The 288,358-nt window shown below is 42.0% G+C and overlaps 3 protein-coding genes and 1 long non-coding RNA gene across 7 annotated transcripts; 2 read left to right on the top strand and 2 right to left on the bottom strand.

Moving 5' to 3' along the window:
• Window positions 1-135,368: 135,368 nt before the first annotated feature.
• LOC115197128 (uncharacterized) lies at window positions 135,369-139,626 on the bottom strand. Its single transcript, XR_003878968.1, has 2 exons — window positions 139,439-139,626; window positions 135,369-135,854 (listed from the first exon to the last, which is right to left on the bottom strand). It is a non-coding gene; the product is annotated as an uncharacterized LOC115197128 (long non-coding RNA).
• Window positions 139,627-153,056: 13,430 nt separating this feature from the next.
• ciao2a (cytosolic iron-sulfur assembly component 2A) lies at window positions 153,057-156,745 on the bottom strand. Its single transcript, XM_029758367.1, has 5 exons — window positions 156,297-156,745; window positions 155,708-155,872; window positions 154,523-154,572; window positions 154,020-154,065; window positions 153,057-153,706 (listed from the first exon to the last, which is right to left on the bottom strand). The coding sequence occupies exons 1-5, from the start codon at window positions 156,322-156,324 to the stop codon at window positions 153,606-153,608; spliced, it is 390 nt and encodes a 129-aa protein (XP_029614227.1). The 5' UTR covers window positions 156,325-156,745; the 3' UTR covers window positions 153,057-153,605.
• A 537-nt stretch (window positions 156,746-157,282) lies between these two features.
• spg11 (SPG11 vesicle trafficking associated, spatacsin) lies at window positions 157,283-249,000 on the top strand. Of its 3 annotated transcripts, none has more exons than XM_029758365.1 (40): window positions 157,283-157,749; window positions 157,885-158,072; window positions 158,306-158,533; window positions 158,720-158,918; window positions 159,250-159,387; window positions 159,569-159,951; window positions 165,790-165,935; window positions 166,032-166,164; window positions 170,687-170,842; window positions 172,224-172,402; window positions 172,799-172,975; window positions 175,732-175,803; window positions 176,055-176,182; window positions 176,535-176,710; window positions 183,492-183,702; window positions 195,755-195,958; window positions 199,620-199,726; window positions 200,776-200,921; window positions 213,718-213,888; window positions 214,693-214,759; window positions 214,953-215,118; window positions 217,487-217,695; window positions 223,307-223,415; window positions 223,694-223,853; window positions 226,067-226,348; window positions 226,602-226,802; window positions 228,420-228,527; window positions 230,104-230,269; window positions 230,799-231,013; window positions 234,273-235,005; window positions 237,536-237,681; window positions 238,112-238,316; window positions 238,650-238,787; window positions 241,590-241,723; window positions 243,411-243,518; window positions 244,011-244,179; window positions 244,636-244,712; window positions 248,032-248,187; window positions 248,415-248,566; window positions 248,646-249,000. In XM_029758365.1, exons 1-40 carry the CDS (start codon window positions 157,520-157,522, stop codon window positions 248,827-248,829), a joined length of 7,257 nt encoding a protein of 2,418 aa, XP_029614225.1. In that variant the 5' UTR covers window positions 157,283-157,519; the 3' UTR covers window positions 248,830-249,000. The 3 variants fall into 3 exon arrangements, with proteins under 3 accessions (XP_029614225.1, XP_029614226.1, XP_029614224.1); XM_029758366.1 differs by having other exon boundaries at window positions 183,489-183,702; window positions 238,653-238,787; XM_029758364.1 differs by having other exon boundaries at window positions 183,489-183,702.
• A 5,857-nt stretch (window positions 249,001-254,857) lies between these two features.
• On the top strand, window positions 254,858-281,094 carry LOC115197124 (neuronal acetylcholine receptor subunit alpha-7). 2 transcript variants are annotated; one of them, XM_029758363.1, is made up of 10 exons: window positions 254,858-255,131; window positions 259,489-259,628; window positions 261,640-261,684; window positions 264,748-264,857; window positions 266,408-266,487; window positions 267,838-268,005; window positions 269,751-269,945; window positions 276,460-276,546; window positions 278,027-278,136; window positions 280,469-281,035. In XM_029758363.1, exons 1-10 carry the CDS (start codon window positions 255,077-255,079, stop codon window positions 281,033-281,035), a joined length of 1,557 nt encoding a protein of 518 aa, XP_029614223.1. In that variant the 5' UTR covers window positions 254,858-255,076. The 2 variants fall into 2 exon arrangements, with proteins under 2 accessions (XP_029614223.1, XP_029614222.1); XM_029758362.1 differs by lacking the exon at window positions 259,489-259,628 and having other exon boundaries at window positions 280,469-281,094.
• The last annotated feature ends 7,264 nt before the right edge of the window (window positions 281,095-288,358 follow it).

Genomic DNA, 288,358 nt, shown 5'->3' with positions numbered 1-288,358 from the left:
TGGAAATAAAGGGAGAAATAGAGGTGGAAGAGGAGAGGAAGACTCCCTCTGTGCCCTCTCAGGTAAAAGAAAATAACAAAAGAAGGGCAGCAAAGACTGAACAAGATGCAGGAAGGAAACCAGAAAAGTGTAACTGTTATGAAAGATTATGTGGAAATAGGAAGACAAGTATGAATCATTTGGTAATGTGGGTTATTAATAATAGTGATATTTGAGGCGCAATACTGGAATAAGACATAAGAAGGGGGGATACCCCGAAGAAGTTCTCAATTTCCGCCTGAAGACATACCCTAATCTAACTGCCTGTAGCTCAGGCCCAGAAGCAAGGATATGCATATTCATGGTATCATTTGAAAGGAAACACTCTGAATTTTATGGAAATGTGAATTGAATGTAGGAGAATATAACACACTAGATCTGGTAGAAGATAATACAAGGAAAAAACATATGTTTTTTTTATTGTTGTTGCATCATCTTTCAAATGACCAAGAAGAGCCAAACATTCAGATAGGATGCTGGGGATAATTTGAATGAGGAACATAAGAGGGCAACAATAGTTTAGCAAAGTTTCAGACAGATAACTTCAAGAATGAGCGAGCTACATGATATTGAGCATGAAGTCAGCCAGGTGTCCCACACAAATGTAACCAAGTGGCCGAATTGGTACAGTGATACATTTTGAAGCAAATAACTATATACAAAATACATAAATGCTATTCTAACACACACCCCCCAAAATATATATAAAAAAATATATAAAAAAAGTAAAAAATAATTAAATAAAAAATAACAAGGGTAACTTTACACATTTTCTATTTACAGTATTGTGAAGACCCTCAGTCCTCTACACAATATTGTGCTGCTGGTGCCATGGTCCATAGCAGTCTCTTTCTGCTGTAAAGCATAGGGTTACTGAACAAGTGGTGCAGGGGATGGGGCATTTCCTGTGACAAAGGGCACAACGACGCCTCCTTACTGTGCCCTTTTTGCCTTGAGGCACATTCATGCCTGCAGAGATGAATTTGGGCAGGTGAACACCACTGGTTGAAGGAGCAGAAGGGACAGAGGTACAGCGGACAGAAGGTGATGCAGTGGACTTGCTGTAGCTAGCAAGCTCCTGGATGAGCAGCTCTCTGAAGGCTAGCTGTGAGATGGGGGGCTGTCCACAGCTCTTAGCCATTTCCTTCTGGAGGATGAAGGCATTCACCACAGCAATGTCGATGAATTGATAGAAAAATGTCTTGTACCATTTTATGGTCTTGTGGAGAACATTGTAGTAGCCTATCAGTGCGTCTGACAGATCCACACCTCCCATGCCCTTGTTGTAGTCCTTTACAGCAGCTGGAATGGGGACATTTTTGTGGTCCATGCCCCGGTACCGTCCTTCACACACCTGACGACGTGATCGCCACTGAAGGACTTGTGGATACTGGAGCACATGACCACCTCTCTGGTATCCATCCACTTTACAAAGAGCAGGCCATCTTCACGAATCCATCGCACGGTACCCCGCTCAGCCCGCTTAGGCATGTCGTTCACCTTTGTTTTTGGAAAGCCCACTCTATTGGTCCGAATGGTGCCACAAGCCCACACATCCTGTTTCCTCAGGTCTGTTAACAGGGTAGGGTTTGTGTAGAAGTTGTCCACAAACAGCTTGCAGCCCTTCCCCAGCAGTTGAAAATCCAATAACTCCATAACGGAAACATAACTAAGTCCATTACCGGTAGCAAAACTTTTTTTCCCCTCATAAACAAAAAAAATTGCAAGTGTAGGCACACACAGAATCAGCCAAAACAAACAGTTTGTAACCCCCCTTTGGTTGGTTTGTTACGCATGTATTGTTTGAGGCTGACTCTGGCCTTTGAGGCTACCATCCTCTCATCGATGGACAAGTTCTGGGCAGGCTGAAAATAGGTCTTGAGGCCTCAACGATGTTGGGGTAGAGAGGATTGATTTTGCAGAGCCTATCAAACCTTGCTGTGCCTCTTCTTGTCATTCTCCCCATCAACTTCTGGGTCACTGATGTGAAGTGCCCGTGAGATAGTCAGAAACCTTTTAGAAGACATGACAGTGATGGGGAAAGGCAGTTGATAGAGAGCTGACGTTTTCCAGAAGTCCCTTAGAGTTTTCAACTTCACCAGCCCCATGTAAATGACCATGGAAAGGTAGCAGAAAAGGTCTGCCATGGAAATGGGCTTCCATGCCTCTTTCTTTCCTGCCTGCTTCTTAGCCCCGTACTTATTGGTGTTCGACACCAGGGAATCAACAACTGACGAGGTGAAAAACAGTTGAAAAAGTTGAAGGGGGCTGTACTTTGCAGTCATGTCTATTTGAGGTCCTGGCTGCCTTTTGGGTCTAAACACTGGTGGAATTGGTTCCACATCATCTTCTAACACAGAGTGCCAATGACCCTCTGTCTGCAGGTTTCTCTCTTCCCCACCTCCGCTTCTTTGTCACTGACTTCACACCTGTAGATGGCCGGGTAGGTCTGGAGCCGGAGACAGCAGGGGTCCGGCTGGATGAACCAGCTTCAGAGGGAGATGGACACCTAGACATTGGCGGCTCATAATCAGAATCACTGCCACTGTGAAAGATTTAAAAAATCAGTAACAATACTTTCACGTATGAGCCCTGTATCAACATGTAAAATAAACAGATATGTATTATATAGAGTACAGGGAACATAATCACTATGGTGAAGTGCTGTTCCATTCCATGTTTATGTAAAATATATTTAAAAAATATAACACACACACACACACACACACACACACACACACACACACACACACACACTGTATAGCCAATGTGTACTTTACACATTTCATTACACATTTCATTACAGATTATATTTTTATATATTGCAAATAAAATAAGAAAATCAACAACAAAACATCTCAAATGAATAATATTTGATATTATTCATTTCAAACAACGACATTAGCATTAGAACTTATCAGTCCAGCATGGCATCCTCTCCGTGCAGAAGCATGTCTTCCACCTGGGAGTCAAAACTAGCTTCGCTGAAAGATTCATCTTCCTGAAGCAACTTGGTCTTGCTTTCTCTATCAATTTCCTCTATAATTTGGGTTAAATCAGATTACCTATACTTTGTTTTAGTTTTTCCTGATTTATTCACCATAATTTAAATATACAAACTTGCTGAAAATGTTATTGACTATGTACTACTATGCGTAACACTCGTGGCTCCATCAAGTAGGATTTGCAATGGCGAAGAAACCTCTTTTACGCCAGAGTTTACGACAAAGGCTGGTCTTCGAACGTATAACCATTACATATTGCCGTTTACCTCAGCTCCTTGGCTATCTTCCAAGCTAGATTTCAAGATGATCAGTGGTCATTCGGCCAAAATACAGTCAATCAACGATAGACCGGTCCTACCATTGGTGTGCAATGAGGTCATTAATTGGTGTCTTCAAATCGGTTTGTTTCGGTCAATACGTCCCGGGAAAAGAACCATCAAGTATGGTTGTGTTAGTAACAACCAGAGGATTGCAATGAAACCAACCATGACTGGATAAACATTTGTTTTGTGTGTGTAATTACCACAAATGTTTCGTCCAAAGTTGAATGAGCCGGAAATCGCAATGCAAGCGGTTTACAAATGTTTCGTGTTAGACTATAAAAATGAATTTTATCAAACAAAACGAACATTCACTGTATAGTTAGGACACTTGACATTGCCACCAGAGGAAGATCTTCAAAGGTAAGCGATTTATTTTGTTATTTCTGACTTTCATGACGCTAAAGCTTGGTTGGAAAATGCTAGTAATACTTGTGTGTGAGGGGCGCTGTCCTCAGAAAATCACATGGTATGCTTTCGCCGTAAAGCCTTTTTGAAATCTGACACAGCGGCTGGATTAACAAGAAGTTAATATTTTAAATGATGTAAGATACATGTATTTACATAAATGTTTAATATTACGAATGGTGTATTTAGAATTGTAGAACTCTGCCATTTCACAGGATGTTGGCCTGGTGGGATGGTAGTGTCCCTACTACCCCAGAGAGGTTAAGTCATCTGTATTCTCCAGTAATACATTTGCTGACACTAAAGTATAGGTTCTAATAGAAGGTATTAAGTGCCGTGACAAATGAATTATTATCCGAGGAAGTGGGTAGCGGTACCTTGGAAAATAGTTAATATAAGGTGTATATTGAAGTTAGTGTTCTATCAGATAATCCTTGTGAGAATCAAGGACAGTGGATATTAGGTAACATATTAAAATTGGCAGAATATATGGGCGAGAGCACGAATGATGTTTAAAAACAGTCTAACTTTGTATCACGCCGCATTCAAACAATCGCTAAAAGTTGTAGATTTGGGGGTTCTGTGCTGATACAATATGTAAGGCAGTGTATTTGTTATTGGCATAAAAAGACGAAGAAACTCATATGCCAAACATCGTCATATTAGTAAACTATGTGGTAGAGCAGGGACACAACGAATTATAGCTATGGTAGAGTACTACTGGCGAAACAAGAGAACATATTTGGGGGTTTCGAGAACCATGCGACTCAAGAAGAAAACCCTAGTAGTTTAAATCTTGTGAGTCTTTATTTCGTTTTATTCTAAAATAGATTTATTGAATTGACGAAAGGGAGGAAGAGATAAGAGTATTTAAAGTGGCCTCTCTGTGAACAGAAGTTATGTTGGTTTGACTATGATTAAAGAAACATTGTTCACTTAGTAAAATAATGTAAGTGGTAAGCAGTGGTTAGTAATAAGGTTGAGATTGTAGAGAGCTTTCTGAGTTTAAGGGAAGAGATGTAGACTAAAAGGTAACAAAGGAAGAGAGAGACCAATCAAATAATACCATATGGGAGTGAATTGTGTCTAAGGGTAGTATATGCTAAATAAAGAATGAGGTGGATTAAAACAAATATTTAATGATTGGAGTAAGGACAGTGGTTTATTATTGTCATGTGTGGTTTATAAATAATACTTTGGGATTGCTGATTAAGATGTAGCATAGTGAATGCTAACAAAATGTACACTCTCTTTTCCAGAAGAGGAGGGGGTTTCATTATCTCTCTTTGAAATGTTTCCTGGGGCTATGGTCTTGGGAGAGCAATTAGTGAAATTCAGCAGTTTTACAGGTGTAAAGGTCTCTGGATTCGGTGATGAAGAGAAGTTGGCAAATTAAATAAGGCCTGGCCATTTTTGTTTGTTTTTGCCATGTGGTTTACCACACACACACCAGCACACGCACACAATTTACTAGTTATGAACATGTGTTAGTGGTGTTGATACTGTGGGATTTATTTTGGATGGGTTTTTTTCAATTCAGTTTTAAATTGGGTATGCAGAAGGGTGGAAATGCTTTGAAATGTGTTTAAATGGTTTCGGAAGGTCAGAGAAAGAAAAGGGAGAGGAAATATTTTAATCAAAAAATCAAAATTATTTATAAAGCCCTTCTTACATCAGCTGATGTCACAAAGTACTGTACAAAAACCCAGCCTAAAACCCCAAACAGCAAGCAATGCAGGTGTAGAAGCACGGTGGCTAAGAAAAACTCCTAAGAAAGGCCAGAACCTAGGAAGAAACCTAGAGAGGAACCAGGATATGAGGGGTGGCCAGTCCTCTTCTGGATGTGCCTGTTGGAGATTATAACAGAACATGGCCAAGATGTTCAAATGTTCATAGATGACCAGCAGGGTCAAATAATAATAATCACAGTGGTTGTTGAGGACGCAACAGGTCAGCACCTCGGAGTAAATGTCAGTTGGCTTTTCATAGCCGATCATTCAGAGTATCTCTATCGCACCTGCTGTCTCTAGAGAGTTGAAAACAGTAGGTCTGGGACAGGTAGGACGTCCGGTGAACAGGTCAGGGTTCAATAGCCGCAGGCCGAACAGTTGAAACTGGAGCAGCAACACGGCCAGGTGGACTGGGGACAGCAAGGAGTCATCAAGCCAGGTAGTCCTGACATGGTCCTAGGGCTCAGGTCCTCCGAGAGAGAGAAAGAAAGAGGGAAAGAGAAAAAGAAAGAGAGAAAAAGAGAGAGAGAATTAGGGAGAGCATACTTAAATTCACACAGGACACCGGATAAGACAGGAGAAATACTCCAGATATAACAGACTGACCCTAGCTGTCACGTCCTGACCAGCAGAGGGAGAAGTTGTTTAGCATTTTGGTCAGGACGTGGCAGAGGGATGTTTGTTTTGTATGGTGGGGGTTTTGTGTGTGTTAGAGAGGGGTGTTTGATTTATGTGTTCCTGGGTTTTGGGTGTATGTTCTAGGTTAGTTGTTCTAGGTTGTATTTCTGCATGTTGTCTAGTTTAGGTTTTCTATGTTTAGGTTTGGGTGCTGGACTCTCAATTGGAGGCAGGTGTTTCTCGTTGCCTCTGATTGAGAGTCCTATATATGGGTAATTGTTTGGTTTAGTGTTTGTGGGAGATTGTTTCTTGTTTTGCCTGTGTGAGCATGACAAGACTGTTTTGTTGTTCGTGCGTCCTTCATTTTGTTATTTTTGGTGTTCGCTTTATTTAAAATAAATATCAAGATGAGCATCCACATTCCTGCTGCGTTTAGGTCCTCTATTCCCGACGACAACCGTGACACTAGCCCCAGACACATAAACTACTGCAGCATAAATACTGGCGGCTGAGACAGGAGGGGTCGGGAGACAATATGGCCCCGTCCGACGATACCTCCGGACAGGGCCAAACAGGCAGGATATAACCCCACCCACTTGCCAAAGCACAACCCCCACACCACTAGAGGGATTTCTTCATCCACCAAATAACCATCCTGAGACAAGGCCGAGTATAGCCCACAACGATCTCTGCCATGGCCCAATCCGGACAGAAAGATCACGTCAGTGACTCAACCCACTCAAGTGACGCACCCCTCCTAGGGACGGCATGGAAGAGCACCAGTAAGCCAGTGACTCAGCCCCTGTAATAGGGTTAGAGGCAGAGAATCCCAGTGGAGAGAGGGGAACCGGCCAGGCAGACAGCAAGGGCGATTCGTTGCTCCAGTGCCTTTCTGTTCACCTTCACACTCCTGGGCCAGACTTCACTCAATCATAGAACCTACTGAAGAGATGAGTCTTCAATGAAGACTGGTGTTAACCTCTCTAGGGTAGGTGGCACCAAATCGTCCCACCTATGTAACAGCCAGTGGAATCCTGTGGCGCGTTATTCAAATACCTTAGAAATGCTATTACTTCAATTTCTCAAACATATGACTATTTTACAGCATTTTAAAGACAAGACTCTCGTTAATCTTACCACACTGTCCGATTTCAAAAAGGCTTTACAGCGAAAGCAAAACATTAGATTATGTCAGCAGAGTACCCAGCCAGAAATAATCAGACACCCATTTTTCAAGCTAGCATATAATGTTACAAAAACCCAGAAGACAGCTAAATGCAGCACTAACCTTTGATGATCTTCATCAGTTGACACACCTAGGACATTATGTTATACAATACATGCATGTTTTGTTCAATCAAGTTCATATTTATATCAAAAACCAGCTTTTTACATTAGCATGTGACGTTCAGAACTAGCATACCCCCCGCAAACTTCCGGCGAATTTACTAACAATTTACTAAATTACTCACGATAAACATTCACAAAAAGCATAACAATTATTTTAAGAATTATAGATACAGAACTCCTCTATGCACTCGATATGTCCGATTTTAAAATAGCTTTTTGGTGAAAGCACATTTTGCAATATTCTTAGTAGATAGCCCGGCATCACAGGGCTAGCTATTTAGACACCCAGCAAGTTTAGCCTTCACCAAACTCCGATTTACTATTAGAAAAGTTTGATTTACCTTTGGTGTTCTTCGTCAGAATGCACTCCCAGGACTTCTACTTCAATAACAAATGTTGGTTTGTTCCCAAATAATCCATAGTTATGTTCAAACAGCGGCGTTTTGTTCGTGCATTCAAGACACTATCCGAATGGTAAATAAGGGTTACGAGCATGGCGCATTTCGTGACAAAAAAATTCTAAATATTCCATTACCGTACTTCGAAGCATGTCAACCGCTGTTTAAAATCAATTTTTATGCCATTTTTCTCGTAAAAAAGCGATAATATTTCGACCGGGAATCTGCGTTTAGGTAAAAAGAAGAAAGAAAATAAAGCTCGGGGTCGACTCGGGCACGCGCCTAAGCCCATTGTCCTCTGATTGGCCACTTGCCAAACGCGATAATGTGTTTCAGCCTGGGGCTGCCTCGATATCGTTCAGCTTTTTCCCGGGCTCTGAAAGCCTATGGGAGCCGTAGGAAGTGTCACGTTACAGCAAAGATCCTCAGTCTTCAATAAACAGAGACAAGAAGAACAAGATCTTGTCAGACAGGCCACTTCCTGTTCAGAATCTTCTCAGGTTTTTGCCCGCCATATGAGTTCTGTTATACTCACAGACACCATTCAAACAGTTTTAGAAACTTTAGGGTGTTTTCTATCCAAAGCCAATAATTATATGCATATTCTAGTTACTGGGTAGGAGTAGTAACCAGATTAAATCGGGTACGTTTTTTATCCGGCCGTGTAAATACTGCCCCCTAGCCCTAACAGATTAACCTCTCTGGGCTAGGTGGGACATTTGCGTCCCACCCTAGTCAACAGCCAGTGGAATCCCGTGGCGCGATATTCAAATACCTTAGAAATGCTATTACTTCAATTTCACAAAAAATATGACTATTTTACACCATTTTAAAGACAAGACTCTCGTTAATCTAACCACACTGTCCGATTTCAAAAAGGCTTTACAACGAAAGCAAAACATTAGATTATGTCAGCAGAGTACCCAGCCAGAAATAATGAGACACCCATTTTTCAAGCTAGCATATAATGTCACAAAAACTAAAACCACAGCTAAATGCAGCACTAACCTTTGATGATCTTCATCAGATGACACTCCTAGGACATTATGTTATACAATACATGCATGTTTTGTTCAATCAAGTTCATATTTATATCAAAAACCAGCTTTTTACATTAGCATGTGACTAGCATATGACTAGCATTCCCACCGAACACTTCCGGTGAATTTACTAAATTACTCACGATAAACGTTCATAAAAAACATAACAATTATTTTAAGAATTATAGATTCAGAACTCCTTTATGCAATCGCTATGTCCGATTTTAAAATAGCTTTTCGGTGAAAGCACATTTTGCAATATTCTGAGTACATTGCTCGGCCATCACAGGCTAGCTATTCAGACAGCCGCCAACTTCAGGGCTCACTAAACTCAGAATTACTATTAGAAAAATTGGATTACCTTTGCTGTTCTTCGTCAGAATGCACTCCCAGGACTTCTACTTCAACAACAAATGTTGTTTTGGTTCCAAATAATCCATAGTTATATCCAAATACCTCCATTTTGTTCGAGCGTACAGGTCACTATCCAAAAGGTAAAGCGCGAGCGCATTTCGTGACAAAATATTTCAAAATGTTCCTTTACCGTACTTAGAAGCATGTCAAACGCTGTTTAAAATCATTTTTCTCGTAAAATAGCGATAATATTCCAACCGGACAACGTTGTATTCATTCAAAGAGGGAAAGAAAAACATGGCGAGGTCTCGTGAACGCCCATCTCCAGTCTCTCTGTCCCCAGGCAGTCCACTGACAAACTCTGCTGCTGTTATCTGCCCAGAGACAGGAGACGCGTGTCAATCGGGATTCTGAAGGCTTTAGATAGCCAATGAAAGCCTTAGAAAGTGTCACGTAACAGCACAGATGCTGTAATTTCGATAGAGATGCAACAGAAGGACTACAAATTGTCAGACAGGCCACTTCCAGCATGGAATCTTCTCAGGTTTTTGCCTGAGAAGAGGGGGCAGTATTTTCACGGACGGATAAAAACTTACCCGATTTAATCTGGTTACTACTCCTGCCCAGTAACTAGAATATGCATATAATTAGTAGATTTGGATAGAAAACACTCTAAAGTTTTTAAATTTTTTGAATGGTGTCTATGAGTATAACAGAACTCATATGGCAGGCAAAAACCTGAGAAGATTCCATGCAGGAAGTGGAAATCTGATTTGTGGAATCACCTTCAACACTTTGCCTATGAGACACACCGTGAGTTAGGATTCATTTAGCACTTCCTAAGGCTTCCACTAGATGTCAACAGTCTTTACAAAGTGGTTTGAGTCTTCTATGGTAGAAACTGACCGAAAGAGAGGCTTGGGAAGTTGGTCACTGCGGGAAGGCCATTACTACTATGACGAGGCGCCCATGGGAAACCTTTTGTTCCGAAACGTTTAGTAAGACAATGCAATCGTCCGCCTTGAATATTATTGAAGCTCTGGTTGAAAAAGGCCCTAAAGATTTATGTTCTACAACGTTTGACATGTTTGAACGAACGTAAATATATATTTTTTGCTCTTTCGTGGCGACAAGTCCCGCGCGCTACAGCACATTATGAGTAGCCTTCGGAACGCGCTAACAAGAAGGAGCTATTGGGACATAAATTATTAACTTTTTCGAACAAAACTACATTTGTTGTGGACCTGGGATCCCTGGAAGTGCCTTCTGATGAAGATAAAGGTAAGGGAATATTTACAGTATATTTGATTTTAGATGGTTCCAAGATGGCGCTAACATGTATCGCCTAGCCTATTTTTCTGAGCATACCACCTCGTTTATTGCAAAATGTGATTTCCCAGTAAAGTTATTTTAAAATGACAATATTACATTTTAACAATGTTTTCGAATAGTAAATTTGTAAATTGTAGCGCTGCTTCACCGTAAGTATTTGAGGGAAAATATTTTCTGAACGTCACGCGCCGATGTAAAATGCTGTTTTTATATATAAATATGAACTTTATCAAACAAAAAATGCATGTATTGTGTAACATGATGTCCTAGGAGTGTCATCTGATGAAGATTGTCAAAGGTTAGTGCTGCATTTAGCTGTGTTTTGGGCATTTGTGATGCATGCTAGTTGCTTTGAAAATGGCAGTGTGATTTTTTTGGGCAGGGTACTGTCCTAACATAATCTAATGTTTTGTTTTTGCTGTAAAGCCTTTTTGAAATCAGACAACGTGGTTTGATTCAGGAGAGGTGTATCTATAAAATGGTGTAAAATAGTCATATGTTTGAGAAATTGAAGTTATAGCATTTATGAGGTATTTGTATTTCAGGAGACGCAATTCCACTGGCTGTTGACTAGGGTGGGCCGCAAGCGTCCCACGTTCCCAGAGAGGTTAAAGGACAATTGCCTTGAGGAGAGATCAGGTATATGTGAAAGGGGATGTTTGATCCTGACTCCCCAGTATGAATGAGAAAGTGAAGCAAAGGTTGATAAGGTTTAAGGGATGCAGATTGTCTCCTTAGCAACATAGAAGGTGCTTTCCTTCTCACTTGTACTGGATCAAACTTTAAGGTTTGGTACTTATTAAGCCCCAGACGATGGACAAATTAAAACATTTCCAGAACACGTGGCCATTGTAAATTCCAGAGTAGTCAGCAGGATCAGTGCACTCTGCATGTGTGTCTAGGTCATTAGGCACCATTAGACATGCACCTGTCTTGGGAATGGACATGTCTGTGTATTTTTGTACCATTGCTACGGCTCTAGTGTTTCTATGCCCTAATGTGAAACCAAACTAAAATTGGTGCAAGGCAAAAAGATAACTATGGCTAAATGCCAGAGGGGATGACTCATTAACATAAAGAGGATTTACTATGTGTGTGACGTAAGGACGAAACCTGTATAAAAAGTGTGTGCCAAGGCTGGAAAGGCAGTTACTTCATGAACCAGCTCAGCTTATATTACTTTGTAATAAAGTCTAATTCAACTCACAGGCTCCGGTATTTGAGAAATATTATTGACTGAATATTTGCACGACATTAAGAGGTGAAACGTCGCCCCAGTCTGAGGTCCTTAGCACTCTGGAGCAGGTTTTCACTAAGGATCGCTCTGTACTTTGCTCCGTTCATCTTTGCCTCGATCCTGACTAGTCTCGCAGTTCCTGTCTCTGATAAACATCCCCACAGCATGATGCTGCCACCACAATGCTTCACCGTAGTGATGGTGCCAAGTTTCCTCCAGGTGTGACGCTTGGCATTCAGACCAAATAGTTCAATCTTGGTTTCATTAGACAAGAGAATCTTGTTTCTCATGGTCTGAGAGTCTTTAGGTGCCTTTTGGAAAACTCTGCCATTTGCCCTTTACTGAGGAGTGGCTTCCGTCTGACATTTCCACCATGAAGTCCTGATTTTGCGAAGTCCTGAAGAGATTGTTGTCCTTCTGGAAAGTTCTCCCATCTCCACTGAGGAACTCTAGAGCTCTGTCAGAGTGACCATCGGGTTCTTTGTCACCTTCCTTATCCCCCGATTGCTCAGTTTGGCCGGACGGCCAGCTCTAGGAAGAGTCTTGGTTGTTCCAAACTTCTTCCATTTAAGAATGATGGAGGCCACTGTGTTCTTTAGGACCTTCAATGCTGCAAAAAAAATGTTGTACCCTTCCCCAGATCTGTGCCTCCACACAATCCTGTCTCGGAGCTCTACGGACACTTCATTCGACCTCATGGCTTGGTTTTTGCTCTGACATGCACTTTCAACTGTTCGACCTTATATAGACAGGTGTGAGCCTGTCACGTCCTGACCCTAGTAAGATGTCATTTTCTATAGTAGAGTAGGGCAGGGCGTGACAGGGGGTGTTTTGGGTTGGTTTATGTTTTCTATTTCTAGGTTGTAATTGTTTGGGTTGATCTCTAATTGGAGGCTGCTGATCCTCGTTGCCTCTGATTAGAGATCATATTTAAGTAGGGGTTTTTCTCTTTTTGTTTTGTGGGCTATTCATTTTGAGTAGTGTGTGTTCCTCTCTGCGTCACGGTTTGTTGTTTTTGTGTATTCAAGTATTTTTCGTGTATTGCATTTAGTTTCACAATAAATATAATAGGTGGAACTACGAACACGTTGCATTTTGGTCCGATCCTTCAAACAGCCGTGACAGGTTAACCCACCACCAAAGGACCAAGCAGCGTGGAATGGAGCAGCAGGAGAAATGGACTTGGGAGGAGATATTGGACGGGAAAGGACCCTGGAGGCAGGCTGGGGAGTATCGCCGTCCGAAGGAGGAAATCGAGGCAGCAAGAGCGGAGTGGCGATACTACCAGGCGCTATATCCACCAAGAGGCAAGGACGAGAGGCAGCACAACATTTTTTTTGGGGGGGGGCACACGGGCAGATTGGCTAAGGCGGTTTTAAGACATGAGCCACCTCCCCGTGCTTACCGTGGGGAGCGAGTGACCGAGCAAGCACCATGTTATACGGTGAGGCGCACTGTGTTGCCAGTGCGCACTCACAGCCCGGTGCGCTCGGTGCAAGCTCCTCACCGTTGCCGTGCTAGAGTTGGCTGTCAGCCAGGAAGAAGTGCGTATCTGGTCTCCAGTATCTGGTCTCCAGTGCATCTCTTCGGTCCAGGTTATCCTGCGCCTGCTCTACGCACGGTACCCCCCATTCACCAGCACTGCCCAGTTCGTCCTGTGCCGGCGCTCCGCCCTTGCTGGGCTCAAATAACCATCCAGCCAGGACGGGGTGTGCCAGCCCTAAGCTCCAGACCTCCGGTGTGCCTCCGAAGCCCAGTACGTCCTGTGCCTCCTCCTCGCACTCGCCCTCCGGTGCGTGTTACTAGTCTGGCACCTCCAATGCCAGCTCCACGCATCAGGCCTCCAGTGCGCCTGCCCAGTCCGGGGTGTCCTGTTCCTGCTCCCCGCACTCGACCTGAGGTGCGTGTTACCAGTCTGGCGCCACCTATGCCAATCCCACGCATCGGACCTCCAGTGCGCATCCCTAGTCCGGAGCCTCCAGCGACGCTCCTCAGCCCGGAGCCTCCAGCGACGCTCCTCAGCCCGGAGCCTCCAGCGACGCTCCTCAGCCCGGAGCCTCCAGCGACGCTCCTCAGCCCGGAGCCTCCAGCGACGCTCCTCAGCCCGGAGCCTCCAGCGACGCTCCCCAGCCCGGAGCCTCCAGCGACGCTCCCCAGTCCGGAGCCTCCAGCGACGCTCCTCAGCCCGGAGCCTCCAGCGACACTCCTCAGCCCGGAGCCACCAGCGACGCTCCCCAGCCCGGAGCCTCCAGCGACGCTCCTCAGCCTGGAGCTTCCAGCGGCGCTCCTCAGCCCGGAGCCTCCAGCGACAGTCTGCAGCCCAGAGCCTCCAGCGGCGGTCTGCAGCCCAGAGCCTTCAGCAGCGGTCTGCAGCCCAGAGCATTCAGCGGCGGTCTGCAGCCCGGAGCCTCCAGCGGCGGTCTGCAGCCCGGAGCCTCCAGCGGCGGTCTGCAGCCCGGAGACTCCAGCAGCGGTCTGCAGCCCAGAGCATTCAGCGGCGGTGTGCAGCCCAGAGCCTTCAACGGCGGTCTGCAGCCCAGAGCCTTCAGCGGCGGCCTTTAGCCCAGAGTCCTCAGCGGCGGTTGGCGGTCCAAAGCCTCCGGCGATTATCCATAGTCTGGTTCCTCCAGACACACAGAAGCGGGGGGATCAGCGGGTGGTGGGGGTACTACACCCGGAACCAGAGCCGCCACCATAGACATTAGTCACCCACCCTACCCTCCCTTTGTGTCTTGTGGTTGTTTTGTTTTTTTGTTTTTTTTAATTGCATTCGGAGTCTGCACCTTTGGGGGGGGGGTACTGTCATGTCCTGACCCTAGTAAGATGTCATTTTCTATAGTAGAGTAGGGCAGGGCATGACAGGGGGTGTTTTTGGTTGGTCTATGTTTTCTATGTTTAAGTTCTAGTTTTTCTATTTCTATGTAGGGATTGTTTGGGTTGATCTCTAATTGGAGGCAGCTGATCCTCGTTGCCTCTGATTAGAGATCATATTTAAGTAGGGTTTTTTCTTTTCCTGTTTTGTGGGTTATTAATTTTGAGTAGTGTGTTTTCCTCTCTGCATCACGGTTTGTTGTTTTTGTGTATTCAAGTATTTTTTGTGTATTTCATTTAGTTTCACAATAAATATAATAGGTGGAACTACGAACACGCTGCGTTTTGGTCCGATCCTTCAAACAGCCGTGACAGAGCCTTTCAAAATCATGTCCAATTAATTTAATTTATCACAGGTGGACTCCAATACAGTTGTAGAAACATCTCAAGGATGATCAATGGAAACAAGATGCAGCTGAGCTTAATTTATTTTTAATTTTTTTTATAAATTTGCAAACATTTAAAAAAAACTGTTTTTCGCTTTGTCATTCTGGGGTATTGTGTGTAGATTGATGAGGGTTTTTATTTGATATTAATACATTTTAGAATAAGGCTGTAACATAACAAAATATGGAATAAGTCAATGAGTCTGAATGCTTTCTGAAGGCACTGTATATAGGCCTACTGCACAGGAGGCTGCTGAGTGGAGAACGGCTCATAACAATGTTCGGAACAGAGCAAATGGAGTGGCATCAATCACCTGGAAACCATGTGTTTGATGTATTTGTTACAATCTCGCATACTCCGCTCCAGTCATTACCACGAGCCTGTTCTCCCCAATTACGTTGCCACCAACCTCCTGTGGCCTACTGTCAATAACTGACAGCCTACTTGTTGGATGGATTGGATGTGCATTGGTGTCTAGCTGTAGGCTAGTCGTCTAGTGATATTGTCGACCATCTTCAGCTGTTCCAGGAAAGCAAACATATAATGATAGATAATAATAAAGCTAAATAAATGGTCTACTTCTTGTGGCCATGGACGACATGGAGAACACCAATACCCGCGCTCCCCTGAAAAATTAAGCAATGAGCGTTCAAAACAGCTGACTGACAAAAGCAAACAATGATAAATCAACGGATAAATTGACTGCATTGGAAAAAAGGCAAAGGTTATTTTTATCAAGGACGTATGGCAAACAAATGGCAAAAACGAGGAAGTACAAAGGAAAATATCTGCGTTTAAGAGAGCTCAGCTGAGGCTGAAATTCAGCACTATTGAGTGGACAGTTCAGCTCAATAGATTGTATACCATTCATGGACAGGGAGACGGTTTGTGCAGCCACAGAAATAAATGAGAGAGGTCGGGGTGTTCGTTTCCTTTGGAAGCTTTTGTTTTCATATTTGCCACTCTAAAACATATTACCATTCCATTTTTAAGAATTATTACAATGGTTAAATTAAAATTATTTAGAGACCACCCACCCCAAAGTTTGACTTTTGTTGCATTTAGGGGAGCTAATGTCTCATTCAGGGGAACTGAGGCCCCACTGGCTCCCTTGAAATTCGCACCCTGCTCCAGGGAAGGTTTAATTATCTCTACAGGGATTCTCCCCATCCCAGACTGTCCCTTCGAGTCAGTTAACATCTGCTCCAAATAGTGTTATTAGTTGATTTAGGCTGTTGAAGTAAGATCAGAGACTTGGAAATCCTAGAACTGAGTTTCAGCCATATAGAATGCTGAGTGGGAAAATCTAACAGCAGGTCCTGCTGTGAAGGTAGCTCAGATACTGCAGTTTCTCCGACCCTGAGGCTCATGTTTTGCTGCATATTTTTCAAAGTCCTCCTCCTTTACCCACAGCTCTTTCCAACTGTCGGAAAGTTGCATTGCAGCCATGCTTTAAGGCATTATCTGTTAATTTACCCTCTACTACTTATTATCTCTCTTTTCTCATAAGCAATTTTGTAAGTGCTTTTACAAAGTCATAAGTAGGACCATAAGTTTAATGCTATAGGTAAATGTTACAGGTTTAATGATGATGGGGGTTGTGGTGGGAGTCTGGATTTAAATATTTGTAGGCTATGGACTGGAGTGTGAGTCATGGAAACTGGAGAGTTGTGGGGTTTTCAACTTAAGGGATTTGTAAGTTGAAATAGGATTTTGAACGTGACCGTAAAATTACATCGGTAGCTAGTGAAAGGTGATAAACTGTGGGTGTGATGTGCTCGCAAAAGAATCAAGAATGGAAGAATCAAGAATGGAAGAATCAAGAATGGAAGAATCAAGGTTTCCGCAACTGTTTTGTATAGGGAGGTTCTGAGTCTGGCAATGCTGTTGGAAAGAATTCTGATTTGGTTTAATTCAATTCTAGATGCGTGCATAAAAAATGGCCCCCAGATTCCTTAAAACCAAATGTTATCTCTAAATCCTCCACCTTCCTCGTGAGAGATCTAGGGGCCACCAAAATAGCATTTGCACTGTTAAGTTTCAAGAAGTGGAACACATCCATATTTTGATGTCATGAAGGCATTTTACGAGTGATGAGGAGAATGGGAATGTGATGAAAGAAATAAAGCTGAATTAAATCATTCTCTCTATTATTATTCTGATATTTCACATTCTTAAAATAAAATGGTGATCCTAACTGACCTAAAACACGGAATTGTTACTAGGATTAAATGTCAAGAATTGTGAAAAACTGAGTTTAAATATATTTGGCTAAGATGTATGTAAACTTCAGACTTCAACTGGACACTACCATTCAAAAGTTTGGGGTCACTTAGAAATGTCCTTACTCAGCACACAATGTGCATGAAATGATAGGTTCTTGATATAGCTGTTGAATACATAGCTTATTTGAAAATATACACTATTATTCATTAAGTTTGGGGTCACTTAGAAATGTAATTGTTTTTAAAAGAAAAGCAAATTTTTTGTCCATTATAATAACATCAAATTGATCAGAAATACAATGTAGACATTGTTAATGTAAATGGCTATTGTAGCTAGAAACGGCTGAGTTTTAATGGAATATCTACATAGGCATACGGATGCCCATTATCAGAAACCATCACTCCTGTGTTCCAATGGCGCGTTGTGTTAGCTAATCCAAGTTTATCATTTTAAAAGGCTAATTGATCATTAGAAAACCCTTTTGTAATTTGTTAGCACAGCTGAAAACTTTTGTGCTGATTTAAAGAAGCAATAAAACTGGCCTTCTTTAGATTAGTTGAGTATCTGGAGCATCAGCATTTGTGGGTTCGATTACAGGCTCAAAATGGCCAGAAACAAAGAACTTACTTCTGAAACTCGTCAGTCTATTCTTGTTCTGAGAAAGTAAGGCTATTCCATGCGAGAAATTGCCAAGAAACTGAAGATCACGTACAATGCTGTGTACTACTCCCTTCACAGAAAAGCACAGACTGGCTCTAATCAGAATATAAAGAGGAGTGGGAGGCCCCGGTGCACAACTGAGCAAGAGGACAAGTACATTAGAGTGTCTAGTTTGAAAAACAGATGCCTCACAAGTCCTCAACTGGCAACTTCATTAAATAGTACCCGCAAAACACCAGTCTCAACGTCAACAGTGAAGAGGCGACGCCGGGATGCTGGCCTTCGAGGCAGAGTTCCTCTGTCCAGTGTCTGTGTTCTTTTGCCCATCTTATTATCTTATCTTTTATTTTCATTGGCCAGTCTGAGATATGGCTTTTTCTTTGCAACTCTGCAAATGTGCTTTTCTTTCAAAAACAAGGACATTTCTAAGTGACCCCAAACTTTTGAACGGTAGTGTATATCTCTCCCATGCACAGTAAGTCTGAAAGAAGTGCTTTGTAAAATGTACAGTATACATCCTCAGAATCCCTCATTCTCACAACTTGTCCTCCAAGATACCAGATGCACGTACCAGGGCTGGTGTTCAGCCTTGAGGAAGATTGCTCTCATGATTAATCTCTCTTCTAGAGAGCATCATACACCCTCACAAATCAAATAATGTTCATGCTGTGAATTGTAATTTGTATACTGACTACACTCGTATACTGACTACACTCGTATACTGACTACACTCGTCTTCCCTGTGGCTCACTTGGTAGAGCATGGTGTTTGCAACGCCAGCATGGTGTGTGCAATGCCAGGGTTGTGGGTTCGATTCCCACGGGCGGCCAGTACAAAACAAAAAAAATGCATGAAATGTATGCATTCGCTACTGTAAGTTGCTCTGGATAAGAGCGTCTGCTAAATGGCTAAAATGTAAATGTATACCTGCTACTGGCACACAACAGGAAAATAATTTGCATTACAGTTAAGCTTTCACATGTTTTCACTAAAAGAGATATCTGCAACAGCGTTATGCGTTTCCAGCACGTCTCTGTAATTACACACTTTTGGGGAAACAGGGCTCTATATAGATAATGACGTAGCTGCTATCCTACACTCTTAGAATTAGTGGTGACTCAAGGAACCCTGGAGATCCTCAAGGAACCCCTGGAGTTTGTCAAGGAACCATTGCTAATCAATGGTTTATATTTGCAGCTTCGGTTATTTGATGGGTACTTGGAGGAACCTTTAATGTTTCAATATGCAGGTAACTGCTAAAATAATGGAAACACCTGACTAAATGCATATCCAAAGTAAATTGAAACCAGGTGCTTCCACACAGGTGTGGTGCTTGAGTTAATTAAGCAATTACCATCCCATCATGCTAACAGTCATGTATATAAATGCTGGACAGACCATTATTTTGGCTACCATGTCTATGCCCACATAGGATGACAATGCCCCCATCCACAGGGCATGAGTGGTCACAGAATGGTTAAATGAGCATGAAAACGATGTAAGCCGTATGCCATGTCCTTCTCAGACAGCAGATCTCAACCCAATTGAACACTAATGGGAGATTCTGGAGCGGCACATGAGACAGCGTTTTCCACTACCATCAACAAAACACCAAATTTTGGAATTTCTCATGGAAGAATGGTGTTGCATCCCTCCAATAGAGTTCCAGAAACTTGTAGAATCTATGGCAAGGTGCATTGAAGTTGTTCTGATTTGTGGTGGCCAAACTGCCTATTAAGGAAAAGTCCACCCAAAAACGCTATTTTGGTATTTGTTTCATTAGTCCATTGTTGCTATAGACCCAAAATGGTTTGCATGTCAGCAATCAAGTTTTCAAGATATTTCACTTTCAAAATACAGAAATCTGGCCCATATGATGCATTTTGAACTGGAAAGGATCCACTGGTGTGGCAATTTTTAGAACCCCAAAAGGTCATTCCAGGCAGCTTTACTTCTAAGAGTGTAGTCAGTGCATTTTATGCAAGTTATGGTATGAATGTTAATTTGTTCAGCCACAAATCAGGAAAACATTTTAAATTAAATGAATTGCACTCCTTTGGTTGATTTTAAAAATGCTTTTTGCAAGCAGTGCAGAAACTAACTGTGGCAAAACGGTGAAAAAAGTCAACAAGGAAAACATACTCTTCTCTACTCTTCTCTTCTCCTCTCTTCTTATTAAGACTGTTTGTAATTCAATGGAAATGCCATGATGCTGGAGAGAAGATAGGGCAGTATGTAAATCTCATTCCCTACAGGATTTTTATTCACCAGAAATTCACTCATTTTTTCTTCTGATCTCAGTAATTCAATTTTTCATCACATGTAAGTGCAGACATCCCTGAGCATTCTCTGTAAAAGCCAGCATGTCGTCAAGTCGGAAGCATTCTTCACTTCTAACATTTTCCATAGATAATATGCTAACCAGGCAGCTATTTTGTATGCTCACTATTGAGACCATTTATCCTTTAGATACCAGATAATGGAGAAAATAGATTACAAAGCACGGCCCAGATTCCAGAGATAGTGGTGATTTATAGCAGGAAGGTAAAGTCACTATGAGACAGAGTGCCTGAAAGAGGATAGAAATGTATTAGTTCAGATTATGGCCCCCTCTAACCTTCATCTATATAAATCCCATTAATCACAGACACCCTCAATACGACATGGGTGCAGAGGCGTCATGCCCATAGGGGGCACAAGGGCACGTGCCCCCTCAGATTTGTCCTGTTTTAAAAATGTTCCCATGTTATATTAATTAAATGAATTATTTATAAAAAGACCTGTCAGCTGTATTTTGCAGAGGGGGCACACTAACTGGACCAGGCAAACAGTAACCTCCTATTTTCCCTAGTTAGTGGTTCCTTCTAAGGTGCACCACAGAGCAAAGATATGCGTGCAGACAGTATCGTGAGTGGAGGAGGAGGAAGAGTGCTGAGTGACACACAGCATTTGATTTGATTTTAGCTGCCGGTGATGGGCAGGACTCGCAGGAGGTATGTTTGTAAATTAATTTGATCAAGCTATGTAGTTTATAGATTGGTGATGGGAAGTTTGGATCTTTTTACTGACTCTGATCTTTTCGACTCCTTCAGTCAAAATAACTAATCTTTTGTTCATTTGAATTGGTAATGCCCAGAGCACGCTGGACCCCCTACCGGCGAACGATGAACTGAAAACTCTAAAGAGCATGATTTTACAAGCCTCTTGTTCACATGTTGTTCACCATTGTCACGTCCTGACCATGGTAAGCTGTTATTTTCTATGGTAGAGTAGGTCAGGGTGTGACAGGGGGGTTTATTCTGTGTTCTATTTCTATGTTCTTAGGTTCTAGTTTTTGTATTTCTATGTTGGTTTGTTTGGGATGATCTCCAATTAGAGGCAGCTGGTCCTCGTTGTCTCTAATTGGAGATCATACTTAAGTAGGGGTTTTTCTTCCTGGGTTTTGTGGGTGATTATTTTTGAGTAGTGTTTGTTTCTTCTCTGCGTCACAGTTTGTTGTTTTGTCTATTCAGTTATTTGATGTATTGCATAGTTTCACAGAGTAAATAAAAATGTGGAACTACACACGCTGCACCTTGGTCCTCTCCTTTCGACAGACGTGACAACCATAAGCAAAGAGAAAGAGCTGGAAGCCTAAGGTTTCACTCTAGCCAAACTCTGTCTAAAATAAGTCCAATGCTTAATTTGGACCTTAGCTTTGTGAAGGTGGAGACATGAGCATCTTGTCATTATATACAAATCTCTGCCATAAGGGGATTATTTGAGCTGTCACTTGTGGCTGAGACTTGTAAAAGTGTGCTTTAAACAATGTAAATGTGTTGATTGCTAGACATACAAATAAGAATTTATTAATACATTTGAAACGAGGTCTAGTTGTGGCCACAACCGGACAAGATTGTAAACGACTGTTGGCGGAATGCATTGCTTGACTCAATATTGTTTGCTAACTGCAACTTCCCAAACAATTCATTCTCGAGTTCGTTGAGCAAAGGCTGCGTGAATGTTTTAGTTCTACAAAGTTGTGTCCATTATAACCTTCAATAATCAATTCATTGCATTCATTATTGCACCATGCAGTTCTAAACATGTATTTTTCTTCTCTATGCTGCCTACAGCATGATCTATTTTCCTGTGCGCATAAGGAAGACAGCTGTTGGTCAGAACACATCTCAGGAGCCGCTGAGCCGTGTTAATACTAGAATTTGTGGGCTTCTCAGCTTCCAAGTATCCGCTAGACTAGACAATGCGCTGTCGGTGTCCCCTTTAGCCTATGTACATCAGATTAATCTACTGTGTTGTTATTATTGGTATGACAACCCGGCTGTACTTGTATAAAAACGGAAGTGTTTTATTATAACTAGGTATTTTGCCAACATCTACTTATCTCCTTGCAGGGTTATAGACCAAAAAAGCTTAAGTTTAAGAGCAGTGTGCAGAGGTGTGTGACTGTCTCCTGTCCTCAAAACTTGCAGCAGGCAGACAAGTTTGCTGTCAGAATGCGCACAAGCAATTCTTCTTTCCCTACTCTCACTTCGATTGTTCGATATTATGTACATTGATAGCTTGCTAGCAAACGTCCTGGCCCTATTGATTTATCATAGTAGCAATCTAAGTGATCAGACTGAAACATGCAATGAAAAGTGATCGGGTGAAATGTGAAGCGAGTGAATGGAATACAGCTTCGGGTGAAATATGAAGCAAGTGAACAGAGACAGCTTCAGCTCATTCCAATCAGAGCAGCAGGGTCAACGTTCAGCCCATCCTTCTCTTTACAGATAGGCAAACTCGCCCATTCATCTATTTACGGCATTCATCCAGTGAGGAGAGAGACACATTAGCGCCTGTGTACCAACGCCCAGCAGCCCCTTAAGTTAGATGTGTCTCTAAATACTTTTCTGTTTATGATTAAAAAAAATCTGACAACTGGGTAAGTTAAAATAGAACTCTTTTAGGAAAAGCCAGGGAAGGAGGAGGACTTTGCTTCGAAAAGGATAGATTTATTTTAATTACAAAATCAAAAAATCAGGTGGACATTTGCCTATGGTTGTTCTAGTGTTAAGGTTAGAGTTAGGATTTAAGGTTGGGGTAAAGGTTAGGGGTTAAGGTTAGAGTTAAAGTTAGGGGAAGGGTTAGCTAACATGCTAAGTAGTTGAAAAGTAGCTAAAAAGTAGTAAGTAGTTGCAAAGTTGCTAATTAGCTAAAATGCCAAAGTTAACCTTTGGGTTGCTAGACGTTCGTGTTATACGCCCACCCATCCTCCGTGACATACCTCCTTCCTTCCGTTTTTGGCTTAACTGACCTTCTGTCTTAGGTAACCATATCAAACGTGACATATCATACTAACTTGAGTGTCACAGATTTACATTTACTATGCTACGTCTACTCTTTGAGGCCAGGCTAGGCCTCTCCTTTGACCTCCAGCTAGCCATCTCTTTCTCCCTTGTTGTCATGCCCAAGCTCATTGTAAGAGTTAAGCCTGACACAACCTTGCTCACAGCTCGCTGAGTTTCAAAGGACAACAGGTTATCCCACTCTCATGGTCTTGATGATGTCGCAGCCAGAGCTGGCTCAAGTTGATTCCTGTGGGCTGGCACACATCATCGGCTCCAGAGGTTTCAGGCAGGCACAGAGATTCCTGAGCTTAAAGTTAGGAAATTAGAGTGAAATGAGGTGTGAGTCTAGTGCTAGCCATTGCTTATTCAGGACCTGAAAGCATGCAGGGCAGTTGCTCTCATTCCCCACCATCCTGGTACTATTGCTCATATGAAAGAAAGAGCTCTGATAGTTATAAAGGCAACTGCTTACTGCTTCTAATGCCATGCCAAAGCAATCACAGGCTACAGGGATAACGCACAATTCATAGCATGTTCATCTTGATCATCTTGTGTCCATTGCATCCTAAGAACTACCTTTTCTCTACTCTTTTTATGTTACATCCTTCATGTTTCCCTCAACTCTCTGGTTTGTTTCAAGCAAAGGATAATATGCTGTTTTCTGGTTTATAAGAAGCAATCTTTCCACTGACTCATATCTCAAAGGCTTAGGTCCTATTTGAGGCTGCACACAGGACAATTTTAGATGTACGTTCCTTGTCCATGTCTCATTGATAACACTAACTTAAGTATTGTAGTATAAGTGGTTTGGGACAGAACACAATAACAATACTAGGGTCTACAATCACCTGCTTTGGTCTAGCAAGAAACTTCAGCACAAGACCTATATATAGGCAACATGAATGAGTCACACAAGGATGTTAGGAGTGTTTTATCAGTAGGAGTTGGCTGGGAAGTAATTACTTGTGGATCTGTGCTGCAATCAGTGGTGTAAAAAGTACCCAATTGTCATACTAGAGTTAAAGTAAAGATAACTTAATAGAAAATGACTAAATTAAAGTGAAAGTCACCCAGTAAAATACTACTTGAGTAAAAGTCTAAAAGTATTTGGTTTTAAATAAACTTAAGTGTCAAAAGTAAATGTAATTTCTAAAACATATCAAAAGTATCAAAAGTGAAAGTATGAATAATTTTAAATTCCTTATATTAAGCAAACCAGATGGCACAATTTTCTTGTTTTTTTATTTACTAATAGCCAGGGCCACACGCCAACACTCAGACATAATTTCCAAATGAACCATTTGTGTTTACTGAGTCCGCCAGATCAGAGGCAGTAGGGATGACCATGGTTGTTCTTTTGATTAGTGTGTGAATTAGACAATTTTTTTGTCCTGCTAAGCATTCAAAATGTAACAAAACTTTTGGGTGTCAGGGAAAATGTATGAAGTAAAAAGTACATTTTTTTTCTTCAGGAATGTAAATAATAAAGTAAAGTACAGATACCCCAAAAAACGACTTAATAAGGACCGGACCCTTTTTTTCAGTTTTTGCCAAAAATAACATACCAAATCTAACTGCCTGTAGCTCAGGACCTGAAGCAAGGATATGTATATTCTTCATACCATTTGAAAATAACTACTTTGAAGTTTGGGGAAATGTGAGATTAATGTACAAAGGCCAAACATTAAGATAGGATCCTAGATGTAATTTAGATTCTGTCCATAAGATGGCAGCAATATGTGTGCAAAGTACTGATCGAGTGAAGAATTCCCTCACTACACAATATTTTGTGTCAAGTCTGCCAGGAGTTTGCCCAAATGTGTCGAATTGGGCAATTTATACATTTTCAAGTACATAACTATAGAAAACATAGAAAAATGCTATGGTAATAAACATTTTTAGTTTACACACTCCCAGGAATGTCATAGCAGATAGATCATTTGCTTCCCTAAAGGGGGGGTCAAACTGTAGAACCCAGTTCCTACATTTGAATTTAAAAATGGATTTTCTAAAAAGAAAATAATGCTACGTTTTATCTCTGTGACCCTCAGGATGACAAATCAGAGCAAGAATGTAAGTACATTATTTTACTTCAGAGGTGAATGTATCAAACCAGTTGCTGTGATAAAAGTGTTTTGTTGTTGTGCACTATCCTCAAACAATAGCATAGTATTTTTTTCTGTAATAGCTACTGTAAAGTGGACACTGCAGTTAGATTAAGTAGTAATTGAAATTATTTTTAATTAAGTACTTTTCACCACTGGCTGCAATAGAGTGTAAAAGCAGGAAGTGACTAAGTAGAGAATTATAATTTACTATATACTTGTGTTCTTAACTCTACGCAACTTGGCAGAATGTTCTTACTAGTATGCAGGCACGCTGCAGCATAGCATTACTGTAATAATATACTATCTCAGATTATATGCCATAAACTTCACGAACTGACAGTAAGAAATGATTCATAATAATAGAATTGCAATCAGGCGGGATTCATAAAAAATTGAAATTTGCTAGACAAATATGAGAACTTCTTTCTCTGTTGATCATTCAGTATTTTATGACAGTCGACGCAGAAAAAGCCTTCAACCTCCTTGAGCGGCACTTCCTATTTACAACTTTAGAAGCCTTTAACTTTCCATTTCCATCAGACATTATTATCTATAAAGATAGTTTATCAAAACCGAAAGGTACAAATATTCTCAGTTAGAGAATAGTCTAACAAAAGGTCCTAGACAAAAGTGTTTGTCTCCTTCCCTCATTTCACTAGTAATCGAACCCCCAAAATAAGACAATCAAAAGAAACTACATGCATAACAGTAGGAAGCTACCAACATAAATTAAGTTTATTCGCAGACGACAATATGCTTTATCCTAGATTTAATTTAGATATACCCAATACATATGCAGGACTGAGAGTGATCAGCATGAAGTAAACACGGCCAGCCTGCTCATTAGGCAGGATTAGGCGGCTGCGTATAGTGGCAGATTGACGAGGACAGCATTTGTGACCCGTTTCAGGAAACTAGGTATATGTCATGGGTCACTACTTCACAGGAGAGCCGTTTGAACATAAACTTTATTTGGTCAGAAATGCCTTCTCGAACATGTGAACTTTCATGTACCTTAATAACAAACTTGTATGCCATCTGTAAATACGAATACAATTGTTAAATTATGAGCCTAGTTGGTTAAGCCACAGAAAAAGTCAGCAACCTTCCCGCTACCCATGATTGGCTGACATAATGAATGGGTTGGAAATGCCGAGAGATGAGATTGGATTGGTCTGCTATATAGCGCGCTTCTGTCTATTTGAGCTGGTCAGTTTGTGTAGGTAATCCTGTCTAATACGGCTTTTTTTATGTATTGTGTAGTAAAACTTTACAAAAGACTCCACTCTGCATGAATCAATTTCAATAGAATGTCACTCCAACAACTGTTTCTGAGCACTCTCTTATGAGTGTGCCAGAGTGCCGAATAACTGATACATTTACAAACGCTCAACACTGGTTGAATATGGCCGTTGTCAGTAAACGTCGGGAAAAAAAGCATTAAATTGTTGCCAGGAGCACAGTTACAGTCACCAACACTCTGGATAACATAAAAACAGCCTAACCAGCTCTGTTAGGGTGAGTAAAATCTTAAGATGATTCTTATAGCATTGCACACAGTCAGTATGAACCTGAGTGACTTGACACAACAACAGGCCAAGCAAGCTGTACAAACGAAATGGAAACGACACAGGACGTCTTATTTAATGAAAGGGGTTGCAGTCTGTCCTGAAGCATTCATCCATGCATACGGGTAAGAGTCTAGCTACAGTTTCAGATATTATACGTTTCTGATTTTGTCAAAGTTGTTTTTATTGCAAGTTAAACCTTACTGTTAGCTAGCTAGCTGACGTGAGATGGCTGGCTTGCTAGCTAACGTTACATTTATGATCTGTGTGTAGTAATGTTATCTCAGAATGCCATTTTGCATTGCTAGTTATAGCCTAATGTTAGCTAGCTAACATTGAACATATTTGGTTAACTTTAGCTAGCTATGACAATCGGTTTGTATTGCAAGTTCTCTATGGATTAGGTTCAAGGTTCATGTTTTGGTGTCTGCTGTGAAGGAATACCACAACAAGTCAGCTACTTGATTGATGAAGGTATGTCATCCAGCAAAGGCAGCAGCGCAGTCATCAACTACATTAGCTATTTCTTAACCAACTACGGAGTTCGGTGAAACACGTGGACCTGAATTGTGATAACTGCAGTGGCCAAAACAAGAACAAGTTTGTGCTCTGGTATTGTGCCTGGTGGACCATGCACAAGCTCCACCAACCAATCAATCAAATTTTATTTATAAAGCCCTTCTTACATCAGCTGATGTCACAAAGTGCTGTACAGAAACCCAGCCTAAAACCCCAAACAGCAAGCAATGCAGGTGTAGAAGCACGGTGGCTAGGAAAAACTCCTAAGAAAGGCCAGAACCTAGGAAGAAACCTAGAGAGGAACCAGGATATGAGGTGTGGCCAGTCCTCTTCTGGCTGTGTCGGGTGGAGATTATAACAGAACATGGCCAAGATGTTCAAATGTTCATAGATGACCAGCAGGGTCAAATAATAATAATCACAGTAGTTGTCAAGGGGGCAACAGGTCAGCACCTCAGGAGTAAATGTCAGTTGGCTTTTCATAGCCGATCACTCAGAGTATCTCTACCGCTCCTGCTGTCTCTAGAGAGTTGAAAACAGCAGGTCTGGGACAGGTAGCACATCCGGTGAACAGGTCAGTGTTCCATAGCCGCGGGCAGAACAGTTGAAACTGGAGCAGCAGCACAGCCAGGTGGACTGGGGACAACAAGGAATCATCAGGCCAGGTAGTCCTGAGGCATGGTCCTAGGGCTCAGGTCCTCCGAGAGAGAGAAAGAAAGAAAGAGAGAAAAAGCGACAGAGAGCATACTTGAATTCACGCAGGACACCGGATAAGACAGGAGAAATACTCCAGATATACATACTGACCCTAGCCCCCAGACACAAAAACTACATAAAATACTGGAGGCTGAGACAGGAGGGGTCGGGAGACACTGTGGCCCTGTCCGACGATATCCCCGGACAGGGCCAAACAGGCAGGATATAACCCCACCCACTTTGACAAAGCACAGCTCCCACACCACTAGAGGGATATCTTCAACCACCAGCTTGCCATCCTGCGACAAGGCCGAGTATAGCCCACAAAGATCTCTGCCACGACACAACCCAAGGGGAGGCGCCAACCCGGACAGGAAGATCACATCAGTGACTCAACCCACTCAAGTGAAGCACCCCTCCTAGGGACGGCATGGAAGAGCACCAGTAAGCCAGTGACTCAGCCCCTGTAATAGGGTTAGAGGCAGAGAATCCCAGTGGAGAGAGGGGAACCGGCCAGGCAGAGACAGCAAGAGTGGTTCGTTGCTCCAGTGGCTTTCCGTTCACCTTCACACTGCTGGGCCAGACCACACTCAATCATAGGACCTACTGAAGAGATGACTCTTCAATAAAGACTTAAAGGTTGAGACTGAGTCTGCGTCTCTCACATGGACAGGCAGACCATTCCATAAAAATTGAGCTCTATAGGGGAAAGCCCTGCCTACAGCTGTTTGCTTACAAATTCTAGGGACAGTAAGGAGACCTGCATCTTGTGACCGTAGCGTACGTGTAGGTATGTACGGAAGGAGCAAATCGGAAAGATAGGTAGGAGCAAGCCCATGTAATGCTTTGTAGGTTAGCAGTAAAACCTTGAAATCAGCCCTTGCCTTAACAGGAAGCCAGTGTAGAGAGGCTAGCACTGGAGTAATATAAAACATTTTTGGTTCTAGTCAAGATCCTAGCAGCCGTGTTTAGCACTAACTGAAGTTTATTTAGTGCTTTATCCAGGTAGCCGGAAAGTAGAGCATTGCAGTAGTCTAACCTAGAATTGACAAAAGCATGGATTCATTTTTCTGTATCATTTTTGGACAGAAAGTTTCAGATTTTTGCAATGTTACGTAGATGCAAAAAATCTGTCCTTGAAACAGTCTTGATATGTTGGTCAAAAGAGAGATCAGGGTCCAGAGTAACGCCGAGGTCCTTCACAGTTTTATTTGAGACGACTGTAGAACCATCAAGATTAATTGTCAGATTCAACAGAAGATCTCTTTCTTTCTTGGGACCAAGAACTAACATCTCTGTTTTGTCCGAGTTTAAAAGTAGTACATTTGCCACCATCCACTTCCTTATGTCTGAAACATAGGCTTCCAGGGAGGGAATTTTGGGGCTTTACCATGTTTCATCGAAATGTACAGCTGTGTGTCATCCGCATAGCAGTGAAAGTTCATATTATGTTTCCGAATGACATCACCAAGAGGTAAAATATATAGGGAAAACAATAGTGGTCCTAAAACGGAGCCTGAGGAACACCAACATTTACAGTTAATTTGTCAGAGGACAAACCATCCACAGAGACAAACTGATATCTTTCTGACAGATAAGATCTAAGCCAGGCCAGAACTTGACCGGGTAGACCAATTTGGGTTTTCAATCTCTCTAAAAGAATGTGGTGATCGATGGTTTCAAAAGCAGCACTAAGGTCTAGGAGCACGAGGTCAGATGCAGAGCCTCGGTCTGACACCATTAAAAGGTAATTTACCACTTTCACAAGTGTAGTCTCAGTGCTATGATGGGGTCTATAGCCAGACTGAAGTGTTTCGTATACATTGTTTGTCTTCAGGAAGGCAATGAGTTGCTGCGCAACAGCTTTTTCAATTTATTTTGAGAGGAATGGGAGATTCGATATAGGCCGATAGTTTTTTATATTTTCTGGGTCAAGGTTTGGCTTTTTCAAGAGATGCTTTATTACTGCCACTTTTAGTGAGTTTGGTATACATCCGGTGGATAGAGAGACATTTATTATGTTCAAATAGGAGGGCCTATCACAGGAAGCAGCTCTTTCAGTAGTTTAGTTGGAATAGGGTCCAGTATGCAGCTTTAACCTGTTGGGGATAGGGGGCAGTATTTGCACGGCCGGATAAAAAAACGTACCCGATTTAATCTGGTTACTACTCCTGCCCAGTAACTAGAATATGCATATAATTGTTTGATTTGGATAGAAAACATCCTAAAGTTTCTAAAACTGTTTGAATGGTGTCTGTGAGTATAACAGAACTCATATGGCAGGCCAAAACCTGAGAAGATTCCATTCAGGAAGTGCCCTGTCTGACAATTTGTTGTCCTTCTGTTGCATCTTTATCGAAAATACAGCATCTCTGCTGTAATGTGACAATTTCTAAGGCTTCCATTGGCTCTCAGAAGGCGCCAGAAAGTGGAATGGGGTGTCTGCTGACTCTGGGCGAAGAACAGCAGGAGAATTTGTCAGTGGTCAGCCTGGGGACAGTGAGAGGCGCATTCACGAGAATTCTACATTTTTTTCTTTCAGCCTTTGAATGAATACAACGTCGCCCGGTTGGAATATTATCGCTATTTTACGAGAAAAATACCATAAATTATTTTAAACAGCGTTTGACATGCTTCGAAGTACGGTAATGGAATATTTTGAATTTTGTCACGAAATGCGCTCGTGCATCACCCTTCGGATAGTGACCTGAACGCACGAACAAAATGGAGCTATTTGAATATAACTATGGATTATTTGGAACCAAAACAAAATTTGTTGTTGAAGTAGAAGTCCTGGGAGTGCATTCTGACGAAGAACAGCAAAGGTAATCCAATTTTTCTAATAGTAATTCTGAGTTTAGTGAGCCACAAACTTGGTGGGTGTCAAAATAGCTAGCCGTGATGGCCGAGCTATGTACTCAGAATATTGCAAAATGTGCTTTCGCCGAAAAGCTATTTTAAAATCTGACACCGCGATTGCATAAAGGAGTTCTGTATCTATAATTCTTAAAATAATTTATGCTTTTTGTGAACGATTATCATGAGTAATTTAGTAAATTCACCGGAAGTTTTCGGTGGGTATGCTAGTTCTGAACATCACATGCTAATGTAAAAAGCTGGTTTTTGATATAAATATGAACTTGATTGAACAAAACATGCATGTATTGTATAACATAATGTCCTAGGAGTGTCATCTGATGAAGATCATCAAAGATTAGAGCTGCATTTAGCTGTGGTTTTGGTTTTTGTGACATATATGCTTGCTTTGAAAATGGCTGTGTGATTATTTTTGGCAGGGTACTCTCCTGACATAATCTAATGTTTTGCTTTCGCTGTAAAGTCTTTTTGAAATGGGACAATGTGGTTAGATTAACGAGAGTCTTGTCTTTAAAATGGTGTGAAATAGTCATATGTTCAAGAAATTGAACTTGTAGCATTTTTCAGGTATTTGTATTTCGTGCCACGCGATTCCACTGGCTGTTGACAAGTGGGCAAGCGTCCCACCTCGCCCAGACAGGTTAACATTCGAAGCCTCCTCCCTAAGCTTGTTTTATTCACTGCTTTAGCACACTCCAGCAACCCGGATGTCCTAGCCATGTCTGAATACTGGCTTAGGAAGGCCACCAAAAATCCTGAAATTTCCATCCCTAACTATAACATCTTCCGACAAGATTGAACTGCCAAAGGGGGCGAGCTTCTACTTTCAAAATCCACCTTTCCAGAAGAAAGTCTCACCGTTGACGCTTGTTATAGACCCCTTTCAGCCCCAACTATATGTGAATTGAATGACCCCCATCTATCTTCAGAGTTCATACTGTTAGGTGACCTAAACTGGGACATGCTTAACACCCTGGCTGTCCTACAATCTAAGCTAGATGCCCTCAATCTCACACAAATGATCAAGGCACCTACCAGGTACAACCCTAAATCCGTAACCATGGGCACCCTCTTAAATATCATCCTGACCAACTTGCCCTCCAAATACACCTCTGCTGTCTTCAACCAGGATCTCAGCGATCACTGCCTCATATCACGCATCCGTAATGAGTCCGCGGTCAAACGACCACCCCTCATCACTGTCAAACGCTCCCTAAAACACTTCAGCGAGCAGTCCTTTCAAATCGACCTGGAAGGATATTGACCTCATCCCGTCAGAAGAGGATGCCTGGTTGTTCTTCAATAGTACTTTCCTCTCCATCTTAAATAAGCATGCCCCATTCAAAAAATGTAGAACTAAGAACAGATATAGCCCTTGGTTCACCCCAGACTTGACCTCACTTGACCAGCACAAAAACATCCTGTGGCGTTCTGCATTAGCGTCGAATAGCTCCCGCAATATGCAACTTTTCAGGGAAGTCAGGAACCAATATGCTCAGTCAGTTAGGAAAACTAAGACTAGCTTTTTCAAACAGAAATTTGTTTCCTGTAGCACTAATTCCAAAAAGTTTCTGGACACTAAAGTCCATGGAGAATAAGAGCACCTCCTCCCAGCTGCCGACTGCACTGAGGATAGGAAACACTCTCTCCACCGATAAATCTACAATAATCGATCATTTCAAAAAGCATTGTTCCATGACTGGCCATGCTTTCCGCCTGGCTACCCCTACCCCGGTCAACATCTCAGCACCCCCTGCAGCAACTTGCCCGTTTCAGCTTGGCTGCACACTCTTTCTAAAATTTTCCGCCGAAATTGTTGCAACCCCTATTACTAGCCTATTCAACCTCTCTTTCGTATCGTCTGAGATCCCCAAAGATTGGAAAGCTGCCGCGGTCATCCCCCTCCCTGCCCTGCCTTTCTAAAATCTTTGAAAGCCAAGTTAATAAACAGATCCCCGACCACTTTGAATCTTACCTTCTCCACTATGCAATCTGGTTTCTGAGCTGGTCATGGGTGCACCTCAGTCACACTCAAAGTCCTAAACGATATCATACACCTCATCGATAAAAGACAGTACTGTGCAGCCGTCTTCATCGACCTGGCCAAGGCTTTCGACTCTGTCAATCACCGCATTCTTATCGGCAGACTCAATAGCCTTGGCTTCTCAAATGACTGCCTTGCCTGGTTCACCAACTACTTCTCTGATAGAGTTCAGTGTGTCAAATCGGAGGGCCTGTTGTCCAGACCTCTGGCAGTCTCTATGAAGGTGCCTCTTCTCTGTTTCTATCAATGATATTGCTCTTGCTGCTGGTGATTCTCTGATCCACCTCTATGCAGACGACACCATTCTGTATACATCTGGCCCTTCATTGGACACTGTGCTAACAAATCTCCAAACGAGCTTCAACGCCATACAACACTCCTTCCGTGGCCTCCAACTGCTTTTAAATGCTAGTAAAACTAAGTGCATGCTCTTCAACCGATCGCTGCCCGCACCCTCCCGCCCGACTAGCATTACTACTCTGGACGGTTCTGACCTAGAATATGTGGACAACTACAAATACCTAGGTGTCTGGTTAGACTGTAAACTCTCCTTCCAGACTCACATTAAGCATCTCCAATCCAAAATTAAATCTAGAATCGGCTTCCTATTTCGCAACAAAGCATCCTTCACTCATGCCGCCAAACATACCCTTGTAAAACTGACTATCCTACCGATCCTTGACTTTGGTGATGTCATTTACAAAATAGCCCCCAACACTCTACTCAGCAAACTTGATGTAGTCTATCACAGTGCCATCCCTTTTGTCACGATTGCCCTATATACTACCCACCACTGCGACCTGTATGCTCTCGTTTGCTGGCCCTAACTACATATCCGTCGTCAAACCCACTGGCTCCAGGTCATCTATAAGTCTTTGCTAGGTAAAGCCCCGCCTTATCTCAGCTCACTGGTCACCATAGCAACACCCACCCTTTGCACGTGCTCCAGCAGGTATATTGCACTGGTCAACCCCAAAGCCAACAATTCCTTTGGCCGCCTTTCATTCCAATTCTCTGCTGCCAATGACTGGAACGAATTGCAAAAATCTCTGAAGCTGTAGTCTTATATCTCCCTCTCGAACTTTAAGGATCAGCTGTCAGAGCAGCTTACCGATCACTGTACCTGTACACAGTCAATGTGTAAATAGCACACCCAACTACCTCATCCCCATATTATTACTTACCCTCTTGCTCTTTTGCACCCCAGTATCTCTACTTGCACATCATCATCTGCACATCTATCACTCCAGTAATTTATTTTACCATTATTTAACTAGGCAAGTCAGTTAAGAGCAAATTCTTATTTTCAATGACGGCCTAGGAACAGTGTTCAGGGGCAGAACGACAGATTTGTACCTTGTCAGCTCGCGGATTCAAACTTGCAACCTTTCAGTTACTAGTCCAACGCTCTAACCACTAGGCTACGCTGCCAAATTGTAATTATTTCACCTCTATGGCCTATTTATTGCCTACCTCCCTACTCTTCTACATTTGTACACACCGTACAATGATTTTTCAATTTTTCTTTTCTAGTGTGTAATTGACTGTGCATTTGTGTAAATCTGTTGTTTTTGTCGCACTGCTTTGCTTTATCTTGGCCAGGTCGCAGTTGTAAATGAGAACTTGTTGTCAACTGGCCTACCTGGTTAAATAAAGGTGAAATAAAAACTAAATAAATAAAAAATGAAATGTATGAGAAGACTCAGAGAGAAAAAGGTATAGATTCACGCGCAGAGAGCGGCAGGTGTTTATTTTGCAGGAATCGTGGTCACAGGCAGGCAATGGTCAAATACAGGTAGTTAAACAGGCAGGTGAAATAAAAACTAGGATTGAAGGCTATAACTGGTTCTCACAAATGCGCTAGGACAAGGCTTAGTAGAGTCAAAACGAACAATACCTCACGAAGGCACAAACAGAATGAACTGAACTAAATAAGGAGCTGATGAGACCAGGTGAGTAACTAACACAGGTGAAATCAATGAACAAAAATGAAAGACAGGGCTACATTCAAGAACACAAAGAAACAGGGCTACGTTCAAGAACATAACGAAACAGAACACAAGATTGACTAAGAAAATAAATACAGAATTTACAGTAATGAGACGGACACTTTTTAAATCATGCCGGTTTCTCCGATCAAATAGACTAACCTAAATGGCGCCCAATCAAATAAAACAAACAAAATATCCTTAAAACAGGACAGGTCCAAGTAAAATGGACAATATGGAATGGACAATCACAACTGTTGTCCAGGAGTTTCATCTCATTGTCATAATCAGTGGTTTCAAGTTTGTATCTGTAAATTTCTGTAAAGCTGATCATAGCGAAAAAATAAAATACTCCTGCATTCCCTGCTGTGTAAACACATTGCAAATAGACTCACGATAACTCCTGATAAAGTTGGGTAGCTGATATTCAGAGCTTAAATAGCCAAATTGATTAGTCACAGGAATCAGGACTAACAAAGCCAATACAATCGCCTGCTTTACAAATGATGGGCCTACCACATGGATGGGGATTAAAAAATCGAATTGTGGGCCAACATGGTATGCTACACCCAAGTAAGCATGAGCCAAAGTCTTTTTTTGGTCCTGTCTAGACCAGACAACTTTTTTTGGTGTTTTACAAATGGTACGCTTACCACATGCTGTAGACGGGCATTCATAAAATGTCATTTCAGGAAACACTGTAGACTACACCTCAGTAAGCACGGGCCGACGCCTTTTTGACAGTCTGGACCGGCCTTGATTTCCACATCCACGGACTTCCACATCCACAGACTTTTTTGGTCCGGTCTGTACCTTTTCTGAACTAATCAAAGACCTCTATGTTTGGTTAAAGATTTTGTCCGGTCTGGACCAGCCTTGATTAGCCCCAAGCATAGACATCTATAAATGACATCTTTTCAACTTTCATTCAAACCAAAAATTAGCCTGATTTCAACATCCGGAAAATACATAATTTTTAACGTCTGGAAAATACACATTTTCAACTTTAGTTCAGAACTAAAAATGAACCTGATTTCAACGCCTGGAAGATACATATTTTTCTACGTCCGGAAAAGATGCCTTTTCAATGTCATGGAAAATATGTATTTTAAACGTACGGAAAATTCATATTTTCACCTTTCATTCAGAACCTAAACTTCAACGTCTGGATAATACGTAGTTTAAACATCTTTTCAACATCATTTTGCTTACTGGGACTATTGTAGTTTTGCGGGGCGGCATTTTTAGGTCTCGCTAAGGGTGGTAGAATGGCAAAAACCATCCCTGGAAGTAAAACATGGCGATTTCAGATTTTTTAAAAATCTCTCACCAGTGACAATGAGAGATTGTATGTATGTATTCCATGTACAGCTGTATCTTGTGTGGTGTATTGCCTAAGATGATCTCAAAGTTTGCCTTTGAAATTCAATGTGTTGTTTTTGACGTATTCATTCCACGTAGTTACAGGGTTAAAACAGAAACAACTCAATGGTTAACTGTTAACATTCATTCCGAGTGGTTAGGGCTATGATTTGGGAAGGCTACCCAAACCAACCGACCTCATACCATCAAGTTTTTTCAAGTATTCTCACGGCTTTCCAGAGCATTGTGAACTGCCATAGTGCAGTGTTCTGAGCAGCGCGCTTCAGCTCCGAGCATCATGAGTTTGTGCCCAGTGCCAGGCACAAGTTTTTATATTTTTTTGATAGCGCCGAGGAAGGCATATATTGACGTTCTCAGGACTTTTTTAAACGTCCGGAATCGAAGTCTATTTCTAGTAATCAGGCTGGTATTGCCAGTGCTTTTCAATAGTGCAAGACAAACCCCCCTGGGGGCAACAAAGTATTCTATTCCATTTACTGAGATACATTTTAGGGCGTTCACTCACTGCTGTACAATGTAAAGAAAGCGGGGCAATTCAAGAGGCTGCTATGAAATTAATGTTAAAACGTAGTTTCTTTACCCTATGTCATTATAGATTACATCAAATGTATTATTAGATTGTTCTCTACAATATTAAAACCTTAATATACTTGTACTTGCCAGTGTTAATGAAATAACAACGTTAATTTTCTGTGACCGTTGCTAGTTCAGACTGCGCCGCTCTTGATTGTATCTCTCCCATATTTGGTGTTGTGAGGCGGTAACATTTGGAGGTGTTTCCGCTGGTTGGACCAATCAAAATCAACTTGATACCTTTGTCATTTTCACAATGAAAACAGGAACAGATAGTCTTTGGATATTGAAATTCAGTTCGTTAGCTTAGTAAATATATATTTAGTCCCTATTTAATATGTATTCAGCGGATTTCAGTTAGGAAAAGCCCACGTTTTCACTCAGTTGACGTTCGAAGTTTAGCGCCGTTCTGCTGCAGAGCGGCGCCACAGAGTTCTATTGAGCAGTGACCACTTTTTAAATCATGCCTGTGAAATCACACTCTATTCACTCTAAACATGATAAATTCTTAGAGTAAATCCTCTATAACTTTTGAACCATACACTGACTGTACAAAACATTAGGACACCTGCTCTTTCCATGACAGACTGACCAGGTGAATCCAGGCGAAAGCTATAATCCCTTATTGATATCACCTGTTAAATCAGATTCAATCAGTGTAGATGTAGGGGAGGAGACAGATTAAAGAAGGATTTTAAGCCTTGAGACAATTGAGACATGGATTGTGTATGTGTGTCATTCAAAGGATAAATGGGAAAGACAAAAGATTTATGTGCCTTTGAACGGAGTATGTTAGTAGGTGCCATGTGCACCAGTTTGAGTGTGTCAAGAACTGCAATGCTGCTGGGTTTTTCATGCTCAACAGTTTCCCGTGTGTATCAAGAATGATCCACCACCCAAAGGACATTCAGCCAACTTGACACAACTGTGGGGTGTATTGGAGTCAACTTGTCACGTCTACTCCCTCTCCTCCCCACCATTCGACGTCGCCGGTATACTAACCACCGGTCCATCATTACGCACACTTGACATCAATCATTACCCTCACCTGCACATCATCATCAGACACACCTGAACTCCATTACCTCACTTATTACCTCCCCTATATCTGGCACTCCCTTAGGTTCTTTCCCCAGTCAGAATTGTTTGTGTTTCATGTCTATACGCTACTGGTGTTTGTTAAATTGTTCAATGTTCCGTTTATTATTAAACTCACCACCTGCACTTGCTTTCCGACTCCTAGTGTATCCGTTACACCACTGAAAAGCAGGCTAGTGATTGAGGACACCATAGCACCCACAAAGCTCATCACTAAGCTAAGGACACTGGGACTAAACACCTCCCTCTGCAACTGGATCCTGGAGTTCGTGACTGGCCGCCCCCAGGTTTTAAGAGTAGGTAACAACACATGACACGTTGATCCTTAACACGGGGGCCCCTCAGGGGTGCTTGCTCAGTCCCCTCCTGTACTCCCTGTTCACCCATGACTGCATGGCCAAGCAAGACTCCAACACCATCATTAAGTTTGCGGACGACACAACAGCGGTAGGCCTGATCACCTGCAATGATGAGACAGCTTATAGGGAGGAGGTCAGAGACCTGGCAGTGTGGTGCCAAGGATAACAACCTGTCCCGCAACGTGGTCAAGACAAAGGAGATGATTGTGGACTACAGGAAAAGGAGGACCGAGCTTGCCCCCATTCTCATCGAAAGGGGCTGTAGTGGAGCAGGTTGAGAGCTTCAAATTCCTTGATGTCCAAGTCACCAACAAACTATCATGTTCCAAACACACCAAGACAGTTGTGAAGAGGGCACAACAATGCCTATTCCCCCTCAGGAAACTGAAAATATTTGGCATGAGTCCTCAGATCCTCAAAAAGTTCTACAGCTGCACCATCGAGAGCATCCTGACTTGTTGCATCACCGCCTGGTATGGCAACTGCTCGGTCTCCGACGGCCCAGTACATCACTGGGGCCAAGATTCCTGCCATCCAGGATCTCTATACCAGGCGGAGGAAGGCCCTAACAATTGCCAAAGACTCCAGCCACCCTAGTCATAGACTGTTCTCTCTGCTACCGCACAGCAAGCGGTACCGGAGCACCAAGTCTAGGTCCAAATGCTTCTTAACAGCTTCTACCCCCAAGACACAAGACTCCTGAACAGCTAATCAAATGGCAACCTGGACTATTTGCATTGTCCCCCCCATTTTTACTCTGTTGCTACACACTGTTAATTATCCATGCATAGTCACTTTACCAACATGTACATATTACCTCAATTACCTCTACTAACCAGTGCCCCCGCATATTGACTCTGTACCGGTACCCACTGTATATAGCCTCGCTACTGTTTTTTTGTTGCTTCATAATTATTTAATATTATATTTTAGTAAATACTTTAACACTTTTTCTTAACTGGATTGTTGCTTAAGGGCTTGTAAGAAAGCATTTCACTGTAAGGTGAAATAGAAACAGATGCCTCACAAGTCCTCAACTGCCAGCTTCATTAAATACCACCAGCAAAACACCAGTCTCAACGTCAACAGGCCTTCTAGGCAGAGTTCCTCTGTCCAGTGTCTGTTCTTTTGCCCATCTTAATCTTTTCCTTTTATTGGCCAGTCTGAGATATGGCTTATTCTTTGCAACTCTGCCTAGAAGGCCAGCATCCCGGAGTCGCCTCTTCACTGTTGACATTGAGACTGGTGTTTTGCGGGTACTATTTAATGAAGCTACCAGTTGAGGACATGTGAGGCGTCTGTTTCTCAAACTAGACACTCTAATGTACTTGTCCTCTTGCTCAGTTGTGCACCAGGGTCTCCCACTCCTCTTCACATAACAGTTTGTGTTCTGTGAAGGGAGTAGTACACAGCATTGTACGAGATCTTCAGTTTCGTGGCAATTTCTCTCATGGAATAGCCTTAATTTCTCAGAACAAGAATAGACTGACGAGTTTCAGAAGAAAGTTCTTTGTTTCTGGCCATTTTGAGCCTGTATTCGAACCCACAGATATTCAACTAGTCTGAAGGCCAGTTTTATTGCTTCTTTAATCAGAACAACAGTTTTCAGCTGTGCTAACATAATTGCAAAAGGGTTTTCTAATGATCAATTAGCCTTTTAAAATGATAAACTTGGATTAGCTAACACAACAAGATGAGCGAAATGGCGCCGACAGAAATGGTTGCCTCGCTTCGCGTTCTTAGGAAACTATGCAGTATTGTTTTTTTATGTATTATTTCTTCCATTGTTACCCCAGGAAATCTTAAGTCTTATTACATACAGCGGGGAAGAACTATTGGATATAAGAGCAACGTCAACTTACCAACATTACGACCAGGAATACTACTTTCCCGAAGCAGATCCTCTCTTCGGACCACCACCCAGGACAATGGATCTAATCCCAGCAGCTGACCGAAAACAACGGTGACGCAGACGGGGCAGACGGAGTGGTCTTCTGGTCAGGCTTCGGAAATGGGCACATCGCTCTCTGCTCCCGAGTATGCTACTCGCCGATGTCCAGTCTCTTGACAACAAGGTATACGAAATTCGAGCAAGGGTTTCCTTCCAGAGAGACACCAGATATGTTGTCGGAATCGATTCAGCCACCGGGCTTTTCCATGCATCGCACCGACAGTGGTCAACATTTCTCTAGGAAGAGGAAGGGCGGGGGTGTATGCTTTATGATTAACAACTCTTGGTGTAATCATAACAACATACACTAACTCAAGTCCTTCTGCTCACCCGACCTAGAATTCCTTCCAATCAAATGTCGGCCATTCTACCTACCAAGAGAATTCTTGTCAGTTATAGTCACAGCTGTGTACATCTCCCCCTCAAGCGAACACCAAGACGGCCCTCAAGGAACTTCACTCGACTCTATGTAAACTGGAAACTATATCCAGAGGCTGCATTTATTGTAGCTGGGGATTTTAACAAAGCAAATTGATTTCATGACACATAGGGCTAATACTCTCGACCACTGCTACTCTAACTTCCGCGATGCATACAAAGCCCTCCCCCGCCCACCCTTCGGCAAATCTGAGCATGACGCCATCTTGCTCGTCCTGGCTTATAGGCAGAAATTCAAACAGGATGTACCAGTGACGAGAACCATTCAACGTTGGTCTGACCAATCGGAAGCCACACTCCAAGATTGTTTTGATCACGCGGACTGGATTATGTTCCAATCAGCCTCAGAGAAAAATATTGACCTATACGCTGACTCAATGAGTGCGTTTATAAATAAGACCATTGGAGACGTCATACCCACTGTGACCATTAAAACCTACCCTGACCAGAAACCATGGATGAATGGCGGCATTTGCATAACACTGAAAGCACGATCCACCACATTTAACCATGGAAAGAGGTCTGGAGATATGGCTCCGCAAGGCAATCAAGCAAGGGAAATGCCGGTACAGGGACAAGGTGGAGTCGCAATTCAATGGCTCAGACACGAGACATATGTGGCAGGGTCTACAGGAAATCACGGATTACAAAAAAGAAAGCCAGCCACTACACGGATACCGACGTCACGCTTCCAGACAAACTAAACACCTTCTTTGCCCGCTTTAAGGATAATACAGTGCCACCGTCCCAGATAGCTAACAAAGACTGTGCCCCTCTCCCTTCTCAGTGGCTGACGTGAGTAAAACATTTAAACTTGTTAACCCTCGCAAGCCTGCTGGCCCAGACGGCATCCCAAAGATAACATCACCCCCACCTTACCGGCCACCCTAGACCCACTTCAGCTTGCATACCGTCCCAACAGGTCCACAGATGATGCAATTGGCGCCACACTGCACATTGCCCTATCCCATCTGGACAAAAAGAATACCTATGTAAGAATGCTGTTCATTGACTACAGCTCAGCATTCAACACCATAATACCCTCCAAACTCATCATCAAGCTGGAGGCCCTGGGTCTCAACCCCGCCCTGTGCAACTGGGTCCTGGACTTTCTGATGGCCGCCCCCAGGTCGTAAAGGTAAGAAACAACATCTCCACTTCGCTGACCCTCAACACTGGGGCCCTACAAGGGTGTGTGCTCAGCCCTCTCCTGTACTCCCTATTCACCCACGACTGCATGGCCATGCATGCCTCCAACTCAATCATCAAGTTTGCAAACGGCACAACAGTAGTGGGCTTGATCACCAACAACGATGAGACAGCCTACAGGGAGGAGGTGAGGGCACTCGGAGTGTGGTGTCAGGAAAACAACCTCTCACTCAACGTCAGCAAAACAAAGGAGATGAGCGAGGACTTCAGGAAACAGCAGAGGGAGCACACCCCTATCCACATCGAAGGGACAGCAGTGAAGAAGGTGGAAAGTTTTAAGTTCCCCGGCATACACATACACTGACAAACGTTTACAGATGCACAATTGAGAGCATCCTGTCAGGCTGTATCACAGCCTGGTATGGCAACTGCACCGCCCTTAACCGCAAGGTTCTCTAGAGGGTGGTGCGTTCTGCACAACGCATCACCGGGGCAAACTACCTGCCCTCCATGACACCTACAGCACCCCATGTCACAGGAAGGCCAAAAAGATAATCAAGGACAACAACCACCCGAGCCACTGCCTGTTCACACCGCTATCATCCAGAAGCCGAGGTCAGTACAGGTGCATCAAAGCTGGGACCGAGAGATTGAAAAAAAGCTTGTATCTCAAGGCCATCAGACTGTTGAATAGCCATCACTAACTCAGTGAGGCTGCTGCCTACACTGAGACCCAATCACTGGACACTTTAATAAATGGATCACTAGTCACTTTAAACAATGCCACTTTAAATAATGCCACTTTAATAACGTTTACATATCTTACATAACTCATATCACATGTGTATATACTGTATTTTTACCATCTACTGCACCTTGCCTATGCTGCTTGGCCATCGCTCATCCATACTCTTATATGCACATTTTCTCATTCACCCCTTTATATTTGTGTGTATTAGGTAGATGTTGGGGAATTGTTAGATATTACTGTACTGTTGGAACAAGCACAAGCATTTCAGTACACTCTCACTAACATCTGCTAACATTGTGTATGTGACCAATTATATTTGATTTATTTGAATGTGCCATTAGAACACAGGAGTAATGGTTGCTGATAATGGGCCGCTGTAGCCTATGTAGATATTCCATAAAAAATCTGCCGTTTCCAGCTACAGTAGTCATTTACAACATTAGCCTGTCTGGGCTAGGGGGCAGTATTTTCACGGCCGGATGAAAAACTTACCCAATTTCAACAGGTTACTACTCTGGCCCAGAAACTGGAATCTGCATATTATTAGTAGATTTTGATAGAAAACACTCCGAAGTTTCTAAAACTGTTTGAATGGTGTCTGTAAGTATAACAGAATTCATATGGCAGGCAAAAACCTGAGACAAATACAAGCAGGAGTTCATATTTATATCCATAAACCCCATTTTTACATTGGCGCATGATGTTCAGAAAATGTATTCCCACCAAAACCACCGGTGAATGAGCACATCAATTTACAAAAATACTCATCATAAACGTTGATAAAATTTACAACAGTTATTGAAAGAATTATAGAAACACTTCTCCTTAATGCAACCGCTGTGTCAGATTTTAAAATAGCTTTACGGCGAAAGCACATTTTTCAATTTTCTGAGTACAGAGCTCAGCCATCAAAGCAAGCTATACAGTTACCTGCCAAGTTCTGGAGTCAACTAAACTCAGAATTAGTATTACAATCTTCCCTTACCTTTGCTGATCTTTGTCGGAATGCACTCCCGAGACTCCCACTTCCACAAGAAATGTTATTTTTGTTCGAAAGACTCCATATTTATGTCCAAATACCTCCTTTTGTTCGCGCGTTCAGATCACTAATCCAAAGGCATAACGCGTGAGCGTAAAACCAGAGACGAAAAGTCAAATAATTCCATTACCGTTCGTAGAAACATGTCCAACGATGTTTACAATCAACCTTTAGGGTCTTTTTAACATAAAACTTCGATAATATTCCAACCGGACAATAGCGTATTCATTACAGAGGAAAAAGGAGTGGCGCGCCAACGTGCCCGCGAAGTAAACAACTCACTGGTCCCAGGCAGTCCACTGATTGACTGAGCTCCTATTCTCTGCCCAGTAACAGTAGACGGATGAAACAAGTTTCTAAAGACTGTTGACAGCCAATGGAAGCCTTAGGAAGTGCAAAATGACCCACAGACACTGTAGTTTCGATAGGGATAAGATGGAAAACTACAAGTCACTTCCTGGTTGGATTTTCAGGTTTTGCCTGCCATATGAGTTCTGTTATACTCACAGACATCATTCAAACAGTTTTAGAAACTTCAGAGCTTTTTCTATCCAAATCCTGATAATATGCATATCCTACCTTCTGGGCCCGAGAGGCAGGCATTTTAATTTGGGCACGTTATTTATCTGAATTTCTGAATACTGCCCCCTACCCTAGAGAAGTTAAATGGAAGAAATTTGGAAACACCAAGACTCTTCCTAGAGATGGCCGCCCAGCCAAATTGAGCAATCGGGGGAAAAGGGCCTTGGTCAGGGAGGTGACTAAGAAACCAATGGTCACTCTGACAGAGCTCCAGAGTTCCTCTGTGGAGATGGGAGAACCTTCCAGAAGGACAACCATCTCTGCAGCACTCCACCAATCAGGCCTTTACGATAGAGTAGCCAGACGGTAGTCACTCCTCAGTAAAAGGCACATTACAGCCCGCTTGGTGTTTGTCAAAAGGCACCTAAAGGACTCTCAGACCATGAGAAACAACATTCTCTGGTCTGATGAAACCAATATTGAACTCTTTTGCCTGAATGCCAAGCATCATGTCTGGAGGAAACCTGGCACCATCCCTATGGTGAAGCATGGTGGTGGCTGCATACTGCCCAGTGGAATGTTTATCAGCAGCAGAGACTGGAAGACTAGTCAGGATCGAGGGAAAGATGAACAGAGCAAAGTACAGAGAGCTCATTGATGAAAACCTGCTCCAGAGTGCTCAGGACCTCAGACTGGGGTGAAGTTTGACCTTCCAACAGGACAACAACCCTAAGCACACAGCTAAGCCAATGCAGGAGTGGATTCGGGACAAGTCTCAATGTCCTTGGTGGCCCAGCCAGAGCCCGGACTTGAACCCATCGAACATCTCTGGAGAGACCTGAAAATAGCTGTGTAGCGATGATCCCCATCCAATCTGACATAGCTTGAGAGGATCTTTAGAGAAGAATGGGAAAAACTCTCCAAATACAGGAGCCAAGCTTGTAGCTTCATACCCAAGAAGCCTTAAGGCTGTAGTCACTGCCATTTTCAACATTAACAATGTCTACACTGTATTTCTGATCAAATTTATGTTATTTTAATGGACAATTTTTTTTGCTTTTCTTTAAAAAACAATGACATTTCTAAATGACCCCAAACTTTTGAAAGGTAGTGTATATTTTTTTAAATCTTTTTAAAACCTGTTTTTGCTTTGTCATTATGGGTGTCGTGTCTTTGGCTATGCCGGATTAAGTGATATGACATGCTATTCTATAAAATCATTTCTCTGTAATTAATATTACCTGATTTAAGCTAATCAGGTAAATAATTAACTAGAAAGTCGGGGCACCACAACATGTTTGTAGAGCTGTTATCTTCCGACTTAACACTTAAAGACCTAGTAATCTTTTACATCAGTAGCAGTCAATATTTAATCCTCGCCTTATTCGGCCTCATCTGAAAGTTGTAAAAACTTGGTTATCTTCACGAACCCTGGCTAACAAGTTGAATCAGCAATACAAAATTTGGTTTAATTATTTATTTACTAAATACCTAAATAATCACACAGAATTACATATACACAGAATGGATCATACATTGATTACAAATTATGTCGTAAAGAAAACGTCCCTGGTGGACAGAGCCGACATGACGGCTGGTTACACAAAGGAAAGGGGGTTGGGTTTGAATGAAAGAGCGGGAAGACTGAGGAACAAAGGGACAAGCTATGTCTCTATTGGGCCATAGGCAGCTACTCTATCGTAAATACAGAATCTTACACATTCTAAATAACCGGCCATTTGGAAAAGGAAAATGCCATAAATATTTACTCTGAGCTGCACTTAGATCGGTTAGTCGCAGATGGGAGGCATGGATCTCTGGTCCTCTGAAGACTGTCTAGTGGTGAACTGGAGCGTGGTAGAATAGATACATCGTCCATCCTTTCCTAGCCCACGTTTACAGCGACTGCTGCTAACTCAACGGCTAGGAGGTATCACTGGAGTGAATACGAGTTCAAAGTTCATACCAAGTTGCCATACTTTTAAGCTCATGCTATATTCTGGCTGGTATAGTCGAAATTCATCCTTTCGGCGTGTTGACCGTCATCGTCACATTGAAATTCAATGCTGATTTCGTTAGGTTATCTGAGCCCTTTTAACGTAGGACCGTCGCCCTAACGTCCTCGGAACAGAAAGTTACATTTTCATCAAAGGCTTTATATAGGAGGGGAGAGAAGGGCGTGTTTCATAGTTTCTAACCAATGTCTGTTCACATGGGCAGGGCCACTGAGTTGAGCATAGTTCTTTTCACAAATAGTTTCATGTTTAAATTGCACAACAATTCCATGTGAATCTGATAACTAGAATGTGTAGACTTTCCAAGATACAGTTTGTCGTCCTATCATCAGTAATATGTCTCAGAGGCCAACTGATCTGGCATCATATTCATTTAGTACCAACGCATATTTTCAGCTGATTGGATTACCGAAATATGGTTCCGTTCCCATCTTTTGATGTCACCAGACTCTCAATGTTAACCTGTTAGGGATAGGGGGCAGTATTTGCACGGCCGGATAAAAAACGTTCCCGATTTAATCTGGTTACTACTCCTGCCCAGTAACTAGAATATGCATATAATTGTTTGATTTGGATAGAAAACACCCTAACGTTTCTAAAGCTGTTTGAATGGTGTCTGTGAATATAACAGAACTCATTTGGCAGGCCAAAACCTGAGAAGATTCCAAACAGGAAGCGCTCTCTCTGACTATTTCTTGGCCTTCTTGATCATCTCTAACCAAAACAGGGGATCTCTGGCATAACGTGACATTTTCTAACGCTCCCATAGGCTCTCAGAAGGCACCAGAACGATGAATGGTGACTTTGCAGGCCCTGCCTGAAAAACAGTAGCGCATTTGGATAGTGGTCGATCTGAGAACAATGAGACTGAGGCGCGTGCACGAGCCGACACCATGTTTTTATTTTTTGGTCTTTGAATGAAAACAGGGTTTCCCGGTCGGAATATTATCGCTTTTTACGAGAAAAATCGCATAAAAATTGATTTTAAACAGCGTTTGACATGCTTCGAAGTACGGTAATGGAATATTTGGACATTTTTTGTCACGAAACGCGTCGGGCGCGTCACCCTTCTTTACCCTTCGGATAGTGCCTTGAACGCACGAACAAAACGCCGCTATTTGGATATAACTATGGATTATTTGGAACCAAACCAACATGTGTTATTGAAGTAGAAGTCCTGGGAGTGCATTCAGACGAAGAACAGCAAAGGTAATAAAAATTTTCTAATAGTAAATCGGAGTTTGGTGAGTACCACACTTGGTGGGTGTCAAAATAGCTAGCCTGTGATGGCCGGGCTATCTACTCAGAATATTGCAAAATGTGCTTTCACCGAAAAGCTATTTTAAAATCGGACATAGCAATTGCATAAAGGAGTTCTGTATCTATAATTCTTAAAATAATTGTTATATTTTTTGTGAACGTTTATCATGAGTAATTTAGTAAATTCACCGGAAGTGTTCGGTGGGAATGCTAGTCACATGCTAGTCACATGCTAATGTAAAAAGCTGGGTTTTGATATAAATATGAACTTGAATGAACAAAACATGCATGTATTGTATAACATAATGTCCTAGGAGTGTCATCTGATGAAGATCATCAAAGGTTAGTGCTGCATTTAGCTGTGGTTTTGGTTTTTGTGACATTATATGCTAGCTTGAAAAATGGGTGTCTGATTATTTCTAATGTTTTGCTTTTGTTGTAAAGCCTTTTTGAAATCGGACAGTGTGGTTAGATTAACGAGAGTCTTGTCTTTAAAATGGTGTAAAATAGTCATATGTTTGAGAAATTGAAGTAATAGCATTTCTAAGGTATTTGAATATCGCGCCACGGGATTGCACTGGCTGTTGAGTAGGTGGGACGCAAGTGTACCTAGCCCATAGAGGTTAACAAAGGGATTTTCAATAGTCACATCGGTAGAGTAGAGAGAGGAAAAAGGGGAAAGGTATTTATGGGGGTCAAAAACCTCCCCCACTCAGGCCAACGTCATGACATGGGGCATTGTGTGTAGATTGATGAGGGGAAAAAGTATCTAATCCATTTTAGAACAAGGTTGTAACGTAACACAATGTGGAAAAATTCAAGGTGTGTGTCAGGTCCTGACCATAGAGAGCTCTTATTTTCTATGTTGTTTGGTTCTAGTTTCTGTTTTTCTATGTTGGGGTTTTTGGATGATCCCCAATTAGAGGCAGCTTGTCATTGTTGTCTCTAATTGGGGATCATATTTAAGTAGTTGTTTTTCCCACCTTTGTTTTGTAGGAGATTATTTTGAGTTAGTGTTGCACCTCTGTCGTCACAGTTTGTTTGTTTATAGTTTGTTTGTATTGCGAAGTTTCACATTTAAATAAATGATGTGGAACGATATTCACGCTGCGGTTTGGTCCGTTCCTACACACACTCGTGACAGTGTGAGGATCGACGCTGGAGAAGAGAAGCAGGTACAGGGAGTAAACATTTAATGAAACGCGGACATGAAACGGAACAGGAACAGCGTCTGGACAGGGGAAAAATAACAACATCAAATGCTGACACAGGGAACAAAGTGAGGAGCAGACACATATAGAGTGTGTAATCAACAAATTAATGGAGCCCAGGTGAATCCAAAATTGCACAGCTGCGCGTAATGAAGGGAAGCCTAGCACCCTCGAGGGAGGGAGAGCAGGAGCAGGCATGACAGTTCCACTCCCCTCTAGGGGTGCCACCTTGGCGAGTCTGACAGGCCTGCCGATGCATGGGCGTTGGACAAGCTGGCTGAGGCGTAGAAGTCCAACGAGCCGGCAGAGGCGTGGGAGCCTGGCTACCCGGCTGAGGCGTGGGAGCCTGGCTACCCGGCTGAGGCGTGGGAGCCTGGCTGACGATCCGGCTGAGGCGTGGGAGCCTGGCTGACGATCCGGCTGAGGTGTGAAAGCCTGATGCTGAGGCGTGAATGCCTGACGAACCTGCTGAGGCGTGGGAGCCTGATGGGCCGGTGAAGCATGACGTGGGGTGGGCGCCTGCAAAGGCAGCTAAGGAGTGGAAGCCCGAAAAGATAGCTGAGGCAACCCAGGTTCCATCGGCGACGGCACCCGGACCCGAGGTCACCAACTAAAACAAAAACCAAACACTCCCTGATGTTTACTTTAGTGGTGTCAGCATTCTGTGAGGATCGACGCTGGAGACGAGAAGCAGGTACAGGGAGTGAACATTTACTCTGAGTCTCACAAAAATCTCATATTTGGACTCATCAGACCAAAGTACAAATTTCCACTGGTCTAATGTCCATTGCTCATGTTTCTTGGCAAAAGCAAGTGTCTTCTTCTTATTGGTGTCCTTTAGTAGTGGTTTCTTTGCAGCAATTCGACCATGAAGGCCTGATTCACGCATTCTCCTCTGAACAGTTGTTGAGATGTGTCTGTTACTTGAACTCTGTGAAGCATTTATTTGTGCTGCAATATGAGGTGCAGTTAACTCTAATGAACTTAACCTCTGCAGTAGAGGTAACTTTCCTTTCCTGTTGCGGTCCTCATGAGAGCCAGTTCCATCATAGCGCTTGATGGTTTTTGCGAATGCACCTGAAGAAACTTTCAAAGTTCTTGAAATTTTGCGGATTGATTGACCTTCATGTCTTAAAGTAGAGATGGACTGTCATTTCTCTTCACTTATTTGAGCTGTTCTTGCCATAATATGGATTTGGTCTTTTACCATCTATCTTCTGTATACCTCCCCTACCTTGTCACAACACAACTGATTGGCTCAAACGCACCAAGAAGGAAAAACATTCCACAAATTGACTTCTAACAAGGCACACCTGTTAATTGAAATGCATTCCAGGTGACTACCTCACAAAGGGTGGCTACTTCGAAGAATTTTGTTTAACACTTTTTTGCTTACTACATGATTCCATATGAGTTATTTCATCGTTTTGATGTCTTCACTGTTATTCTACAATGTAGAAAATAGTAAAAATAAAGACAAACCCTTGAATGAGTAGGTGTGTCCAAACTTTTGATTGGTACTGTGTGTATGTATGTATGTATGTATGTATGTATATGTGTGTGTGTGTATATATATATATATACTGTAAATATATATATATATATATATATATATATATATATACTGTAAATATATATATATATATTTGGGTTTTTTTGCTAAACAGCTGGGGCTCAAAGCAGGTGGGGTAGGTTGAAATATGGAAATTGTAATCCAAATGAAGGCCGTAGGCAGCTCTATGACCTACATGAGACGAGGTGTCAAAAATGCTAAGAACATGACATATTATTCTGTTGACTGTAATTATAATATTGTAGTATTATAATAACATCTTCATTATAATCATCATCACCAGCACTATCATCATAATTACCATTATTACCTTTTTAAAATATACAGTCGGTCTTTCTCAGAGGCTAGACAGATAATTAAATAAGTATTCTAATCCTCAACTCAATATAGAAAGGCAAAAACCTTGGAAATGTCTGCCCCAGATATTTTTTGCTACCCAGTGTTCCCCAATGCTGTGTTTATTCTTTGATCTTTTCTCTTGGATATTCAGAGCCTTTTTGTATCTAGTAACTTGCTGGAGCATTTTCCCTTCATGTCTCCTAATTTATATAGGACTTTGTTTGGAGGAGCCACAGTTCGAGTTGAAAAAAAGACCTGTTGAACCCAGAGGGAGTGGTATTTCTAAATAATAAATTACTATATTTTCATCTTTAATCAGACGCAAACCTCCCTAAATCCCAACACAGGGTCCATGAATAATAAGTGTTTAGATGTATATCCTCAAAAAGCTTGCAGATGCTAATGTGATGATTTGGAGGATAAAGACTCATTAAGGAATTATATGTAGCTGCATAATACTCATACTTATTTAATTCAATATTCTTAGACATTTTCATTGGTGGGGTATCAATTTACTTTGACTATATATCCATAACGGATTTATTAATCATCTATAAGCGAGAACGTGTTATAACAGGACCCAACTGCATTATTAAAGGTTAATATCTCTAGCATATCTATAGCGCATTCATGTCATGCTATGCAAGAGCTCATATTTAGGCATCTTAAAACCGGTTGGGGCTAGGGGGCAGTATTTTCCCGGCCGGATAAAAAAAAACGTACCCGATTTAAACTGGTTACTGCTCTTGCCCAGAAACGAGAATATGCATAGTATTATTAGATTTGGATAGAACACAGTCTAAAGCTTCTAAAACTGTTTGAATGGTGTCTGTGAGTATAACAGAACTCATATGGAAGTCAAAACCCTGAGACAAATCCTAACAGGAAGTGGAAATCTGATGTGTGGAATCACTTTCAAGCCTTTGCCTATGAAACACACAGTGAGTTAGGATTCGTTTAGCACTTCCTAAGGCTTCCACTAGATGTCAACAGTCTTTACAAAGTGGTTTGAGTCTTCTCCTGTAAAAACTGACCGAACGAGAAGCCTGGAAAGTTTGTCATAAGGGGAAGGCGATTACTACTATGATGCGCGTGCATGTGGGTACTCTTTCGTTCTGAAACGTTTTGTAAGACAATGCAATCGTCCGCATTGAATATCATTGAAGTTCTGATTGAAAAAGGCCCTAAAGATTTATGCTATACAACGTTTGACAAGTTTGAATGACCGTAAATGTAAAAAAATGTTACTTTCGTGGCGACATGTTCCGCGCGCTTCGTACATTTTGAGTAGCCTTCGGAACGCGCTAACAAGAAGGAGCTATTTGGACATAAATTATGACCTTCTTCGAACAAAACAACGTTTGTTGTGGACCTGGGATACCTGGAAGTGCCTTCTGATGAAGATAATCAAAGGTAAGGCAATATTTACAATAGTATATTTGATTTTAGATGACTCCAAGATGGCGCTAGTCTGTATCGCCGAGCCTATTTTTCTGAGCATAGTACCTCGTTTATTGCAAAGTGTGGTTTCCCAGTAAAGTTATTTTTAAATCTGGCAATGCGGTTGCATTCACGAGATGTTAATCTATAATTCTTTGAATGGCAATATTATATTTTACCAATGTTTTCGAATAGTAATTTTGTAAATTGTAGCGCTGATTCACCGGCAGTTCTGGAGGCTAAATATTCTCTGAACATCACCGCCATTGTAAAATGCTGTTTTTGGATATAAATATGAACTTGATAGAACAAAAAATGCATGTAATGTCAAACATAATGTCATAGGAGTGTCATCAGATGAAGATTGTCAAAGGTTACTGCATCATTTTAGCTGGTTTTCTGCTTTTGGTGACGTCTGTCTTTGCATTGAAAATAGCTGTCTGTAATGTTTTGTCAATGTACTGTCCTAACAAAATCTAACTTTATGCTTTCACCATAGCGCCTTTTTGAAATTGGACAATGTGGTTAGATTAAAACCTGTTGGGGCTAGGGGGCAGTATTGAGAATTTTGAAAAAAATATGTGCCCATTTTTAACTGCCTCCTACACCAACTCAGAAGCTAGGATATGCATGTTATTAACAGATTTGGATAGAAAACACTCTGAATTTTCTAAAACTGTTTGAATGGTGTCTGTAAGTATAACAGAACTCATATGGCAGTCAAAACCCTGAGACAATTTCTAACAGGAAATGGATACCTGATGTGTTGAATTACTTTTAAGCCTATGCCATTGAAACACACAGGGACTTATTAATCATTGAGCACTTCCTACGCCATCCACTAGATGTCACCAGTCTTTACAAAGTGGTTTGAGTCTTCTACTGTGAAAACTGACCGAACAAGAGACTTGGAACGTTGGTCATAAGCGTATGGCCGATACTACTCTGGCGCGCGAGTGCATGTTTGGGTACTCTCGTTCCAATGCGTTTTAAAAGAGAATGCAATCGTCCGCCTTGAATATTATTGAAGTTCTGATTGAAAAAGGCCCTAATGATTTATGCTATACAACGTTTGACATGTTTGAACGAACGTAAATATTTTTTTTCCCCTCTTTGGTGAAGACAAGTCCCGCGGGCGTCGTTCATGTTTTTGAGTAGCCTACAGGACGCGCTAACAACACAGAGCTTTTGGACATAAATTATGAGCTTTTTTGAACAAAACTACATTTGTTATGGACCTGGGATTCCTGGAAGTGCCTTCTGATGACGATAATCAAAGGTAAGGGAATATTTACATAGTATTTTTGATTTTAGATCTCTCCAACATGGCGCCTAGTCTGTATCGCAAAGCCTATTTTTCTGGGCGCAGTACTCAGATTATTGCAAAGTGTGATTTCCCAGTAAAGTTATTTTTAAATCTGGCAATGCGGTTGCGTTCACGAGTGGTTAATCTATAATTCCTTGAATGACAATATAATATTTTACCAATGTTTTCGAATAGTAATTATTTAATTTGTTGTGCTGATTGACTGCCGGTATTGGAGGGAAAATATTTCCTCAACATCAACGCCATAGTAAAATGCTGTTTTTGGATATAAATATGAACTTGATAGAACAAAAAATGCATGTATTGTCTAACATAATGTCCTAGGAGTGTCATCTGATGAAGATTGTCAAAGGTTAGTGCATAATTTTAGCTGGTTTTCTGCTTTTGGTGACGCCTGTCTTTGCATTGACAAAACATTACACACAGCTATTTTCAATGTACTGTCCTAACATAATCTAACTTTATGCTTTCGCCGTAAAGCCTTTTTGAAATCGGACAACGTGCTTAGATTAAGGAGATGTTTATTTTTCAAAGGGTGTAAGATGTATGTTTGAGAAATTTGTATGTTTGAGAAATTTGAATTATGACATTTAATTGTTTTCAAATTTGGCGCCCTTGATATTTCACCTGCTGTTGATAGGGTGTACCAGGGGTGGGACCTCGGGCTGAAGCACTTCGCTGTAGACCTCGGGCAGACGGACGATTCTGGGAGCTCCGGACTGTAGGGCGACTGGCTGCGCCGATTCCGGACTGTAGGCCATCTCACTCGGTTCCGGACTGTAGGCCGTCTCTCTTGGTTCCGGACTTTGGGCCATCTCTAGACGGGGCACTGTCGTCGGACACTCTGGACGGGGAACTGTTTCCGGAAGCTCTGGACGGGGTACTGTCGTCGGAATCTCTGGACGGGGTACTGTCGTCGGAAGCTCTGGACGGGGTACTGTCGTCGGAGGCTCTGGACGGGGTACTGTCGTCGGAGGCTCTGGACGGGGACTGCGCACTGAAAGCTTGATGCGTGGGGCTGGTAGTGGAGGTACCAGACTGGAGACACGCACCCCAAGGCGACTTCGTCCCCACAGTGACTGTAGTACATCTCCCAAACAGAAGCCATGGGTTGCAGGCAACATCCGTACTGAGCTAAAGGCTAGAGCTGCCACTTTCAAGGAGCGGGAGACTAATCCGGATGCTTATAAGAAATCCCGCTATGCCCTCAGACGAACCATTAAATGAGCAAAGCATCAATAGAGGATTAAGATTGAATCCTACTACACCGGCTCTGACGCTTGTCGGATGTGGCAGGGCTTGAAAACTATTATTGACTACAAAGGGAAACCCAGACGCGACCTGCCCAGTGACGTGAGCCTACTGGATGAGCTAAATGCCTTATATGCTCACTTCGAGGCAAGCTACACTGAAGCATGCACGAGACCACCAGCTGTTCTGGATGACTGTGTGATAACGCTATCGGTAGCCGATGTGAACAAAACCTTTAAACAGGTCAACATTCACAAACCCGCTGGGCCAGACAGATTAACAGGATGTGTACTCAAAGCAACTGGCAAGTGTCTTCACTGACATTTTCAACCTCTCCCTGACCGAGTCTGTAATACCTACATGTTTCAAGCAGACCACCATAGTCCCTGTACCCAAGGAAGCAAAGGTAACCTGCCTAAATGATTACCGCCCCATGGCTCTCACGTCGGTAGCCATGAAGTGCTTTGAAAGACTGGTCATGGCTCACATCAACAGCATCCTCCCGGACACCTTAGACCCACTGCAATTTGCATACTGCCCCAACAGATCCACAGATGGTGCAATCTCAATCGCACTCCACACTGCCCTTTCTCACCTGGACAAAAGGAACACCTATGTGAGAATGCTGTTCACTGGCTACAGCTCAGCATTCAACACCATAGTGCCCACGAAGCTCATCACTAAGCTATGAACTCTGGGAATAAACACCTCCCTCTGCAACTGGATCCTGGACTTCCTGACTGACCGTAAGAGTAGGCAACAACACATCTGCCACGCTGAGGTCAGAGAACTGGCAGTGTGGTGCCAGGACAACAACCTCTCCCTCAATGTGAGCAAGACTAAGGAGCTGCTCGTGGACTACAGGAAATTGGCGGGCTGAACATGTCCCCATTAGCATTGACGGGGCTGTAGTGCAGCGGGTTGATAGTTTCAAGTTCCTTGTTGTCCACATCACCAACAAACTATCATGGTCCAAACATACCAAGACATTCATGAAGAGGGCATGACAAAACCTTTTCCCCCTCAGGAGACTGAACAGGTTTGGCATGGGCCCCCAGATCCTCAAAAGGTTCTACAGCTGCACCATCGAGAGCATCCTGACCGGTTGCATCACCGCCTGGTATGGCAACTGCTCGGCGTCTGACCGTAAGGTGCTATAGAGGGTAGTGCGAACGAGCCAGAACATCACTGGGGCCAAGCTTCCTGCCATCCAGGACCTATATAATAGGCGATGTCAGAGGAAAGCCCATAAAATTGTCAGACTCCAGTCACCCAAGTTAGACTGTTTTCTCTGCTACCGCACGGCAAACGGTACCGCAGCGCCAAGTCTAGGACCAAGAGGCTCCTCAACAGCTTCTACCTCCAAGCCATAAGACTGCTGAACAATTAGTAAAATCGCCACCGGACAATTTACATCAAATTTTTTAGGATCAAAAGAAATGGAATAGAATTCAAGAACATGGCAAAATTATTGAAGAAAGCCTGGTTCATTCTGCTTCCAACATACTGTGCACTGGAAGACAAATTCACCTTTCAGCAGGACAATAACCTAAAACACAAGGCCAAATATACACTGGAGTTGCTTACCAAGACAACATTGAATGTTCCTGAGTGGCTAAATTACACTTGTTACTAAAATCGGCTTGAAAATCTATGGCAAGACTTAAAAATGCCTGTCTAGCAATGATCACTAAAAAACTTGACAGAGCTTGAAGAATTTTAAAAAGAATAATGTGCGCGAATATTGTACAATGCAGGTGTGCAACGATCTTAGAGATTTTCCCAGAAAGACTCACTGCTTTAATCGATGCCAAAGGTGATTCTAACATGCATTGACTCAGTGGTGTGAATACTGCTGTGTCTTTGTGAGAAGCAGAGTAGGTGAATGGATGATCTCTGCATGTGTGGTTCCCACCGTGAAGCACGGAGGAGGAGGTGTGATGGTGTGGGGATTCTTTGCTGGTGACATTGTGATTGATTTAGAATTCAAGGCACACTTAACTAGTATGGCTACCACAGCATTCTGCAGCAATACACCATCCCATCTGGTTTGCGCTTAGTGGGACTATCATGTGTTTTTCAACAGGACAATGACCCAACACACCAGGCTGTGTAAGGGCTATTTGACTACGAAGGGGAGCTAAATCAGATGACCTGGCCTCCACAATCATTCGACCTCGATACAATTGAGATGGTTTGGGATGAGTTGGACCGCAGAGTGAAGGAAAAGCAACCAACAACTGCTCAGAATATGTGGGAACTACTTCAAGACTGTTGGAAAAGCATTCCTCATGAAGCTGGTTGAGAGAATGCCAAGAGTGTGCAAAGCTGTCATCAAGGCAAAGTGTGGCTACTTTGAAGAATCTCAAATATATATTTTGATTTGTTTAGCACTTTTTTGGTTACTACCTGATGCCATGTGTTATTTCATAGTTTTGATGTCTACATGTAAAAAATAGTAAAAAATAAAAGGAAAACCCTTGAAGGAGTAGGTGTCTTGACTGGTACTGTCTGTAAATGAGATATTTCTGTATTTCATTTTCTATTACGTTTATTAACCGCATTGTAAAATGTGTTGATATTGTGCCAGGGGCTTAGCTAACTTAGCTAGCTCGTTAGCAAACGCTACATTAGTGAGTCAGGGGGAAAGGATAGCTAGCTTTACCACCCTGTGTTAGTGCGTTTTATTCACTAAAATAGTTATTGCTAGCTATATGAAGCTGAAATCGGGAATTGAATCTTTGTTAAATCTATTTAAGAAAAGTCAAATTGAAAAATGTCAATAGGATTCTTCGGCGATGCCTCAGCAATTGCTTTCTGTGCTTGCTAGCTAGCTAATGTTACATCTGGAAATTGTTAATAAAAATGTTATATTTCCTTTAACATTCTGTGTTGGGTCCATATTCTTTTTGATAAGTGAGGCATGTTTGTGAATGCTTTATAAATGCTTTATGAATGGGAAAATAGAAATGACATTCCATTGACTGCATAAAATGTTTACGTAGACCTTTAATGTTGTTGTTATAGATCAGAGTGGCAAACTCCACAGTTAATTACCATGAAGTGCTTAGCTATAAATGCTTTATGAATGGGAAAATAGATTTTACTTAAAGTTGACGGCATAGAATTCATACAAAGACCCTTCGTGTGTGCTTTATAGACCAGTATGAACATCTTAATTGTGATGTGGAGGAGGGCTGTTAATGAGTTACAAAAGCATTAGGAAAAGACCCTCAACTACCCGATTTAATATGTAAAATGTACCCTCAGGATTCAACCCTGTTGGGGAAGAAGCAGAAGAAGAAGTCACGGGTCTATAACGGCCAGTGGAGGGAAATGGGGCTGGTACAGGCTATAAAGCAGCAGCATTTTCATAATGTGGTTTGACCTTTTGGCATATTCACTGACAATGGTATGACACAAGCACACTTTTGAGAATTGCCATAAAGATGACACTACACTGTCATTGTAATTATGCATCTATTAATATACCAAAATCTGAGCTCTTGCATAGCATGAATGCGCTATAGATATGCTATGGATACTTATTTTAATTAAAAAAATATGTTTAACCTTTGTTTAACTAGGCATGTCAGTTAAGAACAAAGTTTTATTCACAATGACGGCCTAGGAACAGTGGGTTAACTGCCTTGTTCAGTGGCAGAACGTCAGATTTTTATCTTGTCAGCTCAGGGATTCGATCTAGCAACCTTTCAGTTACTGGCCCAACGCACTAACCACTAGGCTACCTGCCGCCCCAATATATTTCATTAACCGTTAATAATGTGGTTGGGACCTGTTATAACACATTCATGAAATGCTTATAGATATGTAAGAAATGCGTTATGGATATGTAGTCAAATTAAATCGCTACCGAATAGGTAAAAGTTTCTTAATTTGATTTAGTGATTCACCTATTTGGAGTGAAGAAAGGACAAAGAAAAGATTTCCCCCTCATTCATGACTGTCAGGTTCCCTTCCTGTTGTCATTCTGCGCCCAAGCTGTGCCCAATCTGTCTAAAAACATCAAACTGTGAAGTGAAAGAAAACATTTCCAAACTTTCTTTGGATCCGCGACACGAGTGGTGGGAAGCTGGTGTCGCAGTGCAGGTGGCAGCTCATCTGACAGATGGTTTAAAATTATTGGGGTTTTTTCACGTCCTTTCCAGCACAATTAAGGTGGATGTGTAACCAGTCCAGCTCACTAAAGCCAGGCTTGTCGCATTTTGGCCCTATAGTGGTGTGACCTGGGCTAATTTACCATGACAATGCCTGCTGTAATTGCTTTGTTGTTTCATTCAAGGAGGGAATTTGTGGGGTATATATTGGGGGGGACGAATGTTAGACAGGGGGTATTTTGAGGTGTATATGGAGGGGTATTTTGAAAGGTTGAAGGATAAGTCGTCACCATCATTAATGAATTTCAAGTAAAAAAATAAGAAGGCACAAAAGATGAAGAATGAGTTGTATTATTATGATGCACAAATGCATAAACAGTTGAAGTTGGAAGTTTACATACACTTAGGTTGGAGTCATTAAAACTTCAGTCATTCAACCGCTCCACAAATTTCTTGTTAACAACTATAGTTTTGGCAAGTAGGTTAGGACATGTACTTTGTGCATGACATAAGTAATTTTACAACAATTGTTTACAGACAGATCATTTCACTTATAATTCACTGTATGACAATTCCAGTGGGTCAGAAGTTTAAATACACTAAGTTGACTGTGCATTTAAACAGCTTGGAAAATTCCAGAAAATTATATCATGGCTTAAGAAGCTTCTGATAGGCTAATTGACATAATTTGACTGAATTGGAGGTGTACCTGTGGATGTATTTCAAGGCCTACCTTCAAACTCACTGCCTCTTTGCTTGACATCATGGGAAAATCGAAATAAATCAGCCAAGACCTCAGAAAAAAAATTGTAGACCTCCACAAATCTGGTTCATCCTTCATCCAAAAATAGAACTGTTTGGCCATAACAACCATCGTTATGTTTGGAGGAAAAAGGCGGACGTTTGCAAGCCGAAGAACACCATCCCAACCGTGAAGCACGGGGGTGGCAGCATCATGCTGTGGGGGTGCTTTGCTGCAGGAGGGACTGGAAGCTTGTGGAAGGCTACCCGAAACGTTTGACCCAAGTTAAACAATTTAAAGGAAATGCTACCAAATACTAATTGAGTTATGTAAACTTCTGACCCACTGGGAATGTGATTAAATAAATAAAAGCTGAAATAAATCATTCTCTCTACTATTATTCTGACATTTCACATTCTTAAAATAAAGTGGTGATCCTAACTGACCTAAGACAGGGAGTTTTTACTAGGATTAAATGTCAGGAATTGTGAAAAACTGAGTTTAAATGTATTTGGCTAAGGTGTATGTAAACTTCCGACTTCAACTGTATACAGTGCATTCGAAAGTATTCAGACTCCTTGATTTTTTCCGCATTTTGTTACATTACAGCCTTATTCTAAAATGGATTCATTCGTTTTTTTTGTCATCAATCTGCACACACTCAAAAAAATAAAATGTTTTTTAGAAATGTTGGCAAATATACAGAACCAGTCAAAAGTTTAGATCCAAGATGGCGTAGCAGTCAGATGTCTTTTGTCCTCGTCTTGTCGTGTCCTGTGTATATATCTTTTTATATATTTTTTTCGAAGCATATATTTTTCTTAACCTCAACATACTCTCCTGCAATCCGCCTCACCCAATGCTATTTTCTTTACTTTGAATCGGAACTCCCAACAGAAACTAGCCAGCTAACTAGCTAGTAGTCAGCTAGCCACTGCTAGCGGTCATTAGCTACCTTTAGCCCGAACAACTCTCGCCAGTCTGCACAGCGCTACTCAAACCACAGCAAATCGGACTTATTTTTCTCCATATCTACGGATTCCTACCGCAAGCTCTGAACCTTTTTACCTGGATCATCGCAGCTAGCTAGTTGCTATCCGAGTGGCCACTCCTGGCTAAAGTCTCTGTCCCAAAGCAAGAACCAACTAGCCTGGAGATAGCCTTTGCTAAGCCCATCTCCCAGCTAGCCGAAGAGGTCCATTTTGCCAATTGGCCTATTTTGCCAATTGGCCGACCCATCACGACTGGACTACCAACGTAATTCGACCGAGGGTTTTTTTCAACTGGCTCCTCCGTCGCGACGTCCCCTGAATGCCCATCTGCTAGCTTGCTAACCGCAGCCCGCTAGCTGCCTAGAGCATATCGGACTGTTAGCTTAAGAGGCCCATCGGACAAATTCTTTGGCCACTATACATATTTTGCCAATTGGCCTGGACCCTTTCACCACACGGAGCCCTGCTGATCCACGATGACTGGTCTGCCGACGTTACAGCACGAGGAGGCTACAACTGACTTCTTCCGTCGCAACGTCCCTCTAAGGCCCTTCTGCTAGCTTGCTAGCCCCGGCCCGCTATCTGCCTTAATCGCCGTGTCTCCGGCCCGCCTGAGCCACTCACTGGACCCCTATGATCACTCGGCTACGCATGCCTCTCCCAAATGTAAATATGCCTTGTCCATTGCTGTTTTGGCTAGTAATTATTGCCTTATTTCACTGTAGCCCTGCTCAATACGCCTCAGTTAACCCTTTAGTTCCACCTCCCACACATGCGGTGACCTCAACTGGTATAAAGTATGTTTCTAGAGACAATATCTCTCTCACCGTCACTCAATGCTTAGGTTTACCTCAACTGTATTCACATCCTACCATACCTCTGTCTATACATTATGCCTTGACTCTACTCTACCATGCCCAGAAACCTGTTCTTTTTACTCTCTGTTCCGAACATACTAGACGACAAGATCTTACAGCCTCTTACAGCCTTATCCTAGTCCTCCTCTGTTCTTCTGGTGATGTAGAGGTTAATCCAGGCCCTGCAGTGCCTAGCTTCACTCCCACTCCCCAGGCACTCTCATTTGTTGACTTCTATAACTGTAAAAGCCTTGGTTTCATGCATGTTAACATTAGAAGCCTCCTCCCTAAGTTTGTTTTATCTGGAGTATTTCTCCGGTCTTATCCGGCGTCCTGTGTGAATTTAAGTATGCTCTCTAATTCTCTCTATTTTTCTCTTCTTTCTTTCTTTCTTTCTTTCTTTCTCCCTCTCGGAGGACCTGAGCCCTAGGACCATGCCTCAGGACTACTTGGCCTGATGACCACTTGCTGTCCCCAGTCCACCTGGCCGTGTTGCTGCTCCAGTTTCAACTGTTCTGCCTGCGGCTATAGAACCCTGACCTGTTCACCGGACGTGCTACCTGTCCCAGACCTGCTGTTTTCAACTCTCTAGAAACAGCAGGAGCGGTAGAGATACTCTGGATGATTGGCTGTGGGGGGCCAGCTGGCATTTGCTCCTGGGGTGCTGACCTGTTGCACCCTCGACAACCACCATAATTATTATTATTTGACCATGCTGGTCATCTATGAACATTTGAACATCTTGGCCATGTTCTGTTATAATCTCCACCCGGCACAGCCAGAAGAGGACTGGCCACCCCTCATAGCCTGGTTCCTCTCTAGGTTTCTTCCTAGGTTCTGGCCTTTCTAGGGAGTTTTTCCTAGCCACCACGCTTCTACACTTGCATTGCTTGCTGTTTGGGGTTTTAGGCTGGGTTTCTGAACAGCACTTTGTGACATCAGCTGATGTAAGAAGGGATTTATAAATACATTTGATTGATTGATTGTTTTATTCACTGCCTTAGCACACTCTGCCAGCCCGGATGTCCTAGCCGTGTCTGAATCCTGGCTTAGGAAGACCACCAAAAACCCTGAAATTTCCATCCCTAACTACAACATTTTCCGACAAGACAGAACTGCCAAAGGGCGCGGAGTTGCAATCTACTGCAGAGTTAGCCTGCAGAGTTCTGTCTTACTATCCAGGTCTGTGCCCAAACAATTTGAGCTTCTACTTCTAAAATCCACCTTTCCAGAAACAAGTCTCTCACTGTTGCCACTTGCTATAGACCACCTTCTGCCCCCAGCTATGCCCTGGACAACATATGTGAATTGATTGCCCCCCATCTATCTTCAGAGCTTGTGCTGTTAGGTGACCGAAACTGGGACATGCTTAACACCCCGGCCATCCTACAATCTAAGCTTGATGCCCTCAATCTCACACAAATGTTCAATGAACCTACCAGGTACAACCGCAAATCCGTAAACACGGGCGCCCTCATAGATATCAGGATCTCAGCGATCACTGCCTCATTGCCTGCGTCCGTAATGGGTCTGCGGTCAAACGACCACCCCTCATCACTGTCAAACGCTCCCTAAAAAACTTCAGCGAGCAGGCCTTTCAAATCGACCAACCGCGGGTATCCTGGAAGGATATTGACCTCATTCCATCAGTAGAGGATGTCTGGTTATTCTTTAAAAGTGCTTTCCTCATCATCTTAAATAAGCATGCCCCATTCAATTTTTTTTTTAACCAGGAACAGATATAGCCCTTGGTTCACTCCAGACCTGACTGCCCTTGACCAGCAGAAAAACATCCTGTGGCCTTTTGCATTAGCATTGAATAGCCCCCGCGAATTGCAACTTTTCAGGGAAGTTAGGAACCAATATACACAGGCAGTTAGGAAAGCAAAGGCTAGCTTTTTCAAACAGAAATTTGCATCCTGTAGCACAAACTCCAAAAAGTTATGGGACACTGTAAAGTCCATGGAGAATAAGAGCACCTCCTCCCAGCTGCCCACTGCACCGAGACTAGGAAACACTGTCACCACCGATAAATCTAAGAAAATTGACAATTTCAATAAGCATTTTTCTACGGCCGGCCATGCTTTCCACCAGGCTATCTCTATCCCGGTCAACAGCCCTGCGCCTCCCACAGCAACTTGCCCAAGCCTCCCCCATTTCTCCTTCACCCAAATCCAGATAGCTGATGTTCTGAAAGATCTGCAAAATCTGGACCCCTACAAATCAGCCGGGCTAGACAATCTGGACCCTCTCTTTCTAAAATTATCCGCCAAAATTGTTGCAACCCCTATTACTAGCCTGTTCAACCTCTCTTTCGTATCATCGAAGATCCCCAAAGATTGGAAAGCTGCCGCGGTCATCCCCCTCTTCAAAGGGGGAGACACTCTAGACACAAACTGCTACAGACCTATATCTATCCTACCCTGCCTTTCTAAGGTTTTCGAAAGCCAAGTTAAGAAACAAATCACCGACCATTTCGAATCCCACCGTACCTTCTCCGCTATGCAATCTGGTTTCCGAGCTAGTCATGGGTGCACCTCAGCCACACTCAAGGTCCTAAATGATATCATAACCTCCATCGATAAGAGACAATAGTGTGCAGCTGTATTCATCGACCTGGCCAAGGCTTTCGACTCTGTCAATCACCACATTCTTATCGGCAGACTCAACAGCCTTGGTTTCTCAAATGACTGCCTCGCCTAGTTCACCAACTACTTCTCTGATAGAGTTCAGTGTGTCAAATCGGAGGGCTTGTTGTCCGGACCTCTGGCAGTCTCTATGGGGGTGCCACAGGTTTCAATCCTCGGGCCGACTCTTTTCTCTGTTAACATCAATGATGTCGCTCTTGCTGCTGGTGAATCTCTAATCCACCTCTACGCAGACAACACCATTCTGTATACTTCTGGCCCTTCTTTGGACACTGTAACTAACCTCCAGACGAGCTTCAATGCACTACAACTCTCCTTCCGTGGCCTCCAACTGCTCTTAAATGCAAGTAAACTAAATGCATGCTCTTCAACCGATCGCTGCCCACACCTGCCCGCCCGTCTAGCATCACTACTCTGGACAGTTCTGACCTAATATGTGGACATCTACAAATACCTAGGTGTCTGGTTAGACTGTAAACTCTCCTTCCAGACTCACCTTAAGCATCTCCAATCCAAAATTAAATATAGAATCAGCTTCCTATTTTGCAACAAAGCATACTTCACTCATGCTGCCAAACATACCCTTGTTAAACTGACTATCCTACCAATCCTTGACTTTGGTGATGTCATTTACAAAATAGCCTCCAACACTCTACTCAGCAAATTGGATGCAGTCTATCACAGTGCCATCCGTTTTGTCACCAGTGCCCCATATACTACCCACCACTGAGACCTGTATGCTCTCGTTGGCTGGCCCTCGCTTCATATTCGTCGCCAAACCCACTGGCTCCAGTATATCTATAAGTCTTTGCTAGGTAAAGCCCCGCCTTTTCTCAGCTCACTTGTCACCATAGCAGCACCCACCCGTAGCACGCGCTCCAGCAGGTATATTTCACTGGTCACTCCCAAAGCCAATTCCTCCTCCGGCTGCCTTTTCTTCCAGTTCTCTGCTGCCAATGATTGGAACGAACAGCAAAAATCACTGAAGCTGGAGACTCATATCTCCCTCACTAGCTTTAAGCACCAGCTGTCAGAGCAGCTCACAGTTCACTGCACCTGTACATAGCTCATCTGTAAATAACCCATCCAACTACCTCATCCCCATACTGTTATTTATTTGATTTATTTTGCACCTTTGCACCCCAGTATCTCTACTTCCACACTCATCTTCTGCACATCTATCAGTCCAGTGTTTAATTGCTATATTGTAATTATTTTGCCACTATTGCCTATTTATTGCCTTACCTACAATGTCCTACCTCATTTGCACACATTGTATATAGACTTTTTCTTTTGTATTATTGACTGTATGTTTGTTTATTCCATGTGTAACTCTGCGTTGTGGTTTGTGTCGCACTGCTTTGCTTTATCTTGGCCAGGTCGCAGTTGTAAATGAGAACTTGTTCTCAACTAGCCTACCTGGTTAAATAAAGGTGAAATAAAAAATAAAACAAGAAATTAAAAGCTACTCATTCAAGGGTATTTCTTTATTATACTATTTTCTACATTGTATTTTATATTTCAGATTCTTCAAAGTAGCCACCCTTTGCCTTTATGATGTTTAATATCCATAATTGTTTGATTATTTATTTGAATTGCGCGCCCTCCAGTTTCATCGGAAGTTGTACCGCTAGCGGGACGCCTATCAATGTTACATTGAACTGGGTGAATGGAATATGAATGAGAGTCATCCAATATGCTGTAATAGAAATCTGAGGTGCAGTTAACTCTAATGAACTCATCCTCTGCAGCAGAGGTAACTCTGGGTCTTCCTTTCCTGTGGCGGTCCTCATGAAACCCAGTTTCATCATAGCGCTTGACGGTTTTCGCAACTGCACTTGAAGAAAATGTTATAAAGTTCTTGAAATGTGCTGGATTGACTGTCCTTCATGTCTTAAAGTAATGATGGACTGTTGTTTCTCTTTGCTTATTTAAGCTGTTCCACAAATTAACTTTCAACAAGGCACACCTGTTAATTGAAATGCATTCCAAGTTGGTTGAGAGAATGCTGGTACTGTATGTCAAACCATTTTGTTCTTTTTCAGTCTTCTGTGATGTGTATCTAAAGTGTCACAGTATCTAACGAAGGTGGCGCCCCTCCTCGGTCGGGCGGCGCCCAGCGGTCATCGTCGCCGGCCTATTAGCTGCCACCGATCGTTGTTTCTGTGTCTTTTGGTTTTGTCTGTCTATCCCGCACCTGTTTTGTGTCTGTAATTAGTTGGGAGTTATTTAGTGTGTATTTTCAGTTGGGATTCTTGTGCGGGATTGTTTATCTGTCGCTAGAGGACAGGTGTTAGTTAGCGCAGTCTTTATATTAAGCGTGTTACTGTTCTGCACTGTGTTTGCCGGGCTGCGCACCGTGCGTTAAATGTTTCCGAACGATTCTCCTGTTTTGGGTGTTATGCGCACCCTGTGCCTTTTTTCGGACGCCTTATTGTCTACGGTGGAAATAAACTTTTGACCTTCCCGGACCTCAGTCTCCTGCATTTTGACTCTACTCCTTTCCTGCTCCTAAGAGAAAACGTGACAAAAGTTTAATATTGGGATGCAAGATTGAACACAAACATGTCAACTCTATATCTGACATGGTACATTTGTCTTCTTTTTTTTAACCCATAACCATGTGTGTGAGGTGTATACTTTTGTTTTAAACAAACTTTTGACCCTGATTTATCCCACTACAGTAAAAGGTTAAGACATTGAATACATGTTGTTTAGTATATTTAATACATTTAGTATGTTTAGTATTCTCTGTGAATATTAAATACATTTAAAGTTATACATGATTTGGTTTATGTAGATAAGACATTGCAATGTTGTTAATACACACAATGTAACCCAAAACCTGGTCTAATTTGCATATATATAATGAGTCTGCAGCAAATTTGCAGCAAACATTAGAATGTTCATCACAAGTTTCCCAGAATTGTATGCCAAAAGGAACAACAGTTTGCCACAAAACTAATTTGCATGTGAAAATATAAGCTTGTCACAAATTTGCAACAAATTGGCCAAAGATTTGCCACAACTGTTGCCAGAAGCCATTTTTTTCAGTAAGGGAAGCCCGCTAAAGCTGTATTAGATGGGCCAATCAAAATAAATGTTCTATCACAGCGACCATATTATTTTAGTATGGCCACCAGACGATTTACATTGACACCCCAACCCTCTATTTGTTTTGTCCACTGCTGCTACTCGCTGTTTATTATCTATGCATAGTCACTTCACCCCTACCTACATGTACCAATTACCTCGACTAACCAGTGCCCCCACACATTGACTCGGTACCGGTACCCCCTGTACATAGCCTCGTTATTGTTATTTTATTGTGTTACTTTTTATTATGTTTTACTTTAGTTTATTTGCGAAATATTTTCTTAACTCTTCTTGAATTGCACTGTTGGTTAAGAGCTTGTAAGTAAGCATTTCACGGTAAGGTCTACACTTGTTGTATTTGGCGCATGTGACAAATAAAGTTTGATTTGATTTTTGAGTCCAATTGATACTGAGTTCGGGTATATAAAGTTTATATGTGAAAACTATTTCTTAGATGCACACTTTCCGATTTCCCCAAACTCCCTTCCTTGTTTAGCCCATTACTTGCGATGCTCGGGCATTAAAATCCACAAAAAGGGGGAGGTGCTAGATGGTAATGGACTGAGAGATTAGCCAATTAAAACTGGCAGCTGTTTTTGCCGGCTCCTGCCATAGACTGCCGTTCAAGTCGCGTTCTGAGGTGCTCTGAAACCAAACGCCTCGACACACTGAAAAAGTGAAATCTAAGCAAGCTTAAATATCTTAAATTGATTTTTGTTTTAAAATATCTTGAAATAAGATAGTTTAATAGATTTATCTTGTTTCGTTGGGCCAGCTCTACGCAATACACGGTCACTAACAGACCAACTTTAGTTAAAAAAAAAAAATGTTTACAACGTTGAGTTGAAGTTCAATAATTGCAATGCTTTTTTTCGATGATGCACATTGCACAGTGCACCATTATATGAAGAGCGTGCATATGCACAGCGTTGAGAGATTCTAATAAATATCCCAGTTGTCTCGGGTGAATAATCAACTTTAACTAGCTGAAGAAAAAAATTGGTGATACAAAATACAAGTAAGAAATCACACCTTAACCTAATCGTACCTTCTGATTCTGAACTTTGTGTCTGCCACACAGATCTATTTTTAAGTTAATTACTGATGTTTTCTCACTGACATTGTACTAAAAATGCTGTATGCTTGTTGCTCGCAGGAGTCAAGTTGTAGAAGGCGAGTTTGCAAAAGCCTTTCTTTCAATGAGTGGAGAGGAAGGCACATTCCATTACAGAAATGCATGTGTATATGACATGGAATGAGGCCGGCCTGACTGATCAGCTGAGGCTGCTGTTCAGCACACCGAAATTAGTGGGTGAGGGGCGCGAATAGACAGTGAGGCCACTCGTAAACTTCTTGGTCCAGTGGTTATCAGTAGTCCTAATGTTGACTTTGGACTGTGATATGTTAGTTTAAGCTTGGCATCTAATCCTTATAGACGGGTTCCTCCACACTACATTACACCTGAAAAGCTAGTCAAAGACAAGCTAATTTGTTGTTGGTCTCTGACTGGCTGAGTTGACCATTAAAGATGAGATTATTCCTCTTATCTCCCTTAGCCTCCATGTCCTTTGTGTATCTCAACCTCCCTCCTGGCAAATGCAGCACTCATAGCACCATTTCCAGATAGCAGGTGTCAATTTGTCTGGCATTTGCTTATCTTTGTATCTTAATAGGGCCAGTACGTGTCGGGCGACTGCAGCCAGGTAGATAAAAAAGGACAAGTTCCAAATGCTGGACAGTGGTCTGACTCCAGCACCTAGGAATTATTTTTTTATATACTTGATGGCTTCTTTAAAGAGAAATGTAAGTCTCTTTTCTTATCTCAGTCTCTTGACACAGAATGTCCTTGTTTTTTTCTTGATTCTGGCAGCCCATAGTTCAGAGTCGGCCTGTACATCACTAATTCATTAGCAATGGGTTGAGCTCTGTAGTGATTATCTGGTATTTATTCTCCTACTCTTTATTTAATTTGCCTTTGTTTTATTTTCTGCACCGCAAAATGAATTACCAAGGCCACTTTGTAGGGCGACCCAGCCCCCAAAGTGACTCTTTACACTGTATGTAAGAATTCTCTGTGTTATCTTGCCATCCCCTATTGCCTCACCTCTTGTGAATCAGAGGTTATGTTGTGTTTACAGCCTGTAGGTGTGATATCTGATTGGAGGTTAACTTTACAGTAATGCTATTGGTCAACAACTTTTGAATCTAAACATGGTGAAATGGTTATTAAAGGATCTCAGCTTCAGTGTCTCTTTATCTTTTTTGTTCCTGACCTGCATTGGTGAGATACGCTCTTTCTTTCTCTCTCCACCCCAGGGACTATTGGGGCATGGCCTTTCTCTCTCCCTCTCCGATCATACTTAGAATAATTCATTGTAATGCTTGTTAATGCTTTGGTTTATGCCTTGTATGTGAATCCATTTATTTTACAACGTTTCTTAAATACACTCCATTCTCAGACCTTTCTTGATTGCCTATTACTGTAACTCAACTATAGTCTCTTGCATATTGCTAAATCATCTTATGGACTCAGTTAATTCATTTAACCGACTTTGTTAACATAAGAATTGCATAGTCTTATCACGGGTCGAATGTGAGGTATATTCAGTATAATATGCATACATACCAAATATTACCCCACTTCAGAGCTGTCTGGGGAAAAAGCCCGGCTGTCTAGGAAAAATTGCTATTTGAGCTGCCCTTTGATATATTCACAGAAGCACTTCAAAAAGCAGACAAACGGGCAAAATAGCTATGATTATGCATTTCAAGCCATGGAGCAGGTGTTTGATGTACCCAGCTGCTCTTCTCTATCCATTTTTTCTTACGTTATTTTATTTTTATGTAATTTAACCTTTATTTAACTAGGAAAGTCAGTTAAGAGAAAATTCTTATTTACAATGACGGCCTACCAAAAGGCAAAAGGCCTCCTGCGAGGACAGGAGCTGGGATAAAAACCAAATATAAGACAAAACACACATCACGACAAGAGAGACAACACAACACTACATAAAGAGAGACCTAAGACAACATAGCAAGGCAGCAACACATGACAACACAGCATGGTAGCAACACGACATAACAACAACATGGTAGCAACACAACATGGTAGCAGCACAAAACATGGTACAAACATTATTGGGCATAGACAAAAGCACAACGGGCAAGAAGGTAGAGACAACAATACATCACGCAAAGCAGCCACAACTGTCAGTAAGAGTGTCCATGACTGAGTCTTTGAATGAAGAGATTGAGATGAAACTGTGCAGTTTGAGTGTTTGTTGCAGCTCGTTCCAGTCGCTAGCTGCAGCGAACTGAAAAGAGGAGCGACCCAGGGATGTGTGCACTTTGGGGACCTCTAACAGAATGTGACTGGCAGAACGGGTGTTGTATGTGGAGGATGAGGGCTGCAGTAGATATCTCAGATAGGGGGGAGTGAGGCCTAAGAGGGTTTTATAAATAAGCATCAGCCAGTGGGTCTTGTAACGGTATACAGAGATGACCAGTTTACAGAGGAGTATAGAGTGCAGTGATGTGTCCTATAAGGAGCATTGGTGTCAAAACTGATGGCCGAATGGTAAAGAACATCTAGCCGCTCGAGAGCACCCTAACCTGCAAATCTATGAATTACGTATACTTAATCTAGCATGGGTAGGATGAGCATCTGAATCAGGGTTAGTTTGGCAGCTGGGGTGAAAGAGGAGCGATTACGATAGAGGAAACCAAGTCTAGATTTAACTTTAGCCTGCAGCTTTGATATGTGCTGAGAGAAGGACAGTGTACCGTCTAACCATACTCCCAAGTTCTTGTATGAGGTGACTACCTCAAGCTCTAAACCCTCAGAGGTAGTAATCACACCTATGGGGAGAGGGGCATTCTTCTTACCAAACCACATGACCTTTGTTTTGGAGGTGTTCAGATCAAGGTTAAGAATAGAGAAACACACTAAGAAAGCTTTGTTGTAGAGAATTTAACACAAAATCCAGGGAAGGGCCAGCTGAGTATAAGACTGTAACATCTGCATATAAATAGATGAGAGAGCTTCCTACTGCCTGAGCTATGTTGTTGATGTAAATTGAGAAGAGTGTGGGGCCTAGGATTGAGCCATGGGGTACTCCCTTGGTGACAGACAGCGGCTGAGACAGCAGATTTGCTGACTTTATACACTGCACTCTATGAGAAAGGTGGTTAGCAAACCAGGCCAAAGACCCCTCAGAGACACCAATACTCCTTAACCGGCCCACAAGAATGGAATGGTCTACTGTATCAAAAGCTTTGGCCAAGTCAATAAAAATAGCAGCACAATATTGCTTAGAATCAATATTGATTCTAAGCAACATTGGATCAGCTATGCATCCACATTTTTTATTCTCATTTTCTTTATGGGGGCGTGTTTGTTAACAATACGACTGAAAATATCAAAACAGAAGGTCCAAGCGTCTTCGACAGAGGGGATCAATGGATTCTATACCATTTTACAGTGGCCAGTTCATGAAGGAAGGTTTGCTCATTAAAGTTTTTTAGCAAGCGTCTTTGACAAATCAGGACAGGTCATTTCACTGAGCAGCCATTACGAACACAGACTGTAAAACAGTGATCACTAAGATCATAACACAAAACACCAGACTGATACCTATCAGTATTATTTATATAGGATAACATCGAGGAGAGTAGCCTTTTCTGGGTGTTTGGAGTCATACCTTGTGGGATTGGTAATAATCTGAGAAAGATTTAGGGAGTCCCATTGCTTTAGGACTTAGGTCACCTAGCAGGACATATTCAGACTTAGTGTAAGGGAGAGAGATCTTAGGGCAGGCAGGTTACAGGCCGGTGCTGATGGAGGACGATAGCACACAACAAAGAGCTATTTGAAAGTTGAATGCTTAAAACCAGAAAATCAAATTGTTTGGGGACAGACTTGGTGGAGACAACCGAGCACTGAAGGTGATCCTTGGTAAAGATTGCCACACCCCACCTTTGGAAGATCTGTCTTTATGAAAAATGTTATAACCAGAAAGGTTAACATCAGTATTCAAACACTCTTCCTTAACCACATCTCAGTAATGACCAACACATCTGGATTGGAAATGTGAACCCACACTTTCAATTGATCCATTTTAGGTAAAAAGCTTCTAGTGTTAACGTGCAGAAAACCCAGGCTTTTACGAGAGCAGAAATCAGTGAAGCAGATATCAGAGCACAAGTCAGAATTGAGGCTAGCAACAGTAGGTGGGCCAGAGTGTACATGCACATTTCCAGATATCATAAACAGTAATACAATCAAGGCACGGCATAGGACAGGGAGAGCGCTGCAGTGCTGATTTATGACATCTGAATGGGCATCAGATAGCAACAAGATCATATTGTACAGCAATTTCATCAGGTAACATGAATACTAAGCCGGCGAGAGGTGGTTAGAATAGGATGGGAGGCCAAAAGTCTGTGTAACCAATAGAGAGTCAGAGTCCCGAGTGTGGGAACAAACATAGTCTGTCCCACGGTTGGGTTAAGAAAGTTTGTAGTCAACAAAGCATGCAGGAGCCATGAGGCAAATAGCAAAATGCACAATATTTTTTAAAATGTATAAGACTTGGGGCTAGCCATTGTAAGTTCAGAGTCACTTGCCCCAACAGTGCGTGTGTGCTGGAGGCGAGCGAAAGCTCTGGAGAGAGGGGAGAGTGTGGCTGGGGTACCTGTACCAGACAGGGGGAGACAGGCCAGGGCAGACGGTGAACAGATCGCCATGTGGAATCCAAGAAGCAGTGCAGCAGGCAACGGGGGTAGGTGTCACACCCACTTGGGAGAAGCTTTTATTTCTGGCGGCAGATTTCTCGCAGAAAATGTCAGTGAATGGTCTTTGAACAGCATGAGGGGGCTTTAAAGGGCGCTTCAAAGACTCCTGCCACTTGTTGGGCCCAAAGGCCTCAACACCCTTTACTTCACACCTCCGTGCTAATTGAAGTTGTATCTGGTCTGTCCTTGCAAGCCTGGCAGCTCAGTTCCAGGTTGGATGGTGTCCACAGGTCTCTGCTGTTTGTTTTCTAAAGCACCCTCCGTATAGCTTGGAAAAAGGAAACCTTAGTAGCAGTAATCTCTCCGGTTAATTTTGGTAAAAATTTGGTTGTAGGTTTGGATTGTAGGTTTGAAGTTTTTGATCTGCAACACTAGTGTGTGATTGAGATAGGTGTCAATGTTTCACATCCAGCTTTGATTCCTGATGCAGGGTCCAGCATGACGTCCTCGGTCAACCATAAAGTTAGATGTTTATCATTGGCATAGGGTGTACATACAGAGGCATGTTGCCTGTATAATGTGACATTAATATTGTTATCATAATGTATTTTTGTTCTAGCCTGATTATATTAGTCATCTTTCTCTTGTCTCACGGGTGTGTGTAATGAAATCCCATCCCTGGCTTTGTTTCACTTCTGCAATCTCAATATTGGCTTCTAAGGAGCTTGAAAGAGGGAAGTGTATAGATGGAGGTGTACAGCAATGACATATTGCCCGGTGTCGAATATCATTGCTCTATTGAGCACAAAAACATGCACGCATGGGTGAATGTGGCAGTATATTCTTAAAAGGGTGTGGTTGCACTTATCAAGCTTTGATATGCTTTAAAGCATGTGCAACTTGGCTGACATTAGGTCACAAAATGCAGTCTACAACATGAACATTATATAAAATTGCACAGTGGATGAGCTTATAGTACATTTTGTTCATCAAAGTAATTTTCTCCCTAACAGACCCCCATTAGTGCTGCTTACTGTGATATTAATACATCAATGGCCGTCCACAGGCTGCAAATTACAGGGGAGCCGGAGCTCAGCTCCACTGATTGAGACATTAGCTCACCTAAATGCAACAAAAGTCATACTTTGGGGGGGGTCTCTAAATGCTAATTTACCTTTCTGCTATATGTTTTACAGTGGTAAATATGAAAATAAAAGCTTCCGAATGAAACGAACACCCCCACCTCTCTGTCATGGTTTAAACTGTTCATTTCTACATGGCTGCACAAACCATCTCCCTGTCCACAGCGCAGTACACTCAGTAGTGTTGCGTTTCGGCCTCAGCTGAGCTCCTTCAAAAGCATAGATTTTCCTTTGTACTGTCTCATTTTTGCCATTTGTATGCCGTGTGTCCTTGATAAAAACAGCCTTTATTCCAATGCATTAGAGTTTTCCGTTGATTTATAATTGTTTGCTTTTGTCAGTCAGCTGTTTAGAGCACTCATTGCTTTTTTTCCCAGGTGCGCGCGGGTACTGGTGTTCTCTGTGCCATCTGTGGCTGTCACGACTTCCGCCGAAGTCGGTCCCTCTCCTTGATAGGGCGGCGTTCGGCGGTCGACGTCACTGGCTTTCTAGCCATCGCCGATCCACTTTTCATTTTCCATTTGTTTTGTCTTTGTTTTACACACCTGGTTTCAATTCCCCAATTACATGTTCATTATTTAGCCCTCTGTTTTCCCCCATGGTTTTTGTTTAATGTATGTTCGGTCCGTTATTGTGGGCTCAGTATTACGACATGTTATTGGAATATTTGAGTAAAGTTACTTGTGTTACTCTTCTCTGCTGTCCTGCGCCTGATTCCTCTGCACCAGCTACACCCAGACCGCTACAGTGGCCAGAAGTAGTAGACCATTTATTTAGCTTTATTATTTTCTATCAATATTTGTTTTCCTTCCTGGATCAACTATGCATCCAATCAGTCCAACCATAGTTGGCTCTTGCAGTTAGAAGAATTCGATTTTGCATTGGCATCGGCCTGCATTATTTTAGATTGTGTGCCCTTCAGAACTGTTTTCACGGTGGAACATAATGGAATGTTACGTAGGCATAGTTACACTTAGTGCATTTTTTTAAATCTCAGAGATCTCCAAGATCCAGGAATTGTACAGGGTTTAAGTTCAATGTTCAAATTCAATTGTTAAATGCTTAATAATTTCAAATAACACTGTCATAAATGTAATTCATGTAAGGAAAGAAAGGTAGTGATTTACGCCATTCAACTCATGAATTATACACAACTCATGAACTAGGGTGGTAACATGGCTTGATTCAACTTGTATTGTATTGAATGTAGGCTACCTGCTCTGCGTGTGTTCATGTGTGTAAAAATGCCTCAGCTGACAGGGTAGGTTACCAGCAGTGGGGTAGGTCTAGTGGAGGGTAAATGCAACTAAATGCAGTTTATCCACCTTTTCAGAAAAATACATTGAAAGAATATGGTGCTTTACTTGGTTCACCGTGACTGGTAATCAGAGTTTAAGCATTGATTTTACTCCCACTACATCACTGGCTACTAGTAGGTCTACACATTGTATCCTAGCCTAGTAAATTGACTGTGCATGTTAGGGTGACCATCCCGTTTTCCCCGGGACAGTTTCAGACCCATTTCAGGTGTCCTGACTTTTCAGACTACAAAAAAAGGTCAATTTGTCAGCAAGTCGCATCGATTAATGTAGTCTTGCGCAAGCGCACCCAATAGAGTCTGTGGTGGAATATTCTATTCAAGTGAGAGAGACTTTGTCATTTCTTCAAACAATCATCTTTATTCAATATCAATTAATTATGGCAATAATGAAACTAGTCAACTCAACAGTCTTGACTGTTGGGCTGAGAAGCCTAACTGAAAATGAAAAAACTGATCTTATATAGGACCTAAAAATGCTTTATCAGACTGGTTCCAACCCCTCCCATAAGCCACCTTGGTCCATCTCCTGATAGTTTGCACGGGATGTTGTTTTACTTCCAATCCGGCTTAGTATCCCAGATGCCAGGATGAGGCATTGATCTAAACACTTCCAGGCTATCTCTATCTTGGGTCACACACACCACATCTTGTCTATGGAATGCCAGCTTTAGGTTTTTATCACCAAGTCATTGTCAGCTCAAGCTATCTCTAGTAAAACCCATTTTTCTTGGCCATACGCCCAGTCTAACTGCAGGAAGCTAGAGTGGAAACCATCTCTTTACAGAAATATAAAGAAACAGAACAGAAAAGTCCTACTATTTGTTAAGTATATAATCGTTAACTATTAATATCATACAAATCAGGTAAATATGTATTTGTATTTATTATGGATCCCCATTAGCTGCTGCTTTGGCAAAAACATTACAATACATTCACAGATTTCACAACACACTGTGTGCCCTCAGGCCCCTTCTCCACCACTACCACATATCTACAGTAGTACATCCATGTGTATGTATAGTGCGTATGTTATCGTGTGTGTGTGTGTGTGTGTGTGTGTGTGTGTGTGTGTGTGTGTGTGTGTGTGTGTGTATGTATGTGTCTGTGCCAATGTTTGTGTTGCTTCACAGTCCCTGCTGTTCCATAAGGTGTTTTTTTAATCTGTTTTTTAAATAAAATTGTACTGCTTGCGTCAGTTACTTGATGTGGAATAGAGTTCCATGTAGTCATGGCTCTATGTAGTACTGTGTGCCTCCCATAATGTGTTCTGGACTTGGGGACTGTGAAGAGACCTCTTGTGGCATGTCTTGTGAGGTATGCATGGTTGTCCGAGCTGTGTGCCAGTAGTTTAGACAGAGAGCTCGGTGCATTCAACATGTCAATACCTCTCATAAATAAAAGTAGTCCACTCTCAGCCAGGAGAGATTGACATGCATATTATTAATATTAGCTCTCTGTGTACATCCAATGGCTAGCCGTGCTGCTCTGTTCTGAGCCAATTGCAATTTTCCTTTCACAAGACGTCCCCCAAAAAATGTCTGGTCGTCCACATGCCTATTACAGTACGTCCACATGCCTATTACAGTACGTCCACATGCATGTCTAGACAGTTTGAGTGATACAAGTTGCAACCTGTCACGTCCTGGCCAGTATAAGGGTTAATTGTCATTTTAGTTTGGTCAGGACGTGGCAGAGGGTATTTGTTTTATGTGGTTCAGGGTGGTGTGTTAGTTAGGAGGGCGTTTGATTTATTATTTCCGGGTTTTGAGTTATGGTCTATGTTGATGTATTTCTATGTGTAGTCTGGTTGATCTATTTCTATGTTGAGTTAATTGGGGTGGACTTCCAATTGAAGGCAGCTGTGTGGTGTTGCCTTTGATTGGAAGTCCTATATTAGTTGGGTGTGTTTGTCTGTTTAATTGTGGGAGATTGTTCCGTGTTTAGCGTGTGTAAACCTAACAGGACTGTCAGTGTATCGTGAGTTCGTTTTTGTTATTTTGTATGTTCGTTTTGGAATTTATTAAAAGTTCAAAATGAACTATCTCAACTCTGCTGCATATTGGTCCTCATTTTCCGATGATGATTTCGCCATATCGTCAAGCGATGAAGAAATCCCTGACACAACCATTCTAATGCCTTAAATATATATTTTGCAGAGTTAGTTACACTCACAAAGTGAAACTCTGGTATGACATTTTTGCTAATGAATTAACTGCTGCTACTAACACGTTTTGGATATTGCAAACAAAGTGTGAACAAATTGCATCTGAAAATAGAGACTTGCTCAAATGAGCTGGCCTCACATTTAATTTAACTGGCAGAGCAGTAAATTGAGAGATTTAATATTAACACTGTAGTGAAGGATTCTAGACTGCCTGTCTTATTACTGTCAAGTCGAATGGGGAAAGGTAATTTGGGTTTCTCTATAATTGAGTTGAGTGAAGCAGAGTCATGCCAACTATTGATTTGATAAAGAGTTGTTGAGCTGAAATGAAAAGACCATGATAGTTCAAAGAGGCTTGGGTTTATCATTAAGCCTAAGACAATTTAATACAATGTATTTTTGCATACTGTTTAGGCTATAATGAAAATAAATCTATTGTACAAGAACAATGGAAAAGTTAACAATTTGGAAAGACCCATACCAAACACAAACCTCTATCCATATACTGTACAGAAGAAAACCACAATCTATTTGAAGCACTGGACTGCAGCCACAAAACACATACTTTTTATCGATGATAAATGTGATATAAGGCAATAGTGTCCAACAATGCCATATTACGTTTCTCAACTTAGTGCTTGCTGAACAGACATAATTGCCGTTATCTCTTTGGCCTTTGCAATTCAGGCATGTTGTTAGTCCAGACCTCTAGAGGGTGAAATACAGTGCATTCCACATTCTACACTTTTTCCACATTTTGTTACATTACAGCCTTATTCTAAAATTAATTACACACAAAACCCCATAATGACAAAGTAAAAACTGGTTTATAATTTTTTGCAAATGTATAAAAAAAATAGATTCTTTATACATTTACATCAGTATTCTTTGTTGAAACACCTTTGGCAGTGATTACAGCCTTGAATCTTCTGGATATGACTCAATAAGCTTGGCACACCTGTATTTGGGGAGTTTCTCCCATTCTTCTCTGAAGATCCTCTCAAGCTCTGTCAGTTTGGATGGGGAGTGTCGCTGCACAGCTATTTTCAGGTCTCTCCAGAGATGTTAGATCGGGTTCAAGTCGGGATTTGGCTAGGCCACTCAAGGACATTCAGAGACTTGTAGCAAAACCATTCCTGCGCTGTCTTGGCTGTGTGCTTAGAGCATGACTTAAACAAAGTAAGCCTATGCTACATTAAATACAGTACTGTAGCAATGAGGTTTGTGCAGTAGGCTTTAGGCCCAATACATTATCACTGCATATTGGCTTAGCTTGAATTACCCTGCTAATGTTGTTCTTCTCTGACCATTTAGAAATTATATTTCAAAATGTTAGGTGATCACACTTGTTATTGATAATTTGTTGTATTACTTGTGAGGCACAGCTGAGTGAGCATAATCATGAGTTTTTTATTTTTTACTGGACTCATGGCCTGCATCTGATGGTCAGATTGAGGGGAAAGGAGGGAGCAGCGGTAAGGCTGCCTCTCACCCAACTCACCTTTCCTCCACTTAGAAAAGAGGGCACAGTCATCCAGCTGATGGCGAAACTTAAGTCGCAGTGCATTATTTCTGCCTCATGCACCAATTCATGTTGTTACTCCTATGACCAGAGAAAGTGAACTATTCCTCTATATTTAAAAAGACACAGCCGCTAATAATAACAATGTAAGCTTATCGAAACACTTTGCTAAAATTATTAATTGCAGCTGCAGTACTGGTTGTTGCGTGTGTGGAAGTAGGGAGAACTCACATTTTATGGCTTCTGAAAATGTTAAACAGGGCTGAATAACAACTGAAACATGAACTTACTCATAAAAACAGCAGCTCTTTGGTGTATTCGTTGAGTCTCTCTCTAGTCATGGCTCTCTAGTCATGGTTTTGAAATGTTTTGAAATGTCATATTATGAACTTTGCTGTGCGTTCAAGGCTTCTTTTTACAGTCTATGGCACGAGGAAACTGTGCAGACACAGTGATCTGAGCTATCTGATTAGCCAGCGGTAGGCCTAGAAGTGCACTTTATTTGTTCTCTGGGCCTGCCGGGGAGGCGGAGTTCTACTTTCAGACACATTAAATGGTTCAAAATGGGAACACTGCCTTCCTGGTGATAGGGCTGTTGAATCAAGTGCACCTACCACCAACAGCCCAAAAACAAATAAAAAACTTGGAACGCAAGGCTTTATCATTGGGTTATTAACAGAAATATTTGGTGATCGACTAGGAAATGCCTTAGAGATTGCGATTGACCGGTTGGTGACCACTGCCCTAAAACATCTTTGTTAAAAAAAGTCACACCAACAAAACATGCTTATTGGATGGATGCTCATCATGTCTGACAATAGCTGAACTTTGTACTGTGAGTGGGCATCATTGTAGTTACAGTAGCAAGCTAACATCGACTTGATATGCCATTTTCGAACAAGTTGAATAGGACACACGTGAGCAAAGATTGAATAATAGCACTTTGACTTACCACAATTTACGTGATGTAGTTGAACAGAAGTGTGGAGAGTAAATACACTGTGGTCAAATAACTAGGCTAAACAAAAGCTCCTCATTGCTTTAGCCAGCTGGCATCAGGGACAGCTTCTAAGTGTGAAATGAAATGTTTTATGTATTCTCTCAAGTGATGTTTGCTTGCTAGATAGCAATTAAGTTTGCATGCCAGATGAAAATAAAAGGACACTGTCTCTATGTGCCCTACCGCTGCGCCCTGTAAAATCAGAAGAAATACCGGCAGATGCATTTGTTTTGGGTCATGCACGACATTTTTATGTTTGTAATGCATTTTAATGCAAGATAGCAATTGTTAGTAACTTCTTTAAAACTGCACGCAGAGACTCAAAAATGGTATCCAGGAGTTCATCTGACTGCCAAAATCCTGAAGTACCACTTTAAGCAAAATATATTTTCACATGACCATCCCCAAACACTTGAAAAAAAACAAGCAACCCTCCCTCTACCTAAAAGAAATGATAAAACATGAAGTAGATAGCAGAGAACATGCCTACAATTTACCCTCAATCCTAGGACAGATCGGAGCCTGTCCTTCATCTCATTAACATTACATGGCAAAATTCTAATTTTGATAGCGCGCAGGCTACAGGACAGGTTGTGGTTCGCAGACATGGACAAGCTCACTCTCCTTGTCTGTTATAGCCTACAACGGACTCTCAGGGCGTTTTCTGTCATAGTTTGTTTGCTATAGTTCAAATCAGAGTTTGATTATTTGTTACATTGTATAATTTGTTGTTGTTGATCCGTTTGCTTTCACATTGCCAAATGTTAAACAAAGTAATTTGTTTATCAAAAATGCTCACGTTAAATCCATCCATGATCATCATAGAGGATCACTTCTGTGTTCATATTACCACATCTATAGGCTCTTTGATATTACCTTTGCTCTGGTCTTCCAACAACATATGGAAGGAAACCATAATAGCTGTGACATGCAGTGAATAGGGGAGACTGGGGCTGGTTGCCTCATCATGGATTGGTTGTCACAGTGATTAGTCTATTTCTCCCAATGTAAATGGTGCTGTGTAGCCTAGTAATTTTAAGATTAAAATGTGTGATTCATTTGCAAGATGTAATCCACCTGGTCAATTCATAACAGCATCTCAAAACATTAAGGAGAGGGTAATCTGCATGAAAGTAAAAAATCCTTGTAAACTCAGCGAAAAAAGAAACGTCCTCTCACTGTCAACTGCGTTTATTTTCAGCAAATTTAACATGTGTAAATATTTGTTTGAACATAAGATTCAACAACTGAGACATAAACTGAACAGTTTCCACAGACATGTGACTAACAGAAAGGGAATAATGAGTCCCTGAACAAGCGGGGGGGGGGGGGGGGGGGGGTCAAAATCAAACGTATCAGTCAGTATCTGGTGTGGCCACCAGCTGCATTAACTTCTTGCGCATATCATCCCGTTAGCGGGATCATTTTCCAGCGAAAACTCCTAGCGACATTAGCATAACGAAATTCAATATTTATTTTTGTTCAAATATAGGACTGTCTCATATCGTTTTATAGATACACCTCTCTTGAATCGACCCTCGTTGTCCGATTTCAAAAAGGTTTTACAGGAAAAGCACAATATTAGATTATGTTAGAGGAGTACATGGTAAAAGTAGCATCATATGAATTTTCCGACCAAGCACACGCATCACATATAACCAAAAAACAGCTAAATGCAGCACTAACCTTTTACAAACTTCATCAGATGACACACCTAGGACATCATGTTACACACAGCATGCAATCTTCTTTTGTTCAATAAAGGTCATATTTCTATATAAAAACAGCATTTTACATCGGCACCTGACGTTGACTAACTATTTTCCCATAAAATGCGTCCCGGGAAACAGTGCTACAATTTTATAAATTACTATTCGAAAACAATTTTTTTTTTTTTATATTGTCAATCTAAGATTTATAGATGAATATCTCTTGAAAACACCCGTCATAACAGATTTTAAATTAACTTTACAGGGTAATCACACTTTGAGATAAAAGGGGATGCGATACCCAGAAAATGAGCTAGAAAGCCTAGCTCGTCGCCATCTTTGAAAAATCGCACATCACATCTGATCTTGTATAATATTGCCAATAATCCCTCACCTTTAGTTGTCTTCATCAGAAAGCACTTCCCGGGATCCCAGGTCCACGACAAATGTATTTTCGGTCAAAAAAGTCCATCCTTTATGTTCCATTAGCTTGCTGTTGTTAGCGCGTCCTAAGGCTGTAATCAAATGTTGATACGGGCGCGGGACCTGCCTAACGAAAAATGACTTTTTTGACTGCTGTAGGTTCGTTCAAACATGTCAAACGTTGTATAACATTAATCTTCAGGGCCTGTTTCAACAAGAGAGCCAATCAGATTCGAGTGGGACGATTTCATTGTGTTTCAAAAGGTTTCCAAAGGTGGGGGCAGACACGGCACCTGCACGTTTCCAGACATTTCCAACAGGTCCCAGACGTGTTAAATGGGATTGAGATCCGGGCTCTTCGCTGGCCATTCCTGACAGAACACTGACATACCTGACTTGCAGGAAATCACGCACAGAATGAGCAGTATGGCTGGTGGCATTGTCATGCTGGAGGGTCATGTCAGGATGAGCCTACAGGAAGGGTACCACATGAAGGAGGAGGATGTCTTCCCTGTAACGCACAGCGTTGAGATTGCCTGCAATGACAACAAGCACAGTCCGATGATGCTGTGACACACCACCCCAGACCATGACAGACCCTCCACCTCCAAATTGATCCCGCTCCAGAGTACAGGCCTCGGTGTAATGCTCATTCCTTTGACGATAAACGCAAATCCGACCATCACCCCTGGTGAGACAAAACCGCGACTCGTCAGTGAAGAGCACTTTTTGCCAGTCCTGTCTGGTCCAGCGACGATGGGTTTGTGGCCATAGGCGACGTTGTTGGCGGTGATGTCTGGTGAGGACCTGCCTTACAACAGGCCTACAAGCCCTCAGTCCAGCCTCCCTCAGCCTATTGTGGACAGTCTGAGCACTGATGGAGGGATTGTGCATTCCTGGTGTAACTCGGGCAGTTGTTGTTGCCGTCCTGTACCTGTCCCCCAGGTGGGATGTTCGGATGCGAGGACGAGGACGATCAGCTGTCCATCAGCGTCTCACAGTACGGACATTGCAATTTATTGCCCTGGCCACATCTGCAGTCCTCATGCCTCCTTGCATCATGCCTAAGGCACATTCACGCAGATGAACAGGGACCCTGGCCATCTTTTTTGGTGTTTTTCAGAGTCAGTAGAAAGGCCTCTTTAGTGTCCTAAGTTTTCATATCTGTGACCTTAATTGCCTACCGTCTGTAAGCTGTTAGAGTCTTAACGACCGTTCAACAGGTGCATGTTCATTAATTGTTTATGGTTCATTGAACAAGCATGGGAAACAGTGTTTAAACCCTTTGCAATGAATATCTGTGAAGTTATTTGGATTTTTACTAATTATATTTGAAAGACAGGATCCTGAAAAAGGGATGTTTCTTTTTTTGCTGAGTTTACATATTTAATTGTTTTGAATTATAGGACTAGGCTATCCAAGAACATTCAATTGTTGAAAAGAGAAAAGGGATAGCTATAATTCAAACCTATTTCTGAGTTGCTAGGACAATCACTGTGGAAATGAGCATCATAGTTACCCTCATTTGGGGGTGAATATATAAAACGTTAGACTTACAAAGTATAAGCTGTTGAACTTTGTTAGGAATATTGTTAAATAAAAATTAAAGTCAATAACTTGGCTATTTCTAAGACCTACATTACTAGCCTACATTACTTTCTTCAATCCAAACGGACAGTGTGTTTGATAGGCAATAACATGTCAACCCAAGACCTTGCTCTCTATTAACTCTATCAGTACATCCTAACAACTCTTGTGTGGCTTGTGAGCTTCATAGAGTAAAACATGTTACAAGTGCATGTTTGTGAGAGTCTAAGCTTTTCAGAGATACTGTAGCTTTTCATATTTTGTAGCTCAAACAATCAGAACAAAGAGAGCAGCAGTGCCTGGAATTCGCAGTCTCCCTCTGAGACTGCCTGCCTTTTGAGAACAAGTGACAGGCAGAACCTCCCACCCACACAGCACCCACCGTCTCTCTATTCCACACAGAATTCAGAATTTCTGTCTATGATTGCCATGTGAGTGTACAAACAAAGCTGTGAAAATAAATTAATGACACAGCTGTACCAAAAAGCTATCAAAGTTCATATATTTACATTTTAAATATTGCCAGGTTGATTATCACAGCTATTTCACAAGGTGTTCATTGTTGTAAATTGTAAGGTACCCCTTGATGGTACTTGTTAGTTCAACATTATCATTGGACCTACAATAGATATATATATACTCAACTATAAGGGTTTACTAACGAGCTATGCGAGTGTCACGATCACTGTCTTCAAACTCCCTGTCATAAATGAGCCAAGGCGCAGCGTGCATGTAATTCCAAATCTTTAATGGAAGTGAAACCTTTCACAAAAACCAGGTAAACAGAAATCAAATGTGACGCAAACTGTGGCGCACAAACACTCACAGAAAATATTAATTACCCACAAACACAGGTGAGAAAACGGCTGCCTAAGTATGATCCCCAATCAGAGACAACGAATAAACAGCTGCCTCTGATTGGGAACCATACTAGGCTGACAAAGAAATAGAAACATAGATATTCCCACCCAAGTCACACCCTGACCTAACAAAATAGAGAATAAAAAAAGGCTCTTAGGTCAGGGCGTGACAGCGAGAGATTTTTTAAAATCATAATAGAGGACTACTGAAATAATATTATTTCCATGTATATAAGGAAAGGGCAGCTTAAAATTAAAACATGATAGCCAGACAAGCCAGTTTCTGAATCAAACCTATATACCAAGCAGTTTAGTCATCTCAACTTGCTCAATTTCCACATTATTTACTATAAGATTTAGTTGAGGTTTAAATTTTAGTCCTAAATAAATGATTTGTCCTAAATACAATGCTTTTAGTTTTTAATATTTAGGACTAATGTATTTCTTGCTACCTATTCTGAAACTAACTGTAACGGCTGTCGTAGAGAGGGGACCAAGGCACAGCGTGTTGATTGCTCATGATGAATATTTATTTTTCACTCAGAACACTAAAGAAAAAAATAACAAAGCGAAAACGAAAGCGCACAGTTCTGTCAGGTACATAAACTAAACAGAAGACAACTACCCACAAACACAGGTGGAAAAAAAACCTACTTAAGTATGATCTCCAATTAGAGACAACGAGGACCAGCTGCCTCTAATTGGAGATCAGCCCCCCAAAAAACTAAGAAATAGAAAAATAGATACAAAACATAGAAAACACAAAACACCCCCTGTCACGCCCTTACCTACTCTGCCATAGACAATAACATCTTACTATGGTCAGGACATGACAGTACTCCCCCCCCCCTCCCAAAGGTGCAGACTCTGAATGCCCCTAAAAAACAAAAAAGGGAGGGTAGGGTGGGTAACTCCTGTCTATGGCGGCTCTAGCAGAGGAGGCGGCTCCGGTTCGGGGCGTAACCCCCGCTGATCCCTCTGCTTTAGTACCACCGGACTGTAGATCATCGCTGGAGGTTCTGGGCTGCAGGCTGCCGCTGGAGACTCTGGGCTGAGAGCTGTCTCAGGAGGTTCCGGGCTGCGGGCCGTCTCAGGAGGTTCCGGGCTGCGGGACGTCTCAGGAGGTTCCGGGCTGCGGGACGTCTCAGGAGGTTTCGTACTGGAGAGCGTTGCTGGAGGTTCCGTACTGGGGAGCGTCGCTGGAGGCTCCGGACTGGGGAGCGTCGCTGGAGGCTCCGTGCCTTGGATCATCACTACAGGTTCCGCGCCATGGATCATCACTGGACGCTTTGTGCCATGGATCATCACTGGAGGCTCCGGGCCATGGATTATCACTGGAGGCTTTGTGCCATGGATCATCCCTACAGGCTCCGGGCCATGGATTATCTCTGGAGGCTTCGTGACATGGATCATCCCTACAGGCTCCGGGCCATGGATCATCACTGGAGGCTTCTTTCGTGGAGCTGGAATAGGTCTCACCGGAGTAGGGAACGTCGCTGAGAGTTCTGGACTAGGGAACGTCGCTGGAGGTCGGGTGCGCGGAGTAGGCACAGGGTATACTGGGCCGTGGAGGCGCACTGGTGGTCTGGAGCTTATGGCTGGCACAACCCGTCCTGGCTGGATAACCTCTGTAGCCCGGCAAGCGCAGGGCGTTGTAACAGGTCGCACAGGTTTGTGCTGGCGAACTGGGGTTACCGTGCGTAGAGCTGGCGCAGGATAACCTGGGCCGAAGAGACGCACCGGAGACCAGGAACGCTGAGCAGGCACAATCCTTCCTGGATAAATGCTAACTCTAGCATGGCAACTGTGGGAAGCTTGCACCGAGCGCACTGGCGACACAGTGCACATCCCCGCATAACATGTTGCTTGCTCGATCACTCACCCCCCACGGTAAACACGGGGAGTTGGCTCAGGTATCCAACCTGACTCTGCCAATCTCCCCGTGTGCCCCCCCCCAAAAAAAATGTTTTGGGGCTGTCTCTCGCACTTGCCTCGTGGTTGGTATGGTGCCTCATAATATCGCCGCTCTGCTTTTGCTGCCTCAATCTCCTCCCTCGGGCGGCAATACTCCCCAGCCTGACTCCCGTGTCCTTTCCCATCCAGAATGTCTTCCCAGGTCCATTCCTGATCACGCTGCTTGGTCATTTGGTGGTGGGTAGTTCTGTAATAGCTGTCGTAGAGAGGAGACCAAAGCGCAGCGTGTTGATTGCTCATGATGAATATTTATTTTTCACTCAGAACACTAAAGAAAAAATAACAAAGCAAAAACAAAAACGCACAGTTCTGTCAGGTACATAAACTAAACAGAAGACAACTACCCACAAACACAGGTGAAAAAAAAACCTACTTAAGTATGACCTCCAATTAGAGACAACGAGGACCAGCTGCCTCTAATTGGAGATCATCCCAAAAAACAACAACATAGAAATAGAAAAATAGATCCCAAAAATAGATATACAAAACATAGAAAAGCACAAAACACCTGTCCACACCCTGACCAACTCTGCCATAGAAAATAACATCTTACTATGGTCAGGACGTGACACTAACTGCAGCTCTTTGTTAAGTGTTGCAGTAATTTCAGTCGCTGTAGTAGCTGACGTGTATAGTGTTCAATGGAACATCGATAGGTTTAGGCTACTACATAATACTAAAATTTTCTCTATAGCCATCATGAGATTGCTACAACCTAGCCTATGAATTAAAGTTTACAATGCACAGTTGAAGTCGGAAGTTTACATACACTTCAGCCAAATACATTTAAACTCAGTTTTTCACAATTCTTCACATTTAATCCTGGTAAAAATTGTTGGCTTTAGGTCAGCTAGGATCACCACTTTATTTTAAGAATGTGAAATGTTACAATAATAGTAGAGAGAATGATTATTTCAACTTTAATTTATTTCATCACATACCCAGTGGGTCAGAAGTTTACATAGACCCAATTAGTATTTGGTAACATTGCCTATAAATTGTTTAACTTGGGTCAAATGTTTCGGATTGCTTTCCACAAGCTTCCCACAATAAGTTGGGTGAATTTTGGACCATTCCTCCTGACAGAGCTGGTGTAACTGAGTCAGGTTTGTAGGCCTCCTTGCTTGCACACGCTTTTTCAGTTCTACGCACACATTTTCTATAGGATTGAGGTCAGGGCTTTGTGATGGCCACTCCAATTCCTTGACTTTGTTGTCCTTAAGCCATTTTGCCACAACTTTGGAAGTATGCTTGTGTTCATTGTCCATTTGGAAGACCCATTTGCAACCAAGCTTTAACTTCCTGACTGGTGTTTTGAGATGTTTCTTCAATAAATACACAGAATTTTCCTTTGCCATTATGCCATCTATTTTGTGAAGTGCACCAGTCCCTCCTGCAGCAAAGCACCCCCACAACATGATGCTGCCACCCTCGTGCTTCACGGTTGGGATGGTGTTCTTCGGCTTGCAAGCCTCCTTCTTTTTCCTCCAAACATGACGATGGTCATTATGGCCAAACAGTTCTATTTTTGTTTCATCAGACCAGAGGACATTTCTCCAAAAAGTACGATCTTTGTCCCCTGTGCAGTTGCAAACCATAGTCTGTGTTTTGAGCAGTGGCTTCTTCCTTGCTGAGTGGCCTTTCAGGTTATGTCGATATAGGACTCGTTTTACTGTGGATATAGATACTTTTGTACCCGTTTCCTCCAGCATCTTCACAAGGTCCTTATCTATAACCACAGTAAAACAAGTCCTATAATGACATAACCTGAAAGGCCACTCAGCAAGGAAGAAGCCACTGCTCAAAAACCGCCATAAAAAAGCAAGACTACGGTTTGCAACTGAATATTGGGACAAAGATCGTACTTTTTGGAGAAATGTCCTCTGGTCTGATGAAACAAAAATAGAACTGTGTATTTATTGAAGAAACATCTCAAAACACCAGTCAGGAAGTTAAAGCTTGGTTGCAAATGGGTCTTCCAAATGGACAATGAACACAAGCATACTTCCAAAGTTATTGAAGAAACATCTCAAAACACCAGTCAGGAAGTTAAAGCTTGGTTGCAAATGGGTCTTCCAAATGGACAATGAACACAAGCATACTTCCAAAGTTGTGGCAAAATGGCTTAAGGACAACAAAGTCAAGGAATTGGAGTGGCCATCACAAAGCCCTGACCTCAATCCTATAGAAAATGTGTTTGCAAACTGAAAAAGCCTGTGCGAGCAAGGAGGCCTACAAACCTGACTCAGTTACACCAGCTCTGTCAGGAGGAATGGGCCAAAATTCACCCAACTTTTTCGGGGAAGCTTGTGGAAGGCTACCCAAAACGTTTGACCCAAGTTAAACAATTTAAAGGCAATGCTTCCAAATACTAATTGAGTGTATGTAAACATCTGACCCACTGAGAATGTGATGAAAGAAATAAAAGCTGAAATAAATCATTCTCTCTACTATTATTCTGACATTTAACATTCTTAAAATATAGTGGTGATTCTAACTGGCCTAAGACAGGGACTTTTTACTAGGATTAAATGTCAGGAATTGTCACATCCTGACCAGTAAAGGGGTCATTTGTCATTGTAGTACGGTCAGGGCATGGCAGCAGGTGTTGTTTTTGTGTGTTTTGGGGTTGGTTTATTTAGAGGGGATTTGTTCTAGTTTTCATTTTCTATGTTTGTTTTCTATGTGTGGCCGAGTATGGTTTCCAATGAGAGGCAGGTGTCTTTCGTTGTCTCTGATTGGAAGCCATACTTAGGCAGCCCTTTTTTCCTTTGGGTTTGTGGGTGGTTGTTTTCTGTATAGCCTGTGTGCCTTATGGAACTGTTTCGTCGTCTGTTTATTTTGTTTTGAGTGTTCTTCCTAAATAAAGTAAGAAGATGAGCACTATACCCGCTGCGCCTTGGTCTGTCCCTTACGACGCGTATGACAGGAATTGTGAAAAACTGAGTTTAAATGTATTTGGCTAAGGTGTATGTAAACTTCCGACTTCAACTGTATAGCACGTAGCATAACAGCTGCACCAACGCACAGGTACTCACACCACCAACGGACATGGGAACAATAATCGACAGCACCATGGTGAACAAAGGGCACATATTTACAAATACAATCAGTGGGTTATAGGGGCCAGGTGTGCGCAATGAAAGTTCCAGAGGGATCCGTGACAGTGTGTATATTCCCGGCGACGTCGAACGCCGGAGGGGAGGAGCGGGAGTAGACGTGACACTCGAATATCTATGATCTTAATTAAAGAAAATAGAGCAGTTGATAATAGTACGAAATCGATTCGGGAGAATGTTTTGTGTCTGTTTAAACAGAAAGTGTACTCTTTTGCTTTTGGATTGTGTGCTCGCCAGGCATCAATGAGGTTGTAATCAGAGAGTATATGCTGGAGAGTCTTGGTTGCTTATGGACTGTAGTTGTTCTTATTAGATTTGTCCCACATGTCCAAAATGGTAAACATGTACAGTACCAGTCAAAAGTTTGGACACACCTACTCATTCAAGGGTTTTTCTTCATTTTCACTATTTTCTACATTGCAGAATAATAATGAAGACATCAAAACTGTGAAATAACACATGGAATCATGTAGTGACCATAAAAGTGTTACATTTGAGATTCTTCAAACTAGCACCCTTTGCCTTGATTCTGTTTGTTTGACACTTTTTTTGGTTACTACATGATTCCATATGTGTTATTTCATAGTTTTGATGTCTTCACTATTATTCTACAATGTAGAAAATAGTACAATTATCAAAAAACCCTTGAATGAGTAGGTGTGTCCAAACCTTTGACTGGTACTGTGCACTACCGTTCAAAAGTTTGGGGTCACTTAGAAATGTCATTGTTTTTAAAAGAAAAGCAAACTTTTTGTCCATTAAAATAACATCAAATTGATCAGAAATACAGTGTAGACATTGTTAATGTTGCAAATGACTATTGTAGCTGGAAACGGCTTATTTTTTTATGGCATATTTACATAGGCGTACAGAGGCCCATTATCAGTAACCATCACTCCTGTGTTCCAATGACAGGTTGTGTTATCTAATCCAAGTTTATCATTTTAAAAGGCTAATTGATCATTAGAAACCCCTTTTGCAATTATGAAGCACATCTGAAAACTGTTATGCTGATTAAATAAGCAATAAAACTTGCCTTCTTTATACTAGTTGAGTATCTGGAGCATCAACATTTGTGGGTTCGATTACAGGCTCAAAATGGCAAGAAACAAAGGACTTTCTTCTGAAACTCGTCAGTCTATTCTTGTTTTGAGAAACGCTGTGTACTATTCCCTTAGCAGAAAAGTGAAAACTGGCTCTAACCAGAATAGAAAGAGGAGTGGGAGGCCCTGGTGCACAACTGAGCAAGAGGACAAGTACATTAGTGTCTAGTTTGAGAAACAGACGCCTCACAAGTCCTCAACTGGTAGCTTCATTAAATAGTACCTGCAAAACACCAGTCTCAACATCAACAGTGAAGAGGCGACTTCGGGATGGCCTTCTTGGCAGAGTTGCAAAGAAAAAGCCATATCTCAGACTGGCCAATAAAAAGAAAAGATTAAAATGTGCAAAAGAACACAGACACTGGACAGAGGAAGATTGGAAAAAAGTGTTATGGACAGACGAATCTAAGTTTGAGGTGTTCGGATCACAAAAAAGAGCATTCGTGAGACGCAGAAAAAATGTAAAGATGCTGGAGGAGTGCTTGACGGCATCTGTCAAGCATGGTGGAGGCAATGTGATGGCCTGGGGGTGCTTTGGTGGTGGTAAAGTGGGAGATTTGTACGGGGTAAAAGGGATCTTGAAGAAGGAAGGCTTTCATCCATTTTGCAACGCCATGCCATACCCTGTGGACGGCGCTTAATTGGAGTCAATTTCCTCTTACAACAGGACCAATTTTATTTTTATTTTTTATTTAACCTTTATTTAACTAGGCAAATCAGTTAAGAACAAATTCTTATTTACAATGACGGCCTAGGAACAGTGGGTTAACTGCCTTGTTCAGGGGCAGAACAACAGATTTTTACCTTGTCAGCTCGGGGATTCGATCCACTGTCTATAATGGAGTGGACAGCACAGTCACCGGATCTCAACCCTATTCAGCTGTTGTGGGAGCAGCTTGACCATATAGTACATAAGAAGTGCCCATCAAGCCAATCCAACTTGTGTGAGGTGCTTCAGGAAACATGGGGTGAAATCTCTTCAGATTACCTCAACAAATTGACAAAGGTCTGCAATGCTGTAATTGCTGCAAATAGAGGACTCTTTGACGAAAGCAAAGTTTGAAGGACACAATTATTATTTCAATTAAAAATAATTATTTATAACCTTGTCAACGTATTGACTATATTTCTTATTCGTTTGTTCATAGATAACAAGGACATTTCTAAGTGTCCCCAAACTTTTGAACGGGTAGTGTATGTAATTATATATCATGTTGTACAAGATGTGCAACCACAGTGTTTTCATGAGACAAATGCACAGGTCTCTCCCCACTATTCCATCAAAAGACACAGACCCTGTCATCCTGATTCAGACTCTTCACACCGGTTTCTTGTGCCACAGTGCACAAAATGATTGTAGAAATGTCCAATCTTTTTATTGCTATCACCTATGCAGTACTGACGATCAGATATGCTTTCATGGATATAAACAATGATTTTGGAGGTTCTTTCAAAAAAACACTTATTTAATTAAGTTGAATTGTATGCCTATTCAATCCCACTGGAAAGCAGTAATGAGCAGCAATTAACCCTGGTGTCTATTTGAACCCTGTTGGCATTTAGAGCTTTGAAATGGCAGATGAAACAGTAAGTAGGAGTGACACACACAGAGATCAAAAGAGAGGCAGTCAGAATTTTGTATCACTGTGTTTTCCTTATGGTTATATTGCATTTTACCCAACCACCCACTTGCCGTCAAATCCTTGCTTCCTCCATCCTTGTTTAGTCCATTCCTCACCACTCTTTCAAAGCACATCGGAGGAGCAAGCCCGAGGGGTGAAACCTTCAATCCTCTCCCCGAATGGGCTTTAAGAGTGAGGTGAGGAATGAAGGAAACAAGGACAGATGAAGCAAGGATTTGACAGCTAGTAAAATGTTTAGACTGTGAGTGAGTGAGTGAGTGAGTGAGTGAGTGAGTGAGTGAGTGAGTGAGTGAGTGAGTGAGTGAGTGAGTAGCCGTGATACCCAGGCAGCTGTATCAGTCACTCACTCTTGCACTGTCTAACAATGTTAATAGGTGTCAAATATTGCTTCCTCTATCCTTGGAATAATCTCAATTGCATTTCCTTGATTCATCACATCCTCACTTACCTTCCAATCCAATGGGTTTTGAGAAGGAGGCAAGGAGAGAGGACATGAGTAATTAAGGTTTCCTCATGAGAAGAATCCTTCCCTCGGGCTCCAATGCGCTTTTAACGAGAGGCAAGGAGTGGAGGAAGCAAGGATTTGACGGCTAGTTTTCTATTATTATTGTAACTCTCAACAGTAAGTTGAGTACCAAAAAATAATAATAAACAATTTTGGCTGGGCAGGCCCTGGTTCACCATATTAAGCTCTTCCTCACTTGATCAGTTCAGCAGTCACTTATCCTCGCATGTTTTGCTCCGATCATTTAGATTGCTATTGCCAGCTGCTACTATGATAAATCCGTTAGCGAGGACGTTGGCTAGCAGGCTATCAATGTGCATAATATCTAACAAGTGGAGCAAGGGTAGGGAAAAAATATGTACTGTGTGTGAGGGAGAGCGGTATAAATCACCACAAAGCCTCTCTTAAAAGTTTAAGTGTTTTGAACCTTTAACCTCAAACATTGTAAAGCTGTGCGTATTGCAGTCTTAGCGGTAGATCACCTTGAGGGAGAGAAACATTTTACTCTTTTTATCTTTGGCCCCTCCTGTACTCCCTTTTCACCCACGACTGCGTGGCCACGCACGACTCCAACACCATCATCCAGTTTGCTGATAACACAACAGTGGTAGGCCTGATCACCAACAGCGAAGAGACAGGGTGATGGTCAGAGACTTGGCAGTGTGGTGCCAGGACAACAACCAGTCCCTCGACATCAGTAAGAACAAGGAGATGATTGTGGACTATAGGAGAAAAGGGGAGAAAGATGGGAGACCACGCCCACATAGCCTGGTTCCCCTCTAGGTTTCTTCCTAGGTTTTAGCCTTTCTAGGGAGTTTTTCCTAGTCACCGTGCTTCTACACCTGCATTGCTTGATGTTTGGGGTTTTAGGGTGGGTTTCTGTACAGCACTTTGCGATATCAGCTGATGTAAGAAGGGCTATATAAATAAATGTGATTTACAGGCTGTAGTGGAGCGGGTCGAGAGCTTCAAGTTCCTTGGCATCCACATCACTAAGGACTTAACATGGTCCACTGCCTCTCGAGTGACGCAGTGGTCTAAGGCACTGCATCGCAGTGCTAGCTGTGCCACTAGAGATTCTAGGTTCGGGTCCAGGCTCTGTCGCAGCTGGCCATGACCGGGAGACCCATGGGGCGGCGCACAATTGGCCCAGCGTCATCCGGGTTAGGCGAGGGTTTGGCCGTCAAGGATGTCCTTGTTCCATCGCATACTAGCGACTCCTGTGGCGGGCCGGGTGCAGTGCACGCTGACACGGTCGCCAGGTGTACAGTGTTTCCTCCGACACATTGGTGCGGCTGGCTTCCGTGTTAAGTGGGCATTGTGTCAAGAAGCAGTGCGGCTTGGTTGGGTTGTGTTTCGGAGGACGCACGGCTCTCGACCTTCGCCTCTCCCGAGTCTGTATGGGAGTTGCAGCGATGAGACAAGACGGTAACTACCAACTGCATATCAGGAAATCGGGGAGAGAAATGGGTAAAAAAAATAAGGGTACCACACAGGAGTGATGGTTGCTGATAATGGGCCTGTACGCCTATTTAGATATTCCATAAAAAGTCTGCCATTTTCCAGCTACAATAGTCATTTACAACATTAACAATGTCTACACTGTATTTCTGATCAAGTTTGTTATTTTCATGGATAATTTTTTTTTTCTTCTTTCAAAATTAAGGACATTTCTAAGTGACCCCAAACTTTTGAGCGGCAGTGTATATATATATAAAAATATAAAATAAAATTACAAAATAAAAAATAACATGGTCCACATACCCCCGCACAGTCGTAAAGAGGGAACAAAAACGGCCCTAATGAGGCTAAAAAGATTTGGCATGGGCCCTCGGTTCCTCAAAGTTATACCGCTGCATCATCGAGAGCATCTTCACTGTCTGCATCACCGCTTGGTATGGTATGACCATCCATGGCCTCTATATCAGGTGGTGTCAGAGGAAGGCCCCAAAAATTGCCAAAGACTTCAGTCACCCAAGCAATAGACTGTTCACTTTGTTTCCGACCGGCAAATAATACCAGAGCATCGGCTCTCGGACCAACAGGCTCCGAGACAGCTTCTACTCCCAAGTCTGCTAAATAACCATAAGATTGCTAAATACTTAATTAAATGTTTACCTGGACTATCTGTATTGACCCTGTGGTGGAAATTCAACATAGTACTATACAGAGTGATTCATATAATAATAACTTCAGGTGTCCCTGGTTTTGAATTTACACCACAATCTTGGTGTCACAAACGGAGTCAATGATTACACCAGTAGAGCATCCCAGTGAAGGTCTGCGAGGGAACACCGGTGGCGCATTCCATGTGAAGGCGTGATTGAAATTCCCGTCTGACCTAAGACGACGTGGACCCGCCCAGACCAGACGTTTACTGTGAGCTGCCTGGGGGAAGACACCTGAACCACAAACCTCTGAGGGACACGTTTACTGAATTTCAGTAAGTCAATTGAAATGAATTTTTATACAAATAAGAAAATCATAATAAAACCAATAAAATAAACGTAAAAACGAAGAAAGGTACCATAGTCTTAGAAGAAGGCTAGAGTGAGGGCAGGAAAAGCCCCACTGACAATTGTCTGTAGGCATTTTTGAGAAGTGGCTACGTGGTCTGAGAACCACTGGTAATAGCACAAGGTGTTATTTTATATGTATAGGAAGCAGCAGCAAGGGAACCTTGATACATATGTATGCATAGGAGATAATGACAGAATCGTTGATGACACATAAGGAGTAACAAGGGAGATTACTGAGTGTGTTTGGGAATAGTACTAAGTCAATGTGGATGTGAGTATTGTGTGATTGGCTAAACAAGGTTTTAGCCCCGGTGTGAGAGTTGTGTGAGGATGTGTTAAGCTGGAAGTTTTAAAAAAAATAAAGTCACCTGCACAAACGAAGATAGGGTGAGAAAAGATGCATACTGTGCACAATTCAAGGCTCTCTCTTCAGACAATAAAATGTTCCCTTACAAACCTACACCTGCTCTTTCCATGACAGACTGACCATGTGAATCCAGGTGAAGTTTCACTACAATGCAGTGTCTTAGACCGGAGTCACTCCGTTAGGAAAATATGGTGCTGTACAACGTGACGGTCGGGGGTAGGTAATTGTTGTGTAACCAATACCCAAACGGAGATTCAGTGAAAATAAAAATCTTATTGATTTATCAAAACCAATCCCCATGCATGTCTCAGAGCAGGGCGAAACGATGCTGAAATAGTTATAGCTTCAAATCCTATTGCTTTTAACTTCAATATACTTTTAACAGCACATTACTCAACACTAGTGAGTCTCATTTGGCCTACGGTAGGCCTACAGTATATCTAAAAATATTTTTTTCAATGACGTGACTCTCCGCCAATAATTACATTTAGAGGATTGGAGGATTCTGAATTAATATCTAAGGGCATTTTTTGTTAGTGTAAATCTGATCTGTGGGAATATCTAAGGGGCTTTTATATAATTCTAAATTAATTCCTAATAATAATAATAAAATTGCATTGTTTAAAAAATTACGATATTTTGGAGATGATTTTGTTTTCATTTAACCTAGAGTGAGCGAGAAAAACGCCATTCTTGAATATGGGATGAGACATTCACACTATTTTGTAAATAAAGCCAGTTTGCTATTTAGAATTATTTGTTTCTGTTTTTAGAGGGAGAGAAACCAAAAGCCGCCTCATGGGTCTCCCGGTGGCGGCCGGCACGGGTATCGAACCAGCATCGGTAGCAACGCTGTTTGCACTACAGTAGCGCCTTGGGACCCAAAAGCATAATCAATGCTCTAACTCCCCCGCTGGTCTGGAACAATGAAGTAGTGACGCAGGGTACCATACAAAACCACAAATAACCTCTAAATCCCGCAGCATAATTGCAAAACTTTTAGTTGAACAACCACTGTAGCTGTTATAAAGGCTTTATGAATGCATGAATAAGGACACCTACAGTAAAGTGTTACCCACAATTTTTTGTCATCACAGTGAAAATAAGTAATATTTCAGTTTAGGTGACATTTCATGATTAAGACAAAGAGCCTAAAGAGCAATTCCACAAGATAGCACTGTTATGAATTTTTACAAAGACTATTATTACACAAAATCCAGGCTTTTGGTAAAAACGATCATTTGTTGAGTTTGTACTGAATTTCTGTGTTTGGAATTATAATGCTGTGCCTACAGAATTCTGTTGTTTGCTACTATACTTTTATTCACCCTATTCAACCTCTTCAGATAATTGGAGCTGCAAAATGTTTTTGTTTCACTTGACCTAGTCTCCCGCCTTGAGCACACTGAGTTGCATTTCAGACATTCAAAGCAAAAACCCTAATGAACTAGTGTGGGCCCAACAGACTTTGACCAGACCTAACCTGTTCTAATCAACGACGGCTTTGGTGCATTTCACTCTTTAATGTTTAAATTAAAAACCATGAATGTAGTGTTTGTACATCACAAACGTCATGGATGCAGCAATAAGGTAAAATGATATTATAAACAAAATAAGAAAATGAAACCGTTTGGATTAGCGGAGGTTGTTTGAAGGTAAGCTCATACTTTCCTCTACATGTTTTGACTGTATTTTTTGTGCACAGTGATAAAATAACACAATCACTGCATAACATGTGTTACACAGGTATTACACAGACACAATGGAAGACCAATTACTCTCACACAGGGGTCTGTCATGGTCAGCATCACATTGTACGCCCTTGTTGCTACATGTATCAAATTAGTGTACTGTTATGAATGGGATGGTCATTTTGCTCACTGCATTTCACAGCCCTTCAAGCTTGAGGAACCAGAAAATGTTTCTAGACAAAAATAAACTGGATTGTCAGCCAGAGAATCCCATCTGATTTGCAGTTGGGTTGGTGAAGAATGAGGGTTGATAACACAGGGTGTCAATTGCTATTTGCAATTTATTGAATATCGGCAATGGAATCAATGAGGAATCTCAATGGGTTCCATCTCTGAGGCTGACTAACAGTACAGTCAATTACCTTCACATTGCTTTAGCTCCTATTTTCAAGCGAGCATTGGCAAACTCATTCATGAAGAGATTGTAATTGGCTTTTGGGGAAGTTGATTCCTGGAAGTGGATGTACATTTAGTATTTTCTTTCCTTAACAAAATTCATAGGTCCTCTGCCATGTGAATGGAAATAACTTGAACCTTTGAAAATATACTATTCACCCATGAGGTATTGAAAGGGCTGAACGGAACTAATTCAGAGAAACTGAAAGCAACCAATTGCTTGAATGAACTTATCCTAATGCTCCCTCAAAGACAGAGGCCAAAACTATGCGAATGACGTGGCCCAAACTGTTGTTCAGCCTCAGAGATGGTTTGCATTGTGAATGAGCTTCAGCAAATGAAGCACAATGTCTGACCTTTTCTAGCTTTGTATATGGCACTTGGTCACACAGCAGAGGTGGAGATGAGATTCAATACCTGGAATTCACAGCCACCCATGGCCAGTTCATGAAATTTCACACTGGCAGACAGATTCAAATGGCACAGGAGCTCATCATGATGGAACACAGGAGGAAAATGAAATGTGCCACCATGCTTAAGACCGCTCAAACATCAATCACTTAACCTTTTTTACCTTCAGAAGACAAGAAGGAAAGACAAAGAAGGGAACATTTGGAAGAAAGAGAAAGCAAGCTAAAACTAAGAATGAAAGGAAGAAAAAATAAATAAATTAGTCTGTAATGAACAAGCAGGCAGTACCCCATTGATGTTTAGCTGTAGGAGGTCCAATTAGAACATATGGTACACTGTAGCCAACTAACAAATTCTCACAGTAGAGCACAGCTCATAATTAAGAACCTTAGTGTCATCATCTGACATGTCGAGAGTTTGGCAACAGCGGAAGTGAAAATTAGATGGATGGTGAATTATGCTGAGAATCGGATGGTGTTGCACCTCAATTAATGTCCACTTCCGAGTACATATTGACAGCCATCCTTATCAGCCCTCTCCAACCCTCCACATGCTGCAATCTGCAGTGCTTTTTCCCCAAGATGGAGGGTAAGACGAGCATTCAAAATCGGGTACAGTTTTTTTTTTTCTCATAAAACTTTATTGTATCCAACTGTCTATCTGTGGAAGTGAGGAGCCAAGCAACTCAATCATTAAAGGTAACCTTTTATGAATTATTGAACATGTTTGCTCAAAAATTCTTGGAACATGTTTCCTGTATACATACACATACCATATTGATATATGGATCTAAATGATGTCCAGCCTTTCATTGTAGATTAAACCCCAAGGTAATGTTGGTAAGTCACATCAAGTACAGTGGGGTACGAAATTATTGACACCCTTGATAAAGATTAGCAAAAATGACTATTGTAATAGCAAACATTTTTTGAAATTGTATTATTTTATACTAATACAAATGGTCAGGGAAAGAGATTATGTTTAACAAGTAATCTTTCAAAAAGGTAGTGCTCAAAAGGATTGACACCCCTGTTTTCAATACCTTTTAATACCTCTGTTCTCTTGCATGCTTCGCAAATACACCAAAGTAGCCTAAAGTTTGTCTCTTTCTCTCTGGTTTTCTTTCAATTACACAACTTTCCCCAAGCCTTTGTAGCCTATCGTCTAGTTAGGCTATACCACGGAAAATAATATGTTTTATGATAACTGCACTGTGATTTTAATTGTGGGGATTTTGTTATCGTTAAGAATCCCAATTACAACCTACTATACTATACAAGCCTACTATATAATATGGTGATGGATTTTTGATGTTATGGGGTTACATATCAGTATTTGGGGGGTCTTTAACCACAACCAAAGTGTATTTTATGACCTCATACATTTTGTAATGATTGTGGAAAAGTGTTTTGTGAGAGGTTGGTCTGGCTGTTATAGCATTCAGAATGTGCATTGACCTGTCTATAAGTGGATAGAAGCAATAGATGGGGTAAAGAGGTAATTGAACTGGACCTAAACAATGGAAATGCCATGGAAATGCGAAGGGGAAAGAAACCAAATCTCCTTATTTCCCTTTAGCAAAATTATTCTACACTAAACAAAAATATAAACACAACATGTAAAGTCTTGGTCCCATGTTTCAAGAGCTGAAAGAAAAGATCCCAGAAATGTTACATACGCACAAAAATCGTATTTCTCTCAAATTTTGTGCACAAATTTGTTTACATCCCTGTTAGTGAATGTTTCTCATTTTCCAAGATAATCCATCCACCTGACAGGTGTGGCATATCAAGAAGCTGATTAAACAGCATGATCATTACACAGGTGCTGGGACAATAAAAGGCCTCTTTAAAATGTGCAGTTTTGTCACACAACACAATGTCACAGATGTCTCAAGTTTCGGGGGAGCGTGCAATTGGCATGCTGACTGCAGGAATGTCCACCCAGTAGCGGAGTGGGTAAAATTACTACAGCCTTATTCTAAAATTGATTAAAAAAAATAAAAAATCCTCAGCAATCTACACACAATACCCCACAACGACAAAGTAAAAACCGATTTGTAGAAAGTTTTGCAAATTTATTCAAAGTAAAAAACTGAAATACATTATTTACATAAGTATTCAGACCCTTTGCTATCAGACTTGAAATTGAGCTCAGGTGCATCCTGTTTCCATTGATTATCATTGAGATGTTTCTACAACTTGATTGGAGTCCACCTGTGTTAAATTCAACTGATTGGACATAATTTGGAAAGGCACACACCTGTTTATATAAGGTCCCACAGTTGACAGTGCATGTGAAGCCAATTTGTATGTTGCTGATTCATAAGTAAAGGCTGGGTTCGTGCAGATAACCAAGAATTGTACGACGTTTGGAATGAGGCATAGAATGAGGAATGAGGCATAGAAAGGCAGCATTCCCATCAACTATCAGCCAAGACTCTTTTTTTAAATTCAGTAAAGACACTCATAGTAAAATCAGACCAGAGGGAAGATAGTGATGAATTGAAACAGCCCTGTAAATACAAGCACACAACCCATTTAAAAGGATGCATTCAGAAAGGCAACCGAGCAGAGACTTGAAGGAGACTGGAGGGTAAAAGCTACTCTTTGTTCCACCTCTGTGCCTCCACGTCAGTGTTTCTCAGTGTGTGTGTGGGGGGGTGGGGGGCATTACCATCAGGTCAGGACAGGGTTACAGTGAGTCCCAAGGCTTCGCAGTTTGATCCCACACGAGACACTGATGCTGAACGCATACTGAATATTTTGTTGCTGGCTTGGCTACTCGTGATAAACACATTGGGCTGTGCAAGTGCCGTGGAGAAACGTTATTGAACAGTGTAAAACAGTTACTGTAAAGCACTTTGTGACAGCTACTAATGTAAAAAAAAGGCTTGCAAGGGCATTTATTTGATTTAAGTGTTATTCATTAAAGGTTATACAAGGGCTGTTAATGCACTCTGTAGAAACATACCTCCATAGGCAACACAAAGATCCTATTATATTCAGTCTTTTTAACATCAGAGATAATCTGATGTTATCTATGCCATTGGTTATGACAGTCCTCTCTACCAACTGTGCAAGAGTTGAAATCATTTCATTCCAATAACATTTACTGTGTCTATCTGTAGACGTGTTTTATATAGAAACCCTTTTAAAGCTTTGTCTCTCCTATCATCGGGAAGGGGCCTATGTGCTCCTCCATATTCCCATCCCTCTGCCCAAGCAGAAACAGAGATTGTGTCCCAAATGGCACACTACTTCCTATAGAGTGTGGCAGTATAGAAGTAAGAGCGGCATCTAGTGGTCAAAACCTGATACTTTCACACTAATACATGGTAAATAATGCATGCGACTTCAATTACTAATTTCTCTGAACAGGGAAAAATAACCAGCACCAGATTCACAGAGAATACATGACATATTATGAAGAAGCAATACGCCAAACTGCAGCTTCATACTACTTGTCAGACATAGATAACTGAAACTGTATACTGGTTGTTGTGGTGGGATTGGCGTGGTGGAGTCCGTGGGAGGCTTTTGGCAATTTTATTGGATTCCCCATGTCTTACTCACTGGTAGGATGAAGGTTTGTCCAAATCAGATGTTGGGTACTATATGTTTTAAATATTACCTGAATCCTATAAATTAAAATGGGCAATTTGGTTGGAATCAATTAGGTTAATTTCAAAATGTTTCAGGAATGCCACTCTTACCTGTTTCTAACTTCAGAAATGATTTCAGAACAATTTGAGATGGTGGGTGTCATGGCTGCTGCCATTGGCATTCAGTGGACACAGGATTATGTTGATAAAAACAGACTGTACAAACAAACAACATTTTCTATGACTTCTTTCACTGCGCCATTGCTATGAAATCACAAGGTAAACACAATTAAAAGGGAAATTCTGCTATAAAAATGGTAATGAGAATGGTAATTAGAACAAACAATTTTCAGTCAGCCACTAACTGACTGTGCCTTTGTCAGTAAACCACAAAGTAAACAAAATAAAAAGGTAATTACTAAGAACAATTTAATAGTTCTCTCTCCACTAGGACTTAAAAAATACAAATGAAAGTATTTACATTGTTGTTCCAAATTAAAGCAATGAGAAGAACAGCTTGCACTAGGTTATAAAAAGAGCATGAAAGAACATGGATCACATTAATCATTGCCAAACAGGCTCTTACTTGAAAACCTTCAACCTAAAAGAGGAAGACCACTTAGCGGCATCATTCAGAACAAGAAATGATGGGGGACTGACTTGGCCATTTGGCAACATCTCAAACGAATCCGCATTTCTATCTGAAATCTGTCAGGTACACAAAGCTACATAATGGACCTTTTATGTATTGCATAAGAGATAATAAAGCATAACCCAATTTTCTGTATTGATGCATTTAATTGGTGCTATTGGTACAATTTATTCCTAGCTGCTATGTGGTGTGAATTAGAGCCTACTGGATGAAAAATAGCCTGAATGTCACCCTGACACCCAAAGTCACTATGGTGACCTGAGAGTGCAACGTTACCATGGAAATATGAGCACTCCAGATGTGGATCTATCAGGATGCACGCACACATCAAAGGGCATGTGCACAAACACACAGGCACGAATGCACGCAGACAAACACATGCACGCACAAATGAATGCATGCACACAAACTCCCTCAGACACACACATGGCATTACAATTTAGATTTTCCATATACGTAAGGAGACATACTGTGTAATATGACTTTTTAAACCAAACATGTTGCTGCCAGTAGCATATATACTTATTCAATTTACAACTGACTTTCTCTCTGACATAAGAGATAGCAAATAGCAGCTGAGCTGACACCAAACTGAGAGGCAGTGAAGTTTAGGCGCCATAGGAACCACTCAGAACCACTCAGGCAGCACTTAGCCTGACTGATGACCTCATTTCATGCTGCCGTGACAAGAAGTTCACAAAATCCCCGGCAGTTGGACGATCACTTGAAATAGCACAACAGGCTGTTGACATTTAGGAAAGCACAGAGATAAACAAGATGACTCATGTAAGGTTTTTTTTTTTAAACAAGATTCATATTGAGTAGTGGGGAAATTCAATAAGACATATCCAACTCATATTAATCCTCTATCCACGGCCCAAATCACACTCCCACAGGAATAACAATAAATAGCTTGAGGAGAAGATTTAGACCCGTTGCCATATTTGTCACGTTTTCCTGGCATGTACTGTAAGCTAAGAGGGATTTGATTCCCCAGGGTGTTGGAGGGAAAACAAGAGCACAGTGTGTGTGCATGCGGTGGGTGTGTGGTTGTTTGGTACAGCTGGGAATACTACTGTATTCTGTATTTCTGGAATACTACTGTGTAAATTGTGTAAATTGCATCATATCACAGGTTGTGCCCGATATATAAAATTGCTCCTGCTCAGGCAGCTCAGGCAACGCATTCTGAAACACATATATACACATGTGTCTCAGGGTTTTTAGTTTCTAGGAATACATTTGAGATTTCTGTTGTTGTGATGTGACTTTCATTAATGTGATGACTGTCATTTATTAATCAACTAACTATGTTGCCTGCTCAAATTAACCATGTAACAAACGTCAGCCTCAAAACCTTAATGACTTGGAGAAGATCTGCAAAGAGGAGTGGGACAAAATCCCTCCTGAGATGTGTGCAAACCTGGTGGCCAACTACAAGAAACATCTGACCTCTGTGATTGCCAACAAGGGTTTTGTTATCAAGTACTAAGTCATATTTATTTCCCCCATTAAAATGCAAATCAATTAATAACATTTTTTACATGCGTTTTTCTGGATTTTTTTGTTGTTATTCTGTCTCTCACTGTCCAAATAAACCTACCATTAAAATTATAGACTGATAATTTCTTTGTCAGTGGGCAAACGTACAAAATCAGCAGGGGATTTTGCCCCCTTCCTGATTTCTTATTTTTTTGCACATGTCACACTTAAATGTTTCAGATCATCAAACAAATTTAAATATTACACAAAGATAGCCCAAGTAAACACAAAATACAGTTTTTAAGTGATCATTTTATTTATTAAGGGAAAAAAGCTATCCGAACCTTCATGGCCCTATGTGAAAAAGTAATTGCCCCCTAAACCTAATTACTGGTTGTGCCACCCTCAGCAGCAACAACTGCAATCAAGCGTTTGCGATAACTGGGAATGAGTCTTTCACATCACTGTGGAGGAATTTTGGCCCACTCTTCTTTGCAGATTTGTTTTAATTCAGCCACATTGGAGGGTTTTCGAGCATGAACCGCCTTTTTAAAGTCACGCTACAGCATCTCAATCGGATTCAAGTCCACTCCAAAACCTTCATTTAGGTTTTTTTTAAGCCATTCAGAGCTGGACTTGCTGGTGTGTTTTGGATCATTGTCCTACTGCAGAACCCAAATGCGCTTCAGCTTGAGGTGACGAACTTATGGACGGACATTCTCCTTCAGGATTTTTTGGTAGAGAGCAGAATTCATGGTTCCATCAATCACAGCAAGTCGTCCAGGTCCTGAAGCAGCAAAGCAGCCCCAGACCATCACACTACCACCACCATATTTGACTGTTGGTATGATGTTCTTTTTCTGAAATGCTGTGTTACCTTTTACGCCAGATGTAACGGGACACACACCTTCCAAAAAGTTCAACTTTGTCTCGTCAGTCCACCGAACATTTTCCCAAAAGTCTTGGGGATCATCAAGATGTTTTTTTGCCAAAACTGAGACGAGCCTTTATGTTCTTTTTGGTCAGCAGTGGTTTTCGCCTTGGAACTCTGCCATGGATGCCATTTTTGCCCAGTCTCTTTCTTATAGTTGAGTCATGAACACTGACCTTAACTGAGGCAAGTGAGGCCTGCAGTTCTTTAGATGTTGTTGTGGGTTCTTTTGTGACCTCTTGGATGAGTTGTCGCTGCTCTCTTGAGGTAATTTTGGTAGGCCGGCCACTCCTGGGAAGGTTCCCCACTGTTCAAAATTTTCTTCATCTCAAGTGTATCCCTGTGCCATCTTCCCCCACCGCCTCAACGCCACGGAGAGGAACTACGATGTGGTGAATCGTGACCTTTCCGCAGTGAAGATGGCGTTGGAGGAGTGGAGGCACTGGCTGGAGGGGGTGGAACATCCATTCATTGTGTGGAACAACCAAATATCTCCGCACCACCAAGCGCCTCAATTCCAGACAGGCTAGATGGCCCGTACTGTTCACCCTGTTCAACGTACCGGCCGGGATCCAAGGATATCCAGATAACCTGATATTCGTGCATGATGCGGTCCGCTCCGAAGTCCTGGAGTGGGCCCACTCCTCCAGGCTTGCCTGCCACCCGGCCTCCTGGCGGACCCTGGCTTTTGTGCTACAATGCTTTTGGTGGCCTACCGTGGTTCCTGACATCTCCACATTTGTCGCCGCCTGCACGGTCTGTGCACAGAACAAGACTCCTCGGCAAGCTCCGGCAGGTCTCCTCCAACCTCTGCATATCCCTCACTGTCCTTGGTGTCACATCTCCCTGGATTTTGTCACGAGTCTCCCTCCGTCTGATGGCAACACCACCATCCTGACCATTGTGGATTGGTTTTCCAAAGTTGCCCACTTCATTCCTCTCCCCAAGCTACTCTCTGCTAAGGAGTTCATGGTGCAGCATCTCTTCCAGATCTATGGACTGCCCATTGACATGGTCTCCGACTGGGGTCCTCAGTTCTCATCCCGGTTCTGGAAGGCGTTCTGCACCCTCATTGGGTCATCGGCCAGCCTGTCCTCCAAGTTCCACCCACAGTCTAACGGCCAGTCGGAGTGAGCCAACCAGGACCTTGAGACTACTCTGTGCTGCCTGGTCTCCGCCAACACCACCACCTGGAGCCAGCAGCTTGTGTGGGTCGAATACACCCGCAACACCCTTCCCTGCTTTGCCATGGGCATATCACCGTTTCAGTGTTCCCTGGGGTATCAGCCCCCGCTCTTCCCTGAGCAGGAAGAAGAGGTCGGCATACCTCCTGCCCAGATGTTTGTCTGCCGCTGTCGTCATACCTGGAGGAGAGCCCGGTCGGCCCTCCTCATGACCACCTCCAGGTATCAACGACAAGCGGATCGTCCCCGGTATCGTCTCGGGCAGAAGGTATGGCTATCCACCCAGGATCTGCCCCTCCGGGTAGAATCCCGCAAAGTCTCCCCCCGGTTTATCGGCCTGTTTTCCATCTCCAAAATCATTAGCCCCTCTGCTGTTCATCTTCTGTTGCCCGGAACCCTTCGTATACATCCCACCTTTCATATGTCCAGAGTTAAACCCATGTCTCACAGCCCTTTGTCTCTTCCCCATTACCCACTGTGTATTTATACCTGTGTTCTCTGTTTGTCTGTTGCCAGTTCGTTTTGTTCGTGAAACCTACCAGCGTTTGTTCCCCTGCTCCTGCCTGTTTCTTGCTCCTGCTTTTAGTCTACACAAGGTGGAGATTCAAAGTTCTAAACATTTTCAGCCGTTGAGCCACAGCTACACATTTTCTGTTCTTAGAGTTGTAACCATTTGTAAAGTTTAGCTCATGCTTCACATCTTCTGGTCTGGTATATTATTTCTTAGCGAGTCCTTTTAAGCACTCAGGTCGAAAAGGGTGGTTCCATCACACTGACACGTGCTTCTGACATCATTCGGGGCATGGCTTAGTTAATGTGCAAAGGACATGAAAACTATGATCTTGTTAGAAAACAAAATAGTTGAATCGTTCTTCATATTGTATTAACATCATATTGGATGGAAACTTAACAGCTGAAGAGGGTGTCCTTCCTAAGTAACAGTATTTGGTTCATACAGTTTTTAATAATATCACAAAATGAAAAGCAATATGACATGATTATTCTTTACATCCCCACTGACCATTCGTAGCATTTCTATCTTCGAAATATTGTTCCAAAGTTCACTCTTTGGACGTTAGATTTTTTTGGGCGGAAAAATGTCTCTGTAACAAAGACATTCCAATCGTGATACTAGAGACGAAAAGGAGTTGTCTGCTGCATACAATTTACGATTGGCGTGTGGTGTCATAAAACCCCCACACCAATCCCTCCTCCCCTCTGCGGGTGAGGGATTTGTAGACATTGATCCATTGTAACCTGATCTTTGGATCCTCATGACACTGCGTTCTGAGGTGTGATAATGTTTGTGTATGCATGTGTGTGTTTGCACATGTGTGTGAAGGTGTCTGTTCTGCCAGATGAAAAAAGTTCTGCTTCCTTGCCAACACTTTACAGATGGTATTTCAAATGACAGGATTAAAGTGTTTTTTAAACACCATAGCTGTCCTCTGCTGTTGGGTGAGTAGATGCAAAAGCCATATGGGAGCAAAACATATTGCAACTTAAAACATTTTGCAGCGAAAACAAGCGTTTCTTATTGGACAAATTCAGGTATATCCCTCCCCGTTTGCTTTGTTTGCTTCCGAGTGAATACATTTACATTTTAGTCATTTAACATTACCCAGAGCGACTTACAGGAGCAACTAGGGTTAAGTGCCTTGCTCAATGGCACAGACAGATTTTTCACATAGTCGGCTCAGGGATTCAAACCAGCGGAATTTCAGTTACTGGCCCAACGCTCTTAATGGCTAGGCTACCTGAATAGAGAGCAAGAGTAACGGTGACTTTTTGTCGGCACTAACACCACCATGGTTCGTTGGACAAAGCATATGAAAATAATGTGTTTTGTATGGTTTTTAGATAAACGCCGAAAATAGGTTGGTGGTTAACAAAGCACATAAAGGCTTTATAATTCCTGAAGATCATGTTAACTGACTGATATAATATCATTGAACAAAACATATAATATCTCCTAAGTCTGTGTTGACATCTCAGGCCTTATTTTCAGCGTTCATTCCAAAACCCTATTATTCCCGATTTAATTTTCCCCATATGAGTGACTGAACGAACTAGTGGTAACTTATTTCCATTTTTAGGACTACAAACTGGCGAGTTCTGTACACCACAGACGTCACTGTGGTTCTTCTCTCAATTCTGCAAAACAACCCTGTGTATAGGATCTATATAAGCCTGTAGTGTGCTCTGCAAAGTTTCTGTTCTCATCCCTGTGTGTCTTTGCCAAAAAGAGGGCCGGCCAAGGGAGAGCAGCTATGTGAGCCAAGTGTTTGCGTGACTGATGGGTTATTGATGTACAGTCGCTAGTGAAAGTCTACACAACCCTTGCACAGTCTTCACATTTTGTTCTCTTAAAATATATATATACACACATTCAATTCGATTTTGTTTTGCAGATTTAAACAAACTTCTCCACATTTTGAAAGTAAAAGAAGAATTATAGAAAACTTTCCAAATTAATAAAAATGTTAAAAGGAAGATTGTTTGCGTATGTCTTCACACCCCAGAGTTAATATTTGGTGGAAGCACCTTTGGCAGCCATTACAACTATAAATCACTGAATAAGATTCTACCAACTTTGCACAACTCTTAAGGCAACATTTATCCATTTATTTTGTCAAAATTGCTCAAGCCAACTAAATTTGGTTAGGAATCATTAATGGACAGCAAAATTTAAACCTCTGATTTTCAAGCAAATTTAAGTCGGGACTAAGACTGAGCAACACTCACCACCTCTTGGGAGCCATTCTGGTGTATCTTTGCCATAAACATTTGTCTAATTGTCCAGCTGAAAATACAACTATCCCAAGGTTAAGTTTTCAGAAGACTGAGGTGAGTTTTCCTCCAACATCGATAGGAGAAAAATACAATTTTATGATAAAAAAAATAAATAAAAATATGTGAAGACTGTGCAAGGGGTGTGTAGACTTTCACTATGTACTGTATGCTATAGGCTTGTGGGCTTACATCGCATTCTGAAAGTATTCAGGCCCATTGACATTTTCCACATTTTGTTACGTTACATTCTAAAATTGATAAAATTGTTTCCCCCCTCATCTACACAGAATACCCCATAGTGACAAAGCAAAAACAGTTTTTGAAACATTTTTGCAGTTTTTAAACAAAAGCCTAAATGTATACTGAACAAAAATATAAACGCAACATGCACCAATTTCAAAAATTCTACTGAGTTATACAGTTCATAAAAGGAAGTCAGTCAATTCAAATAAAATAAATTAGTCCCTAATATATTTCACATGACTGGGAATATATACAGTGCCTTCGGAAGGTATTTAGACCCCTTGACTTTTATCACATTTTGTGACATCACAGCTTTATTCAAAAATGTATGAAATAGTTTTTTCCCCCTCATCAATCTACACACAATAGCCCATACTGACAAAGCAAAAACAGGTATTTAGAAATTGTTGCTAATTTAAAAAATGTAAAAATAAGAATAATCTCCCATTCATCTCTGCAGATCCTCTCATTCTCTGTCAGGTTGGTTGGGGAGCGTCGCTGCAGAGCTATTTTCAGGTCTCTCCAGAGATGTTCGAGTGGGTTCAAGTCCGGGCTCTGGCTGCCAGGTTTCCTCCAGACATGACATTTGGCATTCAGGCCAGAAAGTTCAATCTTGGATTCATCAGACCAGAGAATCTTGTTTCTCATGGTCTGAGTCCTTTAAGGATGGTATGACAAAGTAACTAACTCCAAAAGTGTATTCATCCTATGTATCAAGTTTACATCTAAATGTTGTATAAAATATATGATTAAATATGAAAATACTTTTGTAAAGATAGCAATGTGATTTTAGCCTTCTAAATGACATAATTGATTTTCATATAAACTTGTGCCCAGTCAGTAACCACGCCCACGTGAGCACAGACATTGTGTTGGCGTGATGGAATGCCCCCTTTTGGCCAGAGTGCTTAAAAGGACTCGCTAACAAAATGTAAATTAGACCAGCCAACGCAGAGCGTGAGATGAATGTGACAAATTGTTTAGACTACAGACAAAGCAGACGGACGGTGTAAACCGGACATCACAAATGGTTAAAACTACAAGACCAAAACATGCCAGGTTGCTGCTGGCATGTAAAGTGGTTCAGGAGCTGAACCCTGAATAATCAACCATTGATACTAAAAGAAGTGAGACGTTAGTCTACACGTTGAAATGGTGGGAAACTTTGAAGCTCTCAACCTCAACACTAGAAGAGAAGATAACCTCACCTAGGAGACCAGAAATCTTCACAGTCTGCAGCTGTGCATGTAAAAGTGGTCTTAGAACTTTATCTAAAGACTCAAGATGGGAAGGAGAATCCCCACAGAAAACCATGAGTACATCTGAAGTATGTGTTCTAACAAACACTCCACGACAAAAGAAACATTGTAACCTCTGGTGGACAACCAGAGCCTTACATCGAGCCACTACCCATAGATGGATCGATTGGTTTCAACAGAGAGACGACAGAGAAAGACAGCTACGCGTAAATGTATATTGCATTCTAATCCGAATGAGCGATGGTTAGGGTGCTAAGTATTCTGTTTACTGTGAGCGTTGTTTCCAAATGTATGTACGATAAGTTGACTGTCTTTGTCTCTCCCTCTCTTTATCTTCCCCACCCCCTTTCCATTGTGTAACAAGCCATCAGATCGTGTCAGTCCACTGGGGACTTTTCTCTCATCTAAGTGTGTATTCTGTGTTATTATTTGGTTAGTTAGTAAATACGTGATTAAATCAATTTGTGTAGTACTGAATATTCAGAAGGGCTAAGGTTCTTGCAGATATCAAGGATTATGCGACATTCAGAATGAGACTGATGAGGTAATAATGAACTGTTATTGATGTAAGATATATCTATATATCTTTAGAGTTTAAGTAGGGAGAAAGTAACTCGTTAAAAAACTTTTCCCGTGGTGCCCCAAATTCCTAATGAGTTAATTGTTACATGATTCATTTCATCGAGTAACAATTGAACATATTTAGTTGATAAAATAAATAACAGTCATCAGATTAATGATAGTCACGTCACGACAGGCCCATAGACATTGCCAACCACCCAACCAAAGTGTAAATTATGCATAAAAGGACAGTTCACTGAAATTACAAATGTATTCAATGTTCAGGAGTCAAAGACTCACAATTTGGTGAGTGACTCTCCAAGAACAAAAGTGATAAATTATACTGTGATGTAACAAAGCACAGATTATGTATTTGAACCAGAAATTTCAAGCCCACGAAGTCGATCCCATTAACCTGGTACAGTCCTCTTCTAAAATCCCCAAATGCTTAACTTTGGCTTGGGCTTTGGCCCAGCAGGGTAGGTGGGGTCATTACATGTCATTTCAGCAAGCAATGGCACCTAGCATCTCTGATTGTTCTGAAATGGTTTCTGTAGTTAGAAACAGATAAGATAAGCAAAACCCCACCATTATTTTGCTTAAATATAATTTCATCTCTGAGAAATTAAGCTAAATGTTTGCACCCAAATTGGACATTTTAATTCATAGGATTCATATAATATCCATTTGGACCAAACTTTTTCCTACCAATGTGTAACACATGAGAAATCCCCAAAATAGTTAAAAGCCACCCACAGCCCCCCCCCCCCCATCCCACCCCAACAACCAGTATACAGTATCAGTTCTTTATGTCTGACAAGTAGTATGTTTTATGGTGATGATTATTTTCCCGTTAAGATGATAAATTAGTCATTGAAGTTGTTAGGTTTATGTCCCATCATACATAGTGACATTACCAAGTTCTGACAACAAGATGGTGTCCTGCTATTAGGTGAACAAAAATGAAATATCCCCCCTCCCCCAATGTTAAAGGTATAGTTCACCCAAATGACATATTGGTTTCCTTACCCTTTAAGCAGTCTATGGACAAGATATGACAGCAATCCATGCTTTGGTTTTGTTTACCTGGCCACTGTTTCCAATGCAAATCTTTTTAGCATTTTATGCCACAAATCCGATGCAAGTCAATGGTACGGATAATGGTATTTTCACACTTCATGTCTAAATCATCTACAAGTAACTTCATTGAGTTACACAATTCATTTTTTGGTATTTTAGGATGTTTTGACATGAAGCGTGAAAATGCTAATATAGGTACCATTGACTTGCATTGGGTTTGTGCCACCAATGCTAAAAACGTAGTGTTTGTAACAGTCGCCAGGTAAACAAAACCAAAGCATTGATTGCGTTCATAACTTGTCTATAGGGTAAACCAATATGTCATTTTGTAATTTGGGTGAACTATCCCTTGACATTGAGGGGGGAAAATCCTTAACACTTTCTCCACTTAACAGGAACAGAACCATCTAGTAGTCAGAACCTGGTAATAACAGGATGTATGACCTGGTGGTCCGTGGTGTCAAAGCCTTCTGGGTAATATAGCGGCTCCCATGGCTCAGCCTTCTCCAGACCTCCTGGGGTGTAAAGTCAGAGGATGTTCGCTCATGATAATGTGGAAGACGGACGCTACTCCTGCTGAGATTGAAACAGTGCTGATAAACTGACACCAAGCAAGCACAGCAACACGGCCCATCAGATAAGAGAATTTGGCACAGAAAGTGAACAACAGCTTACAGTACATGCTCTTATCGATTTAAACAAGACTATAGTTGTGTCAATCTCAAACTGATCGACAAAGCTATACTATTGTTAGAATGCTGGTTTGGTAAAAGGTGATATTGTATGGTTGGATGCACTTTTATCTACAGTATATCAGCAAACTTGCTTGCCTCAAATTAAAATATTAAGGGGTAAAAATTAACCACCACACAGACAAATTGCAATGTCAAGCAATTGACACTCAATAAACAGATTGACTGAGATTAGACTTTTAGATTTGCCAATCTCCCCCTAAATTAGCAAGCAAGATAGCTACGACAGTTACAATTATGCATGCACAAATGCATGACAACACACTCTTCTTCTCTGATATAATGGCATTCGCACTATTTTTAATGTGCATGCATGCTGCCATCAACTGTACAGGTAGTGAACTGGATTATAAATTTTCTTATCAATTGCACAAAGAAAAAAAGAAAACAAAGACAAAAATAGAAAACATCCCCTTCCTTCAGTCATAGTCCAATCCAAATTACACTCCTACACAGGTTCAGGGTATTCCCTGAAATACTTCATGCTCATTTGGGCAGTACAATTAATCACTTGCGCAATAAATGCAACAAAAATTCACCCTCTTCACTATCGATGTATCTGTACCCTTCAACTGATGAACAACATTCTGAATCTCAACTGGCTGCTGGGCATCCACTACCATAGCTTCCTCAGATCTACTCGCTCCTTCAACAATTTCCCACACCTCCGTGAAGGACAGTGGAGGCTCCTCAGAGGAGGAAGGGGAGGACGATCCTCTTCAGTGAATTTAAGAAATATGTGAAGTGAAACATTACTTTATTATTTATATTTTCGACAACTTTTAATTTTACTTCACTACATTCCTATAGAAAATAATGTACTTTTTAATACATACATTTCCCTTCCCTTCCCTTGCAGGTGCGCATATCGATGGTAACAGGTGTGCGCCATAACGAGCAGCCTGGTGACCTAGAGGCCGGAGAGGGAGCACACGTGACAGTTTATAAATTATGTCTAAGTGTTGTAGATAGCACCTGGCTATCTGTAAATTAAAAAAAACAAGAAAATGGCGCCATCGGGTTGGCTTAATATAAGGAATTTAAAATTATATTTAAAAACAAATACTTTTCGACTTTTACTCATGTATTTTACTGGGTGACTTTCACTTTTACTTGAGTCATTTTTTATTAAGATATTTTAACTTTTACTGAAGTATGAGAATTGGATACAAAACATAGGAGGCTCGTGGTTCTCACCCCTTCCATAGACTTACACAGTAATTATGACAACTTCCGGTGGACATCCTCCAACCTATCTGAGCTTTTGCAGCATGTACTGACATGTTGTCCACCCAATCAAAGGATCAGAGAATGAATCTAAATAGTACTGAAAGTATAAGCTACAGCTAGCAGTACTGCAGTGCATAAAATGTGGTGAGTAGTGTACTCAAAGAGAGAGAAAGATAATAGTTGAACAGTTTTTAACAAATACATTTCTTCAAAAATGAAGGAGAAGCAAGAGGGAGAACAAGAGAGAGCTATACTTCGTTGTATTTTTTTAGTTAGCAAATGCAGCTAGCTAGTTTAACCTACTTAAACACCTGGCTCAAACAGAGAGAGATGCTATGTTAGTTAGCTGCATATGGCTATCCAGCACTGGAACTCTTCCAAGTCAAGGTAAGCTTTTGGTTTTATTAATTTATTGCTACCGGGTCCTGCCGGTGTAACTGCTAAACTGCTTGCTGACAGCTGATGTGTTGTGCACTGAAGTCCACAAGTGAAGGGAAAAGGTGAGAAGAGGAGAGTGCATAGATGCGAGAAATAATTATACAAGGGATCATGCTGTTTGTATGTGGCTGCTATGAAAGTTCACTGTGTTTGTGTGTTCAGGTGTGTATTCATTCTGCGCATACTGTTGGAAAATGTTTCTTAAACGTAAGCAAATTGAACAAAATGGGCATAAACATAGCTGAATTTGTCCAATAGAAACTCTAATTTGCAACTGTTGGACTAATGATTACACCCTAGATCAGCTAGATGCAGGCAAGAGTGTGCAAGGCGGTATTGAATGTGTTAATGTCTGCCACCTTGATTAGTCAAATTTCTTTCGACCTGTGCACCTACAATGTACATTTTCATTCATAGGCTAGGTTGTAGGCCATGATGGGTATAGGAAAAATGTGAGTATCATGTAGTAGCCTAAACCTATCGATACATTGAACTGGGTGAACAGAAGAAGAATGACAGTCATCCAATATGCTGCAATAGAAATTATGCAATGCTTATAAAAAAAAAATATTCCTCCCTCATCTTAACAGGGTTGCTAACTTTTGAAGAAAGCTTGGAGTGAGATGTGCTATGTGAATTTGACTTCCCCCTAGCATAACCCCTAGACAGCTCTTCCCTCAAGAACATTGTACTGTTTTAAAGCTAATTTCCTGCAATTCTACTTATTTTGACATGGCTTAGGCCCCCCAAAAACACATAAAAAACACAGGCCAGGTGTATTCAGGATGCTTTGAACATTAAATGAATGATTGATGGTAGTGGGTAACCAGATCATAGATTGCGGACTCCTTGTCCATAGATGCTTTCAAGGCGAGGGCACAAACACTTAGTATTTTGTCATTTGGGTTTAGTATCTCTTTAAAATAGGGCTGGAAGAAAATCCTGCTTGATCTCCAGAAGGGTTGCTCTCCAGGAGGGTTGGCCATCTCTGGGTGCTGGGTGTTTGAAAATGTTCTTGTTATAACAATTCCTTTCTAAAAATCATCCAACCTTCAAGAAAAATCAAAAGAACATCAATATTCAGGTGGTTAATGCCTATTAGTTGAAGGTCTTTGCCATCTTCATACTCTACATGGACAAAATATGTGTTTATTAGTTATAAGTCCAATTACCATCTCTGCCTAGCATGTGCATAATAATTATTGGTATGACTTATTCAAAACTGTCCATGAATGGCTGCAAAAATACATATCCTCATATAATTCATTTTCAAAGACACAAGTTGGCCATTCAGATTTCAAATATGTGATTACTCTGGCAAAATTGGGAAGAAGTGGATTAATAGAATAAGTGTGGAGATAACAGTAGTGTTCTTGCTGACAGGCACAGTAATTACCCTATATTTTAGAGCATTGATAAGAATGAAAATTGTTCCACTGATCCAGACGAAGTAATGTAAATAGATAAAATCTCCTGGAGAAAAGATAACATAACTCTGCTTCTATTGTCACATCTGCTCCTGCCACACCCTCTTGTGCTCATCCTGTCTCCTTGACCTGCCGCTACTCCCCCAGTGCTCTCTCCCTCTCCCTCTCCCTCTGTGTGTGTGTGTGATTGTGTGGGCGAAGACAGGTGTGCTGGAGTCAGAGCAGATCCCCACCAGCTACAACCTGTTCCATAATCAAGACCTCTACAAATACTCAGTCCTGCCACTTTCACACTGCCAGATTGTAATCTCTGCTCAGTCAGTCTACGTTTCTAGCCATTTGTTACTGCGATGCATACATGTCAGGTAAAGAGAGCAAGGGTTGAGGGAATAGGATATGTTTTTCCTAAACAAATGAGGGATTTCGGTAACAGAACTTTTCAAGTAAGAAACTAGAAATGGCTGTAATTATTTTGCAGCTTCAGCACCACGGACAGCACAATAAAACTATTGCTATGCAATGTATGGTTGCACTAGCAGTTCTGGGGGGGGGGGCAGTGCCCCTGTGACAACAATTTTGGACCCCCTTGTGGCCCCCCTAACTGTGGAGTATGAAATAATTTTTACATAACACATTTTTGCTATCGTTCTTTTTTTACATCCGTTATTAGACAGTGGCAACGCGGAACACTAATTTAACCCACACATTTTCTAGAGGGACGGCTTTAAGCGGAACACAACAGTATCGTACCACATGCATCTGCAAGTTTTTTTCTATTCAGAAGTTGTAAGAAATTCCGCATGAATATTATTGTTCAAGCACAAAGAAGGAAATATAGAGGTGAGTAAAATTGTTAATATGTTGCATTTGTATTAAATGCATTAAAGAAGTGTAACGTTAGATCAGCTTATCTTAACCTGGCCGTTTGTTACTTTGTGGCAGTATGAAAAAGGATAAAATATATGATCAACAACCTCATGGTGCTGAGTGTTTTTCCTCAAACCACACTCCGTAAATGCATTGTAACGTAAAACGGTTACACATAAAGGGTAGTTACCTAGCAAGTCAGTTATTTTAAGTAAATTAATTAATAAGCGTGGTCCCCATTGCTTTTGCTCTTTAGTTTCCATCAAAATGAAGAGAAAGAAGGACATCATGTCCTTCTTCCAAAGAAAAGACAAGGCAGACAGCGAGACAGAGCTAGATGGTTCAGGTGTGGAGAGAGCAAGAGAGAGCAGAGAGCCTATTAAAACAATAGGAGAAGTACTACTACTTACAGCCACACAAAACATTGCACAAAGAGGACACGATGAGTCTGCAGAGTCAGATAATAAAGGGAACTTCATGGCAATCCTAGAAACAATAGCTAAGCATGACACAACTGTGGAAAAAAGGTTGACTTGCATTCATAATGGAAAATATACAAGCAAAGGGATTCAGAATGAGGTTCTGAGTTGTTTGGCAGACATGGTTCAAACAAAAATGATAGAAGAAGTGAAAGACAGGTCTTTAGCATAATGGCAGACGAAACAAAAGATGTAAAACAAAAGGAGCAGATATCTCTAGTACTCAGGTACTATTTCAGAGGAGCTGTCTGTGAGCTTTCTCCACTTTGAATCGGCTGATCGACTAGATGCAACAGGGCTTACTGACAAAATCATACACATATTAGAAAGTCATGGTCTTGAATACAAAAACAACCTAGTAGGCCAAGCATATGACGGTGCTTCCGTTATGAGTGGCAAGCATTCAGGCATCCAGGCACGCATTAAAGAACAAGCAAAGCATGCCTTTTACATCCACTGCAGTGCACACTGTCTAAACTTAGTTTTAGTGGATACAGTCAAAGCTGTCCCTGAGGTAGGACAGTTCTCCTCCTTACTAGAAAGACTTTACGTCTTCACATCTGGGTCATATGTGCATCAAAAATTGCTTAGCATACAAAAAGAGATGTACCCAGGTGCACCTAGAGAGCTTCAGAGACTAAGTGACACTCGCTGGGCATGTCGATATATTGCTTTACATACTATTATGGATAGATTACCTGCCATTAAGCGAGTCATGCAAGACATAGTCCAAGAACACAATGGTGACGGATCTGTTGAGGCACGAGGTCTGTTGAGGCATGAGGTCTACTTGCACAGATAGATTTACAATTCATTGTGTGCCTTGTTACACTACATAAAGTGTTTGGAGAAGCAACATTTATATCAGATATGCTAGTCTTCATCACTTAACCTGTCAAAGGCTGTTGATTTAGTTGAAGCCTTAGTTCAAACTTTGAATGACTACAGGGATGAGTCATTTTTTGATGACCTATGGAATGAAGTGTTGAACACAGCAGAGCAATTTGATATCGCAATACACCCCCCTGAAAAACGAACAAAAACACTAAGCTCTCAATTTAATGGAGGGTGTGTACTCAGTACCGTGGGTCAGAGGTCAGATTCAGTACAAGAAAAAGGTTGTTTTCGTACAACCCTTTTCTACCCTGTTTTAGATCATATGAGCTTAACAGAAGGTTCCCTAGCAAAAACTGTGACATAATGAATAGCATCCAAACTCTAAAGCCTACAAGTGATGTGTTTCTCAAAGAGAAGTCCCTGTTTCCATTTGCTAGAACGTATGAATCAAATATTGAGGACTTGGGGCATGAACTACCTCAGTTCAGAAGAATTGTAGAAAGGAAAATACAGAGTGGCATGCAGAGCTCTCCAGTGTAGTAGAGCTGGCATTATTCATTGAGCCTTATAAAGAAGTTTTCTTTGAGCTCTTTAAACTGTGCAAGATAGCTCTTTCAATCCCTGTTAGTACTGCTTCTTGTGAACGGAGTTTTTTGCACTAAAGCTGGTGAAAACGTATCTCAGGTCCACAATGTCAGATGACAGATTAAGCAATTTAGGTGTATTAAGTATTGAGTCTTGATGAATTTGCTGATCTTTTTGCAAAAAAACACAAAAACCTGAGAATACAGTTGATGTGACCTGATACTGAATATGTAATGCAAATGAAAATTATAATGGGAATGCAAATAAATTGTTGAATGATTATGAACATGGTCTTTTGCCTGCTAATGCCTGCAATGCAGTGAAGAAAACGATATGACAACAATAACGTCTAATGTAACTGGCCCCTCTAACAGTTCAACTGGCCCCAGCTTGGCCCCCCCCAGTTGAAATGGTCTAGAACCGCCATTGGGTCCATGGTCGCTGCAGCAGGGAGAGACAACGTGCGCCAGTCACACAGGCAGTAGCTGTCAGGCTCCCTCTTGACTCATTTGTGTCTTCATTATTTCATCAAAGAGTATGCTTAAATTATCAGACAAGCTCAGCGCATATAGTTGATTTTATTAAAACACATTGGGTGTTTTTTTATATGGAAAAATACACGTTTTAGATTTTGATTGGTCGAAAGAACAGACACTCTAGATTGCCCAACATTTTTGTTGTTGTTGGGGACAGCCCTACTCCCTAACTTGTAGGCTTACCAAGTACTAAAGGCTTGGCTTGACCATCTCGCAATATCATTAAACTTTTTGGTGTTTTGTCTCTTTCCATTCATCAAATGACCGCTGCACAGTTTGGACATATTGATTTTATCAGTTAAAAAAAAATACATATAGTGCATTCAGAAAGTATTCAGACCCCTTGACTTTTTCCACATTTTGTTAAGTTACAGCCTTATTCTAAAATTGATTAAATAAAATGTTTTCCTCATCAATCTACACACAATACCCCATAATACCAAAGCAAAAACAGGTTTTTAGAAATGTTTGCACATTTATTAAAAATAAACTGAAATACCTTATTTACATAAGTACTCAGACCCTTTGCTATGAGACTTGAAATTGAGCTCAGGTGCATCCTGTTTCCATTGATCATCCTTGAGCTGTTTCTACAACTTGATTGGAGGCCACCTGTGGTAAATTCAATTGATTGGACATTACTTGAAAGGCACACACCTGTCTATATAAAAGGTCCCACAGTTGACAGTGCATGACCAAGAACCCCGATGGTCACTCTGACAGAGCTCCAGAGTTCCTCTGCGGAGATGGGAGAACCTTCCAGAAGGACAACCATCTCTGCAGCACTCCAACAATCAGACCTTTATGGTAGAGTGGCCAGACGGAAGCCACTCCTCAGTAAAAGTCACATGACAGCCCACTTGGAGTTTGCCAAAAGGCACCTAAAGGACTCAGACCATGAGAAACAACATTCTCTGGTCTGATGAAACCAAGATTGAACTCTTTGGCCTGAATGCCAAGCGTCATGTCTGGAGGAAACCTAGCACCATCCCTACAGTGAATCATGGTGGTGGCAGCTTCAGGCTGTGGGGATGTTTTTCAGTGGCAGGGACTTGGACAAGATGAACGGTCAAAGTACAGAGATATCCTTAATGAAAACCTGCTCCAGAGCGCTCAGGACCTCAGACTGGGGCGCAGGTTCACCTTCCAACAGGACAACAGTCCTAAACACACAGCCAAGACAACGCAGGAGTGAGAGGATCTGCAGAGAAGTACTGAGTAAAGGGTCGGAATACTTATGTAAATGTGATATTTTTGAAAATTTTAATACATTTGCAAAAAAATCTGAAAACCTGTTTTTGCTTTGTCATTATGGGGTATTGTGTGTAGATTGATGAGAAAAAAAAACAATTCAATCAATTTTAGAATAAGGCTGTAACATAACAAAATTTGGAAAAAGTAAAGGGGTCTGAATGCACTCTATATACACTACACAAAGATTTAGAAGTGAACGGGGTGGCACAATAAAGTCGGTAACTTATTTCCATTGTGGTTGTTATTATTATTATTTTTTTTACATAACTAGGCCTACATGCAATTAGGCTCCATAGATAGACACATTACAGAGATTGAGACAAAAAAATGCTCAACCTCCAGATTGGTATGAGGGGGAGTTTAAGTATACAGGCAGGTAGCCTAGTGGTTAGAGTGTTGGGCCAGTAACCAAAAGGTTGCTGGATTGAATCCCCAAGCTGACAAGGTAAAAATCTGTCGCTCTGCCCATGGACAAGGCAGTTAACCCACTGTGCCCTTGTAGGCCGTTATTATAAATACTAATTTGTTCTTAAGTGACTTGCCTAGTTAAATTTAAAGCAAAAAAAAATATTTTAAAAGTATAAATCTTACAAGCTTGCTTGGCTGATCTGTAGCTAATTCTTCAGACGTTTGGGGCTGCTGGTGAACCATCATGTGAAGGCATAATCAAAGTGACACTGGACTAAGCACACTTGCTTAAGGGTGGTTTCCATCCAACTGGAGAAAGATTTTCATGCACATATTTAAAAAAATCTGCATAAAAACAATATATGCATTTCAGAGTTTCCTTTGACCGTGAAGGTTTTTTTTTACCGAACATTTGAGAAATTTACCAGACATCTATTAAGATCTGACCTGGCACAGCCAGCGCCATCAATCAACAAGGAATATTGGCCAGATGAGCCACATTTACATGTCCTTAAAAACAACCTTTAACAAATTACAAAAACATTATCCCTTGGGTTTTTATGTGTAGCATATACAAAACTTCATAGCCAATTTTTATATATTGGTTTTTAGGCTACTTTCTTAAAACAATAATTGTCCACCTCATGGTTTAGTTGTCTGAGATTTGATTACAAAATGAATCAGGGCTTTGCATGCATAGGCCAAAAGGCTTAGGTGTCCACTGTTTGAAAATATATATATAAATAAATAACAACACTGCATGCATTTCTTTTCTTTTTCCTTATTTTATTTGGCCCATCCACCACCACCCCCCTCCTCATCAGAAGACAAAAATAAACTTTGTTTTTACAGCTTTTTCTTTTATTGTTATTTGGTATTTTATTAGGATCCCCATTAGCTGTTGCAAAAGCAGCAGCTACTCTTCCTTGGGTTCACATGACATAATACAGAACATTAATAGACAAGAACAGCTCAAGGAGAGAACTACATACAAAAATGTTTAAAGGCACATGTAGCCTACATATCAATGCATACACAAACTATCTAGGTCAAATAGGGGAGAGGTGTTGTGCCGTGAGGAGTTGCTTTATCTTTCTTTTTTAAACCAGGTTTGCTGTTTATTTGAGCAACATGAGATGGAATGGAGTTCCATACAATAATGGCTCTATATAGTACTGTATGCTTTCTTGAATTTGTTCTGGATTTGGGGACTGTGAAAAGACCCCTTGGTGGCATGTCTGGTGGGGTAAGTGTGTGTGTGTGTAAGTTGACTATGCAAACAAGTTGGAATTTTCAACACATTGTTTCTTATAAAAATAAGAAGTGATGCAGTCAGTCTCTCCTCAACTCTTAGCCAAGAGAGACTGGCATGCATAGTATTTATATCAGCCCTCTGACTACAATGAAGAGCAAGATGTGCCGCTCTGTTCTGGGCACACTGCAGCTTAATTAGGTCTTTCCTTGCAGCACTGGACCACACGACTGGACAATAATCAAGATTAGACTAAACTTAGAGCCTGCAGAACTTGCTTTTTGGAGTGTGGTGTCAAAAAAGAAGAACATCTCTTTATTACTGCTATACCTCTCCCCGTCTTTGCAACCATTGCATCTATATGTTTTGACCATGACAGTTTACAGTCTAAGGTAACGCCAAGTAATTTAGTCTCCTCAACTTGTTCAGCAGCCACACCATTCATTACCAGAATAAGCGGAGGTCTAGAACTTAGGGAATGATATGTACCAAATACAATACTCTTAGTTTTAGAGATGTTCAGGACCAGTTTATTACTGGCTATAACACCTACGTTTTTTTTCAACAACAGCTTATGGTAAATAACATCAAGGGCTGCACTGAAATCTAACAGTACAGCTCCCACAATCTTCTTATTATCAATGTCTTTCAACCAATCATCAGTCATTTGTGTCAGTGCAGTACATGAACCTTCTCCATAAGCATGCTGAAAGTCTTGTTAATTTGTTTACAGAGAAATAGCATAGTATTTGGTCAAACAATGTTTTCCAACAGTTGATAGGTCTGCTGTTAGAACCAGTAAAGACCGCTTTACCACACTTGGATAGCGGACTTACATTGGCCTCCCTCCAGGACTTGAGGACAAAGACTTTCTTCTAGGCTCAGATTAAAAATATGACAGATAGGAGTGGCTATAGAGTCAGCCACCATCATCAGTAGCTTTCCATCTAAGTTGTCAATGCCAGGAGGTTTGTCATTATTGATCGATAACAATAATTTTTCCACCTCTCCCACACCAACTTTACAAAATTCAAACTTGCACTGCTTTTCTTTCATTATTAGTTTTTTTATGCATAAATACGATGGCTCACTGTTTGTAGTTGGTATTTCCTGCATAAGTTTTCCCACTTTAAGTAATCATTAAAATAATTGGCAGCATCAAATGGTTTTGTGATGAATAAGCCATCTGACTCGATGAATTTGTCTTTCCGCCCATAATTTCATTTAAAGTTCTCCCCAATTTTTCTTGGCTTCATAATACAGTTTCTACTCATTTCTTTTTTAGTTTAGTCACACAATTTCTCCATTTGCAGTAAGTCTGCCAGTCAGATGTGCTGCCAGACTTACTAGCCACTCCTTTTTCCCCATCTCTTTCAACCATACAGTTTTTCAATTCCTCATCAATCCATGGAGCCTTAACAGTTCTAACAGTCTGTTTCTTAACAGGTGCATGTTTATCAATAATTGGAAGAAGCAATTTCCTAAATTGATCAAGTGCAGTGTCTGGATGCTCCTCAATAATCACATCAGACCAACAAATATTTTTAACATGACCCACATAAGAGTCACAGCAAAATCTTTTGTATGATCTCTTATACACTATTTTAGGCCCAGCTGTTGGAACTTTGGCTTTCCTGGATATAGCCAATATATTGTGATCACTGCATCCAATGGTACGGCTATAGCTTTAGAACAAAGTTCTATACTATTAGTAAAAATGTGATCAATACATGTGGATGATCTTGATCCTGTAGTGTTTGTAAATACCCTTGTAGGTTGATTAATAACCTGAACATGATTATAGGCACTGGTTACAGTAAGAAGCTTCCTCTTGAGAGGACAGCTTGATGAAAACCACTCAATATTCAGGTCCCCAAGAAAGTAGACCTCTCTGTTTACATCACATACATTATTTAGATACTGACTGTTCGCACTTGGTAGCCTATAACAACACCCCAAAAGAAAAGTCTTTAGATGTGCCAAGTGAACCTGCAACCACAACACTTCAATAACACTTGACATAAGATCTTCTCTAAGCATTACAGGGATTTGGCACTGTATATATACATCAACACCTCCCCCGTAAGGGGTGGCAGCTTAGCCTAGTGGTTAGAGCGTTGAACTTGTAACCGCAAAGGTTGCAAGTTCGAATCCCCGAGCTGACAATGTACAAATCTGTCGTTCTGCCCCTGAACAAGGCAGTTAACCCACTGTTCCTAGACCATCATTGAAAATAAGAATTTGTTCTTAATTGACTTGCCTAGTTAAATAAAATGTAAAAAAATAAGCATTTCTACCTTTTCTACAGATGTTAAATCCTTGTATTGCTACTGCTATATCAAATGAATTATCTAAGTGAGTCTCAGAAATGGCTAATATATGAATGTTATCTGATGTTAGCAAGTTATTGATTTAATGAACCTTATTTCTAAAGGCAACATATTATTTTCAGCCCATTCCTGGGTAGCTTATCAGAGATAGACATAATACTGAAAAGAGTAAACAAAGCAAGAGAAAAACGTATACATTTAGCAGTCCATTAATCAATTGGTGTGTATGCGCTGCAGAGTTGAAGCCACGAACCCATAGGCTTGGCTCTCTCATCCCTTTCAGGCTTATGGGAGGGAGGGTGGACAATGAGCCTGTCATAGAGGATGAAAGCAATGTCCCCACGTGCTATGGCAGCTTTCATGGCTGGGATCAGTTCTTTTCTCTTCTGGCGCACAACTTCAGGATACAGTGGCTTGCAAAAGTATTCATCCCCCTTGGCGTTTTTACTATTTTGTTGCATTACAACCTGTAATATACATGGATTTTTAATTGGATTTCATGTAATGGACATACACAAAATAGTCCAAAATTGGTGAAGTGAAATGAAAAAAATAACTTGTTTCAAAAAATTAAAAAAACTGAAAAGTGGTGCGTGCATCTGTATTCACCCTCTTTGCTATGAAGCACCTAAATAAGATATGGTGCAACCAATTACTTTCAGAAGTCACATAATTAGTTAAATAAAGTTCACCTGTGTGCAATCTAAGTGTCACATGATCTCAGTATATATACACAGCTGTTCTGAAAGGCCTCAGAGTCTGCAACACCACTAAGCAAGGGGCACCACCAAGCAAGCAGCACCATGAAGACCAAGGGGCTCTCTAAACAGGTCAGGGACAAAGTTGTGGGGAAGTACAGATCAGGGTTGGGTTATAAAAAAATATCCGAAACGTTGAACATCCCACAGAGCACCAGTAAATCCATTATTAAAAAATGGAAACAATATGGCACCACAACAAACCTGCCAAGAGAGGGCCGTCCACCAAAACTCACGGACCAGGCAAGGGGGGCAATAATCAGAGAGGCAGCAAAGAGACAAAAGATAACCCTGAAGGAGCTGCAAAGCTCCACAGTGGAGATTGGAGTATCTGTCCATAGGACACTCCACAGAGCTGGGCTTACGGAAGAGTGGCCAGAAAAAAGCCATTGCTTAAAAAAAATAAGAAAACACGTTTGGTGCTCGCCAAAAGGCATGAGGGAGACTCCCCAAACATATGGAAGAAGGTACTCTGGTCATATGAGAGTAAAATTGAGCTTTTTGGCCATCAAGGAAAATGCTACGTCTGGCGCAAACCCAACACCTCTCATCACCCCGAGAAACCATCCCCACATTGAAGCATGGTGGTGGCAGCATCATGCTGTGGGGATGTTTTTCCATCGGCAGGGACTGGGGAACTGGTCAGAATTGAAGGAATGATGGATGACGCTAAATACAGGGAAATTATTGAGGGAAACCAATGTCAGTCTTCCAGAGATTTGAGACTGGGACAGAGGTTCACCTTCCAGCATGACAATGACCCTAAACATACTGCTAAAGCAACACTTGAGTGGTTTAAGGGGAAACATTTAAATGTCTTGGAATGGCCTAGTCAAAGCCCAGAACTCAATCCAATTGAGAATCTGTGGTATGACTTAAAAATTGCTGTACACCAGCGGAACCCATCCAACTTGAAGAAGCTGCAGAAGTTTTGCCTTGAAAAATGGGCAAAAATCAAAAGGTGGCTCTACAAAGTACTGACTTTGGGGTGGGTGAATAGTTATGCACGCTCAAGTTGTTTTTTTGTCTTATTTGTTTATTTCACAACAAATATTTAGCATCTTCAATGTGGTAGGCATATAGTGTAAATCAAATTATTGTGTAAATCAATTATAATTCCAGGTTGAAAGGCAATAAAATAGGAAAAACGCCAAGGGGGGTGAATACTTTCACAAGCCACGTAGTCCTCGATGAGGAAGATATATGTTACTCTCAAGTTCTTGACTCTTTCCAGAACAGCTACCTTGTCCTTGAACCTCAGGAACATGACCACTATCGGCCTCGGCCTGTCACCTGGGCTGGTGGTGGGTATTCCAGTCCTGTGGGCACGCTCCACCTCAATCTTCCTGTGGTCCATCTTCAATTTCTCAGAGATCATTTCCCTCACTTTGTCCTCAGACTCTGTTCAGGTCTCATGTGGAGATTCTGAAATTCCGTCCACAACCATGTTGTGCCGCCTTTATTGTCCCCTGATTTATCCGTCATTGTTATCATGGATTCACACACAGAACTGATGTCCTCTCTCAATGACTTACAGATTGCTGTCATCTTACCGTTCTCCTGTTTCAACTCATCGAGCTGACCCTGGGAGAGCTGCAAACTGTTCTTCAGGTCCTGGACCTCTCTGGTTAGGTTGTTCATTCTTTTATTAGTTGAATCCACCAGTATTTGGACAAAACACATTAAGCTATTTTCTTGTTGTTGTAACAACTGCTTATATAACTCTTTTTTGTTCGTTTAGAAGATCCTTCACGTGTGATAGACACCACTGTCCACAACAGTACTCCTGCCGGCTTTATCTTTGTCATGGTAGCAAGCAACGTAGGTTACGATGTTACTCTTCACAGTTCCAGACAGGGCAGGTCACAGGGAAGATTGAAAACAACAAAGAGCAGGGATCTAGACAGCCACAAACCTGTGACAATCCGCGGCCCCAGCCACAATGGCTAACCGCGTTGCAGGCTGCGTTCAAGCCCTCAAGAAAACCCAGCTAGCTTGATATGCAGCTAGCAATGCCAAATGGCTCCTCGGGCCCATCCTTGGTCGACAGGATCACTGGACAGAGACTAGCAGTCCCAGCAACTGATGCCAACTGCGTTGAGGGATCCAAACTAAAAAGTTAGCTAGCTACTAAGAACTTTCCAATACACTTTCAAAACAACAAATCTGAGCTCTTCCTTGTTCAGCGTTCAAAAGGAAGTGACGTGTTACAACATGTTATATGTACATTCTACACACATTTGACATACATGGCCTTTATTTTTTACAGTACATAGCAAGAATAAAGTAATTTGATATATATTACATCTAGGTAGATAGCACAATGTATAATGTGTAGCTTTTCAGTCAGAACTATTAAAAAACATTAGCTTTTAAAAAACACACCCCTCAGCTACTCTCAGTCCATCCCACCTATCCCGTAAACCACCGTCTTAGGATTTCCATGTGCCATATATTTTAACTGAACCTGTCTAATCGCATAGTATCTACAGATTTTAAGTTAGTTAAATATTTTTACAATGTTGATTTATTGACTATGGTATTCCAAATCTCCCAACAGTGCTATTTGTAGAGTTAATTTTAAATAAATGTTGTGATTTTTCAGCCATTCCTGAACCTGTGACCAGAAGCAAGCTACATAGCGGCTAATGACTGTCTCTTCGTAGCAAAATCTGCAGAGCTCAGATGGTTGTATGCCCCATATACACCCCATATACAGTACATAACATTTGGTTTGTGGCAAGATTTTATATCATTTAAATGTAAAAACTTTTGAATCAAACATTGTTTTGCATATCATGTGCCACTGTGTTCACAATGTTGCCATCAGCAAACTGCCCACACACCGCCATACACATGGTTTGCGGTTGTGAGGCCGGTTGGATGTACTGCCAAATTCTCTAAAACTATGTTGGAGGCGGTTTATGGTAGAAACATTAACATTCAATTATCTGGCGACAGCTCTGGTGGACATTCCTGCAGTCAACATGCTAATTGCACACTCCTTCAATACTTGAAACATCTGTGGCATTGTGTTGTGTGACAAAACTGCAAATTTGAGACTTTTATTGTCCCCCAGCACAAGGTACACCTGTGTAATGATCATGCTGTTTAATCAGCTTCTTGATATGCCACACCTGTCCGGTGGATGGATGGATTATCTTGACAAATGCTCATGAACTAATTGGAGAGAAATACACTTTGTGTGTATGAAACATTTCTGGAATATTTTATTTCAGCTCATGAAACATGGGATCAACACTTTACATGTTAAGTTTATATTTTTGTTCAATATAATTACTGACTAATTGCTTACACTGAATTGTAGATGGTTGATTGTAAATTGCACAATGTCTTGTAAATACATCTCTACAGCCAGCCTAATTGGACCAGGGGAGTTGACAATCACAATGAGTTCGCAAAAGGTTCAGAAGTTGAGCCATTTCTCATGTTTCTCACATTGCATTACATGACACTGTCCATTTTTCAAGATATACTCATGGAACATATGAACTGCACTACACAGTTGGCATCAAAACATTGGAACACTGCAACTTGAGAGAGTGAATGCTGTTAAGACTGCTGATCTCTTTCGACCTACCTACTTATATATATTTATTGTACACTGCTTTCCCATATTTATTAAATTGATATTGCACTGTTTAGGAAGAGCTTGCAAGTAAGCATTTCACTGTACCGTTTACATCCACTGCATATATCCTGTGCACGTAACAAACTTTGATTTGTATCCATCAGATACTCAGCTCAAAGGAAGCTGTATTTTTCATTACCTTGATTTAACCTCGTTATAAATCTTTAATAAAACAGAGCTATTCAAATAAAAAAAATGATTTGAAAGTACTACAAACTGAACTCCAAACTGGAGTTTCAGCTGAGCTGTCATCTCTGAATGTATTTTGTTTTAATTCTCAAAATCCAATGAACTTTAGGGAACTCAAAAGGGGACATAGAAGTGACAGGGTCCAGTAAAAATAGCATGTTGTGCTTAGAAGAGATTACAGAAGTGTTGTCTGTATAATCTTCAGTTAGAAGGCTCTGCTGATCATTATCTATTGTAAGAGTTTGCAGGAGTCTGTTATTTATGCAAGAGCCTGTTTGATGTCATATTGAAGAGTGACAATGAATATTATTTTTCCTTAAAAAGCCTAGGATAACATTGTGTCCTTAAAGCTGTACATACTGTATATTTTCATAACTAATTAACATTATTTTGTTTGTCCTGTTTCATTATCTTCTGAGAATGTAGGCTAAATTTAGTTCCACAGTAATACTTCCATTAATTCATAAACTTCCATCAATTCAATTCAAGCTGTTCGTTACGTCAGAGCCATATATAAAGGATTTTCCAAACTTTTGTGAGAGCCTTTTGGAAAAGCCTACGCATTATTCTTAATGGTAATTTACCAGGAAAATAAGCTAATTTTCTATGGGCTTCAAAAACAGACATTAGCTAGGTTTCTATCCAATTGGCGACAGATTTTCACACAAATATTCTTCAATCTGCATAACATAATGCACATTTTCCCACCAGAGATGTGTTTCCATCAAATTAACAAGGCTGTGCGTGATGACATGGCACACAGAAAAATAACGTTTGTGGTTAAATTCCTGTAGTGTAGGCAATATCACCTCCGCCATGCTGACCCTCAACATAGGGGCCCCACAGGGATGTGTGCTTAGTCCCCTCCTGTACTCACCCACGACTGCAACACCATCATCAAGATTGCTGATGACACAACGGTAGGCCTGATCCCCGGCGACGATGAGAACGCCTAATGGGAGGTCAGTGACCTGGCAGTGTGGTGCCAGGACAACAACCTCTCCCTCAACATCAGTAAGACCATGGTGCTGACCGTCCTAATTTTCCCACCAGAGATGTGTTTCCATCAAATTGAGTTGTGGATAAAAGTCAGTGCTTGATGACATACAGTAGTGCAAAAATAACTTTTACGGTTAAATGTACAGAATAAAAAAATAAAGTTAAATGGGTTTCCAACACATTTTCAACTCTCCTGATGGTTATCACAACTTATATAGCAAATGTGCCCACTCTGGTCTTGGCATGTGCTGGGCTCCCGAGTGGCTCCTCCAGCATCTCAGTGCTAGAGGCGTCACTACAGACAGCCTGGTTCGAATCCAGGCTGTATCACAACCGGCCGTGATTGGGAGTCGCATAGTGTGGCGCACAATTGGCTCAGCGTCGCCCAGGTTTGGCCTATGTAGGCCATCTTTTTAAATAAAAATGTGTTCTTAACTGACTTGCCTAGTTAAAAAGGTACATTTAAATAAAAAAATGTAATATGTGCACTCTAGCCCACAGGGTAGGCTACCTACATGAGATTAATATGGACAAAAGATATATATTTTTATTTGCCAAACGGCTGCCAAGCATCGATTATCATGTAACCAGAATAAGACACTCAATATTTATTGGAAAGTTGCCAGTTCATTAGTTCATTACCATGCACTTTCACCACCCTGTGAAGTTCATCATAACTTATTTAATCTGTAGCCTAAAACTGCATGCTTTCACCGAGTCATAGTGGGAGGACCACACACCATAGCACCACGTGACTCCAAGTTTAAGTCAATGTGATGATTATTATATCAATATTTGAGCATAAAGGCATTTCCACTGCCATTTCTCGCATACTTAATTTTACCTAAACTAAAAAGACACCACCTTGTCTAGCGTATTTTGTTTTGTCATCATTTGGAAAGTTTACAGCTGAATTAGCTGTTTCCATCAGGCCTTAACTTGCATGAAAAAAGTTGGATGGAAGTAAATCATAAAACTGCAATTCCTCTGAAATTACAGCCTGTTACAGAAAGCACATTGAGAAAAGAGATTTGATTGAGACAAATGTCATAAGCTGCCCAGGATATCAACATGACATTAGAAAGTAATTAAAAGTACTGTATATGTTGTTTATTCAATAGGAACCACTCCTAATTATCCTCAAAATGAAATGGAAAGGTTGGCCACTTTTCAAGCAACTAGATGGCTGATTGTCCAACTTCAGAGACTAAAATATGTACCGCATTAGTGAAACCTGCAAAAAGACAGATTTGAGCACCCTTTTACAACACTTGTGAATGTGTATTCAGAGGGTTATGCTTTAACTACACAGACCACTCTGAACAGTACTCAAGCAGTAGCAAACTCACATGTCATCTGACTTGTCTATCAATTCCTAGAATTCCATTGTTTACGCCATTTTAAATGTATTTTCTGGTTCTGTAAAGACTAAAGCGCTTTCTTTCTACTCTCTGTATTTACCGATTACTTTCCACTACAGATGCGCTTCATCTCAAAGTCCCTCAAAAACAAAGGCAATCACAGGTTGTTTTTCTGAGTGAAGCAATGTCATTTCTGCTCATCTCTTCCATCTGCTCGGACATGCTGGAACCGTATGCTCTGCTCTCAAGCGGTGGCTTCAGTGTTTATTATGTCCAGTTGGTGCTGTTTATCCTTTAGGCAAGGGGAGGTTTCCAACACATATGGTGTAAACCAGAGAGGAATTATGATATCCTCTGCAAAGCCATCAAACAAGCAAAAGGACATTTCCTATTTGACCTAAATAGTTTCTGTATGCATTGATATGTAGGCTACGTGTGCCTTTAAAAATAAATGTATGTAGTTCTGTCCTTGAGCTGTTATTGTCTTTTAATGTTCTGTATTATGTCATGTTTCATGTTTTGATTGGACCCCAGGAAGTGCAGCTGCTGCTTTTGCAACAGCTAAATGGGGATCCGAATAAAATACCAAAAATAGGAACAAGATGGAATTCTCAGAGCATGTGCAGAACAGCTGGCAGCCACATTCATGTTCAACCTCTTCTTGTCCCAGTCTGTCATCCCCACAAGCTGACCAATATCATTCATGTCCAAAAGAACACTAAGGCTACCTGCCACAATGACTACCGCCCTATAGCACTCACATCTGTAATCATGAAGTGCTTTGAAAGGCTTGTAATGGCACACATCAAATCCATGATCCCAGACCCAATCCAATTTGCATACTGCCCCAACAGATTCATAGACGATGCAATCTCAAGTGCACTCCACACTGCCCTCACACACCTACAGTGAGCTCCAAAAGTATTGGGAAAGTAACACATTTGTTGTTTTGGCTCTGTACTTCAGCACTTTGGATTTGAAACAACACACTGACTATGAGGTTAAAGTGCAAATTGCCAGCTTTAATTTGAGGGTATTTTTTTAAATCCATACCGGGTGAACCATTTAGAAATTACAGCACTTTTTGTCCATAGTCCCCCCATTTAAGGGGACCAAAAGAGTTAGGACAAATTGACTTGTGTGTGCATAAAAAAAATGGAACACGTTCATAGCACACAATGAATACATCAAGCTTGTGATTCTACAAATTTGTTGGATGCATTTGCTGTTTGTTTTGGTTGCGTTTCAGATTTTTTTGTGCCCAATAAAAATGTATGGTAAATTATGTAGTCATTTTAGAGTCACTTTTAATGTAAATAAAAATATGTTTCTCAACACTTCTACATTAACGTGGATGGTAACATGATTACAGATAATCCTGGATTAATCTGGAATAACGATGAGTGAGTAAGTTAGACGGACAAATATTATTCATCTAAGACATGCTAACCTCACCATTAAAATAGCAGGGAAGGTTCACATTTTTTGGGGGGGTATGATATTTATGCCTCTAACTTTGACTCATTATTATTCACGATTCATTCAGGATTATCCATAGTCATGGTAGCATCCACATTAAACATCTGAAACACAACCAAAACAGAAAATGCATCCAACAAATTTGTAGTAACAAGCTTGATGTAATCAAATAAAATGTTATTGGTCACATGTAGTGAATACAACAAGTGTAGATTTTACAGTGAAACGCTTACTTACAGGCACATTACCAACAGTGCAGAGTAAAAAAAAAAAAAAATAAACACTAATATTTGCTAAGTAAAAAAGTAAACGGTAACAAAAATAATAACGAGGCTATATACAAGGAGTAGAAAGCCAGTATGAGTTTATTTTATTTAATAATTTTTAGGGATTAGATCAACTTTAACATTGTGGCTTCAATCAATGTATCTGCAATCTAATTGTCTGCATTATTTCCAATCACCCATACATACACACATACACACACTTGAAGTCAGAACTTTACATACACCTTAGCCAAATACATTTAAACTCAGTTTCACAATTCCTGACATTTAATCCTAGAAAAAATTCCCAGTTTAAGGTCAGTTAGGATCACCACTTTATTTTAAGAATGTGAAATGTCAGAATAATAGTAGAGAGAATGATTTATTTCAGCTTTTATTTCTTTCATCACAATCCCAGTGGGTCAGAAGTTCACATACACTAAATTAGTACACTGCTCAAAAAAATAAAGGGAACACTTAAACAACACAATGTAACTCCAAGTCAATCACACTCCTGTGAAATCAAACTGTCCACTTAGGAAGCAACACTGATTGACAATAAATTTCACATGCTGTTGTGCAAATGGAATAGACAACAGGTGGAAATTATAGGCAATTAGCAAGACACCCCCAATAAAGGAGTGGTTCTGCAGGTGGGGACCACAGACCACTTCTCAGTTCCTATGCTTCCTGGCTGATGTTTTGGTCACTTTTGAATGCTGGCGGTGCTTTCACTCTAGTGGTAGCATGAGACGGAGTCTATAACCCACACAAGTGGCTCAGGTAGTGCGGCACATCAATGCGAGCTGTGGCAAAAAGGTTTGCTGTGTCTGTCAGCGTAGTGTCCAGAGCATGGAGGCGCTACCAGGAGACAGGCCAGTACATCAGGAGACGTGGAGGAGGCCGTAGGAGGGCAACAACCCAGCAGCATGACCGCTACCTCTGCCTGTGTGTAAGGAGGAGCAGGAGAAGCACTGCCAGAGCCCTGCAAAATGACCTCCAGCAGGCCACAAATGTGTCTGCTCAAACGGTCAGAAACAGACTCCATGAGGTTGGTATGAGGGCCCGACGTCCACAGGTGGGGGTTGTGCTTACAGCCCAACACCGTGCAGGATGTTTGGCATTTGCCAGAGAACACCAAGATTGGCAAATTCGCCACTGGCGCCCTGTGCTCTTCACAGATTAAAGCAGGTTCACACTGAGCACGTGACAGACGTGAGAGTCTGGAGACGCCGTGGAGAACGTTCTGCTGCCTGCAACATCTTCCAGCATGACCGGTTTGGCGGTGGGTCAGTCATGGTGTGGGGTGGCATTTCTTTGGGGGGCCGCACAGACCTCCATGTGCTCGCCAGAGGTAGCCTGACTGCCATTAGGTACCGAGATGAGATCCTCGGACCCCTTGTGAGACCATATGCTGGTGCGGTTGGCCCTGGGTTCCTCCTAATGCAAGACAATGCTAGACCTCATGTGGCTGGAGTGTGTCAGCAGTTCCTGCAAGAGGAAGGCATTGATGCTATGGACTGGCCCGCCCGTTCCCCAGACCTGAATCCAATTGAGCACATCTGGGACATCATGTCTCGCTCCATCCACCAACGCCACGTTGCACCACAGACTGTCCAGGAGTTGGCGGATGCTTTAGTCCAGGTCTGGGAGGAGATCCCTCAGGAGACCATCCGCCACCTCATCAGAAGCATGCCAGGCGTTGTAGGGAGGTCATACAGGCACGTGGAGGCCACACACACTACTGAGCCTCATTTTGACTTGTTTTAAGGACATTACATCAAAGTTGGATCAGCCTGTAGTGTGGTTTTCCACTTTAATTTTGAGTGTGACTCCAAATCCAGACCTCCATGGGTTGACAAATTGGATTTCCATTGATTATTTTTGTGTGATTTTGTTGTCAGCACATTCAACTATGTAAAGAAAAAAGTATTTAATAAGATTATTTCTTTCATTCAGATCTAGGATGTGTTGTTTAAGTGTTCCCTTTATTTTTTTGAGCAGTATATTTGGTTAGTATTAGTATCTGACCTTGTGCCTTGCGTGCTTTCAGTGGATACAGCTGGAGAACTGCAAGGCAATCCCATTGTGCGCCACTCAGGAGCCACAACCAATATATATATATATAAGTCCTGCTAACAACAGGGTTCATAATACATCTGCGAGAATATCCAACCGGCTTTTATATCATTCTAAATTAATAATATATCACTTTGTAAAAAAAGAAAATGAGATTTCATTTTCAAATAACGTAAAATGAGCAAGAAAAAAAGCCATTCTTGAACATGGGGTGAGACATTGTAGGTTTTTGGTATTCACAAATTAGTAACAATCATCTCATGGGACTCCCAGTCGAGGGTGGCATGGGTATTAAACCAGCATCTGTAGCAACACAGCTTGCACGGCTATGCAGCATCTTAGGCGGTTGCGCCACTCAGGCGCTGTTTAACGTGACCGGTCGGGAGTGGCCTACAGTACTAAAGTAAGAGAAAAATAACAAAATAAAAACCCTAGTGTAACATCATTTTTAGTAAGTAATACTGATGTCGTGCACAATTATCTGTTTCTATTTAGAAATATGTTGCCCATTCATTGTCAGTTAGACACAGTAGGACCCAAAAGCATAATTAGTGCTCTAACTCCTCCTTGTGCTGGTCTGGAGCAATGAAGTGGTGACGCAGGATACCGTACCAAACCACAAATTACCTCTAAATCCCGCAGCATAATCGCAAACCTTTTAGTAAAGCAACACATAAAACAATTAGCCAAGCAAGGGAAGTTGGCAATGTAAACCCCTATGCCCTTGTTTGTGATTGAGTTTGCGAGTGTACCATTCTGAAACACCTCATAATTCAATTTGTGATGATTTTACATCCACTAGTAAGGCAGAGAAAACTAAAAACGACCATCTATATGAAGAAGTCAACATACAAGTGTAAATAAGTTAGAAATTGTGCGACTAATGCACGACAGCACGGACATGTTTCTTAAAAGTAATGATGTTTTTGGTTAGCTTTTGGAAACTTTAGCTAGCGCATATAACTTTCCCTGACATTACACTTACACATTGTAATTTTCGATTTACCTGATATCGTCAGATGGCTAGCATTCGATGTCTGCTGATGCGTTGTCTTCTAGCTAAGATATCAAATGCAATCTTTATTGACTGTAGCGCATATAAAGCACACAACAGCTACAGGTGGTTCCATGATGACTGAAAACAGTGGGACGAACGAGTGACATTTCTGTACTTCATTTTTTATATCATGGCGGTCCGCAAACAAACTTTTCAAGCGCATGCCGCCACCTACTGTGGTGGAATGTATGATCAATCATGAACTGTACTACCATGAAAATACAGTTCTAAACCAAATAAATCCCTAACTACTTCTTCCCCCCTCCCCCATTAAACTTGATATCATGCTGAAACACTGCACCCTTACAGGCTGACCACAAAATAAAATGTAGAAATCTGTTATTCAATAATTGCACCCACACTGCATGCGCGCCAACGAGCGTCTTCGTTGCCAAGGGCTAAAATGGAAATCAGTTCTAGTTCTGACGCAGATCGCGCTGCAAGGCCTGCCTCTCCCATCTCCTCATTGGTTAAGTAGAAGCAGGTACTCACGTGCCATCTCCTCATTGGTTATACCCACGTGGGTGACTGAAAGACGAACGAGGTCAGTGGCGGTAATGCACCTAATTTATGAAGAGGACTAGAAAGGATTCTGTTGACCATTTTATGTGTGGATTAATTGGCGGAGTAGAGGACCTTGTGCATTATCCCAGCTAGCTAAATTGCCATAAATGTTTAATGCGTTTCAACCTGTTCTCAAATTAATAGAATCTTTTCAGAGTTTGTTTTGATATTTTAACCTGCGTGTCATTATCGCATTTGGTGTGGGGGGACAAAATACATTTATGCACGATGGCGCACAGGCGCAGCCGGTTTGGGTTCCATGTCAGGATTGTTCAGCATGTCAAACATTTCAACAGTAACATTTGTTACCCCCAATAGCTCTTCAGCCATCTCCACAATAACCTTCAACCTGGCATTTGTTTGCCACAACCCGCATTGTATTGATAACCTTACCAATAAAAGCTATGAAGTCAACTTTATTCATTATCAAAGTGTCCTTTGACACCGCACATTCATGAGCACAACACTTGTGAACAGGCCTCAAAAACATGCCAGGACCAGCCTCTCTCTGTACCTGGCATCCAAATGCTGCACTGTGTTCTACCCCCAATTACAGCACTTAACCTTCACACTGCTTCCACATTTACCGTAATCATGTGCCTCTCCACACATCTTTTCTTTCCTTTACACCGAGCAGATACATTAGGCATTTAAAACCCCGCAGTGCATATAGGACAAACTTTTCCCGACAAGACGTTCTCAAACCTCAGCATCACTGATACGCTTTCACTTCTTTGACTCTCCTACTGATCAAACTTTTGGCCTCAATCACTCTGCCTCCCTTCACATTTTCTTTAACATCATCTGTGGACATAGATATTGGGACCCCAGTGATGACTTCCCTCAATCTAGCATAAGAACCAGGGACATAGATTTGAATCATCTTTCCATTAAGCTTTTACATTTTCAGAATCTTCTCTTGCTGAGCCAGTCAACACACAACATTAACAATCTACCATTTCCAATGAACCGAGCTAACTTCACCTACCTCTTTCTCTATGGCATTAGTTAGTCAGATAGGGTGTAAGTGATGCCCTGTGGTCTCAAACACTATCACCACTTTCCACTCCAACACATCATTACTTCCAACCTTGGCCCTCTATGATTTATTTTCTAGACGCTCCACTGCATCATGATCTTTCTTCCTATGTCTTTCCACTACCGACCATTCCGGACCTTGACCCTCATCCTCAAGGTCCATAACATCAGAACTGACACCCATATTGTTGGAACTCCAGCACAGCTGTCGCTTCACCAACTTCCTCAAATTCCTCCATTTCGTTCGCACTACTCGCCACCATTTCCGACCCATTCGTTACTTTTACTACAGCTGCCTCATTGGCCGAGAGGACCAGTTTCCAGTCACTTCTGAACGCTTCGAAGTTTCAACAAAAACATCAAAATACAAACGCATTGCTTCAAATAAAAAAATCAGTATCAACACAAACTGTGCGACCATGATACGTCATCAGAAGAGTCTTATACATGTTTGGCATGCAGCCAGCGAAACTGAAAAAGTTCATCCCGAATAGAGGCAGCAAACAATGTACCAGGCCAGCTGTGATTTGTTAGGACTACCAAGACATTTTTTGGTGAATTATATTAATTATAGTCATGACTGAGGATCCAAAGATCAGGTTTACAACGGATCTGACTTACATCAGACCCCTCTCATCCGCAGAGGAAGGATTGATGTGGGGGTTTTATGACACCTCACACCAATCAAATTGTATGCAGCAGAGGACTCTTTTTGGTGTTCAGTAGTGGTGATTGGAATCTCTTGGTTACAGACGTTTTGCCACCCAAAATCTCTAACGTCCAAAAGTGAACACTGGGACAATATTAAACAACTTCTTCCGTGGTGCCCCAAATCCAAATGAGTTAATGGTTACATGATTAATTTAATCGAGTAACAATTAAACGTAGTTTATTCGATACATAAGTCATCAGATTAAATGAAAGTCACGTCATGACATGATGCATTGAACTGGATCCATCTATTCTGCCAACAATGCCTTAGTGTACGTAATGGAATGTTGAGTCAAATATAACCTATTTTTAAAACCTCTTATGAAGTTGGTTTTGTAGCATAAATTGGGAATTTGATATGACTGATAATATTATTAGTTTCATACCTGCAAAGTAGTTAAAACGCTGTCAGCTCCACTTTCAATATATACAGAGCCTTCAGAAAGTATTCACATCCCTTGACCTTTTCCACATTTTGTTGTGTTACAGCCTGAATTCAAAATGGATTAAATAGATCTCACCCATCTACACACAACCCCCCATAATGACAGTGAAAACATGTTTAGGTATTTTTTCAAATGTATCAAAAATGAAATATCAAAATATTCACACCTGAGTCAATACTTTGTAGAAGGACCTTTGGCAGCGATTACAGCTTTGAGTAGTCTTGGGTATGTCCGCATTAGCGTTTCACATCTGGATTTGGGGATTTTCTCCCATTTTTCCTTGCAGATTTTCTCAAACTCTGTTAAGTTAGATGGGGAGTGGAGGTGAACAGCAATTTTCAAGTCTTTCCACAGATTTTAAATGGGATTCAAATCTGGGCTTTGGCTGGGCCACGAAAGGACTTTCACATTCTTGTTCTGAAGCCATGCCAGTGTGGCTTTGGCTGTTTACTTGTGGTCATTGTCCTGTTGAAACGCAAATCTTCGCTCCAGTTGAAGGTTGTTTGCACTCTGAAGCAGGTTCTCATCAAGGATTTGCCTGTATTTGGCTCCATTCATTGTTCCCTCCATCCTTACCAGTACCCCAGTCCCTGCCGCTGAAAAGCATCCCCATAGCATGATGCTATCACCACGCTTCACGGTTGGGATGGTGTTAGACAGGTGATGAGCTGTGCCTGTTTTTCTCCAGACATAGCACTTTGCATTCAGGCCAAAGAGTTCAATGTGTCTTATTAGACCACAGAATATTTAGCCTTATGCTCCTTTTTGCAAACTCCAGGCATGTGGTCATGTACTTTGTCTTTGGAGTTGATTCTCTCTGGCCACTCTCCCAAAAAGGCCAGCTTGTTGAAGTGCTGTAGAGACGGTTGTCCTTCTGGCAGGCTCTTCCCTCTCAGCCAAGGAACGGTTGTTTTGTCAAAATGGTCATTGGCTTCTTGGTCACCTCCTTGACCAAGGTCCTTCTTACCCAGTTGCTCAGTTTGGTCGGACGACCAGCTCTAGGCAGAGTATGGGAAGTTCCATATTTTTTCAATTTCCCAATGATGGAGACCACTGTGCTTTTGGAAACTTTCAACACTCCAGACATTGTTTTATACCCTTCCCCAGATATATGCCTCATCACAATTATATCTGGGATATCTACAGACAGTTCATTGGACTTCATGGTATAGTTTCTCATCTGACATGCACTGTCAACTGTGGGACCTTTATATAGACAGGTATGTTTCTGTCCAAACAAATGAATTGGCCACAGGTGGACTCCAATCAAGTTATAGTGACCTCTCAAGGATGATCAAATGAAATTGGATGCACCTCAGCTCAATTTGGAATGTCACAGCAAAGGGGTGAGAATACATTTACATTTTTAACATTTAACATAACATTTAAGTCATTTAGCAGACGCTCTTATCCAGAGCGACTTACAAATTGATGCATTCACCTTATGATATCCAGTGGAACAACCACTTTACAATAGTGCATCTAAATCTTTTTTTTGGGGGGGGTTAGAAGGATTACTTTATCCTATCCCAGGTATTCCTTAAAGAGGTGGGGTTTCAGGTGTCTCCGGAAGGTGGTGATTGACTCCGCTGTCCTGGCGTCGTGAGGGAGCTTGTTCCACCATTGGGGTGCCAGAGCAGCGAACAGTTTTGACTGGGCTGAGCGGGAACTGTGCTTCCTCAGAGGTAGGGAGGCGAGCAGGCCAGAGGTGGATGAACGCAGTGCCCTTGTTTGGGTGTAGGGCCTGATCAGAGCCTGAAGGTACGGAGGTGCTGTTCCCCTCACAGCTCCGTAGGCAAGCACCATGGACTTGTAGCGGATGCGAGCTTCAACTGGAAGCCAGTGGAGAGAGCGGAGGAGCGGGGTGACGTGAGAGAACTTGGGAAGGTTGAACACCAGACGGGCTGCGGCGTTCTGGATGAGTTGTAGGGGTTTAATGGCACAGGCAGGGAGCCCAGCCAACAGCGAGTTGCAGTAATCCAGACGGGAGATGACAAGTGCCTGGATTAGGACCTGCATCGCTTCCTGTGTGAGGCAGGGTCGTACTCTTCGAATGTTGTAGAGCATGAACCTACAGGATCGGGTCACCGCCTTGATGTTAGTGGAGAACGACAGGGTGTTGTCCAGGGTCACGCCAAGGTTCTTAGCACTCTGGGAGGAGGACACAAGGGAGTTGTCAACCGTGATGGCGAGATCATGGAACGGGCAGTCCTTCCCCGGGAGGAAGAGCAGCTCCGTCTTGCCGAGGTTCAGCTTGAGGTGGTGATCCGTCATCCACACTGATATGTCTGCCAGACATGCAGAGATGCGATTCGCCGCCTGGTTATCAGAAGGGGGAAAGGAGAAGATTAATTGTGTGTCGTCTGCATAGCAATGATAGGAGAGACCATGTGAGGATATGACAGAGCCAAGTGACTTGGTGTATAGCAAGAATAGGAGAGGGCCTAGAACAGAGCCCTGGGAGACACCAGTGGTGAGAGCGCGTGGTGCGGAGACAGATTCTCGCCACGCCACCTGGTAGGAGCGACCTGTCAGGTAGGACGCAATCCAAGCGTGGGCCGCGCCGGAGATGCCCAACTCGGAGAGGGTGGAGAGGAGGATCTGATGGTTCACAGTATCAAAGGCAGCAGATAGGTCTAGAAGGATGAGAGCAGAGGAGAGAGAGTTAGCTTTAGCAGTGCGGAGAGCCTCCGTGACACAGAGAAGAGCAGTCTCAGTTGAATGCCCAGTCTTGAAACCTGACTGATTAGGATCAATAAGGTCATTCTGAGAGAGATAGCAGGAGAGCTGGCCAAGGACGGCACGTTCAAGAGTTTTGGAGAGAAAAGAAAGAAGGGATACTGGTCTGTAGTTGTTGACATGGGAGGGATCGAGTGTAGGTTTTTTCAGAAGGGGTGCAACTCTCGCTCTCTTGAAGACGGAAGGGACGTAGCCAGCGGTCAAGGATGAGTTGATGAGCGAGGTGAGGTAGGGGAGAAGGTCTCCGGAAATGGTCTGGAGAAGAGAGGAGGGGATAGGGTCAAGTGGGCAGGTTGTTGGGCGGCCGGCCGTCACAAGACACGAGATTTCATCTGGAGAGAGAGGGGAGAAAGAGGTCAAAGCACAGGGTAGGGCAGTGTGAGCAGGACCAGCGGTGTCGTTTGACTTAGCAAACGAGGATCGGATATCATCAACCTTCTTTTCAAAATGGTTGACGAAGTCATCCGCAGAGAGGGAGGAGGGGGGGGGGAGGGGGGGGAGGATTCAGGAGGGAGGAGAAGGTAGCAAAGAGCTTCCTAGGGTTAGAGGCAGATGCTTGGAATTTAGAGTGGTAGAAAGTGGCTTTAGCAGCAGAGACAGAAGAGGAGAATGTAGAGAGGAGGGAGTGAAAGGATGCCAGGTCCGCAGGGAGGCGAGTTTTCCTCCATTTCCGCTCGGCTGCCCGGAGCCCTGTTCTGTGAGCTCGCAGTGAGTCGTCAAGCCACGGAGCAGGAGGGGAGGACCGAGCCGGCCTGGAGGATAGGGGACAGAGAAAATCAAAGGATGCAGAAAGGGAGGAGAGGAGGGTTGAGGAGGCAGAATCAGGAGATAGGTTGGAGAAGGTTTGAGCAGAGGGAAGAGATGATAGGATGGAAGAGGAGAGAGTAGCGGGAGAGAGAGAGCGAAGGTTGGGACGGCGCAATACCATCCGAGTAGGGGCAGAGTGAGAAGTGTTGGATGAGAGCGAGAGGGAAAAGGATACAAGGTAGTGGTCGGAGATTTGGAGGGGAGTTGCAATGAGATTAGTGGAAGAACAGCATCTAGTAAAGATGAGGTCAAGCGTATTGCCTGCCTTGTGAGTAGGGGGGGGAAGGTGAGAGGGTGAGGTCAAAAGAGGAGAGGAGTGGAAAGAAGGAGGCAGAGAGGAATGAGTCAAAGGTAGACGTGGGGAGGTTAAAGTCACCCAGAACTGTGAGAGGTGAGCCATCCTCAGGAAAGGAACTTATCAAGGCGTCAAGCTCATTGATGAACTCTCCAAGGGAACCTGGAGGGCGATAAATGATAAGGATGTTAAGCTTGAAAGGGCTGGTAACTGTGACAGCATGGAATTCAAATGAGGAGATAGACAGATGGGTCAGGGGAGAAAGAGAGAATGTCCACTTGGGAGAGATGAGGATTCCAGTGCCACCACCCCGCTGGCTCGATGCTCTAGGGGTATGCGAGAACACGTGGGCAGACGAGGAGAGAGCAGTAGGAGTAGCAGTGTTATCTGTGGTAATCCATGTTTCCGTCAGCGCCAGGAAGTCTAGGGACTGGAGGGTAGCATAGGCTGAGATGAACTCAGCCTTGTTGGCCGCAGACCGGCAGTTCCAGAGGCTGCCGGAGACCTGGAACTCCACGTGGGTCGTGCGCGCTGGGACCACCAGGTTAGAGTGGCAGCGGCCACGCGGTGTGAAGCGTTTGTATGGCCTGTGCAGAGGGGAGAGAACAGGGATAGACAGACACATAGTTGACAAGCTACAGAAGTGTTGTTTCTTGTATTATTGTCTCTTGTGTCTTTAGAGAACTGTTTCACTTTGATATCCTTTTTCTTCTGTCCTGATTTTCTCTTTCTTTTCTTCTGTTAACTAGATATTCTTTTTTATTCTTCGTTAGCTAGCTAGCTTCTTCCAAAAGAGTCCCTAGCAACTGCTTAGCAACTGGTAAACAATTGAGCTAGCTAAGATAACTACAATTTTATGAAAAATAGTAACTTTTTTCAAAAGCCTATCTTCTTTGTTTGTTGCTTGTTTTTTCTCCTATTCAGTCTTGCAGTTTTCTTTTGATTTTTTCCGATGTACTTCACTCTAAAAACCATGTAAATTTCAATATTTGTAGGAGCTCATTTTTCAGCAGCTGCTGCTCAATTTGGAATTCCGGAACTTTTTTTTTTGAATACTTAAGGAACTGTATGTGAGGCCAGTGTAGAGTGAACCCATGATCCTGGCATTGCTAGCACCATGCTCCAGCCACCATACGCTAGCTGTAAGTTATCTACACTCCACTGTATTCCACAACCCCTGTTGTGCTGTATGTAAATACACTGAGTGTACAAAAAACATTAGGAACACCTTCAATTAGGAACACCTGTCCCCAGAGCAAATCAAACTTCTTCCAGAGGCTCAGCCAAGACAACGCCGGCGAAGGAAGAGGTACTCGAGGTGGTCTTCTGGTCCGACTTAGGAAGTGTGCACACCACCCACCGCTCCCGAGTATCTTACTCGCCAATGTCCAATCTCTGGATAATAACATTGAGCTAAAGGCGAGAGTTGCTTTTCAGAGAGACACCAGGGATTGTAACATGCTCCGCTTCACGGAAACATGGCTCTCTCGAGATATACTGTCTGACCCGGTAAAGCCAGTTGGTTTCTCAGTACATTGCACCAACAAGAACAAACACCTCTCCAGGAAGCAAAAGGGTGGAGGTATACGTTTTATGAATAACGACTTATGGTGTAACTGTGATAACATACAGGAACTCAAGTCCTTCTGTTCACCCGACCTAGAATATCTCACAATTAAATGTCGACCGTACTATCTTCCGAGAGATTTTTCGTCAATAATAGCCACAGCGGTCTATATCCCCACTAGCAGATATCACGACGGCCCTCAAAGAACTTCACTGGACTTTATCCAAACCACATATCCTGAGGCTGCATTTATTGCAGTTATTTATTGTAGCTGGGGATTTTAACAAAGCGAATGAGGAAAATGCTACTGAAGTTATGAACATATTGACTGCGACTCTCGCGCTGCTAAAACCCTAGACCATTGCTATACTACCTTCCAAAATGTATATAAGGCCCTCCCCCGCCCACCATTAGGCAAATCGGACCACAATTTCATCCTGCTCCTCCCCTACTATAGGCAGAAACTCAAACAGGAAGCATTCATGGTGAGGACTATTCAACGCTGGTCTGACCAATCGGAATCCACACTTCAAGATTGAATATATCCCAGTCCGCATGATCGAAACAGAATAGCTTCAGAAAATAGACACATATACCGATAAGGTGAATGAGTTTATCAGGAAGTGCATAGGAGATGTTATACCCACTGTGACTATTAAAACCTACCCGAACCAGAAACTGTGGATAGATGGAAGCATTCGCGCAAAACTGAAAGTACGAACCACCGCATTTAACCAGGGAAAGAAGACTGGGATATGGAAGTATACAAACAGTAGTAAATTCCTCCGCAAAGCAATCAAGCAGGCTAAACGTCAGTATAGGGACAAAGTCAAGTCCCAGTTCAACAGCTCAGACACGAGATGTATGTGGCAGGGGCTAGACAACCATGGATTATAAAGGGAAAACCAGCCACGTCACGGACACCAACGTCTTGCTTCCGGACAGGCAGAACACCTTCACTCGCTTTGAGGATAACATGGTGCCACCGACGCGGCCCACTATTAAGGACTGCGGGCTCTCCTCCTCCGACGTGAGTAAGACATTTAAGCATGTTAACCCTTGCAAGGCTGCCGGGCTCTTCAATATGCTTACTGCCCCAATAGATCCACAAATGATGCAATCCTCACCACATTGCACTGTCCCATCTAGACAAGTGGCATACCTACATAAGAACGTTGTTCAGTGACTATAGCTCAGCATTCAAAACAATACTACCCTCCAAGCTCATCATCAAGCTCGAGGCCCTGGGTCTGAACCCCACCCTGTGCAACTGGGTCCTGTACTTCCTGACGGGTCGCCCCCAGGTGGTGAAGGTAGGAAACACCTCTCCTCAACACTAGGGCCCCACAAGGGTGCGTGCACAACCACTTCCTGTACTCCCTGTTCACCCATGACTGCGTGGCCAAGCACGCTTCCAACTCAATCATCAAGCTTGCAGACGACAACAGTAGGCTTGATTACCAACAACTATGAGAGCCTACAATGAAAGCCTAGGAGGTGAGGGCTCTGGGAGTGTGGTGCCAGGAAAATAACCTCTCACTCAACGTCAACAAAACTAAGGAGATGATCGTGGACTTCAGGAAACAGCAGAGGGAGCACCCCCTATGCACATCAATGGGACCACAGCGGAGAAGGTGGAAAGCTTTAAATTCCTTGGCGTACACATCACTGACAAACTGAAATGGTCCATCCACACAGACAGTGTGGTGAAGGTGGCAACAGCGCCTCTACAACCTCAGGAGGCTAAAGAAATTTGGCTTAAAACCTAAAACTTTTACAGATTCACAATTGAGAGGATCCTGTCAGGCTGTATCACCGCCTGGTATGGCAACTGCACCGCCCACAACCACAAAGCTATCCAGGGGGTGGTGCGGTCTGCCCAACGCATTACCAGGGGCAAACTTCCCGCCCTCCTGGACACCTACAGCACCCGATGTCATAGGAAGGCCAAAAAGATAATCAACTACCTGAGCCACTGTCTGTTCACCTCTCTATCATCCAGGAGGCAAGGTCAGTACAGGTGCACCAAAGCTGGGACCGAGAGACTGAAAAATAGCTTCTATCTCAAGGCCATCAGACTGCTAAATAGCCATCAGTAGCACATCAGCGGCAGCTGCCTATAGACAGATTAGGAATCACTGGCCACTTTTAGAAATGGATCACTAGCCACTTTAATAATGCTCCGTATCTAGCATTACTCATCTAATATGTATAAACTGCACTCCACAATATTCTACGGTATCTTAGTCACTTTTAAATTGTGTTTACATATTGCATTACCCATTTCAAATGTATATACTGTATTGTATTCTATCCTACACCACTGACTGTTAAACAGCGATCTCCAGCACAACAGAGGCTGCTGCCTATAGACATAGATTAGGAATCACTGGCCACTAAGGAAATGAAACACTGGCCACTTTTAGTCACTTTAATCGTTTGTAAATATTGCATCACCCATCTCATATGTATATACTGTACTCTATAATATGCCACTATGTTAGACTAATGCCGCTCTGAGGGGTGTGTGTGTGTGTGTATGTATGTATGTATGTATGTATGCATGCATGAATCCATTCCTTACTTAGATTTACGCGTTTGTTTTGGGTATATGTTGTGAAACTGTTAGATATTACTGCACTCTCGGAGCTAGAAGCACAAGCATTTCGCTACACCCGCAATAACATCTGCTTACATCACCATCCCTCCCCTTTGCCCTCAGAACAGCCTCAATTCGTCGGGGCATGGACTCTGCAAGGTGTCGAAAGCGTTCCACAGGGATGCTGGCCCATGTTGACTCCAATTCTTCCTACAATTGTGTCAAGTTGGCTGGATGTCCTTTGGGTGGTGGACCATTCTTGATACACACTGGAAACTGTTGAGGGTGGGAAAAACCCAGCAGCGGTGCAATTCTTGACGCACTCAACCTAGGGGGCCTGGCACCTACTACCATACCCAGTTCATAAGGCACACATATTTTTGCCCATCCACCCGCTGAATGGCACATACAATTCAGATCTCTTCTTCTGGATTTGGTACATGGATCACATCAAAATATTAGTTGCATACACCTCCACCCACTGTACTGGTGTGTGAGGCCATTCATAGCCTACCTACATTCAATTCTTTGATACAGTAATACAAAATTAGGAAAAAAGGAAAATTGCCCAGCCAACTATTACACAATTTAAAACAAAAAAAACACATTCCACTATTTAACACTATCCAGTCCTACTCCAGACCAAAGGTCTGAGTGGAATTAACACTACCACTCAACACCCTCTGCAGCTGTTCTGCAGTAAATCCTCGCAATCCCAAGTACTTCTCTGCCACCACAAACTATTTTCTCTGACTTACGATCCATTTCTGCAGTACAAGTGACAACCATAGCTATAAATGCTAAAAAGACCATCTTACTGAATGAAGCACATATTCCTATCACTCTCAGTCTCTGCCTACTCACAGGAATCCTCTCAGGATCCCTCACCCTGTATCCATCTTCCTCAACTACTCTTCACTGCTTCAGCACTATCGGTACCACTAACCCTGGTAACCAATCTGCCTTTCTCTCAGCAGACACCAATCTCCAGCCCTATGGGCTACCCCACAACTAACACAAATAACTTACTTCACCGACACCACACATTCCTTCTTCTCATGCCCTCCTACACACTTCCAGGCATCTCCCTCCTACACACAACATGCCCATAAACTTGACACCTAAAACACCATAGTATTTTCAGAACAAAAGCTGTCACCGTATAACTGATACTTCCTACCTTGACCTTATCTGGCAAAGACTCGGCATCAAAACTCAGCATGACAAACAACGTCTGTTTCACCACGCACTCGGGGAAACAGGATCAACGTCTCACCAAATGGCAGATGTCAGACAAGGAATTTTCCATTTCAATTGCTCAACACTTAATGCCACCCCCGTTAAAGCAGGTCACAATTCTTGTCCCTTATCACATAATCCGGAGCGCCCGGTCCCTCTGGGCAGAGTAAACACAATAAATCAGAAGAAGTCAACTCCGAGTTACCTTCACCAACTCAGCAGTCCCCAGCCTCTTCTCCACCCAACCTGATACCACATATGGATCAGCCAAATTGCAACGATCCATTCTCTCTACAAATCTCACTCCCACTGGGCCAGAATCATTCTTATCATCCTCGAGATGAGGCCCGAACTTAGCGGTCCTCACCCCAGGTACTTCCTCACTCCCGGCAGGTTCCATCTGAACTACTGGAGCACGTATCCCGCTTTTTGCCAATCTTCCTCTTCACACTACTTCCCTCTACACTTAATATCTTCTTTGCAGTCATCACTCCACCTGCCACCAGTTAATTCATTCTCACACATCATGTTCAATTTCCTCAAGCTCTTCCAAAAGTTCTGTGAGACCCTCTATTTGATACAAACATCCTACTTCTCATTTATTTATTATAGTCCACCATAATCTCCTTCTCCAGATCTTCCAGAAGGCTTGCGCAATCCCAGTCCATATTTTTGTTCATATGTTGCACGCTTCCTTTTTTTCTTACAGCCCATGTGCCCAATCATGTCAAGGCTTAAAATACCTTATTTAACCAGTCTCCGCCCCTTCATCAACACGGATTGAAATGGATTTAACAGGTGACATCAGTAAGGGATCATAGCTTACACGTGGTCAGTCTGTCATGTGAAAATGCAGGTGTTTCTAATGTTTTGTACACTCAGTGTATATCATGGTTCACCTGCATTGCATATTCTCTTTCTTATTGGTGGACATGGCAGAAAAACAGATAGACTATTGCTAATGGATGTTTGACTATTGTTCCACTTCAGTGACTCAGCGAACCTGGTTCGACCATGCTGTTCTCGAGAGCTTACGTTCTGTTTCGCTACACAGATTCAAATGAAATGTGAGCGCAGTGATCAGAATGGTAGATCAGGCTACCTCTCAAATCTTTGACATTGTCTAGTGTCATGGCAAGGAAATGTGTATGATTTAAAATACTTTTCTATTAAAAATGTTTTACATGTGTAGTTTCACACCTGCCATCCTATGTCCAGTTTGAGCTTCACTCCTAGATATAGTACGATGATTAGATCAACAGTGCTCTCCCCTGGAACGGTACCGTCATTACAGAAGGGATATACACGTTACGTTGAAACACGTTACCTGCACTACATTTTTATATATCCCTCTATGTAACTTTTAATAGAGCATTGTTGTCCAGTGAACCCATTTATACCAATAGGCAGGAAAAACATGTTAGAATAATTTTCCAGCAAAATTAAACTGACTTTCCATGTGGCCAAGAGACGCATTATACTTTTTGCGTGGTGAATTTATTTAAACAGGTAGGCCAGTTGAGAACAAGTTCTCATTTACAACTGCAGCCTGGCCAAGATAAAGCAAAGCAGTGCGAAAAAACAGAGTTACACATGGGATAAACAAACATACAGTCAATAACACAATGGAAAAACCTATATACAGTGTGTGCAGATGTAGTAAGATTAGGGAGGTAAGGCAATAAATAGGCCATAGTGGCAAAATAATTACAATTTAGCATTAACACTAGAGTGAGATGTGCAAGTAGAGATACTGGGGTGCAAAAGGGCAAAAAAAACAAAAACAATATGGGATGAGGTAGGTAGGAAATTTACAGATGGGCTGTGTACAGGTGCAGTGATCGATAAGCTGCTATGACAGCTGATGCTTCTAGTTAGTGAGGGAGATATGTCTCCAACTTCAGTGACTTTTGCAATTTGTCCCAGTCATTGACAGCAGAGAACTGGAAGGAGAGGCGGCCAAAGGAAGTATTGGCTTTGGGGATGACCAGTGAGATATACCTGCTGGAGTGCGTGCTATGGATGGGTGTTGCTATGGTGACCAGTGAGCTGAGATAAGGCGGAGCTATAACTTGCAAAGACTTAGATGACCTGGAGCCAGTGGGTTTGGCGACTGATATGTAGCGAAGACCAGCCAACGAGAGCATACAGGTTGGAGTGGTGGGTAGTTTATAGGGCTTTGGTGACAAAACGGATAGCACTTTGTTAGACTGCATCCAATTTGCTGGGTATGTTTGGCAGCATGAGTGAAGGAGGCTTTGTTGCGAAATAGAAAGCCGATGCTAGATATAATTTTGGATTGGAGATGCTTAATGTGAGTATGGAAGAAGAGTTTACAGTCTAACCAGACACCTAGGTATGTGCAGTTGTCCACATATTCTAAGTCAGAACCGTCCAGAGTAGTGATGCTAGTCGGGCGGGCAGCGATCGGTTGAAGGGCATACATTTAGTTTTACTAGCATTTAAGAGCAGTTGGAGGCCACGGAAGGAGAGTTGTATGGCATTGAAGCACGTTTGGAGGTTTGTTAACAGTGTCCAAAGAAAGGCCAGAAGTATACAGAATGGTGTCGTCTGCGTAGAAGTGGATCAGAGACTCACCAGCAGCAAGAGCGACATCATTGATATCAACAGAGAAAAGAGTCGGCCCGAGAATTGAACCCTGTGGCACCCCCAGAGACTGCCAGAGGTCTGGACAACAGGCCTTCCGATTTGACACACTGAACTCTGAGAAGTAGTTTGTGAACCAAGCGAGGCAGTCGTTTGAGAAACCAAGGCTATTGAGTCTGCCGATAAGAATGCGGTGATTGACAGAGTCAAAAGCCTTGGCCAGGTCGATGAATACGGCTGCACAGTACGGTCTTATCGATGGCGGTTATGATATAATTTAGGACCTTGAGCGTGGCTGAGGTGCACCCATGACCAGCTTGGAAACCAGATTGCATAGCGGAGAATTCGAAATTGTCAGTGATCTGTTTGTTAACTTGGATTTCGAAGACTTTATTTAGGCAGGGCAGGATGGATATAGGTCTGTAACAGTTTGGGTCTAGAGCAGCGGTTATCAATCCTGGTCCTGGGGACCCAAAGGGGTGCACATTTTAGTTTTTGCCGCAGCACTATACACCTGATTCAAATCAAAGCCTTTTGATGGGTTGATCATTTGAATCAACTGCGTAGTACTAGGGCAAAAACAAAAACTGTGCACCATTTTGGGTCCCCAGGACCAGGATTGAGAACCTGTGGTCTAGAGTGTATCCCCCTTTGAAGAGGGGATGACTGCGGCAGCTTTCCAATCTTTAGGGATCTCAGACGATACAAAAGAGGTTGAACAGGCTAGTAATAAGAGTTGCAACAATTGCGGCAGATCATTTTATAAAGACAGGGTCCAGATTGTCTAGCCCAGCTGATTTGTAGGGGTCCAGATTTTGCAACTCTTTCAGAACATCAGCTGTCTGGATTTGGGTGAAGGAGAACTGGGGAGGGGGGGGCAGCCAGGTGGAAAGCATGGCCAGCTGTAGAAAAATGCTTATTGAAATTCACTGATAAATCCATGATAATTGAGGTGACAGTGTTTCCTAGCCTCAGTGCAGTGGGCAGCTGGGAAGAGGTGCTCTTATTCTCCATGGACTGGTGTCGCAAAAGTTTTTGGAATTAGTGCTACAGGATGCAAATTTCTGTTGGAAAAAGCTAGCCTTTGCTTTCCTAAATGACTGTATATTGGATCCTGACTTCCCTGAAAAATTACATGTATCGCGGGGGCTATTCAATGCAAATGCAGTACGCCACAGGATGTTTGTGTGCTAGTCAAGTCAGGAGTGAACCAGGGGCATTACCTGTTCTTAGTTCTACATTTTTTGAAAGGGGCATGCTTATTTAAGATGGTGAGGAAGGCACTGTTAAAGAACCAGGCATCCTCTGACGCGATGAGGTCAATATCCTTCCAGGATACCCGGGCCAGGTGAATTAGAAAGGCCTGCTCGCTGAAGTATTTTAGGGAGCGTTTGACAGTGATGAGGAGTGGTCGTTTGACCGCAGACCCATTACGGACGCAGGCAATGAGGCAGTGATCGCTGAGATCCTGGTTGAAGACAGCAGAGGTGTATTCGGAGGGCAGGTTGGTCAGGATGATATCTGTGAGGGTGCCCGTGTTTACAGATTTGGGGTTGTACCTTGTAGGTTCCTTGATAATTTGCGTGAGATTGAGGGCATCTAGCTTAGATTGTAGGACGGCCGGGGTGTTAAGCATATCCCAGTTTAGGTCACCTAACAGTACGAACTCTGAAGATCGATGGGGGGGCAATCAATTCACATATGGTGTCCAGGGCACAGCTGGGGGCAACAGTGAGATTTATTTCTGGAGAAAGGTGGATTTTTAAAAGTAGAAGCTCGAACTGTTTGGGCACAGACCTGGATAGTAAGACAGAACTCCGCAGGCTAACTCCGCCCCCTTCGGCAGAATAACAATGCATTTAGCAATTTCAGGTGAAAAATAACCCCTGCAGAAAAGATTTTGAAAATACAAATTCCCCTCAAAACAAAAATCAGCTTTTTAGGAATATGTTTTATTTCCCATTTCAATCATGTTAGAAAAGGATCAAAGACAAAGCCATATACACCGCTGTCCATTCTGGGGCGATGGTTCGAGGGACGTTGCTCAGAAGTCTAAAACCTAACTGGGAAGTTCACATTTTTCCTGCAACTCTTCATCTTATCCCTTAGTGATTCTTTCATGATTACAATAACCTTGAAGTTATAATTCTGTTAGGGATTTGGACTTCATTTTTTTACCACAGTGATTATTCACAAAAGGATTTACGAAATTTGAACAGTTCCGATCAGGTAATCTCCGACATATCCTCCAGGCACTTTTATAAAAACACACACATTCCATGATGGCTACAATTTTAAGTTGATGGCTGGGTCGCATTCATTAGGGTACACAGTAGCAAAATGTTTTACAACAGAAAGCGAAAACTAGCATTTCTAAATGGACAACTTCAGCTAGTACCTCCCTGTTACAGTGCATGTTCTTCCATTTGGTGCCTATTGAATACCTTGGTCTAAAGTCCCTGAGATGCCAGTCCCTTGGCTCAGTCATCAGGTTCAGTAACACACTGCTCCACGATGTCCCGCAGGTTAGGGTTCTCCATAGCAGCTGCTACTCTCTCCTTGTCGTTGATCTGTTTGTTAACTGGAGGGAAATGGATAAAATCACAAAGTTTCCTTCTATTGTCAAACTGCATAAATGGGACCAAATGAGTTTGAACCTGGATTGTCTGAGACCCACAAGTAATGTTATTCCTGCTGAGCTAAAGCCTGAAGGCCTGTAAAATATTACCAATAGGGGTTAATGGTTCACAGAATTACTGGTTTCATAAGACAAATCCAAGTTGGGCTTTTTGTGTGCAAATACAAAATCTATCCAATGTCTGACATTTTTCTTTTATTCAAAATACATTGTCTGGAGATATGGATAAGGTGTTGTTGTAAGTAATAACACTTACTATCTTCCTCGGTAGAATGGGTTCCCTCAGAAATGAAAATGTCCAACTGTTGAACAAGAACAGATACATTTCCACTTTAAAATAACAATAAATAGGCAATTCATTTGCATGAAGTTGGGAAAACTAAAATGTGTGTTCCCACAGACAGGTCTAATCAGGGAGAAGGGTTGGAGGTTAGCGCACCAGAGATACAACCAGAGCCAGAAAACAACCACACCGCATTTTCATAGGAGCACCTTTGTTCCAGAGGCACCGCATTATAAACCAAGGCAGCACAAAAGGGGAGAAGATTTTAGAACACCGTTTTCCATTTAAATGATTGTCTTATTTCCAAGGGTAGTCTCTGAAGACAAAGGGCTATGCATCAAAGGTATGGAAAATAGGACTTTTCTTAACGATAAATCACTGGATGAAAGGTTGTGTTCTTACTAAACAGACTAACATTTTGTGCATCAACATTGATTTAGGGATTAGTTGTATGATAACACTTTTCCTCTGCTTACCTTGTGTTTAAACGGCAAGCATCTTTGCAGTTTAACTTGTAAGCACAGGCCTGAAACACACGTTACAGAATAATTTACATTGATGTCTGAAGTAGGCAATTTCTGTGTTTCCCCTAAGATTTTTTTAAGCAGCGGTGGCAGAGTTAGGGGGGGGGGTAGACGTCAATTATATTTTTTTGCACCCGCTGCTGAACACATATAGGGGAAACAGATTTTTTTAAATGCATCCATAGAACAGAGTTAATTGACCCTGTGAGAAGAAGGCCATGTTTGTTACAAAGAGAGTGAAAAGTGGGGGTTTCGCATGAGACTGCCATTTAACATTAGTCCCCTTCAGAGAATGATTAGGAACATTCACTGAGTGTTAAAAACATTAGGAACACGTTCCTAATATTGAGTTCCACACCCTTTTTCCCCTGAGAACAGCCTCAATTCGCCGGGGCATGGACTCTACAAGGTGTTGAAAGCGGTCCATAGGGATGCTGCCCACGTTGACGCCAATGCTTCCCACAGTTGCGTCACGTTGGCTGGATGACCATTCTTGACACATATGGGAAACTGTTGTGAAAAACCCAGCAGCGTTGCAGTTCTTGACACACAAATCAGTCCACCTGGCACATACTACCATACCCCACTCAAAGGCATTTAAATATGTTGTGTTGCCAATTCACCCTCTAAACGGCACACATATACAAGCCATGTCTCAATTATCTCCAGGCTTGCAATTCCTTATTTTACCCATCTCCTCCCCTTCATCTACACTGATTGAAGTGGATTTAACAAGTGACATCAATAACGAATCATAGCTTTCACCTAGAATCACCTGGTCAGTCTGTCATGGAATGAGCAGGTGCTCCTAATGTTTCATACACTTACATTCTCTGCCCGTGCTGCCAACTTTGAGGTAGACAAGAATGTAGTAGATAGTTGTAGCTCTATAAGAATGGTTGCCTGAGTGTCAGTCTGTTTATGCTATCATGCCAACTCCTTGTCACTCGTTATGTTTGGCTTGACAGCAACGGAGATGTAAACAGCACAAACAGATCTACGACGAAGCTATGAGAATGCCACTGTAGCGTTGTCACATAAAACATTGTATCAGTATGGATGCAAGAGGCTAAATATGTATTTCTGTTCATGTCAGTTATGAACAGTTGTTTCTTATCAGTTGAAACAGACACACACCGATTAGTGTTGCCAGAGAGCAGTGTGGGACAGTTGGGGAGAACTTGATAATTATGAGATACTCGTCCTCTCCAAGCTCTTGGACTTCAACACATTCTTCTGACACGACATCCAATTCCTCCAACGTGTTAGGTTTCTCTGGGTCTCGAATAGTGCGAATGACATCTGGGGAAAGAAATTGGGGTTGAGGTGGTGAACAAGCACGTCACTTAGAAATGTTAACTATTTCAGCTGGTTATACTGACAACTAGCTAGGTATCAGTTGAAATTAGCAGTTGTCTGAATGGTTCATTATCATAGAGAAAATAAATTGTCAAACGATCTCAGATCTTTTAGTGCGGTCTTGCCAACTCCGTTGGTCACTTCAGCGTGACAACGACCAGACTTGTCAATACACAAACTGTTCTGGGACCAGGCTAGATAAATAGTGTTATATCTAACTAATGCGTTTGCTAGCAAGTTTGAAAGCCATAACTTGCCTAGTTAAATCAAGGTTCAATTAAATAAATAAATACTATCACGCAGCCGAGAAAGCCTGTCTATAACGTTAGCTAACTAGCTGTATCAAGATGCAAATAAACCAATTTACCGTATACTTCTAATGCTTTCTCTTCCATCTTTTGGGTCCTTGGTGCATTTGTGTTGTCTAGCAATCCGGTGAACTGCAATACTTTGTGACTCAATGTAACTAAGTGAGACAAGGCTCGACACTATTTCAATTTTTCAAATACTCGAGCTTTTTGAGAGACTTTGACATCCGTGTTTTCACACTCCCCTAAACAGACAGTATGTTCACAGTTTAATAAAACATACTAGCATATGGATTGGCTCATCAACGCGGTTTTTATAAGAAGACTTAAGCTTTGACATCTGCGTAGGTTGTGACAAACGAAAAGTCGTCACTAGTTAACACAGTAACAAAGTTGTAAACCCCGCCCATTTAAAAAAAATGCAATCTTAATTTTAAACATAACGCTAACCTTCACCACAATGCTTAACCATGCACAACCCTAACCTTAAATGAATCCCAAAAAAGTACATGTTTGTTTTCATACATTTTTACGATCGCAAAAAATGTTCTTTGTGGCTGTGTTATCTAGTGGGAAGCAAAACGAAAGCCTGTGCTGGCTGTTTACTTCCTCCTTCAGATTCAGGCGAAAGCAAACGCTGCGAGATCTATGCAAGTTCGGTTTTCTGCTCCGCATGCATAATCATTTAGGAATTATTATTTGGTGTATTCATTCATTTATTAATATTTTCAAAAATTTGCCTTTAAACGGCTATTTTTTGGGGATGTAAAATATCAAGGTTTCAACAGTGATGCTATCCTTGCTTCTGCTTTTCTTTAAAGTTTTATGAAAGACTACACCTACTGTATAGTGTATTGGAACAAAAACAAAACATATTCCATTGCAGACATACAAAAAAACAAATTAAACAACCACCACACTACTTCAGTCACAGTTCAAAGCATTCATCGACAGGATTCCTTGTAATGCCTCTTCAGAAAAATACATGAGCGCTATCCTTGCTTGATTATTACTGCCTTTTATTTATATATTTTTTCCGTTCTCCTATTGGGCAATAGTTAATCAGCTGATACAGAGAACGCATGTCATGTGATTTGTGTCAGGATGTAGGTAAGAATGTTTACGTGAAAGAGGAACACACACATACACGAAAAAGAAAAAGGATAATGTCCAAATGGTATTTTAATTGTTCTCTCATTTGATGACACGTCGACAGCTGAGTATATACCACTGCAAATAGCTGAGATCGTATCAGTTGTAAGGCATCTGCATCAAATTCGACATGATTATGATAAATATGTTGCACAGATCTGAAACTCGAGATAACTGTGCATTAGAAGTCGCTCTCATCCCGGAGAGCAACCTCTGTGTAAATGTTGTGGACACAGCAAAAGCCAAAATGGCCCAAGGCTGCTCCTTGCTCTGCTCCTTGAGTGGTGCTGGGGGGCTCACAGTCGGCGACATTTCAGAGAGCAAGGCACCGGGGAGGACGGTGGATGGCACATATACAGAGTGAGTAAAGTGAGCAACACACTCTGTGTGTGTGTGTGTGTGTGTGTGTGTGTGTGTGTGTGTGTGTGTGTGCGCGCGCGCGCGTGCTATATCTTCAAAAGTTCTCTAATTGAATGAATTCCTCGTTGTCTGTAGCTTTGCCTGGGAGGAGGTGACCGTTTACAATGGAGCCCGTGGCAGCCCTAGACTTCTGGCTGTGAGCTCTGAGTTTCAGCTGAAACTGTATGAACTGGAAGCAGAGGGCCCTACCTCTGGCCCTCTTGTCTCTGCCTCTGAGTTCACAGCAGATAAGCTACTGCAGCTGGTCAAGGAGAAAGCCCTGAGTAAGTGACACCAATGTCTTTATCATTATCAGTTTAATTCAGATTGAAAGTAGTGGATAATATTTGTCTTAGAGAGCACATTAGGGTACACAGAATTAGCAGTTGTGCCTGAAGTTATACTCATTGTTATTTTCGTAGCTTTGAGTGTTATTTTACATACATTACAACTTTAATCTATCCATATGAATTTGTAACCTATACTAAACTGCACTGCTTGCATTTTGATTCTGCAGGTGTGGCTGAGGTGGTGTCCTTGAGGCTGTTGTCCTTTGTGGATGCCAGAAGCTTTCTCCTGCTCAACTCCAGTGTTGTGGTGCAGCTGCAGTGGCAGCAGGGGGCTGAACCGGAGACCCTGTCCTGCTGCAGCATCGTTCTGCCCCCAAAAGCCCCCCTGGACACATGCACTGACTACCAGCTCTGCAGAGGCATACTCTTTGTGTTGACCACAGCTGGAGTCATATGTATCCTTAGCAATTTCATGTGTAGTAGTTAGCCCTGAGACACAGGGCTGTGCAGACCTCTATGGTGTCTAGCCATAACTGCCATAGGTGTCTACAGGCATCTCTCACGACTAAGTAGTAGTAGTATCTTACTCTGATCCTGATTGTCATTCAGTTTACTGCTCTATCTTTAACACAGTGCTCCAGATGTGTTTGACAGTGCTGAGGGGAGGAAGCTGGCCAGTGTAGACCTGTCCTCGTACCACACTGCTGGGCTGGGGGAAGACGAGCCGGCCCCCTACCTGGACTCCTTCTGTCTCCTCCAGGTGTCTCCTGACCTGGGTACTGCTGTTGCTGCCACTCAGTCTAACACTGCCTTTGCTGTCGACCTCAACCACTACTTCAGGTATTTCAGCAGTAAACAGGGAAGAACTATCACTGAAACTCGCCAAGATGGTTTACTTATGATTCAATCAGTTCAGTCCACCTGGATGTCTCACAATTGGTCTTTTCTTGATCCCTTGCTTCATTTTTCTTCGCCTCTTTCCCAAAAGCATTCAAGGAGAACATCCTTGGTTCCTCCCTTGGTACCTTTTCCTTCAATGCGTTTTTAGAAGGAGGCGAGGAGAGAGGAAGCGAGCCATCAAGGAAAGGCAAATTGAGAAGGGTTTCTGATGAGCCCCTTCTTCCTCTGATTGACAGAAGTTGTTGTGGCTTTTTTCCTGTCGTCCTGGTAGGATGTACCCAGAGCATCTGATGTGTCGGGTGGTCCCCAGCCGCCCTCCCCTCAGGCCCCAGGGTCCCTGTGACGAGGACAGCCTCTCCAGCTCCACCTACAGCCACACTGTGCTGGGCACCTCCTTCAGCACTGACCGGTAAGAGGAAGAGCATAGAATAGAACAGAATAGAATACTCTGTTGTCAGTGTTGTACATTGCATTTTAGTTAAAAGGGAGTGTATTGCATACCATTTTTTGTTTTTATCTTTAATCCCCTGAAAGTTAAATGGGGTAAATAATTATTTGTTTTCCTCTCTCCCCCTTCCCGTTATCTCCAGGTCCTGGGAAGCTCGGCTGACTTCTCTGTACAACAAGTCCAAGGCTACCCCTCCCTCTTCTCCTCAGACTCCGGGGGCTCCTTGGTTTAAGGATTTCCCCCACATCGAGTGTGGGCGGGCAGCTATCGCTGCCAAGCTCTCCCAGAGCAGAGTCCCATCAGGGGGAGCCACCATGCAGTTCTCTGTGCCCGACACAACTGCCCCAGTGCTGCTCTCTGTCTCTGAATTCTCCACTGTGTTGACCTTTGTCTCCCCTGGCAACAGCGAGACAACTGTGGCCTTCTGGGATCTGCAGTCCCAGAGTGTTACCTACCACCGGCCCACCTCGCCCACCGTGCCTATCCAGCGTACCGCAGAGGAGCAGCTCAGCCTGCTTCTGAAGAGTGAGTCTGCTACTGAACACATATGAGAGGTGTTTAGTGTTTCTGAGTGGTCCGGTATGAGCCATGACTCAAATCTGCTTGAAAATCAGAGACAAGGTTTGAATATTGCTGTCCATCAATGATACCCAACCAAATTTATTGAGCTAGATCAATTTTGACAAACAAAAAAGTAGCTTTTCAGTCTGTCGATCAGTATAGCGTACTATGTGCCAGGGTTCGACATTAACGCTTGTCCGCTTGCCAGGACAAGTATAAAACCATGGTCAGACAAGAAAAAATTGATTAAAGTTGTTAGAATGGACAAGTAAAAAAAAATCACACAAACACGCAATGTGTTGCACACTGTCCTCCCAATCTCTGCAGAGCGCATCGGACTATAATATTGTAGGCCTGCATTGACAGGGACGAGCGGAGATTCAATCATGCAGTCAGAAGAATATGTTTTTGTGATCAAAGCGAGCCTAGTCGAGTGTACACATTTGTTGATATTCATTGCTAGTTAGCGAGCCCATTTATAGCAATTTTTTTGTCAGAATTTAAATCCTGGAAAATTCATGTTGTGTGCATCACCTGCATGTGGCATTGGGTTGCTGCCAAAGGAGCAATAGAGACATTTGCTCAGAAGATAAAATAATGACATACAACAAGCAAGATTACCAGCAAAACTACGCTATGTTTTGAATTAGCTGTCTCACTAGTTAACTATTTAGCTATTAGCATGTATTATTGTCATGTCTGATGTCTTAAAATAACTCCACAGGCACTGGTGTATAATGGCAAATGACAGACATGCAGTTGATACGGGTGCACAGTTCATGAAACTAAAGTTGCATACTCTCAAGCGCTCAAAATTGTCTAGGATTCTCCTCAATTCAATACTGGCCATATAATTCTGACAAAGTTACAAAAATATTCCTAGAATAGCCTAATTGACAAGTAACTCCAATGCTGTCAAGATCTCCCGTGAACACTGAATATTTTAACCGTACAAATAGATAAACATCTTAGTTAGCTACCTCATCCACCTTAGCCATTTGATCCCTGGTTTGTTGAATGAGAGAATTATTTTATAAAGACATAAGTATTTGGTTGTAATTGTGATGTTGCATGGTGGCCAACCATCCTCCAGGAGAGTCCAGGAGAACTATTGGGTTTGCAGGCTTTTGCTCCAGCCCTGTTTAAATACACCACATTGTAAAAATTCAGCTGCTCAACAGAACCTTGATAAGCTGACTGGTGTGTTTGAACAGGGTTGAATCAAAAGCCTGCACAGTCAGTAGCTCTCTAGATGGAGGGTTGACGGACCATGTGTTTTATACAGTAGCCTTTCAGTGCAGTATTTTACATTGTGGGGTTAAGTGGCTTGCTCAAGGCAACAACGGCAGGAAATACTGTATAATACATGGGATCAGAGACCAGCAGTCGTCCGTTGCCAATACCAGTGATAATAATGAATGTTATTTTGTGAAGTGGTTCCTTGCATAATACAACACCATTTTCAGTCACGGTTTTGGCCCATGGTGTCAGGGAACTTTTTTGTCTGGGTGGGTACAAGTGACTTGAGCTTTCGGACAAGTAAAAAAATCAGTGCTACTTGTCTGAAGGACAAGTGGCTAAAAAAGTTAATGTCAGGCCCTGTATGGGGAGTCATCGACCAATCCTATTCACCTGAAGCAAACTGAAATCACTCCCATTTCCTAAATTCTTTGCTCTTCAGTTCAGCTGAAGGAAGAACATTTCACACAATTTGCAACTCGTCAAGCACACGAAGGCCATGAGATTTGTCTCCGGCTTAGGTGTCTGTTAGTGGGGAGAGAGTACTCGTCCTCCTAGATGTTGCGAGTTTTGGGTCTTGGTAACGCTTTTTGTGTTTGCTAAAAGCTAACTACTTTCTGCTCTGCTTGTGTAGCCAGTGCTTCCTTGCTTGAGTTAAATGGCCAGTGGGTAAGACGAAGTTCAAAAAGGCTTAACAGCCGAGTTTGAACCTCCAACCGTGCCTTAGGGCATGTGGTTTTACAATGAAAATTAAAGATACTCACATGTACTGTCCTGTTTCCTGGGGTGGAAACACCCTTAGGAGGCCTTGGCTAGGACCAGTTTGTGTGACCACTGTCTTTGGCTGGGATCGGGCTGACTTTGTGAGGAATATTGGTGGTCGGAGTTGATATGGGTGTCATCTTAGCTGAGTTAGGCTCATTCCGGTTTCTCTGACAGTGTTCAGGGTCCGTGTTCCAGGGATGATGATAACTCAGCAAAAAAAGAAACGTCCTCTCACTGTCAACTGCGTTTATTTTCAGCAAACTTAACATGTGTAAATATCTCCTCCTCACGGACTGCACCAGATTTGCCAGTTCTTGCTGTGAGATGTTACCCCACTCTTCCACCAAGGCACCTGCAAGTTCCCGGACATTTCTAGGGGGAATGGCCCTAGCCCTCAGCTCTTCGCTGGCCATGACAGAACACTGACATTCCTGTCTTGCAGGAAATCACGCACAGAACAAGCAGTATGGCTGGTGGCATTGTCATGCTGGAGGGTCATTTCAGGATGAGCCTGCAGGAAGGGTACCACATGAGGGAGGAGGATGTCTTCCCGGTAACGCACAGCGTTGAGTTTGCCTGCAATGACAACAAGCTCAGTTTGATGATGCTGTGACACACCTCCCCAGACCATGACAGATCCTCCACCTCCAAATTGATCTCGCTCCAGAGTACAGGCCTCGGTGTAACACTCATTCCTTCGATGATAAACACGAATCCGACCATCACCCCAGGTGAGACAAAACCGCAACTTGTCAGTGAAGAGCGCTTTTTGCCAGTCCTGTCTGGTCCAGTGACGGTGGGTTTGTGCCCATAGGCGACGTTGTTGCCGGTGATGACTGGTGAGGACCTGCCTTACAACAGGCCTACAAGCCCTCAGTCCATCCTCTCTCAGCCTATTGCGGACAGTCTGAGCACTGATGGAGGGATTGTGTGTTCCTGGTGTAACTCGGGCAGTTGTTGTTGCCATCCTGTACCTGTCCCGCAGGTGGGATGTTCGGATGTACCGATCCTGTGCAGGTGTTGTTATACGTGGTCTGCCATTGCGAGGACGACCAGCTGCCCGTCCTGTCTCCCTGTAGCGCTGTCTTAGGTTGCTCACAGTACGGACATTGCAATTTAATGCCCTGGCCACATCTGCAGTCCTCATGCCTCCTTGCAGCATTCCTAAGGCACGTTCACGCAGATGAGCAGGGTCCCTGGGCATCTTTCTTTTGATGTTTTTCAGAGTCAGTAGAAAGGCCTCTTTAGTGTCTTAAGTGTTCATAACTGTGACCTTAATTGCCTACTGTCTGTAAGCTGTTAAGTGTCTTAACGACCGTTCCACAGGTGCATGTTCATTAATTGTTTATGGTTCATTGAACAAGCATGGTAAACAGTGTTTAAACCCTTTACAATGAAGATCTGTGAAGTTATTTGGATTTTTTCAAATTATCTTTGAAAGACAGGGTCCTGAAAAAGGGATGTTTCTTTTTTTGCTGAGTTTACTATCCCTGATTGGCTCTGGATAGTTTTCAGAGTATTAATTGGATGACGTCAGTCCGGGGCAGCTTGAAGCCCTGGCTTTGGATTTGGCGGGGGAGAGTGAACCATTGGTGGTGAATGCGCCTTTGATGGCATTTTTCTCCCCTGCAGCAGAGTTCCTCCAGATTTGGGGGAAGGTATTTCCTGTCCCTGCAGCGGTGAAGTGTTACTTAACCCAGTTTAAAGATTTTGCTGATTAGTGGCGATTTACTTAACTACAGAGTATAACAAGGGGGCTAGTCCTAGCTCAGAGGTTCCTTGGGCCGAGAATCAGAACGCACAGTTCCTTCCCCACGTTCAGATACACGGTTTTCAAGAGTGGTGGATATGAAAACAAGAATGACAACCCTGGTTCCTGGAGATCATCCACCTGTTGGCCGGGGACCCGTAGATCATCCACCTGTTGGCCGGGGACCCGTAGGTTGAGGGAGTCTCTCCTTTTCAGAGCTCTTTGGTTGACATTTTGATGTTCTTGCAAAAGCTTTTTGAGCAGAGCCTTTCTTTTTCCCCATTGAAGTTTTATATGGCAGCCATTTTGGGGCGTGTCATGTACGGATGGACGGCTCGACCCCAGAGTCTCATCCTCTGGTGGTGCAGTTCCTGAAAGGCATACATTGGCTAGGACCAGGGTCTAAGCCTATAGCCCTGACCCGGGACCTGGCGTTGGTCCTGGACGCTCTTTCTGAGCCTCCGTTTGAACCATTGGAGTCTGTGGACCTGAAGTTCCTTTCCTAGAAGTTTGCACTGCTCATGGTGTCGGCAAAACACGTTGGGCATCTCCACGCCCTTCCTGTTTGGAGTTTGCACCTGGCAACTCCAAAGTGAAACTACATCCTAATCCAGTTGCTCTCAAGGTTATGCCTATGAGGGGGGTTGCTGGCTTTTGAGCATTCCCTTTCTCACCCCCACCGTTTGTTTCCAGTGAACAACGAAGGTTGCATGGCCTGTATCCTATATGGAACAAGGATATCCGTGTTGTGACCAGCTTTTTTGTCTGTTTCGCTAATCCAGCTCAGGATAGTGTGCTTTCTAAGCAGCGTCTTTCTCGTTGGATTGTGGAGGCTATCTCCCTAGTATGTGACTGCAAACTAGGGGTGTGGCGGCTTCTTGGGCATTGTTCACAGGCATGAAGATTGGTGATATCTGTGCTGCAGCAAGTTGGGGTTCCCCCACATACCTTTGTGAAATTGTATTGATTGGATGTAACTGCTCCCGGTGTGGCTCATAGTGTTCTTATGGCTGGTTCCAGGAGTGGATGTCCGGCAGTGCGCATATGGCGCATTTATCTGGGTTACCACAGTTTCCCTGTGGGTTTGAGCCTTGGGCTGCCGTGGTTCGTCAATGAAGTGGCACGAATTATCAAGTCACCACAGGTGCCCTGTTATTTTGGACATGCGGTTCCTTGTATGAGATCTGACTTTTCAGGGTCCCAAGGTAATTATTGTTCTTGCAACCGTGGGGCTTATAGACTTGGGCCGCTGTGGTCGGTGTTATACAGCCTTTTGTCCGGGTTTCCCTGGTTTGAGCCTCAGGCTGCCTTGATGGGCAGCAGCGTGCAGAGTGCGTTTTATCAGGGTTACCACAGTTTTCTGTGGGTTTGAACCTTGGGCTACGGCAGCGTGTGAGTACAGTTTACAGGTTACTGCAAGTTTTTTTGTCGGAATTCTGCAGTAACCATTTTGATGGTGGATCTTTGATGTTATGGGGCTATTTGGCTTCCACAGGTCCTGGGGCTATTGTTAAGGTCAACGGCATCATACACTTTTTCCCAGTACCAGGACATTTTAGCCAAAAACCTGGTTACCTCTGCCAGGAGGCTGAAACTTGTCCGTAAATGTATTATTGTTATTTATTTTATACAGTAATTTTTGCTCATCTTTATCAAGGGTGTCAATAATTTCAGACCCCACTGTAGGTTGCCCTTAGAGTTGTGCACAGTTGGTTCAATCTTATTCTAAATGATTCACAGCTGTATTGGCTGCCAAAAGTGCGTCTACCAAGTATTACCTCTGGGGTGTGAAGACATATGCAATCATTATTATTATAAAATGTTTTTGTCTTTTTTATTAATTTGGGAAATGTTCTATAACATTCTTTCACTTTCAAAATGTGGATTAGGTTGTGTAGATCGGTAAAAAAAAAATCAAATACAATACTTTTTTAGATGCCACTTGCAGTTTTCTTCTGTAAAAATTGTGAGTAGACTTTCACTAGGCACTGTATGTTTTCATTATTCATGTGTGTATGGATATTGAGTGTAGCTCTTGTGTGTTGCAGGTTCAGGCCTGTCCCTGGTGCTGTTTGCTGTGTCACAGGAGGAGCTGCTCAACAGACTAATGGTATTTGGCAGTGCTGGCACAGTGGACTCTCTGTGCCACCTTAATGAATGGGGCCGCTGCTCCATCCCCATTCACGCCCTGCAGGTAGGAAGCCTGGGGCCCGTTCAGTTGGTTAAATGGTTTGCTTAATTTCACAACAGTACGTACTGAACGACACATGCCTTTGTCTTGTATTTGTAGGCTGGTCTAAAGAACCACCAGTTGGACACAGTGGACTTCTTCCTGAAGAGCAAAAAGAACATCCTGACTCCACCCTCTGGGTATATTCTACCTGACCAATCAGCTGCCATCTCAACCCAGAGCCAGCTGAAGAGTAAGGCCTTTACAATCAATTTCATATTAATCACATAAAGCCCTAGAATCCTAATATAAATACTTAGTATTATTGTAATTGTATGCCATAGTAATTAATACTAAGTACAAATTTGACATGCATCAAATCTAATATTATTTGTCACATGCGCTGAATACAACAGTGAAGTGCTTACTTACAAGCCCTTAACCAATAGTGCAGTTCAAGAAATAGAGTTAAGAAAAAATATTTATTACATTTAAATAAAGTAAAAATAAAAAGTAACACAGTAGAATTGCATAACAATAACAAGGCTATATTTAGGTAGGAGTGAAGTGACTATGCATAGATGATAAGATGATAAACAGCGAGTAACAGCAGTGTAAGAACAAGGGGGGAGGGTCGGGTCAATGTAAATAGTCTGTAGAACTTTTGGAAGATCTGGGGACCCATGCCAAATCGTTTCAGTCTCCTGAGGGGGAAAAGGTGTTGTCGTACCCTCTTCACGACTGTCTTGGTGTGTTTGGACCATGATGTTGATGCTACACTATTTTATGTCTTTGTGCAGGGGCGCCACCTTCCTGTTATTTTAAGGGATTATCAGTAGCCCAGGCTTCTTTAACATTTCATTACATGCTTTATGAATTTTAATGTTCAATTGATGTTTGTTTATTTTTCAATAATTATTCACTCAATACATACACTTAGGTTGGAGTCATTAAAACTCGTTTTTCAACCACTCCACAAATTTCTTGTTTACAAACTATAATTTTGGCAAGTCGGTTAGGACATCTACTTTGTGCATGACACAAGTAATTTTTCCAACAATTGTTTACAGACAGATTATTTCACTGATAATTCACTGTATCACAATTCCAGTGGGTCAGAAGTTTACATACACTAAGTTGACTCTGCCTTTAAACAGCTTGGAAAATTCCCAAAAATAATGTCATGGCTTTAGAAGCTTCTGATAGGCTAATTGACATAATTTGAGTCAATTGGAGGTGTACCTGTGGATGCATTTCAAGGCCAACCATCAAACTCAGTGCCTCTGCTTGACATGGGAAAATCTAAAGAAATCAGGCAAGACCTCAGAAAGAAAATTGTTGACCTCCACAAGTCTGGTTCATCCTTGGGACCAATTTCCAAACGCCTGAAGGTACCACATTCATCTGTACAAACAATAGTACACAAGTATTAACACAATGGGACCACACACGCTTTCTGTCTCCTAGAAATGAGCGTACTTTGGTGCGAAAAGTGCAAATCAATCTCAGAACAACAGCAAAGGACCTTGTGAAGATGCTGGAGGAAACGGGTACAAAAGTATCTATATCCACAGTAAAACGAGTCCTATATCGACATAACCTGAAAGACCGCTCAGCAAGGAAGAAGCCACTGCTCCAAAACCACCATAAAAAAGCCAGACTACGGTTTGCATCTGCACATGTGGAAAAGATCATACTTTTTGGAGAAATGTCCTCTGGTCTGATGAAACAAAAATAGAACTGTTTGGCCCTAATGACCATCGTTATATTTGGAGGAAGAAGGGGGAGGCTTGCAAGCCGAAGAACACCACCCCAACCGTGAAGCACAGGGGTGGCAGCATCATGTTGTGGGGGTGCTTTGCTGCAGGAGGGACTGGTACACTTCACAAAATAGATGGCATTATGAGAAAGGAAAATTATGTGGATATATTGAAGCAACATCTCAAGACATCAGTCAGGAAGTTAAAGCTTGGTCACAAATGGGTCTTCCAAGCATGACCCCAAGCATACTTCCAAAGTTGTGGCAAAATGGCTCACTTCAAAGTCAAGGTATTGGAGTGGTCATCACAAAGCCCTGACCTCAATCCCATAGAAATGTTGTGGGCAGAACTGAAAAAGCGTGTGCGAGCAAGGAGGCCTACAAACCTGACTCGGTTACACCAGCTCTGTCAGGAGGAATGGGCCAATATTCACCCAACTTATTGTGGGAAGCTTGTGGAAGGCTACCTGAAACATTTGACCCAAGTTAAACAATTTAAAGGCAATGCTACCAAATACAAATTGAGTGTATGTAAACTTCTGACCCACTAGGAATGTGATGAAAGAAATAAAAGCTGAAATAAATCATTCTCTCTACTATTATTCTGACATTTCACATTATTAAAATAAAGTGGTGATCCACACTGACCTAAGACAGGGAATTGTTACTATGATTAAATGTCAATAGTTGTGAAAACTGAGTTTAAATGTATTTATAAACTTCCGACTTCAACTGTACCTTTGAAATATTGCGTGGTGCAAATAGTGTACAGTTCAAGTGACACCTTTCATCCATTTGTCATGTTTATGTAATTTAGTATTGTGTTGCAAGGTCAGTACACTTTACTGAGTTATAAATCAGGCTGAAAATAAGGCATACATTGAAAATTAAATTGAAAGCTACAATGTAATGGTTAACACTGTGAGGACACTAGGTTGTAAATGCAAGTAATCTGAAAATCCTATACCATACATGACAATTAAATGCTTGGGGAACACAGACACAGAAACACGCACAGCACACACACGGGGAGAGTTACGACGGTAATGATTCATATTGTGCATTGACACATGGGAGCTATTGGGCAGACAGTCTGTCGTATCAGCCTTGCCTCCTGAGTCCTGCTTGGATCGTTGTATAGTAGGTAAAGCGTTGGAGCCCGTTAATCTAGCCCACTGGGAGTGGCTGACAAACAGGAAGGAACAAGTTTTGGCTATTTGGTATTTTATTAGCAACAGCTACTCTTCCTGGGGTCCACACAACATAAAACATGACATAATACAAAAAATGTATAAACAAGAACAGCTCAAAGACCGAACTACATAAATTAAATATCACACAAACACACACACAAATGTGTATTTAAATGTGTCTGCGTTCCTGTATGTGTGTGTACTAGTATGCAGGGCTGGGCGATATACCGTATTTTACTATACACCGGTATTTATGCACGGACCGGTTTGGGTTTTTACTTTACCTTCTATGACCGTATTTTAATGTTTGGTTTGTTAAATGTGTAACGTCTATTTTTGTAGTTTACTCTGCCACTTGAGTCATCCCTCTTCACTCTCTCTCTTCATGCCGCTTTCCACAGACCTGGTCCCACCCTGTCACTCAAGGAGCGCATTTGTTGTTGCTTGACCACGAGCCACTTTCGTTCAGTCTGCATGGTCAATGCAACAATGTTGATGACAATGTTGTTTCCACTTTGATCTTAATAAAAATCCACAAGCGTTCTATAATTACAATATTAGTTTGTGTTTCTTACATCTGCAAACAGCTAGTTTGTCATTTCTTAGTTAGTTAAATCGTATTAGCCACTAATGCTAATCGCTAGTTAGCTGGCTCGTCAACGAGCTATTAAAAGTACTGAGTCAGAGCAAATGTACCTAGCTAATACAGCCTGATCCCAGTACTGGTGGAGGCTTAGATTATAGGGTACCCTAGGAAACACTGAACATCACTTTGGTTCCTACCCTGTCACAATAACTCGTACATGGCATTTTCATTGTCATGTTAAACACTATTCAAAGTGCCCACTATTATTTATATTCTAACTATAGAATTATAATAAACATTCTATTTCCATGATTCCAAAAGTTCTCCGATCTAAATCGCAATTGCAGCATTTGGTTAAAAATAAGGCCTAGTATTTTTGCCCATATCGTGGCAGTGTGGAAGTGATCTCAAATGAGTGCAGGAAATGCAGAAATTGATGGAAATGCAGGAAATTATTTTAGGTTGAAGTTGAATTGAACAGTATAAAACAATCAGAATGGAGAAAGACCCATTTGAAATAATTTAGAATATATGTGGTGCCATCCTAGGGTCACACTACTCATAAAGCAAATTTAGAACCTTTGTTAATCAAAAACATAAAATACCATCAAATATCGTCAAAAATTTGAAAAATGCCATGATATGATATTTTGGCCATATCGCCCAGCCCTACTAGTATGTGTGAGCATACAGTTTGTGTGAGAGAGAAAGGAAGGGGACTATACCTGTCAGCTAGAATTACCGCTCCTAATAGTAATTGCCTTCTCACATGATGCCTCATTGTAGTCTCATCACAGCCTAGTAATTGAAATTGTGTGCATGTGCCCCCATGCATTTAATTTGTTTGTTTGTGTGTGTGTGTGTGGTTGATGTTTTCTCCTACTGACTAGAATAAACGTGTTCAACCTCCGTAGTGTATTATGAGCTTCATATTAATATTTCTGAAGTGTATATGTAAAAAAAATGTTTTATGGGTGCCTTCAATGGGTAATTGTAATTACCAGAATGTAATGAATAGAATGATAGCAAACACAGCCATTACAATGGCTAAATTTCCCCTGTTTCTTCCTCCACTACACATATGACCTAGGTACAGATCTAGGATCAGCTTCCACTCCCCCAATCCTAACCTCCCCATTAGTGGGGAACATGCAAAACTGAATAAAGATCCGCTTCTAGAGGCAACTTCATCCTACTCCAGATATAACATTATGAGTGTTTCTCTCTGTTCCTGTAGATGTCCAGGATCTGTGTCCGGCTCTGGACCTTCTGCGTTGTGCCATCAGAGACAATCATACTGAGGCCCAGAGCCGACAATTTTCAGAACAGCTGCTCAGCATCACCCTGGCCTTCCTCAACTCACAAGTCAGGGCCGTCCTCTCTGCCACAGAGGGTAAGACACTTCTCTCGCCGCGTTCCCCATGCTTTTGAATGCACTGCTTGCAGGTTAAATCCACGTCCATTGCTACACACTCCAGTAGATTCTGGAGGTTGCTAACAAACTTTCAAAAAACCTTTTGGATAAAATGACAACATGTACATTTTTAAAAACTTTTTAAAACCGTGAACAATCCCTTTAAGATTTTTGAGGGGACACTGCATCAACCTGCTTAGCTACAGAATCCAGTTGCTGTAAGCATGATTCATTAGGAGTGCTGCCTCACTGAGCAGAGTCATGGTTGAGTGGTAACCCTCCTGGCTCTAGGCTCATGTACTACAACTCTGGAGACTGGGCTTCAAACCCTTCACACTACTATGCCTGATCCATTTCTCCCTCTGTTTCTCACCTCTCTGAAATGAAATCAATACAATTTGAAATCCACTCACTTTAAAAAATTCTGCTATCTCAAGCAATCAGCCATGGCTGGCACGAAAACATCTGAGGGAGATTGCATCAACCTGCTTAGTTGCCAACTATATAACAAAAAAATCCAGTTGACATTAGAATTTAGTTTGCTTCCACATGCAAAGATTTTACTGAGTTACAGTTTATATAAGGAAATCAGTGAATTGAAATTAATTCATTAGGCCCTAATCTATAGATTTCACATGACTGGGCAGGGGCGCAGCTGTGGGTGAGCCTGGGAGGGCATAGGCCCCCCCACTTGGGAGCCCAGCCAATCAGAATAGGTTTTTACCCACAAAAGGGCATTACAGACAGAAATACTCCTCAGTTTCATTAGCTCTCTGGGTGGCTGGTCTCAGATGATTACGCAGGTGAAGAAACAGGATGTGGAGGTCTTGGGCTGGCATGGTTACATGTGGTCTGTGGTTGTGAGGACGGTTGGACGTATTGCCAAATTCTCTAAAACAACATTGAAGGCGGCTTATGGTAGAGAAATTAACATTCAATTCTCTGGCTACAGCTCTGATGGACGTTCCTGCAGTCAGCAAGCCAATTGCACGCTCCCTTGAGGCATATGTGGCATTGTGCTGTGTGTCAAAACATTTTTGCGATCTTTTATTGCAGCTCATGAGACATGGGACTAATACTTTACATGTTGCGTTTATATTTTTGTTCAGTGCAGAAAAGTCTATAGATCAATAAACTCCAGCACACTGGTGACCTTACTGCTCCATAAATGTAACAGATCTTATATTTCAGTCTCAATAGGCCTTCATCAGAGATTTGTACTGATGTTATTAGGAGATCAGGACCAAACTTGAGTTTGTATGGTCTATGTTGAATCATGATAAGGTCTGAGAATGGTGGGTGTTTCAAACTTTCAATAACACAGAGGTTTCTCCCTATTCTCTAATTTCTTTCTACACAGAGCTGGATGAGAACTTGCAGGAGTGTGTGGAGATCTTGGATAGTTACGTCTCGGATCTGCGCACCTTCATGAAGAGGTTTCCCTGGCCAACAGGTGGCGACACTTCCACCCTTGTCCCATCCCCCATACCTGTACCTGAGGAGGTGGAGAATGATGACTGGAGTTCCCTCTCTTCTGAGGTAAAAACACAGTGAAGCTTACAGAATAGTTACTTTATTGTCTTTTCTTCGACTCAAATTAATTGATTTGCTGTCACAATCACACACATATATATATATACACACACACACACACACACACACACACACACACACACACACACACACACACACACAGGGAGCAGAGTGGGCATGAATCCTCAGCGACATCCTAGATGGGTAATCATGATAATGGCATGAATTTATGTCACGCTTTTTAACCACAGGCCTCAAAGCGCTTGACATTGTGCTAGGGTAACTCTTCTCATCCACAAAAGCCATTTTGCACCAGAATGGTTCTCCCCAATTAGCTATAATTACATAATTATCTACAGTAATGACCAGATATCCGATTTCTGATACTGTGTGTGTGTTAAGGAGGTGGTCGAGCGGGCAGTGCTGACCAAGCAGATTCCCCGGGCCCAGGCCTACCTGAGGAGCCAGAACAGGCCAGATCAGCGGCTGGAGGAGTTGAGGAGTACGGGGCTGCGTCTGGCCTTCAACTGCCTCACACACAGAGACCTGGAGCAGGCCACTGCACTGCTCAGGAACATGGTGAGACTATGGCTATGTTCGGTTTGCTTTTACTAATCCATTCTGGAAGGATTCTGTATGGAGGAATGGTCTAAGATCCCACCGAATGCGTTCTCCAACTCTTAAAACCTTTTAGAAAAAGGCTCATTGCCGTTATCCTCACCAGGTGAGGTATCGAAGGGTATTGAAAACTGGGGTGTTAATAATTTTGTCTTCTACCTTTTTGAGAAAAAAATATATTACTTGCTAACAAAATCTCTTTCTCTGAGCAATTGTATTAGTATAAAATAATTGAATTTCCCCCAAAAATGTAGTATACAATATAATTGCCCAGTATTTGAATTTATTTTACACAGTCATTTTTGCCCATCTTTGTCAAGGGTGTCAATAATTTTAGACCCCACTGTTGGTTGCCCTTAGAGTTGTGCAAAGTTGGTAGAATCTTATTCTAAATTATTCACAGCTGTAATGGCTGCCAAAAGGGCTTCCACCAAGTATTACCTCTGGGGTAATCTTTATCAAGGGTGTCAATAATTTTAGGACCTCACTCTATATGTCATTTAGCACACGCTTTTATCCAAACGCACTTCCAGTCATGCATGCATTCGTTTTACGTATGGGTGGTCCCGGGAATTGTTGCCACCACCATACTCTACGAACTGAGATACAGAGGACCAACTCTATGTAGTCAGACATTTTACAATATGGAGATGGTTAAACAATATGACTCAGCATATTCGTAGTTAGACAACGATGAACAATGGTAACAATATAAGAAAAAATAAATAAACAATATAGCAGTGAGCAGCAATGAACGGGGTTCAGAGGATGATAGAAAGGACACAAGATCAGTTGAATAGCAAAGCAAGCACTCTATCATGTAGGAACAATCTTCCTTTATGTGCAATCATAAGTCTAAATACAACATGTGGAGTGAATCTGATGTCCGGTTCATGAGGAGAAGATGATTGCAGATCATTTTTAGCATTAGCGTTACATATGCAGTAATTCGTTGTTAATAGTTTCCTTATTTTTTTAGATATCAATACCATATTCAGTGGGCTTCATCTTAGGGATGTCCATGATAGCGATGACAAGTTTCAAGTTGATAGGCCACCGTGGAGTGGATTTCCAGTGGTTTAAATTGACACGTAAAATCCGATTTGGATTTTTCAACTCAGCCATCTCTTAGCCAATCCCTTGGCTTTTCTCAAACTAAGAGATGTACCATGGACCTGTTACTTATCGTTCATGATAATAAGTTTTTCCAAGATGGAGGAGAATCTTTCCTGTAGACCTTATGAAATGTGGTCAGCATTAGAAAAGACACTTACATACAAAATTTCAAGTCTCTTGGTCAAACAGGGCGGTGAATAGGAGGGTTTAAGTGAGATTGCTTATAACAGAGCCACCTATAGGCCAATCGTGCCATTCTTTTTCACCAAGTTATTCATGGCCTCTAGTTTCTGTGTGCCAAATTAGAAAAAAAGGTACCTATCTATGTTTGAGTTATTTGACTATGTCAAATATATTTATTTGTAATCTAAGAATAACAACAGCTTTGCTGTGAACCCCTAAAAAAAGGTTTTCAACTTGGATAAATCTCACAATTACCCTTGGACAAAAGAACTCAAAGAGATATTTAAGGAAGCTGATCTATAACATATTTAGACACAAGTTACGATGCAATGTCTACATGATCAAAAAAAAGTTAACCCTTAGCTACAAAGAAAAATTGTCAACTTATATATGGCTAAAACCTAAACTCAGAAATTGTAACCAGATCAAAACACCTATGATCCAGAACCCTATGTCACCTGACAAGAAATCAAAGAACCTTGTTGAGAACTGGGATACTGCTTCTGGCAATTGAATTAGGTAGGTTCAATGCCATAAATAAAGAAGAGCGGCTGTAGACTGGTTGTTTGTTTAGCAACAAAACCGACGCGTGCGCAGCTATGGGGTTGGCTTATATTGTTGGCAACATGTAAACTATATTTCGTTTCCAATGTTTATTGAAAACATATACATTTGCACAATGAGCACTTGTTGTCTCAAATACATCGTTGCAGTTGTTGGAAAGCTAGCTAGCAATTTTTTTACTATATTAGCATAGACTTGACATCAGTCTAACACCTCAAACCAAGACATTTTATCATCACTAGATAAAACGAGTACTGTACTAGCTCCGGGGTGCCAATAATTCTGTCCATGCCATTTGTCTTTATCATTTTTTATAAAACTGTTAAACTTAAAATAGAATTGGTTCTGCAGTGTTGAAAATCCAAAGTTTTTTCAATTTCATCTTGTTTTAGAAGAGATGTGGGATTTCTTTTTTAATGCAAGTGTGCCAATATATTTAGCCGCAACTGTATGTATGTATGTACTTGTGTGCATATATAAGTATGATCATTTTCTTTAGATACAGCAAATACGGTGTTTTATAAGCCCATGTGGGCTGGGCATCATGAAGATGCATGACACTATAATATAATCAACCAATTACTCAATCATATAAGATTACTTGACAGTGGTTACACTGCATGATTATTTTACATAACCCACAAGACATAGACAGAGCTTTGCTATTCAATGTGCCCAGAGTCTGCGAAAACAGGGATGATGTTAGCATCTCACTCACACCCCATGACCGAGCAGGAATGTTGGTGTGTCCTCCATGACTAAATGGTAATTTCTCATGCAACTGAAACAGGAGTCTTCTTGTTTTTATGTTGTTTTACTGTGGATAAAAAAACGCCAGCGTTCTCTGTTTTCAGGGTTTCAACGTAAAGAAGCAACTGCATAACATATGCCTCTACACAGATGACCGGGACCTAAGGGACTTTGTGGTAAGACCAGCATTTTGAGCAAATGCAATGATCGCATCTAACATTGGCTTTCATTATTTGGATGATTTGACTGTTTTTAAAAACTAATTCCAGCCAGACAAGGGGGTACACTGCATTGAGTTTAAAAACATAGTCTTTATCAACATCTCTTTATGAACATTACCTTTTGAACTCATTACCTTTTGCCAGCCTCAAAGGCGTTATTACTGAGTCTGATTAAGATTTTGGAGGTTTTCAATTACTGTGTGCAGGTGGAGGAGTTGTCTAAGCAGAGCTATTTGTCTGATGAAGAGACACAGAGGGTGGAATTCATCAAACAGATTGAGGCTTTGTGTGCGGTGCCTGAGACGCGCTGCACAGACCCTGTGGGCAGACAACGGTACGAGATAAAACAGACTATTTACTGCATTTGGTTTTTCAGTTTAACTTCATGTACTTTTCTCCTGTCAGGTGTTCTTACACTGTATCCACCTGGGTCGTGTTCTTTAGTCACCAAACAGAAGAAAACACATAAAAAGGGAGGGACTACCTGTACTTGCGTGTCCTAATGAACATGGCCCTGGATGCCAGTAGTTGTTTTTCTCTGCTTACATGACATGACATTTTAACATGTTAGCAGTAAACTTTTTTTTTTTTTTGCTCAATCATTTATCTTTATCTTTAGTCTTGCTCTATGGCAATCACTTCCTGTTTCAATGTAGCATACTGTACTGTGTACTGCTTTCTCTCAGGGTTCCTCAGATGGCCCAGACAGACCCAGGGTCTAAGAGCCTGTTGGAGGAGCTGGTAGACCGGAGTGGCTCCCAGTCAGAACAGACACTGTGGAGTTCGCTGCGTCTGGACTGGGTCAGACATTGGGACCACAACACCCAGAGAGCCATCCTGCTGTCACGCCTACAAGACTCGGGTAGGACTCTCTTAACCCTTCATTCACACCCTATATGAGTAATTGTAAGTATGAGATCCCGACTTGGAAAAACATTCAGCTTTCAAGTGGTAAATACAAGTTGGAAACTCGTATCATCTATGGACCCCGACTTTCCCGTCATGCTGAACTCTGACTTCACCTACCACAGAAATTACTATGATGACAGCATTTTCGGCACTTAAACAGATAATCCACTCCTATAATTAAACTCCTGTCAATTTGGTGATAGTCTATGTTCTATGAGTGGGTAAAACATTTATTTTCACCATGATTTAACTTCTAAGTGGTCTGTCTGCAATCAGGAAATCGTGTTGTGCCACGTCATCATGATAAATTCATCATGAGAATTCCAAATGATCACATTTTCATAACACTTAAAAATAAAAAATACCTGCACTCCCGATCACCATATAAGCTCAGCTTCTAGCTCCTAAGCAACTTTGCACAAGCATTTCGCTTCACCCGCAATAACATCTGCAAAATATGTGTATGTGACCAATAAAATCTGATTTGATTACATGGTATGGGCATACTTGTCGAGAACACATACACTACCGTTCAAAAGTTTGGGGTCACTTAGAAATGTCCTTGTTTTTGAAAGAAAACCACGTTTTTTTTGTCCATTTTAAAATAACATAAAATTGATCAGAAATACATTGTTGACATTGTTAATGGTGGAGGCAATGTGATAGTCTGGGGGTGCTTTGGTGGTAAAGTGGGAGATTTGTACAAGGTAAAAGGGATCTTGAAGAAGGAAGGCTATCACTCCATTTTGCAACTCCATGCCATACCCTGTGGACGGCTCTTAATTGGAGCCTATTTCCTCCTACAACAGGACAATGACCCAAAGCACAGTTCCAAACTATGCAATAACTATTTAGGGAAGAAGCAGTCAGCTGGTTTCTGTCTGTAATGGAGTGACCAGCCCAGTCACCGGTTCTCAACCCTATTGAGCTGTTGTGGGAGCAGCTTGACCGTATGGTACATAAGAAGTGCCCATCAAGCCAATGCAACTTGTGGGAGGTGTTTCAGGAAGCATGGGGGGAAATCTCTTCAGATTACCTCAACAAATTGACAACTAGAATGCCAAAGGTCTGCAAGATTGGAATTGCTGCAAATGGAGGATTCTTTGACGAAAGCAAAGTTTGAAGGACGCAATTATTATTCAATTAAAAATCATTATTTATAAACTTGTCAATGTCTTGACTATATTTCCTATTCATTCATTTCATGTGTGTTTTCATGGAAAACAAGGACATTTCTAAGTGACCCCAAACTTTTGAATGGTAGTGGACACCCGTCTATATATCGCCATGACAAAGTATATATTTCGCTAAGATGTGCTCAAACTGAACAGTGGACCAAATTATTCAACTCCATTCATCACGCAACACAAATGTATACTCTCCCCCTTACCCTGTGTGGCTGTGTGTGTGGCTGTGTGTGTGGCTGTGTGTGTGGCTGTGTGTGTGGCTGTGTGTGTGGCTGTGTGTGTGGCTGTGTGTGTGGCTGTGTCCGCACTGTGCCTGTGGGGCTGTTGTGTTGCCATATCGACATCAGACTCCACTGAGCCACACGACCTGCAGTTTGAACATGGTGAGATTGTAGACTTCTAAATTGATTGTGCAGGTTGTATTGGAGATTTTACAGCTAGCTACCTACTTCACATGCTGATATTGACTTTGGTATTATCAGAGACATCTTATAGTCTTGGGGGGGCTTGAGGCTGTGTGATAGTGATAAGATTTTACAGAATATTACAGATTTCTCCACACACACAGTAACAGTTGTACATTTTGGGCAAATCTGATGACTGTCATCTTTCCAAGAAGTAGATTAGGATAAAAACAACTTTGTTTGAGGTCTGTGCTAGTTTTCAAAGTGCCTGAAGCTGTTGTCTCTGCCTGCTGGTTGCTATATATGCGAGAGAGCATGCTCACATGAGAGAGGCAATGCCCACTTACACAGACCGGAAGAGTGACAATTTCTTTCAGTGGAGATCTTGTATGCTTTGTTCTACGAGCTAATCTTCATCAGCTAACATCACTTTTTTTTAAGCATTTCTGTACAGTAATCAACACAAGCAGATAAAGCAGATAAAGGCTTCATAATTCATAAAGGTAATGTTAACTGACTGATGTTATCTCATAGAACAAAACGTATAAGATCTTCTAAGCCCATGTTAACCCCATACCTTATTCTCGGCATATATCCCAAAACATTCTTTCCCCATTAATATCCCCAATTGGAATGGCCAACAAACCAGAGGTAGAAAATGTTAACTAATTATTTTTTTTTAGGATGAGCTCTATTATAAAAAAGATTGTTCTCACATGTTAGTATTATTTAACCCTGTAAATCATAGGAATTTGTGGTTTTTGGGTGTATTATTCCTTGAAGGACAACATCAAAACGTTAATTATCCCAAAATGTGATAGATGTACTTTTTAATTTATGGTTGACGTAGCTAGTTAGCAAGTGAATGATCCCAAGTTGTTGTTCCGAGTTGACAAGTCGCTCCTCTGATAGGTTGTGAATGCGGCATAAGTCCTGTTCGTGCTAGGGCTGTCACTTTTTCCCCCCCAAACATTGATGTTAAAAAAAAATGCATGTGATGATGGAAAATGCAATATTGTCCAAAATCCATATTGACATGCACTGTCTGCTACCAGAGGTTTTATACAAATCTATCACTTCTCTTTGCTGCTACTGTCATTTAACCAGCATTTTTTTTTGCTTTGTATGGAAAGCCATCAACAGTTGGAGTCTAACATTCGGTGTTGTCTCCCTCATAAATTACCATGCTACCGCAAATTGAGCAACATAATAGCAGCGTGTGCAACATGACAATGGAGCACCTGTCAATTGAAACAATGGGAAACAACTGAAAGCAACTACAGTGAGGAAAAAAAGTATTTGATCCCCTGCTGATTTTGTACGTTTGCCCACTGACAAAGAAATGATCAGTCTATAATTTTAATGGTAGGTTTATTTGAACAGTGAGAGACAGAATAACAACAAAAAAATCCAGAAAAACGCATGTAAAAATGTTATAAATTGATTTGCATTTTAATGAGGGGAAATAAGTATTTGACCCCTCTGCAAAACATGACTTAGTACTTGGTGGCAAAACCCTTGTTGGCAATCACAGAGGTCAGATGTTTCTTGTAGTTGGCCACCAGGTTTGCACACATCTCAGGAGGGATTTTGTCCCACTCCTCTTTGCAGATCTTCTCCAAGTCATTTTAAGGTCTGGAGACTGGCTAGGCCACTCCAGGACCTTAATGTACTTCTTCTTGAGCCACTCCTTTGTTGCCTTGGCCGTGTGTTTTGGGTCATTGTCATGCTGGAATACCCATCCACGACCCATGTTCAATGCTCTGGCTGAGGGAAGGAGGTTCTCACCCAAGATTTGACGGTACATGGCCCTGTCCATCGTCCCTTTGATGCGGGGAAGTTGTCCTGTCCCCTTAGCAGAAAAACACCCCCAAAGCATAATGTTTCCACCTCCATGTTTGACGGTGAGGATGGTGTTCTTGGGGTCATAGGCAGCATTCCTCCTCCTCCAAACACGGCGAGTTGAGTCGATGCCAAAGAGCATCTGACCACAACACTTTCACCCAGTTGTCCTCTGAATCATTCAGATGTTCATTGGCAAACTTCAGACGGGCATGTATATGTTCTTTCTTGAGCAGGGGGACCTTGCGGGCACTGCAGGATTTCAGTCCTTCACGGCGTAGTGTGTTACCAATTGTTTTCTTGGTGACTATGGTCCCAGCTGCCTTGAGATCATTGACAAGATCCTCCCGTGTAGTTCTGGGCGTGGATCAGAAAACCATGAAGTGCGACACATCTCCTTCACATAGAGTTTCATCTGTTTGTCTGTATGTCCCACTCATACATTTCACCCCTGTTAGGCTAAATTATAGAGAAAATGAACCAAATTTCCAAATGTTGAAATTTGTTTGATAGAGAAGTAAAAATCATGTTCAGGTGTTCACCATTATGCTAGCTCAATCTTGCTCACTCAGAGCTATGGCTAATTTAGGATCAACATTTCCCCCAGCTAGGTTCCACCCTGTTAGGTGGAACCTAGCTATACGCTGGTTGGAAAATGCACCTAAAAAAATGTAAGTGCCTAAGCTTGACCAATACATTTTTCTGACAGTAAAACATGTCCTTTTTCTGATAGAATACCAAAATGGATTTCAAAAGTTATGTTGTCCAAAAGGCACCACATTGTAGTAATGAATCGACTAGGAAATGTATAACTTAAAATACATTGGATTAGCTAGACGATTTTGAGTTGATAGCAAGCAAGCTAAAGTTATTAGCTGACTGGCTTTGGACTGAACATTGCTAGCAAGTTATGCTAGCAGACGTTAGTTGCTACTTGCTAGCGACAAGATCATATGTCCAGTCATTCTCGTTGTCTCAGTGTGTGTCCCTCAATGTCATTCCGCTTGAATGTCTTCGGGTCTGCATTTATAAAGGTCAAGTACAAAATGGAGTACATTAACAATCCCCCCCATTTGTGCCCATAGTGCAGAATAATTACTTAAAAAGCTGGACTGCTACAGATCTGAATGGCAGGAGTGTCTGTAAGCTTTTGTTTCAGCCCAGCTCATAACTGATTAAATCTTGATCAAATCATGATTCGTTAAGTTGATTATTTAAGTCCGGCGTTAAAGCTGGGCTGGGACAAAACCCTTCACACACTCCTGCTCTTCAAGACTTTCTGCAATGACTGAAACAGACCAAAGCAGGAGAACAGTGTTCCAGCTCGCTAGGTAACGGACTAGCTCGCTAGGTAACAGGTATTGTGTAAACTTGAAAACTTGCCCAAGACAGTTCACATAATTGTTCATAAAAAAAATGGAGCCAATGTATTTATTACAAAATTCTGCTAAAATTAGATAGTTAACCTTGAGATTTTTACCTTTGCCTCGATTTGGCATTCTCGTCTCTGAGTTGAAACACGGCGCTGCACATTCCAGGATGACCACGTGACACCTAATTAGTAGGAAGAAAGAACTTTGCCCACCAGAGCTGCACACATTTACAAGCACAGACTTTTGTTACAACTGTGCAACCCCGGGATTTACAACTACAAATATTTTCAGCACAGGTTAGTCTCTAAATTAGTTACAAAACTCTGAGCACACAGATTAGACATCAGCAAATGTAATTTTTTTCATCATTCAAGATTCATCATTCACAATTTTAGTAAATTAGTTGCATTCATCCTCAACACATTTCAAGTTACACGTTTGCAAGTGTTGTTGTATTTATTCACACATAAAGTTAAGTGCTTGCGAGTGTTTTTGCATTTATTCTCAAAAGAAGTTACATGTTTGCAAATATTTTTTGCAACTACAAAACTGATTATACAGGTGCAACTCACATGTGACTCCCCGCCTCGATTCGGTCTTATATAGAAACATTTTTTATTGTATTTTTATATTGGACAAAAGTAGAGACTCAGAGCTAGAAAATGGTATATCATACACTGCAGTTGAAGAACAATGGGAAAGTAATTATGCTTTGAAAGTTGATAAACTTGTATCCCACTTTTAAGAAAATGACCCTTGAATGTTTTGGTACACCTACTGGAGAGCTCTTCTTTGTCTACACCCATTATGCATTGTTCACACCCTCTTAAGCCTTAGCTCCACCCATCTCTTTAAGGATTCACAGAGTGAGTAGTGTAGTAAACAACCAAATATTTCACTACTAAAAGTGGTGAATGAAATACAATAGATGGCCGTAATCACCCCCATAACTAGCAATGCAAATGGCTTTCTGATACACAAATAATATTACTACACAGATCATACATGTAATGTTAGCTAGCGAACCAGCAAGCTAATGTTTGCTAGCTACCTAACAGTAAGCTTTAACTTGCAATGAAAATGACTTTCTGACAAAATTAGAAACGTATAATATATGAAAATGTAGCTAGACTCTTACCCGTATACACGGATGAATGCATCACGGCAGACTGCTACCCCTTTAACTCCATTTTGTTTGTAGTTACAGCTTGTTTGGCCTGCGTTGTGTCAAGTCACTCCGGTTCATACTCACCATAGTTGTAGTCCATTACAACAAAAATCAGGTCAGCAATGTTGTTGAGAGCAGTCCATGTTGTTGAGAGCAGTCCAACGTTAGTTTTTTAAAAAAAACCTGCGGTAGCCAGGACATACTGAGCAGCTCACGTTATAGACAGAAGCACGCTACATGGCAGACCAGTCCGAACTCCTCTCAGTATGTCCAGCCCATCCATTATCTCAGCCAAATATGGCTAGCAGGAAGGTTCCTCACTTTTTCCATGGCTAAACCAACTAGGCTCATAATTAAACAATTGTATTCGTATTTACAGATGGCATACACGTTTGTTATTAAGGCATATGAAAGTTCACATGTTCCACATGGCATTTCTGCCAAAGAATGCATTTTGATAAAAAATAAATAATAAAAAAAGATGGAAAATTGCCCCCTGTGAAGTAGTGACGTGCGACATACGACTCAATTCTTGAAAAGGGTCACAAATTCTACTTGTGCAAATCATACTTTACATGCTTGTACACTTATGTCTCTAATTACCTTCATATCTTCCGCTCATTAATTACAACTTTTGTGTGGAAGGGTGATATTTAAGAAATATTACGTTTTTCTTCATATTCAATACTGTATTGAGCAATTAAATGAACAGTTGTCACTATTTTGGTCGATTCAACCTGTGTTTATGTTTGACCAGCAGCTGTCAGTTCCTGTGACCCGGGGGTCCTGTGGTCATACCTCACCTCTCACCACGACCAGCGGAGGGTCACCGAGTGGATTGAGAGCCTGGCCGCCCAGAACGGTGACCCTTCCAGCGCCCCCCAGTGGCCCGCCCTCACGGCAGAGGTGGTCAACAACAACACCCGGTGCAGCGCCCACATGAGGAACCACATCCTTTACATGTTGGCCAGGTAGACCGTATTCTGGGATCAGCTTTGTCCTGTTTGAGGACAGTAAAGTGTTAACTATCTGTTCATCTCTCGTGGATGCATGTAAAATAGGATGGTATCGTAAGACTCCTTAAAAACACGGCACTTCGCCCGGGTTACATCTTAGTGGGCGTGGCGTATACTAGGTACAGTGCACATTTTAGTATTTATTTTTATTTAACCTTTATTTAACTAGGCAAGTCAGTTAAGAACAAATTCTTAGGTGAACTTTGTGCCCGATGCGCATTCATGTAAATACGTTTTACCAGACACAAACTCCGTCGACACGAAGTGATGGTGAGTTAAGATAATTAACAACAGATATTTTGTAGGCACTAGTGTTGCACTGTACACCGAAGCTTGGTTCATTACTAGAATTTTTTACATTTTTTGTGAAATCAACTAAATGTATTGAAGTTATTAGAAAATGTATTTGCCCAAGTTTATCATATGACACTACCGGTCAAAAGTTTTACAACACCTACTCATTCAAGGGTTTTTCTTTATTTTTACTATTTTCTACATTGTAGAATAATAGTGAAGACATCAAAACTATGAAATAACACATAAGGAATCATGTAGTAACCCAAAAAGTGTTAATAAACAAATCAAAATATATTTTATATTTGAGATTCTTCAAATAGCCACCTTTTGCCTTGATGACAGCTTTGCACACACTTGATATAGGCCACCAAGTGCTAACAGTCAGTATCTAAATAATATGTGTGAAATTATTGATTAGTGTATGTGATGTAAACAGAGAGGTCTACTTTCTTGGGGACCTGAATATTAACTGGTTTTCAACATGCTGTCCGCTCAAGAGGAGCTTCTTTACTGTAACCAGTGCCTATAATCTGGTTCAGGTTATTAATCAACCTACCAGGGTGTTTACAAACACTACAGGAAAAATATAATTCATATGTATTGATCACGTTTGTACTAATACTGTAAAACGTTGTTCTAAAGTTGTATCCATACCCATTGGATGCAGGGATCACAATATAGTGGCTATATCCAGGAAAGACAAAGTTCCAAATGCTGGGCCTTAAATAGTGTATGAGATCATACAAAAGATTTTGCTGTGACTCTTATGTGGATGATGTTAAAAATACTTTTAGGTCTGATGTGATTAATAAAGTGCTTCCAGACGCTGCACTTCATGAATATATGACATTTCTTATTCCAATTTTTGATAAACATGCATCTGTTAAAAAACTGACTGTTAGAACTGTTAAGGCTACATGGATTGATGAGGAATTGAAAATCTGTGTAGTTGAAAGAGATGGGGAAAAACGAGTGTCTAATGAATCTGGCTGGAAATCTGACTTACTGCAAATTGAGAAATTATGTGACTAAACTCAATAAAAAGAAACTGTATTATGAAGCCAAGATCAATGATATAGTCCCGTGTGGCTCAGTTGGTAGAGCATGGTGTTTGCAACGTTAGGGTTGTGGGTTCGATTCCCACGGGGGACCAGTACGGAGACAAAAATTATGAAATGTATGCTCTGGATAAGAGCGTCTGCTAAATGACCAAAAATGTAAATGCAAATATACAGTGCTTTCAGAAAGTATTCAGACCCCTTGACCTTTATCACATTTTGTTACATTACAGCCTTATTCTGAAATGGCCACAAAAAAATATTCAGCAATCTACACACAATACCCCATAATGACAAAGCGAATATAGGTTTTTAGAAAATGTATTAAATATATAAAAAACAGACCTTATTTAAATAAATATTCAGACCCTTTGCTATGAGACTCGAAATTGAGCTCAGGTGTACTTTTTCCATTGATCATCCTTGATGTTTCTTCAACTTCATTGGAGTCCACCTGTGGTAAATTCAAATGATTGGACATGATTTGGAAAGGCTATATAAGGTCCCACAGTTGACAGTGCATGTCAGAGCAAAAACCAAGCCATGAGGTCGAAGGAATTGTCCCTAGAGCTCCGAGACAGGATTGTGTAGAGGCACAGATCTGGGGAACAGTACCAACACATTTTTGCAGCATTGGAGGTCCCCAAGAACCCAGTGGCCCCCATCATTCTTAAATGGAAGAAGTTTGGAACAACCAAGACTCTTACTAGAGCTGGCTTTCGGCCAAGCTGAGCAATTGGGGGAGAAGGGCCTTGGTCAGGGAAGTGACCAAGAACCAGATGATCACTCTGACAGAGCTGCAGAGTTCCTCTGTGGAGATGGGAGAACCTTCCAGAAGGACAACCATCTCTGCAGCATTCCACCAATCAGGCCTTTACGGTAGAGTGGCCAGACGGAAGCCACTCCTCAGTAAAAGGCACATGACAGCCTGCTTGGAGTTTGCCAAAAGCCACCTAAAGACTCTCAGACCATGGGAAACAAGATTCTTTGGTCTGATGAAACCAAGATTGAACTCTTTGGCCTGAATTCACCATCCCTACGGTGAAGCATGATGGTGGCAGCATCCTTGATGAAAACCTGCTCCAGAGCACCCAGGACCTCAGACTGGGGTGAAGGTTCACCTTCCAACAGGACAATTATCCTAAGCACACAGCCAAGACAATGTAGGAGTGGCTTCGAGACAAGTCTCTGAATGTCTTTAAGCGTCCCAGCCAGAGCCCAGACTATCGAACATCTCTGGAATGACCTAAAAATAGCTGTGCAGCAACGCTCCCCATCCAACCCGACGCGCTTGAGAGCATCTGCAGAGAAGAATGGGAGAAACTCCTCAAATACTGGTGCGCCAAGCTTGTGGCGTCACACCTAAGAAGACTTGAGGCTGTAATTGCTTCCAAAGATGCTTCAACAAAGTTTTGCGTAAAGGGACTGAATACTTATGTAAATGTGATATATATATATATATATATATATATATATTGTCGTGTCTTTGGCTATGCCGGATTAAGTGAGATGACATGCTAACTTATAAAATGATTTCTCTGTAATTAATATTACCTGATTAATCTAATCATGTAAATGTAATTAACTAGAAAGTCGGGGCACCACGGAAGAACGTTTATAGAGCTGTTATCTTCCGAATAAACTCTTAAAATACTTAGTAATATTTTACATCGATAGCAGTCAATATTAACCCTAATCTTATTTTCAGTCTCATAATGAAAGTTGTAAATTCTTGGTTATCTTCACGAACCCTGGCTAACAAGTTGAATCAGCAATACAAAATTGGGTTTAATTATTTATTTACTAAATACCTAACTAATCACACAGAATTACAAATACACAGAATACAAATGATGTCATACAGAAAACGTCCCGGTGGACGGAACCTGGTTACACAAAGGAAAGGGGGTTGGGCTTGAATGAAAGAGCGGGAAGATTTAGGAACAAAGAAACAGCAGCTATGCTATCGTAAATACATTATCTTATGCATTCTAAATTACCGCCCATTTGGAAAAGGAAAATGCAATAAATATTTACTCTGACCTGCGCTTCGGTAGATTGGTCGTAGATGCTGGCCGGGTTGGCCAACAGATCTTCCTGTAGTGGAAGAATGTCAATGGTGGTCAATTGGATATGTGGTGGTATCTTCGTCTGGTTGTTAGACTGGATCTGTCGTCCGTCCTTTCCTGGCCCACGTTAGCAGCGGCAGCTGCTAACTCAACGGCTAGGAAGTATCACTTCTGTAGTGAATAAGCTCAAAGTTCATACCAGTTCATACCATAGCTCACGCCGAGGTTGGCTTAGTTCTGTCCTTTACATGTGTGTCCTTCTAACGTAGAGGCTGCAGACCTCACGTACTGGAACTACTGGTTATCTTTTCGTCAAAGGCTTATATAGTGGAGAGGGGGGAAGGAGGTGTTTCATCATTTATAACCCCTGTCTCTTCACAGGGTTGGGCCACTGATCGAGCAGGGCACTTTCCTTATGAAAACCCAATTCTCTCATTTGGAAGCTAAAATTACATTTAATCTCCTAACAAACAATTTCAATATCAAACATTTCAATTGCATAACAATTCCATGTGACTCTGATAACTAGAGGGTGTATACTTTCTCAGGTACAGTTTATGTCATCCTGTCATCAATCATAATGTCCCAGATAACAATGAACTGACCTCCATACTCATTACGTTATCAAGCATATTTCCAACTGGTTTTATTACCAAAATATGGTTCCTTTCCCCATTTGTTTGATGTTCCCAGACTCTCTATATTTAACAGGACAGCAGTCCTTCAGGACAGCAGTCCTTCAGTAGGGTCAGAGAGGGGAAGGGAGAAAGGTATTTATGAGGGGGGGTCATAAACCTTACCCACAGGCCAACGTCATGACAATATATATATATATATATATATATATATATATATATATATATATATATATATATATATATATATATGAGATCAGGATATGATAATCTATCTAATATAACTCAGAGGGTTTTCTTTAATGGATGCTTCTCTAATGTCAAACTTGTAAAGTGTGGTGTACCACAGGGCAGCTCTCTAGGTCCTCTACTCTTTTCTATTTTTATCAATGACCTGCCACTGATGCTAATGTTTCAACCATATATGCATCAGCAACCACAGCTAATTAATTCACCGAAACCCTTAACAAAGAGTTGCAGTCTGTTTTGAAATGGGTAGTCAGTAATAAACTGGTCCTGAACTTTTGGTACAAGTTATTCCCTAAGTTCTAGACATCAGCTGAATCTGGTATTGAATGGTGTGGGTGTTGAACAAGTTGAGGAGACTAAATTACTTGGTGTTACTTTAGATTGTAAACTGTCATGATCAAAACATATAGATTCAATGGTTGTAACGATGGGGAGAGATCTGTCTGTAATAAAGAGATGCTCTGCTTTTTTGATACAACACTCCATAAAGCAAGTCCCGCAGGCTCTAGTTTTATTTTATCTTGATTATTTCCAGTCATAATGGGTCAGGTGCTGCGAAGTAAGACCTAGTTAAGCTTCCGAGACGCAGCGGTCTAAGGCATTGCATCTCCTTGCTTGAGGCATCTCTATAGACCCTAGTTCGATTCCAGGCTGTATCACAAACGGCCGTGATTGGGAGTCCCAATTGGCCCAGCGTCGTCCGGGTTAGGGTTTTGCTGGGGTAGGCCGTCGTTGTAAATAAGAATTTGTTCTAAACTGACTTGCCTAGTTAAATAAAAAAGCTGCCGCTGGCCAAGAACATAGAGGGACATCTTGCTCTTCATTGTAATCAGAGGGCTAATATTAATACTATGCATGCCAGTCTCTCTTGGCTGAGAGTTGAGAAAAGACTGACTCTGTCACTTGTTTTTATAGGAAACATTCATGTGTTGGAAATAGTTTGCATAGTCAACGTACACACAGCACTGACATACACACACACAATTACCTAACCAAAAATACCACCAGGGGTCTTTTCACAGTCCCCAGGTCCAGAAAAAGTCAAGGAAACGTACAGTATTAGATAGAGCCATGAGTGTGTGGAACTCCCTTTCATCTTATATAGCGCAAGTGAACAGCAAACCTGGTTTAAAAAATAAAATAAAATAAATAAACACCTCATGGCACAATGCCTCTCCCCCATGTGACCTACTTGTTGTGTGTATGAACTGACATGTATGTGTAACTGATAGATGCACACACACACGCACTACATGTTGTTTTAAATTGTAAAGTATTTTGTCTGTAATGTCGGACCCCAGTAAGACTAGCTGTCGCCACTGGCTAATAAATCAAAACATTTTAGTAATTTACCAGACGCCCCTTTCCAGAGCAATTGCATACATTTTCATACTGGTCCCTCATGGGAATCGAACCCACAAGCCTGGCGTAACTAGCGCCATGCTCTTCCAACTGAACCACATGGGACCTTGTCATAGAGAACATAGGTCTAGGTCTATCTGTCAACCAATGTGAAAGTGAAAGAATCCAGATCAAATGTTTGAAATGGTTCAGCTGCCATGAAAACAAAGTCGTCAGTCACCTCTAGAAATGACTTCAATGCTCTCCATGCTGCCCTTTTGCCCTTTCCATGAAACTGCATGGAAGTCTGGCAAAGCCAAACTCCTGTGCATTCCAAGCTTTTCACAGATGGTATTGATGCAAATCTCCTGTTCTTTTTTTAGCCATACCAAAAGCAACCCAGAGATTTTTGGTTGGATAATCCTTGGTAAGATAGAAGAACAGCCCAGCAATGAGGTCTGTATCCACTGTTGAAATGATAATGGTCTGTGCACCCTTTTGAAGGGCATCTTTAAGATGAAGGCATACTCTAGTGCAGGGGTGACCAATCCTGTTCCTGGAGAGCTATCTTCCTGTATGTTTTCGCTCCAACCCCAGTTGTAACTAACCTGGTTCAGCTTATCAACCAGCTAATTATTAGAATCAGCTGGGTTGGAGTGAACCTACACGATGATAGCTCTCCAGGAACAGGTTTGGACACCCCTGCTCTAGTGTCTCACTCTTCATGGTCACATTCTGGCATTGATGTCAGAGACCTCTTTAGCACCACAGACTTATCAGTTGTAACAGATCTTATCCTTCTTCAAATTCATTCCCATACACCATATGTGTCAACATTTTCAAACGCTCCTGTTTGTTAGTAGGATTTCTGAGAAAGTCAGAAATTACATAGAAGCTTTCTATCTGATGCCTTTCCCTCACTTTTCTCTCGTTGAGTGTCCCACACTATTGATTCTATTGCAGTTTTTCAACTGGTGCTTTACCCAAGGCAGGAAGATACTACTGCCATAATCGCCAAATGTGTCAATGATTTAGACATCAGAAGAAGAGGGCGTGGTGGGAAGGAGTCTACAGCAGTCAGGCATAGCAGATCAGATTTTTTGATTGGCAGGTTAAGCATTCCGGTATTTTTAAGGATTGGAGGACATGGGTTATTCTCATGAGAGAAAGGTTTCCATCTCAACTTGCTCGCTATGTAAAGTTGAAAAGTGTACAATCACGTTTTAATGCTCTTTTGTGACTGTCCTTGGCTTAACATTTTTAAACAAACAGTGGTACATTTTCCCTCTTAATGCTCTGGTGGATGGATGTGTTCCTATCCACAATGACTTCCTTGAGAGATTGAGAAGTGCTGAGTTTCTCAATGGTAATGAAATCTTTGCTTGCACAATTGCATGTATCCAAAACCAGGAATGGAATCCCCTTACTTGAGATTGTTGCACAAGCTGGCCATTTGATGTCTGGTGTGATGAACTTTGCTCGTGTTGGAGGTTTTGTGTTAAAAGGGGACACTACATTCAAAAGCTGGGATTCAAAATCAACCAGTAGAATGTCCTGCTACCATCCATCTCCAGAAGGCAGTGGGGTTCTCTGTTCCTTTTAGTGGGTTTCCCCTGTTCGTTTTACCAGCTAATGGTTTTGCACATGGGCTTGGTCAAGTGGCATGCATTAGAACCCGTTTTGTGTTTTTGGCAGGACCAGGATGTCTGAGAATTTTTATAATGTTAGCTGTAGAGCTTTCATGTCTCAAATGTGGATTGGAATCCACCTTGCATAGTTTGTTCTGTCCAGTGCAAAGAACCAAGTCCTCGAATGTTCCAACATAAAGACCAAAATCTCTAGTTGTGTGTGTACAGACAAAAATCACTAGTCTTTCAAATTCAAGAACAATGTTCCAAAACTGGAATGCTGAATACCTGCTTTCCATGTATGAAAATAAGTGCATGTGGATTCGAACAGCCAAACATCTTTCAGGAATTTTGACAATGAACATAAAGTAACTTGATGACTGTGCCTGGTTTTGGTCAAGTGTGCTGCCACTCCAGCATATGCTTACCCAACACCTTACAACGTTCCCTGTTGGTCCCTTACCATTTTCCCTCAGGACGTTAGCTGGGTACCTGTCTGGAATTAATATTATATGTTGATTGTTTTGTATATCTTTAGCTAGCTAACCAACAAGACCTAACATTTTAAGTGAACAAAATCTGTGGCTATCTTTTTTTGACAGAACAACCATGTCCGGTTTAAAGTCTTATTGCAATTACACATGTTCCCAATCAATTAGCTACATAATGTAACTCCTAGAGTGTGTTGGCAATTCTATCTGTAAGGTTACTCAGTCGGTCGAGCAGTGAATTTCAAACACAGATTCAACCACAAAGACCAGGGAGGTTTTCTAATGCCTCGCAAAGAAAGGCACCTATTGGTAGATCGGAAGGGGAAAAAAGCAGACATTAAATATCCCTTTGAGCATTGTGACGTTATTAAAACATGTCAGGGCTAGGGTCCTTTTTTCTGAATTTCCGCCTGACTCATGTGCCCAAAGTAAACTCCCTGTTACTCAGGCCCAAAAGCCAGGATAGACATTAAATATCCCTTTGAGCATTGTGACGTTATTAATTACACTTTGGATGGTGTATAAATACAGCCAGAGAGGAAGGAAACAGCTCAGGGATTTCACCATGAGGCCAATGGTCACTTTAAAACATTTACAGAGTTTAATGAGTGTGATATGAGAGAACTGAGGATGGAGCAACAACATTGTAGTTACTCCACAATACTGATATAAATGGTAGAGTGAAAAGAAGGAAGCCTGCGCAGAGTAAAAATGATCCAAAACATGCATCCTGTTTGCAACAAGGTACTAAAGTAAAACTGCAAAATAATTGGCAAAGAAATGAACTTCATGTCCTGAATAGAAAGTGTTATGTTTGAGGCAAATCCAACACAACACATCACTGAGTACTACTATTCATATTTTCAAGGATGGTGGTGGCTGCATCATGTTATGGGTATGCTTGTGATCGGCAAGGACTGGGTCGTTTAAAAAAAAATGTCAACCCTAGAGGAAAACCTGGATCAGTCTGGTATCCAACAGACACTGGCAGACAAATTAACCTTTCAGCAGGAAAATAACCTAAAACAGAAGGCCAAATAAACAGTCGTGGTCAAAAGTTTTGAGAATGACACAAATATTAATTTTCACAAAGTCTGCTGCCTCAGTTTGTATGATGGCAATTTGCATATACTCCAGAATGCTATGAGTGATCAGATGAATTGCAATTAATTGCCCCAAAAAAACATTTCCACTGCATTTCAGCCCTGCCACAAAAGGACCAGTTGACATCATGTCAGTGATTCTCTCGTTAACACAGGTGTGAGTGTTGATGAGGACAAGGCTGGAGATCACTCTGTCATGCTGATTGCGTTCAAATAACAGACTGGAAGCTTCAAAAGGAGGGTGGTGCTTGGAATCATTGTTCTTCCTCTGTCAACCATGGTTACCTGCAAGGAAACACGTGCCGTCATCGTTGCACAAAAAGGGCTTCACAGGCAAGAATATTGCTGTCAGTAAGATTGCACCTAAATCAACCATTTATCGGATCATCAAGAACTTCAAGGAGAGTGGTTCAATTGTTATGAAGGCTTCAGGGCACCCAAGAAAGTCCAGCAAGCGCCAGGACCGTCTCCTAAAGTTGATTCAGCTGCGGGATCGGGGCACCACCAGTACAGAGCTTGCTCAAGAATGGCAGCAGGCAGGTGTGAGTGCGTCTGCACGCACAGTGAGGCGACAACTTTTGGAGGATGGCCTGGTGTCAAGAAGGGCAGCAAAGAAGCCACTTCTCTCCAGGAAAAACATCAAGGACAGACTGATATTCTGCAAAAGGTACAGGGATTGGACTGCTGAGGACTGGGGTAAAGTCATTTTCTCTGATGAATCCCCTATCCGATTGTTTGGGGCATCCGAAAAAAAGCTTGTCCGGAGAAGACAAGGTGATCGCTAGCATCAGTCCTGTGTCATGCCAACAGTAAAGCATCCTGAGACCATTCATGTGTGGGGTTGCTTCTCAGCCAAGGGAGTGGGCTCACTCACAATTTTTCCTAAGAACACAGCCATGAATAAAGAATGGTACCAACACATCCTCCAACAGCAACTTCTCCCAACCATCCAGGAACAATTTGGTGATGAACAATGCCTTTTCCAGGATGATGGAGCACCTTGCCATAAAGCAAAAGTGATAACTTAGTGGCTCGGGGAACAAAACATCGATATTTTGGGTCCATGGCCAGGAAACTCCCCAGACCTTAATCCCATTGAGAACTTGTGGTCAATCCTCAAGAGGTGGGTGGACAAACAAAAACCCACAAATTCTGACAAACTCCAAGCATTGATTATGCAAGAATGGGCAGCCATCAGTCAGGATGTGACCCAGAAGTTAATTGACAGCATGCCAGGGCGGATTGCAGAGGTCTTGAAAAAGAAGGGTCAACACTGCAAATATTGCCTATTTGCATCAACTTCATGTAATTGTCAATAAAAGCTTTTGACACTTATGAAATGCTTGTAATTCTACTTCAGTATTCCGTAGTAACATCTTACAAAAATATCTAAAGACACTGAAGCAGCAAACCTTGTGGAAATTAAAATTTCTGTCATTCTCAAAACTTTTGGCCGCGACTGTACACTGGAGTTGTTTGCCAAGATGACATTGAATGTTCCTGAGTATTCTAGTTATAGTTTTCTTTTAAATCGGCTTGGAAATCTTTGGCAAACCTTGAGAATTGCTGTCTAGCACTGATCAACAACCAACTTGACAGAGTTATAATGTGCAAATATTGTACATTACAGCTTGTTCACATTGCAGGCCTTAATGCTCAAATCAGTTTTTAGTTTTTCAAATTCGTTTTGGACTACTGCCTGTCCAAACAGCAAGTTACAAGTGACCAAATCAGATTTGTGTATGTTCAGACAGCAGTCATTTGCTGACATGGCTACCTTAGTTGTCATAGTGACAACAGGTGTGTGTGCACAGGGATGTAGGTTGATTGGTGGTGGTGCTTATCACTTAGAAGTTATGTAGCAAACTTAGGTGACATCAATGCCTGCCATGAACGTTTGCCAGTTGTTTTCAATGTTCAAAATCATTACATTTACATTTTAGTCATTTAGCAGATGCTCTTGTCCAGAGCGACTTACAGTAGTGAATGCATACATTTCATACATTTTTTTCTCCGTACTGGTCCCCCGTGGAATCGAACCCACAACCCTGGTGTTGCAAACACCATGCTCTACCAACTGAGCCACACGGGGCCCATAATGTAAGAACACTTTTAAAGCCTCAAAGGATAAGATGATCCAACTTTCAAAGTGAGTCCTTTTTGGCTAGCCACAGCAGTCACCTAGCTAGCTAGGTGGCTGTTTAGCTTTCTGGCACATTCACTAATTTGTTTCTAAACAATTAACAAGCTAATTAGCTACCACATGATATTGTCAAACTGTCAATAGATTACCTAGCAACCAACAACATATGACAAGAAACCGTCAAAAAACACTTCAGGGCAAATAAATCAGATTTGACTGTTCAGATACTAGTTGCATGGCCAGGAATCAGATTTGACTTCAAACCACCTACAAAAGTGATCTGAAATGAGGATTGAAATATCAGATTCCACGTGCTTTTTGGTTGTTCAGACGGCAGGAAAAAGAACAGATTTGAATCAGTTATGCAAAACGTTTAGATTTGAGTCACTTCAAACTGCCAATGTGAACAAGGCTTTAGAGACTTAACCAGAAAGACTCACAGCTGTAATCGCTTCCAAATGTCATTCTAACATGTATTGTCGCAGGGGTGTGACTACTTTATGTAAATTAGATTTCTTTATCTAATTTTTAAATAAAATTGCAAAAAAATCTATAAACATGTTTTCACTTTGTCATTATGGGGTATTGTGTGTAGATGGGTTAGAAAAAAACGAAATGTAATCAATTTTGAATTCAGGCTGTAACACAACAAAATGTGCAATAAGTCAAGAGGTATGAATACTTTCTGAAGGCACTGTATGTTTAGTAGGAGAAAAACTGGAGCCAAGACCTCAAAAATAAAGATAAAAAATGTATTATATTGAGCTGCTTCGTTCTGGATTAGTAGGCTTACTTGCGAGCCCACCGTAATAGAAGCAGAGAAGCAACCTCACAGCAAAAAATATAGGCAAGTTTCGGCCTCTTGTGGCCAAACTGGTATTGCACCCTACACTGCTGAATACGTTATGAATAGTCATACACGGTATATTACACTAGATATGTATGAAAGCTATGTTAGCTGCTAACCTCCATCACCCACCACTCTCTTTGCAGGAGAGGAGTGTTCATCCAGGCCGAGATGGCAGATTTTGAGCATCTGTTGTGGAGGCTGGGCCAGGCAGGTGGGGTGATGCAGGCCAGCCCACCCATGCCCCAGTACCGCTCCCCTCAAGGACACGACTTACACACACGCTTCATCCACCACTGCCTGGACAACGGCCTTCGCTACCTGCTCTACACCTACCTGGAGCACAACAGGTGAGGAAAGGGGCAATCAATATTTCATGACTATTCGCTAGGAGGAGGCTATGACTGAATCTCAAACCGGACACCCTGAGCCCTTTCTCCCGAGTGGCCACTTGCTGATGTGTTCAGTGTTTCCAAAAAATGTTTCAGTGAGAATTGCTACGATAGCCTGGCTGACTCGAGTCACTCAACTCACAGCGAAGGAGAGCTGTGACACGCTGGTCTGGATAGGAGGCCATTGTAAATGCAGTAGTCGCGCAGTCGTTGCTGACAACAATTTTTCAGTGAGAATCACTATTGGCTCCTTCATTTGTCGCTAGATGACATTTTGCCATTGCCGCGACAACCTCACAGCACCAATTTGCCTTGCTGCGGCACAGGTGCGGGCGTCAGTTGAGTATGGCAGTCGCTATACCCTAGCTCAAGACCAACAATTTAAAGTAGGCCATTTTTTGTAGAAACTAAAATCATTCCAATCCCAATTTAACATGCAACGGCTGTTTAGAGTATTGCTTGGCTGGCTTTAGGACCATGGGGAACATTGCTCGGCCTGGGCTTCTTTTCTCTCACTTTTAGAAAGCAGAGTGTGCCAGTTTGTTTTGCTGGTCAGCTGTTTAGGCAGTGCGCCGATTGATTTGAATATGTTGTCGGCATTGTTGTTATCTGATAGCCAGGGGTTAGTTGAATTGGGAGGTGGGGGAGACCTATTTGGTGACCATTCGAAACGAAAGCTATTTTATTGATATTAAAATATATAGTTTGTAATAGCTGTAATTGATATTTTCATTCATTCGCCCAGTAAGTTAGTGCAATTTTGGTTTGATGTATTGGTATGAAAATAAACACAACTGAGCAACTTGCTATTTAGAGCATTTCCCAAAAATATACATGGCCTTTTTTTGGCATCGCTGACAACAATTGTAGGCTATAACATAAACTCAGCAAAAAAAAGAAACGTCCTCTCACTGTCAACTGTGTTTATTTTCAGCAAACTTAACATGTGTAAATATTTGTATGAACATAAGATTCAACAACTGAGACATAAACTGAACAAGTTCCACAGAAATTGAATAATGTGTTCCTGAACAAAGGAGTCAAAATCAAAAGTAACAGTCAGTATCTGTTGTGGCCACCAGCTGCATTAAGTACTGCAGTGCATCTCCTCCTCATGGACTGCACCAGATTTGCCATTTCTTGCTGTGAGATGTTACCCCACTCTTCCACCAAGGTACCTGCAAGTTCCTGGACATTTCTGGGGGGGGGGGGGTGTCCCTATCCCTCACCCTCCGATCCAACAGGTCCCAGACGTGCTCAATGGGATTGACATCCGGGCTCTTCGCTGGCCATGGCAGAACACTGACATTCCTGTCTTGCAGGAAATCACACACAGAACAAGCAGTATGGTTGGTGGCATTGTCATGCTGGAGCGTCATGTCAGGATGAGCCTGCAGGAAGGGTACCACATGAGGGAGGAGGATGTCTTCCCTGTAACGCACAGCGCTGAGATTGCCTGCAATGGCAACAAGCTCAGTCCGATGATGCTGTGACACACCGCCCCAGACCATGACGGACCCTCCACCTCCAAATCGATCCCGCTCCAGAGTACAGGCCTCAGCGTAACTCTCATTCCTTCAAATATAAACGCAAATCCGACCATCAATAGAAAGGCCTCTTTAGTGTCCTACGTTTTTAATTGCCTACCGTCTGTAAGCGGTTAGTGTCTTAACGACAGTTCCACAGGTGCATGTTCATTAATTATTTATTGTTCATTGAACAAGCATGGGAAACAGTGTTTAAACCCTTTACAATGAAGATCTGTGAAGTTATTTGGATTTTTATGAATTATCTTTGAAAGACAGGGTCCTGAAAAAGGCACGTTTTCTTTTTTTGCTGAGTTTATGTGCATTGTAGCAGTGACTGAAACATAATTGAGATAATGCAAATCATTAATGATTACTTAGTTGGGGGAAAAACATGTTTACTTCTTGCTGTAGGACTACTTCATCACACTGCCTGCATCCCTAATCCCTACCTCTAGCCTACTAGCCCAAAGACAGGCAGATGGCGATATTGAGTCGTTTCATCTTACTGTACAAAGGCAGTGTATGCAGCTGGCTATACACTCGTAGGGTACAACATCAGGAATTAGCATTAGCCATTCTAGCATGGTGGTGGAAAATGGGGAAAGTATGCATATTTTCCTCGTTTTTTTTCTTCGCCTCTATGCTATTAATTCGAGTTAAGGAGAGAATGTTTTCAGTACGAATCGGTACATGGGGGATACGAGTGTATGAGCCGGCTGCATACACTGCTTTTGGAGGGTAAGATGAAATGTGGGTATATTCTCAATTCGCCCACCTCATTCTCACAAATGTATCCCGCTGTTTATGAAGTTTTTCATTCAACATGTGGCATTGAGAAATAGGTGCTACAATACCTTTAAGAAATACTGCACCTTCAAGCACAAAACTCCTTAGCTAGATGTAAACTTGTGCGACTAAAGCCGGGCGTGCACTGCACGATTTTGGCCCCAATTTAGCTGTCCCAGACATGTTTTTGAGATCGGAGACAAAATCCCCATGTCGTTGCCTACTCAATGCTCGGCCGTCATCAACGCTTGTTTAATGAGAGCAGGTCAGAGACGCAATCTGAGGGCTACTGATCCCGTCTTTGTTGGCACAATGCTCTTGTAGTGTGAGATGTGCAATGTATGACAAGTTTTGAGAACGGTGATCAGCAATAGCGAGCTCGCCAGTAAGATGATGACTTTGCATCACCGTCGCGTCACCCAGAATGTGTAGACTGACAAGCAGGAGCGATGACTACTACTAGTATGCGTTTATACTTTAAGAAGCCAAATTGTACAATTGTTACAGCTCTGAAGTTCACAAGCATTGACATTAAATAAAAATTGTATTGGCTAGATATTTCAACTCTGTATGGCAAGCGTGAATGACTGAAAATGTTTGAGGCAGCTTTGAGCCACAGCTCGTTCTAGCTACGTTAACAATCTATTCACATTGTCACATCATTGTTTTCGCGAGACAGCGTGGTATCGAGCATCCTCATGATGCAAAAATGTTTAAATTAATTACAGATTTCTTGATGATTCATTCAGACTGTTTTGAGGGCGGCAGGTAGCCCAGCGGTTTGAGCATTGGGCCAGTAACCAAAAGGTCTCTGGTTCAAATTCCCAAGCCAACAAGGTCTTTGTGCCCTTGAGCAAGGCACTTCACCCTAATTTACTTTGGCTCACCCTGTAAAACAATTTGCTCCGGTGTATGTGACAATAAAACAAATATATTTTTCTTTAGGATTGGCTTTGTAGTTGCAAGGTAACACACTAAGATTCGTGTTTAGAACTTGCTGTCTCGGGCGCCGAGTTGGCACAGGATTCCCTCTTAGTAGAGAGGCTGCTGAAAGACACAGTGGAGCCCTCGATCACTCGACAACTAACTGTTGAGATTGACTTGTGTTCGGTTTGAGATTCAGCTAATGTAAATGTATTTCTTGTATTAGGAGCTTACTGATCATGGTTTTTTTAAAGTATTTTCAATTGTCAAACAAACAATTTCCAATTGAAGATATTTGCGGCTCTGATGACACTGCATTCGTGAAATATATATGTTTTTATAGCTCGTGCTCCATCTTTGTTTTCTTTCTTTGTATTTAGATTGACCCCCAGGAATTGCCCTGTCCTTGCTGATAATGGTCTATATGAAAGTCACCCGTGGTTTGAAATGCTGGTGAAAATGCAAGAGATTACCAGAGACCTCTCAGGTATGGCAGTTTTTAGTTATGTGGTGATGGGTTCTGATTTCTTAACCTTTGAAATCATTAAATACACTTATTCATTTCACTGAGGGAGAGAGGGTTATGTATAACGTTTACATTGTCAGGATATGTTATTGTTAGCCATCAGGGATCCTATGGGAGGAGAAGAGACAGTCTGGTACCAGTCACCATGACAGCCATGAGTTGGGGAGGAGTGAGGAATTTGGGCAGAGGTCAGGTTAGATGAAGTGAGGAATAACTTCTGGATAGCAACAGAGGTGTATTGGCTGTCCAGATGTGTAAGGAGGGGCTCAGCATAGGAGAAAGGGTTAAATGTCAGTGTTTGTGTGAATATGTTCTATGTCTTATGCAGATGTATGACCCAGTGGGTGAATAAACTTGGTTTGAGCTTCATTAAGCATCCGTGAGTTTTTTAGTCTGTTTATTTTGAACCTAATAGTGGTATGTCATGTTTTATTTTTGGTGCTTAAGACTACCTTAAGGTTGATTTATAGTCCGTCTTACGCAATGTCTCTAGACCATTAGAATGCGACAAGTGTCATTGGCCAAAACTACATTGATTTATACTCATGCCGACTGTCTGTAGACTGTCGATGCGACTGTCATTTTCCTTGTTGCATAGGCATGAAATATTTTCAACTTTGAACCTGTTGTTGGGACCATTGTTAGGATAACCTGATTTTGACAGCATCAAGAAGTTCTACATTTCTGTTAAAATAAAAGTTGTTTACAGTCTAAACATTGTCAGATATGTTCGGGTCATCATTTGAACTGTCTAGCATGCTAACAACGAACTAAAACACTGTTGGAAAGTTGCTTTCAGTTTCCTGGCTAGATTAGCATATCCTAAATGCATTTTTAAATGGATGGGTTTATTGGTATAGAGCAGGTATGCTATTTGGAACACCAGGCTGCTGATGTCATGCAGTCGTATTTGTTTTTGAAATTTTTCAAAATGACAAGGAAAAGTTTGTGACATGTAGTTTGACAAGTCATTAATAACCATTAAATAATTGTGTGTCTCTGTCCTGTAGATCCAGAACGTGTGTTCCAGGCCAGTCTGACCAGTGCCCAGGTCCTCATCCCAGGCAGCCAGGCCATGGTTAGCAGCATGCTCCTGGAAGGACACAGTCTTCTGGCCCTCGCTACCATCATGTTTGCCCCGGGTGGCATCGACCAGGTCTGGACCTTTTCTCTCCTCAAAAGCCTTATATATGGTAAATGTGATGCTATGTGATAACTGCATGAGGGTATCTCACCTGATAATTCTGCCTTCAGCGATTTCCTAGGCAGGAAACAGGAATTTCATGCATAAGTTTGTTTTATTTCCCACAGTGGCCATTTTTGGAATGCGGTGATCATGCTAGTTCCACCAGGCTATTGGCCAAAAGGTGAACCGCTCCATCAGAGCAAGACAAAACCTAATCTATTGACTCATACAGTATAGTAAAATGATCAAAACAACCAACTTTCAATGCTCATGTTTTTATTGGGTATGCCCAATGACTAGATATGACGTGTAGAACGTGACACCATTCATTCCTATGTGAAGACTCAACAGTGCATTGAAATCAAATTAAGTCGGTTAAAGGTGCAATATGCCGAAATCACTCCGCCATTTACCGATTGCAAAAATTCTAATAGTTTGCCTAATTTCAGTTTGTGGCAAAAGTAGAGAATCATTGTATCTTCTAAATCGCTGTGCTATATCTTTTCAATAACCAAATATATTGTATTTTTAGCTGTTTGAAGCTAGTGTACAAAACCGAAAGTAAAAGACAAAAACATAAGCATGGGAAGCATAGAAATGGTGCACATAGAACAGATTTATTGCTTATTAGACTTGCTTTCAATGCGAATGACAGATCTATAACTCCCATTTCTATGTGAATTTGGTCAGGTTGGCCAAAAAGTTACATATTGCAGCTTTTAAGATGGCGTCTCATGGAGACATAACATGCACAATTTGAGGTACTCCAGGTAGTGATGTTTCAGGCTAGCTTAGTGCTGCCCCCTTTCATTGAATAACTCAAGTAGAAGGCCTACCGGGGTCCTGCAGGCTGTTATTATATAGTAACTAAATGATCCTTATACAGTTGCGGCCAAATATATTGCCACTTCTGTTAAATAATTCCCTATTTGTTTCAAAATAAGTTAAAAAATAAAATGTTCATCCCCACATCTTGTTATTGGATTTTCTACATTGCAGAACTATTTTCTACATTTGCATGTCACGAAAATACATTTTTCACCACATCGATTCAAGTCAGAGTGATTTTTGTTTTGTTTTATTGTGATAACACACCCAGTGGTCAGACTTACCCAGAATAGTTTATCAAATAAATATGGTTATTTCATGGATTTATTTACAAAAAACACTATTCACACGTATGACAGATGCACATTTTGCATAGATTTACAGATAAAATGGCACTTCAAATCAAAATTACACAAGATCTAAAAGAAATCCTCTGGACAAGTCTGGCTATAAGTCCTAAGAACCAGTGTGTGGAATAATGTAAATGTACTTCCTTTGAAGGCTGAGAAAAATGTACTTAGCGCATGGGAAACTGGTCATTTTGAGAAAATGGCAGATAAAGATAAGTGAATGCAATTAACATGTATTTTCCATAAATATGTCTGTTTTTGTAACATTAATTAATCTCTAATGTTATTTCTAAATTGACAATTAATACACTTTTTACAAATACACTAGCACATCTAATACACTAGTTTCAAGCAATAGAGAATATGTTTTAAATACTGGTTTGTTTGGTAAATATGCAGTGTTGGGCAAATGCGTATAGCATATTGCTCAATTTGTAATTTAAAAGGCTGGTGAAATTTGCATGGTCAGTGATTAATCAGTTATGCCTGCCTCATATGTAAGGCCCTCTTTAAGTTGTTGCTGGTGCCTGTTGACTTTTTCGACTGCCTTGGGACCTGCACTACGCTTGACACACACTGTTGAAGCAGCATCAGCTCTCACAATATGCATCTCATCATCCTCCCTGATTGCATCCAGTGTCACCAAAGTGCTGTCAAGTCACAATCTGTCCATCACCTTTGATATAATAGTGGTACCCTTGTTGAATGTGGCTACTGCATCAATGCGGCTTTTGCCCACAAGGTGGTGTTTATGCATTCTGGGTTCCTCCATGTTGCATTCTTTTGAAGGAGGTTGTCATTTGACATCCTATGGTATACAGGCACCATTTTCCGTGCAACCTCTCGATTAAAAAATGTATGGCCTGGATAGTTTTTGTGACTGGGTGGATTCTAACCATTTTCTAGGGCTCGCTGGTACCAGCACCAAGATGACGAGCATCTGCCGTGATTAGGGGTTTCGTCTGTTGACATGGAATGGAGAAGACCAGCCCAGATGGCAGTCTTCATGCTCTCTACATCACCCTTGATGTCAAGAATTGCACTCCTGAAATAGTTTTGTAGACTCTTACATTTTAGTGAAGTAAGTTTCCATACACCTCTTCCCCCAAGGCGTATTTCTGCATTAAGTTTACATAGAGATGTTCCCATCCTCTTGTGGGCATGATTGATGCATTCCAGTTTCCATACAGTGGCTTGCGAAAGTATTCACCCCCCTTGGCATTTTTCCTATTTTGTTCCCTTACAAACTGGAATTAAAATACATTTTTGGGGGGTTTGTGTCATTTGATTTAAACAACATGCCTACCACTTTGAAGATGCAAAATATTTTTTAATGTGAAACAAACAAGAAATGAGACAAAAAAACTGACAACTTGGGCATGCATAACTATTCACCCCTCAAAGTCAATACTTTGTAGAGCCACCTTTTGCAGCAATTACAGCTGCAAGTCTTTTGTGGTATCTCTCTATAAGCTTGGCACATCTAGCCACTGGGATTTTTGCCCATTCTTCAAGGCAAAGCTGCTCCAGCTCCTTCAAGTTGGATGGGTTCCGCTGGTGTACAGCAATCTTTAAGTCATACCACAGACTCTCAATTGGATTGAGGTCTGGGCTTTGACTAGGCCATTCCAAGACATTTAAATGTTTCCCCTTAAACCACTCAAGTGTTGCTTTAGCAGTATGCTTAGGGTCATTGTCCTGCTGGAAGGTGAACCTTCGTCACAGACTCAAATCTCTGGAAGACTGAAACCGATTTCCCTCAAGAATTTCCCTGTATTTAGCGCCATCCACCATTCCTTCAATTCTGACCTGTTTCCCTGTCCCTGCCCATGGTAAAACATCCCCACAGCATGATGCTGCAATACCATGCTTCACTGTGGGGATGGTGTTCTCGGGGTGATGAGAGGTGTTGGGTTTGCGCCAGACATAGCATTTTCCTTGATGGCCAAAAAGCTCAATTTTACTCTCATATGACCAGAGTACCTTCTTCCATATGGTTGGGTAGTCTCCCACGTGCCTTTTGGCAAACACCAAACGTGTTTGCTTATTTATTTCTTTAAGCATTGGCTTTTTTCTGGCCACTCTTCAATAAAGCCCAGCTCTGTGGAGTGTACGGCTTAAAGTGGTCCTATGGACAGATACTCCAAACTCCGCTGTGGACGACTCCTTCAGGGTTATCTTTGGTCTCTTTGTTGCCTCTCTGATTAATGCCCTCCGTGCCTGGTCCGTGAGTTTTGGTAGGTTTGTTGGCATACAATTTTTTAATAATGGATTTAATGGTGCTCCGTGGGATGTTCAAAAATTCTGATATTTTTTTATAACCTTACCCTGATCTGTACTTCTCCATGACTTTGTCCCTGACCTGTTTGGAAAGCTCCTTGGTCTTCATGGTTCTGCTTTCTTGGTGTTGCAGACTCTGGGGCCTTTCAGAACAGGTGTATATATACTGAGATCATGTGACAGATCATGTGACACTTAGATTGCACACAGGTGGACTTTATTGAACTAATTATGTGACTTCTGAAGGTAATTGGTTGCACCAGATCTTATTTAGGGGCTTCATAGCAAAGGGGGTGAATACATATGCCCTCAACTTTTCTGTTTTTAATTTGAATATATATTTTTTTAAGTTATTTTTTTTCATTTCACTTCACCAATTTGAACTATTTTGTGTCCATTACTTGAAATCCAAATAAAAATAAATTTCAATGACAGGTTGTAATGCAACAAAATAGGAAAAACACCAAGGGGGATGAATACTTTTGCAGGGCACTGTATCTCAATTCCTGGGTAGGGATCTAATGTGACAACTTTATGAAGTAGTCACCATCTGAGGGCATTTCTGTGTAACAAATGCGGTGGCGACTGACTGGTCTGGCCCACATGCGTTTTGCTGCTTCCTGCTCTATTACTTTGCTAGACCCTGAGAAGTTTTGGGCACAGTCCCCAGCATGTGACTCCTTCCATTCCCTGAACTCCTCCTCAGTAAACCCTATTTTCCTTTTCATCACACATGCATGGCAGTATGAAGACAACACTTCATAGTCTATCACTGGACCTGTTGCAATGTCTATGCACACACCTATTCCCGTAGTTGGAAGTGAATCCTCTCTTGTGCCAAGTGCCATCAAATGATAGATGAATGTCTGACAGCATCGTCATCCTCCCTCAGCAACTCTGCTACGTCTGTATCTACAGTATATCTGTGTATGCTCTACTAATCTGGTTTGCAGCACTCTCCAGGACTGCTGCCCTCTCTGAATCTCTGCAACTAAAGTGGAAAAAAGATTGCTTATTATGATATCTATCGTAATTGCTGGAGTAAATATCAGCATGTATTTACCCTATGTTAATATCAGCATCTCAGCATGTATTTCTGTAGGTAAATGTAATATCTCAGTAATCATACAGTAGTCTACTCTGTGTGTATGTGACAGTATGTATGTGACAATCTCATTATAGGAGAGACACTTCAAAACCTTATTCCTTATTATTTAATGTGTTATTCAATGCGTTTCTATGGGCTATAGTAGTGAAGGCCAAATTCAATATGTTATAAACAAAAATGGGTCCTAAACTTCGAAATCAAATGGCTAAATGATCCATGGTATGACCATCTTTAACTAACTCCATATGTTAACTTAGTAGACCATTTGAAGACAGGCGATGGATGGCCTGTTGAGCATCTAATCCTGATTTTACAGTTTGGTTCAAAGTCAGCATTGGCAGATCTTGAAAAAAATCAGTTTCAGAACCATTCCCATTCAGATTGGTAAAGAGTGGAGTACAAATTCTTAAATTCATTATTAATCTCTGAATGATCACTTGATATACCATCAGATTGTGTGCAGATTTGTGAAATGAATTGAGATGCAGTAGTTTGACACAGTTGACGGGCTTAAAGTTTGTTTGCTTGTTAACCAAATGACGGATCTTCAGAAGCATAATCTCAACCTGATTTGTTGATGAGATCAAAGTCCATTTTTTTAATTTAAGCTTCCTGTTGTGTACCCCTGGCGAGGGGTGCTCAACGTACTGTTGGTCTGTCAGAAAGTTCTCCCTTTTGATATCCATTTTGAAGTCCTTGGATCGCTCTTTATTACTGTTGGCTACATAAATGATTGCCCTCTAATATATGCTTTCAATGTTTCCCATAAATGGCTGGGTGAAGTGTCCTCTGATTTTTTTACTTCTAAGAAAAGCTGTACCTGTTCTGAGACAAAGTTAATGAAATTATGCTCAGAGAGCGACACAGAACGCCATGTTTTATGAGGCTTATTTTTCATGGTAGTACTGACGGTAGTACTAGGGGGGCGTGATCGGATATGACTAGATGCAGTTTTATCATCAACAACGAAGTAGTCAATATGTGAAAAATAGTGGTGGACTGGAGAAAAAAAATAGTATTGTTTTTCTGTGGGATTTAACTGCTGCCACAAATCAAAGACACCAAACTGTTCTAAAGAAGACATAATATCCTGAGCCCTGTGGGATAATGGCATATTCTTATTTGTTAAACAGTTAAGTACCGGATTAAAAAACAATTAAAGTCCCCACCCAGAATCAGATAACGGGAGTTCAAATCTGATAATAGAGAAAATAATGATTTGATAAAGTTGCCGTCATCCTTATTCATAACATACAAATTCGCCAGCACTATAGGCCTATTATTAAGTTATCCCGTAACAATAACATGCCTGCCATCTGGATCGGAAATAACATGTGATGAAGTAAAGGAGACATTACTCTTAATCAAAATTGCTGTCCCACGAGTCCTACTCTGGTAACCTGGGCAGAAAGCCTGCCCTTTCCATGAACTGTTTAAACTGGTGTTGCCTGATGGTCAGCGATGATTCTCTTCAAGTTATGCTATCTTTCCTTTCAAATGATTCCCATGTGTTAATACCTTGTAATGCTTCAATAAGTTAACTATTCCCTTCACATTCCATGACACACATGTCATTTCTCATTCTTTGTTACCCATAATACTGTTTGTGGTCACCTTGTGGTACATGGCCCTATGCTGGTTCAACGTAGGTATAAAGCAAACATAGATCAAAGTAGAAAAAAGGCAGTACACATTAGTCTTGTATCGGTTCTGATACCCACGTTTCCTTGCGGTTGACCCGCAAAAACATCAGCTGGCAAGGTGAAATTAAAAAATAATTTCAACCAGCGTGTCGGCTCGCAGTTCTAAAAAATTATATTGCCGTTTGGAAACATTTTAAATCTAAATATTATTTAAAAAAATTATAAACCCCTGACCTTGTTGGGTTGAATAGTGTTGCGAATTCTATTATGTGAATGGTGAGGCAGACGAATGACATCATCGGTGTGCATCATGTGATTTTAACCAATTATGAATAGGCATTGCCTACTAATTGTCTACTAATTGGTTAATGATGCCATTGGAAACACTTATCTTCCTCTATCTTTTTTTACTACAAAACATAGAAACGCGGCATTTTCACATACAGTATGTTGGTGCTGGAGATGATGAATATGAAGTTGAAAAAATGTGAAATTTCCCTTTAAATTAAAATAATATATTTTTTACAAACCCAGTAGCTAGTTGTGTTGAATAGTGTTGCGGATTCTATTATGTGAGCGATAATGCAGAAATAGCAGAGACTACCAGCCTCCTAGCTCATGCGAAAATAGCCAACATAACAGGAGAAATAAAAAGAAAGGTTATGATGGTGGATTACACATCGTGGAAACAGGTAATGTGCAAGTGAAATCCCCGATTTGGAAGGATTCATTCATTTTGTTGTCATTGTGGACAAGGAGGACAACAACCTGGTAGTTGGACAGCCTGCAAAAGTGCAAGCAGGTATTTGTTTACAATAATTCAGTTAATTATTAGATTAATTCAGGCTTTCCCTCTAAACCTAAGCACCCAATATTTCAATAGGATACCTGATAATTTACCCTATCCCAAGTTTAGGAGTTAGAACCCAGAATCCATCAATAGCCTACTAAATATACAGTGCATTCGGAAAGCATTCAGACCTCTTCACTTTTTTCACATTTTGTTACGTTACAGCCTTATTCTAAAATGTAGTAAAATGTTTTCATTCCTCATCAGTCTACACACACACAGTCTACACCCCATAATATGCCATAAAAAGTGAAATATCACATTTACATAAGTATTCAGACCCTTTACTCAGAACTTTGTTGAAGCACCTTTGGCAGCGATTACAGCCTCGAGTCTTGGGTATGATGCTACAAGCTTGGCACACCTGTATTTGGGGAGTTTCTCCCATTCTTCTCTGCAGATCCTCTCAAACTTTGTCAGGTTGAATGGGGAGCGTCACTGCACAGCTATTTTCAGATCTTTCCAGAGATGTTCAAGTCCGGGCTCTGGCTGGGCCACTCAAGGAGATTCAGAGACTTGTCCCGAAGCCACTCCTGCATTGTTTTGGCTGTGTGCTTAGGGTCGTTGTCCCGTTAGAAGGTGAACCTTCTCCCCAGTCTGAGGTCCTGGAGCAGGTTTTCAGACTGCGGAAAAGGCGCATCCGCATGAGCTCCGAACAGGGCAGATCAATAAGCGCAACCAACGGACGGGGTAGGGGGTTGCAAACTTGACAACTTCATGATGACTTGCGGTCAGCGGGTTCTAAACAACAATTACAATTTAAAAAAAAATTAAAACATGTTTGGGGGGCATTATAGCACCACCCAGCGCTTAATTTGTAAATTGGGAGGTGCCGGGGGAACACATGAAAGAAAAATCACTTTTCTAATAAAGCATTGCTTGCATTATCATTGCTTTTGCGTACTGGCATAGACCAGTAGCGTAGAGAGAGGCACTTGCAGAAGTTGCGCTCATGGGGAACATTTTTAGTGGTCATGGGTCACTTTTATAAAAGCATTTCATACAATTCTACATCATTTTAGATGACTGGAGACTTTAGCACAAAGGATCAAAATGACAGGTTATACATTGACACTGACAAATTGAGAATCTGAGATCAATGAAAACGACCTTGTCTTAAATCCATCAGTAGCCTATGGAGACACACATACTGTACAATATGAGGAGGATTTTATAGTCCTAAAAAAGCTATCCAGTTTCACTGACTCACCCAATGTTGCGCAGCTCACTCACCGGCGATGGTCAATGTGCTCATGCCAAAAGCTTATCTCTCTCTTGTTTTATTTTGTAAAACAACGCTGTTCGTTCAATAGGTCAATTTGAAAGTTCATAACTTGGTAGCCTACAGACAGATTAGTCTTCCCTTTTCAGCAGGATCTGTGTTTTCCTGCTGTTGTATATGAAATCTTGTGAAAGGCCTGTATTGGTTGACAGCAGTAATTCCACAACTTTGGCAAATGTATTTACATTTATCAGTGGTGCTGCAATAGCTCCAGCACCCTTAACAGGGCTGTGATTCTGTAAGGAAATAATGATAAAGTGCAACGCTGGAGAGATGAGAGTTGCATGCTTATTTCTATCAGAGCAGGGAGAGACATCATAGAAAGTTAATCTCATTCTGGTTCTGTGAGAAATACAGGCGCACTTCGCTCTCTCACCACAGCAATGGCCATGCGTTGGTTTAAATAGGCTACAATGTTGTGCAAAACATAAACCCGGGCCAGCCCAACACTAATCAATTCTTAGAATTTCAGGCACTGTTTTCACATTACGTTTTTTAGGGGGCAGCCAGGAGAATTACAGAGGATCAACTTGAATTAACTCTGATTGCTTTTATTGTAATTTTTACTTTGCAAACAGTAAAAATAATGTTTTATGTTACCAGAGGTACCGGATCCTAGCAAATGGATTCCAGAATGAAACAATCCAAAACTGAGGTGCCGAACAGGATCGGGCTCAAATTAAGCACTGCCACCACCCAAAAGGGCACGTTAGATACTGGAAAAGCAAAGGGGCTTGTGCTCTGCACAGGTAGAGCCCTATCTGTGCACTTCCTAACCCACAGCTCCCCATGTACAATATGAAAACCGCATTTCCCACCCCATATGCTCTGTAGCTGGGGTTTGCGTGGTTCCCCCTCCCCTCCTAAAGAAAATCTAAATGGGTTAAATTTACAAAGAAAATGTATACTAAACTTATTTAAGAATATTTTTTTTTTTTAAGAAGCAAAAACTGTGTGGAAAAAGGGAGAGAGTAATGCCTATTTATGTGTTGGCCACTTTACTAATGTTTATCTCTTCCTTTATAAAACAGAAAAACAAACATCTAGTGTTATAAGGAAGATAAACCGACACGGAACTAAACCTCATGGTATTTTTGTCCTGAGAACGGACAGGCACATAGATGGCACATTAATGTGCAAACAAAACAGTGTATCATTCGCCTACTGTTGTCCGTAGGTTCCTTGACCCCACCCAACCCGAGACACACAGGCACAGACACACGCATACAAATACACGTATTGTAGATACCTGTGTACAGTCGTGGCCAAAAGTTTTGAGAATGACACAAATATTAATTTTCACAAAGTTTGCTGCTTCAGTGTCTTTAGATATTTTTGTCAGATGTTACTATGGAATACTGAAGTATAATTACATGCATTTCATAAGTGTCAAAGGCTTTTATTGATAATTACATTAAGTTGATGCAAAGAGTCAATATTTGCAGTGTTGACCATTCTTTTTCAAGACCTCTGCCATCCGCCCTGGCATGCTGTCAATTAACTTCCGGGCCACATCCTGACTGATGGCAGCCCATTCTTGCATAATCAATGCTTGGAGTTTGTCAGAATGTGTGGGTTTTTGTTTGTCCACCCGCCTCTTGAGGATTGACCACAAGTTAATAACTATATAGCCTCTTGAAGCGCTGATCCCGTAGTCGGGATCAACATCCAGCGAAAAATCAGAGCGACATATTCATAACCAAATCTAATCATTTCTGTTTCTCAAACATAGGACTATTTTACACCGTTTTATAGATGCACTTCTCCTGAATCGAACCACGTTGTCCGATTTCAAAAAGGCTTTACAGCGAAAGCAAAACATTACATTATGTTAGGAGAGTACATCGTCAAAATAGCCACACCGCCATTTTCCGACCAACCACATGCATCACAAATAACCAAAACACAGCTAAATGAAGCACTAACCTTTGACAATCTTCATCAGATGACACTCCTAGGACATCATGTTACACAATACATGCATTATTTTGTTCGATAAAGTTCATATTTATATATAAAAACAGCATTTTACATCGGCGCGTGATGTTAAGAAAATATTTTCCCTCAAATGCATCCGGTGGATCAGCGCTACAATTTACTAAATTACTATTCGAAAACATTTTTAAAATGTACTATTGTCATTCAAAGAATTATAGATTAACATCTCGTGAATGCAACCGCATTGCCAGATTTAAAAATAACTTTACTGGGAAATCACACTTTGCAATAAACGAGGTGCTATGCTCAGAAAAATAGGCTAGGCGATACAGGTTAGCGCCATCTTGGAACCATCTAAAATCAAATGTACTATTGTAAATATTCCCTTACCTTTGATTATCTTCATCAGAAGGCACTTCCAGGAATCCCAGGTCCACAACAAATGTAGTTTTGTTCGAAAAAGTTAATAATTTATGTCCCAATAGCTCCTTCTTGTTAGCGCGTTCCGAAGGCTACTCAAAATGTACTGAAGCGCACGGGACTTGTCGTCACGAATGTGCAAAAAATATATATTTACGTTCGTTCAAACATGTCAAACGTTGTTTTACATAAATCTTTAGGGCCTTTTTCAATCAGAGCTTCAATAATATTCAAGGCGGACGATTGCATTGTCTTACTAAACGTTTCGGAACGAAAGGGTACCCATGGGCGCCCGCGTCATAGTAGTAATGGCCCTCCCCCTATGACCAACTTTCCAGGCCTCTCGTTCGGTCAGTTTCTACCAGAGAAGACTCAAACCACTTTGTAAAGACTGTTGACATCTAGTGGAAGCCTTAGGAAGTGCTCAATGAATCCTAACTCACGGTGTGTTTCATAGGCAAAGACTTGAAAGTGATTCCACAAATCAGATTTCCACTTCCTGTTAGGATCTGTCTCGGGGTTTTGACTGCCATATGAGTTCTGTTATACTCACAGACACCATTCAAACCGTTTTAGAAACTTTAGAGTGTTTTCTATCCAAATCTACTAATTATATGCATATCCTAGCTTCTGAGTTTGAGTAGGAGGCCGTTTAAAATGGGCACGTATTTTTTTCAAAATTCGTTGTAGCGCCCCCTATCCTTAACGTGCGTCAAGAGGTCTGGGGAGTTTCCTGGCTATGGACCCAAAATATCGATGTTTTGTTCCCCGAGCCACTTAGTTATCACTTTTGCCTTATGGCAAGGTCATGCTTGAAAAGGCATTGTTCGTCACCAAACTGTTCCTGGATGGTTGGGAGAAGTTGCTCTCGGAGGATGTGTTGGTACCATTCTTTATTCATGGCTGTGTTCTTAGGCAAAATTGTGAGTGAGCCCACTCCCTTGGCTGAGAAGCAACCCCACACATGAATGGTCTCAGGATGCTTTACTGTTGGCATGACACAGGACTGATGCTAGCGATCACCTTGTCTTCTCCGGACAAGCTTTTTTCCGGATGCCCCAAACAATCGGAAAGGGGATTCATCAGAGAAAATGACTTTACCCCAGTCCTCAGCAGTCCAATCTCTGTACCTTTTGCAGAATATCAGTCTGTCCCTGATGGTTTTTCCTGGAGAGAAGTGGCTTCTTTGCTGCCCTTCTTGACACCAGGCCATCCTTCAAAAGTCTTCGCCACACTGTGCGTGCAGATGCACTCACACTTGCCTGCTGCCATTCCTGAGCAAACTCTGTACTGGTTGTGCCCCGATCCCACAGCTGAATCAATTTTAGGAGACGGTCCTGGCGCTTGCTGGACTTTCTTGGGCGCCCTGAAGCCTTCTTCACAACTAAACCGCTCTCCTTGAAGTTCTTGATGATCCGATGGTTGATTTAGGTGCAATCTTACTGGCAGCAATATCCTTGCCTATGAAGCCCTTTTTGCGCAAAGCAATGATGATGGCACGTGTTTCCTTGCAGGTAACCATGGTTGACAGAGGAAGAACAATGATTCCAAGCACCACCTTCCTTTTGAAGCTTCCAGTCTGTTATTCGAACTCAATCAGCATGACAGCGTGATCTCCAGCCTTGTCCTCGTCAACACTCACACCTGTGTTAACGAGAGAATCACTGACATGATGTCAGCTGGTCCTTTTGTGGCAGGGCTGAAATGCAGTGGAAATGTTTTTTGGGGATTCAGTTAATTTGCATGGCGAAGAGGGACTTTGCAATTAATTGTAATTCATCTGATCACTCTTTATAACTTTCTGGAGTATATGCAAATTGCCATCATACAAACTGAGGCAGCAGACTTTTGTGAAAATTCATATTTGTGGCATTCTCAAAACTTTTGGCCACGACTGTATATAACTACCTTAATGTTTCTGTACCCCAGGAAGATTAATGGGGATCCTTAATAAATACAAATTCAGCTCCCGATCCCAGCCTAAAGGGATTTTCCAAGGACGAAACGAGCACACTCACAAACACCAGGATTGGTATATTTGAGTTTTCCTGTCTGTGTGTTGTTTAGGTGGTGAGTCAGGGGGAGAGGGCTGGGAGCTCTGTGTCTAGGGTGGACCCCCAGCTACTGAAGATGGCCCTGAGCCCCTACCCCAAGCTCAAGGCAGCGCTCTTCCCTGTGAGCGGACCACGAGGGACCACCGCCACCTCATCCGATATCTCCGTCTACCACCTCATGCAGGTACTTTACCACATCCATACCGTCCAGATCATCTGTTTGCTAAATGTCTTGTGTGTGTTTGCTGTGTTATAAATCATACAGTAACTTACCACATGCATAAAGGAACTGAATAATAGGGTTTGGTCCTGAGTACACCATTAGCATTCAGCTCATCACTGAGCAAACAAAGGCCCTAGGCTCTAATCATAGCATTATAGAGAACCACACAGCATCTTCACAGCACATTACACACACACTCTGCATTCACAGCATGGCACACTGCACACTATCACAGCTTCAAAGGTAAACTTTGACTTTGAGTGTGTATTAGCAACTCGTCAGCCTTGAAACTCATCAATGTGTCTGCATCAGATAGCTTATGTCTGGTCTGGCCTGCACTTTTTTTGCTGTGGTATGGTAATTGCCTTTTCACCGCTTAAAGGCTAAACAGCCAGCGCTCGGACAGCGAGCTTCCCCTCAGGCTACAGACAGCAGGGAGCAATCACTTTAATGAGTGGTGGACATGCATGGCTCCACTTTTATCCTCATGAGGTATGAAACCAGTGCACTAATATGCTGGAAAATACGTTGAGATATGTCAGCCCATCCTCCCACAGTTTCAATAGGGCATAATTAAAGTGGAGAAACCTGTGGAGTAGGCTGAGCAATGTGCTTTTAAAGGAAATGTTTGTCCCAAACGGAATATTTGTACGGCACTTGTTATGGACTGTGTACATGGTGGTGTTAAGTGCAATGTAAATAAAGACTTTGTATGCAGCGGAAGTATTTTTGCTGACAATATATTTTACTTGTCTTTCCTTTTAGTCTTTACATCCATTGGATCCATCTCGACTGTTCGGGTGGCAGTCTGCCAATACACTAGGCTCCACCGGTAGGTATTTCACTGAAAGAACACGGAAAATATATATTTTTTAAGCTCACTTCTGAATATCAATTTATGCTTTTGTAACTCACCTAGCATAGGATGACGTACCCTAGGGTTTAACTAAGGCTGTAGATTGTCTTGGTAATAATTTGTCTCTTGAAAACATTGTGTGATATCTCATGTTTAATTCCCCCAATAGAGACCTCAGTGGAGCTGCCCCATTTCTCTAGTCCTCACCTCGTCAGTAAATACGCCCTCATTGAGAACCTCGACTTCCTGTACTATCTGCGTCACGGACGACCATCGTTTGCCTACGGAACGTTTCTCGTCCAACAGCTAGCCAACTCCAACGAAGTGAAGTCGCAGTGAGTATATCGGACTCTGTTAGGAAATTTCAACTGACATCAGAGTTACATAGACGGCACACTACAAAGACAATATGTTTTGCAGTAAGCTGAGTACATCCCCAAAAACATCTTACCTCAGGACATGATGACTATGCCAGGAAACAAAAAACTAAGCACTCAGATGTCTACAATGATCTTTGAGGTTTATCAGGGACAAGCAGGCCGGCCTACATTTCGAAGTGTCAGACACCTTCCTCCTCAGTGCCTTAACGACACTAACCAAACGATTTGAAACTTGTTCAACATAAAAACAAGAGGCTTGGGCAAGCACTTATCCCTCTGTTGTCGTTGTTACTCTTAGGTGGCACACGTCATTTTTTTACCCCTTTTTCTCCCCAATTTTATGGTATCCAATTGGTAGTTACAGTCTTGTCTCATCGCTGCAACTCCCGTACGTACTCGGGAGAGGCGGAGGTTGAGAGCCGTGCATCCTCCGAAACACAACCCAACCAAGCCGCACTGCTTCTTGACACAATGCCCATTTAACCCGGAAGCCAGCCACACCAATGTGTCGGAGGAAACACCGTGCATCTGGTGACCATGTCAGCGTACACTGCACCTGGCCCGCCACAGGAGTCGCTAGTGCACGACGGGACAAGGACATCCCTGCCGGCAAAACCTTCCCCTAACCCGGACGACGCTGGGCCAATTGTGCACCGCCCCATGGGTCTCCGTCTTCCGGTCGCGGCCAGCTGCGACAGAGCCTGAACATGAACCCAGAAACTCTAGTAGCGCAGCTTTAGACCACTGCACCACTCGGGAGTCCCTGGTGGCACACATTTTGAACATCCAAGTTCTCTCTTGCAGTTTTTTCACTTCAAATGAACCCCTTTATTGTGCACCATATGTTCTCAGTATTTCATTTGAACCTTTATTCTGCCTGTTCAACATGTTTGCCTGGAACATGATTTTACTTTATGTTATACTGTAATATGTCGGTCAGGTCGTTTTGTATAAACTCATTCACTTTTTGACCATACACCTTTTTAAATTTGAATGAAACTTTCCATATGCGTTTGCCCATTGTTGAAGTGGTCAGAAAAATACTTTTTGGACCTGAATACTGTTTATTTAGAACGGACAACTAGTCAAAGCTCAAACCAAGTTTATTCACCCACTGGGTCAAACAGCTGCAAACAGCTGTTGCCCCTAGCACAAGTATTTATATGCCCTTTAGGCAGAGTCTCCTCCTTTTCTCTAAACACTAAATCTTTGTTGCTAGGCAGGAAGGGATGTGTGTAATAAACTGTTCCTTCTCCCTTCCTGTGACCTAACCTGACCTCGCCCCCATTCCTCACTAATCCACAGCTATCCACCCTTATCAGTGACCGCAGCCATGTACATTCCTTCTACATATAACCATTAACTTCTGGTATAGCAACTATTTCAAATTACAACCCAACAATACCAAAACATTCAGGAGATCGAAGTGCTCAAAGTTGACCCATTTTGCATACCCCACCCTACCATGTGACATCCACTGAAAAAGATAAATCATTGAGTTTGATATCATTTGAAGGCTTACAAACAGGGTTTGCAAAGTATTAGATTATATCTATTTTTATTAAAGTTTATTAAAAAACATGTAAACTCAGATTTTCTTCATTTTCGCATATGTTGTAGCTCAGACTATTTTACATCATCTGAGGTGTTTGTGTTTAATGCCTGTCATCGGTTAAGACAGTATTCTCTTGAATTCTTCTACCATGGGCAAACATGTATAGAAGATTTTGTTCAAAAAGCGATTGAATTCATATAGGACGACCCGGTATACAAGTCATGTACACTGAGTGTAAAAAACATTAGGAATACCTTCCTAATATTGAGTTGCACCCACTTTTACCCTCGAACAGCCTAAATTCGTCGTAGCATGAACTCTACAACGTGTCGGAAGCGTTCCACCGGAATGCTGGCCCATGTTGACACCAATGCTTCCCATAGTTGTGTCAAGTTGGTTGGATGCCCTTTGGGTGGTGGACCATTCTTGATACTCACGGGAAACTGTTGAGCATGAAAAATCCAGCAGCATTGCAGTTCGACACAAACCGGTGCTCCTGTTCAAAGGCAATTACATATTTTGTCTTGCCCATTCACCCTCTGAATGGCACACACACAATCCATATCTCAATTGCTTCAAAGCTTAAAAATCTTTCTTTAACCTTTCTCCTTTTTATCGACACTGATTGAAGTGGATTTAGCAGGTGACATCAATAAGGGATCATAGCGTTCAGCTGGTCAGGCTATGTCATGGAAAGGTGTTCTTAATGTTTTGTGAACTCAGTGCACATTGTATTGTAATATGTTGTATGTCTTTTCCCTATGTCAGGCTCAGTCATGCGGCGGAGCAGGCCTACAGCCTGGCCATGCTGCATTTCAGCGTTCCCTCTGTGGCAGCTGCATGTGTGTGTTTCTGCGAGCTCCTGGGTGTGTGTAGCCTAAAGTTGCGGGTGGACCTCAAAGCCCTCAGTCTGATCCTCCGACTCCGGAGCCAGAGGCCTGGAGGGACCAGCACATTCTCCCTTAAAGACTTACTGGGTAAACCTACACATACACATGTGTGTAGGGTTTTTTCGCTACACCCGCAATAACATCTGTTAAATAAATATACATATATAAATATACAAGTCGAAAGTTTACATACACCTTAGCCAAATACATTTAAACTCAGTTTTTCACAATTCCTGACATTAAAAATGCCCTGCCTTAGGTCAGTTAGGATCACCACTTTATTTTAAGAATGTGAAATGTCAGAATAATAGTACAGAGAATAATTTATTTCAGCTTCTATTTCTTTCATCACATTCCCAGTGGGTCAGAAGTTTACATACACTCAATTATTATTTGGTAGCATTGCCTTTAAATTGTTTAACTTGGGTCAAACGTTTCGGGTAGCCTTCCAAAGGCTTCCCACAATATGTTTGGGTGAATTTTGGCCCATTCCTCCTGACAGAGCTGGTGTAACTGAGACAAGTTTGTAGGCCTCCTTGCTCGCGCACACTTTTTCAGTTTTGCCCACAATTTTTCGATAAGATTTTTTTTATTTTTGTTTCACCTTTATTTAACCAGGTAGGCCAGTTGAGAACAAGTTCTCATTTACAACTGCGACCTGGCCAAGATAAAGCAAAGCAGTGCGACTCAAACAACATCACAGAGTTACACATGGAATAAACAAACATACAGTCAATAACACAAAAGAAAAGTCTATATACAGGCAATAAATAGGCCATAATGGCGAAATAATTACAATTTAGCAATTAAACACTGGAGTGATAGATGTGCAGAAGATGAATGTGCAAGTAGAGATACTGGGGTGCAAAGGAGCAAAAAATAATAACAACAATATGGGGATGAGGTAGTTGGGTGGGCTATTTACAAATGCAATGATCTGTAAGCTGCTCTGACAGCTGATGCTTAAAGTTAGTGAGGGAGATATGAGTCTCCAGCTTCAGTGACTTTTGCAGTTCGTTCCAGTCATTAGCAGCAGAGAACTGGAAGGAAGGGCGGCCAAAGGAGGAATTGGCTTTGGGGGCGACCAGTGAAATATACCTGCTGGAGCATGTGCTACAGGTGGGTGCTGCTATGGTGACCAGTGAGCTGAGATAAGGCGGGGCTTTACCTAGCAAAGACTTATAGATGACCTGGAGCCAGTGGGTTTGCCGACGAATATGAAGCGAGGGCCAGCCAACGAGAGCATACAGGTCGCAGTGGTGGGGCGTATATGGGGCTTTGGTGACAAAATGAATGGCACTGTGATAGACTGCATCCAATTTGCTGAGTAGAGTGTTGGAGGCTATTTTGTAAATGACATTGCCGAAGTCAAGGATTGGTAGGATAGTCAGTTTTAAGAGGGTATGTTTGGCGGCATGAGTGAAGGATGCTTTGTTTCGAAATAGGAAGCCGATTTTAGATCTAATGTTGGATTGGAGATGCTTAATGTGAGTCCGGAAGGAGAGTTTTACAGTCTAACCAGACACCTAGGTATTTGTAGTTGTCCACATATTCTAAGTCAGAACTGTCCAGAGTAGTGATGCTGGACGGGCGGGCAGGTGCGGGCAGCGATCGGTTGAAGGGCATGCATTTAGTTTTACTTGCATTTAAGAGCAGTTGGAGGCCACGGAAAGAGTGTTGCATGGCATTGAAGCTCATCTGGAGGTTAGTTAACACAGTGTCCAAAGAAGGGCCAGAAGTATACAGAATGGTGTCGTCTGCGTAGAGGTGGATCAGAGAATCACCAGCAGCAAGAGCGATATCATTGATGTATACAGAGAAGAGAGTCGGCCCAAGAATTGAACCCTGTGGCACCCCCATAGAGACTGCCAGAAATCCGGACAACAGGCCCTCCGATTTGACACACTGAACTCTGTCTGAGAAGTAGTTGGTGAACCAGGCGAGGCAGTCATTTGAGAAACCAATGCTGTTGAGTCTGCTGATAAGAATGCGGTGATTGGCAGAGTCGAAAGCTTTGGCCAGGTCGATGAATACGGCTGCGCAGTATTGTCTTTTATCGATGCCGGTTATGATGTCATTTAGGACCTTGAGCGTGGCTGAGGTGCACCCATGACCAGCTCGGAAACCAGATTGCATAGCGGAGAAGGTATGGTGGGATTCGAAATGGTCGGTGATCTGTTTGTTAACTTCGCTTTCGAAGATTTTAGAAAGGCAGGGTAGGATAGATATTGGTCTGTAACAGTTTGGGTCTAGGGCGTCTCCCCTTTGAAGGGGGGGATGACCGCGGCAGCTTTCCAATCTTTCGACGATACAAAAGAGAAGTTCAACAGGCTAGTAATAGGGGTTGCAACAATTGCGGCGCGTAATTTTAGAAAGAGAGGGTCCAGATTGTCTAGTCCAGCTGATTTGTAGGGGTCCAGATTTTGCAGCTCAGAACATCAGCTATCTGGATTTAGGTGAAGGAGACATGGGGAGGCTTGGGCAAGTTGCTATGTGGGGTGCAGAGCTGTTCACTGGGGTAGGGGTAGCCAGGTGGAAAGCATGGCCAGCCATAGAAAAATGCTTATTGAAATTCTCAATTATCATGGATTTATTGGTGGTGACAGTGTTTCCTAGCCTCAGTGCAGCGGGCAGCTGGGAGGAGGTGCTCTTATTCTCCATTGACTTTACAGTGTCCCAGTACGTTTTGGAGTTTGTGCTACAAGATGCAAATTTCTGTTAGGAAAGCAAAGGCTAGCTTTTTCAAACTGACTGTGTATATTGGTTCCTAACTTCCCTGAAAAGTTGCATATCACGGGGGCTATTCGATGCTAATGCAGAACGTCACAGGATTTTTTTGTGCAGGTCAAGGGCAGTCAGGTCTGGAGTGAACCAAGGGCTATATCTGTTCCTGGTTCTAAATGTTTTGAATGGGGCATGCTTATTTAAGATTGAGAGGAAAGTACTTTTGAAGAACAACCAGGCATCCTCTTCTGACGGGATGAGGTCAATATCCTTCCAGGATACCCGGGCCAGGTCGATTAGAAAGGCCTGCTCGCTGAAGTGTTTTAGGAAGCGTTTGACAGTGATGAGGGTTGGTCGTTTGACCACGGACCCATTACGGACGCAGGCAATGAGGCAGGTGTATTTAGAGAGCAGGTTGGTCAGGATGATATCTATGAGGGTGCCCGTGTTTATGGATTTGTACCTGGTAGGTTCCATGATAATTCGGGTGAGATTGAGGGCATCTATCTTAGATTGTAGGATGGCCGGGGTGTTAAGCATATCCCAGTTTAGGTCACCTAACAGTACAAACTCTGAAGATTGATCGCCCCCCATCTATTCACATATTGTGTCCAGGGCACAGCTGGGGGCTGAGGGGGCTCTGTAACAAGCGGCAACAGTGAGAGACTTATTTCTGGAAAGGTGGATTTTTAGAAGTAGAAGCTTGAACTGTTTGTGAGTGTGCTAAAGCAGTGAAAAAAAATAACTTGGGGAGGAGGCTTCTGATGTTAACATGCATGAAACCAAGGCTTTTACGGTTACAGAAGTCAACAAATGATAGCACCTGGGGAATAGGAGTGGAACTGGTGGCTACAGGGCCTGGGTTAACATCTACATCACCAGAGGAATAGAGGAAGATTAGGATAAGGCTACAGATAAAGACTATTAGAACTGGTCGTCTAGTGCGTTGGGGGCAGAGAATAAAAGGAGCAGATTTCTGGGCGTGGTAGAATAGATTCAAGGCATAATGTACAGACATGGGTATGGTAGGATGTGAGTACAGTGGAGTTAAACCTATGCATTGCATGATGATGAGAGAGGTTTCGTCTCTGGAGGCATCAATTAACCTAGGTGAGGTCTCCGCATGTGTGTGGGGTGGGACGAAGTGTGTGGGGTGGTCCCGTGTGGCTCAGTTGGTAGAGCATGGTGTTTGCAACGCCAGGGTTGTGGGTTTGATTCCCACGGGGGACCAGTACGGAAGACATTTTTTTTAATGAAATGTATGCATTCACTACTGTAAGTCGCTCTGGATAAGAGTGTCTGCTAAATGACTAAAATGTAAATTTTAGCAGGACTGTAAGGCATTTGGAGCGGGACTGAGGGCTCTACAGTGAAATAAAACAAAAAAAATAGCTAAGACAAAAAGCAATCACAGGTGTTGATCAGGAGAGCTAAGACAACAATGGGTAAATGGCGATGAATGGGCAGAGCGGGTCAGTTAGGTACATACAGGACCTGAGTTCGAAGCTGGGGCCGACAGGTAAACAAAATGAGGTACCGTATTATTGAAACAGTCCAGGGGGCATCAGCTGTGTAGCCGAGTGATCACTATTTACAAGGGATAAGACACGGGATAAGACAAAGACAGATATACACGTCCTACTGCGCTGCCGTCTTGGATTTTGAAGAAAAAAAAGATTGAGGTCAGGGCTTTGTGATGGCCTCTCCAATACCTTGAGTTTGTTGTCCTTACGCCATTTTGCCACAACTTTGGAAGCATGCTTGGGGTCATTGTCCAGTTGGAAGACACATTTGCGACCAAGCTTTAACATCCTGACTGATGTCTTGATGTTGCTTCAATATATCCACATAATTTTCCTGCCTCATGATGCCATCTATTTTGTGAAGTGCACCAGTCCCTCCTGCAGCAAAGCACCCCCACAACATGATGCTGCCACCCCCGTTCTTCACGGTTGGGATGTTGTTCTTCGGCTTGCAAGCCTCCCCCTTTTTCCTCCAAACATAACGATGGTCATTATGGCCAAACAGTTCTATTTTTGGTTCATCAGACCAGAGCACATTTCTCCAAAAATTACGATCTTTTCCACATGTGCAGTTGCAAACTGTAGTCTGGCTTTTTTATGGTGGTTTTGGAGCAGTGGCTTCTTCCTTGCGGAGCAGCCTTTCAGGTTATGTCGATATGGGACTCGTTTTACTGTGGATATAGATACTTTTGTACTTGTTTCCTCCAGCATCTTCACAAGGTCCTTGGCTGTTGTTCTAGGGTTTATTTGCACTTTGCGCGCCAAAGCACGTTCATCTCTAGGAGACATAACGCGTCTCCTTCCTGAGCGGTATGACGGCTGCCTGGTCCCATAGTGTTTATACTTGCTTACTATTGTTTGTACCGATGAACATGGTACCTTCAGGCGTTTGGAAATTGCTCCCAAGGATAAACCAGACTTGTGGAGGTCTACAATTCTTTTCTGAGGTCTTGGCTGATTTCTTTTGATTTTCCCATGATGTCAAGCAAAGAGGCACTGAGTTTGAAGGTAGGCCTTGAAATACATCCACAGGTACACCTCTAATTGACTCAAATTATTTCAATTAGCCTATCAGAAGCTTCTAAAGCCATGACATAATTTTCTGGAATTTTCCAAGCTGTTTAAAGGCAAAGTCAAGTGTATGTAAACTTCTGACCCACTGGAATTGTGATACAGTGAATTATCAGTGAAATAATCTGTCTGTAAACAATTGTTGTAACAATTACTTGTGTCATGCACAAAGTAGATTTCCTAACCGATTTGCCAAAACTATAGTTTGTTAACAAGAAATGTGTGAGTGGTTGAAAAACAACTTTTAATGACTCCAACCTAAGTGTATGTAAACTTCCTACTTCAACTGTATGTGTGTGACCAATACGATTTTATTTTATTTGCAAAGACACACTCACACATCACACTGTGACGTTTGTTTGACCTTTTCTGTGTTTCAGCTCCTAAAGGCAGTAAGCTGGTGGAGGTGGAGAGGGAGACAGCGGAGGAGCTGCTCTTTGACTTGGAGGCAGCTGTGAAGGACAGTTTGGAGAGGAAGGGCATCAGCAGGTTAGGCACAGGCCCAATCCCAAATCGACCTATGCACTTGTGGAGATCTGATGGGTAAAAGCAATATGGTGGAACTTACATCTTGCATGTCACAGGACAAGGTGGAGATGTTACCATATTGCTTACACCTGTCAAATACTGTCGGATCTCAACAATTGCATAGGGTCTAGGGGCGAGAGGAAACTCTCTCATACACAGTTTGGTACAAGGAAATATATCCCATAGTTTTATGCACAATTTGTTGTGTGAGTCTGTTCAACTCTAAATGCCCTCTCCAGGTCATCCTATGAGGCAGGTCAGGAGTGGGCTCTGCCCATACAGTTTTGCCAGCTACATGCCCTGCCCCTGAGCAGCGTGTACCCACACGACTGTGCAGCCGACAGCCAGTGGCTACACTTCCTGCTCTTTGTCCAGCTGCACAGCTACCCCCCTCAGCAGGTACATCACCACTGCCAAACACACACATGCTAAATCTTTAAAGGCCCATTCGAACACATTTCAACCTCCTATTCATTATCTCCAGCACCATACCAATCAGTGTGTGAAAACAGCACATTTCTACGTTTTGAAGTTAACACTCCGGTTTACTGAGTCTATCATTTACATTTACATTCACGTCATTTAGCAGACGCTCTTATCCAGAGTGACTTACAAAAAATATCATGCAGGGGTTTAAGTTCTCCATCACTGTGACGAATTTCCATCATATGTGACTCACCACCTGGATTCGGTCTTATGAAGCAAAATTAGAAATTGGATTTTTGACATTGGGTAAAGGTAGAGACTCAGAGCTACACAATGGTATATCATACACAGCATTTTTGAGGAACAATGGGAAAGTAATTCTGCTTTGAAAGTTGATAAACTTGTAAAATCACTTTTGAGAAAAGGGCCTTTGAATGTTTTGGTACCTACTGGAGAGCTCTCCTTTGTACACCCTTTCAGCATTGCTCACACCCTCTTAAGCCAGCCCCACCCATCTCTTTAAGGATTCACATGTGAGGTCATGTGCTAAACAGTGAGTAGTGTAGTAAAGACTAAAAGTGTTAGTAGCCTACAATAACGATGCAGAAACGCACCATTTTCACATATGTAAACACTGGTATGGCGCTGGAGATAATGAATATGAGGTTTGAAAATTGGTGGACTTGCCCTTTAACTATCATTAACACCCCACTAGAAAACCCTTTAAAGATCCAATGCAGCCGCTTTTAACTCAATTTCAAATAATTTCTGGGTAACAATGAAGTACCTTACTGTGGTTTTGACCAGTTTAATTGAAAAAAAAGAAACAAAAAAACAAAAATAACTCCTTAGCAAGAGCACTTTCTCAAGCAAGAATTTTGACTAGGACTTTCTTGGAATGGTGAGGGGCCTAATTGGACAAGCCTAATGGGAGGGATATGTGTAACCGATGTGAAATGGCTAGTTAGTTAGCGGTGGTGCGCGCTAATAGCGTTTCAATCAGTGACGTCACTCGCTCTGAGACTTGAAGTAGGGTTTCCCCTTGCGTTGCAAGGGCCGCGGCTTTTGTGGCGCGATGGGTAACGATGCTTCGTGGGTGTCAGTTGTTGATGTGTGCAAGGGTCCCTGGTTCGAGCCCGGGTTGGGGCGAAGAGAGGGACGGAACCTACGCTGTTACATTGATGCTGTTGACCCAGATCATTGGTTGCTGCGGAAAAGGAGGAGGTCAAAAGGGGGGTGAGTGTAACCGATGTGAAATGGCTAGTTAGTTACCGGTGGTGCGCGCTAATAGCGTTTCAATCAGTGACGTCACTCGCTCTGAGACCTGAAGTAGGCTTTCCCCTTGCGTTGCAAGGGCCGCGGCTTTTGTGGCGCGATGGGTAACGGTGCTTCATGGGTGTCAGTTGTTGATGTGTGCAAGGGTCCCTGGTTCGAGCCCGGGTTAGGGCGAAGAGAGGGACGGAACCTACACTGTTGCATTGATGCTGTTGACCCGGATCATTGGTTGCTGCGGAAAAGGAGGTCAAAAGGGGGGTGAGTGTAACCGATGTGAAATGGCTAGTTAGTTAGCGGTGGTGCAAGGGTCCCTGGTTCGAGCCCGGGTTGGGGCAAATGGAGGGACGGAACCTACACTGTTACATATGCAACCTGAAAACTAACTGTTATTGGCAGAGCGGTATGAAACTCTTTGTTATTGGTCTATTAACTTGTACTGTCTGGTGGTGTTGCCAGGCAGGCTGAAACTCCATCCCACCGAAACAGGCTGAAATTTCAGGCGGTCTTTTCAAACAGCTCTTACACTAAAAGGCAATTATCATAATTTTCACAAATTCACAGTATTATTCCAACCTCATTGAGTGGAAATGTATATATAAACCCCAGGAAAATCATTTTTGACTGCATTGGGCCTGTAATAACCCATACAACTGAAGGATTCTACCACACCTACCTTCTCTGTTCACTCTAAAATGGGATGAAAACTGCCCTCAGGGATCTTCAGAGGAAGAGAACCTATCAGGGAAATATGTTATTTGAATTACATTGTATAGCTACAGGGGCCTAAACTGTAAGGATTGTTCTCTAGATGGAAAATAAAGACGGGTGGTTTCCAATCGCCCCCTTGTCTCTGGTACTGTAGCAATTGTATGTTTTCAGTTCTTCCCTCTTTCCCTACTTGTGATTGATAGGTGAGGTCCCTGGCGACCCAGTTCAGCCCAGCCCTGCAGGCCCACCTGACCCTGGCCTTCCAGAACCTGCAGCTCAGCTCTCAGTGGAGGGTGGGGGAGGTGGAAGACAGGGAGGCCCAGGGTCAAGTCACCCTGCCCAGCGAGGAAGCCTCCGACCCCCCCAAGGAGCTGTTCCAGGTGCTGCTGCAGAGCCAGGAGCAGGCCAGCCCCTGGAGACACCTCCTGGGGGAGGCCCTGGCACAGCACTGCCCCACGCTCACCACACTAGCTGCCTGTCATCAGGTGGGGCTCTGTCTGTAAGGATTCTCTGTCTATGAGAATTTGTATTATAAGGCTTGGTATAACAATCTGAAGTGTATTGACTTTCTCATTGCATTGACATTTGTGTCATCCATGAACTTTGTAAGACAGTGTATAAAGTTGCACTTTACATGATCTACTTTGTATCTGGACTTTATTTACCTGACTGTGTGTGTGTGTGTTTGATTGCGTGTGTCTTTCTCTGTACGGTGTGTGCCATGGATTTGATTGACAGGAAGCCGACCTGCTCCAGTGCCTCTGCGTCTGGGTCCTGACCTCTGTGGATGAGGTCATTGCCACAGAGGCTACCGCCCACCTGGAGGAGAGCCCGCGAAGTCATGAGTGGAACCTCCACGACCTGTCAATCATCTGGAAGACACTGCTGAGGAAATGCAGGGTCAGGCCTCTCATACGAGGCTTCCAGCTCTTCCAGAGGGTAATTCAATAGAACATTTGTGATTCATATCATTGTAGGTCTTGCAAATGAACTGCCCTTGGGAAAAGATAAACATCTCAAATCTCCCACTGACACACATGCATGATTTAGATGAAAGTATGCACGCAAATATAAAGTTAGGATTCTGCCCCAAATCTAAATGTTTTCCCTCAAGGGCAGCAATTTAACTGACATATATATATGCCTTATTCCATTTTGCACTCTGACCACTACCATGCTATAGGCCTAAACTCAACAAATCATTTTAGAATGCATTGTTTTGAATGATAATATCCCAACCGAAGCAGGGCAGGCGGGCAGTGAATACTCTGTCCACTTTGACGCTCCGCTCAATTAGAACATGTCTTTATTATTGCGTTTTATCATTGGTGCTGTAGTCACAAAACAATTATTATTATTTTTCAAGCACATTTGAGAGTGACGTGTATCTGAGAGTAGAGAATGGAACGAGGCACTACATCACAAATGTGTTGAATGTAAGGAAGAAAAAAAATATCTGTCGGGTGAACATTTTTAAAAACTGTTCTACTATACACTGAGTATACAAAACATTAAGAACAGCTTCCTTAAGCACCATCCCTCCCCTTTGCCCTCAAAACAGCCTCAATTTGTCAGGGCATGGACTCTACAAGGTGTCGAAAGCATTCCACAGGGATGCTGGCCCATGTTGACTCTATATCTTCCTACAGTTGTGTCAAGTTGGCTCGATGTCCTTTGGGTAGTGGACCGTTTTTCATACACATGGGAAACTGTTGAGCGTGAAAAACCCTGCAGCATTGCAGTTCTTGACACAAACCGGTACGCCTGGCACATACTACCATACCCTGTTCAAAGTCACTTAAGTATTTTGTCTTGCCCCATTCACCCTCTGAATGGCACACGTACACAATCCAGGTCTCAATTGTCTCAAGGATTAATAATCCTTCTTTAACCTGTCTCCTCCCCTTCATCTACAAGGTTTTAAGTGGATTTAACAAGTGACACCAATAAGGTGTCATAGCTTTCGTCTGGATTCACCTAGTCATTCTATGTCATGGAAAGAGCAGGTGTTCTTAGTGTATATTGAATAGACTACATGCAAATGAGGTTGCAGCAGGCTTAAGATGGGTGGGACTTTCCACTATTTCCTGTCAATCACTAACCGATGAAAACAGTAGAAATGGCTTTAAACTTTAATTTCATTCAAGCGATTGAAAGCACATAGATGGTTGCTTGCCTATCCATTCCCTCGTTATTATTTGCGTGTCATTTATTGGTTTCCTTCAGGCCTAGTCATTAGTGTTGCATTCTATTAGAATACTAATCTACCTGCACGGCAGCTTCCCTCCTCAGAAGTGACCCGAATGATATGTCCTCGTCGGCAATTTTGCACTGTATGCATAATCTTCAAACAGCTTCAAGGCTTAGACCAGCTCCTCTCATTAACCCAGCAGACATCATGGGAGGTCTGCCTCATGTATTATGGCTGTCATGTCTGGCTCTGCATGAGTTTGGTTGGTCTTTTATCACATTTCTCTCTCTCTCTCTCTCTCTCTCTCTCTCTCTCTCTCTCTCTCTCTCTCTCTCTCTCTCTCTCTCTCTCTGTGTGTGTGACAGGACTCTCCCCTGATCCATGTGCTGCTCATGTACGAGCTGTGCTACGACTACAAAAAGTACCCTGAAGCCAAGAAGAAACTCATTGAGTTCCAGAAATGCCTGATCACGGTAAGCTCCTTCACCCCTCTGCCTCTTCTTTCCACTCCCATTTCCCACACTCACTGTCTAACTCTCCCGAAAAGGACACCAACTGACTCTGAAGTAGAGCCTGAACGATTTGGGATTTGTGGGTCCGATAACGATTTTAGGGAGGCATAATATGCCGATATATGTTTTTTTTTTAAGGGTGGAATGAAAAACTCAACTAAATATGAACATTAACATGATTTAAGAACATTTTATTTGTGGTTTACATGATAACCACCAACAACAAGGATATCCTCTATAAATACGAAAGTAAATACAAAACACTTGTTCAGTTTATCTTGGTACAACTTAAAGATTTGTCCATCTATGACGGTGAATAAGAATGCATAAGTGTTTGTGCCGAAGCACCACAAGCACACTAATAAACAAGAACGGTTTAATTAATTAAACATTGTCTTAAAGTAAAGACGACTCCGGGATGCTGGCCTTCTAGGCAGAGTTGCAAAGAAAAAGCCATATCTCAGACTGGCCAATAAAAAGAAAAGATTAAGATGGGCAAAAGAACACAGACACTGGACAGAGGAACTCCGCCTAGATGACTGGTTGTGTTTATGCCACATTAAAAAACATAGGTGGCGGGTCCATAAGGCTAGGGGAAGCTTTCCCTAAAGTAAATTTAAATTAAATTGCCAAAATTAAATAGCCTAATTAGCTTTTCTTTCAAAAACAAGTGCATTTCTAAGTGACCCCGAACTTTTGAATGGTAGTGTTTTTGACTGCAAACCAATTCAGTTTTTTTAATGGAAACGAAATGGACTGTGTGCATGTACTGTAACGCATCTTGACGGGCGGAAGTTTTTATTTTTATTATCTATGTCCATGCGGATGACTTTCCATTAGAAAAGTAGAGTGTGTCCGTGTCATGTCCCTTTAAGTCTGACAGGTTGGTTATGGGGGAAATTTATGCCCTCCAATGTCAGGGCAGGGGGGAGTTAAAGGGGTGCGTGTGTCTGACCTTGCCGGTCCTGTTTGGAGATGTCATTAGAGGAATGAATTTGGTGCCACACATGCCAGCGAAGCCACAAGGCCAGGGCCAATTTATCGAGTGTGTCAAGCACAACAGCACTCATCCCTCAAAGCGGTGACGCTGGCTGTAATCTTGTGTTCAGGGCCTGGCCTCTTGCCGTCTTTTGCTGCGTGTTTTGAGATAGCCACCAGCCCAATTCACATTGTTGCACGCTATCTTTTGTGGCCGTAGTCTCACCGAGTCCTCCCTCTCGATGACCATAGTTAACTTTGATGTTCTTTATTTATTTAATTCCTGTATTCACTGTGATCTCCTGTCCTTGTGAAAGGTGCCCTCATTTCTGTTACTTTTCATGATCCTCTATTGTAGTTAATGGAAGAAATGAGGAGAGGAAGACTTTCTAGCATGAATGTGATGTGTTCTGTGTACACGAGAGGTTATTCAGCCATAGTTCCTATGAGGTATGTGTGTGTTGCATGTAGGCCAATCTCAATTCGCTTTATTCTTTCATCTTTCCCTTATCCTCTCTCTCTTTCTATATCCCTATCTCTCTCTCTTTCTCTCTGACAGCTGAGGAGCAGTGGTGCTCATGCACCAGCGGGCATCCCTCTCCAGTGGGTGGAGTGCCAGGCCTCAGTCCTCCTGTTGACCATGATGCAACAGTGCTCCACACAATACGAGCTGCGCAGACTACTGCAGCTGCTCGCAGACATGGAGCGCCTGCTCAAGTCTAACGGTGAGACACCAGTATTTACACTGTAGTAACACCGAGTCTTCAGCTGTTGCATTGGATCATCATATTTAGCTAATTAGCTGTCAATTAAACGAGACTTAACCTAAATGACGTCCATAAGAGTTTGGTGTCTCTGTGTTTATTGTAAGCCTGACTTCTCTTCATAACACTGTGCAAACAAAATGTCGCTTAACATGACTAAAACTATGAAGACAGATATTTTTACCGTATGATTACCACGGAACCCTCCAGGTATGGTTGACGTGAGCAGGCAGAACGCCTTTTCATCATGGACTTAAATCACTGTCTTCCACTTGTGTGAGGTGTTGAGAATACTGTATTATTTTTTGTAGCTTATTGTCTGACTCAGGCCATTCATGTTTGAGTCTGTATCTTTGTGCTTGTTCATCACTGTCTTCTGCTTGCGTGAGGTATTGAGAATACAATACTGTAAACAGGATTTTCTGGTTGACTCATGGACTTGACCAGTCTTTGCTGCTATGTATGCATCGGTCTCTTTCTCTGTGAGCAGGCCCGGACTTCAAGAAGCTCAGCTTCCTCAGCCAGGTTCTCCAGGACACCTCGGTGTCTCTCTCTCCCAGGCTGCTTGAGAGCTATTCCCCTGACATCCTGCAGGGAGAGTGCCAGAGCATGTTGGAGAAGCTGCAAGACAGCGGCCTGTTCCACAAGGCCCGCCAGGTGGCCGAGCTGGCAGGGCTGCCCATTGACAGCCTGGTCATCAACGAGGTGAGCTCGTGGGTCCTCAATGCTCATCAACTAGATCATGTGCAGCCTGTTCAGTGTAAACTCAACTCTCACTGCCCTAAACTTTTGGTATATTTAATGTATGTTGATTTGGTCTAGAATCTACAGTGCCTTCAGAAAGTATTCACACCACTTGACTTGTTCCACATTTTGTTGTGTTACAGCCTGCATTTAAAATGGATTACATTTAGATGTTTTTGTCACTGATCAACCTGTCTAAGTGGAATTGTGTTTTTTTTAAGTTAATTAAAAATGAAAAGCTGAAATGTCTTGAGTCAATAAGTATTCAAACCGTTTGTTTTGGCAAGTCTTAATAAGTTCAGGAGTAAAAATTTACTTAACAAGTCACCCAATAAGTTGCACTCTGTGTGAAATAATAGTGTTTAACATTTATTTTTTAATGACTACCTCATCTCTGTACCCAACACATATAATTATTTGTAAGGTCCCTCAGTCAAGCAGTGAATTTCAACCACAGATTCCACCACAAAGACCAGGGAGGTTTTCCAATGCCTCGCAATGAAGGGCACTTATTGGTAGATGGGTAAAAAAATAATGTGAATATCCCTTTGAGCAAGTTATTAATTACACTTTGGATGGTGTATCAATACACCCAGTCACTACAAAGATACAGGCGTCCTTCCTTACTCAGTTGCTGGAGAGGAAGGAAATCACTCAGGGATTTTACCATGAGGCCAATGGTGACTTTAAAACAGTTACAGAGTTTAATGGCTGTGATAGGAAAAAACTGAGGATGGATCAACAACATTGTAGTTACTCCACAATATTAACCTAATTGACAGAGTTAAAAGAAGAAAGCCAGTACAGAATAAAAATATTCCAAAACATGCATCATGTTTGCAACAAGGCACTAAAGTAATACTGCATAAAATGTGGCAAATACATTTCTTTTTTCTTCTGAATACAAAGTGTTATGTTTGAGGAAAATACAACACATTACTGAGTACCACTCTCCATATTTAAAAAAATATATGGTGGCTGCATCATGGTATGGGTATGCTTGTAATCATTAAGGACTGGGGAGTTTTTCAGGATAAAAAAATAAGTGGAATGGAGCTAAGCACAGGCAAAATCCTAGAGGAAAACCTGGTTCAGTCTGCTTTCCAACAGACACTAGGAGATGAATTGACTTTTCAGCAGGACAATAACCTAAAACACAAGGCCAAATCTACACTAGAGTTTATTACCAAGACAGTGAATGTTCCTGAGTGACCAATTTGACGGAGCTTGAAGAATTTTGAAAATAATAGTTGGCAAATGTTGCATTATCCAGGTGTGGAAAGCTCTTAGAGACTTATCCAGAAAGACTCACAGCTGTAATCGCTGCTATAGGTGCTTCTGCAAAGTGTTGACTCAGGGGTGTGAATACTTATGTACGGTGCATTCAGAAAGTATTCAGACTCCTTGACTTTTTCCACATTTTGTTATGTTAAAGCCTTATTCTAAAATTGATTAAATATTTTTTTCCATCATCAATCTGCACACAAAAAAGGTTAGATTTATTTGCAAATGTATTAAAAATAAAAAACAGAAATATCACATTTACATAAGTATCCAGGCTCTTTACTCAGTACTTTGTTGAAGTACCTTTGGCAGCGATTACAACCTTGAGTCTTTTTGGGTATGACGCTACAAGCTACACCTGTATTTGGGGAGTTTCACCCATTCTTCTCTGCAGAAGAATTCCTCTCAAGCTCTGTCAGGTTGGATAGGGAGTGTCCCTGCACAGTTATATTCAGGTCTCTCCAGAGATGCTCGATCTGGTTCAAGTCCGGGCTCTGGCTGGGACACTCAAGGACATTCAGAGACTTGTTCCGAAGCCACTCCTGCCTTGTCTTGGCTGTATGCTTAGGGTCATTGTCTGGTTGGAAGGTGAACCTTCGCCCCAGTCTGAGGTCCTGAGTGCTCTGGAGCAGGTTTTCATCAAGGATCTCTCTGTACTTTGCTCCGTTCATCTTTCCCTCGATCCTGACTAGTCTCCCAGGCCCTGCCACTGAAAAACAACCCCACAGCATGATGCTGCCATCACCATTCTTCACAGTAGGGATGGTGCCAGGTTTCCTCCAGGCGTGAAAGCTTGGCATTCAGGCAAAAGAGTTCAGTCTTGGTTTCATCAGACCAGAGAATCTTGCTTCTCATGGTCTGAGTGTCTTTAGGTGCCTTTTGGCAAACTCCCAGCGGGCTGTCATGTGCCTTTTACTGAGGAGTGGCTTCCGTCTGGCCACTCTACCATAAAGGCCTGATTGGTGGAATGCTGCGGAGATGGTTGTCCTTCTGGAAGGTTCTCCCATCCCCACAGAGGAACTCTGAAGCTCTATCAGAGTGACCATCAGGTTCTTGGTCACCTCCCTGACCAAGGCCCTTCTCCCTGAATTGCTCAGTTTAGCCGGGAGGCCAGCTCTAGGAAGAATCTTGGTTGTTCCAAACTTCTTCCAGTTAAGAATGATGGAGGCTACTGTGTTCTTGGCGACCTTCAATGCTGCAGAAATTTGTTAGTACCCTTACCCAGATCTGTGCCTCAACACAATCCCGTGTCGGATCTCTACAGACAATTCCTTCAACCTCATGGCTTGGTTTTTGCTCTGACATGCACTGTCAACTGTGGGATCTTATATAGACAAGTGAGTGCTTTTCCCAGTCATGTCCAATCAATTTAATTTACCACAGGTGGACTCAAATCAAGTTGTAGAAACTTCACAAGGATGATCAATGGAAACAGGATGCACCTGATCTCAATTTTGAGTCTCATAGCAAAGTGTCTGAATACTTATGTAAATAAGGTATTTCAGTTTTTTATTATTAATATATTTGCTAAAATGTTGAAAAACCTGTTTTCGCTATATCATGATGGGGTATTGTGTGTAGATTTGATGAGGAAACAAATTCATTTAATCCATTGTAGAATAAGGCTGTAATGTAACAAAATGTGGAAAAAGTCAAGGGGTCTGAATACTTTCCGAAAGCACTGTAAATGAGATATTTCTGTATTTCATTATCTATAAATTTGCAAACATTTCTAAAAACACTATCAATGTGGGGTATTGTGTGTAGAAGGGTGAGAAAAAAATATATGTAATCCTTTTTGAATTCAGGCTGTTACACATCAAAATGTGGAATAAGTCAAGGGGTATGAATACTTTCTGAAGGCACAGTACATGATTCATGTTTTGAGACAGGGACCATTGTGGCTTGACGCTCCTTCTGATATCCCTCTTTAAAGTTACTCCAAGACCTCAGTGCCCTGAAGGCCAAGCGGCACTGGGAGAGGAGGGAGACCCGGGTGTCCTTCTGGAGAAAATGCCACGAGCAGTTCAGGACTAACAGCACTAGCCCTGGGGCCGCCTCAGAGTTCTTCCTGGCCCAGGCAGGTGCCTCTGAGCCTCACCGGGGCTCCGTGGCCGAGACAGAGCTGCTGTGTGTCCAGGAGAGGTGCCTTCTCCTCAGCCTGGCCGGCCACTGGCTGTCCTGGCTCACCCTAGCTCCCCTGGCACGTCTCGAGGACCTGGAGAAGCAGCTGTGGACTAGCCGAGTGCGCCAGCAAGTCCTGCTCACCGCCATGGAGAAGGAGAGCATGTTCGCCCTCCCGGTGCCCACCATAGCCCCCGAGGAAAACTCCTACGAGGCCCTGATCAGGGAGTTCTCCTTCTCCAAGATGGCAGTGCTCAACGAGCCCAGGTACCTGAGCTTAGACGGCCTGCCCAGCTTCTCCCCTGAGGAAGAGGGTGGGGAGAAGACTGGGTCGGAGGAGCAGGGTGCTCTGGCTATCCTGGTGGGGCAGCTGTTGGACGAAGGGTGTATCCACGAAGCGAGCCGTGTGTGCCGCTACTTCTCCTTCTGCTCCCGGGACATGTGGGTAGTGCTGCACTGCAGAGGCCTGGCCTCAGGCGAGCTCCAGGCTGGCCTGCAGGACATGCTCACCTTTGAGGGCCTGCCCAAGAAGAGCATTCCCAGCTGTAAGCTCCACATGACCATCAGTTAACCTACTAGATACACTCAAACAACAAACTACTGTTTGGTGCATGTCAGAGTTGTTCAAAATCAAATCAAATTGTATTGGTCACATACACATATTTAGCAGATGTTATTGTGGGTGTAGCTTAATTTTTGTGTTCCTAGCTCCATCAGTGCAGTAGTATCTAACTATTCACAACAATACACACCAATCTAAAAGTAAAAGAATGGAATTAATATATAAATATTAGATTGAGCAATGTCAGAGGGGCATAGACTAAAATACTGTAGAATAGAATACAGTATATGCATATGAGATGAGTGAAGCAGTATGTAAACATTATTTAAACAGTATTGAAGTGACTAGTGTTCCCTTATTAAAATGACCAGTGATTCCATGTCTATATATATAGGGCAGCAGCCTCTAAGGTGCAGGGTTGCTTAACCGGGTGGAAGCTGGCAAGTGATGGCTATTTAACAATCTGATGGCCTTGAGATAGAAACTGTTTTTCAGTCTCTCGGCCCCACCTTCACCACCCAGGGGCGGCCCGTCTGGAATTCCTGGACTCAGTTACACAGGGCTGGGTTCAGACCCAGGGCTCCAAGCTTAATGATGAGCTTGGAGGGTACTATGGTGTTGAATGCTGAGCTATAGTCAATGAACAGCATTCTTACATAGGTATTCCTCTTGTCCAGATGGGATAGGGCAGTGTACAGTGCGATGGCGATTGCTTCATCTGTGGATCTATTGGGGCGGTAAGCAAATTGAAGTGGGTCTAGGGTGTCAGGTGAGGTAGAGGTGATATGATCCTTAACTGAGTGCTTCGGAGCGATAGTCATTTAGTTCAGTTACCTTTGCTTTCTTGGGTACAGGAACAATGGTGGACATCTTGAAGCAAGTGGGGACAGCAGACTGGGATAGGGAGAGATTGAATATATCCGTAAACACTCCAGCCAACATGATTAAATGTCTTACTCACTTCGGCCACAGAGAAGAAGAGCCCACAGTCCTTGGTAGTGTTATCCTCAAAGTGGGCAAAGAAGGTGTTTAGTTCGTCTGGAAGCAAAACGTTGGTGTCTGCAACGTGGCTGGTTTTCCCTTTGTAGTCCGTGATTGTCTGTTGACCCTGCCACATACGTCTCGTGTCGGAGACGTTCAATTGCGACTCCACTTTTGCTCTGTACTGACGGTTTGCCTGTTTGATTGCCTTACGGAGGGAATAACTACACTGTTTGTATTCGGCCATATTCCCAGTCACTTTGCCATGGTTAAATGCGGTGGTTCGCGCTTTCAGTTTTGCGCGAATGCTGCCATCTATCCACGGTTTCTGGTTTCGGTAGTTTAACAGGTTTAATCTCCTATACACTTCCTGATGAACTCAGACACCGTATCTGTGTATTCGTCGATGTTACTCTCAGATGCTACCCGGAACATATCCCAGTCTTCATGTGCAGAGGTCACAAGTTAAAAAAACACTCAGACACATCCAAACAACAGTGCCAAAAATGTCAACAACCCTCTGAAGAATCAAAACAACACTCACATACACCCAAACAACAATTCAAAGATTGTCAGTAACAGTCACAACACATACATAGTTTATAGTCAGGTACGAAAGAGATTTGGACAATGACAGTTTGTTGGTTATTTTGGCTCTGTACTCCAGCACATTGATACAATGACAATGAGGTTAAAGTGCAGACTGATAGCTCGGGTGAACCGTTAAGAAACTACAGAATTTTTGTACATAGTCCCACCATTTTAGAGAACAATTGACTAATGTCTATTAAAGTAGTCACAAGTTTAGCATTTGGTGCCATATTCCTAGCATGCAATGACTACATCAAAACAAACTGCAAATGCATCTGTAATTTCTAAACTGTTCACCCGATATTGATTAAAATACCCTCAAATTGGCCTCCCGAGTGGCGCAGCGGTCTACATCGCTGTGTTGCAGTGGGTTCGATCCCAGGCTGTGTCACAACCGGCCGTGACCGGAAGTCCCATAGGGCGGCGCACAATTGGCCCAGCGTCGTTCAGGTTTGGGGATGGCTTGGCCGGGAGGGCTTTACTTGGCTCATCGCGCTCTTGCGACACCTTATGGTGGCTGGGTGCCTGCGGGCTGACTTAGGTCATCAGTTGAACAGCTTCCGGGTTAAGCGAGCGGGTGTTAAGCATGGTTTGGCGGGTCATGTTTCAGAGGACGCATGACTCGACCTTCGCCTCTCCCGAGCCCGTTGGGGAGTTGCAGCGATGAGACAAGATTGTAATCAAGTAATTGGGGAGACAAAGGGAGCAAAATGTTTTTTTTTAAATACCCTGAAATTAACGCTGACGACTAGTCAACACTTTAACCTCATAGTCATTGTATTATTTCAAATCCAAAGTGCTGGAGTACAGAGCCAAAACGACAACAAATGTGTAACAGTCAAAACCCTTTTGAACCTCACTATGTCTGGCCTTTTGCATTATTGACATATCCCCTCTTTGAACGCTGTCCACCTGTTTCTCTGTGAATGCTCCCACTCCAGCAACTAGTTTTAGCAGCCTGTCCTCCTTTGTGATGGTGCCCTCTCCAGAGGATCAAACGGTGACTCAGCTCCAGATACTGGTGGACGAATGTCGCCACGGAAAGAGCTACTGCAAGCAGGTCCTGAGTCTCTACGAGCTCTCCAAGGTACTCCCCTATCTTTTCCGACCTTAACATCAAAGTTGCTGCCTTTTCAGACCTAAACAACAGACAGCCTATTTTTGTGAAGTGAATTGAAGTTATGTACATTGCTGTGTGTTCATGAGAGCATTGTTGTTGTGTAGTATTTTTTATAATGTACTTTATTAATATCCTAGATTTGAATATACATGATCAGTGATTTCACTATCTAGTGTATTCCATTTCTACATGTCGTTATGAGTTGAACTTGGTTGTGTGCATTAGGGCACACAAAGGAAGATGTTTTAAAACGATTTGGAACGTAAAATGAAAATGTGCTTTTCTTATTGTACAAGGGCAGGTATTTGCTCACTATTTCAATCAGTTCTTCCATTTGGTGCCCATTGAACATAACCTTGATCATGGTAACCTTTGACCCTTTGATACCGCTACCTAGGAGCTGCAGTGTTCATACAGTGAGATCTCAGCCGAGGAGCCTCAGGCGGTGCTGTGTAAGGTGCTACTGTCCCAGCAGCCGGAGCGCTATAAGAAGGCCCAGGCCTTCATCAGTGTGCAGGGCCTGCAGCCTGACACCGTGGCCCAGCTTGTATCCACCGCCGTGGTCCAGGGCCTGTTGGCCTCTGCACAGGACGGAGAGACTGGTGAGAGGAATGATGGATAGGTTGATTGATTGATATGGCTGCTTAAATGCAACTAATCGTCCCTCTAGAAGATTTTTGCATACTTTTAAATCCCTACTCATATATTGAATATGTTGTGGTTCTATTACCTACTAAAACCCATATTTTAGTCAGACGGATTCATTTTTAGTCCTAAGGTTACAGGAAATGTATAATCGTAGCTAAGAGCTCAGATAATTGGTTACAAAGCTTTAATATGCACCTCCTGCGCTATCCTTGCTATTGGACTTTATTACTGTCTTATTAAACCCTGAGTCAGACACAACGACTGTAGTGATTGGTGTGTGTTCACAGCAGAGAAGCAGATGTTCAGTCCAGAGGAAGGGAGAGAGTCCTTCTTGCAGCTGGCCAAGCTGTGTGGGGACCCCAACCTGGTGGGCATCAAACTGCTGGACCACATCCCCACTGTGCCACTGGGAGAGCTCGGCTGCAGTAAGACATACTCAATACTAGGGCTGTGACGATACCAGTATCGCAATTTTTTTTGTCCATGGCAAAAATAAAAACACGAAGCAGAACAAACTCTTTGCTCCTTTAAAAACCTGCTGTATGTAAAATATTGTGTGCTTGAGCTTGGAAAATAAATAAAATGTGACTCTGGATGACAACATAACGACAACATTGCAATGCTGGTATCATCCCGGCCCTAGTCAATACTACAGTAACACTCTCACTGCCACAGTAGTGACAAACACTGGATAACATAGGCTTATTCTCTTATGGTAATGAAATTATTCCATTCTATTAGCTGAGTCTTACTTCAGACACTAAATACTAGATAAACACTCTGTCATAGTACTGTAGTGATAAACAATGGTAATATAGTATTATCATGGAATTATTCCACTCTATTTAGTTAGTCGAGCCATAGTTCTTTAAAACCCCTTGCACTAGTGGGAATTGGCCTATATGGATAGGGCTACATTTAAATGTTTCTTACAGAAGAAATATGTAAAGCATATGCATAACCATGGTAGCAATCAAAAGGGAACAGTTTGGAGATTATGGGAAAATTATTAGACTAAAAGTGAGGACAAAACAGTTAATCTGACACTAACTGAATCCAAATGTTGATTTTATGTGCATTTTACATTTACTGTACTTTTTACCGCATTTGATGGTAACAAAATCTGAAAATACTATGGATACATTCAGTAACATGATAAGAATATTCATGTGAAATGTGGTAGGTGCAACATAAGACAAAAAAAAGGGGTTTGCGTGAGAGGTCTAACTGGTATCTGTCTCCAAATGGCTACACACCTCTCCAAAGTGTGCGCAGTTCCTACGTACAGTTGAAGTCGGAAGTTTACATACACCTTAGCCAAAGACATTTAAACAACATTTTTCACAATTCCTGACATTTTAATCTAGTAAAAAGTCCCTGTTTTAGGTCATTTAGAATCACCACTTTATTTGAAGAATGTGAAATGTCAGAATAATAGTAGAGAATTATTTATTTCAGCTTTTATTTCTTTCATCACATTCCCAGTGGGTCAGAAGTTTACATACACTCAGTTAGTATTTCGTAGCATTGCCTTTAAATTGTTTAACTTGGGTCGAACATTTCGGGTAGCCTTCCACAAGCTTCCCACAATAAATTGGGTGAATTTTGGCCCATTCCTCTTGGCTGATTTCTTTTGATTTTCCAATAATGTCAAGCAAAGAGGCACTGAGTTTGAAGGTAGGCCTTGAAATACATCCACAGGTACACCTCCACTTGACTCAAATAATGTCAATTAGCCTATCAGAAGCTTCTAAAGCCATGACATCATTTTCTGGAATTTTCCAAGCTGTTTAAAGGCACAGTCAACTTAGTGTATGTAAACTTCTGACCCACTGGAATTGTGATTCAGTGATTTATAAGTAAAATAATCTGTCTGTAAACAATTTTTGTAGATGTCCTAACCGACTTGCCAAAACTATAGTTTGTTAAGAAAAAATGTGTCTAGTGGTTGAAAAACGAGTTTTAATGACTCCAACCGAAGTGTATGTAAACTTCCGACTTCAACTGTAATTTCAATGCACTTTTTTATGACTCAAAGAAGAGTCTTCAACTATAAGGTACTGTTTTGAGCTCCCCTAGCTGTGCCGTTGAGGAACTAGAGCAAGCACACTTGTAGTTGTTTTCTTTGGAACACAGCACTGCGTCCCCGCCTTCTCACAATTACTGTTGTTTACACATTCCAAAATGTACGCATACCATTATCAATCACAATCTGGTAAGGTGGGCGTCATTTGAAAGCGCGCTCTATTGCCAGCATGGTTAGCTACGTTACAAAATATGATCTTATAGTGTTAGGCTTTCGCAAGGAAATTCGGAGAAGCCGATCATAATTTTGGTGCGCATATAATAGTCACGAGTGCATTCAGGTGAGCGTTCCCCGCCAAATTTCTTCACGATACGACAAACATAGGCTTATGTCATCTTGTAACTGTACATCAAGCATACAGTAGTGATCATAATGACAAGTTTTTTGATATGGAAACGTTTAGTGCACATTTGGACTATCGGGTGTTTGGCTTGCTTGTATTACATTACATTTACATTTTAGTCATTTAGCAGACGCTCTTATCCAGAGCGACTTACAGTAGTGAATGCATACATTTCATTTTTTTATTTTTTTCCCGTACTGGCCCCCCTTGGGAATCGAACCCACAACCCTGGCGTTGGAAACACCATGCTGTACCAACTGAGCTACAGGGAAGGCTGAGAGATTTACCAGCAGGCCGTAGTGTTCGCTGTGGGCCAGGTGTGCGTGGCTAAGGTGGCGGGCAGCCTGCAAAGCGGTATTTATTATAATCCTCAATGTCTCATCTTTCAAAATACATAGAGTCCTCTTTATTTACAGCATTTCCTGCACTCAGACAACAAAACATTTGCAGAAGTTTCCCAATTAGTGGGAGGGATGGGGGCAACATCTTGTCGCGTGCGGTGTTCAAGTTCAGAATCGCTGTCAGTAAAAACCAATATTGAGACATTGAGACCTTGAGCTCTGACGTCATGTGTAGCGTGTTACTGTACAGCCACTGCGTTACAATTTAGGAGCTTATCAGTATCCAAAATCTTCTATTTCGAACCTGTATATGGGTACGTATGTAAAGAGCTACCAATGGAAATGAGTCATGCCAACCAGTTACCAATTCATTTGCAGTTTAATGCGTTACAGTGTATTGGTGGATAATATCATGTATAACGATGCATAATATCTAACTCTCCCTCTTGTTGTGTAGCGGTGGAGCTGTTGATCCTGGCCCACGACTGCTTCAGTCTGACCTGTAACATGGAGGGCATAGTGAGGGTGCTGCAGGCTGCCCGCCACCTTAGCCACGCACACCTGGCCCACAGCGAACACTACAGCCTGCTGGTAAATCTCTCTGCCTGGTCACACATGGGCCTCCTTCCCAGTCATTGTATGGTAAATTACATTGTAATATATGTTGATGGCTTTGCAATGGATTACCTGGTGAGATTTGACTATAAACGAATTGCTCCAAATTATTGTGTACAGTCGTGGCCAAAGGTTTTGAGAATGACACAAATATTAATTTTCACAAAGTTTGCTGCTTCAGTGTCTTTAGATATTTTTGTCAGATGTTACTATGGAATACTGAAGTATAAATACAAGCATTTCATAAATGTCAAAGGCTTTTATTGACAATTACATGAAGTTGATGCAAAGAGTCAATATTTGCAGTGTTGACCCTTCTTTTTCAAGACCTCTGCAATCCGCCCTGGCATGTTGTCAATTAACTTCTGGGCCACATCCTGACTGATGGCAGCCCATTCTTGCATAATCAATGCTTGGAGTTTGTCAGAATTTGTGGGGTTTTGTTTGTCCACCTGCCTCTTGAGGATTGACCACAAGTTCTCAATGGGATTAAGGTCTGGGGAGTTTCCTGGCCATGGACCCAAAATATCGATGTTTTGTTCCCCGAGCCACTTTTGCCTTATGGCAAGGTGCTCCATCATGGCTGTGTTCTTAGGCAAAATTGTGAGTGAGCCCACTCCCTTGGCTGAGAAACAACCCCACACATGAATGGTCTCAGGATGTTTTACTGTTGGCATGAAACAGGACTGATGGTAGCACTCACCTTGTCTTCTCCGGACAAGCTTTTTTCCGGATGCCCCAAACAATCGCAAAGGGGATTCATCAGAGAAAATGACTTTACCCCAGTCCTCAGCAGTCCAATCCCTCTACCTTTTCAGAATATTAGTCTGTCCCTGATGTTTTTCCTGGAGAGAAGTGGCTTCTTTGCTGCCCTTTTTGACACCAGGCCATCCTTCAAAAGTCTTCACCTCACTGTGCGTGCAGATGCACTCACACCTGCCTGCTGCCATTCCTGAGCAAGCTCTGTACTGGTGGTGCCCCGATCCCGCAGCTGAATCAACTTTAGGAGACGATCCTGGCACTTGCTGGATTTTCTTGGGCGCCCTGAAGCCTTCTTCACAACAATTGAACCGCTCTCCTTGAAGTTCTTGATGATCCGATAAATGGTTGATTTAGGTGCAATCTTACTGGCAGCAATATCCTTGCCTGTGAAGCCCTTTTTGTGCAAAGCAATAATGACGGCAAGTGTTTCCTTGCAGGTAACCATGGTTGACAGAGGAAGAACAATGATTCCAAGCACCACCCTCCTTTTGAAGCTTCCAGTCTGTTGTTCGAACTCAATCAGCATGACAGAGTGCTCTCCAGCCTTGTCCTCGTCAACACTCACACCTGTGTTAATGAAAGAATCACTGACATGATGTCAGCTGGTCCTTTTGTGGCAGGGCTGAAATGCGGTGGAAATGTTTTTGGGGGATTCTGTTCATTTGCATGGCAAAGAGGGACTTTGCAATTAATTGCAATTCATCTGATCACTCTTCATAACATTCTGGAGTATATGCAAATTGCCATCATACTAACTGAGGCAGTAGACTTTGTGAAAATTTATATTTGTGTCATTCTCAAAACTTTTGGCCATGACTGTACTGTAAGCATGGTGGTGTTTTTCTCTTTTCTCTGTGCATGTGTATGCGTGTGTGCACTCACCTTGTGTTGACCCCTTCAGGTGCGTCTCCTCACTGGCATCGGCAGATACAATGACATGACCTACATCTTCGACCTGCTCAACCAGAACCACCGCTTCGAGATGCTGCTCAGGAAAAAAGTGGAGTCGGTAAGAGGCGCACACACACAGATCTGTCTCTCTCTCACACACACAAACGTAGAAACTGCACACACACAAACAACAGATAGAGATCGCTCTTCCCAAAACAGTCTCCGTTGAGGTCTGACAGAACACCCACAGAGACACAACAGACCTGTCAGACAGAGAGAGGCATCTAGTCATTGTATTTTAGCTGAGACAGGAAATATATATATCACAGGGGTTGTGTACATGCTGTTTTCCGAGAACACCATGCCTTAGATGTGTAGGACTGTCTTGGAGTACCAGAATTAAGACAATAGGAAAGGATATTTTCCTTTCACGTTGTCCTTTCCAGCACAGCTCCAGCAACTATTGGATGCATAACCAGGCCAGCACAGTACAGCTCTGCTTGGGTCAGTTCAGTAATGTGAAAGGGGTATTAAAGTTTGTGTTTTGTAGTGCACTTGTTTATACGTATAGTACTCTAGTATCTAAACGGTGTGTGTGTGTGTGTTGCAGAACTTCCGGCTGAAGACGGCCCTGCTGGACTACATCAAGCGGTGTTTGCCGGGGGACAGTGAGAAGTACAACATGGTGGCCCTATGCTTCAGCATGTGCAGAGAGATAGGAGAGAACCACGAGGGAGCCGCCCGCACCCAGCTCAAACTGATCGAGTCCCAGCCTTGGGGTGAGCTATGACAAGGCCTACAGTTATAGTATGAGGATTACTACAGTTAAAGTATGAAGTCAGACATACTATATATTTGTGACGCATATAAAGAACATGGTATAGTGGCTGAGGTAAATTAAGTTTTCAATTCTGGAAGTGAATTAAAATTCAATTTATGAATTGAAACGTCCTCATAGAAAACAGTAGACAATTTTCATTTTATGAATCGAATGTCAAATCTCTTGAGTCAAAAACTGAACTGACCCCAACCCTGGTGTTAAAGGATGTGTTTTTCAATATTGTAGTATCTTTCCTGTTGTATAAAGGGCAACTTCTTAAAAAATAGTTTCTGTTGCTTTAACTTTATTTGCACCTGAATGTAGCCTGTGTATGAGTCATTGACACAAACTCATTGAAGAGCTACAGGACATGCAGACAGTGTTTTTCACTCACTCCCTTCTCAACCCATAACAGCAGTGACCCCTGAACTCAAAAGTGCCTTGATAAAGGTTCTTACTCTCCTGAAGGATGCTGCAGAGAGCTATTCTAAGGTATTGTTATCCCTCCAACTATCAAACACAGGTCCTCTGTTTAGTGTTGCTTAATGCTAGAAAGGTCTCCTTGGATCCCCCTTTGTGCCAATGACACATGTTTTGGACATCAACATTCGAACAGTCTAATAACTAGATTTAATATATGCTATCCGAAAAGTTAGCATTTGGTTGTGGTTATGAAGGTCTTACCTAACATTAGAATACAAAAATATATTTTTTAAAGAACAGAACATTTCATTACTTTATGTTACTGTACTTTTCAACATTTTAGAACAGCCTTATTCTAAAATGGATTACATTTTTGACAAAGCAAAAACAGTATTTAAAAAAAATATATATTGCAAATGTATGATTCAATTTTTTGGGGAAATATTACATTTACATAAGTATTCAGACCCTTTACTCAGTACTTTGTTGAAGCACCTTAGGCAGCGATTACAGCCTCGAATCTTGGGTATGATGCTAGAAGCTTGGCACACCTGTATTTTGGGAGTTTCTCCCATTCTTCTCTGCAGATCCTCTCAAGCTCTATTAGGTTGGATGGGGAGCGTCGCTGCACAGCTATTTTCAGATGCTGCCACTACCATGCTTCACCATAGGGATCGTGCCAGGTTTCCTCCAGACGTGACACTTGGCATTCAGGCCAAAGAGTTCAATCTTGGTTTCATCAGACCAGAGAGTCTTTTAGGTGCCTTTTGGCAAACTCCAAGCGGGTTGTCATATGTCTTTTACTGAGGAGTGGCTTCCGCATGGCCACTCTACCATAAAGGCCTGATTGGTGGAGTGCTGCAGAGATGGTTGTCCTTCTGGAAGGTTCTCCCACTCCCACAGAGGAACTCTGTAGCTCTGTCAGAGTGACCATCGGGCTCTTGGTCACCTGCCTGACCAAGGCCCTTCTCCCTGATTGCTCAGTTTGGCCGAGCGGCAAGCTCTATTAAGAGTCTTGGTGATTCCAGACTTCTTCCATTTAAGAATGATGGACGCTACTGTGTTCTTGGGGACTTTCAATGCTGCAGACATTTTTTGGTACCCTTCCCCAGATCTGTGCCTCGACACAATTGCTTTGACCTCATGGCTTGGTTTTTGCTCTGACATGCACTGTCAACTGTGGGACCTTATATAGACAGGTGTGTGCCTTTCCATGTCCAATCAATTGAATTTACCACAGGTGGACTCCAATCAAGTTGTAGAAACATCTCAAGGATGATCAATGGAAACAGGATGCACCTGAGCTCAATTTCGAGTCTCATAGCAATGGGCCTGAATACCCTTGTAAATATATATATATTATTTTTTTACTCTTTTCGCTTTGACATTATGGGGTATTGTATGTAGATTGATGAGGAAAAATAATAATTGAATCAACTTTAGAATAAGGCTGTAACGTAACAAAATGTGGAAAAAGGGAAGGGATCTGAATACTTTCTGAATCCAGTGTATGTAGGGTGTCCTCACACTAGTACTGAGCGAAGACAGTACAGTGTGAGGAGAACAGAGATAACATTAGATGGTTGTCTGACTGGCTGGCTGCGACTGCCTGAGCAGAGATGAGATGATGACTCTAAGGAATTAAAAAGGAGTCTACAGAATTGCAATATTTTATTATTTCCTATTTTTCAATTTGGACCTGACTGAGCCAATGGAAAATGTTCAATGTTTTGGCAGTTGAATGTCCATTATTTTTGCCTTTGCAATTTCTATTAAAAAGCTCTAATCATTTGTATGTAATTATTCATAATGCATTTAATGTTAATCGAAAACCGTGATAATTTTTTTGGAATCGTGTCAAAACTGAACTGAAAAAGCACTAATGGCTCAGTACTACCACCCAATCTACCCAGAGTGGGTGAAAACAAGCTTTGCTGATGAAATTTCACTTCTTTATGTTATAAAATACATTTTACCAACACAAATATGATGATTCATGTTCTACGTCGTTCAGTGGGGTCTTTCACTAACATTTCATTAACAGTATATCCAAATAGTCGGATTTCCTAACCTAATACTTCGATAATAATCACAGAGCTGTTGACAAGCGGTGCAGCTTTCTCGCAGCAACTTTTGAGGATTGTACATGTTGTGGTGGTCATCTTCAAAGTTGTTTCTACGAGTCGCAAAAGCTAAATTAGCATGGCACAAGCTGAATTAATTGTGAAAGGCTTTGAAAATAAAAAGATTGCGGTACGTTCAGTGCTCCCGTTGACATTTCACAGAGATACGCTTGTTTTTGTGAGAAAATCTTCTAAAGCTTATACTAAAATATGAAAATACTATCTCACCTCTATATTGTTTTATGTCCTGCGGATTCGAGTAGAAAGATGACGAGTTCAACGGGAAATGTGAACCCGTGAGGTAGCAATCATTCTCGCAAATCATCCAGCCTAGTTTACGCGATGCTGTGCAATTTTTCTTATTTTGACAACTTTTTTTCTCTGGCCTCCATTGATTTAGTCACCCTAATTTTGGCCAACCTACAAGGGGAAAAATTGCAATAACTTTTGAACATGAGGTTCGAACCTGTGTGGGTGCCATATTTTGCGCAGAGGGAGGGAGCTCCCGTCTCACTTTGTTCATGGTGCCTACCAGGCTTGTTTTTTGAGCATCGTTCGCTTCCCCTCGCTCATAAACGCTCCCATTCTCCCCTTTATCATACTTTACTTCATTTATTTCATCTGTTATATGTATAAAAAAAATGGTTTATGTTCAGTTTTGAGGCAATTATCGGGGTGATTATCAACTGGTCATGGCACCTTCAACTGTCGGGAAAGCCATTAAAAAAATATGTCCTCCTAAAACTGGTTATAACTCAAATCAAATGTTATTTGTCACATAAAAACAGGTGTAGACTAACAGTGAATTGCTTACTTAGGGGTCATTTTCCAACAATGCAGAGTTAAAGATAAAAAATGAAATCGAAATAGTGACACGAGGAATAAATACACTGAATAATGAATAACAATGAGTAAAAATAACATGGCTATATACAGGGAGTACCAGTACCGAGTTGATGTGCAGGTTTACAAGGTAATTGTAAACTATGTACATATAGGTATGGGTAGTGACTCCAGTTCTGTTTGTGATATAACACACTGTCGTTGTTAGAATTTTTATATAGACTTATTTAGGAAAAGTCAAGGATGACTTAAAAAATAGCAGAGTAATAAAACATTTAAATTTGTTTTGCGTCATTATTATCTTGGTCTTTCTAGTGTTAATTGAACGTGAGTAATAGCTTTGCAGTGGAGATAAAAAGTTGCTGTGTGTCTGTGTGTGTACGCATGCACGTATATGCATGTGCGTGTGTGTTCTCCCTCAGGACTCGTGTGTACGCCAGGCAGCACGTTGTGTCAAAATGGCAAAGCTGACCACACTCCAGCTCCACTTCCTGAACCACGGTCAAGACCAACGTGTCATAAACCTGCGCCAATCAGATCTCCTTGGTGCTATAGTGGCACTGCCCCGCTGTTACCAGGTAATGGCACTAAATGTAACCGTGGTATACTAAATCAGTTATCCAAATGCTAGACTTGTGGTACCGGCGCTATTGTAATAGTGGGAGGAAAAATCAATTATCCCAATCCTAGATTTGGGAAGGATGTACTGAAATGTAGATTGATTCTCAGTAGTATGTCATAATGAGATGTAGCTAAGCTTATTTTAAGCTATTATTTTAAACTGTGTTGTTTCTCTTGTCTCTAGGCTTTTGTGTTGTCGGAGGCCTACGACTACAGTCCAGACTGGGCGGAGGTGCTCTACCAGAAGGTCATCCTCAGTGGAGACTTTGCTTACCTAGAGGAGTTCCGACTTCACAGGCCACTCCCCGCCTGCCTGTTTGAGGACATATCCCAAAAGTAATTTCAGATGATTTCCAGAATTAGGAGGGAATATCTTCTTGCTGATATTAATCATTGGTCTGGTCCTATCTTTCAGATTGACTCACAACACGCCTCCGAGCAGTGCGGGCCAGAACCTGAAGAGACTATTGCAACACTGTGATGACGTTTACACCTACTACAAGCTTGCGTATGAACACAAGTTCTTCGACGTGGCCAACATGTTACTTCAGGACTCCAAAACAAGCAGTTACCTTAATGACAGGCTAGGTACTAGGTAGCTGATTCGAAATGGCACTGCCCCTGTCAAATTCCTCCAAATACGCATGTGGAATTTTTTACAAACTCTTTTCTATAACATCTTTCATGGAGATGAATAGTTTCACGAAATAATGTTTTATTTTCTCCATGCAAAATCACTGACTAACTGAATAAATCTCGTATTGATTGAAGCTACAGACTTCTGTCTTTACTTAAACACGATTGAGTGGTCATCCACAGAGGCTGTTATTATAGCTGTTGTTGTGATGTCTACCTAACCGAGGTAGACAAAGTAAATTATCCTAAATTGTAATAGAGTTAGGTTTGCAAAATGATAGTAACATTCCCCAAATTCCTGGGAATGCAGGAGTATTCAGGATTTTCATTTTTTTTCCCCACTTGATTCCAATAATCTTTTAAACAGGATTTCTGGAAAACCTGGGAATTTTACGAAAGATACCGGAAAGGTGCAACCCTAAGTGGAGGACTTGGTGGACTGTATATTCTTAGGTTTGGTATTGCTTAATGTGTTCACTCCCAGGTGCTGATTGGGGCACAGATGACAGTAAAGTGGATTATAGTTGTGGGTTTAATAAAGATGAGGATTCACACAGTATAGGGCAAAGCACAGCACAGTGTAGGATGTTAAAGGCTTGATTGACAGCTTGAGTGTTAACCAACTTGGTTGTGTGTAGTCTGAAAAGACAAGGGGGAAATAAAGACACAATAGTGAATCATAGATATAAACAATCTCCAATTCACTATACTAAACAATAAGAATGTAACATGGCTATAACATCTTGATGCTATTCAAGACTATACAGCGGTATACAACATGATCGTGCCCGCAATAGTTAGAGACCAAAAGCGTGTCGCTGCACATGTACTATAAAGCAAAGCACTGCCACAACTGCATGAACTTGAAATGGTACGAGTGAGGTGTTCTCTCATTTATTTCTGGAAGTAGCTAGAAAACTAGCCAACTTTAGCCAGTTCGCTTAGGTGCTTGAATGTGGTTGAGAGGTCAGAATGCTGCGATCAGCCCTACACCTTGGCCAGACCGTCCAGTGTGATCTATGAATGCTCTGAGAGTGAACAGCTCTGAATTCACGAATGGCCCAGAGCGCACACTGACACACTGGAGGCAATTTACGAACACACCCTTAGCTTCTTTTTTCTGACTCTGAGCTGGAGATCACCCAGAATGCTCTGCTCCACTTCACTAGTAGCCAGAGCTACAGCTCTAATATGATGAACTATTATTTCTTCACAGCCTTTCGTACACAAATCGTAGACTTGGGAAGAACACACTGAAATGCAGATTGTCAGTTTCAATGACCTTGATTCCCTCTGACTCTCTTTGGTGCCCTTACAAAGCAATTAAACATGCCATGATATATCTGGGATGTATTAAGGGATGTACACTGAGTGTATAAAACATTAAGAACACCTTCCTAATATTCAGTTGCAGCCTCAGCCTCAATTCGTCAGGGCCTGGACTCGAAAGCCTTCCACAGGGATGCTGGCCCATGGTTGGCTCCAATGCTTCCCACAGTTGTCAAGTTGGCTGGATGTCCTTTGGGTGGTGGACTATTCTTGATACACATGGAAAACTGTTCAGCGTGAAAAACCCAGCAGCGTTGCAGTTCTTGACACAAACCAGTGCGCCTGTCACCTACTACCATACGTTGTTCAAAGGCATTTAAGTGTTTTATTTTTCCCATTCACCCTCTGAATGGCACACATACACAATACATGTCTTAATGCTTGAAAATCCTTCTTTAACCTGTCTCCTCCGCTTTATCTACACTTATTGAAGTTGATTTAACAAGTGACATCAATAAGGGGTTATAGCGTTCAACTGGATTCACCTGTTCAGTCTATGTCATGGAAAGAGCAGGTGTTCCTAACATTTTGTACACTCAGTGAATGTTAGTCATCAAACTGTGTTCGGCAATGTCCATAGAGGATTTTCCAGGATGCGTCCCAAATGACACCCTATTCCCTATACAGTGCACGACTCTTGACCAGGGCCCACAGGGTACCACTTGGGATGAAGCCCTAATCTCCGCCAGTGATACAGGGTTAATTCCCCTCCTTGGTTGGAGTGTTTGGGGTCCACCGTCCTTGAGGGGAAGACCCCTCATAAATAAACATGCTGTGTCCTCTCCAGACACTGCGATAGCATGGCTTTGATGAACTACTAGAATCAATGGGCCGCCAGCGACAAATCCTGCAAGGTTGGTTAATGACCTTGTCTGGTTTGATTAATAATTACAGGATTCACCAGGAGAGGGGATGAATGTTGCAGTACTGGCCATAGTCACTAGATGCCACTCTATGGTGTTTATGAGTCATACACTACATGATCAAAAGTATGTGGACACCTTCTCGTCAGACATCTCTTTCCAAAATCATGGGCATTAATATGGAGTTGGTCCCCCCCTTTGCTGCTCTAACAGTCTGCACTCTTCTGGGAAGGTTTTCCACTAGATGCTGGAACATTGCTGCTGGGACTTTCTTCCATTCAGCCACGAGCATTAGTGAGGTCGGGCACTGCTGTTGGGTGATTTAGGCCTGGCTCGCAGTCGGTGTTCCAATTCATCCCAAAGGTGTTCAATGGGATTGAGGTCAGGGCTCTGTTCAGGCCAGTCATGTTCTTCCACACCAATCTCGACAAAACCATTTCTGTATGGACCTGGCTTTGTGCACAGGGGCATTGTCATAATGAAACAGGAAAGGGCCTTCCCCAAACTGATGCCACAAAGTTGGAAGCACAGAATCGTCTACAATGTAATTGTATGCTGTAGCGTTAAGATTTCAATGGAACTAAGGGGCCTAGCCCGAACCATGAAAAACATCCCCAGAACATTATTCCTCCTCCAACAAACTTTATACACTGCTCAAAAAAATAAAGGGAACACTTAAACAACACAATGTAACTCCAAGTCAATCACACTTCTGTGAAATCAAACTGTTCACTTAGGAAGCAACACTGATTGACAATAAATGTCACATGCTGTTGTGCAAATGGAATAGACAACAGGTGGAAATTATAGGCAATTAGCAAGACACCCCCAATAAAGGAGTGGTTCTGCAGGTGGGGACCACAGACCACTTCTCAGTTCCTATGCTTCCTGGCTGATGTTTTGGTCACTTTTGAATGCTGGCGGTGCTTTCACTCTAGTGGTAGCATGAGACGGAGTCTACAACCCACACAAGTGGCTCAGGTAGTGCAGCTCATCCAGGATGGCATATCAATGCGAGCTGTGGCAAGAAGGTTGGCTGTGTCTGTCAGCGTAGTGTCCAGAGCATGGAGGCGCTACCAGGAGACAGGCCAGTACATCAGGAGACGTGGAGGAGGCCGTAGGAGGGCAACAACCCAGCAGCAGGACCGCTACCTCCGCCTTTGTGCAAGGAGGAGCAGGAGAAGCACTGCCAGAGCCCTGCAAAATGACCTCCAGCAGGCCACAAATGTGCATGTGTCTGCTCAAACGGTCAGAAACAGACTCCATGAGGGTGGTATGAGGGCCCGACATCCACGGGGGGGGGGGGGGGGGGGTTGTGCTTACAGCCCAACACCGTGCAGGACGTTTGGCATTTGCCAGAGAACACCAAGATTGGCAAATTCGCCACTGGCGCCCTGTGCTCTTCACAGATGAAAGCAGGTTCACACTGAGCACGTGACAGACGTGACAGATTCTGGAGACGCCTTGGAGAACGTTCTGCTGCCTGCAACATCCTCCAGCATGATCGGTTTGGCGGTGGGTCAGTCATGGTGTGGGGTGGCATTTCTTAGTGGGGCCGCACAGCCCTCCATGTGCTCGCCAGAGGTAGCCAGACTGCCATTAGGTACCGAGATGAGATCCTCAGACCCCTTGTGAGACCATATGCTGGTGCGGTTGGCCCTGGGTTCCTCCTAATGCAAGACAATGCTAGACCTCATGTGGCTGGAGTGTGTCAGCAGTTCCTGCAAGAGGAAGGCATTGATGCTATGGACTGGCCCGCCCGTTCCCCAAACCTGAATCCAATTGAGCACATCTGGGACATCATGTCTCGCTCCATCCACCAACGCCACGTTGCACCACAGACTGTCCAGGAGTTGGCGGATGCTTTAGTCCAGGTCTGGGAGGAGATCCCTCAGGAGACCATCCGCCACCTCATCAGGAGCATGCCCAGGCGTTGTAGGGAGGTCATACAGGCACGTGGAGGCCACACACACTACTGAGCCTCATTTTGACTTGTTTTAAGGACATTACATCAAAGTTGGATCAGCCTGTAGTGTGGTTTTCCACTTTAATTTTGAGTGTGACTCCAAATCCAGACCTCCATGGGTTGATAAATTGGATTTCCATTGATTATTTTTGTGTGATTTTGTTGTCAGCACATTCAACTATGTAAAGAAAAAAGTATTTAATAAGATTATTTCTTTTCATTCAGATCTAGGATGTGTTGTTTAAGTGTTCCCTTTATTTTTTTGAGCAGTATAGTTCCTCCTTCGGACTGCCAGATGGTGAAGCGCGATTCATCACTCCAGAGAACGCGTTTCCACTGCTCACAGAGTCCAATTGTGCACGAGCTTTACACCGCTCCAGCCGATGCTTGGCAGTGTACATGGTGATCTTAGGCTTGTGTGCTGACGTTGCTTCCGGAGGCAGTTTGGAACTAGGCAGTGAGTGTTGCAACCGAGGACAGACTATTTTTATGCGCTCCTGCACGGTCCCGAGCTTGTGTGGCCTACCACTTCGCAGCTGAGCCATTGTTGCTCCTAGATTTTTTCACTTAGCATATTTTTTGTTTATTTGATAGGATTAAAGATGGAGAGAGTGTGCTGAACTAGCAGTGGGACGGATTTGAACCCATACCGCAGCGTTATATGTGATCTGTTATAGACTGCTAGACCACCCTAGGCCACATGCACTGATAGGTTAGCTGCTATCATTATTCACATTTGAAAATACCTTTTTGTTGCTCCTTTAATAATGAATGACTTTGTATTCTGTGGGTTTATTGATAATAGGCTCCTATTTCAGACTTAAGTTTTTCTCATGAATTAATTTTCTCATTGCGTCAATGCTTACTGCATAATTCAGTGTGCTGAGTCGTCAAAGTATGTACAGTGAGGGGGGAAAAGTATTTGATCCGCTGCTGATTTTGTACGTTTGCCCACTGACAAAGAAATGATCAGTCTATCATTTTAATGGTAGGATTATTTGAACAGTGAGAGACAGAATAACAACAACAAAATCCAGAAAAACTGTTATAAAATGATTAGCATTTTAATGAGGGAAATAAGTATTTGACCCCCTCTCAATCAGAAAGATTGCATGGGGTTAGTGGACATGTGGGTTAATTGATCTTGAGCAGCCAGCCAAGATGATCAATAGCGTACTTAATGCATGTTTGATGTGGTCTCACTTCTATTACAGGAAAAGAGCCCAAAGGTTCTACAATCTTCTCTATGAGAAAGGACTGTTTAAGAGCTGTCCATGGTTCTGATTAGATACAAAAGGAGCATTCTGTACTTCTACCACAGTTTTAAAGTATGGAATAGAGATAATGAAGTAGTATTAGTCAGATGGTGCCTCACACTTTAAATGTCATTGTTTCCTTTATGGAAACACATCGTCTTTTTACAGGTAGTCATTTTAATTAACAGCCCAGTACAGTGGCTTCTTTCACATCATAAAGTATACATTTAAGGTTTGTGGGTTAATTCATTCGCCATAATATTTACTTTTCTCTCGCCATAATTTTTGCCATATTATTAGCTAAATCTACAGGTGATGCAGTGTTTGTGCGTTTTTGAAAAAACATATGTAGTCTAGTCATAATCATATTCAATTGGGGTATTGGCAACCAGAATAGACATTATGTTAATAATTCCCAGTGAATGATTGTCACACTCTCCTACTGTATGCCTCCTCGAAATATTAGCTGCCAGTGCGGTTATTCGATGATTTGCCTCTGCAAAGACAGCATGACTAGTTCTGTCACAGCCATGTGAGTTTAGTGTCGCGATTCGCATTTTCATTTTGGAGGGCTTCAAGGAAGAGCACCCGACCAACCCCCCTGGAGCACAAATCCAAATCCGTATCTTCGCATGTCAAGCCTCGTTATCAGCTATTTTCAACCGTTTGACAGGCGTTGTCTGGGATGCCCGGTGACTTTTTGGCGTTTTTTAATTTTCGGTGACTGTATAATAGTGGTCTCGGAACTGTCACATAGTCTAGGCTATCATAGGAGGCACATTTGGTCTGTCATGCAATGGAGGCTCGGATTTTTACCCTGTATTTACTTACCATCGTCTGCTTGTTTCACGGTAGGCAACGTTGTGCATGTGTTATCATAATGTTATTATAGTGAGATTTTGAATCCGTGGGTTAGATGTTCATTGTCATTTACAAAGAGGGCTTTGTCAATTACAGAAAGAGCTAGTCTTGATTCGGTTATATGAGAAACTTAGAAGTGTAGCTTCTTCTGACATTGTTTTAGCCTACATCGACATAGATTTATCTTCGTGGCGGGCCAACCATTATTCGGCCATTGACAGCATCAAGGACAAGGTCCCTCACCTGTGTACACTTTCTACATTAAACAGTGCGCCTTGCAGTGTTGCGAAGCAAGAGTCCCCACTTAAATCTTAGACATAAGTTACATTCTTATTATTATTTAACACACTACCCCTTTTACATTGTTTAAGCTAAAAACGCCGTTCAAACTTTTAAACGTGCAAACTGGTCTGGTTTGAGTAGCTTGCATACAACTTTTTGGATCTCTTTTTTTAATAAGCTTTTTTGTCCTCCAACTTTCATGGGATTTCCAGCAGCATTTTTAAGGGCCCATTGTGACTTCATGACTCCCAACATTCTGTTCTATTCACTGTAAACAATGTAACCTTTGACACAAATCAGCTACTTTGGCCACTCTTCCAACAATTTACACCAAAAAAGTTTACTTCTCTGCTATTCAAATCTGAAATCGATATTAAAATATATTCTACCAATCTAACAATATAGCTGTATTAGTAACCTCATTAACAAATTATTTTCCAACTTTTTGCAAATAACTGACATTTTGACCACTTTCCCAGCACTTTAGACACAAATGTATATGGTTTGACACCTTGGTCTACTTCTCTGCTTTTTACATTTGGAATCAGAATAGAATAATCTTCTACCAATCAAAAGTTACAGCTGTTTCTCAGAGTGGCGAAAAATTAGCTAGCTAACGTCAGCTAACCGCTTTGTCATGTCTCTTCATTGAACAGCCCAAAAGGAATGTTGCTATGGAGACTCACACACGTAGAGGAGTGCATGGGGTAGTGTAGGGAGAAACGGACAGACGAGAGACAATCCACTACTAATGGAAGAAGTTGCTGTATTTGTTACTGTATTTGTAATTTCATGTTTAACAATCGGGTCCCGGTAGAGTAGGGCCTGAACCTCGCTGACATGGGCAGGGCTCGCGCTAAAATATTATGCCTTTCTGCTTTTCTTTTCTTTCAAACCTCTGACCAGTTTCCCGACAGGTTAGACAGAAACTTATGACTTCTTCCTCGACTTCACCTCTATTCAAGCTGAAATGGTGATCACGGTTAGCCTAAATATTTTATTTATTGGATAGAACTATAGCTAGGTATAAGTAGGTCTACATACAAACCTATTGTTCTACATAGTTCTTCAACTACCACAAAATGTATTTTAAAGAGCTGTCATCACTCGATGCACCATCATATTTCTCTCCCCCAAATAATATCCTAAAACGTTCTAATACCTTATGAGTTCCTTCCTTCCAGCACAACAGCAAGTCTTCAAATTCAGAAAGCAAAAAAAAAGTTGCAGAACCATGATTTATTTTTTTCTTGTTTCAACACGGACTGCAGTTTTTTGATGGACCACAACAACCAGAAACAGGATCTTAGGAAAGCTAGAATGAATCAATGAATGAATGTATTTGCAGCAGGGAAAATGACAGGGCATCTGACTTCACTTGAGTAAAAAAAAAAGTAAACTTCTACCACAAAAATACTTTTAAAGGTCCAATGTAGCTGTTTTGATCCCATTTCTATGATTGTTTTCAATCAAAATGATCAAAAATAGCTTCTAAGCAAGAATTTAGCTCTGAAAACAAAACAATTAGCCATTATTGGCAGAGAAGGTTTGGAACTCTTTTTCTTATTGGTCTGTTGACCAATTTACCGCCTGATGATGTCACCAGGCAAGCCAAGACTCCATCCTACCAAAACAGGCAAATGTTTTAGGCAGTCTTTTCAAACAGCTCTTACACTAAAACGGCATTAACATCATTTTCACAAAGTCACAGTATTATTCCAACCTCATAGTATACACTATATACACAAAAGTATGTGGACATCCCTTAAAATTATTCTATTTCAGCCACATCCATTGTTGACAGGTGTATACAATCGAGTATACAGTCATGCAATCTCCATAGACAAACATTGGCAGTAGAATGGCCTTACTGAAGAGCTCAGTGACTTTCAACATGGCGCGGTCATAGGATGCCAGCTTTCCAACAAGTCAGTTTGTCAAATTTCTGCCCTGCTAGAGCTGTCCTGGTCAACTGTAAGTGCTGTTATTGTGAAGTGGAAACGTCTACGAGCAACAGTGGCTCTGCCGCAAAGTGGTAGGCCACACAAGCTCACAGAACGGGACCGCCGAGTGCTGAAGCGCGTAGCCCGTAAAAATCGTCTGTCCTTGGTTGCAACACTCACTAATGAGTTCCAAACTGCCTCTTGAAGCAATGTCGGCACAAAAACTGTTCGTCGAGAGCTTCATGAAATGGATTTCCATGGTCGAGCAGCCGCACACAAGCCTAAGATCGCCATGTGCAATGCCAAGCGTCAGCTTGAGTGGTGTAAAGCTCGCCGCCATTAGATTCATGTTCTCTGAAGTGATAAATCACGCTTCACCATCTGGCTGTTTGTAGCATAAATCTGGGTTTGGTGGATGCCAGGAGAATGCTACCTGCCCAACTGCATAGTGCCAACTGTAAAGTTTGTTGGAGGAAGAATAATGGTCTGGTGTTTTTAATGGTTTGGGCTAGGCCCCTTAGTTCCAGTGGAGGGAAATCTCAACACTACAGCATACAATTACATTCAAGACTATTCTGTGCTTCCAACTTTGTGGCAACAGTTTGAGGAAGGCCCTTTCCTGTTTCAGCATGACAATGCCCCCGTGCACAAAGTGAGGTCCCATACAGAAATGGTTTGTTGAGATCGGTGTGGAAGAATTTGACTTGCCTGCACAGAGCCCTGTCCTCAACCCCATCGAACACCTTTGGGATGAATTGGAACGTCAACTGCGAGCCAGCCCTAATCACCCAACATCAGTGCCTGACCTCACTAATGCTCTTGTGGCTGAATGGAAGCAAGTCCCTGCAACAATGTTCCAACATCTTGTGGAAAGCCTTCCCAGAAGAGTGGAGGCTGTTATAGCAGTAAAGGGGGGACCAATTCCATATTCATGCCCATGATTTTAGAATGAGATGTTTGACGAGCGCATACATGTCCACATACTTTTGGTCATGTAGTGCATCAGCAGGTACAATTTACGCCTCTTAGAGCAAACAAGTGGAAACTGAAAGGTGCAGATCTTCTGATCAGCAATGAAGTGGAAAACTCAGTTTCAAAGGTAAATGATGAGGATGTATTTTGGTATTTTTCCCCCAACCTAATCTCATAGACTAGATGTAACATAGTACAGTAAAGCCAAGATTTGTGATATGTTACATTTGGTATGGTGACACAAGACAGAATTTTACTTAACCCTTTTAGATAACCCTTCCCCTAACCTTAACCCTTTAACCTAATTCCTAACCTTAACCCTAACCCCTAGCCTAGCTAACATCAGCGTTAGTCACAACAAATTGGAATTTGTAACATATCATATGTTTTGTAAATTCATAACATATTGTAAGTTTAGCAAATTCGTAACACATTGTACATTTTGCAAATTCGTAACTTATCATACGAAATGTATCATGGACATCCACAAATGAATACATACCATACGAAACATAACATATCATACTAAATGGAATGATAAAATGTACGTACAGAATAATACGAAATGCTCTGACACCAGGTTGTTTTTCTGGACTGCAGTACCTTGCCGTTTGAGCTGATAGTTGCGGTCTTCTCTACAATGTAAGGAGAAGAGACAGACTGATGTGTCTCCAGATACGTGAAGCAGATGAGACCGGATGGGGTTCAAGACCAAAAACAGACAATAGAGATTATTTTGTTTGCCTTATTTATAGCTGTATAGCTTTGTATGAAATTGCACACCAGTATCAAATTCAAAAATGTATGCTGTATCTTAAAGCCTTGACTTTACTGAATGTGTGAAAAATTGGCACTACAAAAATAAATGTTTTCTGTTATACTGTTTTCTAAAGTTTTTCGGAGTTGGAATTTTATCAGATCTCTGTCCCACCTGGCACAGACTTCAGTTCATTGTCTAGTTTTGATTTACATTTGGTTGAGCTTTTATTTATTTTTCCAGACCGTAACATACAAAATGCAAAAAATGTAAGGGTTGCAAACTGCGGGTGATGGGATGTCGGTGTCTTTGACGTGTGTGTGTGTGTGTGTGTGTGTGTGTGTGTGTGTGTGTGTGTGTGTGTGTGTGTGTGCGGGCATGAATGGCCCCTAGTGTCTCTACAGGGACAGCACCAGCGCAGACTGTACAAGGACCTGATGCGAAACTACAACCCTCTGGAGCGTCCCGTGTTCAATGACTCCCACTCGCTCACCGTACACTTCAGCTTCAGCCTCATGCAGATCATGGATGTGGTGGGTCTGATGAGCCATCTGTCAACCCATACACACACACACTGTTAGCACGCAATGAAAGAAACACTGACAACATCACCTTAACACATAGTGATGGATATATCAGATCTCCCCTCCGAAGCACTAGAGATGATATCAAACACACACACACATACACACTCTCCCTGTGATAGGATGTGTGAGCCACATTAACAAGACTCCCTGTGCGGCTGTGTTTCCCGGTCGGTGCTCAGCTCGCCCACAGTGCTGCTGAGAGAGGCAGCAGACCTTTTTCCCCCCCTGTGTGTCTGATGCACTCCCCCCTGCCAGGGCACTGCCAGCAGGGGAGCTGAAACAACATACGGCGGCTACCTCTCCACCATTACACCCAGCATCTGACAAAACCAACGTTCCCTGGGCCCACAGAATACCACTGTTTTTCAAAGTATCTACGTATATGTTATTGAGGAGATAAGAAAGAGGAAAGTGAGGATTTGTGGCAAAGTAGCAGTAGTTGAGGGATTTGAATCCACCCAGTCACAAGCACACCGTCTTGGCCAAAATCATACTGTTGTGTCAGAAACAGCCTCCCTGCTTGGAATGTATATCATACTGGTGCTATGGAACTGTCTGTGCGTACTGTAGATCTATAATCTAGATGGGAGGAAAGCACAGGCAGAGAACGGTGAATGTGCTGAAATGATCACTTACCATGGAATTGGAAGGGAGCGTGTTTCCCAAGTGAAAATCACAGGCAGAGCATTTTGACAAATGTGACATTAGTGAGTGATTTTTAACAATCTTATTCCAACTTTTCATGCCTACTGTTCTCTACGATACTACTCTTGCTGCTTCTTTCCTAATTGCACTGTAAATCTTGTAAAGGCCACAGTGTGTGCAGGCTTTTGTTCCCACCCATCTCTAATACACAGTTTTAAATGATACTACTTAAAATACCACAATTAGTTGAAAGGTGTGTTTGTGCTGGGCTGGAACAAAAGTCTGCACACGGGCTGTAACAACGGTTAATGTAATAACACTGGCTATTACATTAACCTTTGTAACAGGGGCCCTCGAGAACAGTTGCCTATCCCTGGTAAATAGCTACACTGAATAATTCATTGTCATTCTTTGTTTCACCATTTATACTCTGTTGTTGGTGGAGATTGTGTTTTGGGGGGACCCCAGCTGTGTGCTGCGTTGGGATTAAATGAGACCCTATTTCGTGCAGTGGGAGCCCTGCTGGATTGGGAAACATTAGTCACAATTCACTACACGTGCCTGCTCCCATTTACTTCTAGCTAATCACATTTTAGGGTACAGAGCACATTGCATCCATGATTATACAATATTACATGGATGATTTAAGATGATATATATAATATATTGTGAAAAATAAAAAACGTAAGTAAACAAATATACTTTGAAAAGTTCAAAAAATAAGTCATCAAATCAGTCTGTGAGTCCGTGAGCATGAGGTTCATGTTTGTAGCTACTGCAATTGGCCAGTGACCATTTATGGAGCCACACAGTTGAGCCTTCCTGGAACTCCAACGCCAACAGCTGGGGTCTGTGGCGGCTGCAGCGTTTGCCCATAAACAGGAAAGAATGATATGCATCCACTGGTAAAAGTTGAAGTATGCCGCATTACCCACCGTCCAGCACCCACAGACCAATAACCTTCCCACTTTTAAACAACATTACCTCCAGGTCTTTTCATCTCAACCATTGCTTTGGAGCAGCTTGTGTCTTTTAATAGAAATGCTTGGCTGGTGTTGTTATGCAGATTCAGTAGCTCCATGTTTTGCTCCCTGCTTGTGAGAGGATTTAAAATGCAGGACATTTATCAAAGTGACGTTATTCATAGTCATTTGCCCTTTATCGGCAAGTGGCCATATCTAAGACGGATTACAGCTAGCGAAAAGTCCTGTCCCAGCAAGACTTTTATTAAGTGTGGCAGGTGGAGCGACAAATTAGAATATTTTCTAGCATTGGTCGGTGACAGACATTGATTGTGTTTGTATGTTTACAGGATGAGAAGAACCAGGTCCTGACGACCAACATCTGGTTACAGCTGGTGAGTTCTTTCATCAATCGAACCTTGAGTCTAAGAGTATGTGGCATGTGAAGATATGCATCAAAACAGACAGAGGTTCATATCAAGACACTTGTCCTCCATCACCCCCTTTCCTTCTCCCGGGTAGAGTGTCTTTGTGATCATCAGTCCTCCTTTATCGAGTCAGACAGTTAGGCCCCCCTGTATATCAATGAACACTACTAATGCTCCTCAATTACCAAGCAACAGTACATTTTAAGGGTCATGCTCAAGAACGTCCTTAGACGATCTACTACACCTAACACGCTTGATGGATATGTCTGTCAGCTCTGCCCTTTATCCCAAAAACTTCCCCCTACACCCTCCCCCCCATCCTATCCCCCTCATCCTTGACAAACTGGCCCTCAGCTCCATTCCCAACCCTCACTGGGATAGGGGAGTGCCACTACATTAAGAAAATTAAACCGTGCTCTCACAGACCATTGCAGATGGGCTGGCGAGTGCCAAAGGGACAGTGCCTAGATGGACTCAGAAGAAAATTGTGAATCCATGATAAGTGTAAGCCTTTAGCCAAATTATTTAGTCGTTTTTTTTCTTCAACTTGGCTCCGAAAGTATCTAAATGAATTGGCTTCTCCCAACCCTAGTATTTGACCTAGATAAATAGCTGTCGGATAAAAAAACTAAAAACTCCCTCTACAGCGGAAAAGGACGCGCGATGCTCGCTCTGCTTCTACTAATACTGCATTTCCCTTTTAGACACTCCATGTGGAGTTGAAAGGCTCTGTCAGGCTTGTCTGTCAATATGGTGTCAGTTTGAATATGTTTTTGAAGTAAGTCGTCTATAACCTTCCCTGAGTTTTTTACTGAATGGTGTCACACACATTATTATGTGGTACACTACTCCACTCGGCCATTTTGTGAACTCATGTCCCCTTTGGAAAAAGCCAGTGTCATTGCTAAAGCTCATACAGAATGTATTTTTTGACGGGTGCTTCTTTTTTTTATACTAACAAGCGCTTTTATTCTAAATAAAGAATGACAATACAATTGTATGTTTTTAACAGACAGACATTGACATGGCAGAACATGCTCAAAAGCCTGGTTCCTTTTGCACCTTTGGCAGTGATGGGGTGGAAGACTTGTGCTTTTTCCAGTTCACATAAAGGACATTATAGCAGATTATTAGCAGTTCTAAGCTACTTTTATAATAATAGTATTGGTTTTTACGTAAATGCATAATGACAAAACAGTACAGTAAAGCCATGAATACAAATACTGTATGTAAACAAGTTTTCTTTTCTTAAACCCATTTCATACAGCTGCTCAAATTCAATTAGCTTTCTTATCAGTATTGTGAATTCCCAGAATTCTCACGGTCTTACGAAAGTTGTGTTTAAAATTTAGAGAAGCAACTAATCCCTTCCTAACATCTCACACTCTTTATCCAGTGAGAAAGGTTGTTTTATCCCCTCAGGCTCAGCCATACCTTTCTCCAGCACATTTTGTTTGTTAAATAGCCTCCAGTGCGAAGTAGTCTTTTAGCTTAATTTGATTTTAAGGGCTCAATGAATTTCCTTGCTCCCTCTCTCAATGTTTTGGAAAGCGATCCACCCAGGCTCTGGTGCTGGAAGTCTGTATTTTGAGGGGAGAGATGTCTCTATGCCCCGAGCTGTGGGTATTTTTCAAATGTCAACATCCGTTACTGCGGCTCTTTAAAGGTTTCATGCTGGCAGAGGGAATGATTGAACTTGCATAAATAGCCCACCAGAGAAAAACATGATCTACAGCGTGAATTCCCATCCCCAGCAGATGCCTCCTCTCTGGTAATTTATTGTGCATATTTACTGCGCGGCATATTTCTGACAGCATAAAATGAATTTACATGTGGGAGTTAAGGAACACTTTTGAGTGAACAGAGATTATTCACTCTTAGATGTTTTTTTTTCACACTCCCCATACATAACTCTCCTGAAGCTGGTTAGCCACTGTGATGAAACAATGCCTTCTGCCACAAGATAAGTCCAAGATAAGTCCATTTAAATGACCCACTTATGTAATCCAATTTGGACTCCTCTCATCGAAAGTAAATTAAGCATACCTGTCCTTTGCCAGAGAATATTTATGAGGATGATTCCATTGTCAGAAGATAATTATATAATTAGAGATAATGATTAGAGAAAGAGAGAGCGAGTCAGTGAGCCTCCAACGAAACTGAGAGATGCTCACCAGAGTGGGGTTGTGGTGTGCTGCTCAAAAAATGTACTCCATTTGGAGAGGAAGAGGCCAGAGTTATAGGCCCGTCTTCTGTGTGAGGTCATTCGGTAGAAATACGAGGTCTGGGCAGACCGCTCAAGTCTAATAATATACCTTACCGTGCCTGACCAGCCGTTCAAAGTGCATAGATATTTAACACGGATGTTCCACAGTCATTGGGAATTTGTACTTTTCTGTATGCCTCTCTCTGTTCATTAGCTAGGTAACCTTATACAGTTACCCTGTGGGCAGATAATTAGGTCCAGATATACTGAGCATTTGTACCAAGTTCACAGTTAAACTGTTTTTTTTTCCAGAGGAAATTGACCAAAGAATGTAAAACAAAAATGCCAAATTTGTACCAAGTTCACAGTTAAACTGTTTTTTTTTCCCCCAGAGGAAATTGACCAAAGAATGTAAAACAAAAATGCCAAATAAGAAGGAATAACACAGCGTGAAGACATCATTTAATCCGTGTGTATATCAGACAATATACCACGGGTATGATGCAAAAATACCTGTTTATTGTTCTATTTATGTTGGTAACCAGTTAATAATAATAAGGCACATTGAGGGTTTTTGGTATATGGCCAATATACCACGGGTAAGGGCTGTATCCAGGCACTCCGCTTCTGGCCTTATTGTTTAATTGAACCCTATTGCACCTGGTGCAAATGATTATGTAGTTAACCTGGACCATGTCTCACAACACTTGTAAGTGTCAATCTCTACAATGGGTAAATAACACACTTGATTATAACACATTAGTGTTAAGTCTTATTCTGAACTTCCTCCAGTGTTTCCTAACCTATCTGTGTGGTCTCCCTAGTACTGGACTGACTACTACCTGCAGTGGAACACCACAGACTACCCTGGAGTTACCAATGTCAGGTTCCCTGACACCCAGATATGGAGGCCTGACATTCTCCTCTACAACAGGTACGTACCGCTACTCATACATCATGTATTGGGGGATTAATTCAGTGTGTCGGCTAGCTAGCCAGTAACATTTACTGTTATAATTTGGATTTAACAGAAGGTGAACCATTATCCATTTGATGCACTTGTGTGTTGTGTTGTTTTTCTTCATTCAATGCCATTCATTCAACACAATTGCTATTCAGCGAGCTGAATGTGTTGCATCTTATATCAGAGCCATGATATGTTAAGTACATCAAATAGATGAAAAATAGCTTATTTGCCTGTCATGATTTATATTTCTTTGTTAAAAACATCAATGTGACGAGAGTGCCTATGCTATCAGTCGAGGCTAGCCTGGATATGCTTCCTTATGCTGAGCAATTGTTGTGGAGAGCGTCAGGAACGGAACAGAGCTCCATTTGCATTTAGAGAAGGAGGCCTGATCAAAGATAAGCTCCAATAACTGTCAGTAGTCTAACGAGCGGGGGCGATATCAGAGGCAGAGAACATTGAGGTCCTGAAGAATGTAGAGACGTTACAGAGGAACATTTTAATTAGCACACAATGTTCTACTGAATTGTTTTTCTGTGTAGACTATCAAACGTATATTTTTGCAGGTCAGATACAGGTGACACGTTTATTTGAGAGAAACATATAAGTAAATAGAAAAGATGGATAGTTGATGTCTGAGTCAGATGCTGGTAGGCGTATCTTTTTTATGAAGAGATACTTTCACCTGTACTGCTGTGACTGTATCTTGCAGTGCTACAGCTAGCCAGATTAACATGGATTTATGTTGGAGAGAAGCACAGACTGATACATTATCAAAGTGGGGGCCACTGTGCAGCTCTTTATTTGTTTGTGTGTGTGTGTTTGTGTCTGTCGTTGTCATTTCTTTGTGTATGGGCTGTCTGTGAAGCAGCTGAGCCTGCTTAATCTGCACATGCTCGACTCTGCTCATTCACATTCTAATGCAACTTCTTCACTAGTGTGTGTGTGTGTGTACAGTGTAGCGTGTGTACAGTATAGCGTGTGTACAGTGTGTTAGTCTGTGTTAGTCTATGCCAGGGTTCCAGAACTGGCAGCCCTTAGGGGATTTTATTTGTCCCCCAATGTTTTCTATTGTTGGACATAAAAGACTGTAAAAATACCAGCAAATCAGCTCCATGTATTCCCACACATAATAGCTCTCTAGATATATGGGATCGTATACAAATGTAAGCAAGGTTTGAAATGATTATGTTTTAGTCAAATATGATATCTGTTTGGGCCTCTTGCGGTAAATTTGACGTCTACAAATGATTTGTATTTATGTTCCGGACCCCTGACCATCCTCTCAAAAAAAAATTGGCCCGCGGCTGAATCTAGTTGATGATCCCTGGTCTATGCTATTTGTTTTGTACTATGCTGAGTAACTATGATTTACACAGCCCTTGCGCCAGGCAGTGACACCCCAGCTCTGCTGAGCTCTTTACGGTCTTGTTTTCCCACTAAAGCTACAAGGTTAGATTTTATGTGCAAATAAAGCGCTGATGGATGCTAACTGCTAATCTGTGTCCAATGCTCAGCGCTGACGAGAGGTTTGACGCCACCTTCCACACCAACGTCCTAGTCAACTCCACTGGCTACTGCCAGTATCTCCCCCCAGGTAAGCCTCCTTAACTTCTCCTAGATCACAGGGGGAGGTCCATTCTCCTTATTCTCCCTGCAAAAGCCTCCACTGGTATATATCAGTTGGCCTTGAAATTGTGTCAAAATGATATAGTGGTCAGGAAATAAGCCAGGTCAATTTGGTCAGAGAGGTCCCTCTGGGCCAATAAAAGAAGCCATGAAAAGTTAAAAGCCATGATGATGCAATCACTCTGCTTCCACTATTCATTTTAGTTTTTTTCTGCTCCCACAAACAAAGGCAGTGGTGCCTGTGATGATGAACCTCCCAAATCTAATGGATTAAGTCACGCAGAGCTGATTAACTAGATTCTACACAACGCCATGCCGAATTAGAAGACGTGAACCACTGTGGGTGTGTGTCGAGTGGGGCTGGCTGACACATGGTCTCCGTCTGAATATAGAGTGCAGTGTAGTCAAATTGCTCCCTATCTGCAAATAAGTCTGTAAATCAGCTTTATGACCTTTAAGAATGTCATTACGACAGGCATTGATTCATCTCAGAGTTATGAACGAGGCAGTGACTGAGATGTGGAAATTGGATGCAGGAGGGGTAATGTCTCTATAAGCTGTCACAACCCTCTCCCATGTCTACCCTACCACCTAGTTTGACCCCATCTTCTCTGACCCAGTAATGTCACCTCCGGGATGTAGACATACAAGTCCCTGACAGTATGTCACCAACAGGGGACCAGCAGGACCTACGTGTAAGGAAGGTGATCGCAAAGGGCACCCTGTCTGAGTATCTCCCTCCAGCTGACTGCAGGAATGAGAGAAAAACACAGAGTTGTAACTGACAGAAATCAATAGAGCCACAAACAGCTGCATCACGATAGACAGCGGACATTAATTACTTTGGGGTCTGGATGGACGAAGAGAGGGGGCTATGCAAAACATGACAGCCGACCTGCTATCAACGACTAACTAATTCAGTCAAATAGGCCATTCATAAATGTCCAGAGAGACCCTTATTGCAGGGAAAAGTAATCCAACGTAGGCAGAAGGGCTGCGGCGGAAACGCTTTGCAGAAGCTTAGAGATTGGGAACAAATTACATTTTTCTGCCATTTTGTTTTGTGGGGGATCCAGGGCATGTAAATCAAAGAGCCTTGTCCCAATCCATCATGCTCAGGCTGCTTTGGCTCTTGCTTCTTCTCACCCTCTCATATCAACCGTTTTGGAGTTCCCCAGGGCTCCGTTGTTGGCCCCCTTATAATTAGGGGGGATTATTATTAATATCCCTATTTCATCCCATCCTTCCATTCTGTTGACCATTTATTGATGTATTGCTTCACTAACAGTTTATACAATTAAGCAAATTTGCTGCTTAGGAATCTTCAAGAGCACATGCTACATCGACGTGCGCTGGTTTCCCTTCGATGTCCAGCGCTGTGACCTCAAGTTTGGCTCGTGGACGTACGGGGGCTGGTCTTTAGACCTGCAGATGATAGAGGCGGATGTGACTGGATACATTGCGAATGGAGAGTGGGACCTCGTGGGTAAGTTCAGTCCCTAATGGCAGAGAGCCATAGAAAGCAGAGAGTCAAAGAGATGATAAACAAATGACTATAAGTGTGGATTATGCTCGAAGAAGTCTGAGGTTTGGTTCTATGATTACTATTTAAAATATCACACAGTTTCCTGTATGTAAGATCTATGCTGGACGTTGTGTGTGAACTAGGGCAGCTCTGAGGATCCACATTCATTGTAATAAAAAAAGAAAGTTCAGTCATGGCTGCTAGCTGCTAATATTCAAAAGACCAATGGCTTTGATGCCTCTAAAGACAACTGATTTTGAGGAATGGAACTGGATTTACATAAATCATTATATTCCTACATTTATTCAACAGCAATTAAAACTGTCCTGCTGTTATTTAGTGAACCCCCTGCAGGGGTGGGTTGGCAGACGCTTCCATGGAGCTCGTTGCACCTGGAGGGGGGGGTCGTCTCTAGGCACTATTTGCCAAATCAAGCGCAACAAAGTGTGACGGGCAAGTAGCATTTCGGTTTCCCTGACTGTTATAAGAGCCTTACCCTGATGTTTCTTTCGCATGCAGAGCTCTATTCAGAATGGGAATGAAACAAAAACACATGAGGCTTTACCACCCCTGATAGAATGGTTCTATTAGGTTATGTTTGCCCCCGCCCTCACCCTGGTCTAGGAGACCTTGGCTGTCTCCATTTTACATAGACGGAGGAGTCATGTTGGGGTCTAATGATTAACAAAGGCCTGTTCATCGCTCCCTGGGGAGCCAGAACACATCCGTGTGCTTCCAAGAGACGGAAATGAAGAAATGGAGAGGGAGCGATAGAGAAACAAAGAGATGATGGAGCAAGAGAGTGAAGAATGTGTCCTTAGGAGACCAACCAATGGAGCATTGAGGCCCCACGTAATAGAAATTGCAGGAAGTAATCTGGCCATTTCACCATCAACATGCTCTATGATTCCCTCCTATATGGGCATATACACAATCAAAACCAATGTTCTAAAGATCATAAGAGTAGTGAAGCATGTAAGAGGACTGTTCACAATATTCACTCCCTGATGTACTTTCTTGATAATAAGAGGCTAGTCGTTGAAGCCTGTTATTGGTGTGTTCTGGCAGTGATTATGTAAGAAATAATCAACGAGGGGCTATACGTTCTCTGGAAAATAATGCATGACGTGCAAGGTGTGTTCCACGATGTGCTAGCGGAGTGGAATAAACCTTCCACGGAGTTGCATTATTTTCCAGAGAAAGCATAGAGCCCTGAGTTGATTATAACCCTTTCATACCATGGCTATAATTTAACATATTTGCCACTATAAATATATTGCCAGTAGAAATGTGACAACATCCACTGAAGTAGCTAGCAAGTTTACTAGCTAGCTAGACAGCTAAAGTAGTTTCTCTGGAAACCAAACAGACTTGCTACCTTTGCTAACCAAACCTTCATCCTAGCTTGCTATTATAAAAATCGAATTCAACAATGCCAGTAATGTTTTCAGCTCAACTTTTGCGTTCAAAGCAGCTCAAACATAGAACATGTAAGAATGAACTTCATAGCTATTAAATTATACCGTGCAATTGTACCGTGCGTAATAGGGAAATAATGAACACTCTAGAATGCCCTTCAAGCCAATCAGAAACAAGTATTCAACAATGCCATGGTATAAGATAGTATAACAGTAAACATCTGTGTATACAATAAGGATGCATATGTGTGCATATACTGTAATTCTTTGTCCGTGTGTGTGATGCAGAGGTCCCCGGACGGAGGAACGAGCGTTTCTATGACTGCTGTAAGGAGCCTTACCCTGACGTGACCTTCACGGTGGTGATGCGTAGACGCACCCTCTACTATGGCCTCAACCTGCTCATCCCCTGTGTCCTCATCTCCACCCTGGCCCTGCTCGTCTTCCTGCTGCCTGCGGACTCTGGAGAGAAGATCTCACTGGGTGAGACTGGGGAGGGTGTGTGTGCGTGTGCGTGAAAGGGTTGTGTGTGTGAGCGGTGTTGGTAAGGTACATGATTAAATACCATGAGGCAGAGCACAAGGGTATGCTTTTCTTCTTGTGATGAAACAGGGCATGTTAGACAGCAGTGTACCCTACTATTATGGTCTGCTCTGTTGCTTTCTGTCACAAATGCGTGAGTAACATACGGAATGTTTGTGTGTTTGTGTGTCGAAATGTGTGGTGTCGTTGAATATTCATGTGTGTTTGTGTCCGTGCGTATGAGGGAAGTAGGTTTGTAAAGTGCACACTCTTGACTGGCATTCAATCTATACTAGCAGGACTGACACTTAGCCCAAAGGCCGTCTGTTGAATTCTAGGGCAACTAAACACTATCCCTTCACTCACCAGACAACCCACTCTGTCTACATGTCAGAAGAAAAATATTTATTTCACCTATAATTTATTATATTTCACTCTGCATGAATGTACTGTTATTACAGAACCAAACTTTATATACAGTAGAGATGTTTATGTATGTGAAGGTTTTTTACATAGATGTCTCTGTATAATTCATCCTATGCCATTTTGACTGATGGGCATGTCTGCAGTTTACCTAAAACAAAAGCAAAAAGCAATTTTGAAAAGGTATGCCTAAATACATTATTCATGCCAGTTGACTTGGCTGCATCTGATTTCATTCATCCACTTTGATTCATTTAGGTGGACTGGCTTTACACAGATCCCTACCTACAGTAACACACACACACACACACACACACAGGCATACACACACTGCCAAACTGAGTTAAAAGAGCATATGTTATCATCACACAGATAGCTTGTGACATGCTTAAACTGTATCTATAGGCTATAGATAGTTACAGTACAGTACCTAGCCTGTAACCAACAACAAAAAACTACAGTGCATAAAACACAACACATTTAGCCACTGCCTATGGGCACTGCCCTGACTAGCACCCAATCTTCCCAGTGATGGCAGAGGGGGACAGATATTTGCGGGGTGCATCTGTTAGAGCAGCGCTGCAGGGGCCAGTCCCCCAAGACCTCTATGCTGCTCTAGGCTGTAGCTGGGCTGTGGCTGTGGGCTGCCTGCTTGCCTGTCTGCCTGTCTGCGTGCATGACTGGGCTTGAGCTTTGGCTGGAGCCTCAGACCAGGTGAACTGGAAATGCCCTCTCTTGCCTGCCCAGAGAGACCTGGAGATGATTGTGTGTTTTGTGTTTTTGTGAGTCCGTGTGTGTGTGTGTGTGTGTGTGTGTGTGTGTGTGTGTGTGTGTGTGTGTGTGTGTGTGTGTGTGTGTGTGTGTGTGTGTGTGTGTGTATGAACCAGAATGAGTTCAACTACGTAGGACCATAATAATATAATTAATATTTAAATTCTATGTGTAGGATATAGGTGTTTAACATGGGTGTGGTTTTTTTCTTGTTGTATGCAACAAACCACATCGACAGTATGTTATCGTACAATTGATGACAAATACTATTTACAGGTACTTTTAGATGCTTCTAGTTTTCATAGTAAGAAACGTGGCTGAGCAAACAATAGAAATGTTACAAATTAGAAATGTTTTCTATTTTATTGAAAATGAAATCTAATTTACTTAAGTATTCACACCCCTGAATCAATACATTGTAGAAGCACCTTTGGCAGCGATTACATTTGTGAGGTAAGTCTCTAAGAGCTTTCCACACCTGGATTGTGCAACATTTGCCCATTATTCTTTTCAAAATTCTTCAAGCTCTGTCAAATTGGTTGTTGATCATTGTTAGACAATCATTTTCAGGCCTTGCATACATTTTTAGGAAGACTTAAGTCAAAACTGTAACTAGGAAATCATACTGAAACAGGTTTTCCTCTAGGATTTTGCCTGTGCTTAGCTCTATTCTATTTATTTTTTATCCTGAAAACACCCCAGTCATTAACGATTACAACCATACTCATAACATGATGCAGCCACCACTATGCTTGAAAATATGGAGAGTAGTACTCCGTAATGTGTTGAATTGGTTTTTCCCCAGGCATAACACTTTGTATTCAGGACAAAAAGTGTTTTGCCATATTACTTTAGTGCCTTGTTGAAAACAGGATGGAGAAATTTGGAGAAATTGTTTTATTATAAACAGGCTTCCTTCTTTTCGCTCTGTCAATTATTGTGGAGTAAGTACAATGTTGATCCATCCTCAGTTTTCTCCTATCACAGCCATTCAATTATGTAACTATAAAGTCACCATTGGACTCATGGTGAAATCCCTGAGCGGTTTCTTTCCTCTCCGGCAACTGAGTTAGGAAAGACACCTGGATCTTTGTAGTTGTTGGGTGTATTGATACACCATCCAAAGTGTAGTTAATATCTTCACCATGCTCAAAGGGATATTCAATGTCTGCTTTTTACCCATCTACTAGTAGGTTCCTTTCTTTGCGAGGCATTGGAAAATCTCCCTGGTCTTTGTGGTTGAATCTGTGTTTGAAATTCACTGCTCCACTGAGGGACCTTACAGATAATTGTATTTGGGGGATACAGAGATGAGGTAGTAATTCCAAAATCATGTTAAACACTATTATTGCACACAGAGTGAGTGCATGCAAGTTATTATGTGACTTGTTAAGCACATTTTTACTACTTGCCTTAACTCCAGGCTCCCGAGTAGCGCAGGGGTCTAAGGCACAGCATCTCAGCGCAAGAGCTGTCATTACAGTCCCTGATTCGGATCCAGGCTGCATCACATCCGGCCGTGATTGGGAGTCCCATTGGGCGGCGTACAATTGGCCCAGCGTCGTCCGGGTTTGGCCAGGGTAGGCCGCCATTGTCAATAAGAATTTGTTCTTAACTGACTTGCCTAGTTAAATAAAGGTTAAATAAATAAAAGTAATACTTATTGACTCAAGACATTTCAACTTTTCATTTGTAATTATTTGAAAAAGATTACATTAACCTAATTCCGCTTTGATATTATGTGGTATTGTGTGTAGGCTAGTCACAAAAACATCTCAGTTTAATCAATTTTAAATTCAGACTCTAACATTTAAAAAAATCAAGGGGTTTGAATACTTTCTGAAGGCACTGTATGTAAACTAAGATGTGGCATACAAATTGCTATATGGTTTGATAGGCTCTGGCACATACACATTGCTTATCCCTAAACAATTTATTATGCTCATAGTTAATGTAGAGCATATTGAGACAGTATTATAGAAAACTACATTTTCAAGATACTTCAATTAGCTACTTTAGCCACGTCTGCCCACTCTCCCCCTCCCACCTCCTGATTCACTGGATGACTTATGGTCTGAAATCAATATCTGCTGGCAATGAACTGACTTGAAACTCGGAGTCAAACTACAAGTAACATTTTCCCAAGTGATACCACGAGATAGTGTGTGTGTGTGCGTCTCTGTGTGTGTGTGTGTGCTGCGTGTGTTTCTGTGTGTCTGCATGCGTGTGTGTGTTTCCATTTGTGTCTGTATAAAATGTATCGACTGGATGCATCGAAGAATACAGGAGTGGTTAATGAGAGGAAAGCGCTCTATCCATCTTGATCCTTGGATCGCCTGGCTTTATTGATCCTCAGAGTTCATTACAAAACTTTGGGAAGTGTGCTGCTGGTGAGTCATAGCCCACTGTACACTGAAAAAAAGAAGGTTCTTCTTCAGCTCTTAAGGTTCCTTGGAGAACTCTTGTCCAATAAAGAACCTTTGAGCTAAGTGTGTGGGGGGGGGGGTTCTTAATGTTGCATCTACAGTCTTCAGAATTCGAAAAGGTTCTTGAAATGTATGGAAGCCTGCAGATGTGTCCCTTTCATAGAACACAGCAAATTGGCCAATGTTAACTGGTGTTGATTTTCAGTGTAACATTTCTAGTGTTGATTCAGGAGTTAAATTAACAGTCAGTGATGTAAAAGAATCCCAGTGTTGGTGTTAATAACCAGAGTTGAACCAAAACCATGCCCATCATTATCATATTTCCCAGCATGTTATTTTGCAGGTTTGATTTTTGAATTGTTGGTTTCAATATCTATGTTTTTGCATGTGCATTGATTGATTAATTCATTTTAGACTACTGAAATATAAATAACATAAATTGTTCTAAAATATTCCAATCTGTTACTTGGACTTATTGCAAAAAATACTGAAATGATTGTTCCAGTTTAGATGGTTTAGGTAGTCTCATATCTTAGTCTTCCCTACCCTGGCAGTCATTCTGAATGCAGGTTGTGGGTGAATAAAAATGGAAAATGTTGCATATCCCCACACTGTCTGGATTTCAATAGAAATTACACATCACTTTGCAAGCCAACATAATGTAACTTGCAGGCCTAATGTGGCCTGTAAACTAAGTTTCAGGCCACTGCGTTAGGGTAAAACGAGCCACTCAAAATAAGCCCTTGTGAAATATGTATTGTATTGTCTTAAAGAATGTAATTTTAATGATAACATATTCACATAGGATCTAATGGTGAAGGCCACAGGACTGAAAATGAATGAATGCAATAGCCATATCTCTGTCACTAGCAAACACAGTCATGGGTGGTACTGGTAACACTAAAATCCAATCAAAAGGCATGATAATCACTATGATACCCTGGAAAATATGCAAAAAAGGCTTAAAAACCTACAGCAGGGCTATTCAATCCCGGGCCTAGAGTGCTGAAACATTTCTGTTTTTTTCAGAGACCCTAAAATGGTTCCCTTATGGCATTGCTCTCAATAACCTTATTTGGTTCCAACTTGCACCTTTATTTTTAAGAGTGTTGGTTGAAGGGGTTTGCTTCTCTAGCTCTAGAACAGTGGTCACTAACCGGTCGATCATGAACTGGTTGATCTCCAAGGCATGCCTAGTCGATCGCCAAACATTTCTGTAAAAAATCCAAGGATAAGTCTTGTGTCCCTTTTTTTATTCGTCACACGCTGTTGGCAGTAGTTGCACCCGATTCAGCTGCCCTACGTGCCGGGTAGGCAGCGTGTTCCAATTTTAAACCATTTCATATGTCTGAAGATGCAAACTTCTTTCCCAGTGGGCCCGGGAGGAGCAAATCAAGTACACTATAGGCCTACCAGTTGCCAATCGGATGGCTCTGATTACCGTGTCTGCAATAAGGCAGCAGGCGTAAAATAAATCTATAGCAAAGTTGAGACTGTGAGATTTCAAAACGTTTAAAACCATGACTAGAGAGACAATCTGTCAACGAATACAGCAAAGAGATGCTGCTTTTATGAGTGAGTTCATGTTTCAGTTCTTACTCAGCACTATCAACACTTGGTATTCAATGCTTTTATAAGCCATAAAATGCCCGTTCTTCCTATTTCCACTCAGCGCTACAACAAGCAGTGCAGCAGTAATGAATGAGTAGGAAAGTGTATCTATAGGCTTGCGTTGTTATTATTAGCAGCTTGGGTCTTTTTTAATATTGAGGAATATTTCACTTTCTCTGGTCATAGGACTAACAACATGAATTTGTGCATGAGGCAGAAATAATGTAGTGTGACTCGAGTTTCGCCATCAGCTGGAAGATGGTGTCCCTTTTTGGTCAGTATCAGTGGAGGGACATTGAGAGGCAGACCCTCAGTCTGCTGCTCTCTCCCTTCGCTGAGACTGACCATCTGATGCAGGCTCCATCAGCCCAGTAAAATAAAAAAAAAGCAAATTATTTCAATATATGCTCACTCAGATTTATCACCGGTGTGATTATATAGCCTACCTCAAATGTTGAAATATAATTTTAAAACATGTTCTGAGAAGAACAACAATGCATTGGCAGGGCAATTCAAGCAAGAGGCATCATTACAGTCCATGGTTCGAATCCAGGCTGTATCACGTCCAGCTGTGATTGGGAGTCCCATCGGGCGGTGTACAATTGGCCCATCGTCGTCCGAGTTTGACCGGGGTAGGCCGTCATTGTAAATAAGACTTTGTTCTTAACTGACTTGCCTAGTTAAATAAATAAATTGTCTTAAACAGAATTTTCGGGAGATCAAGGTAGAGAAGTAATTTGCTCTTGCATCTTTAACCACAACAAGTAATTTCTCATCAGATCCTTCATTATCTCGTAGAACACTTGAAGTTTACAGGCCTTCCATTTACGTTCAGCCTTTCTAAGTTCTCTTCTAATGAATGAGCTACCCTCTTCTTCTAATTTGTACATTGGTTGCAAAATGGTTGAAAATAACATTTCTCTCTCTTTTACAAAAACCACAGTAATGACTATGATAACATGATAATAGCTATAATACAGACAAGCACTATGATGGCATGATGATAACATGATACTCACTATGATACCCTGATAATCACTATGATAGCATGATGATAGCACAATAATGACTTTGATAGCATGATAACCACTGTGATAACATGATGGTCACTATGATAACATGCACTATGATACCTTGATAATAACCTTGATAATAACTATGATACGATAACAGCATGTCTGGTGATGTACAGTCTTCTAATGGTCTGTCTGTCTGTCTCTCCCTCTTTTTCTTCCTTTCTCCAGGTATCACTGTGCTGCTCTCTCTAACTGTCTTCATGCTCTTGGTAGCTGAGATCATGCCGGCCACCTCCGACTCTGTTCCTCTCATAGGTATGTACTCAGGGAGACCTTCATCCTCACCCTACTCCATCTATCCATTTTCTCATCTGTCCGTTTCTCCAGCCATCTGTTCTTCCCAGTCATCCATTCATTCATTTCATCTATCCATCTGTCCCCTCTGTGTCACCACATTCGTAAGACGAACCGGCCCTCAATGACTGAGGTAGAAAGATCTGATGAAGCAGAAAAAGTGACACACACTCCTTTAAAGCGAAACTGGGTGGCACCTCCAAGTTCATTTGTCACATACAGTGACGCTACAGTATATAGTAGGCCATTAATTGGTTGGACTGATGAGATATAAGTGTGATCACTCACCCATGAAACCTGGGGTGTATTTATAAGCACCAAATGGAGGGAAGACATACTGAAACAGCAAGGGACTACCTGAACTTGGTCATTAATAAATGATCGTTTTTGTTATCCGTTGCAAAACGTTTTACCACGCTGTGCCCTAATGAATAGAACAACCCTGACTACTTAGCATCTGAGACCTCCGCGCTCAAGTGGCAGGCAGTCAGTCTGGCAAGCAAATGAAAAAATAGAGACTTGGCGTTGATTGCAGTGCCGCATGGGAGTATAGTTTGCAGTTAGCATAGATTGCAGTCTATTTTTATAATTTGATTAATATATATATATATTGATATTGAGCAATGCTCAAATCAATGGATGTGCGTGTGTAATCTTTTCCGCTAATGAATCTGCAGTTCAAGCTCAATGACTGTCATATTTTTACCAATGGCAGATATTTATATTCTTAAACATATTGATATCCTCATCTCAGCTATTTCCCTGCATGCCACCCAATTATTTCCACAGCATCTTCAAGCTATCCAATAAAGAGAGGCCAGATCCCCCCTAAAATGATATGATGGCCCATTTGGTCTCTGCCTTGAGGAAAATATTCAGCTTGCCAGGGCTGGCTCTAACCTTATCATACTATGTCTGTCATTGACTGACATATTTGAGGAACATTTGCACTACCAAATTTTGAAATTGCACCCTGTGTTGCATAGTCTAAGTATAGGGCAAGTCGGCCCTGCAGCTTGCCGTAGCGTTCAGAGAGATTCGAGATAGAAATGTTGTATTTTCTGCAGACATCCTTTATTAGCTACATTTCTATCTTCAACATTCTGAACATTGCGACCGACTGAACACCAGGCATGGTTCAGATGCTCATCTCTGAGAGGCTCTTTTTCAGGGCATACATCGGTATGCAAGAGCGTAAACCTCCTGTGTGGCTCAGTTGGTAACGGCATGGCACAAGTAATGCCAGGGTTGCGAGTCCAATTCCCAAAGGGATCACATATGTATGCACTCACTGTACTGTAAGTCGCTTTGGATTAAAGCATCTGCTCTGTGGCATATATTAACTCAATGTGCCCTTGGTCTCCAGCCATAGTATATAATCCTCTATGATTCCTCTGAGTTATGCCGTGCCTCTCTCTCTCTCTCTCTATCTCTATTCCAGCCCAGTACTTTGCCACCACCATGGTCATCGTGGGCCTGTCCGTCATCGCCACCGTCCTGGTCCTCCAGTACCACCATCATGACCCGGACGGAGCCAAAATGCCAAAGTGGGTGAGTCCGTGTCCGTCTTTCCATTCCCGCGTTCTGCATTCACTCGGAGCGCCGGATACACTCGGAATTCCGAATGCTGACATTCCATTAAGGTAGAATTGGACCTGAAGGTTAAGAGTTCTACATCAGCGGATCAGCGACTGCTCCTTGCTCTGAGGTGTGTGTGTTAGTCAGGGTTAGTGGGCAATTTGAGCATTGGCGTGAGAGGAATGCCAATGTGGTTTGAAAAAGAGGGGAGGGGAGGAGAGACTGCTGGCCAGGCTTGAAGGGTAGATGGAAGTGAGTGGAAAGGGCACAGAACTTTGGAAACTGCAAAAAATGTGGATGATGCAATTATAAGCCTTATTAGACATGATAAAGGTTCATACATGCTAATAACAAGATGTAAGCCATTATATCGACAAGTTACTAGAGTAGGAATGCTCATTTATTATGTACTGTGTGTGTACAGTATGTGTGTTGTCACATGTTTTCTGTGATCTGAACTTGTGCTTGACATAGTAATCTGGCTCATTACGGAATAAAACTTATATACAGTTGAATTCGGAAGTTTACATACACTTAGGTTGGAGTCATTAAAACTTGTTTTTCAACCACTCTACAAATTTCTTGTTAACAAACTATAATTTTGCAAGTCGGTTAGGACATCTACTTTGTGCATGACACAAGTCATTTTTCCAACAATTGTTTACAGACAGATTATTTCACTTATAATCAGTATCAGACCTCCACAAGTCTGGTTCATCCTTGGGAGCAATTTCCAAACGCCTGAAGGTACCACGTTCAACTGTACAAAAAAATTGTATGCAAGTATAAACACCATGGGACCACGCAGCCGTCATACCGCTCAGGAAGGAGGCGTTCTATTCATCCTACAGATGAACATACTTTGGTGCGAAAAGTGCAAATCAATACCAGAACAACAGCAAAGGACCTTGTGAAGATGCTGGAGGAAACAGGTACAAAAGTATCTATATACACATTAAAATGAGTCGTATATTGAAATAACCTGAAAGGCCGCTCCGCAAGGAAGAAGCCACTGCTCCAAAACCGCCATAAAAAAGCCAGACTACGGTTTGCAACTGCACATGCGGACTAAGATCGTACTTTTTGGAGAAATGTCCTCTGGTCTGATGAAACAAAAATAGAACTGTTTGGCCATAATGGCCATCGTTATGTTCGGAGGAAAAAGGGGGAGGCTTGCAAGCTGAAGAACACCATCCAAACCGTGAAGCACGGGGGTGGCAGCATCATGTTGTGGGGGTGCTTTGCTGCAGGAGGATCTGGTGCACTTCACAAAATAGATGGCATCATGAGGGTGGAAAATGATGTGGATATATTGAAGCAATATCTTAAGACATCAGTCAGGAAGCTACAGCTTGGTCGCAAATGGGTCTTCCAAATGGACAATGACCCCAAGCATACTTCCAAAGTTGTGACAAAATGGCTTAAGGACAACAAAGTCAAGGTATTGGAGTGGCCATCACAAAGCCCTGACCTCAAACCTATAGAATATTTGTGGGCAGAACTGAAAAAGCGTGTGCGAGCAAGGTGGCCTGCAAACCTGACTCAGTTACACCAGCTCTGTCAGGAGGAATGGGCCAAAATTCACCCAACGTATTGTGGGAAGCTTGTGGAAGGCTACCCGTAACGTTTGACCCAAGATAAACAATTTAAAGGCAATGCTACCAAATACTAATTGAGTGTATGTAAACTTCTGGCCCACTGGGAATGTGATGAAAGAAATAAAAGCTGAAAAATAAATAATTCTCTCTACTATTATTCTGACATTTCACATTGTTAAAATAAAGTGGTGATCCTAACTGACTTAAGACAGGGAATGTTTACTAGGATTAAATGTCAGGAATTGTGAAAAACTGAGTTTAAATGTATTTGGCTAAGGTGTATGTAAAAGTCCGATTTCAACTGTATTTTATGGAGCAGATATGAAATTAAATCTATATGATTTGAAAAATATTGTAAACTGATATTTTTTCTCTAAAACATGTATAGCTACAGTATACTAAGATAACATAATCAGAGTGAAAAGCCATGTTAAAATTTTCAGCGTCTGTGTTAGAATTGGGAGCTAATGCACAATGCTTGCATAGTGATCATCTCCTGTTCATGTTTCTCTCCTCTGGTGTTGATATTCTATTCTTGTCTCTCCTCCCGCTGGTGTACATAAACACACAAACACTGACACGCATACACACACACACTTTCTTTCTCTCTCTCTCTCTCTCTCTCTCTCTCTCTCTCTCTCTCTCTCTCTCTCTCTCTCTCTCTCTCTCTCTCTCTCTCTCTCTCTCACTCACTCATCCCCACAAAGACACGCGTGGTGCTCCTGAACTGGTGCGCCTGGTTCCTACGTATGAAGCGGCCCGGCGAGGAGCGTGTGCGTCTGGCCTGCCACAACAAGCATCCGCGCAACAGCCTCTCCAGTGTGGAGCTCAGTATGAGCCAGGGGACCCTCCAGCCCACCAATGGCAACATGCTCTACATCGGCTTCCGGGGCATGGAGGGCATGCACTACACCACCACCCCCGACTCAGGCGTCATCTGCTCCAGGCTGGTGGGGGCAGGGGACGAGGAGGTGCTGCTACCCGGGGCAGGGTTGCCCAACTTGGGCAACGTGGCAGGCGGCACCGGGGTGGGGGTGGCGAGCCCCGTGGACTCCGACATGTCCAAGATCCTAGAGGAGGTTCGCTACATCGCCAAGCGCTTCCGGGGCCAGGACGAGGACGAGTCGCTGTGCAACGAGTGGAAGTTTGCGGCATCTGTGATTGACCGGCTGTGCCTGATGGCGTTCTCTGTGTTCACCATCCTCTGCACCATCGGCATCCTCATGTCAGCGCCAAACTTCGTGGAGGCCATCTCCAAAGACTTCTTCACCTGAGCTTGTTGTGTTGGGGGATGGGGTGTGTGTGTGTATGTGTGTGTGTGTGTGTGTGTGTGTGTGTGTGTGTGTGTGTGTGTGGGAGGGTGGGTGGGTGGGTGGGGGTGTACATATATACACACAAAAGATAAACAAAAGCACACACGTACAGTCTCACATATACACACACACACATTCCCACTTGCACTCACACACATGTATTGTTTATATCCCAACACACATCTTTACCTATGACTTATATAAGCTGACAACCCCACTCTTCAGTATTTTCAAATTTTTCACATATATTACTGTATTTAGAGTGGCTATTATAATGGCACAACTTATAGCAATACAAATGTGTTCATCATATGTGGTGTGAATCTGTGATCAATTGAGATCTTCATCAACAATGACTGTGTATATATTAAGTAGCACATTGGGGAGGTTCCAGAAAGCAGGATCATTGAGTTAACCAGCTAGCTAACTGAAATCCATATTTTTGAGAAATATACACTTGAAATTGGCATAGTATATATTAATCAACAATCAAAAACGCATATTCAAGCTGAGCTAAATTAACCAAAAATTCAAGAGATATATATGATTGTTAATATGTTAGCTCGATAACTTTAGGATTTATTTTATTTTATCACAGGCTATTGGAAGAATACATGGGTCAAAATGTTTGTTCCAAAAAAGATTGGTGTTTGTAATGTTCATTCATGTACAGTACATGTAAAATGGAAAAAGTAGTTTCCATTGTTTATACCTTTCAAAGGAAATCTCTGTAACATTCATGCTGAGTTTCTCTCAATCTAAAGCTCGTTTCATAGATTTGCTCGAGTGAATTGAAGAGCCTGCCCCAATTGCAAAATGTAGATCATTTCTGTTTTCTTTCCTTCTGCATTATAAGTTCAATTCCCAAGAGAACAGCCATGTCAATAGTAATTGTAACATAGTGTTTTGGACTTGTGAGTTTTGTGCTATTTATTCTTTGTTTCACAATTACACTGCTTTGTGTCACTGACCCATTTGACATGCATGGAACCTATGACATTTGACGTAAGTGTTTGGACGAAAAGCGCATAATGAGGGAGTTCAGGTGCAGTGGAGTGCAGTGATCCCTAGTGTCACCCTGGAATGAAGGACAAGTTCTCCTCGAATACTTCAGGTGTGTATTCACCAGGAACCAAACGGCAAAGATCTAACTAAATGTGTCCAATAGAAACTCCTGTTTTCATTGGTAACCGTTTTTCCATTGCCAAACATTTTGCAGCAGTTTGCTACGTTGTGCAGTAATGAATACACCCCCAGGTGATAGCTCAATCTGTTTCAAAATGGTTTCATACCTTCTTAATATGACCCTGGCTTAGGTTTTCCATCGCCCTCTGTTCTCCTCAACTGTTCCTCTGTACTGTAAAAGCAATATGGGAGCCTTCCGCTCTTCCCGTCCAACTTTATCATTTAACCCTTAACCTTTGTAATTTATGTGCACTTGCATCCATGCCCAGAATACCCTTTGATCCGTGCACAAAAATAAATGTATTTTTCTAGATGTGATGTGTATGAAGCCTGCATTCAATTATTAATGTTTCTATGAATGAAGTGTCACAGGATGGAAGATTACATTTTTTACATATATTTTTAGGATTTGTTTTTTATTGGACAGAGGAGAAATAGACGGAGAGTGTGTCACGAAGGCAGTGGGCCGGATTCTAAACCACGACGATACTGGCTGTAGATGGTGGCACTAACCCACCGTTTTCCAAACTCGGTCCTCGGGACCCCAAGGGGTGCACGTTTTGTTTTTTGCCCTAGCACTACACAGCTATATTTGATTATTTGAATCAGCTGTGTAGTGCTAGGGCAAAAACCCCTTGGGGTCCCGAGGACCGAGTTTGGGAAACCCTGCATTAACCGCTAGACCACCCAGGCCACAGTATACCTTTCTAATTCAATAGAATGCAATTTAGATCTATCTATCTTTGTGTGTGTGTGTGGGGGGGGTACTACAGTCTTCTATAATGTCACCTCTTGAAACAGGGTCACTGCGAAACACTGCGCTCTCCTAATCCACTCTTGTAAACCTTTCCATTTTTTATTACAGCCATGAAGCCACACTAATGACTTGTTGGAGAAGACACTTTCCTGTGTAGCACACATTCTTACAGAGAACGGTTCTCTGCTGCTTAGACAGCCAGGTACAGTGAAGTACAAGTTTGTGGCCCAAATAGCACACTATATAATGCACTACCCTATGGGCCCTGGTCAAAAGTAGTGCACTATATAGGGAATATGGTGGCATTTGGGACGTACAAGTTAATTCGCCGTGCTTGTTACTAACGCATTAGCGTTACTGTCATGATCTTCATGTGCATCTGGAAACAAGAATTATCATTAAGAAAACTGGTGTGATCCAGGAGAGCAGGAAACTGGAAACTAACATGACAAAAAAAAGAGAAAACCGTGGACTGAGAGAATAACTCAGTCAAGCACAGTACACAGACAGGCGAACAGTAAACATTGGTTTTAGCCCCACCAGCCAACTCACAGAATGGGTTGCAGTTGTAGCCTTCCCTTTTCACATTTAAAACCAACCCAAACCAAACTGCTGGCTCTGAACTTTTCTTTCCATATTGTCCTTTTGAGTTCCTGCAACTATGGTGGATGTGTAACCGACCCAGCCCACTACAGGTTAGTTTGGCTCTCAAGTGTACAGTATCAGCCCTAAAAACAAGTGAAGAAATATCCCCTGTAATTCTATCCTTTGGTTTGTAAAGTAAAATTAACACTCCCTTGAACTTGAAAAATTCAAATTGAAACATATTCTTTTGAATAGAGGCGTCATAGGAATTATTCAACGCAGTGGCTTATCGCTTGTGAATATAATGAGCACACAAACACACACTCTATACAAAGCCCCCTGAGGAGTGACTGCAAATTTAGAAAGAAAAGCAAAAGTGATAAGTCTTGGCCGTCGGACCCATCTACTCTCGGAGGCTGACATCACACAGATGTGTTGGTTATTAATAGCTTATTGTTAGTGAAAGAGAGCATGAATGGGCCAGATGGCAGAGCCTTGGGAGGAACCCTTAAGAGTAGAAAGGGAAAACACACTAAACAATACGAGAAGCTGGAGAAGCTGGTTCAAACATTGGCCATTCGCCCAGATGAGCAAGGCACTTCAACTGAATTGAACTCACTGTGGAAAAATTATTAAACCAATTGGCCCTAAAACATTTACTGTCAAATCATCTTCCAATGCTTCCCTCACAAACAAATACTTTTATATTTAGTATGATAATGTTACTGTTCCAAAAATACTTATTTTTAACAACAAAAAATAGAACAAGGAACAAAAAAAGGCAGATGTCCAAAAATGTTATCTTCCAATTAACACTGGATTTAAATCTTGGACCTAGACTTGAGAAAGCACTTAAAAAGGAAAACATCGATAGAGAGAACCCTGATTCTAATCAATGAGTTTTGGCCCTGGGTCATTATGGTATAAACCTCAGGGACCTTGTTGAAATTCCAGGATTAATAAGTAACTACTGGGGTGAGATGCCCCCTCGTTTGTTACCCCCTCTTCAGATCTGGATGTTTCCTCTCCTGGCAAGAAGAATAATTTGTCTTCAGATAGGTAATGTATGTTCTCTCTTCTCTCTCTCTTCACTCCCCTGTATAATTAACAGAGACCTGCTTAAGGAAATACATATTGCTCTCTCATCAATACTTTTGGATTTGCTGCCATCTAGTGGGAGAGAAGTGCAATGTCATGGTAGGTGTATACCACCCACTAGCACTCCGGAGTGAAGTTTCCCTCAGGTACAGATCAAGGATAAGCTTCCGCTCCACCAATCCTAAACTTAACCATTAGTGCCCATGGGGAATATGTTAAACTTACCCAAGATGAGCATCTAGGGGCAACTTAGCACTACACCACCCACTAGCACACTAACTGACACAAAACATTTCTGCCATAGCACCTCTTTATTAAAACAGGAATTGATAGCATGAAAGAATACAAAATCACAGACTTTTCATTAAAACTAAAAGTAATGCTTATTTCAATAGTTTTTTTTCCACTTCATCATTCATTTAGAGTATCTTTGTTTTCTTCTGTTTCCTTTTTCTCTTCCTCCACGTCCTGGTCAGTGTTGGTGCCACTGTAGCTGTTGCTTTCTGAAGACTTCTCACTTTGTCCCGAGTCACTGCCCGCGAACTTCACCCTCCGCTTGGATTTCTACTTACAGAAGAAGTAAGGGGACACGAGAACAAAGATATGCACGTCACTTCTTAGTTAGCCTGATGGTCCAGTCTGTTTACTTAAGTCAACCTCTCCGTGTTCCTTCATTGTCATGCCAAACATTGCATGGCATGACAATAGTTTGCTACAGCATGTACAGAATGGGACCTGGCTAGTTCTTAGCTACCAATCATTATTAGACATTCCAAAGACTTCTAAACAGCTTCTACCCCCAAGACATAAGACTCCTGAACATCTAGTCAAATGGCTACCCAGACTATTCACATTGCTCCCCCCTCCCCTCTCCACTGCCACTCTCTGTTGTCATCTATGCATAGTCACTTTAATTAACTCTACCTACATGTACATACTACCTCAACTAACCGGTGCCCACACACATTGACTCTGTACATGCACCCCCCTATATATATTGTTATTTTTTTACTGCTCCTCTTTAATTACTTGTTACTTGTAGCTCTTATTCTTACCTGTATTTTCACTGTAAGGTCTACCTACACCTGTTGTATTCGGCGCATGTGTGACTAATACAATTTGATTTGAAACTGCAGAGCTTTCATCTCCCAGGTAGCTAGCTAGCACATTTTAGATTCCAAAAAGTGTTCTAGACTGCCACCTGAAATGCTTGTAAATGAATTGGAGTGTGTAAAAAGGTCTCTGCAGCCATCTAAATGATATACACATATTTGTATTCATTTTATCTTTATTTAACGAGGCAAGTCAGTTAAGAACAAATTCTTATTTTCAATGACGGCCTAGGAACAGTGGGTTAACTGCCTTGTTCAGGGGCAGAACGGCAGATTTTTACCTTGTCAGCTCAGCTCATTCCTGACTGTTTGCACATTCGGATTGACATTTTTGTTAATTAGTATCATCACACCTTTTGAGATCCTTTTTCCATGACAAATAATTATTTCACCGCCCCATTCCTTTTCCCACGCAACTTCACCTAAAGATGTAGTGTTTCCTGTCAACAGTCAGATTTGTGTAGGTTACTTTCTAAATGTAATCCGTTACAGTTACTAGTTATCTGTCCAAAATTGTAATCAGTAACGTAACTTTTGTACTACCAAAACTCAGTAACGTAATCTGATTACATTCTGTTACTTTTAGATTACGTTCCCTTTAAGAAGAAGACAAAAATGCATGTTACCAATTGATTGCTGGCCATATACAGTATGGATGTTAAATTTTACTTTATGGGTTGGTTATGTAGGCTTCTTTAATCCATCGCTTTCTACTACATATAATAATACAATTAAATTATATCTTAACATTTAATACCAAAGTCTATCAGAATTCCAGTCATTCCAATAAATGTTATACACCTTGATCTTCAAGAATAGAACTTGGAAATATAGATTAGTCAAATTGTTTTACCTGAGCATAACCCCTAAACTAAGGACTTATTAGCCAGCCCTACTCTGTTGTTTAGGATTTTGTTGTCATGGAGGACTGATTGGGCTCATTGATTCTAGTTGAAAAATAAATTCTGCGCTCATGGAATGGCATGCTTTGATCACTACTGAAAAGTGCTATTTACATGTGAAAAATGAATGCCATATGCTGCATTTGCTATAGGCCTATTGCTTACCTTATGTTGGTGACACTTTGATATCTTGATAATATGCAGCTGTTTAAAAGGAAAATCCACAGATGAAACAATAACAAAATGGTTGGCCAGCCTCTGTTTTGGTAAAATGCTAAGGGATGAGCCTGGAGAAATGTAACCACTCTCAGATTAATAGACAGAACTGTGGATGCAATTATAGTTTTAACCATGTTATTAGGCTATACCGTGTTTACATTTACAATGTTTACAAACATTGGAGTAAAACAAGCTTATATTTTGGGTTCTCAGAGTGTGATAGTTAAACTATGCTCATCAAGCATTTATAAGTTATATTCTTCACGAATCAATGGCTATATATATATATATATATATACAATGGGTTCTGATATCTTCCCATTGCTTGTTGTAAACATATACTGTGTAGACAAAGACATACAAAAGATGGAAAAACAAGAAACATATTGAATTATAACAAGTTCTAGACAATAGAGGGAGAGAGAGAAGAGAGAGAAAGAGAGGGGAGAGCGATCAAGTGTGTATGTGTGTGTGCGTCCGTGTGTGTTTCCATGTTTGTAAGCGAGTGTGTAATTGAGTGTGTGTATCATGAAGTTCAGATATTTTACAGTCCCAAATGATTTTTTTTCGTAACCTGGTGTCCCTGTAGAATTTAGTATAACCATGGTGTTATGGAGCTGTCTCGGAAAAAACTGTCCATCTATAAAGAGTTTGTCCACAACGCTTACCCCTCTCCCTCTGTTGCTTCTGTACAGGATACAGTCTCTTGCCACATTCGTTTATCTCCTGGGAAAATTGGTAATTGAGACTGAATTTGTCCCTTTAAGTTCCCTTCTCCTATTTTGGGACGATAGGTTTGGGACCCTTGGTCTTGTCTCTCTGAGCTCCAAGCCTGTGCACTCGTTGGGAAACCACCTTGTTTACAGTCTAGAGGAACTTTCAAGGTGGACTGCATGAACTCTCTTATTGCGCCCTCTGCATTTTTCGGAATCCAAGAAAAATAAAATAAAACCACGCATGCTTTGGGTTTGTATGTCTGGTAGCGAATCCGTCATCCCCCTGTTTTCCCTGAGTAGACAATCCATATTGAAATCGAGGGTTTTTACCTTGGCTGTGAGTGACTTATCTCCTAGGAGTGTGAGAATTTCACTGTTATATTTCATTTATTTTTATTTCACCTTTATTTAAGCAGGTAAGCTAGTTGAGAACAAGTTCTCATTTGCAACTGTGACCTGGCCAAGATAAAGCATAGCAACTCGACACATACAACAACACTGAGTTACACATGGAATAAACAAAACATACAGTCAATAATACAGTAGAAAAAAATAAAACAAAAAATAAGTCTATATACAGTGAGTGCAAATGAGGTAAGATAAGGGAGTTAAGGCAATAAATAGGCCATGGTGGCGAAGTAATTACAATATAGCAATTAAACACTGGAATGGTAGATGTGCAGAAGATGAATGTGCAAGTAGAGATACTG

This window comes from Salmo trutta, chromosome 7 (genome assembly GCF_901001165.1).
Source record: "Salmo trutta chromosome 7, fSalTru1.1, whole genome shotgun sequence".
Classification (NCBI taxonomy): Eukaryota; Metazoa; Chordata; class Actinopteri; order Salmoniformes; family Salmonidae; genus Salmo; species Salmo trutta.
This window is presented reverse-complemented; position numbering and strand designations above follow the sequence as displayed.

What these genes read in the sequence shown, in the direction of transcription:
- ciao2a (XM_029758367.1), bottom strand. Translation starts at nt 156,324, where the DNA reads ATGGAAGAGAAAGCATTAGAAGTATACG. An exon ending in GAAAGCATTAGAAGTATACG is followed by an intron (nt 155,873 to 156,296) that starts GTAAATTGGTTT and finishes TTCTTTCCCCAG; the next exon opens with ATGTCATTCGCACTATTCGA. An exon ending in GCTTGCCGTTTAAACACAAG is followed by an intron (nt 154,066 to 154,522) that starts GTAAGCAGAGGA and finishes CTTGTTCAACAG; the next exon opens with TTGGACATTTTCATTTCTGA.
- spg11 (XM_029758364.1), top strand. Translation starts at nt 157,520, where the DNA reads ATGATTATGATAAATATGTTGCACAGATCTGAAACTCGAGATAACTGT. An exon ending in GTCACGCCTACAAGACTCGG is followed by an intron (nt 176,711 to 183,488) that starts GTAGGACTCTCT and finishes ATGTTTGACCAG; the next exon opens with CAGCTGTCAGTTCCTGTGAC. An exon ending in CCCCGGGTGGCATCGACCAG is followed by an intron (nt 200,922 to 213,717) that starts GTCTGGACCTTT and finishes TGTGTTGTTTAG; the next exon opens with GTGGTGAGTCAGGGGGAGAG.
- LOC115197124 (XM_029758362.1), top strand. Translation starts at nt 254,913, where the DNA reads ATGTCAAGCCTCGTTATCAGCTATTTTCAACCGTTTGACAGGCGTTGT. An exon ending in CATCGTCTGCTTGTTTCACG is followed by an intron (nt 255,132 to 261,639) that starts GTAGGCAACGTT and finishes GTATGTTTACAG; the next exon opens with GATGAGAAGAACCAGGTCCT. An exon ending in CGACTCTGTTCCTCTCATAG is followed by an intron (nt 276,547 to 278,026) that starts GTATGTACTCAG and finishes TCTCTATTCCAG; the next exon opens with CCCAGTACTTTGCCACCACC.